Raw genomic sequence first — 235,126 nt, 5'->3', positions numbered from 1 at the left:
CTGCTCCCCACCACTGATAAATCCCTTTTCTTGTGTGGATGTCACTACTGGAGGAGTCTCCTGACTCCCCAGAACTAAAAGCAGAATTGAGCCCACAGATCTCGGGCTGTGGCCCAGTTCATCTGCAGCTCAGCAACTGGAAGTAGGAACTTGTCTGGTTTAAGGAGTCATGAAATGACTGCAGCTCCCCCAGGCACCAGCATCACTTGTGCTCCAGCTGACCGTGCAGACCTGCAAGAAGACAGTAGTGTGAGCTTCACCTAAGCTAAAATTACCTCTGAATGATTTTTTTGCAATCAATGAAAGGCCTGGTAACCTGGAATACCATCCAGCTTGGGGGTGTGTCTGTGCTTCCATAACCTGTGCAGCTGGTGAAGGCTCTGATCCAAGCAGGTCTGTTCTGTATCAGCATTTCCCTCCAGGCTGTAGCTCAGAGCTAACCTGCATTTTTCTCTCACTGTTTGTTTATTCTTTAAGTGCTTGTGGTGGGTCAGTGTCGCAGGAGCTCCATGATGAGAGAGCTGTGTTCTAGAAGAGGTTCAGTTGCCTTCACCAAAGCACAGACCTGTTCCCCCTGAACAAAGAACACCCACATTCCCACCGGGCACTCGGGTGGCCTCTCCAGCCTCTGCAACCACCAGCAAAGGAGCAGGTGATTTGAAACCAAACCCTTGCACTTGGGATGGGTTTTGCTGCCAGACCAAACAGTGGCAGCAGGAGGTGGTTCTGGCTCTGCGTGTGCTGGCTGTGACTGGGTGGCTGGATGCCCTGCTCACCCTCCCGACCCCTCTGGAGCAGACCCGGGGGCTCTGCTAGCAGAGGAGGAGCAGTGGGGAGTTCTCAGAGGGGTGTTTTGTTTCTCTTTGCCAGCTGCTGCCTCCCTGTGTCCAGAGCACTCCCAGTCCATCTGCTCCAGCTCTGCCAGCCCATCTGCTCTGGCTCTTTTGGTGGGTTGGTGTTGGCCCTTGTGGCTGGACTGGCATCTGTTGCTTTCAGCTCCTCTTTTTGACTCCACTCAGCCCCTGGATTCCCTCCGTAGGCTTGCCTGGATTTTTTTCCTTTACCATCCAGGTTTTAATTCTCCTGCCTTGCTCCAGTGACACTGAGCTCTTCACCCCATCACTCAGTGCTGCAAATGCAGTTGCCAATTTTTATTTCCCCTCCAGGGGAGCATATCTGAATTTCCTCTTCCCATCCCAAAATTCTACCAAGAGTCAGAAACTGCTGCTAAACTGTTCAACCCCGTGCTGCCATTGTAGAATTCACATCTATTATAGAATCCCAGAGTGGTTTGGGTTGGAAGGGACCTTAAAGCTCATCTCATTCTACCTCCTGCCACGGGCAGGGACACCTTCCAGTATCCCAGGTTGCTCCAAGCCCTGTCCAACCTGGCCTTGAACACTTCCAGAGATGTGGATATCTCTGTAGACATGTGTATGATTTTGGAGTTAGTGCCATCTTTCTCTGAGGGTTGAGATGGTGAGCCTGGATCTCCACAACCTTCTTTCTCCTTATTAATTTCCTTCACCCTCTGAGCTCTCTGGGTCACTGAGCAGGCTCACAGGGGCTGAACTGCATCCCATACCATTCTCCTGTCCTTTCCTCCATGTTAGTGGAGCAAACTGTGCAGAATGGAGCACTGAACACTGAGTAAACTGCTCTTTGCCAAATTACCTTCCAGTGCTTTCCATGGGCTGGCACTGCAGCAAAGTGCTGGGTGATCTCCATGGTGGGTTAATGCTTGGGAACTAGGATAATGTTTGCTAAATTAGCAGGGACTAAACACAGGGATTATAAATTTCTGCTCCTTTCATTAACATGTCAGAGAACATAACACGTTTAGCACAGAACTTTAATGAGCAGATCAAACAAGACTCACAGAGCGCTGGGTCACCTCAGCTGAGGGTGCTGGTGCCTGGGGGACTCCTCACCAAGGACCTGGCAGGGTGTTCAGGGGTGAATCTGCTGCTTCACCCTGACACTGATGCTCATCTTCCAGCCCTGGAAGTGTTCAAGGCCAGGCTGGATGGGGCTTGGAGCACCCTGGTCTGGTGGAAGGTGTCCCTGCCCTGAGGGACCAGACCCACCTGCATGACCAGAGGCCACTGAGCTGGGCTGGATGCAGCCACCCCAGCTGAACCTGCCCAGCACCTGGCTTGGTGAGAGTATCTTTATTTTTTTATCTTGTATATCAGAGATAACCACAAAAGCCTTTTGTGGCAGAAGACTCGCTCAGAAGTGTTTGGAAATCATGTCGTTTGAGGATTCCACTGCTGGGAATATGGGGCTGGGATGTGCCCTTGGGCTGTGCCAAAGCTGTGGGATCTGTGTGGCACTGTGTGTCTGCTTCAGATCACTTCCCTGTCAGGAAACAGCGAGCTCTGAAAGCAGCTGGAACCCCCATTCTTTTGGAATTGTGTTTGGAGCCGTGTTCAGTCACCGGCTGCAGAACATGATCTGTGCCCTGGATCTCACAGAGGTTTGGCTGTTGACTGCAGAGCAAGGTGCAAAACTCCAAACTGGATAATCTGTTTCCTCTTGGAACTTGTCTGTATCTCCAGGCAATCCCAAATGTAAGTTCTTTTTCTCTACTGGCCCAGATGTTTCCAAAGGAAAGAGATGTTGCAGCAGCAAGTCCCGGCAGGATGGTGCAGGGACCACACTCAGGATGAATTCTGTGTTCTGAATGAAGACAGATTATCTGCCCACCTGAGGTTTAATCAGCTCAAGAAGACCACAGGGAAGGTGCAGGTAATTCAGAGCTGTGTTGGGAAGCAGGGAGTGCTCTGGATAAGCAGCTTTCTGCCATTGGACACACACCCTGTGTGGAGGGGGGGATCCCAGCGTGTAAGTTGTGCATCATTCTGCCAAAAACTTGTAAATTACCCGTTCATTCCTTAAAATCTCTTGCATGGATCGTGTCACCAGATGGTGCTCTTAACCCAGCCCTCTGCATGCTGGGCTCTGAGGGAACGAGTTTTGTCTTGGGAAGAAACTCTTGGCTTTGAGTTCTGCAGGTGGGAGAGGGACCTGCTGAGGACACATCTCCTCACGGGTGCAGTGTTGAGCTCTGGGAAAGCTGGGAAAATATTTTCATTCTTAATGAGCTCCTGTGACAACTCTTTTTGTCTGTAAGATGGAAAGAGCCGTATTAACCTCGTTTTGCTGCTGGATTGATTTTATACACAAAGATTTTGTTAAATGCATCAGAAAAGAGGCAATCCAAGGCTTTATTTTGTTCAAATCATAGTCCAGAGCCAGCTGTTGCAGGGAGCAAAATCGTGTGATGAGTTGGTGGCAAATACAATAGTGAGGGAAAGGCAGGAGGGGAGGGATGATGTGAAAGTGGAGACCTCCTGGCCGGGCTGTTGGTGCCTGGTTGTTCCACCAGGAATGAGGATCAGCTGTGGAACAGGCACAGACAAGTGGGGAACAAACACAAAATGTGGGATGTAAAACAGAGCTCTCTGTGCCACGGATTTATAACCACTTTGGGCTCACAGAATGGTTTGGGTTGGAAGGGACCTTACACATCACCAGCTGCAGTGGCAGCCCATGGAATGCATTGAAAGGCAATTTGGGAAAGAGCAATTTACTGAGCACTAAGTGCTTTGTTCTGCATGATCTGTGGTTCCTTACACCCTCGGGCCAGTGTCCATGTTTGAGTGGAATGTGGTGACCTGGGGGCTTCAGTCTCATCCGTTTCTTTCTCCATCTCAGCCCTGACAGAGAGCTGTGATTCCTGAACCTTGCACAGGAAAAGCTGGAAATGCTGGGCACAGCTGGAAGCAGCAGCAGCAAGGATCCCCTGCCTCCTGCCCTGGGAAGCTCCATGAGCTCACATCCCCAGCCTGTGACCTGCCTCCTCTGCCCCCTCTTCATCACCGTGACTGCAAGGCATGGGTGGGCTGGTGGAGCTTTCAGCAAGTGTCTGTGGAGGTCAGCAGCTTTGTTCCCCTGTCTCTGGCAATTATAAATGAACCATTTATTCATTAAAATCTGTTGCATGGAACATGTCAGCAGATAGTGCCAAAAAGGAGCACCAAGGAACCTCTCATTTGAGAACTTCTCCTGGGCTTCTTGTTTGAGCTGCGGGTGCACTGCTGAGACCAGGTAGGAGATTTGACTCCTCAGTCACCTTCTGTTGCTAGAAGTTGTGTCTCGAGGTCCTTTCCATGAGCAGAGACAGTGGCCAAGCCAGTAACCACTGCAGCTGCCACAGGTTTGCTGTGTGCTCTGAGATGGGAGGTCTGAGCATCACCTGCAGGCAGAGCCCTCATCTGGTGCCTCTCTGGGGTTTGTGTGTTCCTGGTGCTGAGCAGAGTTGAGGGTCGGTGAGATCTGAGCCTGCCAGGGATCCCAGCCCTGGATTTTTGTGCTGAATCAGGACCCTGGATGTGTTGATCCTGCTTTGAGCTCAGGCACAGCTGTACTGGGACACTGAGTGTTACTAATGCCTGTGGTGTGGGCTGGACTTCCACTGTGTCCATGTCTCATCCTGCTGCCTGGCACTGAATGGAAAGGAAGGGTATAACTACCCAGAATGGGTTAAGGAACAGTAATTAATGCTGGAAAGACAGGCAGAGCCAAAGTTGGGAATACTGAGACATTTTGTCTCTTCCTTCAGCACACACTGGAGCAGCTGATGGGGCTGTGAGTACCTGTGTGTGCTCTGGTTCTCCTCTCAGAGCTACAGTGTGTTCCTGCTTTAACCACCCTTGTGCCATGCTCTCCTTCCCTCTGGAAAACATGATTAGTCAGAATGTGTTGCCAGCATTCCGTGCTCTGCTGTGTTATTTGGAAGTTCCCTTTCCCAGCTTGGTGCCCAGAGCTCAGGCTGATCTTTGTTACCTCCTCAGTTCCCTTTCACCACAAGTGAGCTGGTGCTCGGTGTGCTGCTGGTTCCTGGGGTGACTGTGGACATGTCAAACCAATTTAATCTTCTGCCCCATTATAATCCATCCATTTCTCCTCCATTTACACACAGATGTGGGATCCTTTTAGTGGCTGAGCAGAACACAAATGTGCCAGGCCATCTTATTTGCTGCTGGCTGCTGAAAACTGAATTCTGTGGGAAGTAATTCAATTATACTGCTGGGTCTGGAGACTCTGCCTTGCCCTGTGCTTCCAGGGACCTTCTTGCCTTTCCTGGGTGAAGGGCACAGTGACTGGCCTCACAGGAAGGCTTTCTGGGATCATGTCTGAGACATGATTTGTGGGGCCACATTTGTAAGGTGACCCAAGCCAGCTTGTGATTCTGTGATTCTGTCATGGGCTTTCCTGCTCTGTCCATGGGCAGCTGGCAAGGACACCCTTATTCCAAACTGCAGGAACTGATGATCCTCTCTGGGGGGATGTGGAGCTCTGGGAAAGTAAGTACAGCAGAAACCAAAGCTTGGGAAAGGCCCATGTGCTGAATGGTTTAGATGACTCTGGTTGTGTTTCTCTGTGAGGATCCTTGGGGAGATGGTTGCCAGCACATCTGTCATTTAGGATGCTGTCTGTTGTCACCTGTGGAAGGAGATTATTAAGCAGTGAAGTGATTGGAAAGGGCTTTCTCTTTTTTCTCTTTATTAATAGGAGTGTTGCAAATGCTGCTCTGGGCTCCCAGGAGAGGTCCCTGCAGAGGATGCTCTGAGGGTGAGCTGGACATGGAACAGATCCTTGATCAGGTCCATAGGTCTCTAGCCAGGAAAACCACTTGAATTGTTGGCTGTGGGTCATGAAAGAGATTTGGGATAATTGTCCAGGATAAGCTGGGAATGCCTGTGCTGCTGGACCCACAACCACACCTGACACCACATTCCCAAGGGCAGGGAAGTGCCCTTGGAGGAGTAGGAGAGACAGACAGGGGTTAAGGGGGCTTGGTGGCCAAAGACCTGGAGCTGAGCTCTGCTCAGACAGGCTGGATACTGCAGAGATGGACTGTGCTGGGGGATGTGGGGCCAGGGTGTGGAGGGATGATGTGGAAGAATTTGGGGTGATGGAGAAGGATGGGGGGTGATGATTTGAAGGGATATGGGAGGATGGTGGGGGGCGATGTGGGGGATACCAGGTGATGGTGTGGGGTGATCTGAGGTGATGATGTGGAGTGATGACAGAGAGGAATGCAGGGTGATGATGTTGGGGGGATTAAGGATGATGTGGGTGCTGATTTGGGGTGATGTGGGACAGCAGCACTCCAGGAGTGGGAGCTGCAGCCTCTGGAAAGCACCATTGGAGAGGAGACAACCCTGTCCTTTAGGATGTTGGGTGGGAAGCACCAGCACATGGAAAGCAGCTCCTGAAGATCCATGTTGCTCTCAGGAGGCTGATGGAGCAGGTTAATCAAAGAGCTCTCAGGTTTCTTTTCACATGTTAATATTCTCCTGAAATAAAAACATTACAGCATTTTCTCTCCGAGGCACAATTGTGCACCATTGGTTTTGTTTTCCCTGTTATAAAATACTCCTATTTTTATTACTTGTATTTCCACTGGGAGGGATAAAAATAACTAGAATACAGCAAATGCTTTGTAAGCACACCAGGGGAAAAAAACTCCTTATTTCCCATTACAAATAACAACTTGGTGTGTTTCTTCCAGAAGGTTGAGATTAAATATATTCTGCTTTGCCTTTTGGTTTCCATGAAAACACTTGTGGTTTTAAAGCCTGGGATAATTCCAAGGAATGTTGGGGCTTTGGACCTCCTGCCCTCTGTGCCAGGTGTTACTGAAAGGTGGTTGCAGATGGATGTGTTCAGTCTCTTACTGTGCAGACACATGGAATTTTTCCAGGGTCTTTTATCCAAGTCTCTTCTTTCCTGGTGGAAATGGTGCTGAGATAAAGCCATATGCTGTGTGGTCTGGGGCTGTTTCAAATCTAAAAAGACTCCTCATCTCACGGCTGCTGGAGCTGGGAATTGCTGATCAAACCCTTGTCCTGCTCTGGAAACACTTAATGTCACCAGGGATGACCTGGAACCTGCTGGGATTTTATATATATATATAAATCAAAGGGCTCCTTCTGCTTCCTTGAGCTCCAGTGGCTGAGGAGAGTGGGAGAGCAAAGGCTTCCCAGGAATCTTTAGCACTTTATAACCAAAGACAAATTTTAATCTGTCTTCTGGGTTCTGACACCAGCACTTTATCGGCCTCCGAGCAAAGTGCAGTCTTTTAAAAATAAATTATGCAGTGACACTGATAATGGTGTTCACATCACAGAAGGTTGAAAGAGACCCTAAAAGCAGCAGTTTTTCATCTGTGCTCAGAGAAAAGATGTGTTAAAGGCTGTCATTAACATTTAGGCAAAGGCCACTTTGATCTTTCTGAGAGCTGTGTACCAACAACAGCCACGATTCAGGTTTTGACCCGGGGGAGACAGGACTAACTATTCAAATCAGGTTGAGGAGTTGGAATGGGTCTAATCCCAGCCTAATATTCATTCCTGTGATGTGGTACCATGTCCAGGTGTTTGCTGCCATAACCTTCCTGTAATTTAGGTCCCAGATAACCCCGGGCTGACAGGGGGCTGACAGCCCTTAGTGGCAGTGCCTGGCATGGGACTGGCACCAGGATGTCAGGTCATGGAATTATGGAACATCCTGAGCTGGAAGGGACCTACAAGGCTCATCCAGTCCAACTCCTGACCCTGCACAGACACCCCAACAATCCCACCCTGTCCCTGAGAGCATTGTCCAAACACTCCTCGAGCTCTGGCAGGTTTGGGACTGTGACCAAACCCTGGGGAGCCTGTTCAGTGCCCAACCACCCTCTGGGGGAAGAACCTTTCCCTGATATCCAGCCCAAACTGCCCTGACACAGCTCCAGCTGTTCCCTCAGGTCCTGGGCAGGTACCTCAGCCTGGCCCTGGGGCTCTCCCTTCATTATTGTTTTTCAGGGTGTGCTCGAAGCCACCCCCTGCCCGATCCCATCCCAGCTGATACCATCACCCATCTGAGGCTGCTGGAGCAGAAATGGCTTTTTAGGTCTTCCAGCCCTGCCAAATCATTCTGTAACTCTTCACCTTGAGGATATGCAAAGATTCCAGGTCAGTAAAATGTATTTCAGAAATCCCATCATCAGGAAAAAGTTTTTGATGGCAGTCCTGCCCCTGGAAACCTTCCTGCCGGGATGCACACAGCTCCAGAGCAGCCTGGCTTTGGGCTCCGATTCCGTGTGCAATACCCTGCGATGCCTCTTGGACCCGGTGCTTTTCAGGACACTGAGCCACGTTTATCCAATGAATCCAATGCCCAGAATGCCTCGCTGGCACTCCAGGGCAGGAGCTGGCAGCAGGGACTGCCACCCCCTGCCGAGGTGGCCTTTGGGCTGAGCAGGTTCCTCCCGTGCTGTGCCCAGGAGGGGAATGAGTTATTTATCTTTAAACATCACATCTTGGAGTTTGCTTGCAGTGCAGTCCAGGGATTGTCAATTTATGCCACAAATTCAGGATGATTCTCTTCTCCTTCTCCTTCTCCTTCTCCTTCTCCTTCTCCTTCTCCTTCTCCTTCTCCTTCTCCTTCTCCTTCTCCTTCTCCTTCTCCTTCTCCTTCTCCTTCTCCTTCTCCTTCTCCTTCTCCTTCTCCTTCTCCTTCTCCTTCTCCTTCTCCTTCTCCTTCTCCTTCTCCTTCTCCTTCTCCTTCTCCTTCTCCTTCTCCTTCTCCTTCCCCTTCCCCTTCCCCTTCCCCTCCCCTCCCTCCTCCCTTGATACTCAAGGAGAGGAGTGTCTAGAGTTGAATAATTGCTCCCAAAAAGTTCACACAGGGATTGAACAGCCAGGGGAGACTCAGCACACACAAGGAGGGAACCAGCACCTCCTTTACGTTCCTGCTGTCGCTCTGTGCAAAAGGCTCGATACTTAGCACAGAGTAATTGGTATTTAATTGTCTTGGGCTTAAAACTAAATATTAATGCTCTGTCTTCACAGGATGGGGTGCTCTCCTCCCCTGTGCCGGCAGGGATGAGGACAGGGACACATCCCTCCCCTGTGCCGGCAGGGATGAGGACAGGGACACATCCCTCCCCTGTGCAGGCAGGGATGAGATGAGGGTGTTGGGTTTCTCCCTTTCCCACAGCACCAGCCCCCACGGAGATGTGTGTTAAGGGCACAGCAATCCACGCCGTGTTTATCCACAGATGGCACGTTGCCGTTGCCAAAGGATCCAGATCAACGTCATTTTTCCTGGCAAGAAGCTCCAAATCCTTTGTGAGCTGTTTCCAATTATTATATTAACTGGGAGAGTAAACAATGCCGTGCTATTAGTTAGAGCTGGCATAAAGAAACGCTGCTGCTCCCTCTCCAGGCTTGATGATTATTTAAAAAAAAATAATAATAATATCAGCTTCAAATAGATCCTGGTTCAAATTAAATGAATAACTTGTTCTGGCTCAGCTGGACAAATATAATTGTGATTCCAGCTTGGTACCCACATTCATGGAATCATGGAATTGTTTGGGTTGGAAGGGACCTTGGAGCTCGTTTCATTCACCCCCCTGCTGTGGGCAGGGACAGCTTCCACCAAACCCCAGTGTAAATCACCTCCAATGAGCTCTGTCTGGAGCACACCCTCCTTAATCCAATTGCAGTGTGCTCCCAACTTCCCAGTTCCTCAAATGTTTGTGCAATGTCTCTGGTGCTTGGCTTCTGCTTTACTGGAAGGAAAATGATCCTCTTTTCTCCCTCTCAGGTTATTAGGAACTTTTCCACTTCCAGCCTTGCTCCCTGAGCAGTGTCTGCAGCCTCGAGCTGCCACAAGCTGCAGTTTTCCTCCTTTCCTTACAGTTTTCATTCCTTTTGTGTTCTTGTCCGCAGTGATTATTTCAGAGGTGACTCAAGAGCTGCTGTGTTGCCTATAACTCATTTCTGTGTGTAGTTCAAGTCTGTTGAGCCACTTTTCCCCAAATTTATTCCTCTTCTCAGGCTGCTGTTGTGTTTAACTGCCTCTCTGGATGTGCCATCGGGCCACTGGATGGGGGGAAGGTAAATGAGGGGAAGCCATCCATGCTCTCTGGAATGCTGAGGGAATGCAGCTGCAGGGAAAAGCTCTGCCAGACACTGCAAATCCCAAATGCCAGGGTGGGTGTGGGTGAGACAACACTGCTCTGCCCAAGTCCCTGGAGCTTGGAAGGGGGACACTTGTCTGTGTTGTTCATCCCAAGAGGTGGAAACACAACTTTGGGAGCAGTTTGGCCTCCAAGTACCAATCTGAGTACCAAGTCCAAGGCAGCTGGAAAAAGGATGCTCCCTGTGGGGTGGTGGGAGCTGCAATGTCAGGGGATGGGATCCAGCTTCTCCAGGGCTTTTCCTGGGCTGCTCCACGTGGCAAAGTGGGAGCTTCTCAGTGGGATATGAGAGGAAAACCCCTGTATTCCAACAGCTGTGTGTGTGGGGATGTGGGAGAGGAGAAGTGGGATCAAGGGTCCCTGCTTGGGAAAAGCAGTGTTTGCATTTTCAGCTGTGGCAGCTGTTTTGCAGCCTCTTGTGTTGAACAATAGAGAGTGTGTGTGACATAAATCCAAAGGTACAAAGTGCAAAAAAGGTCTGGTTTTTGCTCTGAAGAAATATTTGTTGGGATCGTGGATGCTAATACCAGGGTCTCCTGTTATTGATACCAGTGAGCCTGGAATCCTCTGATATGTGAATCAAGGTGAATAATCAACCCAAGGTGACTTTAAATTTAAAAGTAAAAAGTTCTTGCTATTACCTTTGTAATAAAATTAGCCTTTTTCTCCAAATAATTGAATTTTATTATTGATTTCTGTGTTACAAGCTCTCAATTGGGCATTAACCTTTTTACAAAGGGTTTGGTCGGGGTGTTTTTTTGTCTGTTGAAATCTCTTTAAGGTAAATTCAAATTTCAAATGCAACACTCGACTGATGTATTCCAGGAATTCCTCTCCTGGTGCCAGTTTTGGTGGCTCAGGCAGGAACTGTTGCTGTGCTGGAGGGATGATGTGATGCCTGGGGCTCATTTCCAACCCCTTGGGTGCAAATCCTTTGGTTTTGGGAGTTTGGGACACAGATGCCCTGGAGGAGGCAATGAAAGGAGGAGCAGAGGAGAGTTGCTGCTCCCTCCCCAGCTCCTGGTCTTCTTTCCTGGCAGCTCAGGTATCCTGGCAGTGCCAACAACTCTTGTGAAGCATCACCTGAGATGCCTGTGCATGTGCCAAGGCTGACACAGGTGCCACTTATGGGTCCATGGGCATCATTTATGGGGCCATGGGTAAAACTTACAGGTTTCTGTGAGGCAGGGGGCAAAACTTTTCCATTTAGAAAAACTTGGGGAGGCTGCAGTACACATCAGAGGTTGCAGAGGGTAAGGCCCAGCCCCAAGTAGGTGTTGTAGGGACCTGAATCTCTAAAGGCAGGTTTGAGGCATAATTCAAGTGTCAAGTTTCTTAAAAAGATAAGTAGGTGGGTGGTTTTAGCGAGTTTGTCATCAAATATAATGCAAACTATACCTGAGCTTGAGTGCTTGGGAAATTGCTGGTTTAGTTCCCAGCCTTGCAGTGTCTGGAATCTCTCCTGGGTAAACACAGACCTTTGGAAGCCACGGGGCTGCTGGCAAGAGGTTGGTGATGCTGGTGTTGGCTTGCAGGTGGTGAACCCTTCAGAAACAGTTCCTAATCTGCAGTTGTGTCTCAACCTTTTGGTAGCAGCAGGTTATGGAGCACTGACTGGGAGGTGGTGGTGTGTAATTAGAAGTGACTCTCTGTGACCAGTTGTAGGATGTTGCTGTGTAACATTGCTGGGTTAATAAAAGGTTTCACTTGTGTTGTCTTGGCAACAGAAGTTTTTGGGAGGAGAAGTGCTTGGCAGGTAAGTTGCTCTTGCCAGGCAGAGGTTGCCATGCTGGGCACAACACTATGGCAAGAGGGATGGAGAGGGAGGTGTCCAAAACACATCACTCTGGGCAAGGAAGGGCCAGGGGAGCTAAAAGGGCCCTGATACTGCTTCACAGGGGTGTTGGGAGATGCCTTTGCATCACACGTGCACCTCAAGTGCCACCCACGCCCTTTGTGTCACAGTGAGTCACCAGCCCAACAGCTGGAGAAATTATCCAACCTGGGAATCAGGGGATGGAGCTGCTGGGAGGTTGGATGGAGGGCGGTCAGAGAAGCTCCAGGGCAGCCTCGTGCTGTGCTGGGTGCTGGTGTCACCCCTGGGACACTCATGGTGTGGCAGCTCCAAGTGCTTCAGCAGGTAATTACCCGGGGGCATAAACACCACGATCTCAGCACACTCTGCTGCCATGTGGGGCTGAGGGACCTGTGCAGCCTCAGCCCTGGCTCTCCAGAAGGCTCATTAGATTTGTAGAAGCTGCAAGAAGTCATCCTGCTGTACATAATTTTAATTGCCTGCTCCAGAGCTGCTTCTTGGCCCGTGCCTGTCAGATAAATGCTGTGCCGCGTGGCACGACCTGCCTGCTAAGTTACAACAGGAATAAAAAAATACTGCAGAAAGTAAAAAAGAAAGAAATCTAATTATGGGCTGGAATGGTGTTCTCAATCTCTATTGCCATCTGCAGCCTGGTGTGTTAGGACCAGCACAAACAAATCAATAAAACATGCAGCTTTTCTTATGTTGCCTTTGGCACTTGTAAGTAGTTTGTGCACTGTTCATGGGAGCACTCTGGTTTCTCCTCCCTGGTGATGTGCCATCCTCAGCCAGGAGGTTTCAGCATTCATTCTGTTTGCAAAATCACTCCGGGATGGGGATCTGAAACTCTGTACCTGGAGAAAGGGCAGCAACGAAAGGGTTAAAAAGAATTATCTGGGCTGCAGCTTTAATACGTGTGTCGTGTGGAGGGCACGAAACTGAGTTTGGTAGGAGGTTCTTTGTCTGGAGCAGCCTTGGCAGTAAACAGATCTGTGATCTCAGAGGCAATGAGGCACCGGGAGCGCTGGCAGGGCCGTGGGGAGCTCAGGGACCAGGAGGCTGGGGGAGACTCCGGCTCTGAGCGGGGTCCGTAGGGCTGGAGCTCCGGGTGTCCCAGCAGGTGCTGCCATGCCAGAGGGTGGAACTGGTGTGAAGCTGCTCGTGTGATGAAAACCAAACCCACCCTCTTTTGCTAGCCCAAGTTTCTTGGAGGGCAGGGGGTGGTGGAGGATGCGAGAGGGCGATGAGTGGTCCCAGGGACGACGGCCGCTGTCGCAGGGCAGTTCACATCGTCACCGAGCTGTGCCAGAAGAAAAGCCTGCCCAGCTTGGACCTGGACACCTGCAGGGAATTCCTCCTGCTGCCTTCTGACCAGAGCCTCATCATCTCCGAGCCAGGTACGGTCCCTGCTCCCGTCTGGAGGGTGCCTGTGGAAGGCAGGAGGACTCCGTGGGGAAAGGGAAATGTTTGGGATCCCTGTGTTAGACCTGAGGGACTGGTCTTGGTACCCTTGCTGGGGGGTTATTTCCCTTTACACGTGTTCCACCGTGAAGTTTTGGGTGCCAGTACTGCCTCACCTGTTGATGTGGAATGGGAATGCTGCACGGGGGGACAGTCGGGGTGTTCCGGGCTGGTTAATGAGAGAAAGTTTCTGTGGAAGTTCCTTCTGCACAGACCTGGAGTCCTGTCCTGTGTAAAACAAAAACCAAGCCAACAAAAAAAGTGGTAAAGAGCCTGTTGAAGTAACTGAGGTGACAGAAACTGTTTACTGCTATCCCAGCCTGAGAAAAGGAGGGACTCACATGGATTCCATGGATTTTAGTTCACCAAAAGGGATCTGAAGGTACTCCCACGTACGTGTTTTACTCTCTGTAAGGACTGCCTGAGTTGTTCCTCCTCAGGTTGTAGAGCCAGGGAGGGACACTGGTGTGTCAGTGATGAGTCAGGAATAATGCTCTGGGAGCAAAGAGGCATCTCTGTGTTACAAAGGGGGAATTTTCCATACACTTCTGCTCACACTTCCTTGCTCCAGTGAGGTTCTGCTGTCACTTCAGGAGACACTGGCAGGGAAAGCTTGAGTCCCCTGTGCTGAGGAGCAGGACCCCAAATCCCATGGTTTTTAGCATTATTGATGAGTTGTATGTGTATTCCAACATTTTCAGAAGGATCCTTTCAAGGTTTCTGTAGGCAAAGACCTGCCAACACAGGTGGGTTTCACAGCATCACTTCTCACAAACTTACTTTCTTTCCTTCTGAGCGCACTCTGCAGAGCCCCTGTGCAGCACAGTCACCCATCAATCCCTGCCCAAGTCCCTCTGTGTCATCTTCCTTTCCTTTTTCCTGCCCCCCTCATGCTGGCATGTGGCTGGCAGCCAGGGCAGGTGTCACCAGGATTCTGCCAGCTGTTGGTTTGCACTGGTGCTTCCAGCACTGTTTTGCTGGTATGCCCAGCCAAACACCTTCCTTTCACACTCCACTCTGCCTGTAACTGAATTCTCTTTTTAATAACTTTGCTTTATACCTGCTTGTTCTGGAGGCCTCTTGCCAAGGCTGCTCGTGACCTTACACATCACATCCCATGCAGCTCTTTTCCTTATTGCAAATAACGTACTGTATCACTTCGGAATTCTTCACCTCAGCACCAAAATTAACATTTTCCTGACTCTGCAGCAGCAAGACCTGCGCTGCTCTTGTTCTGTCCACCCTGACATGACAGATGTGAATTTATTTGTGCAGCCTGTTCAGGACCTCGTGTTCAGGTCACGATCACATCATCATCTGCCCTTAGCATTGCAAATGTTTGTGTGCTCTGAGCTCTGGTTGGAGTGTCAGCCCCAGTGCCCTGGTGAGTTGTGCTGGGCTGGCTGCAGGAGCAGCCAGGGCTGTTGTCTCTGCTCTGCATGACTGGGCCCATTTTTATGTCTAGACAGCACCAAGAACACACTCTGGGCCCGACATGTGCTAATATTTCTCAATACCTGGCTGTAAAACTGCTCCAGCACGGGAAGATATCTGTTTGCATTAAGTGTTAACTAATGTAGTTACAGAGGTACGAAACCTTTCCCATCAGTGTCTGGATGTTTATCTAATTATCTGCGTTGGTGCTTTGTCCATTTTATCCTGAAGTCTCATGTTAAGCAAATTTGCTCTGGGCTGCCTGGAGTCCTGTGTTCAGACCCAGCGAGCTCGTCCTCATAAAGGCAGGCAGATAAAAAGCTTGGTTGTGTGAAGATGAGCAGATGGCACGAGGCATGTGCCATGTCAGTACCAAGGCAGAGGAGTCCTGGCTCCTGCTGAAGTGTCCCCGTGGGGACAGCACAGCCCTGGCAACCGAACACCAAGTTTGCTGGAGTCAAATTGGCCCTATTTGTCATCATCATGTGAAGTCTCGGGCATCTTGGTCAGTTTGCTGCCTCCTGGATAAATCTATTAACTTCTGGCTGAATCAGCCTGTCTGGTCGAGTATCCTGGTGAAGTCCATGTTGAACAAAGCACTGCCATGCTGCCAAAGCTGGGAGCCAGGCTGCTCCTGCACAGCTCTGTCATCAGCCCCACAGGGGCAGTTTGGGTGTTTTTCCTGCTGTTTCATGTGTTGGTGGGGAGCAGTATCCTCAGGGAATGCCGTGGAGTGGCGAAGAAATGAGCCAAGTATCACCAGCCTTCCTGAACTGCATCCAAGAGTGGAAAAAACCCCGTGAATATAAAAATATTACTGAACAGTTTATGTAAGAGTAAGGCTTTATGCAGTGATTATTCTTTTTTTTTAAACCATTTTGGACTGAATGGTTTAAAGTGCTGCTGTGGACGAGGTAGATGCTCATCTACTCTCTGTCCTTCGGGTTATGTAATAACTGAATCTCCTCCTTAAAGTCAACAAGAGAAATGGAGCTGCAGCATTTCTCCTGTGTACACCCAACAAAGGAGGATTGCAGGGCTGCTGCTGCTGCTGGCAAGTCACCCAGCAGCTAAATATGTCAGAAAAATGAGGTGTTTGGCTGGGGAAGGTTTGGGTCCCGATGCGTCAGGGGGGTGTGAGGGGGAGCTTCGCCCGCAGTTTGGCCCTCGGCGGTGCCAGGAATAGAACTGATCTCTTGGCTGGGGGCCCTGAGATCGAGCGAGCTGCAGCAGCCTTTTGTTGTGCCTGTCTGAAACCCTCCCCCGGAGCTCCCTCCATCTGATAGCTCTCTTCCCTGCCAGGCCTCAGCTGTTGTGCAGGGATGCTGGGAGTGCCACCAGTGCACAGGCACGAGCTGCACGCAGGGACAGTGCCTGTGACAGGGGGACAGCATTTACCACTGCTGAGGTGTCCCTCAAATGCATGGACATGGCCATTTTCTGCCCTAGAGGGGCAGTGGGAGCTCTTGGATCTTTGAGAGAGTTTGTGGTCCAGCCCCACTGAAGTGCAAAGCCCTTGGCTGTGGAGCAGGGGAGCCCCCACTGCCAGGACCCCTCAGTACAGTGAGCTGCCCCCCTTCCCAATTCCTCTTCCCATGGGAGTGGAGCTGCAACAGCCTTTGGGAAACAGGGAGTGGTCCGGTGCAGGGCCAGTTGGTCTTTGATGATCCTTGTGAGTCCCTTCCAGCTCAGGAAGGGATTCTTGAGCTGAATTCTGCAATTCTATGATTCCCCATGGGCTGCTCTGAGCTCCTGCAGTGGAGTGAGCTCTCCCTGCCTGCTTCTGCCCAGGGCTGATCCAGGGGGATGAATTCTGTGGTCCTTGCTGAGGGAAGCTTGGTTCCAGCATCCCTGAATCCCTGGGAACTGGGACTGTGTCATGCCCTGCACAGCTCTCACCACCATGAACTCTGCTGTGACTTGTCAGGTTGTTGCTGAGTTTGGACTGAATTTTGTTGCTGACTCACTCCCCAAATTCCCCTGGGCTGGGTCCTGCTCCCCGTGGATTCACAGTGCTGGGTTTGGATAAGGACAGAGGCTGCCAGCTTGGGAGATCATGTGGAGAATGGGATGGAAGGTTTGAGCTTGACTCCTTCTGAAATGAATGTGCAGAGCTGCTGGAGTGGGACTAGAGAAAGTAGGTTTGGATTGGGTGTTAGAAAATAATCCTTCCCTGTGAGGGTGGGGAGGCCCTGGCACAGGTTGTCCAGAGAAGCTGTGGCTGCCCCATCCCTGGAAGTGTCCAAGGCCAGGTTGGATGGGGCTTGGAGCAGCCTGGGCTAGTGGAAGGTGTCCCTGCCTGGGCTAGTGGGCAGGGGTGGAACAAAGACAAGTTTTAAGGTTCCTTCCAACCCAAACCATTGTGTGATTCCATGATTCTGTGAGTGGAGCAGGTGGCTTGTGATGCTGATTTAAGGGATGGTGCCTGGGTATGGGAGAGAATTTACAAAAGGATCAGAGCATATCCAGGAGCAAACCCCTGGGTTTGATTCCTACCTGCTGCACTACTGTGCTGTGACTTTCTTTAAATAACCCAAGTTGTTTGTTTTTGTTTTTTCTTAATGATCCACTTGTAAAAAGCTTTGCTTCCCTCTGAAAAGCTCAGGATGCAGTGAGTCCACAAAGATCAGCAGTCCCTGTTGATCTCAGCACAATGTGTGTACCCTCCTCAAACCCTCCCTTATGCACTGGCTCACCCCAGCAAAATGCTCTTGTGCTTTCCTGGTGCAGGGGGTTTAAAGCTGAAGGGAGAGGACGGGAATAGGACAGCTGGGGAAAACCAGAGGCGACTTTAGGATAATCTGTGTTCCCAGCACACATTGCCAGCTGTCCTGGGCTCTCACCCCCAGTAATTCAGAGCACATTCAGTGTTTTGCCCCTTGTGTGAACTGTTCTTTTTGAACTCTCAGTACAGCTCGTACAGCGCTGAACACCCTCCTGGCACTTGGCAAAGACTATTAAAATGTTAAACCAAGCACAGAAGTGTTCTTGCTGCGGGCAGAAAAAGGGGTGAATTTCCTTGCAATAGAGGATTTTTTCGTTGCGGGAATGTTGGTGCAGAAAGACCATTTTTATATTGAGAAATTGCTTCTGGAGTATTTTTCTTGGAGAAAAAAATTATCCCTTGATAGGATGGTTTGACTAATGGGAAAACTGATTACACCCCCATTCATGGATATGGGATGCCTGCAGCCACTACCTGTGAAATATGGGCACGTCTGGAATTTACTCACCAGCCGTAATAACGGTTTTCTGAATCACCATTCAAGTGTATTTTAAGTCAATATAACAGTAAACATGCTCAAAGCCACCCAAGCAAAGCTAATATTATCCACTGAAGCTTGTGTTTCCTCAGGCCAGGCATATGAGGAGTTGCTCCTTGGGGCAAATATCCTTCTTATCACGGAGTAATGCACTTGTAAAATGGATCTTGCCTTTCCTCCCAGGAAAGAGCCAGCCAGAGCTACGTGCAGCAGATTTGCTCTTTAGATCAAGTAAACCAGGTTTGTGCTCAGGTCCTGGAGGTGTCAGGTTCAGACCTTGCTGCCAGGAGGAAGGTTTGCAAAACTGTATTGGAATAGGGTTGAAACCAGTTGTGTAAATGTAGGAAAAATGGATTAAATCACCTGTCTGTGGACACGTGTCTCTGCTTATGTATTGTGTGCGGATCTGTGACTCTCCAGCTGCCTCTGGCTCTGCTCTGTGATGGTCCTGGTAAATAAAATGCACCTCTGGAGCTGTGTGGAGTGTGCGTGCTCAGGAGCCCTGTGAGCACCTCTCTGCATAGACGCAGGTTTGCAGCCTCCTGATTGCTGCTGGTTGATTCATCCCCGAGGCAGAGCGGGGAGGCTGCTCCTGTTTGTAGATTTTTTGCGGACCAGGGGAGCCTGTTCCGATGCAGCTGCAGTAGCCTCATGCATAGTCAGGGCTCAGCATCTCCAACTCCATAGAAACAGGCGGCGGGATCGCTGCCGGTGTTAATTGATGCGCGAGCAGGCTGAGGGCAGCGACCAGGGACCGCTCTGAGGAGCTGCTGCCGCGCTGGTAAGTCCACATTTCTGAAGTTACTTTAATAATTCTTTCCCTTTTTTTTTTTTTTTTCCTCAACATGGAGCCGCTTATCCTTAAAAAAAAAACAAACATTTTCCTTCAGCAGTTTCTGCCTTCGCCGCTGAAACATTTTCTCCTGCTCTCAGCATCCTCCCGACGTTTCGCCGAAACCCAGCGTGTGCTTCCTTCCAGCTGGTTCAAACCAGGGCACACACACAGCCTGGCTCCGATCTTCCCCGCCGTTCCGTGGGATGGCTCGGGGAAGGTGGTTGGCGTTTTTGTGTTTGCAGGTGTTTGTTGCTTGACATCTTTGCCGTGCTGGAGTCGCTCCGTTTGCTGCACACACACCCCCCGTGTGCTCGCCGGCAGCCAGATCCTCTCACATGTGTGTCTTCATTCTGCAGGGACAAAACAGACCCACGACAGGGTCTCACGCCTCATGCAGTTTGTTATTTAACTACAGTTTCGACTATCCTTGTTTTTCTTACCTGTTTCTTCTTACTGTTCCCCGTTTCTAGGTGCAATCACATATTCTTCCTCAGGACCCCGGGTTCCCATCTCATCTTGGTTAGGCAGCTTTTTCTGGTTTTAGTATTTGCTATTTCTTTTTCAAGGGTGATAATATATGTTTTTCCTTCCTATCTGCATGTCATAAAATCAGGGAGCTCGTCTGCAACAGCCCTTATTGCTTCAATCCAGTGGACTCACTAACAGAGCAATCACACCGGCAGTTGTTTGGGAGAGATGCAATTAGTCTCCCTGCCATGTATTGTCTTTAATTATACTTGTACCTTGCAAAATGGCATCCTGGAGGGTCAGGGAGGGGATTTTTGGAGTGATTATTAACTGTACATTTCACCTGCCTGAGGAATAAAGAAAGTTATCCTGCAGGGTGTCTCCTGCGTAGCGGAGCTGCAGATGCTGATTGAGGGTGTCTTTATGTTTAGTTCAGTTTGTTTGGTGCAGGTTCATGTTTGACAACATCACAGGAAACTGTGCAGCAAAGCCTGAAGGCAGGATGCCAGGGAGCAGGGTTCATAGAAGCCCTTTCCAAGCCATCATTAAGACACACAGCCCTAGACTGTTTGGTTCCATGGAATAGTAATTGCCCAGGAATTCTAGCACAGCAGTGCCTGTGGGATTGCATTACTCTGGTTTTCTGCGTGTGTTTGTAGCTGCTGCAAAGCAGTGAATACACTTGTGTGACACAGTGTGAGGTGAGCACAGAGAGCACCTCCTCATTTTATCCTCTCCAGATGCAGCACTTGCTGGGGAGCATTTGCTTGGAGTTATTTGATCCCAGGTCTGAATCTGGGCTCTGGTCAAAATGTTCTTTTTGGCAGGATTGTGAGCTGCAGGGTGTGGAGTGATAAGAATCACTGGAAAAGGGAATCTCAGAACCCATTTAATCAATGTGTAGGCTCAGGCAGCCCAGCCTGCACACACCACTGCTGCGGAGCACATTTGAGGGGTTAAAGATCCCTGTCTTTGTTCCAAGCTAATGGAAGCAGCAGCAGCAGCAGCTAATGACAGGAGCAGAGCCTTTTGGGGAGGAAGTTCCCTCATCATTCAGCGCAGCTTGAACAAAGAAATGCTCTTTTCCAAACCTCTGCATTTCAGAAAAGGGTCCCTGTACCAACCCTGGGGCCCAGGCAGGTGGGGCCTTCCTGGCTGCTCCATTTGCATCCTGAACAGTGCAGGACCCACCAGTGCTGCTCTGCCATTCAGAGTCACAGGCTGTTGTGTGCTGGGTGTTATTGGCACAACAAGTTGAGAGGGAGAGAGACAGAGGGCATAATGTGGGTTTAAGTGATTGTTTTGGGTCTAGGTGGCTTCAGTTGCCAACCTGAGGACACTGGTCTGGGTATGACCCAGCCTTTGCAGCCCCTGGAGCCAGGAGAGTTCTGGATGAATCCTGCATCTCTAGTTTTGGGTCTCTGGTGTGGCAGATCCAGGCAATGAAGCTCCTCCAGGATGCTGCGTGAGCTCAAGGAACCCCTTGTGCTGGAGGAGCTCCGTGTCCTGGGCAGGGGCCACTCAGGAAAGTCTCTGGAAAGCTTTCTGGGCTGCCTTGTCCCACAGTTGGGATCTTCTGCCCGCCCTGGCTGAGCACTGCTTGGATTGCAGAGCAGGGGGCTGCTGGCACTGGGATGGGGGTCAGTGCTTTTGCAGGGCTGGGATGGGGAGAGACCCCAGTTCTGTTCCCAGTTAAACTTCATCCTGAGATCTTTTCAGGGTAGCCTGATTTTAGTGACTTTTTGAGCCAAAATGGAGTCCAAGAGAGAGCTGCAGGGAAGCCTTTCCCTAAAAATGAATCCCACAGTAGGAAGTGAGGGACAGCGAGGCAGCAGCTCCAGGGTGGAGAGTGTGGGCACAGAGGCACTGCTGACCTGTGCTGGTGCCTCACAGCAGACACAGCTTTGACCAAGTTTTTGAAGGGAAATTTTAAGGTTTTTGGTTGTTTGAGGGAGACAGAGCAACAGCAAAGAGCTTTTACTTGCTTCGTTTGCTTCTCGTCCTGAAATGCAGCTGGATTTTTGCATCCCAGAAGTGTCTGGATTTCTGTGGTTTCTTCTCTGCCCGGCTCTGCTCAGCTTCAGGTCTGAATAGAGGCTTCCCTTGATGTGGAACAGTCTCCACAAGGTTCCCCTGGCACACAGAGCTCAGCTCAGGCCCTGTCTGTGCAGAGTCACATCACAGGAGGAGGATGATGCTCAGAGTCAGGGATTTAACCTCAGCCCGGGTCACTGTGTGTGTTCAGCACCGCCAAGTTGTTTACAGATGTTGCTACAGCATATTGTGATTAAATGTCATGGGATTAGCACACAGCCCTGTGCAATAATTGCAGGCAGTGTGGCTTATAATAGTTCATTAGCTTGTCATCACTTAAGCAGAAACCAGCGACAACTCTTGCTATCACATTTATAATGCTCTGGAGAACAGTTGATTAAGTCAGAATGTGACATAAATCACCGGGAAATGTTTCCTTCGGCTTGAAAAAGTTGGGGTTTTTTCCTATTTTTGTCACTTTTGATAACAGAAGTGCTGTGTTTCTGACAGCCCAAAGTTCCCCTTTGGGCTGCACATGCCAGCAGAAGTTTCAGTGACAAATGTGCCTTGGACACAGCCTGGAGGGAAAGGCCAAATCAGCCAATAACCACTGAATACCAACATTTTTGGTCTTCAGGAGCCTCTGATCTGTCCCCTCCAGCCCAGCTGTTCTGCTGGGGCACAGCCCCACTGAGTGGGTGTTAGTTCTTGTCTCTGCTGTGCCTCTCAGCACAAAGCCCACAGTCACCAGTGGGCAAGGTGACGGTGGGAGAAGGAAGTTTCATCTGCAGATCCCTCTGGGAACATCAAGCTGAGGATGGGTTAAGGACTGTCCATAGGCAGAGCCAACATCTGAGAGGGTGGCTGGGACATTGGATTTGGCATTACAGCTCAGCAGAGGTGTGGGCTGGGTGGTATTTCATGGCTGTGCTTTGGCTGTTCAGAGTCTGCGAGGGCAGAGGCTTCTCCTGCCCGGAGCAGCCACGCAGAGGGTTTGTGCCTGTCAGCTGTTCAGGATATTTTGCTTCTTTTTGGGGCAATTAACTCTTTCTCCATTCCATTACAGTGAGCAAGGCACAAGCTCCAGGCTGCCAAACTCTCATCTTACATCACATCCCTTTCTTTGTGTTTTGTGCACTTTCATTTGGTGGGAGCCAATGATCTATCTTTTTCTTAATGATTCTATGATTTGTATGTGCTAATTTGTTCTTTTTTTTTTTTTTTTTTTTTTGCTATGTATACATACAGGGCTCTAAAGTGCCTCATGGTTGACTCTGCACTTAAAAATCATGTTTAGTCTTTCCCTCTGAATGACTCTGTTCAGATTTCCCCTCTGCTTTTTTAAACTCTGCCGGGGACTGGAGCAGCTCCTGTGACTGAGAGCATTTGCTGCCTCTTCCCTGGGTGGTAAAAGGGCCAAACCTTCTACCTGGTGAAGAACACCAGGTAGCAAAGGGTGTGGCAGTGTCTTTTCTCTGTTTAATGCACTTGTCTAAGCATCTCTCTTAGACCCTGAGCTGTGACAGTCCCCCCCGAGGGACCAGGCCTGGGGTGCAGAGAGGACGAGGACAGGGCAGGCATCGCCTCCTCCGAGCCAAGACACAGCAGGAGCTTCAGCTGTAGCCTGGATATGTAAGCAAGAATAAAAACAACTCTCTTTCCTTCTTGCTGGCAGGGCACAATGCAGGTGACTGCTCAGGGCTGTCCCAGGAGCCCATCCTCTCACAACCATGAGGAGCCACAGGCTCCAACATGACACGGGAAAGCCTGGAGACTGTGGTTGTTGGAACAGAGATTTATTCCATGTGCAAATTCATGGCTTAAATATTTTCTCCTTAATTATAATTCGAACTGGAGTTTATAACATTGGGGAATTTGCAAGTACTGGCACTCACAAGCTTTCCAGGGAAGAAAATTCTCATAGAAAGCTCTTCTCTGTGGTGACCAGGACACGACCTGATGGAACAGCTGGAGCCGTGTCAGGAGAGGGTTAGGCTGGATATCAGGAAAATGTTCTTTTCCCAGAGGGTGGTTGGGCACTGAACAGGTTCCCCAGGGCAGTGGGCAGAGCTCAAGGAGTGTTTGGACAATGCTCTCAGGCACATGCTGGGATTTTGGGGTGTCCTGTGCAGGGCCAGGAGTTGGACTGGATGATCCTTGTGGGTCCCTTTCAACTCAAGATATTCTGTGATTATAAATTACACAATAGTTAAAGGAACAAAATCTTGGCTGAAATAGTCCATGTCACACACTCTAGCTTCTTTCCCAGCCACAGAGCCACATTCCCATAAGAAACACAGTAAATGGTGGGAAAAGCCCTGGCACTGCCTAATGAAGGAAGTTTTGCCTGGATGGGAATGATGAGGCTGCTGTTTGCACTTGGGCCATAGATCACAGACACTTGAAATGCTGGATCCCTGCAAGGTCTCCATATGAAGGAGGTTGTCTCCATCCTTGCAATAATGAGATGGTTTGAGTTTTATAGTCTTATATAATTACTCTCAAAATAGCTTCTGATTCATCCTCCCCTTTGAAGCTTATAGTTTGCATTCCAATAAGCCCTTGCATGGCAGGAACCCTGTGGTAGCAGCAAATTAATTTTTAAGAAGTTTTTTGCTGTCTAACTGAAACTTTGGCATATCCAGTTTGAGCATTCCTGTCCTTGTCTCCCCATGATCCATTCCACAACTCGGTGTGTGCAGGAGATGAGGAGGCTCCATCAGGGTTCCTGGGGAGCCTGTGCTGGCAGGAGGAGGCTGGTGGGAGCTGATAGCACAGGGCTCAGTGTCCAGGGCCTGGAGAAGCACAGGAATAGGAGAAATCTCCTTTTAGCTTCCAGGGAGGCATTTCTTCCAGGGAGATTCTGTGGCTGGATAGTGCTCTGGGCAACCTGGTCTAGTGGAAAGTGTCCCTGCCCATGGCAGGAGGTTTGAATAAGATGATCCTTAAGGTCCCTTCCAACCTAAACCATTCCATATTTCTATGGTTCTATGAGTGTCTCCTCTCACAACATCCACCTCATGAGCATTCCCAGTATTCCCACCCCTCTGCTGCTTTGAGAGGGGAGTTTGCCTTTGAGCTCCCTGTGATGAGCTCAGTGTGAAAGTTTTCAGTCTGTGAAAACTTTTGTAAATTCAAATTCACCGCTGTCTTCAGTGGGATTGCTTGTGGTTGATGCAGAATAACAAAATAAGTGGATTATTACTTATATGACCAAGAATTAAAAAACACCCTGATTTGTTTCTCTGTTGACCAGGACCTGAGGGAATGGATGGAGCTGTGTCAGGGAAGGTTTGGGTTGGATATGAGGAGAAGGCTCTTTCCCCAGAGGGTGGTTGGCACTGAACAGGCTCCCCAGGGCAGTGATCATGGCCCCAGACCTGCCAGAGCTCAAGGAGTGTTTGGACAATGCTCTCATGGACACAGAAGGATTTTGGGGTGTTTAGTGCAGTGTCAGGAGTTGGACTCAATATTCTAAAATCCTATGATTTTGGGTTTTTTCTGGATGAGTCGTGGTACCAGGTATTTCTGTGACTTCAATTCCCTGTCCCACAAACTCTCAGGATGTGTCACTGTCCTCAGCTGGGTGATGGTCCCTGTCCTCCTACAAGAGGTCCTGACAAACAGCCAAGCTCTGGTGGATCTGAGCATGGTGTCTGTAGGTGTGGGTAGAGCTGTAAGTGAGTCCTGACCTGTGCTCCTGGTGCTGGGATCACTCCCTGCACAGGAGGAGTTGGGAAGGTCTAAGAAAACAGGTCTGTGACCCTCAGACCCGAAGGTGATCGATGTCCCCAGTGCTCTGGGGTCAGATGTGGTGCCCTGCAGCCCTTTCCACCTCCCACAGCATGAGATAACGTCTGAGGGGTGGCAGGAGCTCTGCTCCACCCAGAATTGTGTTCTGACCTGGTCCTTTAACATCTGCTGAGCACTTGATGAAATATTTTCCCCTCCCTGAGACCCACAGCTCTGTGATCTTGTTGGAGCAGCAGCTCCTGTGCTGCCAGGCTGCCTGTGAAAGGTGAATTGACGGCACTTAGACTTTGAAATGACAGCTCCTAATGACTTGCCTGGCTCAGGAATATTTCAGGGCATTTTCCTGTAGCTCCTGGCTGCCTGGAGAACGCAACCAGTAAATCAGGAAGTTGCTGAAGTTTCAAATGACAGCCAAATGGCAGCGAGGGGGCCCAAAATGTGACAATGAAGCCACCAGCAGGGGACTGGCACACTGGACATCATCCCAGCAAACACAGGCAGTCAGTGACTGGGCTTGCAGTGCTTCCCTCCCGCTGCCACGCTCTCTGCAGACCCCAGTGCCCACTTAGCTGTGGGCTCTGTGAACACAGCTGCCAGCTGATACAGGGATTGGAGCTGTGTGGGGTGACAGGGACAATCTGATCTTTATTATTTGTTCTGTTTCCATTCCTGAGGCTTGGAGAGGGGATAGGGAGCTGGCTGAGAACTGCTCTCTGCTGCACTGCAGTCGCCTCTCATCCAGCTCAGCATTCCAGGATTTATAAGCCAGACAGTTTCCTTTCCAGAATCTCTGTTGTAAAGGGCTCTGTTTGCTGCTCACCCCTGTGGTGCCCCTCAGGGTTTGCTGTGTCCCCAAAGGGGACATTCCCATTTGTCTCTGTGGCCCCTGGTTTGGTTTTTGGCTGGGATGCTGCTGTGGGGGTCTAATATTTGGTTTCTGTTCCACCCAGTCCCTGTTCCTTCCTCCAAAGCTGAACAGCTTTGCTAAATAAACATGTCTATGTCTGAGGTTTAATGGAACCCTCTTCCCTCTCCGCAGCTGCTGCCCTGTGCTCCCCTCTGCCCACAGGCCTCTGAGATCCACCACGGTTTCTCATGCCCAATTTCCAGCCCTCAGCTAATCAAACTCACATTGCTGATGCTTCTCAATTGAGAGAAAATGAAATCAGCAGTTGGTGGGTGCCTCACACGGTCCGTTGTAGCCCCAGAGCTGCCTGTCTTCTCCTCCAGCAATAACTCTTGTAGTAATCCATCACTTGAGTGCGTGATCCCTACAAAGCCCTGCAGAAATAGAACAATATATTCTCACAAGCACTGTTGCAGGAGAAAAATGTAGCAGAAAATGGATGGAGGAGCCTGGAAATATCTGCTGGCGTGGTGTGAGCGATGGCTGGTGCGAGACACTGGAAAACCAGTCATGCAGCCAGTGCAGGAGAGGAGAAGGTACATCACCATCACCCCCTGTCTCTGGGATCTGCCATGTCCTGGAACTGCTCTGCTCTTCCAGGACTATTTGGAGGGGGAAGGTGTTACGTGCTCCAAGTTGTAGCTCAGAATAGCTGGGAGCTGCTGAAGGAAACCCAGAGGGGAGCAAATCAGCCCAAGCTCTCCAGGTTTTCCATGAGCAACTGGAGAACTTATGAGTTAGAGCCCCTTGCAGGGAATCACAGAATCATAGAATATGCTGAGTTGGAAGGGACCCACAAGGATCATGGAGTCCAACTCTTAGCCCTGCACAGGACCCCTTTGCTCTTGGTAGGATCAGTTTTGAGGCTGTGTCTGGGTCTGTGTGTGAGGATGGAGCTGTGGATCCAACTGTGCTGTGCTGACAGCACTGCTGGTACCCAACACCAGTGGAGGGTCAGGTCAGGGTGTCCCCTCTGCCTTGGTGAGGAGCTGCAGGGCCTGAGAAAGGTGTCTGTCCCCTTGGAGGTGTCACAGAGCTGGGAGAAAGGGACAGCTGTGTGGTGGCCACTTCAGCTGAGCTCCTCCAGCATCACTCTGTCCCCACGTGGCACCTCTGCCTGCAGCACTGAGTGTTTCCAGCCCATCAGACTTCCACTCGTGGTATTCCAGCTTCCTTTAAATACAACAGGTAGCTGGAATGACTAATGGATGCTGGAGTGCTGAGAGAGCCATCAAGTGTGTTTTGTTTTCTCTATGGGGAGTGGGTGGAAGGAAAGCTAAATTACATCTTCAGGATATTAAATATAACTCTTCACATTAAACTCGGAGTTAGCCATGAATCTCTTTAATGACAGCGCAAGCTGCTTCACAGCAGTAAAAGTCAATGTTGCCACAATTAGACCACTATTGTCTTGCAGTTAACAGACTGCTGTAATCATGACTCTGTCATATTATTAATCGCTTTCTGTTTGGACCTTGCTAATTATCCCCTTTGGTAACTCAGTTTGGGTATTATGGAGTCATCAGGGACATCAAGCTGAAAGGTAGTTCGACCATATCTCTTAATTAGTTCCCATCCAAGATGAAACAAAATGGGTGATTTTACTGATGAGCTGCTCCCTGAGTCCACAGATCCTGGGGTGAGGAGTGCTGGACTAACCACGGAATGATTCCCTATTCCTCAGTTTGCTTTTAGCTTCACAGTTTTATTGCCCCACCGGCTCTTCGTCCTTCCCTGGGCCTTTAGTCTTTGATTTAAGGGCAGTAAAAAGCGGTGACCTTCTTGGAAATTTTACAGTTTTGAGCCATTCTGTGAGCTTTTTGGTAAGGTTCAGCAGCAAGGAGTTTAGATGTCACAAAATGGGTAAAAACCACAAACCGAGGTGCCGAGTCAAGGCAGAAATGAGATCATTTGTGGGTGGCATTGATGGGATTCAGTCTCCTTGATGCTCTTGGCATCCCTGTTGCTTGCTGTCGGCTTCAGGTCTTTTTTGTGGTGTTTTGGTAACAAGTGTGTTATATAATAAATACATAAATAACAGTTCTACAACTCATCCTAAACATACCAGCTCGTGCAGGTAGATGTTCGTGTTCATATCCATGTCTTTCCTGTTCCTTGTTCTCCTCTCCCTCCTCATTAGTCAGTCAAGAGCTTCGTTACTGCTGCTCTGTGGCCAAAAGCTGAAGATTCCTCTGGGAAGCAGCTCCTGCTCCCAGGGGGGAGTGAGACTGGAAAATAACCATGTTAATTTGTTTTTGCGACCTCCTTCTTTTAAGCTTGATCTTTTCAATTACAAGTTGTAATAAACCCCATTTTCCAGCGTGACAGTGTCTCTCAGGGGAAATGGGAGAGGATGAGGGACCAGCACAGAGTTTGATAGGACCAGGGTGAGGAATGGCTGGAGCTGCTCTGCACCTCTATCACACCACTTACCCGACAGCAAAGTGACAAATAACTCACTGTTAATTGTTTTAGAAGAGAATACAATAAAAACATAGTTCTTGTCATGTTTTTCCTCAGGTGGGTTGTTTGTCAGAGTGATAATGTGACTCTGTCCCTTGTGAATGGTCAGGGGCTGAACTGTTCCTGCATTAGACAGACTCCTTCCTCACTGCTGGATACAGGCACATCCCTCTTTTCCCCCTGCTTAGGACATCTTGGATCCAAACCTTGCACAGGGTGGGATAATACTAACCAAGGAACTCATTCTTCCCCTTTTCTGAGGTGTCCTTTTGGCTGTTCTGTCTTTGGGGGAACTGACCTCACCTCCCTCTGTGCCAGGAATACCCAAGCAAGCTCTGACCCTGAGGCATTTTCTGCTAGATGAGGAATTATCCTGTTTTTACAGTTCCTTGCAAGTTAAAGGACATTTAAAGCATAACATTTTGAATACTATGTATTTTCTAGAAAGTAAGTGGTATTTTCAAAGTCATAAGAGAAAGCTCATTAAGTCAATGAAGGTCAACTCTGTCCAATTGATATTTAAGTTTAATAAGTTGCAAAAAAGTCCTGGAGAAGTCAATGTCATTTTCAAACAACCCAATATTCCAACCAGGCAGATGCTTAAAAACTGCCTGTAAAATCCTGATCCCTTCTCCTCCTGCTTTATGGCAGCTGCCAGAGGAAGGAGTAGGAGGTCATGCATAAAAGTGTCTGTAATGCTGTCAGATACATTATGAATGCCAGCCCAGCAAGGAGTGACAAGAATCAAGATCTTTCTCAAGCTAGCAACAGGTTTTCTGAAGGAAAAACTGATTATTTCTGATGGTTTCTATTAATGAGCCACATGGCCCATATAAATCCTTGGAATGGGTGGAAATAACAAAAATTCTGTGTCATGCAGCAATTCCCAGGAGAGAGAGATTCTGCATCACAATGATTTCCTTTGTGCCAACAAAGAGGTATTTGCAAAAAGTCCAGGTTCTTGAGTTTTCTTATGAAAGTGTTTGAGTTTCCTGGGCACAATTCCAAGATTTAACTCAAAGTGTAGGGAATTGGTACCTCTCTGCTCTCAGCTTTGGTGAGAATACATTTAGCCAAATCTCTGAGGAAGCTCAGCCGCTGACTTGTACAACCCCATTTATTATTAAATAAGGTGGGATCTGTTTATTCACTCCAGCAGTGATCTGTGTTTCCACCTCGGAGCTAAAGGAGAGAATAAATGCTGCAGCTTGACCTGTACAGGAGGCTGGGAAAGGGAAAGAGGAGTTGCAAAGAGCTCTGGATGACATTCATTCTTTCCCTCTGGACCTGCTGGCACCTTCCAGCCCTGCCCTTGGGTTGAAAGCACTCATGGGCAGTCAGGGAGCTTTGCCTCGGGCTCCTGGTGAATTTGCTAAGCTCAGTAATTTTGTGGGAAAACAGTTTCCTCTGGGATATCAGAAACAACAGATGGTTTCCCAGGTGTTTGGCAGAACTGACTTGCTCAGGTGTAGGTGTCACATCTTGTGTCTGGTGCTGCCTTGAGATTTCACTTATAGGAACTGGTGCAGCAATCCCAAACACCCAGGAGCTGCTGTATTCCCAGAGGCACATGAGCAAAGGCTGAGGATACAAATGTGTTCCCGAACACTTTGCTGTTATGGTTCATAAATGGTGGGTGAGGCTTTGTTGTTGTTCATTTCTCTGTGCGTTTCTTTCAGTAATTTTAAAATTCAGCTATTTTGTCAATGTAAAAACTTTGTCTTTTCTCGTATTTCATAGATTTTTTTCTTAGCCTTAAGCATCCAGGCCAGGTTGGACGAGGCTCTGAGCAACCTGGTCTAGTGGAAGGTGTCCCTGCCCATGGCAGGGGAGTGGAACTACCTTATCTTCAAGGCTCCTTCCAACCCACACCATTGCATGATTAAATGTCTGATTACAGCTGTACAAAACTAAACTATATGACCAAGGGAAGCAGAAGGTATTTTATGACTCCTGTTTAAGGTAAAGCACATGTCAGGAATCACATTTACAGCACAGAGGTGAGTTCCCCAGTTCAGAAATGCAGAGGTCACCAACCATGTTCCTTGGGGTCAGACAGGGAAATAAATGTGGTAACAGAAAACATTTATGGTTCAAGAATAGCCATAAACAGGGTGAATAAGAGGTAATGGTTATTATGTATAAAATTTTGGAGTGTTCGGTGGTTTTTTGCCTTTCTGTCCTGACTTGCACTTAGGTAATTAAGGAGTGTTGTTCTACTGGTAACTACAAATAACACAGCAGGCAGTCAGGAAATTGTCCATGAACTCAAAGCAATCCATGTAGTCCTGACACTGCAGACTTACCTCCAGAGCAAACCCTGGCTTCACCATCAGGGACTGGTATTCCTCGTGATCCTCATGATCCTCGTGATCCTGAACTCTTGGAGTTTTGGTTTGGGTAGGAATCTGGGAATTAATACACTGTAGGAAAAGAATTCAAATAGCCAATGTTTTCTCTTTGTGAAGTGCTGTGAATAATTTCATATCCTAGGTGTATAAACACACACACACACACACACACACACACACACATATATAATATATTCCCTCTTTCCTGATTCTTCAGCCACATGTATGGAAGCTCTGTCCTCTCCAGAAAAAGACTGAAATGCTGAATTACACAACACACGAGGCAAAAGTGTCTCAGAGAGTCAGAGAACACACAGCTCCTGTGCTGTTCAGAGTAAGGAAGGCTGTGCAGTACTTTCTGTACAGCCTCCTTCTACATTTGGTTTCTCTGCATCAGCAGCTCGTGATCATTTTTTTTTTTTGGTGTTGATATTTACTTTTTATTCCCCCTGGACACATCTGGACAAGATGTGGGTGTTGATAGTACAACAATAATCTACTTCCAGGATGGTGGTAGATGGATTTTTTTCATTATAGTGCCCGAACAGCCGTGGAGTGAAGCAGAAAGGCACCTTCTGCCAGTACAGCACTGGAGCTTGTTTCTACCATGCAACTGTACAATTCTTCCTGATTTCAGACTCAGCAGTTTGCTGATGACACAAAACAAACCAAGGGTGATATTTTATAGCCAGTTTAAGCACCGTGGTATGAAACTTCATAGCTCTGGCCAGATGGAGACACTCATTTCTACCCAGACGTGTCCCGAGTCTGTCCGGGGATGCTCATTTGGGTTTGACTCTCACTTGAGGAACTTGCCAAGAGCTCTACGTTAGCTGTGAGATAAGTCAGCTTGGACCATTTCTTCCATTTACTTATGATTTTCTCACCATCTTTCTTCTCTCCTCTCCCGTCCCTCCCCTCCCTGTCGCTGTTGTTCTCTCCCTGTAGAGCTCTCCGTCAGCCTCCTTGCAGTGATAGTTATTGTGTGTGGACTGGCCCTGGTGGCAGTGTTTCTGTTTCTCTTTTGGAAGCTGTGCTGGGTTCCCTGGAGGAACAAGGCCCTTTCCTCTAACCTGGCCGTGCTGAGGAGCGAGGCAGGCTGCCACAAGGACAGCATGGCAGACAAGCTCAAGGACACGGGGGCCATCAGCTTCCTGGAGGCAGCGGTGAAGATCAGCCACACGTCCCCAGACATCCCTGCAGAGGTCCAGATGTCCATGAAGGATCACATCATGCGGCGCACACGGATCCAGAGGCAAACCACGGAGCCGGCGTCTTCCACCAGGTGAGTGAGGGGAAGGGAGGTGATGCCCAGTGTGCTGGTTTAAAGGTAAACCAGCAGGGGAAATCAACTCAACTCAAAAGAGAGATTATAAATCAGAATAACAATTTAATAAAATAATACAATAGGTACGATTATACAGACAAACAATTGGGTTTAACCCACAAACCCCAAATGTATAACCCAGCACCCTGGGGCATGAACAGAGTGGTGTTTGTTGGGCCCCCCTGAGTCCAAAGTAAAAGGAGAGGGGAAAACCTGTTGGTGAGAGAGCTGGTGCAGTCTGGGCAAGAGTGGGGATTGCAGTCTGGTTGAGAGTGATGGTGCAGTCTGGTTGAGAGTGGTGATCTGCAGTCTTCCTCTGGATCCCACAAGTGGTTCCAAAAGTTCCAAGACTCCAAGATTATCTATCCTCAGGTTCAGGCAGGAATGCCCAGTACCTCCCTCAGGGTGGGGAGTTCCACAAAGGATGTGAGGACAGGAGCACCCTCCTATCTCCCAGGCCTCTGAACACCCAGTTTATAGCCTGAGGAGTCAGGGCTGCTCTGGGCAGAGGGTGTAAATGGTCTGTTGATAACAGTTTCTGGGCAATGGCATGGAAGGCTCTAGAATACACAGTTTTGGGTTACACCCATCCAGTGATGAACTGGTCCCAGCTGTTCTAACTAGAACACCCAGCCAGGAGAAGAGAAGCCTGAGGTCAGACCTCCTCATGATCTGCAGCTTCCTCTCGAGGGGCAGCACTGATTTCTGCTCTCTGTGAGCAGTGACAGGACTCAGGGAATGGCTGGAGCTGTGCCAGGGGAGGGTTAGGTTGGATATCAGGGAAAGGTTCTTCCCCCAGAGGGTGGTGGGGCACAGAACAGGCTCCCCAGGGCAGTGCTCACGGCCCCAAGGCTGCCAGAGCTCCAGGAGTATTTAGACAACACTCTCAGGTGGGATTATTGGGGTGTTCTGTGCGGAGCCAGGAGCTGGACTGGATGATCCTTGTGGCTCCCTTCCAGCTCAGGGTATTCTGTGATTCTAGGATTCTACTCAGCAGGGTCAAGGTGCTCAGCAGGGATGGGATGCTCAGTAAGGACACTGCTCTGTGAGCAACTGGACAGGCAGGAGGATTGCTGAATGAAGCCGAAGGTTCAGATACCATCAGGGAGGCTAAAGAAAGCACCAACATGCTGGATTACTGTCCAAAGATTGGCCATTAACCAATTAATGTGTTAAGACTGGCTTACTGTGGGCCTTTTTAAAAAATCAGGGATTCAAGCCCTATTACTGTGACTTGACCTCATTGTGTCAAGTCACCAGCATGCTTTGGCCACTTTAATTTTGTTCCAACATGAGAGGCAGGCTGAAGTATCAATGATGTACTCTGTCAGACAGAATTAGACCCTTTGGCTCGCTCTCGCTGCCGTGGCTCCGAGCAGGAACAATTAGATCAGCAGAATTGATGTATTGCTCAGTGCACAAGTTCAGAACCAGCTGCAGTTGGTGCTTTTGCCCATCTCCATCTCAGCCAGGGACAGAGACATCAACATACCCTCAGGACGTGGGGTAAGGCTGGATGAATGCTGGGATACCTTCTCAGCAAGAATACTGAGCAGAGATTTAGATTAGATGTGAGGAAGGGGTTCTTTAGTTCGAGGGTGGGGAGGCTCTGGCACAGGTTGCCTGGAAAAGCTGTGGCTGCCCCATCCCTGGAAGTGTCCAAGGCCAGGTTGGACTGGACTTGGAGCAACCTAGGCTAGTGGAAGGTGTCCCTGCCCATGGCAGGTGGTGGAAAAAGATGAGCTTTAAAGTCTCTTCCAACACAAACCATCCTGTGATTCTGTGAAGTACAGTAGCTCTCCTTGACACAGAAGGCGGTGAAACGGGGACAGGAAGGGGTGATGGCAGGGGCCTGGCTGAGCCCCAGCACTCCTGTTTGCTTCACTGGCCGTGCCCGAGATGTGCGAGGGAGAGCAACTGAGAAAACAGACACTGCTCAGAAAATTGGCTGCATTTCTGCAGAATTAGTGAGGCACCAACCACAGCCTCCTGTTTGACGTAGCTGGAGTTAAATCAACGCGGTGCCACCTGCAATTGTGCCACACACTCTTTCATTTATCCACACGGCTCTTTGCACTGCTGATTCCCTCTCTGCATGCACATGCTCATTCTGTTTTTATTACACCTTTCCAAGAGAGGAGAAAAAAAACAAACCACCCTCAGCCTGCCTGAATTAGGACAAACAAAGTGGGACTTGGCTGTACGTGGGCAGGTTTCAAACCCACTTTCTCCTTGGCAGGTTCCTCTGATCCACAGCCCAGCCTAATGCCTCCGAGGAATGTGCCAAGGAGAGTAATTTCTCTGAGCACCACGTACCACCAAAAGCTAATGCTCTGGCTGTACCAGTTCTTGGTTTGGTTAAGTAACTCCACAAACTGCCCTTGTAAACACCAGATAATCTGGAATAATGCCGTGAGTCCACAGCAAGCTTTTATGCTTTGCTTAGATAAAGCTTTGCTTACACACAGCTTCGCTTGTGCTGGAGGGGAGCTCAAGGCAAGAGATGATTCCTGACAAGGCTGTGCCCTCCTCCCTGTCAACAATTATCTATCAGTTTCTGATGAGTCTGTTGGAAAAGTCTGGAAGCAGCAATACCCTGCAAAGCCAATTGGACGGGGCTTGGAGCAACCTGGTGTGGTGGAAGGTGTCCCTGCCCATGATAGGGGGTAGAATAAGAGCTTTAAGGTCCCTTCCAACCCAAACCACTCTGGGATTCTACAGATAAAACCTCAGCTCCTGAGGTGGTCATGGTTCTCTCACAAAGGAAAAAAAAGTGAGGGGTTTTTTTGCCTGAGAGAACTTAGTGCCAGTATCTTGGACTGAGGGTGGGAATAGTCTGGATTGGTTTTGATCTGGTTAAGGAGTTGTTGGGGCTCATCTGTTCAACTTTGGGCTGTGACTTGTGTAACAGGTGAAAAAATGCAGCTTGTTGCAAATACTCTGGAATTTCAGAGATTTGCTGGATGGGTTCCTTCAAGATTTTTGGAGGTGTTCCCCTCAGTGTTCAACTTCCATAATACACATTATTTCTGTGCAGAGGTCGGGGGGACCTATTGAACTCCTTCTTGTGCTCTCCTGCTTTCCGAGCTTAGTACTCCAGGGGAGAAAAAAGGAGAGGAATGTCCTTGGAAAACCACACGGCTGTCGTGTCTTCCTCCTGCAGGCACATCTCCTTCAAGAGGCACCTCCCTCGGCAGATGCACGTGTCCAGCATGGACTATGGCATGGACCCCCCGGCCGTGGCCGAGCAGCCGACCAGCATCGGCCGCATCAAGCCCGAGCTCTACACCCAAAAAACTCTCGACGCCGAGGACCCCAAAAAGGAGGCGGAAAAAACCTGCGGGAAAATCAACTTCACCCTCAAGTACGACTACGAGAACGAGACGCTGACCGTCCGGATTCTCAGGGCTTTTGACTTGCCAGCCAAAGACTTCTGCGGCAGCTCGGACCCCTACGTGAAGATCTACCTCCTGCCCGACCGCAAGCGCAAGTTCCAGACGCGGGTCCACAGGAAGACTCTGAATCCCACCTTCGACGAGTCCTTCCACTTCCCTGTGCCCCACGAGGAGCTGGCGGGCAGGAAGCTCCACCTGAGCGTCTTTGACTTTGACAGGTTCTCCAGGCACGACATGATAGGGGAAGTTATCCTGGAGAACCTGTTCGAGGACTCAGACCTTTCCCGGGAGACTTCCATCTGGAGGGACATTCAGTACGCGACGACGGTGAGTGTGTGCCGGGGAGGGGCAGCCCTGCCCTGGCAGCGTGTGTGGGGTGGTGCTCCTGGGGTGGTGTGGGGTGTCTGACAGGTACCAAGTGTGTGCTTGGGCAGGGCAGGTTGGGATCCACTTCTGTCTGCGCTGCCCAAAGGGGTAAGTCCTGCACAACTCCCCGCTGACGGGTTTGTTGCCTCCCTGCAGTTGGTCCCATCAGCCCTGGGGACCTGCAGCCGTGGCACAGGTGTTTGCCATATGCACATGGTCACAGTAAGAAAGAGCTCTGGAGGGCCAGTGGGAGGTGTTGGGCTTTGCTGCACTGAGAGATGCCAGATGTGCTGCTGGCAACTCTTCCAGAGGTGGGTTTGGGTCTTTTAGCAGTTCTGTTGAATTCCCTCTGAAAGAGAATCATAGAATCATAGAATCACAGAATCATAGAATCACAGAATCATAGAATCATAGAATCATAGTATCATAGAATCATAGAATCAGCCGGGTTGGAAGGGACCTCTGAGATCATTAAGTCCAACCCTTAGTCCACTACCCCCATGGTTCCCAGCCCATGGCACTGATGCCACATCCAGTCTCATCTTAAAAACCTCCAGGGATGGAGAATACATCACCTCCCTGGGCAGCCCATTCCAATGCCTGATTACCCTCTCTGGAAAGAATTTCTTCCTAATATCCAACCTAAACCTCCTCTGGCAGAAGCCAAGCCTCAAGGAAGTCCCAGTTCTTTCTGTGTCACACGGAGCTGGCAAGGGAAGGCACTCCTCACACTGATCACTGAGTGCAGAGCAATGGCATTAACCTTCCAGAATAGCTGCCTGTTCCTCCACTGCCCTCCCAGGAGGACCTGGCTGGTTCTGGGGGCAAATGAATGATTGAGCTGCTTTGCAGCTGGACATCAAGTCCATCATTGTCCTTGTCACTTCACATTGTTATTTCTGCAGTGGAGATATGAGACACCCTCACCCCTGTGGCCCAAAGTGTGGGCCCTGTCACGTCTGTCCTGGTGATTGGCAAAACCCCATGACTTGCAAAAATCTGTCCTGCAGCTCCCCTTGTAGCTCATCTCACACCTTTGCTCTCCCACCTTCTCTACTGGGGAGGGAACTGTCAAACACAAACACTTACTCAGTTGTGGTCAGCAGCACCAGAAGATGTTTGCCTTGTAACTCTGCAGGTTTCTCCTCAGTTGTACCCCTTGGTCACTGCTCTCAGTGGTTGTTCTTCCACTGTAGGTGTTCAAAACTTCCTAATAGAGCTGTGAGGTCTCACACATGTGCCCAGCACTGTGTCCTGTGCTGCTGTGCCCAACAGGGACATGATCCCAGGCACCACAGGGAACACAGTATGCATGCAGGATATCCAGGATATCCAGGATATCCAGGATAGATATCCAGCCCTGGAAGGTGGCTCTCAGGCTAGAGCTGCCCTGGCAGGGCACAGAGAGCTTTTCCCCTGCCAGTCTAAGGACATGGAGGCAGATGTGATGCCTGTGAGGTGCTCTAGGGCAGTGCTGGGAGCTGCTGTTGTGATGCCTTTTGAGCATCTTGCCTGGAAGTGCTGTGGGAGGGAGGCACAGGATCAACCACGAGGAAAGTCAACAGTGTTAGTTAGCAGGGAGCTCACAGCTCTTGGCTTTCAATCCACAAATAGCCATGGCTGCTATGGCTGATGGATGGTAATGAAAGGAAAAATGCTGGCAAAGAGTCAAGGAGGCACCAGGCACATCCTTCACCTGGCAAAGAGCTGCTGGGAGGGGAACAGGGTGCATCAAATGTGTTGGTGCCTCTCGGAGGAATCTACCCATCAGCTCTGCAAGAAATAGTGGGTGTTTTCCCAGCTAACTAAACTAATTTAATGGAAGAGAACCCGACAAAAAGTGGTGAAGATACACCAAAAGAAGGATTGTTCAAGGAAAAGCCTCCAAAAAAGGTGTGAGAGGAGCAGAGCCAACACCATGGCCAAGGCATGTTTGTGTAACAGCCTTGCAGAGCTCCCACGGACACGTCCAGTGCCACATTTGGCTCCATCCCCTCGTTCTCTCTGTGCCATTCTTAAGGAATGGGCTGATCCTAGTACATCTCAGCCAGTTGTAATACACCCAAGGACATTTCTGTTTAATCAAAATTGAGAAGGGTAAGCACAGTTTTCATAAAACCCAGAGAGAGCTCTGGGTGACTAATAATACATTAGATCAATCGTGTGGGTAAGAGGATGGGAACACACTTAGGCAAAGACCTAGGCTAGTCAAATAGCCAGCACTCAGCTGCTTAATTAATGACTGTACAGCTTGTGAATCAGTGAAACACTTTTGGTTTCAAGTCTGCAAAGGTTATTGATTCAGAGCTTCCATTATTTCCTAAAAGATACTGATATGAATTTTGGAAATGTCCCAGTGTCTATAATCTGCAAGAAAATAATGTACCCACAGGACATGCTTTGGTATTTATGGTTGCAAAGAAAAATCTCTTACCCTGATACAGGGAAGTCAAGGAACAATTTATGTTCATTTTATAGCCTGAACAGGTTCTCCCAGTGCCAGAAGAGGAATAGAAGATGAAGTGGTGTCCAGAGTGTGCTCTCACCATCTCACACAGTCAGTGATGTCTCTTCTGACGTGTGTGTCCAAGGTTTCCTGCCCCTCATCCCTCTCAGACCAACTGAGAACAAGGAATGCATGAAAGAATAGACCCACTCAAGAATAATGATTTTATATAATATTCCTTAGTATTCTGCACACCTAAGTGGAATAAAGATTTAATCTTTGCCTTACCTGAGAACGAGCAGGAAATAATTTGGCAAAAATCTCATCCATCAACAAGATCTATTCCCCTTACACTTAGCAAAGCTTTAAGTGCATTTACTTGTCTTTCTAGTTCCATCACTCTCCTACTAACAGCTACAATTTCTTTTCAGCAGATCATTATATCACATTGAAAGGAATCAAACACAGCTTCCGAAAATAAACGGGTTGTTTGCTCTACAGATGTGGGATCTGTGTGTGGGAAATAAGATATTTTTCTTTTTAATCCATTTTTAGAAGGTGTTTGGAAATCTTTCTGCTGATTTCAGATAAGATGCTTTCTAGTTTAAGTAAGACATTTGGTTTGTTGATGTTTTTCCCCTGAATTCCCGTGGGCAAGGCAATGATGGAAAGGGCTTTTAGGAGGTGTAGTCGATAAAGCTGCATGTACAAGGGGTGCTAAGAGCAATGTATAAAAGTTATTTGATGGGGCACTAAAAGAGTAAATTGTGTTGGCCTCTGTGCAATCCAGAACTACCAAACACTTCTGAGTGCCATCTGCTGGTTAATTCACCATTTATACACACACATACACAGCCCCACACTGTGTCAGCTCCCTGAAGGCATCTCAAAGGGGTTGGGGGTCTAATTGACAGCAAAATAAAAGCTCAATTGCCATCAGACTGGGCCCTTCATGGTTCTCTTCTGTTTTAAAGCTACAACCCCCCAGTCAGTAACTACTCAGAAATTCAAACTCAACTCCAGAGAAAATCACTGTGTGACTCTAAAAAATTTTCCTTTTCTGCCAAAATGCTGAGCACCATCAAAGTCCATAAACCTCTATTACTGAATTCTCCCCTGCCCATGGCAGGGGGCTACAACTGGATTATATTTAAGGTCTCTTTCAGCCCAAACCAGTCTGTGGTTCCATGAGCAGATGGCACCAGCTGTGCTAGGGACTTTCTCGTGGAGTTTGTTCCAGTGCACGACCAAAGAACGAGGCACCCCTGCCTGTCAGGGTCTCACCTTTCTGTCATCTCACTGTGTTTGTATCACATTCCTCCACCTGAGGAAATAGGTGTCAGTGCCTCACACTTGGCAGTAGGAGATATACACTGTGCACCCAAATAAAACTTGATACTAATATAATTTCCTTGCTGACACTGATCTGGTGTGAGATATCCTATCACTTCTGTGTGAGCAGTGGAGCAGAAGAGCAGGGCTGTGATGTTGTCACATACTCCTCTGAGGCAGAGGAACATTGTCCTTAACTATGATATGAAGCTGTAACGTATTTTTCCTGTTCCCTATAATAATTTTTAGCCAAATAATGTTGGAGTGCACTGGAAGTCCCACCATATAGTGAAATGTCCTTCACTTCAAATGGCAGAATAGAGAAAACAGGGGCAGCCTGGCTGGTTCCTGCACGTTTCCAATCTCATGTGTTCTCTGTTTTATTAAAGGAAAGCGTGGACCTGGGCGAGATCATGTTTTCCCTTTGTTATTTGCCAACTGCAGGTCGCCTCACCTTAACAGTCATTAAATGCAGGAATCTCAAAGCTATGGACATCACTGGTTACTCAGGTGGGTGCTTGGTGCCTGAGGAGGATCCTGTTGCATCCACATTTCCCCCTCCCTCACGATATCCCCAATGGATGGTGGGCTTATGTCTCTGTGTCATCATGGAAACACCTGACAAAGCTCTGTCTGTGTCCTGTGTATGAACAAAATTTTAAAAGTAGAATTATATTTTAAACTTGCTCTCAAGAGCCTGAACCCAGGGAAGGTGACTGCAGGAATATACAATTCATGGAGCCTGGCGGTGGTTTCCCATCCCCAGTGAAGGGTTTGCAGGGTGAGAGCTCTGATCCATCTCTCAGGTTGGACACAGACCTGCTGCAGACACTGACCCCAGTAGTTTTATGAGAATAAGGTGTTTTCCACCAGACAATCCCCTATGGCCAGAATCAACCATTTCACCCCAAAATTAGGAAAGGATCACAAGCCACCTGGCTACATCCCAGGGGAATGTACATTCCTCTGTGCAGTGGCCAGTACTCAAACAGAAGGATCACAGTCACCTGAGGACTGTTTGCATTCACAGTTCCAAACAGCTGATCTGTAAATTCAGCATGCACAAACTCTGGTTTTCATCATAAAAAGCAGTTTCTTTCCCAGAGATCAACATTTGAATTTCATCGTACAAAAGGCAATAACAACACAGACCTTTGCAGAAAATGGTTCTGCTCAGCAGGAGTTTGGTGCCTTATGAAATACCTGAGAATTGAGATTTCAGGTGAAGCCAGTTCCTGTAATAATAATGCAGTGCTGGTTCTCTGGTGCCTGAACCTCATGTCACCACTCACAGCAGGATGAGAAAAGGATTCAACTGGTGTCCAGACATCTCTTTTTCTAAAAGTCTGTTTGAGGAGGGCCTCTGGCTCATGGGAACTCACAGCCCATCCTCTGACAATGCTGTTTCTATATTGCAGTGGCAACAAAATACACCTCTGTAAACTAAACACAATGGTTTTTATTATCTCTTCCTCTCCAGATCCATATGTCAAAGTGTCTTTGCTCTGTGACGGGCGAAGACTGAAAAAGAAGAAAACCACCATAAAGAAAAACACACTTAATCCCACCTACAATGAAGCAATAATCTTTGACATTCCCCCAGAGAACATGGATCAAGTCAGTCTGCTCATCTCTGTCATGGATTATGATCGGTAGGTGGGAGGCTCTGGGGAGCTGGAGGGGAGAGCAGCCCTTTGGGTGCAGATTTTCCTGCTCAACAGCCATTTTCCAGAGTGTTTTCCATAGCCTTGATTGCAGAGCTCTGTGGCATCAACCTGTCCCTGGTGATTTTATTGCTGCAGTGTCATTGATGTTCATGGCTGTGGAAAACTGGAATAGTGGGTTTGGTAAAGCTGGTCCTTCCTTTGTGGCATTTTCTTGAGTGAGTCACAGAATCAGAGAATGTGCTGAGTTGGAAGGGACACACAAGGATCATCCAGTCCAACAAGGATCATCCAGTCCAACCCTTAGCCCTGCACAGGACCATCCCCAAGAGTCACACCATGTACCTGAGAGCACCATCCAAACACTCCTTGAGCTCTGGCAGCCTTGGTGCTGTGCCCACCGTCCTGGGGAGCCTGTTCAGTGCCTGTCTCAGAACCTTTCCCTGAGATCCAACCTGACCCTGCCCAGGCACAGCTCCAGCTATTCCTTCAGGTTCTGTCACTGGTCACCACAGAGAAGAAATCAGTGCCTGTCCCTCTTCTTCCCCTCATGAGTCCTGTGTTCCCCTTTGTTATTTACTTGTCCTACAACCCATCACCCCACTTTAGAAAGCAAACAGTCTCTGTCTGAGCAGCAATTACCCATTACTGAACTTGCACTTATTCTTGCTGTCCACTACTACACAAACATCCTTCCAGGTCCTGTGTCTGGACTGATCTGCGGTCCAGACAATTCAAAAGCTGCTCTAACTGTGTTCTGTCAGTGCCTGGCTGTGCTGGGGCTGGGTGTGCTGGCACTGCCAGCTGTGACCAGCCTGTCCCTGTGCAGCCCCCGTTCACCAGCCCCGGGGGCCAAACCTCGGCTGGGAAACTCGGGCAGAGCGAGAGAGGTGATGAGAGGTGTCTGTGCTGCTTCTCTGCCGTCCTGCAGGGTGGGGCACAACGAGATCATCGGGGTTTGCCGCGTGGGGGTCAACGCTGAGGGGCTGGGCAGGGACCACTGGAACGAGATGCTGGCGTACCCCCGCAAGCCCATCGCGCACTGGCACCCCTTGGTGGAGGTGAAGAAGTCCTTCAAAGAGGTGTGTGGGGCTGTTCTTCCCTTCTAATGCATGTTCTGGGCATGAGTGAGCCGGCTCCAGGCTTTCAGAGAGCTTCTCCCCTCGCCTGGGATTTTCTGACAGGAGACGAGGGAATTTTCTCACCAGAAATGAACTCCAGAAAACAAGTATTTCTGTATTGCCTCGAAATATCTCCTCGAGCTCGCAAGCAAGGATGAGAGAAACTGTATTTACAGATGTGACTGTTAACATCTTGGGTTTTTTTATTTTTCTTGGTTTTTTTTCTTTTTAAATTAGAGATTGAGAGCAGTAAGGGAAGAGAATGCTGCTCTGATTGCAGAACAAATTGTCCAGGGATATTGCCTATTTCAAGTTTCAATTTTTCATCCTAAAAGATTTTTCTGTTGACTCATCTCCGAGCCTTTGAGGGAGAATAAATAGAACAAATGTAATTGCTCTAAGCATCTCCAGAGAAAGAGACTCACTTGATGCAGCCCCAGATGATAAAATAGGGCTGAAATGCCTGGGTACCATTTTGACCATCTCTAGCATTTTCTCCCTCCTTGCACTCCAATTTCTCACGCTCCTGTAGAGCTCTTTGGCTCTGGCTGATTTAGGTCATAATTTCTGGAGGAGAGAGAAGAGGAAAAGGGCAGGCACGCTCTTGACACTTCAGGTATGAGAAGAAAGCCAGCATTTGTGGCCAGTGATAAGATAATAAAGGCAATAAAACCTCCCACTGCATCTGGGGCTAAGGAAGTATTTTCTCTCAAAGCCAGAGAATAGGCACTTAACAAAAAGCATCTTATTTTCCCCTTGAGGATCAGATACTGAGCTGCACTGGAAGGCAGATACTGGGCTGGATGAGTCTGAATTAGTGAATTAAACCCTTTGTTTCTTTGAAATCTGCTCTTTCCTCTAACAAGAAGGGGTGGGGAGGCCCTGGCACAGGTTGCCCAGAGCAGCTGTGGCTGCCCCACCCCTGGAAGTGTCCAAGGCCAGGTTGGACAGGGCTTGGAGCAACCTGGGCTAGTGGAAGGTGTCCCTGCCCGTGGCAGGGGATGGAATGGGATGAGTTTTAATGTCCCTTCCAGCCCAAATCATTCTGTGACTAAGAAGGCAGTTTGTGCTCAGTGCTCTCTATCCCAGCCCAGGTGGGCATCACCCAGTGGGAAAACTTGGCAATTAGTGTTTTAGTTGAAGACAAGATGGAGATGGATATCAGATGGATCTATCAGATAATGGACACCTGAAAATTCACACTGTGAGCTCACACTGCACCACTGCAAATCAGGAGTAACCACACAGGCCAGAACTGGTGCAAATTGAAGCAGAATTAGAACAATGTGCCATTTGTGTTTAGTGGTAATGTTGCCTTTTATTGGTGAGCAGAAAAAGGCTTTCACTGACCTTGCCATGCTGAAAACCAGGCAGTAGGAACATGAGCCATGTTTGGGCAGGATCCATGTGCCACCTCCCACAGCCACAGGGAGCTGGAGACCACAGGGTTTCAGCATAAATGAAATGTGGTCCATCATTTGATCTGTTGGCTCAAGGTCTGTGGTGTCTGTAAGGTGACACCAGCTGCTGTGTCTGACCTGGGGGGCAGGAGTTTCTTCTCTGGGTTATAGCTTTTATGGCTTTACTACACTATTTTTCAGATGCAGTTGGGGTTTTGAAAGAAGACTCTTCTAAAGTTCTTCATGATCACTAGGAAAAAAAAAAAAAGACATTACTATTATGATGAAAGGCAGAGAAAGCAAGGGGCAGACATGTAAGATGACTCACCTTCTAAAAAATACTTTGAAAACCACGGCTGAGCCCCCAAGACTTTGGAAAAAAAACCTGAGTGAATCATTTCACCCCCCAGTGCACAGGTCAGGAGCTCTGCTTAAAAGGAAAGAAAAAATCCTCTGATCATCTGTTCTGGTATTTCTGCCACAAATTGGTGCACAGAGCCAGCAAGCAAATGGTCCCTGTGTTTATTTGCCCTTTTAGGTTTTAGCACTGCTGTCTGCAAATCCCCAGTGCAGCCTAAAAAAAAAAAACCAAACAGAAAAGGCACAGGCTCCCGGAGAGAAATTAATGGGAAATGGTATTTGCTGGTTACAAGTTATTGCATCATCTTTTCCATCATCTTTTCCGTATGAGTTTGGGGATTTTTTGAAAAGAAATTTGGGCTTTTGGTCCGGTAGCCTCGGCTCTGGGTCTGGTGCAGGCTGCTCCATCCCTCCAGGCTCTGTGGGCTCCCTTGCCCCTCTGCCCTGAGTGGCCCTCCATCCCTTCTTCACCCTTGTGGGGGTGAACTCGGGCTGTGCTGAGCCATCATCTTCATCTTTGTCTTCATGGCTTTCATCTTGGTCTTCATTTGCATCTTCATCTTCCAGACTCTTTGTTCTGGGCACCAGCAAATGGAGTGTTGGCTTTCTAGTTGATCCTCCTGGTGGTCTGTGACCATCAGCAATGGCCTCTGCTGCACATCAGTGCCTTTCCTGATTGAGTGCTTGACCTCACACTGAAGGCGACAAAGCTGGGATTGAAGTGTCTTTTTGATGCCTAAATTGAGAAATGGCTGAGTGGAGCTGTTTGCTCCCTGGTTGGGTGTCCCAGCCCCCTCCCCACAGCTCAGAGCTGGAGAAAAGGGTGGGAATCTGGAATTTCTTTGCTAACCAACACGTGCACTGCCCTGCCCGGTGCACCTTGGAAAAGCTCCGGCCAAAAGAAGGAGCTGCCACCATATTTTGAGCACAGCTCAAAACAGCACCCAGTTTCTGGTGATTTTCCCAGGAAAACTCTCACCAGAGGTGTGTTGCAGCAGGAGGACAGCCCAGTCCTGGCCCCCTCACCCTGCCAGAGAGCTGCAGGACAGATGGATGGATGGACAGTGGTGTTGGATGGATGGAGAGAGGTGTTGGACACCCCAGGCTGGGCCACTGGCCTCCTCCTGCATTGTGGGCATGGTTCTTGGACTGTCCACCACGAGGACCTTGCCAGCATCAGCCTGTCCCACCCCAGTGCTGGGCTAACATGGCCCAGAAACCTCATTTCTGTGCTGAAAATGTGAGTTGGGCCCTTCCTCTGTGAGCTGGTGTCACTCACTCTTCCCTTCTCCTCCATTTCTGGAGCTTTTAGGGAAATGCTTCTGATGCACATCATGTCTTTGGTTGCTCCATATTTATCAACAGTGAATAACAAACCATAATCACTGCACTTCTCTAATGACCATCATCATTAACAAGAGAACATGGAGAACATGTGCAAATGAATCATTAATTACAAGCTTCTAAGTACTATCCTCCTCACACAGATGTTCAGAAGGCGAGTTTCTGAGCAGAAGAGGAGAATCCCACTTGCTGCTGCACTGTGGAGTTATTCTGACAATAAATTCTCCCCCTCAGCACAGCTTGTTCCCATCATTCAGCCCTGAGGTCCTGGTGGCACCTGCTTGGCCTCCCCAGGCGCTTCAACCATCCCACTCATTGCTGTTCTCTCTTCATTTCCCAAAACTCCCATCAGCCAGGTCAAGTGACGTGTCCAGAAAGGGAAACACAAAATTACAGCTTGTTCTCCCAGACTTTGGAGGGAACTTCTGAAAATAGGAGTTTTTCCTCTGTTGTCTGTGAGAGACAAACTCTGATATCGAGGAGGAGCATCATCAGCGCGATGCAAAACGGGCCTTTGATGTTGCCAAGTGCCTCTGACATCCAGCAGGGGAGCATTTATTTGTTTAAAACATTTCTCCAGATAAAAACTGATAACTCTGCTGAGAGCCAAGTCATGAAGAATAACCATTTATCTTTAAAGATAAGCTCTTCCAGACTTTCGGGCCTGTTCGGCTTTGATGGAAGTGCTCCTGCTTTCTGACTGTTCATTGCACAGTGCACGGTTCACCTTTTCTAATTAAAGGAAGGAAAAATATCTCCAGGCTCCTCTCCTGTCGTTTGAACCTAATCTTGGAAAAATTTTCATCACATTTTTGAAGTAGCAACATTGTCACTGTCCCTGCAGACAGAACAAGGCAGGGGGCACGGAGAAGGCTCTGCCAAAAGCTGTTGGAATTTCTGCAGTCTGCCCCTTTGGTGGTAATTCCAATAAGGAGGTTGTATCCATCATCAATTCCTCAGGGATTTTAGCAAATACATTTGACATGAGAAAAGTAGGAGAAAGTGTTTTCTTACCTTAAAGCTGCCTGTTTGGAAGGACAAGCTTCCCAGCTTCTTCATTCATTAATTTAATGCAATTAATTTAATGAAAATAGTTTAATGCACACCTATGCAGTGAGTTACTTTTACACCCTTTGGGGAAGGAAACTGGCCAAATTCTTGACCACTCCAGACCCATGGAGCATCTGCAGGTGGCTGTTTGCCTTGCTCAGCCTCCCTGCAAGCACCACACAACCATCCTCTCATCTCCAATTACGCCTCTTTGAGATGCTTTTGCCAAGGCAAGGATGAAGCCTCCTTTCCCAAGTGAGCTTTCACCCAGAGAAATGAAATTCATACATGCTTGAGCATTAATATCAGCCAGCAAAGAGCTTCTGCTTATGCAGGAGAGGAGGGAGTTGATGCGGGGGGAGAAGGAAGTGGTGGAAATTCTATGCCTCCCGTTGTCCCTGGGAGATGTCTATCATTTGTCATTTGAATTTAATAAAACAAGATGGTGAGATGGGCAAGTACTCAAAAGCTTGAGGAGAAATGGGTTTGAATTGTAATAATAGCCCCCAAGGCAGATGACTAATAATTTATGATCCCATAAGTACGGCACAAAAAAAATATTTGCTCCATCCACTGGCTCTCTGATCTGATTTTCCCTTTGAGAAATGTCTCTGTTGCTGTGGACAGAGCTGCTGTGGAGTAAAATTACCAGACTGGAAAGACTCAAGTACTTTTGAGATTAGACAGTATTTCTAACCCAAAAAGACAACGGCAATAAAGCAAGAAAGAGCCGAAAGCTGAACTGAGACCGCTTTGTCTTCACAGCACGCACAGAAACTGTTTATTTTCCCTCTTTTTTTTCGTGAGGAATCCTCACAATTGGGAATTGATTTACAAAGCAATAAAGCAAATTGTTCAGTAATTCCTCCTGAGCGGTTAAACACGGGCGTCCAATAAGTTGGAAGATGTAGAGAAGATGAGAATGAGGTGGGACAGGAGACGAGCAGAGCGGTGCAGGGATGGGGTGGGAATGCTGGGGAACAGGATACAGGCAGCGTGGAATGCCGAGGAACAGGATACAGACAGTGTGGCACAGGGAAGAATTCCAAATACTTTCTGTTTGTTTAGGCTTGTTTTCTCTTTCCTCTCCCAGTGGCACGGCCGGGCAGCGAGCTTCGACAGCCAGGGCTCCTGTCCCTCTCCCAAACCACCCCCCACACCCTGAGATGGAGCACAGAGAGCAAAATGGGACTAATCCAAGTTGGTTTTGCCCTTGGCCCACGGTCTCAGTGATTGCTGAGTGGCGGTGGCAGCAGCGGAACTTTCTGGTCTAGTTGTTCCTGCGTGAGTAAAGGTAGAAACCCGTTTTGTGGTCAAATATGTTTTTGTCTAATATGTCTCCAAAGGTGATGTTATTTTTGTGGCTTTTTACTGTATGGATCTGTTTCCAGAGGAAGGAGGTGGACTGAGACATGAGCTGGAAGTTTGGTGTGTAAAATAACGTGTAAAATAGTTTTTAGTGTCTGCGAAGGCTGGACAAGGGAGAAGGTGTGTCTGCAGAGGGCAGAGGGGGCCAGGAGAGGGGGCATCTCTGGGAGAGCCGTGGCAGAAGATGGGAGAGACTCTTCCAACCTGCCAGCAGCTCCGTCCTCGTGGTCAGCCCCAACCCAGCAGAGTGTTCCCGGGTCTCCTGTTCATGTAGAGGTGTCCATGAGCTCTTAGAAGTCTGTGCAGTGTGTATCCCAAATTCCTTCTGTCATATATAAAAAAATGCTGTTGATTCCTCGAGGGGGGAGGGGAAGCTGGTTTTTTTCCCCCCCCCGTATTTGAAGTCTCCCCAGAGTTAATTGCATGAACAGTTTCTTCAGAGCCCTTTGTAGCTGCTGCTCATCCCCCCTGTTCATCACCACGTTACCCAGAGTGGAGGGAACGGCGCTGCCAAAAGTGGGATTCAGAATTAAAAGGGGGAAGATGTTACAGAAATAGGTGATATCCTTGCATGACCACTGGATCTCTATTTCATATGTCACCCAAATAATAAAGGGTGAATCAAAGGGGAAAGGGAAACACGACCAATACTAAAAAAAAAAAAAAAGCTTCCAAACTTTTTTCTTGGACTTCCTGTCAGCACTTCCCCAAGGAATAAAGTTTCTAGGGCCCAAATCCTGGAGGAAGGTCAAGTTTTGGGAAAAAAAAATAAATGAATCTTTGCTGATTCCTTGGTTGCAGAGGCCAAAAATGAAGTTAAAACATCCCAAGTACTGGCTTTGCAGCTAAATCAGCTGATCTTTATCAGCCAGCTGTGGATTTTGGACACTTTCTCATCGTGGATTTTTCTCTGAGTTAAGAAGTGCTTCAGTGCTGTTTATTCCACCCTAATGAAATTAAGCAAAAGCAAATATTTTTGGTTTTCGAGGCAAAATTTGCGAGCGAGGCAGCGGGTTCTCCTCCCATCAGGGTTATCAGAACTGCTTTCATCAGCCACAATCCTCAGGTCAACTTCAGCTTCCATTTTCCTAAATGTCACCACATCATCCTTCACTGCACATCACGGCTGGCAGAAGAGGGGTGTTTGCATTGCTTGGGGGTGAGATGAATTCTTGGTGCAGTGAAGGGTAAATACATCATTTCTCATCACACCTTGTGTCTTAATTCTCTTTACGTGCCACGCGCTATAGGAGCAGAAACTCAATAAAATTATTTTATTTGTAAGCGCTGCCTTGCCTGGTGAAATATTTCCTCTTGTGAAAGCAGTAATTGTGTGTTCTGTGGTGTTGGATGGTTGCAGTAATCACAGTGGATGCCATAAAATGTGCTAATGACAGAGCCTGGGATGGCGTGAGGCAGGGCGAGGGCAGACGGTGTCATTTGGAGCAGACATAAGCTCTGCAGCTCCTGGTTGGGCTGGCACAGTCACACCACCCCTTGGGGAACAGTGAGCACCAGTTGCAGGAGGGAAAAAAAAGTGTATTTCAAGCATTTACAGTTCATTGAAACAAAAAAGGTGGTAAAACTGCTTTAGCTTCCCAGCACAAAGGGCTCCGTGGGCTTCTACGAGGAACAGAGGGGAGGACACCCCTTTTGAGACCACCCATCCTTGCTGGGAATGTCCCAGGTCTCAGTACAGGAAAAAGGCTCTAACCACTGAAAATAATTGACTGGGTGGGTCAAACACTGGCCATGAACCCCCAGAACCTTGGGCTGAGCTGAGCCTCAGGTGAGCAGTGCTGTAAACTGGCAGTGCCCCTGGCAGGTCTGCAGACCAAAGAGCAGGACACCCCCAGAAGAAGCCACAGCAGTCCTGGCACTTGACAATCTTTTAATTGCACCAACCCCCTCAAACCCTTTTCTCCTTTAATCCTGGCTTCTCCTCGGGGTTTGGCGTTCCCTGTGTAATCTCCTTCTTTTATCCACTCTTCTTGTTATCTAGGATTTAGTCAAAACATACGTGGGGTTTGACACAAAGCTGCTATTTTTAATCCTGGCTTCACACAGATAATCAATTTGCACTCAATGCTGGCTGTCACTCGAGTTACTGGAAAACTGGATCTCCCCTTAGTGAATAACACCCACGCCCGGGGGGCTCAACCCCCCTGCACTGGGATTTTCAGTGCTGAGGTTTTGCCACATCCCCTCAGCGAGGGGATAATCAACCCATTGTGTGTTTGTCATCTCCTCCTTGCAGCCCCTCGAGGAGATTGGTCACACTCACGGGGACAAACTCCACCACCACGAGTGCAAACATTTCCCTTTCATCTACGGGGGGATTAGAACCCTGCAAAGGAGCTGAGCCCTGAACAAGTGCCATCCCACGATTAGTTGAGTTGTTTTCTTGCTCTTCACTTTCCTTGCTGCTCTTCTTAACCACGGAACAGTAACTCACTGAGAAGTTTCAATTATTTCCAAGCAAAATAAGGAGGGTCACCACAGGGCCACATCCCACGGGATGCTCGGCCATCGTGGGACTCCTTTGAAACTCTCTGCAGAGGGGAGGATGCTGCTGCAAGCAACCCCAAATGAATAGTGTATTTTATTGAGTTCTGCAAGCAAAATAAACACATGGAGCATTCCCAGACCTTCCTCTTATTCCCCTCCCCCCCCCCTTTCTCTTATAGTTTTAGTCTCACAGTCTCCAGTTTCATGAAAGTCTGACTGACTGCAGGAAGAGTGAGAGACACTGGAGTGAGGGTGGTCGTGTGGGGACTGTTGGTTTAAGGGTGGGGACACAGGGAGAAGGGAAATCCCATGGGTCCATTGCACAGCTCCTTGTGAGGGATCAGAGGGCTGAGAACTGTCCCAGGCATGTGCCCTTTCGCTGACTTGAGAACAAAACAACTTGTACATGAAAAAAAAAAGTGAAAAACATCCAGTGGAAAGTGAATTTCAGACATAGAATCCCAGAATGGTTGGGGTTGGAAGGGACCTTAAGGATCATCTCATTCTAATCCCCTGCCATGGGCAGGGACACCTTCCACTAGCCCAGGTTGCTCCAAGCCCTGTCCAACCTGGCCTTGGACACTCCCAGGGATGGGGCAGCCACAGCTTCTCTGGGCAACCTGTGCCAGGGCCTCCCCACCCTCACAGGCAACAATTTCTTCCCAATACCAAGCCAGGGTGATATTCTCTGTTATTGGCTTCCCACTGATCACATTATTGTGTGAATTTTACTTTTCATACATCAGCAACACATTTGTTTGGCAAAGAGAAGAGTCTTGTCATAACAATTTATATTTATTCTCCAAAAGTGACCCTTAATTTCTAATTATGGAATACTACTCACAGGTTGGCAAATAACACACACGCACAAAAGACAGGGAGGAAGAAAACAACTGGGGTTTTTTGAGGGTTTTAAGAAATAAATCAACATGTTCTGTAATTATCTTAGGGAAAAAAATAACAACTGAGCAATAAATTTAACCTCAATATTGATGCTGACAGTGTTTGTGTGTGTCACAGCTGCCATACCAAGCCTGGCTCTGTGTCCCCACAGCTGGGGATCACTTATTCCTCAGGATGTTTTTGGTCATGTGGGTCACTCCAGGTGCCCTGTGCCCACCCTGGGCTCAGCTCTCTGGCAGGACCAGCTTTGAGTGCTTCATTTTCAATTTTTTTTTTCCTGTTTATTCCAAAACCTTTTATTTACATGTAATTCTTGAGTAGCCTATAAAGAGCATGGAATCACATCCATTCAATCCCAAGCACATCCCAATCCTACTTCAGTCTTTAGGTCAAGTAACGTCAGTACAGATACTTTTATCTTCACTTACAAGATAATAAATTAGACAGAAAATTATATATAGCTCCTTGCAGAAAAGCACTTTCCTGATCCTGGAGATCCTGATCTCAGTCCTCTATTTGTTCTTCATTTTTACCATTTCTGTTATTTGCCATCCTAATTGTCTCTCTAATTAGGCAACCCCAGACTTCTCAATCTCATTTTGCCAGAGGTTTTCTCTGCCAGTGCCCTCATCATTCCTCCTGCCATCAGACATCAGCAGAGTTGAGCACTTATTTAAATGCCAGGGCAGGGATCCCATTCCTAGTTATAATGTATCACACAAGGATGTTCTCCCTGGGACTAGAAACTCTGCCACTTTTGTGGAGCCACAGCTCCTGGGTGAGCAAACCCAGCTGCTGCTGGGGCACACAGGGATGGGATTCACATCCCAGCACTGGGAATCCTGCACCAGCTCCAGGTGATCTCCAGAGCCCAGGAGACCTGGGTTATCCCTGCCTGTTGTGGTAGGACAAGGAGGGATGGTTCTTAAACTGAAGGAGGGTGGATTTAGATTAAATATTTGGGAGAAATTGTTCTCTGTGAGGGTGGGGAGGCCCTGGCACAGGTTGCCCAGAGAAGCTGTGGCTGCCCCATCCCTGGAAGTGTCCAAGGCCAGGTTGGACAGGGCTTGGAGCAACCTGGGCTGGTGGAAGGTGTCCCTGCCCATGGCAGGGGGTTGGAATGGGGTTCTATAAGGTCCCTTCCAACCCAAACCATTCTGGGATTCTATGGTTCATTTTGCAATAAAAGGTAACACGGTTTGCTCTTCTGCTGGGGTGAGCATCACCCCAAAATCTGCCTTGTCAGGGGGCCAGAGCTGCAGGTGGAGTTTTGGCTCTTTTTTGCACATACACAGGCTTAGAAATTCTGGATCTTTGCCTTTGTCTGGATCTTTGTCTGGATCTTTAGACTGACATATCCTTGTCCAAGAGCCAGAGGCATCCTGGTAGCTCTGCCTGGCTCCCAAACCCTGCAAGCTTTCAGCTGCAATGCTACTTGGATGTACAGGAAAGGTTGGTTTCTTTTTTTTCCCCCTGGACTTTTCTTAAAGATAATTTGTAATTATATTTTACAGCTTTATATATATATATATATATATATTTTTTTTTAAGACAGTGCATTAGTCATGCAAATATAATTATATATCTTACGTTCCCGTGTCAGTCGTAATTAAAAACATGGTATTTAAAGCACATCTATTTCAAAAACCCAGTGTAGGGTTCTATTAAAAATACAATTCGTTAAAGCTAATAAAGTACCTGGATGGGTCAAGGCAAACCCAGAGCATGTCCTGTTGCCGTGGGAACGGGAAGCATCAAAGCCAAGTGCAGCCCTGGTAACCTGCAGCACCAGGAATAACCGGCAAAAATGGGATTAGGGGAGAAAACCACCCCAATTCCAGAGTGGCATTTTCCTGGCTGGTTCTTCCTGGAGCCGGAGGAGGTGCTGGGAGTGGATCACGGTGCTGGACCCCCAAAGGCATCCCTTGGGGACGGGGTGTGGGGCAGCCTGGGGGGGTTTGGGGCATCGGTCAGAGGCACATCCAGAGCCCAGACGGGCAGAGAAACATCCCCCGGCAAAGCGGTGGCTGGGAAAGGGGAGCCAGCCATCCAATTCGCATATGTAAATACTTTCTGGCTCGTTAATTGCTTCCAAAGTGGAAGATTTCTCCTAATCTCCCATTAGCAGCTGCTCATCCCTCTCCATTTCAAACTGCCGGAGATGAGGGTTTCTTTGCCGTCAGGAGGGACACAGTGGAGGAGCGGTAATTTTTTAATTAAGTCGGTTTGCTGGTGTTCCTCTCGGATGGCTCACAGTAATGAAGAAGGATTTTGCTCATTTTTGCTCATTGCTCTGCTGGTTTCCTTGAGACCACCCCTCCATCCCCAACCATGGACACCCCACCAGTCTCCCTCTCCCAAATCCACTCTCTGCACCAGCCCGGTGGGGACTCTGGTCCCACAGGACCCTTCCCATCCCACAGAACCCTTCCTGTGCCACAGGACCCCAGTCCAGCACAGTGCTGTAGGTTGAAAATCCCCTGGAGCACCTCTGCTCCAAAGGCAGCCACACTGGGAGCAGCTCCAGGCACAGCTCCTTCCTCCCAGGGAGGAACTAATGCAGTTTTTCTAGGACGTGATGGTTACAGAAACCAGGAGGACCTTCCTGCCCGTTGCATAACCTCGGCTTTGTCTAATGAGCCTCTAATTGCTGCCCCCTGTGTGGGCTCTGCAGGGCTGCCCTGTCCTGGTGGAGCAGCCGCTCTGCAGGGATGCACCAGCTGGTCCTTGTGTGGTGAGCACGGAGGGAATTTTCCCCTCCTTCCTCAGGCCAGCAGGATCCTCCACAGGGCCAAGTGGGAGGGAGCAGCCCGTGGAGACAGAGGATTCTCCTCCTCGGGCTGCACAGTGGGAGCATCCCTGGTGCCTCAGGACTGGCCAAATGCCATCCTGGCACTGGCCAAATGCCATCCTGGGAGGGAGGATCCAGCTGTGTTGGGTTCTCAGGTAACTGGGCTGGTGCTGGGGTGGATCAGGAGCCTTTCAAGCTCGTCCATCCAAGGTGATGCCACCCGTGGTGGTTCTTGGATGCTGCTGCCATTCCCAAAGCCAGAGTTCCCAGCAGCAGGAATGGAGCTGATGATGCAATTAAAGTGATTATTTCCTAAATCTGCCCATTTCTCCAAGCCTGTGGAAGCAGTGAAGGGGAGAATGGAAGCACCAGAGATGCAAACATGCAGCTGGAATTGCCTGGTTTGCCAGCCCAGACCTGAACATCCGAGGGGATGATGACACTGCGCCCCAGCTGTGCCAGATTTCATGGGATTTATTGGTATTGATGTCTCTTGATTAAATTACATTTCTTTCTTCATTTATTCTCTAACAAGCTGAACATTCCAATTCCTGAGGCGAGCTCGGGTCGGGGATGGCAGGAGGTGGTGGCTGACACTGACATTGGAGAGGGCTCAGTTGGGGAAGAATGCTTCTCATTTAAACCCCTGATTTCCTGAAAAACTGCAGTCGGGGAAGAATTGACAATTTAGAGCCAAGCTGTGAGCAGGGATTTTCTGCAGGGGCTCCGTGGCCTCTCTGGCTGCCAAGAACCCAAGGTTGCAAGGCTCGGAGCAATTTTATGTTGAAAGGGAGTCATAGAATCACAGAATGGTCTGGGTTGGAAGGGACTTTAAAGATTATCTAGTTCCAGCCCCCTGCCACGAGCAGGGGATCAGACCTTTCATTTTTCCTTCCCCGAGCAATTCCACGGAAGTGCTAATCTTTGCATCATTTTCATTTACAAGGGTTAGGAGGTAATTTTGGAGAAATCCATTTAACTGAGCAATTAGTGAGTCAATAACACACTCCTGCATTTTATTAGAAAGAGAAAAATTGATAATTTCTGTTTGTTTTGACCTTCCCTCCGTGGTAACGGCAGCAATTTCCCGGGATAATCACAGTTACCATGGTTATATCTCCCTCCAGGTCCTCAGCCACCTGCAGCAGGAGCGTTGGCACAGCCAGGGGTGCTGTGCTGGGGGGGGCAACTGCTCCAACCCTCCCAGGTCCCGAGTCCTTGGGTCACCCCAGAGCCCCAGATGTGGGAGCTGGAGCCCCTGGGCAGAGCAGGGCACCTGCCCTGCCTGCACCACTTGTGCTTCTCCAGCAGAGAGGATGGACTGGAGATCCCAGATTTGGTGCTTCACTTGGTGCCTCGTCCCAGCTGGGCATGAGGGACTTGGAGGCCAAGAGACAAACAGAACTGCATCTCATGTTTCGTGGAGCTGACTCACGATCCCTGAGCTGCAGCCAGCAAAGCACTGGGAAAGGGACCCCAAAGCCTCCTTTCCCAGGGAGAGTCACTGCACCCCCTCAGCACTTCTGCCCTAGGGAAGAGGGATTAAGCAGAAAATTCAGATCCATTCCAGAAAGGCTCCGGGGAGCTGATTTTTGAGAGGAAAGAAATTAAAGAACTGCTTAGCTGAACAGCTGAGCTGGTATTTTTCTGTCCTCGGGAAACAACTTTGCTATAATAGCATTAGTAATAATAACAGCCCAGAGAAAATCCTGGTGAAATCATGTAGACTTTGCAGGGTGCATGAAATCCCTGGGCTGGAGGGAGCTTTGGGGTGGGCTGTGCTGGGGTCAGCAAAGTCCTGCTTGGGTGGGATGGAGACACGTTACACAAACGTGAGCAGAGCTGTCCCAGTTAGAACAGCTGGGACCAGTTCATCACTGGATGGGTCTAACCCAAAACTGTGTATTCTAGAGCCTTCCACGCCATTGCCCAGAAACTGTTACCAACAGACCATTTACACCCTCTGCCCAGAGCAGCCCTGACTCCTCAGGCTATAAACTGGGTGTTCAGAGGCCTGGGAGACAGGAGGGTGCTCCTGTCCTCACACCCAGTGTGGAACCCCTGAGGGAGGTACTGGGCATTCCTGCCTGAACCTGAGGATAGATAATCTTGGGGTCTTGGGACTTTTTTAACCACTCGTGGGATCCAGAGGAAGACTGCAGATCACCACTCTCAACCAGACTGCACCATCACTCTCAACCAGACTGCAATCCCCACTCTTGACCAGACTGCACCAGCACTCTCACCAACAGGTTTTCCCCCTCCTTTTACTTTGGACTCAGGGGGGCCCAAAGAACACCACTCTGTTCATGCCCCAGGGTGCTGGGTTATACATTTGGGTTTTGTGGATTAAACCCAATTGTTTGTCTGTAGGATCGTACTTATTGTATTATTTTATTAAATTGTTATTCTGATTTATAATCTCTCTTTTGAGTTGGATTCATTTCCCCTGCCGGTTTACCTTTAAACCAGCACAAGAGCACATGGAATAATCCATCCTGGTCAGAGCACCAAAATAACTGCAGAAATCTGCCAGTGAGTGAAACTGCCCAGAAAATACTGAAATATTGAAATACTGGTGTGTCACGAGGCACCACTCCCCTGACAGGGCTGAGAGCTCCCAGTTTGAAGAGTTTATTTTTAATCGTCCTGTCAGGAGGGAAGGAAGGAACAGACAGCATTGGGAGGGGTGAGAGGAGCCTGAGCACCCCAGCCTGGCTGGGGCAAGGGGGCACAGACCACAACATTCTGCAGAATTCAACTTTTTAAGAGGAATTTGCACTTCTGACCCTTTGGGCTGCAGCACATCTGCTCTGACAGGGCAAAAGGAAGGGGGGAGTTCAGGGGTGTGAGTGCTGGGGAGGGTTTGGGGGGCTGGAGAGGGATGAGGGGAGCTCTGTGCCATGGAAAGTACAGCCAGAGCTGGGGCTGGTGTTCGAGGAGGAACAGTGGGGCTGGGGGAAGTGGGGTCAGTCTGAACCCAGCTGGGGCACAAAGAGCTCGTCCTCAAATCTCAGCATCAGCCCCAGCATCTCCCCCAGACAGGAAAGGCTGTGGATGAGGGGACCCCCTGGGATGCTCCCCCTCCCCAGGCACCCCCAGTCAGACCAGCTCCAGGTGAGGGTCATCCCTGTGGATGGACACACATCCCAGGAAAACCTGCCCTGGCACCTCATGGATCCTGTCCCTGCACCTGCACCCCCAGAGCCCTCCTGTCCCCAAAGACACAAACTGCCTTGCAGGTCCCCAGGCTCACTGACAATGCCAAAACTGGAACTAGCACAGAGCTGTGCTGGAGCACACACTTCCCAAATCCCTGTAATCCATCAGGAGATCCCACTTGCAGAGGAAGGTGAGTGTCTCCACGTCAGGAAGCATTTCAGGTGAAATTGGTTTTGCTTATTCTACATTTTCATTAGGAAATGCAAAGGACTGTAAAAGAGCTGCTGCCATCCCATGTCCCTCTTGGCACATCCGAGTTCATCCCAAACTCCAGTGTCCTCCCAGCTCTGCTGGGAATCCTTGGCTCAAAAGTGCTTTGCTGCCTCCTGATTCATGTGTGAGGAGTTTGACCTCAACCAGATGTTCTGTGGGCAGAAAAACCTGTTTGGAGTCAAAACCCAGTGATTAGAGTTGCCAACCAGCCATTAAGAAAGTATTAAATGGAGAATTATCCCCCCCTTCCTGTTTCAATACAAAGGCAGCTTCATTATACTTGTTTGAGTTGCCTGGTTTTAATTTTAGTTCCAGTGTTTCTAATAGGACATCCAGAACCATTTCACTTTATCAATAGCTCCTGTGAGCTGAAAAAGAGTCAGGGAGGGAAAAAAAGAGTCAATATCCTTGAGAATTAGACAAAGGAGAAAAAATTAGCCCAAAGATCTCACTTTCTCTTTCCCACTGATAACACAACTTCTCAATTTACTTGACCAAATTGCCTTGCAAAGAGGAGTATTTTTCAAGAGGAGCAGAGATGAAAGGGATTATTACTTATAGAGGCTCTTCTTTAAAGAGATAAAGTAGTTGGCAATTAAAGCACGAGGAGCTGCAGACTCCCAGGGAAGGCTGTGAATTCTGGAGCAGCCCCATCAGCATATTTTCCACTAACCCCTCGTTTTGGAAAGCAGTGATCCTGCTGAGGGGTCAGGGTGTGGGGTCAGCAGCCACCTCCTGCTGCTACATGGAAGGGGGGAACAGGAACAATCCTTGTCCCAGAGCCACCTCCACTGAGGGATGGAGGAATTAAGGTTTTTCACAACCTTCAGTGGGGAAGAGGGTCTGTCTGCCCATGTTGGCTCCAGGTAACCTGCCCAGTGCCAGACTGGAAGGCCATGGAATCTCTGCCACTGGTGACCCTGAGCCAAGGCTGAATTTCCCTGGAAATCTGTTAGTTCAGCAGGAACAGCTGGGAGGGCAGAGACATGGCAGCCTGGGGCTGGGGCCATGCAGGGCAACTGGGAGCAGCCCCAAAAACCCACTTACACGTGGGACAGAGGAGTTTGAAACAGCCCTGTGGGGTCCCTGCGTCCCACTGGAGTTCCTGCATCCTGTTTGGGTCCCTGCATCCTGCTGGGAGTCCTTGCATCCCTCCAGGATGACTGCATCCCATGAGGGGACCCTGCATCACACCAGGATCCCTGCATCCTGTTTGTGTTCCTGCATCCTGCCATGGTCCTTGCATCCTGCCAGGATCCCTGCATCCCACTGGGATCCCTGTATCCTGTTTGTGTTCCTGCATCCTACCAGGAGTCCTTGTATCCTTGCCAGGGTCCCTGCATCCTTCTAGGGAATCCCTTCATCCTGCTTGGGGTCCCTGCATCCTGATGGGAGTCCCTGCATCCCACCTGGGTCCCTGCATCCTGTTTGTGTTCCTGCATCCTGCCAGGAGTCCTTGCATCCTTGCTGGGATCCCTTCATCCCACTGGGAGTCCTTGCATCCTGCTGGGGGTCCCTGCATCCCAACAGGGTCCCTGCATCCTACTGGGGATCCCTGCATTCTGCCAGGGTCCTTCATCCTGTTTGTGTTCCTGCATCTCACAGGGGGTCATTAAATCCGACTCAGGGTCCCTGCATCCTGCCAGGGATTCCTGGATCCCACCAAGGGAGCTGGGCCCTCCCATGGGCAGGGATGGATGTTGCTGCTGCTCCCACTGGGGCCCTGGACAGGGCTGGGCAGTGGGTGGGGAGAATTAACACCAGGGAGGGCACTGAGGGCCCTGACAACTGTGGCACAACAGCCCCCCAGCTGTGGAACAACCTTTGCTTTCTCCTGATGGGGTCAATAAATATTTAAACAAGAAAAAAAAGGGAATCAATAACCCCTGGCAGGAGATGAGCTCTGGCATTCACAGTGGCAGACCCGGTGTGGTGCCCGGTGGGGGTGGTCAGGGTGACTGGGGGGGGTTCTTTCCATCCCAGGGCAAACATGTTCCTGCATCCCTGCTGCTCCTCTCTCCCATGACTTAACTCCCTGTTTTGTGGGATATCTGGCAGGAGAGATGCTGGAACAGGCTTCCCCTGAGGCCCCTCACTCTGCACAGTGTCTGTGACGGTGGATGGGGACATCTCGGGGACAATCTCTGCTCTCTGTGACCAGGGACAGGACCCGAGGGAGAGGCTGGAGCTGTGTCAGGGAGGTTTAGGTTGGATCATAGGAAAAGGTTCTTCCCCCAGAGGGTGGTGGGGCACTGAACAGGCTCCCCAGGGCAGTGGTCACAGCCCCAAGGCTGCCAGAGCTCCAGCAATGTTTTGACAACGCCCTCAGGAACAGGGTGGGATTTTGGGGTGTCCTGTGCAGGGCCAGGAGTTGGGCTGGATTATTCCTGGGGGTCCCTTCCAGCTCAGAAGACTCTGTGATTCTTTGAGCAGGACAAGAGCTCCCACTCCTGCTCCCCACAGCCCTGTTACAATGAGCTCCAGCCAGCTCAGAGCTGAACCACTTTTCCTGATCAAACGTGTTTTTTGTCTAAGTGTTTGTCAGCAGATGAAGATAAGGCCGTTCTCCTTTATAGGAGTTATTCCAAGGCTTAATTAGTTGATGCTTCCTGAAGTACTTTGAAGATGTGGAGTGTGAGATAAGTGCTGTGCTTCAGAGGCCCATCGGGCACTGCAGTTATTTTTTCATTTTACTTCTCATTCCCGAAGTGTTTTGTACAAAACAAATTCCACAGGAGCATGTGGGGCCCTGAGCAACCTGATCTAGTGGGTGGCACCTCTGACCATGGTGGGGGATTGGATAAAAATGATCTTTAAGGTCCCTTCCAACCCAAACCAGTCTGGGGTCCCCAGCACAGGAAGGACATGGAGCTGCTGGAGCAAGTCCAGAGGAGGCCACGGAGATGCTCCAAGGGCTGGAGCCCCTCTGCTCTGGAGCCAGGCTGGGAGAGCTGGGGGGGTTCACCTGGACAAGAGAAGGCTCCAGGGAGACCTTTGAGTCCCTTCCAGAGCCTAAAGGGGCTCCAGGAGAGCTGGAGAGGGTCTTGGGACAAGGGATGGAGAGACAGGACAAGGGGGGATGACTTCACATGAACAAGGGCAGGGTTAGATGGGATATTTGGGAGAAATTGTTCCCTGTGAGGGTGATGAGGCCCTGGCACAGGTTGCCCAGAGAAGCTGTGGCTGCCCCATCCCTGGAAGTGTTCAAGGCCAGGTTGGACAGGGCTTGGAGCAACCTGGGCTAGTGGAAGGTGTCCCTGCCCATGGCAGGGGTGGAATGAGATGATCTTTAAGGTCCCTTCCAACCCAAACCATCCAGGGAATCTGTGATCCTTGGCAGGTGCTGCTCAGCAGTGTCTGACCCTGTCCTGCTCCCACCAAGGGCAGCACTGGTGTCACAGGGGGTTCAGACTGTGCAGGACCTGGTTCAGGTTACGAGATGGTTTCTGGTGCAGAGTCATTACTGCCCCATCAATTTTAATTCAGGACGGAGAAATCATCGGTATAATTATTTACTACTGTGAGATTTCTGAAAATTATATTTCTGGTACCGTAGTTATTGATCTTGAAAGGGGCCATAAATTAACTTGACAGTTCACAGAGCCTTTCACACTTGGATAATTTCTCTGCTTGACTTGCAGTGTGTGTTGAACTTTCAGCACCAGCCAATTACAGCCATTCAAAGTGCGTATTTGAAGATTTTTCTTATGTAACCAGAAGATATTTTGATTATAATACAGAAGAACTTGAAGGAAATACCCAATGCCCTCCACATTGCAGGACAGCTTGAATTAAGTTGGGCATGGGGGGATGCTGAATGGGCCCTGTGGTGGTAGGGGGGTGGCATGACCATGCCATGACCCTGGGAGGGCTGGTGGCCCCAGAAGCCCCCCAGGTGCTTGGCAGTGGTGCTCCCCATGGGGCTGGCACCTCCCTGGGGTGACCAGGCAGTTCTGTGGCCTCTCATCCTCGAGTTGCCACCAGCAGGATGCAATCCCCATCTGGCCAGACCAGCCCACAGCTTCACATGTTCAGTGCTTGTCCCCAGAATTGACCTCTGATGGGAAGAAGGGATGCTCACGACACAGAAACACCTCCTGATCCACGCTGTGCTCTCAGGACATTGTGACAGGAACAAATCACAGCAAACCCGGGTTTCTGGAGGGGCCCCACGGCATCTCTGGCCTGAAATGGGCCAAATCCTGCACCCTGCAGGGGTGTGGGGCAAATGGGGCATGTGGGACAGTTGCTGCTGGGGCAGGAAGGACATGGCATGGTGGCAACAGGGAGCTGCATCTCCATTCCCTGAGGGGCTCCCAGATCCTGCCCTGTCCTGTCCCACCACCTCTGGAGCTCCTCTGTGCAGGAACAGGAAAGGGAAGGGGCTGGGGGGACCCGGGGTCTTACGTCAGGTGTTGATTCTTTGGCTGCAGGGGGAAGACAACTGTGCTTCACTAGAAATAAACTCAGAAAATCAGCAACATCTGGTGTCTGCTGGCTGTTACACTGCCCCAGCATGGGAGAGAAATCTCCTTTTGTCCTCCCAGATTAAGGGATTTTACTGTTTGCTCACAGTTTTGTATATGTAAAACAAGCTGGCCCTGACCAGGAACCTGCTGAAAGCCTCAGCATCAATCCCTGCCCAAAGCCGCCCCGAAACTCTCACCCAAAGCTTCAGCTTCAATCCCTGCCCAAAGACCCCCAAAACTCTCCCCCAAAGCCCCAACATAAATCCCTGCCCAGCCCCACACTGGGCAGCACTTGCTGCTCCAGCCAGCTCTGCATGGGCTCCCTGCCCTTGGGAAGGGCCTTTTGGGGTGTCTCTGGGATCAAGTGGGGCTCAGAGCTCTGGCAGCCTCTCCCCAGCACCCCCTGCTCCCCCCAGGCAGGTGACCGCACTCGCTGCGTAGTATTTATTCATTGTATCACAGAGAAGAAAACCTCCTTAAAGTAGTCCAGGATTCCGCAGGGTGGTCCCAGGCCCGGTGCTGGTGTGTGAAAGGGGGTGGCCTGGGCGGGGATCCAGCGTTTCATCCTTTCACAGTGGTGGGAGACGGGGCAGAGGGGACGGGCCCTCAGACCTCCATCTTCTTCTTCATCTCCATGCGGTAGATGATCTGGTAGCCGTCGTCCCAGGCGTAGACCTGCCTCTCCCGGGGGCTGTACTTCATGCTGGAGTGGGACCCGTAGCGCTTGGGGAAGTAGACGAGGGAGGCGTCCTCGGGGGCCAGGGTGCCGCTGACGTCGAACACGCACTGGACGCGCGAGCGGCTGGGCAGGCGCGTGTTGTACACCACGTGCAGGGCCCCGCACACCACGAACGCGCCCTCCGCGTTCTCCCGCGGGCACGGCGTGTCCCACATCTGCTCGATGTCCAGCGAGCCGGGGTCCAGCTTGGCCAGGCAGATGTTCTTCTCGTCCTCCTTGGTGGCGTAGATGGCCCACAGCCCCTCCTCGTCCGCCGCCACCTCGATGTAGGTGAAGGGGGAGAGCCCGAAGACGGGGATCTGCTCCTCGGCCGGGAACACCGAGCTGTCCACCACTGTCTTGTTGGCCAGGTTGAACTTGATCACCTGGAATGACAGGCCCTGCTGGCGGATGTAGTAGAGGTGCCCATCGTAGACGAGGTGCCCGGTGCCCACCCAGGGGTAGGGCAGCTTGATGCGGGTGGCCTTGCGGGTGGCGGAGAAGAGGGTGAACTCCCTCATGCGGGGGAACACGTACACGGTGTCGTTGGCGGTGCCGTCGAACACGTAGATCTTCTCTGAATTCCCTGCAGCGTCCTTGGTCCAGAGCCCCGAGGTGCTGCCGAAACGCTTCAGGATCTTCATGGCTCTGACGCTGGCGATGGTGTCACTGCAGTCTGCAAGGGTGGGGTAGTCAGGGGAGCCTGGAAACCACTCGGCCCTGCAGCTCCCACCCCGCACTGGCACCACATGGGTCCTGCTGCGTCCTATCCCAGCCCCCAGGCAACTGCCCTGCAAATGCACCCAGCCCTGGTGGCATTGGGAAGTCCCCTTGTGTACCCATGCCACGGGCAGGGGAGTCACCCTCACCCCAGCCCTGTCCCACAGGGCTCCAGCCTGGGGCTTGGATGTGGCTCCCAGGCAGCTGTGGGGATGCAGGATCTTGTGCCAGAGATACCTGAGAGATGCCCTGTGGGGACACAATACCGTGGAACATGGCCAGGGGAAAATTGGATAAGGGTGGGCTGGGAAGGCTCAGGGTTACCCCCACATGGGATCATCCCCTCAGGCAGCCCCTCACCTGTCAGCTTGGTGTACTTCTCATTCTTCCTCTGCTTGGCTGTGGCCACCTGCTTCTCCATCAGGGTCTCATCCACCTCCACGCAGGGCGGTGCAGGGTTCTGTGTCTCCAGGTAGTCCACCTCCCGCTCCAGCCGGTCCACGCGCACCGCGGCGCTCTCGGCCTCCGCCCGCATCGCCTCCCGCTCCTTCTCCGCTGCCTCGAGCATCCCCAGCACCTGGTTCTTGAAGTCCCGCAGCTCCGTGGAGTAGCGGCTGCTCTGGTCGTGCCACTGTGAGATCCTCTCCTGGGGTGGCCAAGGGGACGCTGAGGTCTCCACACCTCACAGCCTGTCCCGCTACCTGCACGGGGCTGTGGGAGCCCCCGGGGCCACACGGCACTGCAGCCCTGGGCTGGTGTCTCTGGGCCCCACTCCTGTGATGGTCCCACTCCTGTGATCTCCCTACTCCCATACGGTGCCCCCAGACCTGTGACGCCCCTGCTCCCATGATGTTCCCAGACCCTCGGTGCCCCTGCTCTCCCACAATGCTCCCAGACCTGTGATGTCCCCACTCCCGTGATGCTCCCAGACCCGCAATGTCCCGGTTCCCGCAGTGCTCCCACACCCACCATGCTCCCCATCCATCCACATGCTGGGCTGTGCAGGGCCCTGGCAGGGGGTGCCAGGGCACCCCACACTCTGCTCCATCCCCATCCCAGCTCCAGACCCCATCGGCTGCCAAGGAGGAAGGGCTGGGAGCCCCAGCACGGTGTGACACAGGGTGACTCGGGGTGTGGGGCCCTCCATGGGGCCGTACCTCCAGGAGGGTGAGGCGCCGCTCCACGTACTCCATGAACTGCTGCTGCTGGGCACGGAGGGGCACGGCGAGGAGCGGCAGGAGGAGCAGGCAGCGCCAGGGCCCCATGGCCGTCGGGGAGTGCAGCCTCCAGCTCAGTGCTCAGGAATGCTACGGCCTCTCCAGCCCTTATTGAATCCAGATGTGGAGAGGGAGGAGAGGCTGTTCCTTCCCCGCAGACCAGCCCCGGGCGCCTTAACCCCTTCACGCCCCACCGGGTGCCCACGGCAGCTCCTTGTGGTGCCATCGAGCCCCGGGGCTGGGATTGAGTCATGGGGCTGGGATTGAGTCGTGGGGCTGGGGCAGGAGCCTGGGGACAGGCTGCTGGTGGGGTTTGTGGGATTTGGGGTGCAGGGAGTGCTGCAGGAGCCCCGAGCAGCAAGGGAAAGACGTGTTCTCATGAGGGACATCCCGTGGGACAGCAAGGACCATGCTGTGCCACAGGCATGAGTGCAGCCCTGGCTCCTGAGCCAACCTGGTGGCTGGTGGCCAACCTGAGCCTTGGCCATGCCCAGGTGTGGTGGAGGCAAAGCCAGACCAGCACCGCTGCCACCACCCCCCTCACTGTGTCACCCCATGTCCTGGCAGCTGAGCCAGGAGCTCCTGCCTGACCCCCTTGTGCTGGGGCCTTGTGGATCCCCCTGGGCCCCTCGGGGCCCTTGTTTGGCCACGGTCAGTCACCACCCTCAGCCAGGGGCTGCCCAGTGCTGGCTCCAAAGGTGGCCTGATAGCCAGTGTGGGGCCACACGGCAGCTCCCACAGCCAGGGCGGGACAGGGTCGGTGTGAAGGACGGAGGGATGGATGGACAGATGGACACTACAGCTCCATGCCCTGCATGCAGCCGTGCCAGGCAGCTCTGTGGGCACAGCCCGTGGGCTCCTGGGCCATGGGAACGGGCCGAGGCTGCCCGTCCGTGCCAGGTGCTGTGGCAGGGCGAGTGTGCCATCTAGTGCTGCCACATCCCAAATCCACATCCCAAATCCACTTCCCCGACATCCCACCCCGACATCCCACCCTGGATGCACCAAACCCCTCCTTCAACAGACCAAGTGACCACATGAATAGAGTACAGAAAATTAACCCTTTTTATTGAGCATTGCAATTGTTCTACATTTTTACCATATTATGTAGAAAATACTTAAAATACAAGCTACTTTGTAAAACCAAAGACAAACATTGAATCCAAAGATAAACTATGTTTTCACAATGGACCCTTTTCCCATATAGTTAGTATTAAATTTTTAAATATCTATTTCTTTTGTTAAAATGATTTTTACATACCCCCTAAGTACATCAGCAATACAAACATAGATCAGTAATTGTCAGAAACTACCTGTATCTAGCGGCTTGTAAAAAGGAAGAGCACAACCATAAAAGAAAGTTAAATTTTACACAGTAACTAGCATATCAAATACATTTAATAAAGTAGGAATTCCATTGCAATATCAAGGATTCAAGCAGAAATACTAACATTACATATAATGTACTGCTACATGTAGTGAGATAGATATAGTTCAAGCTGAATCTGAAATCACACATTATATAAAGTTTAGCAACAAACAACCATGTGGACATGCGGCACCATTCAGAAGTTTAAATAAAAATAAAAAAAGAAAGCAGGGCTGTGCCAATCCTGTCATTTAGAAGCAATTTAGTTTCATGTACTAAAAGAAATTGCTGAGTCAGAGGTAAATTACTGCATCCCATCAACTAGGTGCTAAGCAGGAAAGCCTTGGGAGTCGCCTCTGCAGTGGCTATCACAGCTGCAAATACAGGTCAGGTAAGAGAAAACTGATTGAACAGCTCAAGAATCACACAGACAAACCTAGATGGGACCACAGTCATCAAATATTCCAAAGGTGAGTCCCAAACTAGTTGTAAAAAAAAATTAAAGTACTCCAATTCCTATCCAGAGTTAGCAGATTTCTCTACAAAATACGTGTAGTGGCTCTGACAATGAGGAGAGTCAATTCTTGAACCCAATTTGAGGCTGGATATGCAAAAGGGAAGAAGGGAAGTATCTCCTTAGAGCACAATACACACCCAGACTGGGCATCACATCCTGGGGGCCAGACTGGGACCCACCGAGCTTGTGAAGCCCAAGCTGTCCCCCTGGCCCTGCTGGGGTGGGGTCTGCTGTGTATCACTGAGGAATTCTGGGGTATTTTGGTTCCAAAGGGAGCACGTTTGATTTTATCTACGTCATTTCCATCTCATCCTCCTCGTTCCAACTCTTTTGGGAATTGGGCAGTGGAAGAGATGACACCGTGCTTCGGGAATACATTTGATTGGGATTAATTACGTTACAGAAACTCTAAATGGTTATTTTAAGCTGCTTTTTTGGGGGTAAAGTGGGCAAGTTGTCACAACTATTAGCAGATTTTGCTAGAGGTCCTTTTTTCTTTTTCCTGTTAGTAAAGTGTTTTCCACTAAGTCCTATTTGTGAAACAGGGAGTTGGAGCTTGGTTTGCCTTTCGGTGGAAAGGCACAACTCTGTACACCCAAGAGGTATCTCAAGGCAAGTACTGAACACAAGCAATGTCAAAAAAAGCAAGAAAGTGCCTACAGCAACAAACAGCATCGTTTCCAGCAACGATGTGGCATAGCAAGGTTGGTTATCCACTTACAGAAGTGCTCTGACTACAAACACACTGAACAACAACGTGGCTAATGCTACCGTCCAGTTCCAAAGTCCTCGACCCCTCCAGCAAAGAGATGCCAAAACCTCCATCAGTTCATCCATTTCAGGGCAGTCCAGACTTCCTTCTATCAGGAACGTGGGGATTTCAGAAATGACTTTTGCATTTCTCGCCACACCCTCCCCCCTCAGAACTGGCCTCCTTCCCACTGGGACGGAACATAAACTGGGATTCAAGGTTACCAAACCTCTTATTGCTGCAGTAACACGACTGCTCGAACCAGTTTATCATCCATTTGGACAAGATCCTTCACCTACATATTAGATGAGAAATAATTCCTAGTACAAGGGACCCAAGAAAACAAAGTGTAGTCCAAAAACTGCACTGATTATCCAGAATGAGTATTTCCTCTGAACACTAACTAGGGCTACAGCTGACAGACCTTCCCAACAACTCCACATTAGCAGTAGCATTATAAAACTTTTTTAATGGTATTATGTGCTTTACAGCAGGCTCTCTTTGGTATAAATATTCTATCACCAAGCTAGCAATATTTTACACGACACGTCTGCTATTCCTGTGGGGGAAGGTAACGCCACACTAACCTAATAAAAAGTGATTGCACATATTTAATCACTTCTGCAATATTAGACTAAACATTCCAATGCATTCCCAGCACTACCTTTTATCCGAAATGCACTGACAGACACTAACAGTACATGTGCCATTTTCAAAGGGAAAGCTTTCGAGGGGACATCGCTTCACTGGGAACAAAAACGGAGCTTTGATGGAGCGTTGGAAGGGATAAGACGCAGCTCTGCACCTCCTGCTGCTCTGGCTGTGGAAAGCTGGGTGAATTGCTTCAATTCGACGGGGGCTTGCTGGTCCCTCATAAGGCAAAGCTCACTGTAAACTCTAGTCACACTACATCATCATTTAAGGCACTACAATAAGGGGACACACCAAACAACTCTTCATCACACATACCTGTGCAAAACAAATCCGAAGGTATCCTTTCCTCTCGTGAAGCTCTAACTCCTCTCTCAGTGCTACAGTGATGAGCTCTAACCATTGCATTATATCACATACATTCCAACATGAATCAATTCATTTTGGTTTAAATACAAAGGATACAACACTTCCATCCCCAGGAACGTTTAAGAATTAGACAAACACTAAGTACAGAGTTCAAGTATAATCACTACACATTTTGATTACAAAGACAGAACATTTGGGGTTAGCAGGAAGTTTTGCTTGTTATATTTTTCTAATCAATATGTACATATTTCATTTTCTGTAAAATATTAAAACACCACCAATACAAAACTTCTAAAATAGTTTTAAATTCAGTAATAAACTTTAAAATCTGGACTTTTTTTTTTTTTCCTTTTTTTTTTTTCCTTTTTCTTTCTCTTTTTTTTTTGTTTCTGGTTTTTTTGTTTCTGGTTTTTTGTTGCAATTCCTACATGCATGTACTGTTTACAAGTCTTATTAAGAGCGCTTTAAAGTAGCTGTTGACATATCCAGGAGGATACGCTCACAGGAGTATAAAAAGCTGTACATCATCAATACAGTGATGTTTCATTGTATTTCAAATTCACCTCCCTCCTAAATGAATCATGTGAGGAAAAAATCATTAAGAAAAAAACAGAACAAAGCAAAGCCCTGTGCTTCTGTGAAGGAATCCAGCTCCATTATAGGGCCAGCATCTAATAAGCTGCAGAAACCAAATTTTAGAGCAGTGCTGCACTATTCACTCTCAACTGAAGACAACAACATCCTGACAGAGCTGCTGAGCTCTGTCACACAGTGAGATCCTGAATGCACTTTGAAGAACTTAAAAGAATTCTGCAATGAACACAACAGAAAATTCAGCTGGGTTATGGAGAATTTTCAAGAAAACAAAGCAGACTCCAGGGTTTGCAGGACTCCTGAATATATCACGTTGCTGCTGTAAGGCAGCTGCCTCTACCAGTCCTTAAACAAAGCAGAGAAGTAAACAAAAAACCTTTGACAGAAACATATATGGAGATGTAATGGCTTTTGCAGAACCAGCAATTTGTTAGAGACAAAGTGAATTAGAGAACAAATGTTAAAATACTAAATCTGATTTTAAAACTGCCCCAGCAACATAATGAGATAAACATGCATTACATTTTTAGTGGCAACATGGATTTGTGCAAGCTGCTAAAATAGAATCTGCAAATCTTTTCTGTTTAAGTTACACAAGTTAAAAAAAAGACATCAGGATCTGTCTTCCAAGACACTGATTTGACACCCCTTTTGATTAGCACAACAGAACAATTTTAAATAAACGTGACCATGAATTTTTTTTTTTAAAAGCATCTATAAAAAGTAAGTAAAATTTTAAAAACTTAATTAGTGACCCTCGTACTGGTAACAAAACATGCTGCTCAGTTAGTGACCGAACTCACCAGAGACATTTTGGAGCAACACACACCCAGATCAGGGAGAAACACGAGCCAGGCAGTCATTCCCAGGTAAAGGTTCACCTGAAATCCTTCTCCACTCTCTCTATTGCAGGACAGTGCTTTGCTGGGAACTACAAGTAGGAGTACTGGTTGATCTTGGTGGGGCTCAGCGGGTATCCAGTGTAAATAGCAGATCCTCTGGAAGCACCAATATAGGACTGGGGAGCAAACTGGTGTTGGTACTGGGCGGGTGGGACGTTGGAAGTCAGCAGACTGGGCCCAACGCTCACGGGGACCTGGTGGACGAGGGTGCTGGGGTGGGCAGCGTACGTGGTGTGCCGGGAGGAGCCCTGAGGGGAGAAGAGGTGGGCGATGGAGGTGGTGGAGCCCAGCGTGGCCGCCGTGGTGGGAGCGTAAGTGTACATGTGGGGCTGGCTGGACAGGTGGGCACTGGCCGTGGCTGCTGCCAGGTGGGGATGCACTGGGCTGCTGTGCTGGAACGTGTAGGGAGCCTGAGAAATAGTTGACGTGAGGGGGGCCACGTAAGCTTGCTGCCTACGTGGGACAGCGTTTCCACTTCTCTCCTGGGAGGCCAGCACTGTGGTCTGCTGGTTCTGCAGGGAGAAGAAGTAAATAAGGTCAGTGGTTACCCCCCCTCAGGGGATCCCCCCTCAGCTCAGGAGGTGAGCAAGGGTCAGCCAGAGCCTCCCCATCAACACCTCCATTCTACAACGCTCCTGCAGGTCCTCCCTTGTGAAACCCTCCCTGCAGATCCTCCCCTGTGAAACCCTCCCTGCAGATCCTCCCCTGTGAAACTCTCCCAGAGATTTGAGAAGGGTGGCTGCAGTTCCACTGAGACAAAAATTACACTTTTTCCCTACAATGGGATCAAACTGCCACACCTGGGGTGCCACAGGACACAGCTGGACAGTCCTAGGACTGATCCAGCCCTTGAACTCCTCACAATCTACTCCTCTGCACCCTGATGAGGGTGGCAGCAGGGCTGACACATTTTAGGACAAAAACCTGTCTTGTGCCCATGCCAGAAATGAACTGGAGGTGTAACACTCCCTCTCTTCCCAAAGGCTACTGCAGTGTGACTCAAAGGTCAACAGTCGTGACAAAAACTGAAGTGAAACCAAGCTCTGAAAGTTTCAAGGGAAGTCAGGTGCTAATTTTTAGTTCTAGAAAACAAACTCCAGCCTTAGTCTCCTGGTTGGGCCTTTTTGAGTTCTAGAGAAAAAAGGTAAAGAACAAAAAGTACTGTACTTGTACTGTGCCTTCAAAGCTACTCTAATTCAACAGCTGGATCTTGGTCACCCTCCCACCTGAGTGGCAAGAATGACCTGCTGTAAGACAGGTATGAACATGAGCACAAAGGAAGAATATGGACATAACCACACTTCCTTCTCCTGCCCTCTGGTACAGAGACAAATTCTTTGCCTCGAGAACCTTCCCTGTGCTCCCTACAGAGTCTGTCCCACCCTGCATCACCTCAGCACAGAATCAGCTTCGAATCAGAGGTTGCAGCTATTGATCCTCCAGTCATCCCCCCTGCCTTACAGCACCGTGTTCCCAAAGCAGCCCCAAAGCACCACAGGAGGGGTCAGCAGAGCCGGGCAGTGCTCACCTGGCTGAGGTTGAGGGGCTGCACGCCGCTGGTCACCACGCGGTGGGAGCGGTACCCAGTGGGGGTTATGCAGCATCCTGACGACTGCCCGCTCACCGAGGCCACTGGCTTGGTCTTACTGGTGCTGCTCAGGATGCCTGAAAGATTTCACAAGCTTAGTCCATTCCTCCCTCTCCCCTGCACTGTGGTAACCAGCTCTGGGAACCAAAGAACGCCCAGGGGTTGTTTCTGTCACAGCGACTTTTCTTTAATTACGATTTAAAATGCGGTTAAGAAACCATCAGGAACGTTTAGAGATCTTTCTAAAAGCAGCCAAACATTAATGAAAGGTAAATCTATCAATGACATTTGAAACAGTCTAAGGCTTTCGGAACGGCAGCTGTGAAACCTAAAGCTGCCAAAGACCCAGAAAGTCCAAAACTGTGGGAGTGAATGTGCCAGGGATGGGACACACCTGAGCCCTGGCAAAGCTCCTGGGCACAGTGAGCTCTGAGACACCCACCTGAAGCCTGGGTGGCCACAATGCAGTCGTTGAGCTGTGTTTTCAGGGGTGGCACGATGATGGTCCGGGAGCTGGAGCTGTCGGGAGCGGCCCTGCTCGGCAGCTCCAGGGCCCCCCCGGTGCTCCTGAGCGAGGACAGGGGGTCTGTGGCATAGGGGCTGTTCAGGGAGGAGTCAGAGTCAGGGGAGTCGTTAACAGTGACGTAGCTGATGACATTGGATCTCTGCTTCATGCCCAAACTGCAGGGGAAAAAAAAGACAGAGCACAAAATGGAAAACATTCTGGCTTTTCCCACCAGAAAACGGGAGCTCTCCCTCTGGGATCTCATACCCTCCCTCCTCGTGGGACAAAATTCGGGTTAAGTAGAGACACAAGAGCACAGCAGAATTTTATGTGTTCCCACTCTCCCTGATCCTTGGGCTGAGCTCAGCACAGATCAGTCCCAGCTGCCCCAACACACTTCCTACCTGGCAGGTTTGTATTTGCTGTCCTCTTCCTCGTCGGTGTCGCTGCGGATGGTGATGACACTGACAGGGGGGCTCGGAGTGTCCGGGATCACGATGGGCTGGTGCTGCTCCTGCACTGGGACCAGCACGTTGGAAGAGGAGGAGGTGGAGCGCAGGGGGCTGCTCCCAATGAGAGAGTACACTTGGGTGGGCACGGTCTCCAGGGTTGAGCTGGGCCTGGGGGAAAACCAGAGCAGGATTCAGCCCTGTGTCAGCAGACTGGGGCAAACAGCACTAGGAACAGCCAGGCTCCAGTAGGCTGGAGCTCACACACAAGCAGCAGCATCTTGACAGACACAAAGAGAAGCTCAGTGCAGAGCACCACAGACACATCCCAGAAGCTATCAAGGCACTCAGGGATGCCCTGAATGGGACTCATCCACCTGAACACTGCCAGAAACCTGCCACCCCTGGTTTGATGATTCTGTCACATGCATTGCTATGGCACCAACACACCCTGAGTGTGTAAAACCCCTTTGGCCAGGACAGTAAAACACTTGGTCAACCACGTCCTTGCACTCACTGAATTTAGTATCACTTAAATCAGCGACTACAGCACAGAGGCTTTTTCCAAGACCTCTTGAAATGCAACTGTAGCACAATAAATTTACACATTCAGTGCCTCTGTGATCAGAAAACACGTTTTTCACACCATAAAGGCAAACCTCCACAAACAAACCCATGGTTTTTCTAGGACTGGGAAAGGAGGCAATGGGATTCTTACTTGGCTGTGCTTGGTGCTGGCTGCTTGTTCTTCTTTGCTGGCACATTGCTGCTCTGCTGCTGCCTCACAACATGAGCCACTCCAACGTTCAGAGGCTGTGCTGTAGCCAATGTCACGTGGTTGGTCAGCAGAGATGGCTGTTGCATGAGAGTGCTGTACTGATTTCCATGGGAATGTGCATTCCTGGAGCAGAAAAAAAAAAAAAAAAAAGAGGTGCAAATCCCATGACTGCCCTGCAGGAACTGAGCTCCTGTGTGATTCTGAGGGGAAGGGAGACATTGTGGGCACTGTGATGGGATGTATTCCCATCTGGCACAGAGCTGGAGCCCGTGCAATCCCTACCTCCAGTCAGCCAGCTGCTGGCTGCTGCCGATGGTCTCCGGGATGACGGCTGCTGGCTGGACAGAGTTGTGCAGAGCAACCCCTGGGAGCTGCTGCCAGGTGGAAGGGAGCAGGATCTGCTGGGTTCCCCCCGGCCAGGCCTGCTGCAAAACAACAAACACACACACCAGGCTCACTAGACTTCAGTTCCTGCAGGTGCAGGGAGAGAGATCTGTCCAAGCAATAAATGCACCGGGGTGGATTGTTAACTTGCAGAGGTACAGCACATCCTTCCAAAGGTCTCAGCACAGGAGGATGACAAAAGCAGAGGAATGAGCTTCCCCTGAGACTTTGCTAATCTTTTAGGTCACTGCTGTCACCTGGGGAAAGGAGTTTAATATCCTTTTGCAGATACAGCCACATTGCACTGCCAGGTGCAGCTTGAGTGTTCAGGACTGTTTCTGTATGGAAATTTGCACACTCTGTTCTGCTGGAGGATTCCAAAATATTAAGCCAACCTGGTGCTTTCTGTTTTTCAGGGCTCACATTGAGAGAGTGTTATTATTGTGGAAATCCACCCACCTCACTGAAATGTTTAATAAAAGCCACACTGAGAGATAAGTTAGTTACAAGGGAGATACGTGAAGAATAGGTCCAATTAATTAACATTATCAGTGTTCCTGTCCAAATAAATTTGACAGGACAGTATTTCTATGATTTTGACAGGATAATATTTCTCTGATTTTGACAGGATAATATTTCTCTGATTTTGACAGGATAATATTTCTCTGATTTTGACAGGATAATATTTCTATGATTTTGAAAATATCTCTCTCTTGCAGTTTAAGCTGCAAGTTTAAGCTCCCCCTCTTGCAGTTTAAGCTGCAAAACCCGCTGTTTTATATAAAATATTTCTGCAAGTAACAGATCCACTTAGTACAAATACCAGTTCCGAACAAGAAGCCTTCAAAGCAGAGAGCTGCTAAAACCTCTGCCAACATAAGCGGAATAATCATAACGACATTGAAAAAAAAAATAAAAAATAAAAAGAGAAATATGTTAAAAGTCACACCATGCGTCTTTCCAAAAGCCAACACCTGCACAAGACAAAGCAGAGAGTTTAATACAGCAAGATATAAATTCCCAATGAGAGGCAGAAATCGGGCCTTCCAAGCGACGAACTGTTTTGACAGAGGAAGGACAAAAATATGCAAAGCTTAGCAAATGGCTAATGCAAACTCAGGGGAAGCAGCAAGGGAGAAGTGTCGGAAGCACTAAAGGTGAGCAAATTCACGCCAAAGGCTCCCAGAATCCAAACAGAACTAGTAAGTCCTCCAGGGGAAACTCAGAATCCAGGCTCAGAGTCTGGAGACAGCTGGCTCGGATCTCCACGGCTGTACAGGGGAGTTGAACGTCAAGTCCACTGCACACACACAGGAGAACAGAATTTGCCTGTTGAATCAAAAGCCCAAATACACTTTGGAAAGCATCACTAACAACTCACTTGTGTCCCAAGCTCTGCTACAGTCACCCCTTGCTGTTTTCGGAGCTTAGATTGCAGCCTTTCAGCAATCTCAAAAGGAGGAAAGGAGAAGCATCCCTGGGTCTGTTTAGCTCAGAGCTGTGACCAGGAGAGCCCCACTCTCCTGCCTTCCCACCCTCAGAACCAGGGAGCAGCTCACTTGGTTCAGAAGAACTCAAATGAGTGGGTTTGAATTTCAGGACAGGTATGACTTGAGCAAATTCCACTTCAGCAGAGGCCTCCCTCTTGGAAGAAAATGACATTCAAACTACCACTTCAAAGCCACAAGAAACAACATGGTTCACACAATGGAATGTGCTTTGAACGACATGTGAGGATACCAGCACTTCAGTGCACTGCAATGTTTTCAAAAGCTTCACTGATCTGATTCTGGAGTTTTACAATGACTTCTTTGTGGCACTTGCAAAGTTGTTCTGATGCAGGTGCCAAATAAATACAGAAGAGGACAATTTTGCAAATGTACATTTCTTAAAGGTGTGTTTATTCCCTTCCCCCATCCTTTTTTCAAAATTGTTCCAAATAAGCTAAAAGCTAGCTGTTGCCATTTTGGATACTAGAGCTCACCTTTAATTTCAACCAAGAAATACATATCAACTGAAAGTATCTGTGAAGAACAGAATCTTTATCTGGATGAAGCAAGCTACGTGCGATTGGCTATAAATAACAAAAGGCCAGAAAATCATTGTCAATGTTCAACAGAGGTTAAGAGAAATCATCTGCTAAAGCAATACATTAAAGGATTTGCTGTCATTAGAGATTTTAGCCTGTGCTTAATGATCTGAAACATTTCTCCATGCAAAGCAGCTTTAAACATGTTGAAAACAAAATATGGAGCTAACTTGCCAAGTAGGTCAAATTCTGGCCATCCAGGTACCTGTAGCAGAGTCAAGCTAAAGACTGATTCCTTTGTATTCCACAATCAAAAGGCAAAGATAGGAGAGTAAGCGAAGAACAAGAATGATTATAACTCTTCTAGATTATAGCTTAGAAGAGCCTTAAATACTAGGCTAGTAAAAGTCATAGTCAATGGATCTGGATTCTTTACAGAGCCACACTAAACGTCAGAGTCAGACAGTGCTTCAGCAATGTTGGGGAGGAAAACAACGAGACATTAAGATGTAGCAAGAACACAGCCACAAGATGGCACATGCTTCCATGCCCTCTGCAAGTCTAAGTTAAAACAAAAACTCAGTTAGTGAACACAATCAAGGGAGGCAATTACCAGTACTGCAGCCGTCTGTTCGACCAGCGCCGGCCGGCCGGCTGCGCAGTTCAGGGTAAAGGGCACCGCATACTGCGGCGTGATGGTGGCTACTTGAGGATGAAGAGTTGCTACCATTAGTGGTGTACAGCTCCCCTGAAATGTAGATCAGGCAGTGAGTGAAACACAGAACCGAGGCAGGGCAGTGGGGTCAGCAATAGGGCCAGGCGAGGCGTCACCTCGCTGGCGTTTCTACGGTGAGTGAGCGGGCGCCGGGATTGGAAGGGATGCACCAAAACCAACACCCAGACCCTCCTCTAAGCACCTCCGTGGCCCTGAGGGGAACACGAGGGACAGGGGATTTGGGAACAGGATCTCTCTGATGACACAGTTAAAAATGAGACAGGGTCGAGCTATTGATACTTTACTGTGCCCCAGAGAGCAAGTGGCACCCTCACGCTGCGCTAACCACGGCACGGGCTGTACCCTTGGCTGTACCCTTGGCTCCAACCTACCTCCAAATCCACACACAGAACCCTTGGAAAAAGGTAAACTATGGGATTTAACAGAAGGCACAGCAGGTCTTTTGTGTCATCAAAGAACAAAGTTATCTGAGATGAAACCACTCAGACACATATTAGTCCATCAAATGTCTAATTGAAACTAGACTATGAGTGTATAATTTTAAGTCTCAGGAAAAGCAGGGCTTGGATTCAGGTGGATTCTGCTTTTTGGATACTGTTACCTGTATCATTATGCTAAAGAAACCAGAGACCACAGAATGCCACCAAAATTACTTGGACTGAACAATCTAAAAATTACTCCTCTACAAGAAGGTCAGTAAGTTCAATATACTGCCTGGAGAGTAAAACTCACAGAGTATGTGTTAATGCCAGCAGAAACTAAAACTATGCAAATAAATAAAAATGCACTTAATTATAAAGGCAATTACAATTTTTCAGTGAATAAAACTCATGAGTCACTGGGTGCTCATATATTAAAGCATTACTTTTTGGAAATAAAACTGGTTTTAATTTATGACACATTACTAATGTTTAAAATAGCATTTTTAGCATTATTAGTCAGTTTTGTTATTACATGTTAAAACTGCAAACTACGGAAATAGTATGTCATTGCTACACATTAATTCACACTAAGAATGTAACTAGTTGAGAAGGATTCAGAAATAATTTTGTTGATTTAAAGATGAAATTTTATCATGAATAATCTGCGTTGTCTCCTCTGTTTACTGAGATCTCACTTATCTAAGAAATGGTTTCTCCTGACACCTTTTTAAAGTGTAGGTAAAAATAACACCCCCCCCAATAAAGCAGTGTACACCCCTGAAAGAACACAGCCTGTTTTTAGCAACCAAAACCTACATATTTATTCCCATTATTAATTCAAACTCCTGAAACCAGGGAGGCACACGACATAAGACAGTTTAGACTTTAAATATTCCAGAAGAACAAAACAAACCAAGAAAACACTGTCTTAGAAGTGATCTGCATTTACCCTTTCAGAGAGTTCTGAGAACCCACTGTGCTCCCCCCAGCATGGGGGGGCAGGCAGGTTCTCCTGGATGGAGGTTGGAATTGCAGTTAATTTTGGGGGGGTTTTGGGGTGAGTTTTTTTACCTGTGTGAGAACTCCAGACTGGATCTGCAGTGGCTGTGCTGCAGGTGCTTGTGGCACAATTGGGACAGCATTTTCCATCCTTACTGGGAACCCAGAATGCTTTGTAGTTGCCTGAAGTCCGGCTGTGGAGGACAAGATACATCACCACTAAGCTGATTTATTATTCTTTGTTTGTTTGTTTCCTAAATCAAATTCCTACCAGTAAAGGCAGAAGACAGGGCTGGATTAAGAGACAGAAAAGTTGTTCCCTGTGACAAAAGCCTACTAATAAATCACCAGATGAAGTAAATACTTCTGCTGAAGGGCCATGATAGACAACCAGTTGTCACCAGCTCAGTTCTGTGAAGTCTTGTTTTCAGAAACACAGATAACAGACACCTAATTCTAAGTTGCTTGAGACCAATTCCAAAGTTCAAACCTTCCACTATCAGTTCCCATTTCACACACAACCCCTCAGACCAAGATAATCCAGGTACCAGCACAACTAGAGACTTCTGAGGAGGAAGGGAGGGATGAACAGAGCCTGTGCTGAGCTCACGGAGTCAAAATCTGTGACAATCTGTTGCCAGCAAACAGCTGCCCCAGGGCTTGGGAACTGAGGCTCAAACACCAGATATTTGCTCTTGAGATACAAAACACAGCAAGACACTTTCTGATTCTCAGGCAGGTCTGGCTCCTCTGTTGCTGCTTTCTGTGGAATGCTGTTGTGTTCAGTTTGGGGGGAAAAACTGGTTGAGCAACCAGCTGGAGGCTGCAACCCAGGCAGGCAAGATACTGTCACCTGTTCAAGCATGACCTGGAAGAGAATCAAGTTGTCTACACATGTCTGACCTGATTCTGCATTTACTGATGCAAGAGCACCGTGTGACACACACAGGGAGCTCTTCTCAATTTCATATTTCCTCAGTTTAGTGCAAATCACAACTTCTCCAAAGTCTAATTGAAACCACAGGACCACACAAAGGGTTTTCTGCTTACTTTGAAAAGCAGGGGGACAAACAATGAAGGTCTGCTGGAAGGGGTCAGTCTGTGTGCAGATCTGGGTGGTTCCAGGCTGCAAGGAAACACTCTGCTGAGCCACTCCTGCAACTGGGGCTGCAGATGATGGGTACAGGGCAGACTGATAGTTCAGCAGGGAGACATCCGAGTTTGCCAGGGAAAGAGTAGCAGCAGCAGTAGAATTGGATGCCAACACACTGGCCTAGGAAAAGAAAATGAAAAAAAAATAAATAAAAAAAAAAAAATCAGACTTATCTCTTGTACTTGTTATAAAACAAACAATAGGAACCATCAGTATTATACTATGATGCAAGGACCATGAAAAGGTTTAAGGTAAAAGGCGTAAGATATAGGAGAAAAAACATGAATTACTCCAACTTTACTTACATTGCTCAACTGACAGACAAATTTCCCACACATGAAGTAAAGAGACTGCCTTGGCCTGAGTTTTGGAAAATTAAACTTCAAGACAAGACTATAAATTTTGCAGAGGAATGTAAATAAGTATTTTGCAGAACAGGCTTTGGCCTGAAGGCACCGAATTAGACTACTCCATGGCTTTGATTAGTGTAAAACAGGTAAAAGATGCTGTACCTGGTTGTGTACTGTGTTGAGCTGGTTGTTAAAGCTCATTGTCAGGTTTGTGCTTGTATTGGGAGCAACGTGAGTTGTGAATGGGCTCTTAATCTGATTCACTGTGTCGTACATGTTAACCCTTCGCTTGCAGATCTCCATATTCTGAAAGCAAGATTTCACACTGAAACAGAGTAACAGAAGGAAAACATGAGATATGTAACAACAGCACAACAGAGACATGACAGATTCCCAACTTTATGCACGTTTTAGGTTTAAATTCTTTTTTTTTTTTTAAACCAACAAAAAATGTCATAAAACACGAAAAGGAAGCTTATGAACATTCCATTCCTTACACATGCCATTGCTATTTTCAGGTTCAGCCAGAAACTGCAGAAAACAGCACTGACAGAAAGTAGAAAAGTGCTGTTCTGTCCTTCCAGTAAATCCTCCTGAAACAAAACAAGCAACCTAAGGAAGCTTACTGGTTACTGTGGGGGAAGTCCAGTAGATGTGTCATTGTAACAAATGGATGGTTCAAAGTCTTCAGTGGAGTAACTCTCTTATCTGCATCAATTGTCAACATTTTCTTCAACAAATCAATATACTCCCTTCGGTCAGCCTTCTCTGCCAACATGTCAGTGCCCTCTAAGTCTGTAGACATATTCACCTGAGAAATGAAATGAGAGCAGGTCACACAAACATCAAATTAATGCTACGTAACAATTTCAGTAATTTCACACGGCACAGAAATATTTATGAACCATTTCTGTCTCTGAGCCAGATTAACTTCAGGTAGTACAGCACTAACACACAACCTTTCCCTCACTTGTTCTATGAAACGAAGTCAAATTTAAATGTGGAATTCTCATCTCAACATGAAGTTGGTCTATTCAAAGACACCAACCAGGTTTCACTCTCCGCTGCCTGGCAATCTGCCCTCATGTTCTGGGGGTGCTAGAAGGGGCTGGCAAATCAGAATGGGAAGATTCTATCTTCTCTGTACAGATGTAACATAATGGTAACAGGTACAAAAGTGATAGAAAATTGATATTTAAGATTTCAGGCCTCATGATATTAAAAACACTCAGATATTCCTTCGTTTCGCCTCTGAAGAGAGAATGAAAAATAGAATGATCTGTAGTTACTGTCAATGTTTTCAAAATCCAATAACAGGCCTAATCCTATAAACACATTTGAAGGGGCTTAGCTCTCCTATTGCTGGTGAGCACATTGAGGCACAGGAAAGCACAATAAATTTCAAACAGGTTCATAATTGACATTTTGACAGCCTTTAATCCAGTGATTTCTGATGCAAATTGGCACTATGGCAAACCTGGTACACCAGTGCTCCCAACTGCAAGTGGAAGAGCTGATTACTCCAGCACAGGAGCCTCATTTTTAGAGATCCCAATGATTAATGATGGTTTTAGAGATCCAAACAATGTATGGAATCAAGGAGTTCTCTGTGTCCCAAGACCCCCACACACCTGCGCCATATCATCCAAACAGTTGAAAATATATTTCCGAGCCTCTTTTGATTTGATTCCTGTTTCCAACTCATGTTCTTCTGGGGTCTATAAAAGAGAACATTCATCAATATAAACTGAGATATCACACACTGATAAAGAAAAAAGCAGCAAGGAATTGCTGAGTCAGGTTTGCCTGTTTCACACAAACCACACCCCAGCAGGCCAAACCCCAGCCATGGGTTCTCACTCCCTCAGCTGCAGAGATCATTCCTTGCAAAGCTCAATTAACAACAGGATGACTTCGTAGCAAGGTTTCCTTAGGCTGTGCATTAGCCAAAAGAACTGAAGGTTTCTGATTTAGGAAGAGAAGAGGCTATAAATATTTTAAATTCCCCTTCTATAAAGAAGAAAGGCAAAATCCCCTTCCTTTTGCTGCTCAGCTTTAAAGGCAAAAATCAAGCCTACATCTGATTCTTTCCTGTCCTCTGCCCATCCATAAACAGATTCCTGTTAAACTAACAAAGGCAATCACAAAATACTCCGTATTTTACTCGTTGTATTGTCAGGAGATGACAACAAGATGACACACTTCCCCAAGAATGAGCAGCCCATAATAAGTAACCATTATCTCAATTACTTGAACACCCACTCTTTGCTGGTACTATCATGCACAGCTGCCATTGTTAGAGCACTACCAGGGGGTCTGTACAGCCTCTGAAATTAAAATACCCAAAAACCAGCTATGTCTGAATGGCATTTCAAAGCCAATCTTCACTCAGGATGTTCTCACAGCACATTAAAACTAGGGGGGGATTTATATCAAGTCCTCAATGAACAGAAGAGAACTGGGGATTGAACAGGCAGACAAACCTTTAGCCTCCACAGTGGGTATCCCAAATTTGGATCTCTGTTAAAAAACCTGCTTGTTTTCGTTCCTGCACTGAGAAGATACTCTGCTGGAAGGCCTTGAGTTTGTGAAATATAACGAATCTAGGAGAGAAAATGAAAATAATGAGGATTCACAACATAAAGAATTCATAGCTGATGGAGTAATTAACAGCCAGGTTTGCTCATAGCAAATAGGAAATTACCTGTAAATAAAGAATGCCCTGATAACTAAAACTGCAAAATTGAAGGGACTATCTCAAGTATTTTTAAGAATACTTCTTCAATCATATTATCTGCAAAAATTTTAGGTTCTTATTTTATGGAAATATTTTTTTGCTAAAGTATAAGTAAGCAGACTTTTAAGACATTAAGCAATGTAAGAAGTATATATTTTGTAAGAAAAATACCACAGAATTTATCATTATGTATATATAATTAAAGGCATAATTATCCAAGCAACATTGCTGTGCCTGGCTGTATATACTCCAGGCACACAATTTCAGAATAACGTCATGGCAAAGCTCTCATTGACAAAAAAAAAAAAAAAAGTAAACCCCTTGTACAGTCAGATTCCTGGATCCTCAAGCAGTTTTAATATACTTTATTTTATATCTAAATAAAATGGCTTGGAATTTTGGAAGATGCACCTGAATCCTTGTGATGGAATTGATAAGACACAGGTAAAGAGACAACAAATAAAAAGGTATTCTCCAAAGGAAAGAAAACAGCAACTTTATGAAAAAAACACAGTGTTAAGATAACTATGCTTTGTTCAAACCATCAATTACAGGACCTTTAGGATGTCTCATTTCTTATTTGCACAACTCCTGCTATTCCACTGTGCCAAAAGAGCTGAACATTGCAGGGCACTGAACTCACTGTCAGAGCTGGTGATCACATGAATTTATGGGCTCACTTTTCATTTAAGCCAGTGTGGAACTAAGTGTCTGCAGGTGAGCCCTTTTTATATCCACACAAGTTCTGCTCTTTTTACGAGACATAACTCTTGCTTTACAGCCAAGGGGTGTTCAAAAAAACAGCTGTAAATCCCATCCTGACCCATGAACTCATTCCTGGAGAGGTCCTCTCACAGGTTCCACCTGAGCTTTCACTTGCTGCTGCAGCATCTCAGAAAACAGGCAGGCAAGTCATGCCCAGTTTTCAAGGGAAATTCAGACATCAAAACCAACCCCGTGAAGTCACACCTCACTCTGCCTCACAAAGGACTGCAAAATCCTGTCATTAAGCAATGGAAAAAGCAGCTCCTCCCCACCCACCCACCTACACGAGCAGATAAGGTTCTCAGAATTACACAAAACCCAGTGCACAAGGAAACCACGGTGCCCTACCTCAGTTACTTTCTAATTCATTCTGCTCATTAAGGTACCACTGTGTTTCCTTTGGAAATTTACGGTGCTGGGAAGCCATATGACAAGTCAGTTTTCAAACTTACTAAGTTTTCATGTATTTTATCACATAAGGAAAGCTATACCCAGCACTGTAACAAGATACCACCATGAAAACCCCAGTGGAAAAGCTACTCTCAAAAAATCCCTCTTGCAGACTTTTTGTCCTTTTATAGGCACAGACCAGCCCAGGTAACAATGCCAAGTGTCCAAGGAAAGGACTAATTAGTTCAAGATGCCTTTCAGAGTATTTCAAAGGCAGCTTGGGGCTCACACTTTGCATAAAAAAATGAGGGCTGCTGTAGGTATTAACAGGGCAGGAATGATAGGCTTGCTCTGGCTCCACATGGAAAAACTGCCCTCATGGTGAAATTACAGAGAGCCTGCCACGTCAGGACACACACCTCGCTTCTGTTTTGACAGGAAGGTGTTTCAACAGCTTTTGGGTTTGGAAACCAGGGGTTAACTGCAAATTGGACCCTATTTTCGGACAGGATACATTCAGCTCAAGTGGAAACACACAGAAGTATAGAGACAGGCAATGGGAATATCACAGGGGGAAAATGAATTTCAGACGAAAAGCAGCAATGTGTGCTGGGTGACAGCTGACAGAGGACACATGGGGTTCAGAGGGTCATTGTGGTTTCATGTGAAGATCCCACATCCACCACGTGCTCCCACCTGATCATACTCAGATGCTCCTGGATACAGAGGCCAGCCCAGAAACAGCTCAGCAATCACACAGCCCAGCGACCACATGTCAATGGCTTCACAGAACGGCAAACCCAGGATGATTTCAGGAGCTCTGTCAGAGGAAAAATAAAACAATATTAAAATAATTTCTTCTCTCTAAATAACTCCGGAGAATAACAGAATATGCCGAGCTGGAAGGGACCTGCAAGGATCACTGAGTCCAGCTCCTTAATGCCATTCAATGAACAAGTGAACCTGTGTGAAAATAAATTAATCACTTTAAAGCAGAAGTTGTTTCCTCAAGAGGCCTAAGGGATCCCAACCTTTTCATCTCTTAGTGGCACAGTTGGATTCATTTATTGCCACAGTGCCCCCCAACTCCTAGGAGGCCTTTATGCACCTGTGATATGAAGTTACTCCTTGAGTAATCAGTTTAATTACACCTGACAGCAAGTGTGGTGTGAGGTGCCCCTGAGACAGCACACAGGATCACAGAATTATCAAGGCTGGGAGAGAACCTCTCAAAAATCACTCAATCCAACCTATCCAAACAGAATTGGGAAGAAAAGTTCTGACAAACAGTGCTCAGACTTTTCTTGGAGGGAGGTCTTGAGATCCCAGGTAACCAGCTGCAGGAGGCTGCCTGTTTTCCACGTGGAAAAGAAAAGCATCTGCAGAGCCAGAAAAAGGAGCTCTGCAGAGCAGTTTCTACCAGCAGGTTTTCATGCAGGGTTTGTCCAGAGTTTCGAGTTTAAAATGGACGGAGAGGGCCCAGCTGGAGGTTGTGTTTCAGGTTTCTGTGCACGCGACCACACCTAATGCAAAATGTACCTGCCTGGCCCAGCCTTCACCAGGAGGTGATGAAAAAAACCCTCAAAACTCCAAGCAGGGTTTGCTTCTGTAACAGGTTGGAATTTCAGGGAAATTTCTGTCTGGAACTGACTCATAACACAAAGGGATGTTTCAGTACAACTCTTCACCTACACACAGTTCTGGAACAAACTGATGCTGTTCCGGCAGGAGAAATTCTGGTCACACATTTGCATACAGCATAAAACCCAAGTGCTGCAAAACCCAAGTGAGCTGGTGTGGGAATTTACTCTGGAAAGTACAGGAAATACGAAAACCTTGAGCTTCTTCATGCATAACTAACACAAGCACACAGGAAGCAGAAAAGCCCTAAACTCCAGGCTATCTATTTCCTGGCTGTGCCTCAGGGAACGTGTCCCAGGGCTTGTGTGGCATTTCTTGTGTTACACTGTGGATGCTTCAGTTGGTAAAAAAAGCTCTGAAACCAGCCCTGATCCTTCCACAGGATTCTAAAAACCAGGGCTTGCATAATGTACAGGTGTCAGTAAATCTGACACTCGACTGCTCAGCCAGAATGTACCTCCCAACTGCTTGTACATGGCAAGAAGTGACTCCCCAATTAATCACCCTTTGTGCTGTGGTGACACAGATACACCTTTTGTTTGAGGTGTCCACACAGGTGTCTCTAAAACACATGCACTGAGCCCAGCTGCCCACACACAGTGCCCCTGAGAAAGCACAAGGTCTATCAAAAATGGCCAGGCTGGATGGAGCTGGAACAGCCTGGGCTAGTGGAAGGTGTCCCTGACCATGGCAGGGGGTGGAATGAGATGGGCTTTAAGGTCCCTTCCAATCCAAAACATCCTGTGATTCTATAAAAAAGCAGCTGAACCAGATGCAGTGAGGTCATGCTTATTCTCTATCATCCACCTTCTGCCAAGGAGGTTTTAGTGTGTCTGACTCCATGACACACCTTTGGTAATCAGAATAACAGATTATTCAAGCTAAACATTCTATTCTACCTTCTTGTTTGTTTGTTCCTGGCAGTTGTTGACTTTTTAATGTGAAAATGTAAAATGATTATGCAAATATGGTCAGGATCTGATATTTGAATGCTGAATGTCCTGCTAAACATTTATACTTTAAGGAAATACGGCAGAATAGATCCAACTTTCTACAGGTTAACAGGTGCAGACAAGAGGAATCTCTTCCTTCACAAGCAGAGCAAATATGGTTCATTCATTCACTCAAGAATGAATTCTGAAAACAGAACCTCACATGCCTTTAGTCTACAGAGTCATCATCAACAAACTGCACTGATCCTCTTCATTATGTTCCTCCTGATGCAGGAAATTCCAATTCAGAAAGGACCCAAACCTGTCATATAAGGAATGCTGCATGCCAAAGCTTCCTTGGTTTGGACTGGCAAACAAACTAAAATATAAATGGCTTGTGGAATATGCAGAGCATGCTAATCCTTCACAAGTGTGCTAAAAAAACCTCACCAATTCCAATGGAAATACAGATTTGTGACACCAAAGGCTGGATGTGACAGTTTGTTAGTCTTTAACTCCAGGCTGGAACAGATTTAGGTATTCCTAAATCTCAATATCACGATGATACAAGTCGAATTATGTGGATTTTACTCCCTGCAATTAAATAAGCGAACTTCTCATGAACCACCTGATTTCATTCTGACTGCAGGACAGAGCTGGGAAATCAGAATCCCTCTCATGTCCCTTTACACCACCACAATTAGCAGCATTAGGAGATGTGAGCTGGGCCAGGCCAGCAGGCTGAGGTCACTTCCATAGCTGCTCTGACAGAGATTAAAGCGATTTTACCATCTTAAGCTCTTTGAAATAAAATCAACAACACTCTTTGCACACAGGCTTGCCAAGCACTGCCTTCCAAAGCTGGCAAATATGCTCAGGCACTCTCAGAAGACAGAGGATTCACAGCAGCCCCAGGAAACCCTGAGACTCACTCCGAGCATTTCCAAACACCCCATGTTTACACCTGTGCCTTCGTCCCTCCCCCTGTGAGGGATGACGGGAACAGGGAGCTCCTACAACTGCAGGCAGCAATGCAGGGAACAACAGGGTCACCCCTTGGAGCTGGATTAGCAGGCAGAGTTAGGTTTGGCAGCAGGCACTGCTGCTTCCCAGGCCAGTATGGCTGGGACAGAAGTAGGTCACGGAGCCCAATGCAGAGGTAAGAAACGGATACTCCTGCATTCTGCAAGCTCCCCCAGTGCTCTGTGCCACCTCCTCCTGGCCCAAACTGTGCAGTCCTTCAGCTCAGGACCTTCAGCTTGTGCTCTCTGACCCACAGGTAGCACCAGGAGCTGAGTAAAACTCACACGATGGCTGCAGTTACACATAACACAGGACACGAGCAAACCTCACTGAGATCAGTCTGCCAGGGATTTTTCCTTTCTGCAAGCTGTCTGCTTCCTTCCATTGTTCATCCTTCCCAGGGGGAATAAAAGCATCCATACCCTTCCTCACCTGACACAACAAGCACACACTCTGGTTTTCAGTGAGGAATTACTGCCACAAAAACTACTCACTGCATAGAGCTGACCTGCTCCTCATCCCTGCTGGGCTTCAGAGACAAAGAATTCTTCATGGGCACTTCTGCTCACTCTTTAAAGAGTGTCCAACTGCCAGAAGGACAGTCAGACAGGAGTGAGCAGGGCTGTTGGACAGGATGACCTCCAGCAGCACGGAGCATAATTAATATGTTTTTTCCTTCAGGGTACACAGATCAGAATGTCCATCTTACAGCACCCAAGTGTGGCTGGTTTAGATGTCTCTACAGGAGACAGAGGCTACCTAAGTGCCAGTAGCAGGTATTAAAAACCAAAAGTGAGCACAGAAAAGTTTATTTTTAATGGCTGACAGAGACCCATATGAAGAACCGGTCACACTGTTTTATTAAACAGAGCACTGAAAAAATTTCCAATTAGTGTTCCATCTGAACACTAATTTAACATGTATATGGTTAAAGCAATCCAGTCCTCCCACAATAAGCTGGCTTCTGTGCCATCTCCATAAATTCCTAGATTATGGATTTTAGCAATCATCACCATTACACTAATTACATATCACTAAATACTAGACTTCCCCATCACAGCATTCTTCACTTCAGCCAAGCAGACAGTCCAACGCCACCTAATCCCAGGTTATTTGCCTTTCTGGCACTGTCAGTCACCCCAGGGAGCTGGAAGGGGCTGTGAGGCCAGTGCCCCACACACAGATGAAGCAGTCACGTCCCTCCCTGCAGCCCCTTCAAGATACTTATCACCTCTCCCTGCTTTTCCTGAACCAAATCTGTTCTCTGTGATACCAGAAACTGGAGAGCACCATGTGCCTCCCCAGACTGCTTTGCTGACACGTGTGGCAAGTCAGATAGAGGAGATTCTTGATCAGTGGTCCCCTCTTTCAATGCAACAACAACAAAATTGATGATGTATTTTGGAGAGTGAGCATTTTAACAGAGCTATGGGGAATAGGGGATAACTGCTACAAAAAATAACAATCAATAGTTTGGAAGTGGAAAGATTGGTGCCAACAAGCTGAGCAAAGATCAGGAGGAATGGATTAAGAAAATAAAAGTCTATAGCAAACAAAAAATGGTACAGAAAGTTGGTACTGGGTGTTAGAGGGAGTTAAAAAAAAAAACAAAACAAAGGAGGCACGAATACAGGCAGTATGAGGAATGAACACAACAAACCTACAATAAACCAGGCTTTAAACTGAAGTGAGGAGCCAGGAAAGACATCAAACAGGGCAGAGACACAGGGTGGGGTGGAGTGTCTCAGTCCTCTGTCTCATCCCAGCTGGAAGGACTAGATACTAGTTAAGTTTTGCGTCAAGTGAGCTCACATTCCACCCAAAGCAACCCTGACAACACAGCACAGACTTTGTCACGGCCCTTTGATGACAGAAGTTCTTTCTGCATCCATTTATTGAAGTCTGCTGCTACTTAAACTGAAATACTTAACAGAACCAAGCTAGAGGAATAATTGAAAGAAACAGCACAGCTTGCTTTATACAAAGTTTATGAGTTCTAATGCTTTTGCCCATAGTTTATTTTTAATTCTTAGGCAGGAGTAGGGTAGAAGCCATCCCTGCATTTTGCTAAGGGAAGCAGAGATCTCATTGCTGCTTTAAAGGAGCCACAGGTCTCATGAAAGCATGACTTAGCCAGGGTTGACACAGGAAGTCATGTGCTTGTGAAGGGGGTTCAGACAAAGATGGAATCAGAAGAAACACAGCAAAAAGAAACTGGCATCTCTTTGACTTCTCTCCCTTCCAAATGACCAAGGTTAATGGACTAGTTTCAGACTATGGCAAACAACCCAAAACACACCACTTAGCTGTTTCCCCAGTTTGCTGCTTCACACACTGTCACAAACTACAGAATGCTGTTACTATTGATGGGGTAAAATCAACTTATTGCACTGATCTGGGGCGAAAGGAAGGTGCTGGGCTGCAGATTAGCTCACACTTGCAAAGCACAAGTTCTATTCATTTCCATACAAATTTCACAAGAAATCTCCAGGAAGCACCCAGAGCAGTGGACAGGCTGATCACTTCCTCCTCTCCCCGGACAGGGGCAGAAGAGTCAGTGCTTGTAGAAGGAACCCTCCAGCACCCTCCAACAGCAGGATCAGCCTGACTGTGCTAAGGCACCCCCCAGCACCCCAGCAGGATCAGCCTGGCTTGGTGAAGCGCCCACTGTGTCAGTGCTCACCTGTAATAGCGCGACTGCAAGTACGTGGAGCACACGGCCTTGGACACGTGGCTGGCTGACCCAAAGTCTATCACCTTCACTCTGTAGGGCTGGCGTGCAGGATCCACCAACATGATGTTCTCTGGCTTCAAGTCAGCATGGATCAGACCCAGGCTCTTTAGCTTCATCAAGGCAGTGGCCACTTGCTGCAGAATGGGCCGGATGTACTTCAGGGGCAACGGGCTGAACTTGTTTTGCTTTAGGAAATCATATAAGTTCTGTTCCAGCATCTCAAATACAAGGCAAGTATGATTCTTGTGTTGAAAGCACTCGTAGGAGCGGACAAAGTTGTACTCGTCAGCATTCTCACTGCTCAGGCGGGACAGGATGCTCACCTCGATCTGGCCCTGCCGGGCGTATGACGGGTGGTTCTTCAGGATTTTGATGGCTACGATCTCCTTCGTGCTACGTTTCCAGCATTTCGCCACCTGCCCGAACGTCCCCCGCCCCAGGAACTCCAGGACCTCATAGCTGTTTGTCATAGAGCACAGGATCTCATGCTGGACCAGCTGGTAATCCCCCTCCCCACTGGAGCTGCTGCTTTTCGTGGTGACCGTGGTGGTCGTGGCCGCAGCACCCACCGCAGGTCTGTTTTGCAGCATGAGAGGTGGATGTTCCTCAATGATCTGCACACTACCGTTGCTGTCGACCTCCTCACTTTTCCTTTTTAATCCACATTTTTGGTATGGTTCCAGCAAAGAAACGTTGCTCCTGTGTGAGAGGGTCTGGCTGCTCTGGAAGGACGCGGTGGCGCTGCTGCCGGTGCTGTCGGCCGCGGTGACCACGATGTGCTCGACGGAGGGAGCAGGGAGAAGGAGGTTCTGGTCGTAGGCAGGGATGCTGAAATTGGCTACCTGATGAGAGGAGCTGGCTTGCCCTTGAGCTGCTGGGAGGTTTTTGCTGTGGGTATAATACTTGTCGCTACTGCTCTGTCCTGAAACATCCCAGACAGACGGCTCCACTTTCAGTTTCTTGGCACTGCAGAAGGCACTCGAGGATACTGACGGAGGGGAGAACACCTGCAGCTGTGAGGCCATACCTGGAAAGGGAGAGGAGAACTCATTAGGGGCAGCAGGTTGTGATGGACAAGTTCCTCCATCTGCAGGAGAAGAGGAAGGACAAGTGTTTTCCGAGCACGGTATGGTGCCCACCACCGAGGGAGGCAACCTCTGGAACTGCTGCTCTTAACGGCATCACAGAGCGAGGCACTCCGTTGGAATTACCGCATTTCAAAAGCAGAGAGCTCTTTACGCAGCTCTCTAAAGGCTAAAGGAATCCCAGGACACGACAGGAATCACACGATCAATTAGTTTGGAAACGACCTCTGAGATCATCGAGTCCAAGCTGTGGCCGACCCCCACCTCATCGCCCAGCCCAGAGCACTGAGTGCCACGTCCAGTCTTTCCTAAAACACCTCTGGGGACGGAGACTCCCACACTCCCCTGGGCAGCCCGTTCCAATGTCTAATCACCCTTTCTGCGAAGAATTGCTTCCTAATCTCCAAACTAAACTTTCTCTGGTGCAGCTTAAGACCGTGTCCCCTCGTCCTATCGTTTGTTACACGGGAGCAGCGCCCGGCCCCCACCTGGCTACACCCTCCTTCCAGGGAGTTGCAGAGAGCGATAAGATCCCCCCTGACTCTCCCTTTCCCCGGGCTAAAACCCCCCCAGCACCGAGAAAAACAATACCGAGGGGCGGGCGAGCGCAGGAAGTGGGGAGACCCTGCTGGAATCAAGATCCCGTCCCCGGGCCTGTTTCCCAGGCACCGCAAGAACAACAGTCGGGGAGGAAACCCACCCGCGAGCGGCCAAACCCCCCCGGGCCGGGCCGTTATCGGGCCCGCTCCCGCTCCCGGCCCCGCCGCCGCCGCGGGCCCTCCCCGGCCCCGCGCGGGGGAAGGGCGGGCCCGGGCCTGCCCGCCGCGCCGGGCCCCGCCGCCCGCACTCACCGCCGGTGGGGGGTTCTCAGCCGCGGGCCGGACCTGCCAGGGGGACACGCGGGGGTGCGGAGCCCCGCAGCGGGCTCATCATAGCCCCGCCACGGCCGCCGGCCCGGCCCGCTCGGCCCGCGCTCGCCGGGGGGAGCCCCCAGGCCGCTCCGCCGCCGCCGCCAGGCTCCGCCGCGCCCTCACGGCCCGGCCGGGCTCCCCCCGCCCGCTCCCGGCCCCGCCGCCCCCCGGCCCCGCCGCGCTCCCGCCGCCGCTCCGGCCCCGCGCCCCGCACAGGCCCAGCCAGCCGAGCCCCGAGCGGGCGAGCGCGCACGTGACCGTGGGGCGGGGCCAAGCGCAGGAAGGGGCGGGGCCGGCGCGGGGCGGGGCCCGGGAACGGGGCAGGGAACCGGGAGCGGAGCGGGAAGGGGGAACCGGGACGGGACGGGCGGGGCACGGGCGGCTCCGCCGGGCCGGGTTCGGCGTGTCAGAGGCCGGACCGGGCTCCGCTCGGGGGTGCCCAGCAATGGGACGAGAGGCAACGGGCACAAACTGATGCCAAGGAAGTTCCACCTGAACAGAATCACCGAGGTTGGAAAAGACCTCTCAGATCATCAAGTCCGACCTTTGCCCCAACACCACCTTGCCCACCAGACCATGGCACTGATGCCACATCCAGTCTCTTCCTAAACAGCCCCAGGGACGGTGACTCCACCACCTCCCTGGGCAGCCTAATTCTAGTGTCGGATCACTCTCTCTGTGGAAAATTTCTTCCTAATGTCCAATCTAAACCTCCCCTGGTGCAGCTTAAGACCGTGCCCTCTTGTCCTACTGCTGGTTGCCTGGGAGGAGAGCCCGACCCCCACCTGGCTCCAACCTCCTTTCAGGGAGTTGTAGAGAGCGATGAGGTCTCCCCTGAGCCTCCTCCAGGCTTCCATGGAAGAACAACTTCACTGTGCAGTGACCCAGCACTGGAACAGACTGCCCGGACAGGGTGTGGAGTCTCCCTCACTGGAGATATCCCAGAACCTTCTGGAAAGTGTGCCATGTGCTCTGGGATGGCCCTGCTGGAGCAGATGGTCCCTTCTAACCTGACCCACCCTGTGATTGTGCCCGGGCACCACAAAGCCCAGTGAGCTCAGAGCAGCTCAGCAGGGTTCAGTGCCTCCCCTGCCCCAGCACGGGTGAAGTGGCTGCACAGTCTCTCCTGACCTGGAGCCTCTCCAGCATCCCCACGTGGTGCTGTGGTGGTTTCTCACCCCTTTGATGCCCCTTAAATGAGAAGAAACCACGAGTGTGGGAAAGGCCAGTCCAGTTTCTTGGAGGTCAAATGCTTCCAGAGGGATTTAGTCCAGTCAGGTCACTGTTGCCCACTGAGGAACTCCATCTCCAGGATGTTTTAATTCAGCTTTCTCCAAAGTCAGCGTTACAGAGACATTTATTGGCTTTCTTGCAAAAGCTTACAACACTTTTAAAATAACAATAACAAATACTCTTACCAAAATTCAGACTGAAAGAGAGTAGGTTTAGATGGGATATTGGGAAGGAATTCTTCCCTGTGAGGGTGGGGAGGTCCTGGCACAGGTTGCCCAGAGAAGCTGTGGCTGCCCCATCCCTGGAAGTGTCCAAGGCCAGGTTGGACAGGGCTTGGAGCAACCTGGGCTAGTGGAAGGTGTCCCTGCCCCTGGCAGGGGGTGGGATGGGGTGAGCTTTAAGGTGCCTTCCAACCCAAACCACTCTGGGATTCTATGAAAATTCCAGAAATTCTCACAGCTTCTTGTTTACATGAACAGCAGCACAACAACTTGAAGCAGCATCTCATATAATTATCAAGCTGATTCTACCTTTTCAACATGTTCTACTACCTTTCAGAGGACTCAATTAAAAAAACACAAAGATTTTAGGCTTGAGCTCCAGTAGAGCTCAACACACCATAGAGGAAATTATGTAAACTCATTAATTTTCTGGTGAAGGAAAGATTTCATCATTGCACTTTTATTTTTTTTTTTTAATCTAGAAAACAAACCCCTGTGCTGCAGGAAGAGACAGCAGCTCTGCAGCAGGGGAGAGAGAAGTTGTTGGAAGTGTTTTAGCCTTGTATTAGGGGAAGCAGAGTTAGAAACCAGACAGAGAAGTGCTCTGAGATGTTCCCTGCAAGGTGACATTACACTTGTTTGCCACAGAGTGCACGAGCCAGGCAAGTTTTACCTCAGTCTCTTGACAGCAGCCTAAAGAGCAAATTTCTCTCCTCCAGCCCTTCATGCTTTCCAGTCAGAGCCAACTGAACTGCTTCATGGTGCAGTGATTGTCCCTCCTCAGGCAGCTCTGGAGGGAGCTCAGCAGACAGCCCTGCTCCAGAACCATGAGCCTGCCCTCAAAACATGCCAGCATTTGATCACAGCTCAGTAAAACAGCACTGAAAACTTGCCAGAGGGAACTCAGCTCGTTCCTTACTCCTCTGCAAGGCCTTGGCTGAGCTGTTTCACCCCACTGGGGCTTGGTTCCCAACTGTGGGACAGAGATAAGCAGCTCAAGCACGCTCTGTGTGTGTAGATTTGGGAGCACTTTGCTCTGAGCACTTTCTTTTCCTGTCAGGATAACTGCAAGTTTCCCAGCATGGGTGGCCCTCAGACACCCCCACAGTGAAGCAAATACTTGGCTACAGCTTCTCACTGTCACTGTTGTGAGCAAACACACCTGTGGCAGCAGTGCTGCAGCTGAGCTGGGAGCAGCAGGTTCAGGCCCTGGGGCACACGATGCTCCAGATCCCCCAACACTGCCCTGTGAGCCAGGCTGGGGGCAGGAAAAGAGGGGAAATTTGGAGGCAAGAGCGAGGGAGGACAAGGCCTGTAAGAGGCCAGACATTTACTGTCAGGAGACTGCGTGGAATCCTTTAGGTTGGAAAATGCAGTCCAACCCAGCACTGGCAGGTCCACAGCTAAACCCACCTACACATCTGACTTCAGGGGAAGCTGAAGGATGCTCAGGAACCTTGCACTCAGCAACTCCGGTTTTCCCCACAAGGCCATGTTTTCAGGATTTTAGAATAATGCACAGTAGTATTTTAATGCCTAAGAGAGAAAGAAATGCATGGCACTCAAATGCCTCGTGCACCTGCTGTGCTGAGGCAAAGATCTCCAGCACTTGACTGTTGGTCAAGTCTCTCCTGCTTCTCTCCTTTTAAAGCCACAGAGAGATTTTAGGTTTCCTTGGCCCTGCATGATTTGGATGATTTCCTTCTCAAGTGGCAGAAATTACCTTTTCAGCTCTAGTAAGACACCAGCATTTCTTCTGCAGCTTTAACTAAGTGTGCAGAAATGGGGTGCAGATCCCCAGCTTCTGAAGGCTCTGCAGTTTTCATTAATTTTTGAGTGATTAAAAATCAAGAGTTACCTCTGTGAAGAATTACCACTTCCAACTCCTTTTTCCCCGGGGGCTGACCAGGAGGTCCTCCCCTTCATTTACTTGAATAAATAGTTGATAAGAATAAAAGAGGAGAGGCTGGATGCCACAAAACATCAGCAATGAAATGCATCAGATCTCCCAGGTCATTTGCAACATGCCCTCGTGGAGCAGTGACTCAGAAGGTGAGCATTCCTCCTGAGCACTGGAGAGGCTGCAAGGAGCAGGACCTGAAATCTGGGAGTGCAGGCAGCTTCACTCCCCTGCCTGTCAAATGAGTCACTTAAATTTCAACAACATTTAAATAACAGCCTGCATCTCCCAGGCAGCAGCAGCAGCAGCAGACAGCACACTACAAGCACAGCACTGTCATTTCCATGTTACAAAAGGTGCAGGTGTCTCCACTCACACTCACCTGACAGAGCTCTGCAGCTGAGTTTGGATTAGCAAATAATCCCTACAGAAACCTCCAAGAAAAGCAGGACACACAGGCCACAGCAGGAAGCTCGAGCTGCCCTTGCTGCCCCGTGTGAAGGAGTAGGACACTGCTGTGTCACCTCCCTTGGGAAGGGAAGGCAGAGCCACAGCAGGCCCAGGGACAGGCACTCCTTATGTAACAGGGATAAAGGCTGCAGTGCCTGGGAAAGCACAGGGTTGGGAGCCAGGATTCATGTTTGCCAAACAACTTTCCAAACATACCCACTCTGGCTGTCAACACCCTCACTGCTCCTGCCAGCCCTGTTTGTGACAGGTGTGACTGCTGCATCTACAGCCACCTTTGCTTTGCACAAGCCCTGGCTTCGCTCCAAGGGCAAAGGCTTCCTTTTCTGGCTCAGTTCAGGGAATTCAATCCATCTGGCTGCCTGGTCTTGGACAGACCTCCCAGGACACCACGTTCAGAAGGCTCTGATCCTCATCATGATCACGTGAAACGTTTTGCCTTGAAAGTAACAAAAGGAGGCTGGAGAGAGCTGAGGAACCAGCTGGTGTGTTGCTCCAGGAAAGTGCCCAGTGACCATTTCCACTCCAGTGCTGCTGCCCTGACCATACAAGGAGCCAATGTGCAATGTTGGCAGTGCAGTTTGTCACAGACAACTCCAGTGTTCCAGGCTCTGCAGTGGGTACCCAATGGCTTATACACCACTGACACTTCCCCAGTGCCAGGCCTGGCTCTGCAGTTGATCTGGAGTGGGAAAGTGCCTGACCTCTAAGACCCAATTTTGCTGTTTAGTCTTCTTTCCAAACAATGCTGCTAAGACTGATCACTTCACACCACTAAGCAGATGTTTCACTGTCTTCCATTCCGTTTGCCACTGTGTGACAAGAGCAGGCAGTGGATGGGAAGGCAGAATGCTGGCAGTCATCAGAAGTGCTTTGCAGTCAAGCAGAATTCAGATGTGCAGAGTCCAGAAACTGCAGAGGATATAGTGACCCACTCTACAACTCAGGAGCCCAGACAATTCCTGTTTTTCTCAGGCAGAAACCTCAAAAAGCACTGACAATTAACATTGGGATGGTGCTTTCAGGAGAGCAGAACTACAGCCAGCTGCAGTTGGCTGGATGGATGCAAAAGCTGGAAGTATTAGTAGATTAGCAGATAGAAAAGAGATTATTAAAACTTAGAGGCACCTCATTTTCTAGATTTAAGCAGCATTTTAAAAAGTGTATCTTAATACAAAACATTCGAAATGCACCTTGGAATGAACCATTCACAGCCAGTGAAGCATCACAGACATGCAGAAAGAACAGTCCTTGGGGCTCTCAGATTCCCCCTCCTTGCTTCTTTCATCACATTCCAAACATTAATAACATCAGCTGAAGTCTCACACCCTCTGCAGTGCTGCTTGAATCGACCTGGCAGTGTCTTCTGTCACAGGGGACAGGTGAGTCACTGCAAAAGGTGGACACAAGGCACACAGGCAGTGGGACTGCACTGCCCCCTGTACTGGAGACTCAGCAGATGCAGAAAGATTAAAAAAATAAATAAATTTTAAAAAATGTAATGTTTAAAAACTTGTTCTAGTTTCCTCTTGTCCTCTATTAAGAGTTAAAGAAAGTAGAGCCCCATAGCTGAGCTCCTCTTTCCTGATAGGAAACCTGAGCAGAGAGAGCAGGATGAATCACTGCTACTGGCACCAGCAAGTGTCACACAATTTTTCAGGGCACTTCTCCCCTCCTAAAAAAGTCCTGTACCAGCTTGTCAAACGTCCACGAGGAATTCTGCTTTAGGACATTTAGGGGAGTGAGTAAATACTGCTCTGCAAATCCTGCTGTAAAGTGCTCCTTGGAAACAGGTGCCTGGCTAACAGCAGTGGCTGCTCCTGCTGCTCCCAGCTCTTCCCCACTCAGCTTTTCCTTCCCTTTTTCCTCATCCCTGTGACAAGTGCAACCTTCTTTTGAGCAGAAAGCTGGCTCACAGTGGTGCTGCTGAGGAATCTCAGCACCTGTAAATGCTTCAGGTTCCTCAGTGTATTTCTCTGGGGACTCAAAAACAACCCCCTGAGGTGCAGAATGCCGTGCAGCTCTTTTCCAGAGATACATGGGGTCCTGCCCCCTCCTTTGGCTTTGCTGCTGCAAAGACTCTGGCAAAGGCTTTGGGACTTGGAAGTCAGGAAGTACCTGGGGGGCAGAGCTCAGGTATTCCTGAAAGTAAACCTGGCACATGTTGCCCTTCACGATGGGAATGATGGAGCAAGGTTTCAGCCACTTCACAAACTCGCACAGCTCCAAAAAGGACGAGTGATCCGAGTATGGAATGGGGTGGATCTTGGGGTGGGTGACTTTCACAGGCCTGCCCGTGGGGAGGATGGCAATGGTGGGGTGCAGCGTGTTCCAGGTGACCAGGGTATCCCAGCGGATCTCGGCGACATCCACGGCGCGGATCCACCCGGCCCCCTCCTCGGCGGTGAACACATCCGGCAGCTCCAGCAGCCGCATCTGCTCCAGGCGCCAGGGACTCACCACCACCCAGGTGCTGAACTCCACGGCCAGGTCCACCAGCAGCGCCTCCTTGCCCAGGGTGTACACACCTGCCAGGGGAGCCGGGTGTGGGACAGGGTGGAGAGGAACAGGAGCCCTGCCAGGGGGGCTGCCAGCCTGTGACCACCAAACCATCCCCTCCAGAGGTGCTAAGCAGGTGGCTCCAGTTAGTGTGAGGGGCTGGCACTCACCGATGACGACGTGGTGGTGCGGGTGGGCGCGGATGAGGCGGGCGGCCTGGCGCGTGGCCAGCTGGCGCGAGGGCAGCGCCCGCCGCGGGTGACAGTGCGTGTTGTCCAGGTACAGCCGGTCGATGCGGCGGCCCCTCAGCAGAGGCTCCCCCTGCATGGAGCTCGTGTAGCGGAAATCTCCTGCAAGGGACAAGGCTGTCAGCATTTGCCCAGAGAGGGTGTGGAGTCTCCCTCAGTAGAGATATCTCAGAACTGTCTGGTCACAGTTCTGCGCCATATGCAGTGGGACAACCAGATGAGCCACTGTGGTCCCTTCCATCCTGGGATTCTGTGACGGTGGGACCCTGCCCTGTACCTGTGTAGAGGATGGTGCCGAAGGTGCCCTCGAAGAGGAACATGACGGAGCCGGGGCAGTGGTTGGAGTCGAGCAGCGTCACCGTCACCTCATCCACCACGTGGCTCTGCCCCACCTCCAGCGGCCGGATCCAGCATGTTGGCACCTACAGGGACCAGGTGGAGAGGGCAGGGCAGGGGATGAGGGTTGGGCAGGGCAGGGCAGGACAGGTGGAGAGATAGGGCTACCTGGGTGATGAGGGCTGGGTGGGACAGGTGGGCGATGGAGGTGCCCAGGTGAGGAGGGCGGGGCCAGACAGGTGGAGAGGTGGGGACGCCCAGGTATTGAAGGCAGGGCCGGGCAGGTGGGGCGATGGGGGTGCCCAGGTGATGAGGGCCAGGCCATACCTACCCGTAGGCGGCTGTGCAGGAGGCGGGCGGTGATCGGGGAGCAGTACAGCGGGCGGCTCCAGGTGCTGGACAGCCCTACCGTGTGGTCCGCGTGCATGTGGGACAGGAAGAAGAGGCGGGCGCCGGCCGCCCTGCGCAGGCTCCAGAAGTCCACGGCGATGGGGGTCCCGGCCAGCACCGTCCCGCTCATGGCGGGCGGGACCCCGCGCCCCCTCACAGCGAATTTGGCGGGAAGCGCCGCGCATGCGCGCGAGGCGCGGGGGGGGGTCCGGGCCGAGCGTCAGGGGCGGGGTCACGTGGGCAAGAGTCACGTGGGCAGGAGTCATGTGGGCGGGGCCGGGGGCCAGAACCGGGACCGGAATTGGGATTGGGATCGGTGTCGGGATCTGGGACTGAGACTGGGATTGAGACCGGGACCAGGACCTGGGACTAGGACTGGGACTGGGACTGGGACCAGGACCTGGGACTGAGACTAGGACTGGCATCGGGACCGGCACCTGAACCAGGATCGGGACCTGGCACTGGAATCGGGACCGGGATAGGTTCCGGGACCTGGGCTTGAGACTAGGACTGGGACCGGGACCTGGGCCTGGGACTAGGACTGGAATTGGGACCGGGACTAGGACCTGGGACTGAGACTGCGATCGGGACCGGGACTTGGGAGTGGGTCTGCGACCAGGACTAGGATCGGGACCTGTAACTGGGACTGGGACTAGGACTGGGACTGGGATCGGACCCGGGACCTAGGCCCGGGACCATACCGGGTCTGGCCGTAGCCCGGGGCCGGGCCGTGCCGGGGCCATGCCGTACCTGGGCGGCGAGGAGGCGCTGCGGGAGCTGCGCCGGGCCCTGTCCAACCCGCACGTGCAGGCGGACCCGGTGCGGTACCGCGCCGCCGTCCTGCGGGTCATCCGGTACGGCGGGGGCTGGGGGGGACCCGCACCCGGGGCACCCGCACCCGGCCCGGCCCGACCCGCGTGTCCCCGCAGGCTGATGGCGCAGGGCGCCGACGTGTCGGGGGTGTTCCCGGAGATGGTGAAGGCGGGCGCGGTGCCGGACGTGGTGCAGAAGAAGCTCGTGTCGCTGTACGTGCGGGCACAGGCCCCGCGGCAGCCGCAGCTGGCGCTGCTCGCCGTCAACTCCCTGCGCAAGGACTGCGCCCACCCGAGCCCGGCCGTGCGGGGGCTCGCCCTGCGCACCATGTGCGGCCTCAGGTGCGGCGGGGCGAGCGGGGTGGTGGTCCTGGGGCTGGGGGTGGTCATGGGACTGAGAATGGTCGTGAGACTGAGGGTAGTGGTCATGGGACTGAGAATGGTGGTCCTGGGCTGGGGGTGGTGGTCCTGGGGCTGGGATGGTCATGGGACTGAGGGGTGGTGGTCCTGGGGCTGGGGTGGTCATGGGACTGAGGGTGGTGTTTCTGGACTGGGGTGGTGGTTCTGGGGCTCAGGGTGATGGTCATGGTCTGGGGATGGTGGTTCTGGGGCTCAGGGTGATGGTCATGGTCTGGGGATGGTGGTCCTGGGGCTGGGGATGGTGGTCGTGGGCTGAGGTGGTGCTCCCAGACTGAAGTGCTGGTCTCAGACTGGGGTGGTGGTGCTGTGCTGAGCTGGTGATCTTGGGCTGGAGGTGGTGGTCATGGGCTGGAGATGATGGTCCTGGGCTCGAGTTGGTGGCTGTGAGGCTGGGGGTGATGGTCCTGGGGCTTGAGGTGGTGGCTGTGGGGCTGGGAGTGATGGTCATGGGCTGGGGTGGTGGTCCTAGGTTGGCGGGGGTGGTCATGGGCTCAAGGTGGTGGTCATGGGGCTGGGGTGGTGGTCTTGGGCTCAGGGTAGTGGTCTTGGGCTCGGGGTGGTGGTCCTGGGGCTGGGGACATGCAGGTGCTGAGAGCATGTTCAGGCCTTAGGGCTGTGCTGGGCTCGCTGTGCTGCCTCTGGGTCGTCGTGGCTGCAGGGCAGAGAGAGGGGGAAGTGGAGGGGAATTAAAGGCTGAGAGGGTTGGGGTTGTTCAGGCTCTGGTACCCCCTGACCTGCCCTCCTGCAGGATGCCTGGGATCCAGGAGTACCTGCAGCAGCCCCTCGTGAACGGGCTGCGGGACAAGGCATCCTACGTGCGCAGAGCGGCCGTGCTGGGCTGTGCCAAGATGGTGAAGCTGCAGGGGGACTGTGAAGTGGGTAAGGGGCTCTGAGGGGCTGTGCTCCTGGGCTGAGGGGGATGGTTCTGGGGCTCCAGGTGGTGCTCCTGGGGCTGGGGACACACTGAGAGTGTGTTCAGTGCTCTCTAGGGCTGTGCTGGGCTCGCTGTGCTGCCTCTGGGTTGTTGTGGCTGCAGGGCAGAGAGAGGGGGAAGTGGAGGGGAATTAAAGGCTGGGAGAGCTGGGGGTGCTCACCTGGAGAAGAGAAGGCTCCAGGGAGACCTCAGAGCCCCTTCCAGTTCCTAAAGGGGCTCCAAGAGAGCTGGAGATGGACTTTGGACAAGGGATGGAGTGACAGGACAAGGGGGAATGGCTTCCCATTGACAAGGGCAGGGTTAGATGGGATATTGGGAACGAATTTTTGGCTGTGAGGGTGGTGATGCCCTGGCACAGGTTACCCAGAGAAGCTGTGGCTGCCCCATCCCTGGAAGTGTCCAAGGCCAGGTTGGATGGGGCTTGGAGCAACCTGGGCTAGTGGAAGGTGTCCCTGCCCATGGCAGGGGGCGGAATGAGATGAGCTCTAAGGTCCCTTCCAACCCAAACCATTCCATGATTCTGTGGTCCATGTGTATCAGACTGTTAACAATGCAGTGCCCCTTCCCTCCCTGCTCTTCCAGGGCCTCCCACAGCACACAGCCATCCCTGAAATCTCTGATCAGCCAGGGGCCATTCTCACCCCCACAAATATTCAGGGAAAAAGCTGTGCCAAGGGCAGTTGTTACTGTAGAGCTGGAAGTTTTGATGGCTCCTTCTCCCAGTTCAAACCATATCTTCTGTTTGTGACAAATACTCATAGACAGTGATTAAATTCCAGTGTGCCAGCAGAATTTGATAGCAGGACCTCTGCTCCTTTGCAGATGGTGCACTGGTGAACGAGCTCTACAGTTTGCTTCGTGACCAGGATCCTATTGTGGTTGTGAACTGTCTGAGGGCCTTGGAAGAGATCTTGAAGAAGGAGGGAGGAGTTGTCATCAACAAACCCATTGCCCATCATCTCCTCAACAGGTTTGTTGTCTTTGATACTAAGGAGATGCTGGAACCTTCATTCTTGTTCTTGTGTTTTCTATGCAGAGAAGGTGTTTCTGGAGAGGACTTGAAGGGACTTTAGTCAGGCACCCAAAGATGGAGGTGCACATGCTAAGATTAACTAAATGACTTGTAGGCTGAAGTCTTAAGAGTAATCTGGGATGCACTGCATTTCCAGGGAGTCTTTGCTTCAGCTGGTGGTTTGTTTTGGAACTACAGGTTAATGTGATTAATTTTTTAGTGATAGTACACACGATATATTTGTAAATAGATATGTTTCTAGTATGTCTCTCCAGATCATTGAAAAATATATAACTCATCCTTTGCTTGAAGAAATGAACTTATCTGCAGATAATTCTGCATGAGCTGAGAAAAGAGGGATATATTGCTCTGCCCAGGGTTCTTGTCAGTGTTGCTTTCTGGCCTAAACACCAGTAAGAGTGCACATGACTGATCCTGAGTTAATAACTGGGCAATTCTCTTGAGATAAAAAGTGTGCTACCCCCTTGGTTTGGAACAGAGACCATAAGAAACTCAGAGACTGAGGCCTCTGCTCTGCACAGCCCAGATCCTCGTGCACTCCCTGACTCCTGCACACTGTGTTTGTTGTCCTGGCAGGATGCCTGACCTGGATCAGTGGGGGCAGAGCGAGGTGCTCACCTTCCTGCTGCGCTACAAACCCCGCAGCGAGGAGGAACTCTTCGACATCCTCAACCTGCTGGATGGTTACCTCAAAAGCAGCAGCCCCAGCGTGGTGATGGCAGCCACCAAGCTCTTCCTGGTGCTGGCCAGGGAGTACCCAGATGTGCAGGCAGATGTTCTGGTGCGGGTGAAGGGCCCTCTGCTGTCTGCCTGCACCTCGGAGAGCAGGGAGCTCTGCTTCACCGCGCTGTGCCACGTGCGCCAGATCCTGGGGAGCCTGCCCGGCCACTTCAGCAGCCACTACAAAAAGTTCTTCTGTTCGTACTCAGAGCCCCACTACATCAAATGCCAGAAGATGGAGGTGTTGTGTGAGCTGGTGAACGATGAGAACGTGCAGCAGGTGCTGGAGGAGCTGAAGGGTTACTGCACTGACGTGTCGGTGGAGCTCGCCCAAGGGGCCATCTTCGCCATAGGTGAGAGCTGTGCCTTGTCTGGACCTTCCAGGGGGGCTGTTCTCTGCTGAACTGTGTCTGGGCAAACACCAGATCACTGATCTGTGCTGCAGCAGTACAGAGACCAACCTCCCCAGCAGTGTTTTGTGTCACTGTGTTTCTAAACCACGACTGGGCTGGTTCTTTTGGAAGCCTTGGCATTCAGAAAGTCCTTGAATCCCATTCTCTGATGAGATGCTTTAAAGAAATTGCATCATTTCATCTTGTTAATCAGCCTTATAGTGTTCAGTGAAGCTTTGTAGTGGGTGGAGGAGCTCCAATACCTGCTTATTCTGAGTTGTGATGGGGGCAGAGGTAAGGGGATTTGGGGTGCTTTGGTTTTATTTTTGTAAGCTTTAAAATAGGTGAGTTTTTACAGTATTCATAAGGGTGAAGCTGGGGATGCTAAAGTGCTTTTCTTAATGTATTACATTTAAGGAAAGTTCAGAAATCTTCTGAGGCATGGCCTCAAAAAAAGGAACATGTCCCTTGTGTGGAGAACAAGCTCATTCAACCACACTTTCATAAGTGGTAGTCAGAAAGGAAAAGAGAGAGACTGTTTCTTTAAAATGGGTTTGTGATGAATAGTTGGGCTCATGGTTCCTATTTCACTCTGATAAAAGGTGGACTTTTATGTCTTTTTGGCATCCTTGCAGGCAATATTGCCAGGACTTACACAGAGCAGTGTGTGGGGATTCTGACAGAGCTCCTGGGCCTTCAGCAGGAGCACATCACTTCAGGTAACCATCTGCAGGCTGCTTACCTGGCTTGTGCCTTCAGGAAGTGGCCTTGATGGGGCTTAGGATCCCAAAATCAAGGCTCTTGAAGGCATTTGGCTTTTAATTTATTGGCACCTTCATGTGGAAGTTTTCCTGGTGGGTTTAGGGGTACTAAGTGTGTTCCTTCCATAGGAACTGCTCTTTGTGGGGAAGGAGGAGATGGTTGTATCTGTGTTCTTGGTCCTTTCTGTCTGCCACCTGCTGAATTAGGGAGTGAGTGACTCAGCAGAGACATTTTAGTGTCTATTTGAGGGCCAAGATGATTAATAGATCTTTTAAATCTCTGTGATTTCTGTTCCTCATATAATAGTCTGATTCAATTGTACCCAGGCTTCTTTTTTTCCTCCTGCTGCCCTCAGATCTACCTTCACATCACTGCTGCTCCTGCTGTTCTCTTTTAACTGCTCTGCTCTCAGTTTAAAAACCACGCACTTGCCCTCAGCTGCTGAATTCCATCTCAGGAGCTGCTGGGGTTTCTGAGTGGGCAGCAGAACCTTTAAAATTTACGACCTAAAGTTCACGAGACTCGTTTTGAATTGGGGTTAGTTTTAATTTGTCATTCCAACCTCGTGTGTCTGAAGCATTGTGAGTCAGTGCCCTTTTAAAGGCTGGCAATGTCCAGAAGAGAGATTGCTTTCCAGCAGCCAGAGGAACAATCTGAAGCCTCAGTGCTTTATTTTAGACTTGATGCAGCTTTGCTCTGACAAGCGCAGCGTCATGGGACTCGGAAGGAGGGTGTCTCAAATCATAGTCACAAGCAGGGCACTGACCTTCCTGGCTAAGATTTGCAGAATCTCTTGAACGGGGGGGAGTTGGATTGATTTTTTTTTTTCCCCTCTGGTGGTTTTTGTGCCTCTTGGGGATGTTGATAACTTGCTTTCCTTGCAGCGGTGGTCCGGGCTTTCCGGGACCTGGCTTGGCTGTGTCCCCAGTGCACAGATGCCGTGTGCCAGGCACTGCCTGGCTGTGAGGACACCATCCAGGACAGCGAGGTGAGGTGCCAGTGCTTGAGGATGGGTGAACAGTAACTGTTTGGTAAAAATCAGAAATCTTCAGCCATGTTCTCTCAATCTCTTTATTTCACCCTCTTTCTGGCACACAGCACCCCTTTGCTGTTGTTTTCTGTGGTTCCTCCAGGGCAAGCAAGCACTGATCTGGCTCCTGGGCACACATGGGGAGAAGGTCCCGAATGCTCCCTATGTTTTGGAGGACTTTGTGGAGAATGTGAAGTCAGAGATGTTCCCAGCAGTGAAGATGGAGCTCCTGACAGCGCTGGTGCGACTGTTCCTGGCCCGTCCTGCCGAGTGTCAGGACATGCTGGGCAGGCTGCTCTACTACTGCATAGGTGGGTTCCCTGCCTTCTGTTCCACTGAGGCCGTGGGACAGGGGTTTTGGGACCTGGTTTGGCCCTGTCCCCAGTGCAGGGATGCTGTGTCAGCATCCTGGCTCTGAGGAGACTGTGCAGGACAGCAGGGTAAGGTGGCTTTATGCTTTTGGCTGCATAAAATCATAGAATCCTATAATGGTTTGGGTTGGAGGGGACCTTAAAGCTCACCCAGTTCCACCCCCTGCCATGGGCAGGGACACCTTCCACTAGCCCAGGTTGCTCCAAGCCCCGTCCAACCTGACCTTGAACACTTCCAGGGATGGGGCAGCCACAGCTTCTCTGGGCAACCTGTGCCAGGGCCTCCCCACCCTCTGAGTAAAGAATTCCTTCCCAATATCCCACCTAACCTTGCCCTCTGTTAGTTAAAAACCATTCCCCCTTGTCCTGTCACTATGCCCATGGACAGGTTTACACTGTATCCCTGAAAATCTGTTCTTAGTAATCAAGGGTTAGTACTCTGGGGAAATGTGGGTGATAGAATTATCCATAATTTCCATCTCTCTGATCCCCAGAGGAGGAGATGGACATGGCAGTGCGAGACCGAGGGTTGTTCTACTATCGCCTTCTGCAGGCTGGGGTGGAAGAAGTGAGACGGGTCCTGTGTAGCCCCAAGTCTGACCCTTCTCTGGGGCTCCTGGGCAACCAAACCAAGCAACCTGTGAATGCTTGGGCTTGGGAGTTTAACACTCTCATCCCAGTTTATGGCAGAGAACGCTGGGCACTCGCCACTGCTCACCAGCCTGTGGAGCCCTCCTACTCTGGTCCTCCTTGTACTGACTCCAGGAGCAGAGACACAGGTAACCTGCCCCACCTTCCTCTGGGATCCATTTTCCCCTTGTCAGTAGATCACAGAGTGATGGAAACACAGAGTGGTTTGGGTGGGAAGGGACCATAAAGCTCATTTCATTCCACCCCCTGCCATGGGCTGGGACACCTTCCACTATCCCAGGTTGCTCCAAGCCCTGTCCAGCCTGGCCTCTGTGGATCTGTGAGCTGCACCTCACATGTTTGTGGTTTCCTTTCAGAGTCACTGATTTCTGAGGGGAATAAAGAAGTCCTCAAGGTTCAGCCCAGCACAGGCAGCCTGAGCCTGATTCCTGATGCTTCCTTGACTGCAGAACAGTTTGAGAAGACCTGGCTGAGCTTGGACACGAGCTGCCACCTCTCCCTGCCCTGGTGTGGGCCTGTCCCTCCAGACACCATACAGACAGCCCTTCATGTTGTCCACATCCAGACTATTGCCATGAGCAAAGCGGGTGCCCAGCCCTGGAAAGCTTATCTGAGTGCTCAGGATGACACAGGCTGCATCTTCCTGACAGAGCTCCTGCTCCAGGCGGCAGATTCGGAGCTGCAGGTGTCTGTGAAGCAGAGTGAGGCAAAGCCAGAGGCACTGCAGAGCTTCATCTCAGCCTTGAGGACAGTCCTGGAGGCAGTGGCTGGACTGGGGTCCTGACTGGTCCCTGCTCCCAGCAGGATGCCTGCTCAGGGCACAGGAAAAGTTGATTTCTCTGGCTGCATTTGCCATACCTGATGCTGGTGTGGTACTTTTAAATTGCAGGAGTGTTGGCAGCCCTTTCCTGGGCCCAGGAAGCACAGTGTGGTGTGGGGGGAGCTGCAGCTGGAGCTGGTGAAGGGTCTGCCCTCCCCCTGGGCTGGGGGAGGGACAGGGTGGTTCTGGAGTGAGTCACACAACTCATCAGTGATGGTCATCATGGGACACCAGTGCCACTGATGGAACCAGAACTGAGCAGAATTCAGGGATGTGTTTTGGAGAGTTTTTTTCCTGAGAAGTATAAATAATTTAAAAAACAGTTCAGAGGCACCAGGACTCTGCTACTTACCTCACATTAAGAGGAACAGTGCAATGAAGAGAGGAGGGTTTTATTCTTGGCTCCCTTTACATGTGATTTAGTTTTCTGTCTGATAGAAGGATTTTAATGGGAGCTTCACTTAGGGGTGAGCAGAGCTCTGCTGTGCCAGAGATGGGTAGACAGGGTACATCCTGCTCACTACAACCAACATGTTTCACTTGCAATAGAAAGAAGTTGAAATGTGTTACTGAGGTCATGAATTGCCTTCTCTGAAGTTCCCCCTCAGCTCCCTGTGCTGTTGCCATGCTGAAGAGACTCCTTGGCACAAGGGTGATGCACACAGGTGAGGCACAGGTTACTCTGACAGGGCTTTGTGGTACTGTGTAAGGAGCACAGGCTTCTTTAACCCTGTTCTTTAACCCTGAATTTCTTTTGTGGCTGCATCGTACCTTCAAATCACAGTATGCCTTCCATGCACTTCACTGGAACGCTGCTCTCACTGTTAAACAGCAAGTTTTGGACTTCTGATTTTCCTAATAAAAATGTGAACCGTTCTTGGCTGGTTTCTGGAGTATTTGTTCCTTCAACTCAGATGTGCAGGATGGAGTCACCTGATCACTGCTGTGGATCCACACAGAACTGCAGTCCAGCTCCTGCCTCTGTGTCCAACAGGGCTTTTCTCTCTGAACTTCCTTGAAGCAAAGCTTTAAGCAATTGGCCAATAACTCATTTCAGTCTCATTTGCCAAATTACTGTAATGGGTGAACTACCTCTGGGTGAACTCAAAGGGAGATCAAAGTCAGCTGTAGCAGAGTTCCTGTTAACAGTTCCCACAATGTTGTGTCCCTGTCCTTAGGGAGAGCTGCACTGGAGCATTGGAATTATGCAGTTTTCAGCAAAAAACTAGGTGATAACTTGTTGGCAATCCATCATTTACCCTGCTGTGACTAGACCAACTCTGGTCTCTGGGAAGGGACTTGGAGCTCCCAGCCTTTCATCCAGACACCTTTCTTGATGAAGGAACAGGTCCCTTCCCACCCAAACCATTCTGTGCTCTGGGATCTGTGTGCTGTGTGTCCATCAGGGCTCCTGGCTCCTGGAAACTACTTTCCTGATCCCTCAAGGCAAAACCTGTTTATGATTCTGAGCTAAAAGGGGGACTGTGGATTTTCCATGCTGATTTAGAGACTCTTCCAGTCACAGCATATTCCAGGTTCGAAGCCTTTTCAGTGAAGTGCAGCCCCCCAGTGCTCACTCTGGCCCCCTGGCAGTGATGGCTGGACATGGTGCTCAAGGAATTGGGATGATGGGGTGCTCAGAGTGGTCTCCAAGGTGTGACCACCCTTGTGGCACAGTGCACACCCGGGGCACTCGTGCCCTGCTCTCTGTGCCCGCCCTGCTGCGAGACCCCACATCAAGGGTGTGTGGTTTGAAAAGAGGGCGCCAGGGCCCCGGGCTGGGTGGTTTGTTGTGTTATTTGCCCACAGTATCTGCTACGTACTAATTTCCTCTCGGGCTGCTGATGAAGTCAGTAACCACAGCCCATGCTCTGCTCCCGGCCGGCGCCTTCCACTGCGCACGCACTTGACATGTCCCTTCCCAGCAGGGCCGGGCCAGGCACACTCCATCCCCAGCACCATGGACCAAAGGGAGATCCTGCTACAGAACTTGGAAAGGGCCCAAGGCAAGAAGCTCAACCGAGGGGAGTTTGCAGAGGAGTTTTTGGTAAGTTCCCTCAAGGCTCCGCTCGGTGTTTCTGCTCGTTTCGAAGGGAGCCACTCAGCCGTGGGGACAAGATCTGCGTGTGACACTGAGGTTGTCTAGGGGTTTTATAAGAGAAAGTCACCCAGGAGTTAACTGGGCTAAAAGGAATGTAAAGACAGAAGAGGAATTTAATAGTTTGCATTCAAACTGTTTGCTTTTTAGCTAATTACCCGAGTGCTTCCTGTTTTCTGCTTTGTGAATGCACTTGTCAAGACACAGTTTCACTTTGCCTGGTAACAGAACGGGGGGTACAGGGAGGAATATGGAGCCTCTGGCCCTGGTGACACAACTGGGGGTACAGGGAGGAATATGGACCCTCTGCCCCTTCTCCCCATTGCAATCTGTTATACCTGTGACACGTGTGTTCCTGCCAGGGATCTCCAAAGCTCCTTGAATTAGCTTTTCCTTTTTGCAATAGAGCACAGGTTGCCCAGAGCAGCTATGGGTGTCCAGTCCCTAGAAGTGTCCAAGGCCAGGTTGGATGGGGTTTGGAGCAACCTGGGCTAGTGGAAGGTGTCCCTGCCCATGGCAGGGAGGTAGAACAAGATGATCCTTAAGGTTCCTTCCAACCCAAACCATTTCATGATCTGGGATCTCTGTGCTGTATGTCCAGCAGTGCTCCTGGCCCCTCCAGGAAACTATTTCTTGTTCCCTCAAAGCAAAATCTGCAAAAAGTGCTGATGGTTCCCACCACCCCCTGCATTCTACAGTGCCCAGCTAGTTCAGATCTGTGCAGTGCCCTGAATTTGTGAGCTCTCTGACATGTTTTTATTTGTTGGGGTGCCAGGGGTGAGGCTCAGATGGCAATGCACCATCTCACAGCTAAACCTGGTGGCTGGTGATGGCTCTTGATGTGTCAGCTCTGGCAGGCTGTCTGGGCTGCTCTGAGAGGCAACAACATTGCCCAGCTTTAACAGACATCGGGAAGGGTAAACCTGGTACCTCTGTGAGATCTGAGATGTGTCAAACACCAGACTAAGCCCTGGCTGCAGCAGTGGGCTCTGGGCACAGGGGTTACTAATGGGTCCCCACTATCCAGCCCTGCTTTGTTGTACCAGCCAAATCTGGCACTTCAAACACTTGGGAAAAGCTGAGTGCTTGGTTTCCAGGTGTCTGGGGTAGAGGGAAGTGATTAATCTGAGCCTGCAGTGACAGTCTGTTGTTCCATGGAACAAAGCACTGTCACAGGCTGCTGAATTTCCCCTCTCGCTGACAGGCTGTGCTTTCTGTGTGAGGCAGTGAGCTCTGAGCCCTGGTGCACCAACTGCCTCCAGCAGCCAAATGTATTCATTTCTGACCAAAATGGCAGGTAGAAGTGGTCAAGGCTGCATTTCCTCTTGTATGGGATAAGATCTTCCCAGCGTGACCCGAGTTGCTGCCACTTTTGCAAGGCGGGGGCCTTTCCAGGCGATTGTGTTGGCTTGTGTTTCCAAACCAGATAGAAATGTTCAGTGCCATTTCTCCCTCCTAACTCCCACCCTCTCTTTGTGTGACCAAGCATTTGTACATGCAAATTGTGGTGGTGTTACTGTAAATTACAGGGGGGCTGTTTGAGTCCCCTTTTCCTGCCTGTGCAGTCTCACAGATGGAGTTTGATCCTTACTGCTCTACACACTGGAACAGTTTCCCCAGGGCAGTGGTCACAGCCCCAAGGCTGGCAGAGCTCAAGGAACGTTTGGACAGCACTCTCAGGCTCAGGGTGGGATTTTGGGATGTCCTGTGCAAGGCCAGGAGTTGGACTGGACGATCCCTGTGGGTCCCTTCCAAGTCAGGACATTCTGTGACTCCATGATTCAGTGATTCTCACTTGCTGTCCCATGTTGTGGGCATTTCCCAAGTGGTTTTATGTCAGATTATTCAGGGACAGAAAAGTAGGATGATTCAGAGCCTCAGCTCTGGGAACCCCATGTTCTTAATTAACAGAGGTTGGACACGTGGACTGTCCTGGGCCTCCTGTACCTTATCCCTGACACATTCCATCAGGTCTGTGAGATGTAACTCCTGGGGTCTTGTGCCTGAATTTGGTGTTTTAAAACTGCAGTTTAATGTTAAAAACCAGCAACTCAGATAAAAAAATATGAAAGAAAAAATATAGCAAGGATGGTGCTTCTGAAGTTGATGGTAACAAATAGTGTGTGTTATTTAGAAGCTCATGGCAGTGAACTAGAATTCCATCATTTGTTAGGAGACAGATGCTTCAACCCTCTGTGAGTGCTTTATCCTGGAAATGAGAGAGATGAGAGATTTGCAGCCCTAAGGGTCTGTCCCAGGACTCCTTCTCCCCTCTCTTTCATCAGTCCATGTTGCTGCTCTGCTCTGGTTGCTTGTGCTCCCTTTGTGTTTGCAATCATGGATGGGGGCATCTTTACCAAAGCGAGAAGAATCAATCAATTTACCTGTCTTTTCTGATACCATTTGTTCAAGGTGGTTTAACAGTGTCACTCCTCTTATCTGGGTGCCAACTGTACAGAGAGTAATTCCCCTGTGTCTCACTTGTGAGGGCGATGCTTTGTGTCATGTCAGGAGCCGACGTGTGGGCACTGCCTCAGCACACACTTTCCATTCTTCAGAAGCCTGTGCTGGGGCTCTCAGGTGGTTCTGTCTCTATTCTTGCTCTGAGTATCTCGAGAAAAGCCACTCAGGAAAGAATTAATGGTACTGACCTTGCTTTGTGGCAGCAAACCTGACCCCTGGAGACCTTCACACGCGCTCTCCAGTACTGTGCTGGATGTAACACCTCTGCTGTAATTTGTTCCATTCTTTTATCACAGAAGCTGAAAAGGCAGACAACAAAGTACAAGCTGGATAAAATCTACCCTACAGCAGCGGCTGAGCAACCAGAGAATGTCAAGAAGAACAGATACAAGGACATCTTACCCTGTAGGTTGGAAATGGCACATGTTTCTATTCAGCCTTTTGTTTTTCCAGCTCCAGTGTGTTCTCATCCTCCAGTACTCGCCTGCACAGTTGTTGTATGGGAGCATCTCACTGCTGGCTCTTGGCCTTGAATCCTGCTGTTCAGATTTAAGGCTTTGGCTGCTGCAGTCCATGCTCTGGAAGACTTTGGCACATATTGATGGTCTCAGGCACACAGTGTGATTTTGGGGTTTTCCTGTGCAGGGCCAGGAGTTGGACTTGATGATCCTTGGGGGTCTCTTCCAGCTCAGGATGTTCTATGATTCTGTGATATTTTTAGAGACAGAAGAACCGCTGTTCTCTAGGGAATACATCCCTCAATGATCATCCTTGCAAGCTTTCTGGGTGGCATTGCAAGCACTGGTTTTCCAAGACTTTCTAGAAAATGGCTTTGGACAAAGATGTCTCCATGATGTACAGGCAAAACCTACTGTGGTTTGTCCTGGCTTCATGTGGTGGTCTCCAAAGGATGTGCTGTCCCAGGATCAGAGCAGACTGCCCCTTTCATCCATCCTATCTTGGAAAAAAATAAATCAGAGAATAACTAAGGTTGGAAAAGACCTCCAAGATCATCAAGTCCAACCTTTGAACCATTGTATCTAACCCCACAGACCTGGTTTGAGCCTGTCAGATGCAGTGCTGGGTGATTTTAGGCTTGGCTTGCTGCATAGTCAGAGGGGTCAGCGTTGCACTGGGGTAGTGGCAGCACCAGCAGCTCTCCCCTAAGCCCTCATCCCCACCCCAAAAGGAGCTTGTCCATCCCCTGTGTGTGTAGGCAGCTCTGGGCAGGGCTGTGGGGAGGTGTGGGAGGGAACACCAGCTGCTTGCACAGCCACTCACCTGCTCTGGGATGAGCTCTCTGGTGTCAGTGCTCCTCCAAAGCACCTTGTGCTGCACCCCGAGGAGCTCAGCAGCCCTGACACACAGACACTGACTGCTGCTGCTTCTGCTTTTGTGCCTGCAGTTGACCACAGCAGAGTGGAGTTGTCCCTGATTACATCTGACACAGATTCCCATTACATCAATGCCAACTTCATCAAGGTATTGCCTCTTTCGTGGTGTTTTGCCCTGCAAAGGTGTTCATGGGGTCACCTCGCTGAGTTGTGCCAGGAGGAGCAGGTTGGGGGCTCTGCTCAGTGAAAGGACTCTGCTGGAGTCTCTGGGCTGTGCTCAGGGATGGTTGGTGTAAGGAGCTGTGCACAACCAGGGAGCCCTCCAAAAAACACCCCGTGCAGCACAGAGCCACCAGGCCACAGGGCAAGGGCCGTGTGCTTGCACTGGTGGAACAGTTTGTGGTTCACAGCCCCGACTTCCTCGTCGGCGTTGCTGCCTGGGGTGGGTGACAGTGGTGCAAAACTGCCTGTGGCCAGAGTCACTTTGGCTGAAAGCAGAGCAGAGGCAGGAAGCCTTGCACTGCAGCACTGCTGGGACCCACTGCAGGGACCAGCAACGGGGCAGGTCAGCGTGGGCTGGCTCTCCATCAGGAGCTCCATGAGTTTTGGGACTCTCCCACGCCTTTGGGACCCTTCTCTGATTGAAAGATAGATGGACAGATGGATAGATATGGATAGATGGATAGATAGATAGATAGTTACATAGATAGATAGATAGATTTCCTTCATTCTCCACAACAGTGACCCAGGGATCTGTGCAATCCATCTGGAGAAGAACAGGCCTTACCAACCCTTCCCAACAGACCTTCATGGTTCATTCTTTGGCACCAGCTGTGGCCACGTCACCTCCAAGCTCCTAGAGGCACTGCAAGAGCTGGTGGTGGTCTCTGGGAGCACCCCAAACCCAGCTCCCTGGCCTGGCCCTTCCTTTGGGAGGTTTGAACACCATTGTTTGATTTACTGTAGGTGCCTAAAATTCAACTGTATGAAAGTCCTTCTAAATCCTTAACAGGCTCATTGAGTAGGATCAGATTCAGAGGGAGGAATGACTTTATTTCTGCTGGTGAGCTATGCACAGATGTCTCCATGTCTGGTTTGAATGTTCTAGGGTGTCTATGGACCAAGAGCATACATTGCAACCCAGGGTCCTCTCCCCACTACTGTCATTGACTTTTGGAGGATGATTTGGGAGTATGAAGTCCTGGTAAGGTGCAGATTTATATTTAAATATAAAGTTTATATGTTTTGGGGGATTTTTTTTGTTTTGGTTGGGTTTGGTTTGGTTGTTTTGTTTTTTCTTTTAAGAAATGTTGTCCATACAGGCAGAAGTCCTTTGTGGGTCAGAGGGAGCAAAAGGGTTTTACTCCAGATGTTGTGTGTGCCCCAAATCCCTCCCATCAGCCTCCTGTGCCAGGAATCTGCTGGTGGCTGTCTCTGCCTTTGGGCTCTGGGTGGGAAGGTCCTTGTGCCCAGGCTGTGGGTGATGGTCCCTGTTTTGCAGTTGTGGCTCAGGGGAAAGCAGCCCACAGAATCTCCTCATTGCTGACAAAGACCTGCAAGGGATGAGTTTGATTTCACTGCCTGGATAAGGAAGTTGTGTTCAGACTTTTCTGATGAACTTTCTTTCTGCAGGTCGTGGTCATGGCTTGTATGGAGTTTGAAATGGGGAAGGTGAGTGGTGTGTCAGAGGTGGCCTCTGCTGTGACAGTGCCAGGGCAGGGTGAGAGGAGCAGCTTTTTATTAAATCTCACTAGTGACAGTGAGTTTCTCTTTTATATGAGCTATTTTCTGAGTCTCCAGCTGCAAATGGTCTAGTGGGAGGTGTCCCTGCCCTTTATAGGAGGGTGGAATAAGATGATCTTTAAGGTCTCTTTCAACCCAAACCACTCTGTGACTGTGAAATTCTTAAGCTGTTTCCAGTAGCATAAAGAGCCTCTCTGGAAAGGCAAAACCAGCAGTGGTGGCTCCAGGGAAGGAGGGGCTGGAGCTGCCCAGCAACGTGAATTTTCTCCTGAAAATTGAGACAGGAGCATGGCTGGGCCAGTGAGGAATAACCAAACACATCCTGCTTCTCCCAACAGAAGAAGTGTGAGCGGTACTGGGCGGAGGTGGAGGGCTCCCCCCTGCACTGTGGCCCCTTCTCCATCACCTGTGTGAGTGCAGCCCCCACAGCACCGTGTCCTGCCCCAGCACCTGCACCAGCACCCCGTGGCACCCACTGGAAATGTGACTCTGACTTCTCCTTCTGCAGGAAGCCGAGGAGAAGAGGAATGAGTACGTGATTAGAGCTTTGAAGGTGACCTTCAACGGGGTGAGTAGGAAAGGTCAAGGCAGGAAGTGCATCTTGGATGGCTTTATTACATAAATAATATATTCAAATATGGTACATTTTGTGCAGAAAATTTCATGCTGGTCAGGCTGCTGATTTAGATTTGACAGTAGTTGAGGGAACAAAGAAAGTAAAAAAATTAGTTACCTCAAAGGCTGTTACCTCTGAAGCTGTTTGTCAGTTGTGGCAATGAGTGAAGCCAACGGGTGACGTCAAGAATGTCATAAAATGGCTTCTGCAGCAAAACCAGCGGCAAACTGCTCCTCTGCCCTTTGCCTGCTGGTGCAGACAGGACCTGGAGATGTCTGCAGCAATCCAGCTTCCCCTTGCCATGCCAACACCCCTGTCTGTGCCTGCAGGAGCTGTGGCAGCGTCCCCTCAGTGGCACGGGCCGGCCCAGCCCCTGCCAGCTCTCTCCTCTTGCAGGTGACCCGCACCACCCACCAGTTCCACTACAAAAACTGGCCAGACCACCACGTCCCCTCCTCCACTGACCCCATCCTGGAGCTCATCAGGGAGATTCGCTGCTACCAGCCAGATGACAGTGTCCCTGTCTGCATCCACTGCAGGTGGGTGAGGTGGCTACCACTGGGGGAAGGCTGCTGGCCCCCTGGCCCCCTGTGCTCCTGCTTCCCAAGTGGCCACAGGGGGTGGGAGCTGGCCGAGCCCTCAGCCAAGCTCCTCTTGTGGGAAGCCCTAAGGCAAAGGGGTCCTCTGAGGACAGCTGACATGGCCAGGTGACAGGGAAGGAGACAGGTAGCAGCAGGCCAGCAATAGAATCATAGAATCATGGCATTGTTCAGCTTGGAAAAGACCTTTAAAATGATCAAGCCCAACCATTAACCCAGCACTGCCAAGGCCACCACTAAACCACATCCCCACATCTGCACATCTTTTAAATCCCTCCAGGGATTTCACCACTGCCCTGGGAAGCTGTGCCGGGGCTGGACAACCCTCTTGGTGAAGAAAGTTTTCCTAATATCCAATCCAAACCTCCCTTGGCACAACCTGAGGCTGTTTCCTCTTGTCCTGTCGCTTGTTACTTGGAGAAGAGACTGACCCCTACCTGGCTACAACCTCCTTGTGGTTGTGGAGAGTGAGAAGGTCTAGTTAAGAGATCACCAACTCTGGGCATGTCTCTGGGACTGAGGACTGTTTTCAGGGGACAAGCTGTGCCTCCCAGCCCGCAGCAAAGCCAGGGGCTGGTGGAGCCCTACATGAAGTGAAGCTCAGCAGGGCCATCGTGCAGGTCTGCACCTTCTGCTGTGTGGGACAGGAGGGTCACAGGTGGCTGTGTGTCTTCTCCAAATGTCCCTGTCAGCAAGCACAGGGTGCCCCCCGTGACGCTGTGGCTGTTGTTGCAGTGCTGGCTGTGGCAGGACGGGCGTCATCTGTGCCATCGACTACACCCAGAAGCTGCTGCAGGACGGGGTGAGTGCCAGCCCTTGGCACATTTGGATGGCACCTGCACCCCCCTGGCTCTCCCTCACCTTCTCTGTCCCTTTCTCCCCCTCTGACTGCATATTTCAGGTGACAGCCATGAACACAAGCTCCCTGCAGCCTGAGTGGAGAGCAGCGGTGGCCAAACTGATGCTCCATTCCCAGCCTGTGCTGCTTCTCCTCTTCAGGCTCTGCCACTGCTCCTGCCCCATCCCGATGGGACAGTATCACACCAATGGGGCAGAATCCCCCCTCCATTGCTCCCTCTGGCCAGACCTTCACCTCACAGCACTTGGCTCTATTCTGACCTTCACTCTTCAATGCAACTTTAGTGTCTATATTTGTCTCTCTGCACTTACTCTTCAGATACCCAGTGTTTCCAGACTAACACCTTGTTTCACTCTGACTCTCCAGTTTTGGTATGGGGGCAATAATCCCTGGCCTCAGGGCAGGTTGCTGGGACTCAGAGTAGGGGCTGCTGTGTTCTGTTCCACAGTTCCCTAAACCAAACCCATCCATCCGGGTTTCATGTCCTTCGTGCTTTCCACAGATGTTACCAGGGCTGTTGTAAAAGGGTATTTTCTGTGGAGTGTGAGACAGGAGGGAGAAGGCTTGTAAGAAGAAATAGCTCTTTAAGCAGGTCCTTTGTTAAAAATTCTTGCAATGGGAGGCCTGGATTTCAGACACTGCTCTAAAGTGCATCATGGCTTGGAATCTGCTTGGAATTAGACCTGTCTGTAATTTTTGTCAGAGAAATCATAGAAAACATGGAAAGACTTGGGTTGGAAGGGACCTTAAAGCCCATCTCGTTCTACCCTCCTCCATGGGCAGGGACACCTTCCACTAGCCCAGGTTGCTCCAAGCCCCATCCAACCTGGCCTTGGACACTCCAAGGATCCAGGGGCAGCCACAGCTTCTCTGGGCAACCTGTGCCAGGGCCTCCCCACCCTCACAGGGAAGAATTCCTTCCCAAAATTTAATCCAAATTTCTCCTCTTTTAATTTAAAACCACTTCATCTTCTACCCTTCTCGCAAGATTGTTCCAGTGAACTTCAGCGTGTTCAGCCTGATCCAGGAGATGCGCACGCAGAGGCCCTGCCTCGTGCAGACCAAGGTATGGCTGGGAAATCTCCCCCATCCCAGGACCTCACCTTTTCCTCAGGAGGGTTCACAGCACAGAAACCCAGAGTGGTTGTGCTGGTGGGAGCTGGGGCGTGAAGATGTTCTGCAAGGTCCCTTTTCTGAATAGAACAGTGATTTTGCAGAAATTAATTCAGCACCTGACCATTTCCTCGTGGGCAGCTGGGACAGTGCTTGCAGAGTGACTTATTGAACGCTTACACTGTGAAACAAGGCACTGTCCAGGAAATAAAGTGGGAACTTTTCTCTGCTGAGGCAGCCTGAAGAGGAAGCTCGGTGCAGAGCAGCATTGTCTGTGCACCCAAACCCCCCCCAAATGCTTCAGTCTGAGCCCTGTGATAGTTGTGGCTTCTGCCTCTTCTGAGAATTCACACCCTGCCAACAGACAGGAAAGTGGCAGCTTCTCTCAGGGCTGATGCTTCATTTGGGCAGAGGTGACCATTTACAGGGACCTCAGGTGCTGGCACTCATGCTTATTTGTCTGGAATTTGTTTATTTGTCTGGAATTTGTTTATTTGTCTGGAATGCAGGAGCAGTATGAGCTGGTTTATGATGTGGTGATTGAGCTCTTCAGAAGGAGGATTAAAGCACTCGATGCCCAGAAAGATTCTGCTGATTCCCAGGTAAAAGTCCCAGGACAAACACCCTGCCTCTAATCTCGATTCCTGCTGCAGACCTGGGATCAATCCCCATGTTTTCTGCTCCCCTTGATGCCCAAATTGAGTCTCTTTTGAAGCTGACCCATGAGAATCCAGCTCTGAACGTGCAATGCTTATCACAAACAACACCTAAATTTTTCTTTGGTCCTCAAACCATTTTATATCTTCTATATACTTACATAATTGCTCAATGCCATGAGTGAATAGAAAAACACCAGCTTACTACAGTAGTGACTGATTTCCATGGGGATGTGCCAGTGGAACTTGTCTTCATGAAGTGTTTCTGAGCAACAGTGTGACTTTAGTCCAGGTTGGGAAGGTCCAGGTTGGGAAGTTTGGGAACACAAGGTGGTGTGGCTGAAAGTGTTACCTGCTGGTGTGCTAGTGAGGCAATCAGCACTCTCTCCCAGTCTGTGGGAGAGAGGAGGGTAAAATATCTGGTGAAAAAACATGGCAAAGTCTTTCAAATCTGCTACACCTCCAAGGAGAAATGATGTGGTCTTGGTATGTGTATAAACAGGAACATCCAAAACATCCCTGGTTAAGCTTTTCTTTGCTCTTGCTGTTCTGTGGCTGCTGGAATGAGCCTCACTGTTCCTGTGTAGCTGTTTAATGCAGATGAAGTAAATGCACTGATGTTCTCTGAGCTCATTTGCTCAGAGCCTTTTATCTAAAGAATTGGGAAGAGGATCTTATGATGAGATTTCTGCCTCAATCTTGACATAGGATTTGCAGGATGTCCCAAGCCAGAGCTGAATGAGAAAAGAGCTGGAACCCCCTTTTCTTTGTGTGTGTTATGGACAGGCTGTGAGCAGAAGAGATGCAGGACTGGGTTGACATTAAATGCAGAGAATGTTTCAAGTCCGGATGTGGTTTTGCATCTCCTGCCCAAACCTCTCAGCCCCTCAAACCTCCCCCTCCTCTGAGGGCACTGGGGATGGCCATGAGCTGGTGTCACAGGTGAAAACAGCACCCAACTTGCCTGGCCACACGCCCACATGGGCTCCTGAAGGCAGAGAACTCTGCACAGGCTGCTGGGCACAGTTGGATGGTTGTAGGGCTCGCTGTACCCTCATTCCAAACTGCTCTTCGGGAGGTTCTGTCTGCAGTTTTCAGCTCCAACTTGGGTGTTTTCAAGTTGGTGCTTGTCATTGCCCAACTATATTAATAATTAAAAGTTGCTGGCACAAATTCCAGCTTCTGAAGCACCATGTTGGTGTTCTTTGCATTCTCCCTGCTCACTCTTTTTTCCCAAACTTTCCTTTCCCCAGGTACGAGCAGGGCCTCCTGCAGCCAAGCCAGTCCTGACTCCAGTAGAAGACATTTATGGTCTGAGTTTACTCACCTGGTAAGGCCATAGCACCACTATCCCTGGGTTGGTATTTGTCCCACTTGGACTCTCATGCTTGTTCCTGCCATAATTCATAGAATCATGGAATTACTAAGGTTAGAAGAGACCTCTAAGACCATTGAGTCCAACCCTTAATGCAGCACTGCCAGATCTAACACTAAACCATGTCCCCAGGTGTCACATCTACATGGTTTTGGAACACTTCAAGGGACAGTGATTCCACCACTTCCCTGGGCAGCAGATTCAAATGCCTGATCACCCTCTCAGTGAAGAAATTTTCCTTAATTTCCTGATGATTCCTGCTCTTCTCCCTGATGTGGCTCTGAGGTTGTCTCAGCCCCTTCCCTGTTTGCCATCACCTGTCCCCCTGTTCTGCCCTGGGACCTGCTTCACTTTGTGCTTCTGTGGTGTTTCACATATGAACTGAAAACAGTATAAAAATGGCTCATGCACTTGGAAACACCCCAGAGCTGGGTCATCCCAGCCCTCTGCCTGGCAGTGTGCACCCCACAGGGTGCCCCCAGACTGGTCCCACCTTCCCTCTGCACGTGCTACTCCAGTGCCTCTTACTGCAGGAATAGCAGTCCTGAGGAGTCCAGCTTCCCAACACGGGCAGCTTCTGAGGGTGGTGGGATCTCTGTGGGCAAGTTTTGGGCTGCAGTGTCTGCTCTCTGTAAACAATTTTGCTTTTTGCCACAGTTTACTGGAGTAAAGGGACCTCCTCTGTTCACCATTTAACCGTGTTCAAGTGGGGCACAGTCCTTCCCTGCACTCCTTGCTGGAGGCTGAGCTGAGGGAATTCCTGAGGGAATTGCTCCTGGGAGCAATGGGGTGGGCTTTGTTAGTAGGTTAACAGGGTTTTCTGAGCACTCCATGGCTTTGACTCCACGTCACGGTGCTTTGTTGCAGCTCAGAGCGAGAGGAGCGTGACGTGCACCAACATCTTCCTCCAGTGGCACAAAGCAAAGCGTCGCTGCCATCTCCGTGTGCCCCAGGAGCACAGGACAGCTCTGGCTGTGGAGTTCCCCCCATCAGACAGGCCTTCTCCTTTGGTGCTCTGAACTTCATCACCTGCAGGAAGGCGGCTCCCGCCGAGCGAGGCGGGGCTGGGGACACCCCTCGGAAACGCCGCAGCTGGGAGCTGGACCTGGACCCCAAGGGAGCAGGAGGGAGGGGGCCTGGTGGCAGAGCACCTCTGACATGGACTGCATCGACCCCTTTAGTGCTGGGGCAGCGGGGAGATGACTGGGAATGGGATAGAAGGGGTGCCAAGCCTGTTTGGAGTTCACAGTGGCCAAACGCTGGTCACTCAAGCTTCCAGGATGGATTTTCCCCTGTGGACCTGAACCCCTCCAGACGAGAAGCAGATGGCCCCCCAAGGCACAGGAACCATGGGCAATGCCCTTATCCTTATCTCTGCTCAGCAGAAGATCCCTACTTCTCATCACTCTCTCCAGACGACCCCGTGTCCCCAGTGTTTTCCGAGTGCTTTGTGGAGGGGCAGGACGAGCTTCTTCCTTCTTGTGCTGCCAGTGCCCCACTGCAGCCCTCCACAGCCAGCTCCCCACCGTCCCACCACGCTCCCCTGGACGAGGAGAGGGTGTCCCCAGCAAGTAAGCACTGCAGGGCTGGGATATATGGGGCTGGATCACTCTGGATTGCTGGAGGGAGCAGATGGTGTGGTTTTTTGGTGTCCAGGCTGCTCCTCAGGACTGTGCTCCTATGGGAGCTGAGGGAACAACCAGTTTCATCCTCACACTCTTTTCATCCTGCCTTAATTTTTTCCCATAAACAACATTTTTTGGAACAGCATGATTTTGGGGGTTGCATTAGTACACAGTGGTTCAGAGCAGCTGTGTAATGCAAACCTTGGAACAGCTCTCACGGGGAGGCGGGGGCTGGTGCTGACCAATTCTTACAACAAAAAAGCATTCAGAAAGCTCCCAGACATGGTTTTCTCTGAGGATGCAGTTTCCAGGTCAAAACCCGCTGCTTTCTGCAAAATGTCTTGCAGGGGGACACTGAAATCTTAGTGAGACTGAGAGAACCAGGAATCAGAGTCCTGAGCAAGCTGATCTAGTGGGTGACACCCCCACCCATGGCAGGGAGTTGGAACTAGATGGTTTTTAAGGTCCCTTCTAACCCAAACCATTGTATGATTTTATGATTCAACATAAGTGTTTTGCCCAGATCTTGTGGCCTTAAAACCATCATTCTCCATGTGAGAAAGGCAGAATTATTCCTTGGCCCATTCAGACACTTCCTTTTGCCTGCAGCTTTGGCGTTTGCTCCGCTTTGTGCTGCTCAGGCCCTTCAGCATTCAAGGTCACAAAAACATGCTCGTTCTCCAGGTGCTCTTGGGAAGTTCTGGGAGTTGCAGCACAAGCCGAGCAGCAGCAGTTCCACCAGCTGCTCATCATCTTCCCCAGCCCAGTGGGAATTCTGCTGCCAGCTCTGCTGGAGGTCTGTCCCTGAGGCCACGTGGCTGGTCAACTGGTGCTGAGATTCTCCAGATTTTTAACCCCAGTTTAGAGGTGTTTAACCATCACCTCTGGAGCGTGGCAGGGCAGGAGCAGTGTCATGCCACACAGGTAACCTGGCCATGTCTCTCCATGCAGGTAACCTGTCCGTGTCTTTCCAATTACCCACCCTGCCACAGCCAGATGATGAGGATGATCCCCCACCCCTGCCCCAGCGCACCCCCGAGTCCTTTATTGTGGCCAATGACCCGGGTAAGTGCATCCAACAACGTTAAACGTGGAGCACTGAGGGACCAGCCAACGTTTGTTGTTCTGTAGCATCCGGCAGTGGCTGTGCTCCAGCTGCCTGGGGAGAGAAATGACCTCTCCTGTGTTCAATTGCTTCCAGGACAATTCCCTCTGGCCACTTCTGATTTTCAGCTTCCAGACAGAAATCCAAATATCGGGACCTCTTGGGAGTGGAGTGGTGAGACTCACTCAGAGGGCCTTCATGACTCTGTGAGGCTGAGACCATGTAAGGTAAGTAAGTGGCTTTTCATCTCTTCTCCAGCACTATCCCTATGCTATTTTCCTTATCATGTTTCCTTCTGTGAGGAAGACCCTAGTTTTGGCACTTAGTACTTTCCATAAATTATTTCATAGAATCACACAATCCCAGAATGGTTTGGGTGGGAAGGGATCTTAAAGCCCATTTCATCCCACCCCCTGCCATGGGCAAGGACACCTTCCACTACACCAGGTTGCTCCAAGCCCCATCCAACCTGGCCTTGGACACTTCCAGGGATTTCAGGGCTCAGGACTGGAAAGAAGATATGGCCTCAGCCAGTCTCCTCATCATCAACATCTACTTTACTCCAAACATTATTTTTGTGGGCCCTGAGTCCCATACAAGGTAATAAACATATTGTCCCTCATTTAGAGGAGGATAATGAAGACAGGAGGTTGGTGGTCCACTGAAGTTCATACAGCCCTGTGGAATAAGCAGGAGCTGAACAAAATGTAGGCATCTCTTGATCATCCCATAGCTGACTGACAGCTCTGTGGAGTGAAAGGACAAGGCACAAGTCTGTCTTCCATCACAGGAGCGTGGGGGGGTGTGTGGGAGGGTGTTTGCACATCACATCCTTTCCTCCTCTTCTCTGGCTTCCTTGTGTGCAAGAGGATGACATTTGGTTGTGGGAATTTTAAATACCTGCCTTGTTTTTTTTGTTTTCAGAGTGTGAAGCTTCGGAGCCCCCCGAAAGGTATAAGTTTAACATTGGGATAATCTTTAGAATTAAGATCTGCTTATTACTGAAGCTGCCTTGTTTAGTGAATGTCATTAGGATCTGTGCTTAGTCTGATGGAAATTTCGTGTTGCTAAATAGTTCTGGAACTAAATACTTCTAACCAGAACTAGACAGTTCTGCAACCAAAGGAATTGGCAGCTTTATATTTCCTGATCAGCTCCTGCCTCATCCCATACATGAGGATGTTCCTTGCAGCCTCCTCTTCTGCTGCATGTTGTGTGTTTCCTCTGAGACAACTGAGATATGCTGGTTGGTTATAAAATATATATATTTTTTTTTTCAAGCTAGGTAGCCTACTCTTTTATCTTTGCTTTCTCAGAGACAACCTGGGATCGCTCTGACTCTCCTCCCCCGCTTCCTGAAAGAACCCCGGAGTCGTTTGTTCTCACTGAGGCAGCAAGTGAGTGCTGAGCTCTTTTCTCAGGGTGTAACTGCGGTTTTATATTCACACCTAAACTGTGGATAGCTGAGATCGTGGCCCACTTGTTCGAAGCATTACCAGGGAGTGCTTCAGGCCTTCAGGGCAGGAGAGTTCAGCAGATACAAAGAAAACAAACACAACCAGGGGACTTGCTGGAAATTTCTAAAAGTGGTGCATTGGAGGAAATGAAAAACAACAACAAAGCACTCAGGAAAAAGCAGGAGGATTTGTGAATGACCACTGAAAACACATGTATGATGTATGTTCCCAGGTCTGCAGCCTGCTGCAAGAAATTCCTCAAGTCCTGCAGGTCTGGAGAACGAGGGCTCTGAAACCTCATCCAAAGAGGCCATGAAGTGCTTCAGCAGGAGCAAGGTAAAGGAAACCAAAGAAAAGGTGCTGAAAATGGAGAGGGTGCCAGTGGTTTTGTCTTGGAACTCCAGCCACCCGGAGTGCCAGTTCCTCTTGGAGAAAGTTGCTCCAGTGGTGCGTCCTACAAGGGCCGAATCATCATCAGCCTCCTCTTTCTGTGACTCCTGTTAATTATCCTCATGAGCTTGTGTTTTGGGATGTTGGGGTTGAGCAGAAAAGCACTTGAGGAAAACAGCAAGGAAAATACAAAAATGTGGCAGTTTGAGCCACATTAGAAAATCCAAAATCCAATTTCCAGGCCTCCCCCACCCCTCTCCACGATTTATCCCAACACTGAAGAGAAAACTTTCAGGCCAGAGGCTTCTATAAGGAAAGGGGGAAGTATATACATTTATTTACACAAATAAATCCTCAAACCATGACAAAACTGGAGGCATTTGGGGTGACAAGGAAAAAGCCAGGGGCACAGGGAAAGACACAAGTCTGCTTTTCAGTCTCAGCTGCAGGACACAATGCTTTTAATGAGACATAATACATGTACATTTACCAGTGAATTCCCTTTATCACAGTAGCAGACTATTTATACATGAATATTTATCAGTGTATTTATACATGTCCATTTATCCATGAATTCCCTTTATCACACCGCCTGATCCGCTGCCTCCAACATTTTTTTCCAACAAGCCTTTTCTTTTTCTGTTTTTTTTTTACAGAGCATGAAAATATTGAAAAATGTGAGAAAAAGTAAGTCTTTAAGGCTAATGTGCATCTTCCCAATGGATTTAAACAAGTATTAAAATAGGTGGGATGGAAATATGAAGGACTTTTCCAATGTGAAAGCCCCTCCACATCTGCTATTTTGGAGCAGTTCAGCTCTTCAGGACCAGAGACCAACTGCTCCAATCTCATTTTTTATTTCTAGGCATCTGCAGCCCATCTTCACTGAAAAAATCATCAGAGCCTGCCCCAACAAACCCTCTGAGGTCTTTCCTTAACTTTGGTATGTTTTCCTCTTTGTGTTTTGGTGGGAAGAACCTGTGTTTTGACAACCTAAATGCCAGGCAGAACACTAACAAATTACAAACGTTACAAATAATGTTTTTGCACATTTACAACTTTATTCACAGCTACAGGATGTTGCTTTTCTACTGTATCTTAAAGTTTGGAAAGGAACTGAAATTACAAGTATTTTCTGATACCTTATTTTCTTAAGGAATCGCATAATCAACATCTGTAACATATGGAATATATTGCATTAAAAAAAATGTAATTTCTTCCTAGGCTTTGGAAATCGATTTTCAAAACCTAAAGGCCCAAGAAATCCACCCCCAACATGGAATATTTAGATGCATTTTATAGACTCGGTGTTGCAGATTTGTGAAATCCTCCTGATGTACCTGGAATGCTCCTCCCAGTGAGGTTTTCCAGCAAAATAAACACGTCAAAAGCTGTTGCATGGTATTGGCAGGTCAGGCACTACTTGCACACTCTTCAACTGAAGATTTAAAGTAAAGAAGAGTGAAAAAAGGACCAACAGCTTTCAGTTAATTTACAACAGGATGGAAAGTAAACCTGGGAATAGATATTTTATCCGAAGGAGAGACATATTTATGTTGTGTTTTGGAATGGGATCACTTCAAAAGGATGGATTTGACCCTAAACTGGAGATAGGACCCAGTGAAGACTGTGGAATGATCTGGAAGGCCAACAGAGCAGAGTGAAGTGGGTCAAGACCCTGGATGGTGCAGGCACAGCATCTCTTTGACATCACATTTGCAGGTCTACTGTAATCAAAGACACTTAAATGTTTACATGGACTAAAAAGTAACTAGCATCCTCGACTTTAGAAATAATTTAAGCTTTTTGTTTGTTGTTTTTTTTTTTTTTCCATCTAAGCACTTCAGAGAATTTGTCTGGATTTGGGTCAATAGGACTAAGGTGGTGATTGATCCCGTATAAATTATACTCGTTTAATTGACCCTGCTGTCCTTCTATCTGAAAAAAAAAAATAAATCCCAAAATACCACCACAGCAAGCAAAATATTATTGTTTTTTCTAAAGAACAATGCTTTTTAAAAGGATCTGTGCGTCTCCACCACAAAATTTCAGGTGGGAACTGGGAAGATGAGGTTCCTCACCAGATTCCACTGCTCTTTCTATCCGCAGTGGGGAGGGATAAAGATGCTGAAAACCGCTTTGTATGATTGTTTTCCTGTAAAGACAGAAACAAAACTGGAATATGTGGAATTCGGCCAAGAGGAATGTGCTGACCACTGCTGGAGTAGAAAACTCAAGCTGATTTAAAGCTACTTTTGCTGGAGGAATAGTCAGAACTGCCTTATTTTTTCACTCGAGTCGCGGGTTTCCTCAACAGCAGAAGCTGGTTTAGTGGAATGTGTCTCTTCCCATGGCAGGGGGTTGGAACGAGATGAGCTTTAATGTCCCTTCCAACCCGAACCACTCCGGGGATTCTGTGGTTCTGGGATCCACTGATTTCGTTCCCGGGCGGGGATGTCCTCCTCTCCCCGGGTCTCAAAGCCTTCCCCCCATCTCGCCCTCCCCGGCGGTCGGCGTTTTAACGGATTTAACGTTACAACGGGCGAGAAACACCGTTAAAACAAACGTTATTACCCGCTGCCCCCCCAACCTTCCAGCGCTCCCTCAGCGCTTTCCCGCGCGTGCCCCCCCCACCCCGGCTCACGTGACCCCCCGCCCCGCGCGCGCGCGCACGCGCCCCTACCGGCGACGAACTACGCGTCCCAGGGTGCCCCGCGGGCCGCGCGTGCGCGGCGGCTCCCCGGCGCTCGGGCCATTTAAATGTGTGTGAGGGAGCCCCTGAAATGGCCGCGCAGGTCGCCGCGGTGCCGCGGGCCCCGGAGGAGCCGCCGCCGCCACCGCCCTCAGCGGACCGGCCCGCCCGGCCCCGCGGGCCCCGCCGCCGGCGGGCCGCACCGGGAGAGCCTCCCACCGCCAAGCGGGCCCGCCCGAGCGCGGCGCTGCTGGCCGGGCCCGGCCCGGCGGAGCCGCTGCCCCCGCCCGCCCTGCCCGCCGCGGGGCTCTTCACGTTCTCCCCGCTCAGCCTCCCGCCGCCCGCCGAGCGCCGCCACCACCACCGGCACCACGGCGAGCCCGCCGCGCACAAGGCGAGGCGCGGCAGCCCCGCGGACGGCGCGGCGGGGCGGCCCAGCCAGCGAGGTGAGAGCGCCGGGCGGGGCGCGGTGGGTTCCCCGCGGCGGGCCGGGCCGGGCCGGGCCGGGGCCGCCTGCCCGGGGAGGCAGCGCCGCGGGGCAGCGCCCGGAGCACCTGTGGAGGTGTGAGGGCAGAGGGAGCGCCCCGCGGGCTCGGTGGCCCGTGTCCGGTGGTGTCGTAGAGGGCACGGCGGGGCTGCCCCGCGGGACGGGGCGCGGGGATGGTCCTGCGGCTGCCGGGGCTGCTGCTGTCAGGGGCGCTCTCATCGCAGGTGCGACAGCAACGGCTGCGGGAGCGAAGCGTTCTTCCCTCCGTGTGTCCAGTAACGTATGCTAGAGCTGGTAGTCTGCTGGATTTTTTAATTTATTATTATTTATTTTCTTCAGTAAGAGGGGATCCTGTCAACCCCTACTAATATTTATAAGGGGTGTCAGAGGATGGTGCCACACTCTTTTTAGTGACAGGACGAGGAGCAAAGGCCATAAATTAAAAGACAGCAAGGTCTGCCTTAACATGAGGAAGAACTTCATTACACTGAGGGTGGCAGAGCACTGGAACAGCTGCCCGGGGAGGATGTGGAGTCTTCCTCTCTGGAGGGATTCCAGACCCACCTGGATGAGTTCCTGTGTCACCTGCTCCAGGTGACCCTGCCTTGGTCTGGATGATCTCCAGAGGTCCCTTCTAACCCTAACAAATCTGTGACTTCTCTAATAGAAAGGCCAAAATATCTCTGGATTTTGGTGCGTTGTGGGTGTGTTTTTGTTTGGTTTGTTGGTTTGTGTTTTGTTTTTTTTTTTTAACAGCACAGAATGACTCTTCTGGTGCTGCTCACAAATTTATTGTAGTAAAAGCTTCTTAGTGAGAGCAACGTAGGTAAAAAGTAACTGTAAAAGCTGCTGTAATAAAAATACTGTGTTGTGAATTATGCTTTTGGAGAGTATGTGAAGGTTTTGTGCCAAAGAAACCAAAGATCCACGTGCTTACAGGAGTCAGGTCTGTAGTGTAAATTCTGGATAGGACTGTCTTAGGAATGGTCAAAACTGTTACTAGGAGAGACTTTTTCTCTGCTGGATAATGCTTCTACTCCACTGTACTTGAATAATGACTGTAAAAGCTACTGGATTGTAAACTTCTGCAGTGTTATCAATATTTATCAGGCTAGAGTTCGAAGCAGTGTGTCCTTGTAGGCTGGAGTGTCACTGTGTCAGTTCTAACCCAGAATTAAATAAGGCCTCTTTTAATGAGGGCTTAAGCAGTGTGAAAATGAGCATCAAAATTCCAGATTTGCAAAGGAAAGCTGTTTGCTAATCTGAAGCTCTTCGCTGCTTGCCCTCAGCTGCGTGTGTTGTGGTTTTCAGGAAGGGGCTGGATTTCTTTCCCTGACTATCAGTTTTTATTTTGATGTATAATCTAATTAAACTACCTATTACACTGACTGTACTGTGCTTATCTGTGGCCTCAGGTGACAATGAACACCCCCCCTGTTTTTGCTGTTTAAAAGTGGTGCTGGTGTGTTCAGTTATATGATGTCTAATCATTTTGGAGTAGCTGAGTTATTGGCACTGCTGTCACTTGGCCTCGCTGCTGAGCCCATAGTTTAGTGACCTGGCCATAGCTTTTTTCATGTTTGAGGTACTGTAGGCTTTCTGTTTATTTAAAGGAATAATTAAACCTATATTTCCCTCAAGATTGTCAGGCATTATGTTCCCCATAATGTCAGTGTTTAGATTCACTTAATACAGTGGTTTCTCACTGTGGTAGTGGGACTCTGCTGTGTTCAGTGGATCCAGCAGCAGCCAGGGCAGCTTTTATCCTGAAGATAGACCACTGGAAGCTCCCAAATGCAAAGATTCCTCAGTGTCTGTCTGCTGTTAGGGAATAGCTTCAAACAGGCAGATACTCTGAATTAAAACTACCACATGTGTGGGCTTTTCAAGCCATATCTAAAATCAGAAATGCTTAAAATAAGATACCTTTTACAACCAAAAATTCTTAGAAACATCTATAGGGAAATATTACCAACAGCTCAGTGGCATAAAATTCTTGTTTAGTTCCAGCCTGGAATCTCTGATCCCACCAGAACAAAGATCCTGTGTGTGACCTGTGTGCTCACTGCAGTGAGTGAAGCAGTGCCTGTACTCGAGAGCTCAGTATTGAGCAACCTCGTGCACTTCCCTTCCCAGTCTTGCAGAAAACCTCACTCCAAGAACCGTTTGGGTTGACTTCCCAAAACAAGTGATACCACCCTGCTCTTCCTGGTCTCCCTGGCTGGAATAGAAAAAAATCAGGGCCTTTGCCGTTTGTAAAGGCTACAGCAGCACTGTGAAAACTTGTATTTCAGGTCCTAAGACTATTGTATGGAGTGAGTGTTAAGCAATCGACTCTTTCTTTGCTCGGTGAGTAATTCTGCTGTTCCACCAGGCTGTTAGGAAGGTCACCCATCCCCAGTAACACTCTGGAGACCAAACCAGTAATGATCTGGTTAATCACTGGGGCTACACTAAAGAACTTGGAGCTGTGTGTGTTTATCATGACCCCCTTTCTCATAGAGCACCGTAACATGTTTTTTCCTTGTAACTTTAAATGTTGCAAGAGAAGGATATGAATTTGCAGCCCAGGAAAGGGAATTTTGTTAATAAAAAGCCCCGTGCTGAGGGGAAAACTGCAACTTTAGCTACTGCACCTTCTGGTCGGGTGTTGCCTTGAGCAGCAGGTTGTTCTGATTCCCGTGGCTGTCCTGGTAACAGAGATTTATGGGCATTGTTGGATGAAATAGTTATTTGATTCAGGCACATTAAAATCTTGTCTTGGCAATTGAGTTTTTAAGAGCTGGAGCATCAAGTTTTCTAACTACCTTTGTCACTTGCTAAATGTCATTTAAATTAGTTTTTATTCTTGAAAGATAAGCTGCTTAAACTATTACATTTTGCCTAACAGAGCTACTTCTTTACATTTTACCTCTCAGGCTTTTACAGGGTGATTAACCTTAAAGAAACCCCCAAATTTCTCTCTCTGCATTAACTATAAGACTAGCAGCAGATAGCTGAAACTGTGGATGTGATGATCTGGGTCCTTTAATTCAAAAGATCAACAGTCTAGGATTTAAATATTTTTACCTCCTAAATGTCAGTAACACTTGTACCTCTTCAACTGTGTTGTTTTGTTTCTATATCACGTGTCCAAAATCAGGGAAATGTTCTGTAATGAAAGTCTTGATGTCTAAATGTTACACATGTTGTTTGTCCTCTTCCCCTGCATGGCACTGCCTTAAATGTCAGAAGTTATTAATGCACTTAATTATAGATGTCCTGAAATACAGACTCCTTTTAAAGGCATTCTAATAAATCTGTTTAAAATGGAAATATTTCTAAAATATTAAGCTTGAGTCTTTATTTGTGTAGTACCAGAAATACTGCATTTTTGGTTGTCTAAGTCAAAAGTCAGAGTATTACTACTGGTCAGATCACTTCAGGTGAGGGGGCTGGATTCTTCTGGGGTGAATATGCTGCAACTGCAGAACTCTGATCTTCTCTTTATTGTTGCTGCCAGAAATTCCAGACGAAAATGGCAAAACCCAGCGAGCTGACAGTCTTATTATGAAGAAGATAAAGAAAAAAAAGAAAAAGAAACACCGGGAAGATGTGAGGGGGAAACGCCTGAAGATGTACAACAAGGAAGTGCAGACCGTGTGCGCTGGGCTGACCCGCATCGACAAAGAGACTCTGTCTCAAGGACAGTGTGACAGCTTGGAAATGAACAAGGAATCCTTCAGGTACCTGAAGGATGAGCAGCTGTGCAGACTGAATTTGGGGATGCAGGAGTATCGGATACCCCAGGGAGTACAAACACCGTTTGTGACACACCAGGAGCACTCTGTGCGCAGCAGCTTCCTGAAAACGGGCACTAAATTTAGTAACTTCATTCACGAGGAACACCAGTCCAATGGAGGTGCTCTGGTCCTGCATGCCTACATGGATGAACTCTCATTTTTGTCTCCAGTGGAGATGGAGAGATTTGCAGAAGAGTTTCTTGCGTTGTCGTTCAGTGAAAATGATAAAAATGCAGCTTACTATGCCTTAGCCATAGTACACGGAGCAGCTGCTTATTTACCAGACTTCCTGGATTACTTTGCTTTTAACTTTCCTAACACTCCAGTGAAAATGGAAATTTTGGGCAAGAAGGACATTGAAACAACAACAATTTCAAATTTTCATTCTCAGGTAAGAACTGTTTACAGGCATAAAAGTTGCACAGCACCTAGGTTTGATTAATCTCATTAATCCAGAGCAGGGCTGGCTTAAAATACGTGAGTCACAAATTCATGTTCTAAGCAGATGAAAAAGACGTGTGCACTGTGATGTTTATTCCTGTTTCTGCTTAAAAGCTCACTGGTAGTTGATGATTCACACCTCAGACACTGCTATCTGTGACCTGAGGAAAGATCTGCACTGATCATCTCTTTCTTCTAAACGTGGGAAAACACTGAGATTGTTCAAAACAACAGCCAAGTCTGTATCAAGAGTTGCAAAGACTGCAAATGCTAACACTTTTTTTTTATTCAATAAATCTGGGTTATATTTTTAATTTTTTTTTAATTATTTTTTTTTGCAATGACATTACTTCTCAGGTTTCAGTATATCACTCACAATTTTTTTTAAACATCTTAATTCTATCAGCAGCTGATGTTGGGTGTTTAGACTTCCTAATTTGGAAGTAGTTAAAGGTATCTTTTTAATTCCCTTGGACTTTCATTTTATGTATTACCCTGGTTTCCATAGTAGGCTTAAACTAGCTTAGATTCTGAAACTGTACCTCCATGTAACTTAAATGGATGCAACAGTGAAAACTAAGCTAATTTCAAGATTCCTCTGTGAAAACCCATTGGATTTTAGTCTTGTGATCAAATTCAGAAATATTTATGAACATACAACAAGATTAGAATTTAGATAAATTTATTTTAGATGGAATAAAACTTCTTTCTGTTTAATCTGAGAATGGATTCAAACTGCTGATTACTCTTAAACTCTTTATTCAAGACATTAATTACATTTACTGGTTCACCTGTTGGAAGGGTAAATCTGAAACTCTGTAGTGGAGTGCACTTCCCTACTATAGGAATAGACCTTTAGCAACAGATTTTGAAATGTTAATGCTTGTGAATGGGCTGTTTGGATCTCTCCAGGGTTTACCAAATGCTTATAAGCAAGATTTGCATTGGAAAAAACAATTATTGCTTTGCAGCAAGTTCCTGCATGGTCACTGTGGAGTCTTTGAATACCATTAAATGAATCATTCTGACACTTGGCTTATGAATTTGTTTGACAACGAATAGCTGCTGCTGCACTTATTTTAACCAGCCTCTGTTTCTTGGTCTAACTCTTGGTGCTGGCAGAGCTGTCAGAGTGCAGAGTACCCCAAAAACAATCTCTGCTATGAGCAGGAGCACGTGTGCACTGTACACACCTGAGTGCTGCAGATGTGAAACCTGTCCCCAGGTTGGGCTTTAAAGTCTTCAGGATCAGTGATATGTCTGTGTTATTTGGTGTCATGATTGCATTCTAACTCAAGTGCACGTGGCAACCACTAAAATGGCCCCTGGGATATTTAACAATTGCATTTTTCCTCAGTGAATGTCCTGTGAACATGAATCCTGGTACTATAAATACACGTGAGGAATGTATGGTAATAAATAAGAGGCTTTGTTGGGTTATAATCTGCGCTGGTACTTCAATTAATTCTATTTTAAGTACTGTCTAAACTTGATTAAGATTGAGTCATGACATAAGGTTCAGTTGGTCTAAACCACTTCTCTAAACCCAGCTCCAGCATGACCTGGTTAATCCTCTCTGGCTGAAGTGTGTTATTGCTGTTCACTCTGAGCAAACAGCACAGGAGCTGTCACAGGCAGCTGAAAAGGGGCTCTGCAGGGAATAGACGTGGTGGTTAAGTTTAAGGAAGCATTTAAATGGGTGGTGGGTTCACCCAGGTTTTGCAGGCTGGCTTCTCTGGAAATGGAGAAGGCCACAATGCCCTGCTTGAGAGAGCTGGGGGGCTCAGCCTGCCTGAGGAATGAACAGACTGGCCAGGCTTCACTTTTGACCTTTCTGTATGAGAACTGTACAGCACAAAAGCACTTTGTAGTTATGCTTTTGCAGATTAAGCACGTTACACTGTTGTGTGCTGTAACACTGATTATTTTTAATTGAAGATAATGAAGTCACCTCCATTCTGGGTTTCTTCTCTGTGCATGAGCTTGTTTGCTGCACTGACCCATCCTGTGGTGAGGGGATTTTGAGCATTAGGTAGTTTTGAGTCCTGGAGATTCAGTCTCAAGAAATAAAGATTTGATCTGTAAACTACAAGTTAATGTGACCTTTGGCTTATACAACATTAAGCTGTTCTATGTACCTCTTCAGAGAAACTGAATTTTAGTAGGAAGTGTTTCCAGTTCAAAATAAGGACTTTAATCTGGAAGAACTGATAAAAGTCTGGTGATAATTAACTGCCTTGCCAGGGGAATTCCTTTGTTCTCAGGGCAGTGAGTTTATAACAAGCACTCCAGTATGTGTTTGGAGCATAAATGTTTGTTTTCAGAATCTTAAAATAATTACGCTTAAATGTCTTCTGGATTTTTTGCTTGCATTGGCTCCCATTGGTTCTACTACTTTAGTACTGAAGCTGAGCTTTAGTTTGGAGCTGTTCACTTGGGCTACAAGCTTTAAAGACTCAAATCACTGAGCAGTACTTTGTAAGCTTTCTTCACATAAGGGCACAATTTAATTTGGAAGCTCTTAGCAGTGCAGCTAGAATGAACTCTCATTTTCCTTATCACTTGCTTCAGTACAACTGCTTCTAGTTCTGCTCAGTGAATTGGAATATATTTAGACTTAAAAAACACTTCTACTTTTTTTCCCCCAAGAAAAACCTGATCAGCTGCCTGTTGAATTCTCTCTCTGATCCAAAGGAGAGTTAGACTGTCCCAGAGGAGTGGGGGGTTCTGGGAAGAGGCCAGGAAGGAGCTGGGGAAGTAGGTTTTGCATAAGCTGTTGTTCCTTCTGGGGAGAAGCAGCCAACAGGTGATAACTGGGGAAGTTTTCCTACTCCTGCTGTCAGAAAAGATTCCTCTGTTCCTGACAGCTTTGGTTAATGAACCACACCACAGTTTGGTTGTCTCCCCCACATGAGCTTCTCTTATTCTGGAATGGCAATTCCTTTTTTTTTTTAGCAGAAGCTACCAAAGTGTGAAGTGGAGAAATTGTGCATCTGTACTGCAAACTTCATGTAGTTTGTCACTAGAGCCACATAACCAATGCCCAGTGCTCTGGCTGCAGTATGTCACCCTTGCTGTGCTGGCATGTCACTGCCCTGTCCCTCTGTTGTCAGTAGTAACCCCCTTGTGCTCCTGCTTTCTTCCTTGCAGCCAAGTGTTTGTGTGGTTGGTTTTATGGCTGACTTGGCATGTTGAAATATTGGCACTGTCAACTCATTCGTGCTTTTCTTGCAACTGGAGAGAAACTTCTGAGACTTAACCTCGTTTGTCTCCAGCTGATGCCTCATCTGTGTGTCCTCTTCTCACCCTTTGGGGTTTTGCTGCTCACTTAACCCTTGGAGAGGCAGGGCAGGGGCTGGGGTGGCTCAGGGGCATGCAAATAAATACCAGCTTTGTGATTTGGACAGGAAACACTGGTGCTGTCTGTTCCTGTTCTCACCCAAGTGTGGGGAACACTGATAGGCACATCATGCAGCTGCAAGAAAATGTCTCCCTGAGCACTGAAGAGCTAATTTTAAACATGCCTGTAACTCACTGTCAGTGTGGAGTGTGTGGAGCAGGGGATACACAGGGTAGTGTGGCATTTGAAAGGGCACCATGGTCCTTACACAACAGTAATTCTGTTTTTAATTTTCCAGTATATGTATTTCATTTCTATTAAAAACTACCAAAACATTGAAATCCAAATTTCCATGAAGTATTTCTACAGTTCCCTTTATAACTCTTGAATTCTTCTGTTTTTTTTTTTCCTCATTGTGTTCCAGTGCATTAAAAAAAAACCCTCCAAACTTAAAGCTTCTAGTTTTTCATTTCCTTTGAAAACATTACAAGGAAAAACTGCATATGGAATCATAATTCATTTTAACTTGTGACAAACACCTGTGAAATACTAGTGACCCTCAACAGGTGGTTTCAGTAGAGCAGATCTCATCTGGAAGTGGTCACAGAAATAGTGCCAGGCAGTTAAACTTTGCTGATTTAAGGACCAGAACATTTCAGTCCTTAGTTCCCCTGTAGGTGCACAGAACTGGAATATTGCTGTGGTGTTCCAGTGCTCCTGCTCTGAACTGCATTCAGTGAGTAGAGTGAGCTAAACTCCTGTAATTAAAAACCTAAGTATCTATGGCTGCTGCTAGAGAATAAAATTGCAGCAGTAACTCTATTTTTCCCTAATTAGTCTCTCCTAATTTACCTTTAGCAACCTCATGGAGTAATTTAATAACATCTGGTTTGTTGATTAAACATGCAAAACTGAAACTAAACTTCAAACTAAGCTGCTGCATCCCCATATCTATAAATGGAGTTAGTTATAAAAGGCATCACACATTCTGAACATGACTAAAATTGCCAATTTAGCAGTAATCCTCTGTCCCTGTCCCACCACTCAGCCATGGAGAACAGCTGGAGTTCTTCACCACGGGAAGCACTCGAACACAGAGGGAAGGTTGGGGCTCAAACACAACTGAGTGTGCAAAACAGACTAATTATGGCACCATTTCTGCTTTATAACATCAAATACCTGTGGTATCTACATTGAACCTGCTCTGTGGCCATATGGGATTTACAGCTGCAGTCCATAGGATGAGGCTGGAGAACACTGGAGCCTTGCCAGGGGTTCTCCTCCAGGAACAGGAAATTGGTAAGAAAAATTTCCAGCTGCCCTTGGGAAGTGGGACAGTGTGTGCTCCAGAGGATGTCCAAGGGCTGTAAGTGAGATTAAAGTGTTCCTGGCCACAGCACTGGCAGCAGGTTCTGCTGCTGATGTTATCCTGAAGTTGTTCATGAGCACTGGGTTTCTGGCTAAACCTCTTGTTTCCTCAGTTTCTTGTCCAGTTTTGTGTATATATTATAACAACGTTGCCAGGGCCACTGCATGAGGGACACTGAGATTTTTCACAGCAGTCCCAGGGGAAGGACCTCTGGGACAAGACTGGAATGAAGAGTTGTGTGTATTCCAGGGGCATCCGGTTTGAAATGTAGAAACAACAGTCAGCTGCACAAACTAGTGGAGAGCTGAAGCCTGCTGGTGAAAGACTGAGTCACAAGGAAACCTTGTGTGGTTGTTTTTTCAAGTCAGCCTGGAAGTGTTGAATTGTTCCTGAATTAGTCAAATACTCACTTGCTGTTATTCAAACTGGAGAAGGATTTCCTGTCAGGAGTGCAGGCAGGAGTTGTTTCTCTCGGGATGCCCTGTGGGCACGTGTTCTAAACAATCCCCATGCGTATTCCCAAGGGCACAGCTACTGAAATAGAGGTAGATGAGTCCAGCTGTGGCCCAGTGTGTTGTGTCAGTTTGACTCTCCTGCAGCAGAACTAAAGCTGTGGTGGTGTTGTGTTTCCTCTCTGGGCCCCCAGGTCAATCGGACGTACTGCTGCGGCACCTACAGAGCAGGACCCATGCGGCAGATCAGCCTGGTCGGAGCCGTGGATGAAGAAGTGGGGGACTACTTCCCAGAATTTCTAGATATGTTGGAAGAATCTCCGTTTCTTAGAGTAAGCAGCAACTTGTGGTTTGCTCAGAGCACTGTAGATATTTAAGCAATTACTAGGTTTCACCTATTTCAAAGTAATTAGAAACCAGAAGGTGTTTTCTTTATTGATGTGCTTATTTGGGCTACTGAGGTTCATTCTTTCCTGTGTCCAGTTGAGAGGTATGGAATAATGTAGCTACAATTGTGTGAATAATTAAAAAAATACAGTTTATCATATATATGCACTACATAGTTCTCTGCTTCCCTGAAAACTGAATTTGATAAAGTTAGCTCAGAGTATATTTTACCTCTCAAACTTATTTAGTTTCTGTGCAATTCTTTTGACAGCAAATTTGAACCAGTTTTACCAAAGGCGTCATTTAATTTTTCTATCTCACCCAGTGTTTTGTGTTATGTGTGTTTTGTGGGTTGTTTTGTTTTCTCTTTTCTTTTTAGATGACTCTGCCCTGGGGGACTCTTTCTAGTCTCAGACTTCAGTGCAGGTCCCAGAGCGATGACGGGCCCATCATGTGGGTGAGACCAGGAGAGCAGATGATCCCCACAGCTGATATGCCAAAATCACCCTTCAAACGGCGCCGGTAAGGCTTGGTTTGCCTCTTGGTTTGCCTCTTGGTTTGCCTCTTGGTTTGCCTCTTGGTTTGCCTTGAGTGAGAGAAGAAAACCATTGCAGTTGTGTCTGTGTTAGATTTGAGAACAAGAGCAAAGTACTTGATGTGTAACTGGTTCTTGAGATGACTTAATTCGGATTTAGGCTTCACTTTCGTTTTTGTTTCAAATTGGCTCAGCTGATAAAACAAATGTTGCTTGTGATGGTTATCTTCTTTCACCACTTTTATGTCCTAGATCAGTGCTTTCTTTAAGATTAAAAACCTCTTTCGTTATCCTTCAGGAGGCTTATTTTATTCATCTTATTTCTGTGGTGAGGGCAGCTCTAAAACAGCTTTTTAGATCCTTACACTGCTCGTGCTGCATTTTAATGTTAGTGTTGAAGCACTTGTAGTACTGTCTGCCTGCTCAGGAAATATTGGGTGTACTTACATATTTCTCAGAAAAAGAACAAATTTCAGGAGACTTGGAAGCATATTTTAATTGTCATTTCAGGGAGGATTTTTTGATGTACTCCCAAATAATGAAGTTCAGGTTCTATTAAAAGATAGCTCTATTTTACATACCATTAAATTCCTGGAGGAATTCTTCCAGCATGAGTGATTGGATTTGTTTTATGAAGTTTATTTGATCTCATAACCTGAATTGTACTTTGCTGGCTTTATTCAGCAAAAGGTCAAAACAAAACCGCGAAGGAATCGGAGGGAAGCGCTTTGTTCTTTTCAAGCCTTCAGCACGCATTTCAGATTACATTAACACAACTGTTTATTTCTGGGGAGTCTGAAACATTTTCCAGTGTGTGCTTTTATGACTTTCTAGGTCAATGAACGAGATAAAGAACCTGCAGTACCTACCTCGGACCAGCGAGCCCCGCGAGGTCCTGTTTGAGGACAGGACGAGAGCTCACGCCGACCACGTGGGGCAAGGCTTTGACTGGCAGAGCACGGCTGCTGTCGGGGTCCTGAAGGCTGTGCAGTTTGGGGAATGGTAAGTGCTGCTGGAATGCAGCTGTTCTACACCTTCTCTTTAAAAAAAAAAAAAAAGGTAATTCCTTAGAAAACAAGCTTAATCAGAAAACTGATTTTATGTAATAAGATAAAAGCTGCCTAGCGCTGGAAACCACAAGCTGTATACAAACTGCTATTTTCCCCTCTTGAGGCATTAAAGGATTGCAACAGCAGTTTGCAGAATATTTTAGTGATATATAAAAGCCTTAAAATACCATGCCTGGACCATCATCCCTGATAGTTCATTTCCTGAGCAGGTGTATTAATTCCAGCTTCTGTAACAGTAATCTAAGAACTCAGTGTAATTAATTTCACAGCTGCAGTGCCTTCTCAGGTCATGTACCCAGGATATTGCTGGTGACCTTGCAGAGAAACTAGACTTGCATCACTGTAATTGCCAGAAATTACAGTGGGAATTGGATTGCATCATTAGCAATATCATTAGATTTTTGTATGAATAAAAGGTGCCAGGACTTCCTTCACTCTGGTTCACAGCTGCTGAATAAAATCCAGCTCCTCGTTGCTTCAGCTGCAGAGTTACTTGGTTATTTTACATTTTTCCTTTAATGCAAAGTTATTCTATCCAATTATAAAATGGAAGAATTGTGGTTCCTAGAACACAGAGAACTTTAGTAGTGGCATTTTGAATCTACTTCTTGATCATTTTGGTATATTGTTGCTGAAAACATCCCTTCTGGTGTGAAGGCAGCAAGAAAGAAGTGGGGAAAAAAGAGAAATCTGTGAATTATACCCCTTTTTCAAAATACATGTGTTGAGAAGTGATGAGACTTTGTGCACAGTGTAGAACTGAGGAAGGTTGTTGGTTCAGTGAAACTTTCTGCTGGAAAGAGCTGTAATTCAAATTGTCTAAAAATTCCTGGAATTCTCATCTTTTCTAGGAGTGACCAGCCTCGTATAACCAAAGATGTGGTTTGCTTTCATGCTGAAGACTTCACTGATGTTGTGCAGAGACTTCAGCTGGACCTACATGAACCTCCAGTGTCACAGGTATTGGATCTTCCCTCGTGGCAGCTCATTCTTAGTGCTCTGGGAGTAGTTTCTGGCAGATCTCAGGTTCTCTCTATAGCCAGCCCTTCTGTATCCCCAGTTCTCACTCTCTTGGGCAATTTCCTCATGTTTCAGGATAGAATAGTTCAGTTGGAAGGGACCTTTTTTCTTTTCCTTTCCCCCAAGCTGGGATTTATGCTGTGAGTCACAGTATGTGCTGTAGAAACAATCTGTTGATTAAGAGGTCATGTGTGCCTGTTCCTGCTTTTTCTAATGTCTGCTGTTGTCTTAAGAGGTGGAGACATCTCAGCTCAGTCCTGTCAGCCCAAACAATGCAGCCCATGTCACACCTACTGTTTTCAACTGTGACCAGAGAATCCTCTTCATTCTCCTCTCCCAAGATGTGCACATTGGCTAACTGTGCTTTAAACATCCAATCCTCAGTTAAATTCGAATTTTTACCCACGAAACAGGAACATTCTGATTTAGACATGAATTAAGTTGAAAACAGGAGGATACTTGAACTGTTTGAAGAATCTACCACTAACTTTCCCATCTCTCCTTCTCCCAGTGTGTTCAATGGGTGGACGAAGCCAAACTAAACCAAATGAGACGGGAAGGCATTCGCTATGCTAGAATTCAGTTGTGTGACAATGACATCTACTTCATCCCTAGAAATGTCATTCATCAGTTCAAAACAGTGTCAGCAGTCTGCAGCTTAGCCTGGCACATCAGACTTAAACAGTATCACCCCGTGGTGGGGGAGGATTCTCCAAATGCAGACAGCAGTTCAAGCCTCAACAGTAATATTCCTGGAAAGACAGAGGGAGAAGGTGAACCCCAAGGTGTGAGTGTAAAAATAGAGTCTGAAGACCCAGGTATAGAAGTTCAGCTTACCCCAGGGGTGCTCTCCTCCTCTGTTTCTTCAATATCAGGACTTGTGCAACCAGATCAGGTGGCCCAGCCCCTTCCAGGTTTTAAAATAGAGTCTGATCAGCAACACAATCCACAGGATCATGCAGGCTCTTCTGTGTGATATGTATATAATCAAATGTTTTTTTAACAACTTTTTAAAATTTTGATGTGAAGTTATAGTTTTATAACTGGCTTATGTTTTATTGGAGAAATCTTGCCTATAATTCTATAAAGAAAGGTGACATTCCAAAATGTCAAGCATATCTTTTTTACACAGATTATGCAAAATTCAAGTTGTATTTTAACCCCTTAGTACAACCTGTAACAGTGGTCTACCACTTCTTTCTGTTTAAGTAAAGAGATGTTGAATATCTTCTCAAAGTCAGATTGAAATTCCTCCAGGAACATAAAATGGTTGAACTCCATTGGTCAGTGTTATTTCCCTACTTTTACTTTATCTCTAATCTTCACCAGAAAGTGATGCTTTTGTAGAAGACTTGCAAAGTGACTTCTCCATCTCCATTTTAATTGCTTAAAAAAAAAAAGTTAAAAAAAAAAAAAAAAGAAAAAAGAAAAAATAGAGAAAGCACAGCACTTTTGATGATTTGTGGAATTTTTGGTATGTCTGTTCTTGACATGTTGGTTTATATACAAGCTATAGAAATTGATGTTTCTCACAGTTCCTGCAAGGGTGACCTGTAAAGTGAACTGAAGCAAGTGTCTGATCCTGTTGAAATGCAATGACTTACTGACCTAACACTTCTCATAGCACTGCTTATGTTGTTTGGTGTGAGGGTTTTTGCTTCCAAAACACATCTTCCCTGAACGTGGTAAATACTAGTGTCAAAATTAGAGAACCTACTGGTAGTCTTGTGGAGGAAACTGCTATCTTTGAGCACTTTAAGGCTTTAAAATCCTTAACCAACTTGGCAGCTTGTTTTGATCGGGTCGTAACGTGTCCAATGGATCCACACTTTCCCTTGTACTGATGCACTTAATATAATAAGCATTGAGTTGATACCTGACTTCCTAGAATAAGGACAGCCTTACTGTGTAAGTTCTGTATTAGTATTTCACAAATAAAAAGTATTATGGCATTGGACTGCTTTTTCCATGTGTAGCTCCTGGGCGCCCAGTTACTGTGGAAAAATCAGTGGCACGTGCTCAATGTGTAGAGTGTCAGCTATCAACAGTTTTTAAACAATCTTTCAATATTTCTGGATGTTGACGTGTAATCTGTATTTGACTTTCACTCACCCCATTTATTACTGCCCTTTCCAGTCATCAAAAGGAAAAGTCCTGTCCCTTTTCCCTCTCCCTCCCCCACATCTAGAGTACAAGTTGGGTTTTGGTGCAACTTAAGCTGTCTCCAGATAACTTTATTTGTTCTAATCCTCACTGGGGTAGGAAAGATTTGAAACACTATGTTAGACTAGACAAAAGCAAAGATGCTGTGTTAGTTCTGGATGCATCTTTTTAATATCAATTATTACTCTTCTCTTTATAAGGGTCTCTAAAATATGTTACTCTATTATAAATCTTACTTTGTGCAATATTGTTTGTGTAGGCTTTTATATACATATTAGCACCTCAGTGTAGAGGTCACTATTTTAAACTGATAGAGAAATAATCCTCAGAAGATACTGCAGTGATTAGTTAGAACCTGTATTACTCCTTATGTGTATGTATGTATTGTCTTCGGTACAAAAATGAGGACTAGGAAATATTTCAATTTTAAAACTAATTTACAGATTGAAGTGGTAGTGACTCGTTTAGTAATCTGTGTAAATAAGGTGTTAGAATGGAAAGCTTTTATGATGAGAAGTAATGTGATTCATGCAGGGGTGTAATTTAATCTTAGCAGAAATTCTAGATGACTCAGCGCGGTTCCGAAACGAGCCGTCACTTCTCTGGTGGGTTTTTTTCCACTTTTTATGTTGAGAGGAATTTCATAGCTTTAAGGGTTGTGCAAAGTAAAATTCCTCACAGGCAATAGCGCTTTCAGTTCATCCTTCACATTCAGAGGTTGTATTTCCCAAGGGTTGTTCTTTCCTTTTGACCGAGTCTGCGAGTCTTCCAAGTGCCCGTTCCACCCTTCCCGTGCCGCTCCTCGGCCCTGGCAGTGCAGGCACATCCTGAGGTGGCCCTTCCCTGGCAGCCAGCACTGATCACTCAGGAACTGACAAACCTGCAGAGACCACAAGCTTAACTTCAAAGGCAGAATAAACAGATTGAGCCCCCGTTGACCCACTTGTCTCTTTTATTGGGGAAACTGAAACAGAGTGAAGAGGGAATCCATTTGGAAATCCACTGTAAATTCTAGTAGCACGTTTTCAAAGGAATGAGTTAAGACCAGAGTGGTTAATGTTACTTTCCAAACTGTAGCTTCAGTGAAATCTGTGACAACAGCCTGAAATACCTGGAAAATGCTCTGACTGCCTCTTGGACTGAGGGACATGACCAATAGCATCCTGTTCTGTGCTCTGCTCAATTACTAACCTAAAGCCTAATGTCAGACTAAAATGCACATTAAAAAAGGTATCTTTGGATGACCTGAATGTTGCTGATGCATGTTTGGAAGATTCAGGGAGAGAGGGGCTGTTTGAGAACCTCTTACTAAATCCACGATCACCTCTGTTGTGCTTTAACCAGACTGACAGACTTTCAAACTCCACCTCACCTCTGGATGTAAAGTACAACAGGGATGTAAAGGACAACTTGGGAAGCTGGTCACTGTCCAGCCATTGCTTCAGTTGCACTGAAAACAGCAGAGCAGAGTCAGAACAAGGCCCTGATGGCACAGGTGCAAATGTTTTCCAGAACAAGACCTGTGGGACACTGATCTTAGTGAGCTGCAGCTGTTTAGAGATGAAGAAACAAGTTCAAACCACTTTACTGTTTGAGCAGAACAAATCTCTGGGTAGGGTGAAGTCAATATTTCTGAATATCTCATGGTGAATAGCTGCTATTTGAATTCCTCTAAGATTTCTTGGAGCAGCCTCCTTAATGAGATAATTAAGGGTTGTTCTAAGACAGGCTGAGAAAGTTGGGGCTGCTCAGCCGGCAGAAGAGAAGGAGCATGGAGACCTCACAGCTCCTTCCAGGACCTGAAGGGACCTACAGGGAAGACAGAGGGACTTTTCATCAGGAACTGGAGTGACAGGATGAGGGGGAATGGGGACAGACTGAAAGGGGAAGTTTAGGTTAGTTATTAGGAAAAAAAACTTCACTGTGAGGGTGGTGAGACACTGGCACAAGTTGCCCAGGGAGGTTGTGGATGCCACAACCCTGGAAGTGTCTGAGGCCAGGTTGGAGCAACCTGGTCTAGTGGGAGGTGTCCCTGCCCATGGCAGGGGGTAGAAAAAGATGAGTTTAAAGTCCTTCCAACCCATTTAGATTCTCTGGTTCTCAGTGGAACCCAGATAGATACAGTTCCCAAATATGAATGTGCTGGCCTGTTACTGTAAATCCTCAGTTTTCCATTTATGAGGATCTGCTCTGTGATATGTGTCAGGTGATGGGTAGAAAATGCTCCTGCTTTATGCTGGAGACAGCTGTCACTGCCCAAGTGCTCTGTCCATAGAGGGCTCAGCTTTGAGACGTAGAACTGAGCTTGGGCCCTACTTTATTTAAAAGTTCTGGGGATTAAAACATTGTAGGGTTAAAGGCAGTGCTAGAAAGGGATTGCAAGTGCAATTTAAAACTGAAGTGCCAGCTGGCTTCGGTTTCCTCTCTCCCTAGACAAGCTCCAAGTCATTTTGTGCAGACACCTGACATGTTCCGTTCCAGGAAGGAGGGGACACACACGAGGTGTTCACAGGGGATTTATAAGGAACACTTCTCACAGGTGTAGATCCAGAAAAAGGGCTCTGCCAGGTTACACTTCAGTCCCCCTGGACGAGGCAGTGTCAGCTTTCCCCAAGCTCTTCATCGGTCTGAATCCAGATAAACTCTGGAGCTGCAGTTCCCGAGGGGTGCTGAGCCTTGGCAGCTCTGCGCTGCCTGCGGGGGCGGGAGAGGAGGAGAAGGATTGTTCTCCCCCAGAGCCTGTTCTGGACCTTCTTGTGCTGCCCAGGGATGTGACCCGCGCTCTGAGCAGCGTCCATTCACACAAACACCCCCAGCTCCTCCCGATTTCTCTGTACAACATGTAAAGATACCGACTCCTGTATTGCTGTTTGGTGATTTCATTTGATTTGATTGGCAGCTACGATGATTATTTTTTTTTTTCTGTGGTTTTAATTTATCCGAGGTCTCTGCCTGCAGAGGACGTGTACAATTGCCTGGACGACTGTTTGCTTTGTGCGGCCTTAGTTGTATTTATTGCCCTTGGCGCGTGTGCGGGGGCGGCCCCGCGGCCCCCCCGCGCCGTCGGTAGCTGACTGTATACACCAGTGTCAAACTGTTAAGCTATTTCTTTGTAAAATAGTCCGGCGGAATGCATAGAAATTTTTTTCCTGTAAAGTATTTTTTTAATAAACAAAAAGTCTGATTTTGTCCTTTAAAAACCCGCCTGGGGCGCTTCTTTCCTCCGCGGGTTTGGAAGGGGAGGGGGTGGTGGGGGTGGCGCTCGGCGCTCGGCTGGCGCTGCCTGGGCGGGAGGGGGCAGCAGGCGGAGCGAGTCGAGCGCCGGGTGGTTTCCAGGGTAACGGGGCCGGGGTCGGTCTCGGGGGTCGGTCCCGGGCCAGGGCCGATCCCGCCGCCCCCCATGGCCTGTCGCGATGCCATTTCATGGTACCAGAAGAAGGTGAGTGCGGCGCGGCGCGGGCGGGCGCGGGCCCGGCCGTGGTCTCAGCCTCCTCTCCCCGCAGATCGGGGCCTACGACCAGCAGATATGGGAGAAGGCCGTGGAGCAGACACAGATGAAGGTACCGGCGGCGGGGGCGGGGGGTGGGTAAGGGCCGGGCCCCTCGCCGCTGAGCCGGCCGTGTGTCCCGCCCCGCAGGGCTTCAAGAACAAGCCGAAGAAGAAGGGGCACATCCAGCCCGACCTCATCGACGTGGATCTGATCAGCGGTGAGCGGGGCCCGGTGTGGAGACCCGGCTTTGGGGCACCGAGGGGACGGCTGGAGCTGTGCCAGGGCAGGGTTAGGCGGGATATCAGGAAAAGGTTCTTCCCCAGAGTGGTCGGGCACTGGACAGGCTCCCCAGGGCAAAGGGCACAGCCCCAAGGCTGCCAGAGCTCGGGGTGTGTTTGGCCAACGCTCTGAGGGACAGGGTGGGATTTTGGGGTGTCCTGTGCAGGGCCAGGAGCTGGGCTGGGTGATCCCTGTACGTCCCTCCCAGCTTAGGATATTCCACGATCCTGGGGCTTGAGGCAGGGCGGGCAGAACCTGCCTGTGCTTCCAGGGGTGCCCCTGCCTGTGAGCCCTGGGGCAAAAGGGGTTGAAATCCTGAGAGCAGAGGCAGGAGGAATTCAGGGGGGCTTCAGCAGAAGTGGGTGGTGGTGGGAGCAGGTTTGGGTGGGCAGGGAAGAGGCAGAGCCGGTGCCCTGAGATCAGAGAAGAGGCTGCTTTAGCTGTGCCTGTTGGGGCTCTGGAGCTCAGGCAGGTGCCTGAAACTGGGCTGCCCAAAGGGGAACTCATCAGTGAGGGGACTCTTGTGATTCACAATTAATGGTGGATTGTTTTCCCTTTAATTCCAGGCTCTACCTTCGCCAAAGCCAAGCCTGAAATTCCCTGGACGTCGCTAACGCGGAAGGGGATTGTGAGAGTTGTGTTTTTCCCCTTGTTCAGTCAGTGGTGGATACAGGTCACTTCCCAGAGGATTTTTACGTGGCTCCTGGTGCTCTATGTTATGCAAGGTGAGAGTGGGAGCAGGCCGTGCCATAATCCTTGTTCTGCAAGGAATATGATACCAAAAAATGTGTGGACTGGGGACATGGGGTAGAGGTGGACCTGGCAGTGCTGTGGGAACGGTTGGACTCTGGTCTCCAAGGGCTTTTCCAACCTTAGGGATTTTGTAGTCTCTAAGTTAAAGCATAAGGATCGTATCTGGAACCTACTTAATGTACATTTCAAGACGTGTGGCACCAGCATTTGCAGAAATTAAATAATAATTACAAAATAAAGCAGGGTAAAAGTTAAGACAGAAGAACTGGGTCGTGCTGGGTCACAACTGTATGGTTTGATCTAATACAAGGTGCTCATCTTTACCTGCATTAAGGGAACCTAAAACCCCTTTCTGCCTCACAGTGCTGGTGCTTTGCTGTCAGCAGCTTTTCCTGGAGTAGAATCCCAGGCTGCTTTGGGTCGGAGGGGACCTTAAAGCTCCTCTGACTGGGGCCGTTTGCTCCTCCCCAGTGGTGGCGGTGGTGCTGTACCTGCTGGTGCCCGCGGGGAGTGCCAGCGAGGTGATGGGCCCCCTGTGCCTGATGCTGCTGCTGGGCACGGTTCACTGCCAGATCGTGTCCACGCAGGTGAACAGACCTGCCGGGAGCAACGGGCTGAGCCGGCGCCGCAGGTGAGGAGGGACCGGGGGTGGCACCGGGGCCAGGGGACAGCAGGGGGCAGCTGGGTTGAGTTTTGGCTCCCCTGGATTGCTGCAGCAAAGATTTCCTCCACGTTTTACCTGTTGAACCTTTCCGAGTGATGTCCTGTTAATCCAAATTCTGTTAATCCAAATAAAACCTATATTAAATAATAAATTTAAATTAAATAAATGAATGATAAAGTGGTTATAGAAGTATTAATAAAATTAGTATAAAATTAAATTGAAGTTAAAATTATAAAGACATTAGAAAATGATTGTAAAATTAATGATAAATTATTATAAATGAAAATGACAAAGTTATTAGAAAATTATTGTAAAATTAACTGTAATTTATTATAAATTACAAATAATGTATAAATTACAAATTTAATATATCAATATTAAGTATAAATTAGAAATATAATTATATCAATTGTATCAATTATAACTATTTATAATATAGTTATAATATAACTATGTATAATATAGTTATAATATAACTATGTATAATATAGTTATAATATAACTATGTATAATATAGTTATAATATAACTATGTATAATATAGTTATAATATAACTATGTATAATATAGTTATATATATAAAACTATATAATATAGTTATATATATAACTATATATAATATAGTTATATATATAACTATATATAATATAGTTATATATATAACTATATGTAATATAACTATACAATATATATGACTGTATTACTATAATATATTACTAAATTAATATAGTATTAATAAATTAGTAAACAAAGTAATATATTACATTATTTATATTATTATATTAATAGTAATTATAATTGGAATATCATGTTAATAAATTGTAAATATTATATATTATAACTTTGTAAATTATTACTATAAATTAACAAGCACAAATTATTATAATTATAAATTGTTATCTAGAAATTATTCTAAAATTAAAGGAAAATTAGATAAATTAATAATTAAATTAAATTATAAAATTTGCTTAATCCAAATAAAACTTGTTTGTTTCTTTAGTCTGCACGACTTAAGAAAAATAGCATCTAAAGAGCTGTTCAAATCTCATTCAGATATTTTAAGAAACACCAGAAAGTCATGTGTGTTGTACAAATTTAATTGTCCTTTTCTTAAAAATCAGGAAATTACGCAAATCTGTGGGCGTGGATGGGAACAGTTGGTCTTCTGACAGAAGCAGCAAGGAAGAGCAGTCTGGCTCTGCATCAGTCCTTACCAATTTATCCAGCCTGCTTTTCCAAAGGAGGTAGGTGATCCCTGCTGGGTTTGTGGGGCCAGTTTGATACCTGGGAAATGAAGACACAAAGTGTGCTGTCACTGCCAGCCCTGCCAGCTGGCTTCTCCTGAATTAGAGCATTCCTCCTACTGTAGGAGGCTGGCTCCTCAGGAATATTTAGAACGTTCTTATTAGATCATGTAAAATGAGATCATGTGAAACCAAGCATTAGATGAGATGCAGACCGTGGTGGAGCTGATTTTTATTTATCAGATAAGTGACCTTCTTCGATTTTGTGCTGAAATGATATTGCTGTTTTACCTCATTTCCAGAAGCATTTGTATCTTCTGGTTTAAGTTGCTTGGACAGTTGTCTCACTTTGCCACCTTCCTTTTCTAAAAATAACTCAAGAAAAAGGAACAGAGATTGTATGGGATAATATTTCATTGTTTCCTTCTTTTTTTCCTAAGTGAGTTTCTTGGTGAGTTTTCAGCTGACAGGTCCTTTCTTTTCAGGAGGACTTTTTGTCTTCTGAATTGCTCTTATTTATTTTTTTCAAAATACAAATAATGAAAAATTTCCCCTTGGTTTAGAAGTTTTAAGATACTATTAAAGTGAGGGTGAAGCAGGTATAAATATCTTTAACAGACTCAGCACACAAAGCCTGTCAGCCAAGACAATGATTTATCCCTCAGGTATCTTGTTTGATGCTGCACCTGTATGGCAAGTGAAAGATGTTTTACTCCAAAGAGTTTTTCTCTGACATAGAAGTGTTTTATTGTGTTTTCTCTCATAGGAACAGAAGAGTGAAGTTGGTAGCTGAGAAAGGGACCGAGACAGAGAGTGGTGTGAGTGTTGTGAGTGATGGCATTAAACCCAGGCAGGCCAGATCTGAGCACAGGCTGCTGCACTCCAAAGAGAAAAGTAAACTTTCTGACGGGGAGAAGAGCCAGCAGGTACTGCCAGAGGGAACCCCTCTGGAGTCACAGTCTCAGTGTATTCTCTGTGTGCCCAGAAGTGTGTTGGTACTTCACTGTATGGTTTGATCTAACACAAGATGCTCCCTCCTTCTGCTAATCTTTAGGGGACCTAAAACCCCTTTCTGCCTCTCATTCACCAGCTGACCTGGTGCTGGTGCTTTGCTGTCAGCATCTTTTCATAGAATCAGGATAGAATCCCAAACTGGTTTGGGTTGGAAGGGACCTTAAAGCTCAACTCATTCCACCAGGGACCCCTTCCACTAGACCAGGTTGCTTGGCCAAGTACATCACACACAGACAGTCCTGGAAATGTCTGTGTTCATTTAATTGTTGAGACTTCTGATCCCAAGATGTTCAGTTGAGGGAGAGTGCTGATAACGATTGAAAATAAACAAATTGGCAATTTTCAAAGGCAGTTCTGTAAAATAATTGGCCTTGCAAACAGTTCCCCACAGTATTCTTGCAGAGGGGAGGCAGGAGAAACTGAAACAGCCCTTGGGGAGAGAGAAAGAGCTAAAGGATCATGACCTCTGTTGAAATCTCTGAAACACAGAGATTCAAGGAGTCACTTTGGAGGCTCTTCTGGGATGGTGGTGTGTTAACTCCCACATAAGGAACTTGGAATAGAATCTGTGCAGAATTCTGTCATACTGTGCCATCCTCTCTGTGAAGGCATTTGGAGAGGGGCAGAGCTCTGTGTAGGGACACAGCCCAGATTTCCAGGTCTCTGAGCCACCAGCAGCCTTCAGCACAGGAGAACAGATGTAAGACACAGCCAAGGGCTGCTGCTGCCTCCTCCTCTTCCTGCCCTTGCCCCAAATCCACCTCCATCCACCCAAAATTCCCTCTCACTATATCTGGGGCAAGACAGGGACGGGGGGGACGAGTTAAGATCTCTGAAGTCTCTGCGATGCCGAGTGTGCTCTGTGGGGATCCCCTGCCTTTGCAGGAGTGAGGGCTGGCTGTGTGTGCCAGGGGAGCAAAGCTGTGGCCTTGAGCCGTCGTTGTGACTCAGGCTTGGCCCTCTGTGGTGCCTCAGCCTGGCTTTGGCTGTGCCTTTCCAGGATGAAGGCACCACCAGGGATGGCATTTCGGACGAGCTGTCGAGCGAGGAGGACGCCGAGGCCGTGGCACAAAGGGTCCTGTTGCGCCGGAGCATGGAAGGGGCCTCCAGTGACAACAGCTACGAGGAGAAGAAGAAGAGGCCTCTGCCTTCTCTGAACCAGGCTGTCTCGCAGGTACCCACGTGGAATTTGTGCCATTTCCCACACTTTGTTTTGCTGTGGACAATGAGCTGGTTTTCCTTTGGTTTCGGCAGGTCAAGCAAGCCCTGAAAGGTGCCAGAGACTCTGACAGTGTCGTGGAATCGGAACTGGAATCTACGTTGTATGTTCAGGTATGGTCACAAAGTGAAGAGAGGGAGCTTTCCCAGGCCTGGCCAGTGCAGGGACATCCTTCCTGTCACAAAATCATGGAATGGGTTGGGTTGGAAGGGACCTTAGAGCTCATCTCCTCCCAGCCCCCCTCCATCTGAACAGACTGTTATTAAATGTTTGTGCTTCTGAATTTTCAGGTACAAGGTGTGACTTCCCTCCCTCCCTGTTCATTGGCAGCTTTGTAAACGTTGTTCAGAACTGTGCTGCTTTGTTAAACAAACACAAACAATCAAACAAATAACTCTGTTGGCAGCTCTGAGCTGCCTCTGTTTGCTCCTGTTGGAATTGCTGCAATTGCTCTTGTGGTTGGGAGGCAGTGCTGTGCTGTAGCTTTTAAGCTAATAAGTTTTGATTTTAAAATCATAGGATGTTCTGAATTGAAAGAGACCCACAAGGATCATCGAGTCCATTTCCTATAATGAAGGAATAAATCTATTCTGTGATATATACCCAGTCACTTCATTACTTTGTTTTTGCCTCTGCCACTTCCCCCACCTGAAAATAAAACAGAAATAAAATATGTGAATATCAGGTTATAAATATGAAAATCTGTGAATTAAAATAGAAATGAAATCTTAGACTATGGAACAGGCAGAAAAGTTTTACATTTGAAGGAGTAAGTCAGCTTTTATTTTGTAAAGTTGTAAAGAAGAAAGGTGGGGAACTAATGGGGTCTGTGTGAGCTCTGATGTAGAAATGCTTCTTCCCAAAACTATCCCTGAATAACAGTGTCTTAAACCACTTCCATCGGGTGGGTGAAACCGGGAATTCTAATTCCCTCGGGAAGCTGATTAGTGGGAGGGAGGAGGAGGAGGAGGTTTTACAGAGCGAGTGTGGGGCTGTGCCGTGTAGATTTTGCTGCTCTCTGAAGGACTCGAGGCCCTGCCTTGGCGTGGGGTCCCGGAGCTGCAGCGTGAGCCGGCGGGACTCGGAGAGCACCCGGCAGGACTCGGAGACCGAGGACATGCTGTGGGATGATCTCCTGCACGGCCCCGAGTGCCGCTCCTCCTGCACCAGCGACAGCGAGGACACCGCCAGGGACCCCCACAGGGACCCCAAGGAGGATGTTTTCCAGCAGGTTGGTTCATGTGCAGCCAGTAGCTGAGAATCCTTTCCCCTGTCCCTCCCTGAGCAACCCAAAAGCTGGGTGAGACCATTCTGTCAGCCAGAATCACATGGAAGTCTGGAACGATCTAAACAGTATCATGATTGACTCCCTCCTCCCCGCTGGTGTTATCTCATCCCAAGCAAAGTATTTCATTGTTTCCTTCTTTTTTCCTAGGTGAGTTTCTTGGTGAGTTTTCTGCTGACAGGTCCTTTCTTTTCATGAGGACTTTTTGCTCTTATTTATTTTTTTCCAAATATAAATAACGAAAAATTTCCCCTTGGTTTAGAAGTTTTAAGATACTGTTAGAGAGAGGGTGAAGCAGGTATCTTTAACAGACTCAGCACACAAAGCCTGTCAGCCAAAGACAATGATTTATCCCTCAGGTATCCCCCGAATTTGGAATCCCCCCTCAATCTAATTCAGGAAAAAGCATTATTTACTACGAGGAAAGAAGGAGAAAACTCACCTTTTGCATTTCTCTCTGTTATAGAACCATTTGTTCTGGCTGCAGAACACCAGCCCAGCCTCTGCCAAAGTGAGTGCTCTGATCTGGGAGGGGAATGACTGCAAGAAGGTGGACATGTCCGTGCTGGAGATCAGTGGGATTATCATGAGCAGGGTAAGGGGGGGGGTGGCACTGCAGCCTCTCCCTCACACTTCAGAAATCAGCCACCAAAGCCCCTGGAAATGGTTACACGTGCAAGTATCAGGTGCAGTATGAAACTGGGCCCTCCCCAGCTGCAAAGACAGTTGTTCCTAAAATTTGCCTAAACCCCAGTTTTTGAGGTCTGTTGAAGACTAATCAGCTGATGATTGCTGGTTTTCTCTGCAGTGTGCTGAGGGTGGGGGGTTGATTATTTATTGGCTGGTTGTTGTTGGCTTTGGACTGAAATGGGTGGGATTATTTTAGGCTCTGTCCTGGGAAGGGAAGGGGAACTGTCTGCTTGACTGAGTGGCCACAACAAAAGGCTTTTTCCTTGATGCAAAACCCAGGTAATCATCCCATTTTTGTTCCTGCTTGCCAGGTGAATGCCTACCAGCAAGGAGTGGGGTATCAAATGCTGGGAAACATCATCACCATGGGATTGGCGTTCCTGCCATTCCTCTACAGGCTCTTCCGCTTGGATAACCTGGAGCAGCTCTGCTCCATTTCTCTCAAGGAGCTCTTGTACATCTTCTGTGGAGCCCCTGCCAGCACCCCTGTCATTGTCCTGTCTGCCATCAACTTCCTGGAAAGGCTGTGCTTAACCTGGATGTTTTTCTTCATGATGTGTGTTGCTGAGAGAACCTACAAACAGGTGGGTTTGAAGGTCCTGGTGCCTTCCCTGAGCCTGGGGCGGGGATCAAACCCCCCCTGCTCCTGCAAAGACAAGCAGGTCTCAGCCAGCTGAGGGGGCAGAGCTGGTGAGGGAACCAAGGTCAGGGAGGGGAGTCTGGGAAGGCTCCTATTGATTAGTCACAGATTACACCTGTCAGTGTGGAATCTGACCCCTGTACCCCCCTCTCACCTGTCCCCAAGGTCTCACCCTGTCCCCTCTCTGTGCCCAGAGAAGCTGTGGCTGCCCCATCCCTGGAAGTCTCCAAGGCCAGGTTGGACAGGGCTTGAAGCAACCTGGTCTAGTAGAAGGTGTCCTTGCCCATGGCAGGGGGTTGTGGATGAGCTTTAAGGTCCCTTTCAACCCAAACCATTCTGGGATTCTATAAAAACAGCTGCTGCCATTTCCCAGAGAGGTCAAGCACCCAGGTCTCATGTGGGGCTTCCCCAGTCACCCTTTCTGCCAGGCACCCCTAACAATCCCAGGCAATCTGATTTGTTTTAGACTGATTTATGTGTGTGTATGTTTTGACTGCAGAGGTTTTTGTTTGCCAAGCTTTTCAGTCACATCACATCTGCTCGGAAAGCCAGGAAATACGAAATTCCTCACTTCAGGCTCAAGAAGGTGGAGAACATCAAGATCTGGTTATCCCTTCGCTCCTATCTGAAGGTGAGTTCTGATCCAGGGTTTGGTGATTACAGAGGGTGTAACAGTTACAGCTGTTTGTGGTGAGTTTTGGCTTCACAGCTCCACATCCCAACCTCAGCCCTGACCCCGTGTCCTTGTTTCCACAGAGACGAGGCCCCCAGAGGTCTGTGGATGTTGTTGTGTCCTCAGTCTTTTTGCTGGCTCTTTCAATTGCTTTTATATGCTGTGCCCAGGTGAGATTTTAACCTTTATGGTTTTTAAAATAGGGGAAGATCTCTCCAATTGCTGGAGGCTTTTCTTTCACCAGCATACAAAGAGCTTTTGACCTGGAGCTGTTTGACCCCAAAGTAATGTAGAGAATGTTGCATTTTTTAAAAGCTTTGTAATCTTTAGTTGGAAGTAGAGATTCATTCTCTCTTTGCATGGGAAAATCTCGGGTTTTATAATCATCAGGAAAACTTCAGGACATGGGCATCTGGGCACAAAGGAGAGGAGACTCTGCCCAAGGACCTCAAGTGTTCACAGGACATTTTATTCCAGAGGGCTGATTGCAGCATCCTCTGTAACCACTGTGTGGAAAAGCAGCTCAAGAACTATTAGTTACACCTTCTAACCTTCCCTAAAGCTGTTGCAGGCAGCAGTGCTAATGCTGGAGCCATTTCTTGGCCAGTGTTCAGGCAGGTTCCTGATCTGAGGATGCAGCTCTGGTAGCACTGAGGTTGATGGTTCGTAGATACTCTTACTGCTGTGACTGTTTTTGTAAGCCACAGGTTTCCAGAGGAAGGAATGACAATCCCAGTCCTGCTGTGTTAGTCCCAGTGAGTCCATTCTGGGAAAGGCAGGAGCAGCTCCCTCTGGCTGGGGGGGATCTGAGGCTGCCAGTGGGACAAGGAAAGGCACTTTATTCCCTGTTATTTGGTCAGAAAGAGGGAAGACAAAGAACAATTTTCCCTTTCTGAGCAGACAGAAAAAATCAATTCCAAGCTAAAGCCAGGTTAGAAACAAGACCTTTTACTGTGACCTCATCACAGGAATGATTTACACTTTGTGGAGGAACTGCCAGTGCTGGAGAGCACAGAGGGCTGGGCAGAGGAGGAGCAAGGGCAGTGCTTGTGCACTTCTCCCAAGAACAGGCAACTTGTTATTGACATTGGTTCTTTTTTTTCCCCCCAATACAGGTTCTTAAGGGCCACAAAACCTTCCTAAATGCAGCTTACAACTGGGAGTTCCTGATGTGGGAGGCAGCACTGCTTCTCTTTTTACTACGTCTGGCATCTCTGGGCTCTGAAACCAACAAGAAATACAGTAACATTTCCATCTTGCTCACTGAGCAGGTGACTCCATTTAGCTTGTTCTCCCTTTGCCTTTGTTTGGATATAATGACTGTATTTGAAACCAGCTTAAACACTAGAATCAAACTTTCAGAATTTAGAAATCCACCCTTGTGTTGGCCAGAAGGCAACAAAGCACTGTACAGCAGGGCAGGGGTGAGCTGGTGATGTTGGAACAGACTCAGATTCTAAAATTCTGGATGGTTTTTGTCTCTGGGTTAGCCAAAACAATTGGAAAAAGAATGATGTTATCAGTGCTAAATTCACTTCTTCAGGAGTGACAGCAGACTGCAAAAATGGCTCTAGTTTCCCTTAGTAATGAATCACTGGGGGGGCTGGTGCTGGGATATCAACACCTGGTCTGTGGTGTCTGTCACAGATAAACTTGTACCTGAAGATGGAGAAGAAGCCAAACAAGAAGGAGCAGCTGTCTCTGGTAAACAATGTTCTGAAACTGTCCACAAAGCTGCTGAAGGTAAGATACTCTGAACAGCTCAGTTTTATGGAATTGGTGCCTAAAGACAATACCATGTGGCTCTTGATTAGGTAAGAGCTGGCTCTCACTCACAGAGGGAGTTTTTCTGTGCTCCTACAGCTGTGACATGAGGTGGAGCAATACAAGACCACTGTGGTTAATTAGTGCTGTGAACAGACTGTGGATTCAGCAGGAAACATCTCTGAAACAGAGTGGGAATTCCTGTACATACATTTGAGAAAGGACAGAGGCAGCACAGTCTGTTGGAGTGCCAGTGTTAAGCTGAAAGTCAGAGGATGAATTGCTTTGCTATTGGTGAATGTTAATGGACTCTTTTCCTTGTCCTTCCACTGCAGGAACTGGATAGTCCCTTCAGGCTGTATGGACTGACCATGAACCCCCTGATCTACAACATCACACGGGTTGTCATCCTCTCTGCTGTCTCAGGAGTTATCAGTGACCTTCTAGGGTTCAATATCAGAGTAAGTGTCCTGTACAAACCAACAGCAACAGCTCTGGGGGCCCCCAAACTCCTCCTGCCTGAGCAGAAAGGTTTGCACTGGTAATTCAGAGACCAGACTGTGCTGAGTGGGTCCCCACCTCCCTGAGCCAGTTTTGAGGGGAAGGACAGGGCTGACTCCAGTTTCATTTGTGTTCAGGTCATGCTGTTAAATCCAGAGTTCCTTCCCTTTATCCCAGTCCTCCTGTGGCTCATCCTGCTGGAGCTCACTGAGCAGAGCAGGATGGGGAAGGGAGACATTCTCACCTGTGGATGTAGAACATTCAGACCTAAGGCTGTCAGACCCAAACTCTCTCTCTGTCTCTTCGCAGTTATGGAAAATTAAACCATGAACTGACAGAACATCAGCCCTGGGCATCTCCACCAGAGAGAAGAGAACCTCAGGTGTGGACAGAGAGCAGAAAACTGATGGAAATCTGTAATTACAGCTTTCAAACAGATTCTCAGTGTTATCAGAAGTTTTCTTTCTGCTTTACTGTTCTACACCACCCAGAACCAACTGGTCTCACCAGTGATGTCATCCCATGGCATGCACACAGAAAAACTGCATTAATGGGGCCAAATCCTGGCAGCTGGCACTGAAACCAGCAGGAACTGGTGTGGGACATCAAACCCTGAAGCCATACAAGAGCTGCAGCTGGAGGGACACCAATGGCTCTGACTGGTGCCCCGTTCCTGCAAAACCTGAATCCTGGGATGTGACAAGGAGGGAGTCAGCCCTCCCATCCCAGTCAGCCTTCCTGGAGCTGCACTGGAATATTTCAGCTCAGTCATCCTTAGCTGCACTTGTCTGGCTGTGCTGAGGAGAGTCTCAGTCCTTAAAAGCTCCACGTGCTTGAGGCTTTGCCTCTGTCCTGAACCACTGCAGGATGTGAATTCCAGCTCAGGATGTGAATTCCAGCCCTCCCTGCTGCCACTCCAGCAATACCAGAGTCCTGCTGTTGGCTTAGGCTGGGGCTGCTGTGAAGAAATGACGAGTATTTTTCTGAAAACATTAATTACAGGAGAAAAACCTCTCCACAAATACTACAGGGAAAGTGTTTATGAGCCGTAGAACATTTTGCCAGGTCTGTTCCCTGGAACACTCCACTCCATCCTGTCCTGCCTGAGAACAGCTCTGGCAAAGACCTCCTCAGGTTAGTGTTTAGGAAGGGCAGAGAAGAGAAAGAAAACATTTTAAAGCTTCTGTTACATTTCCCTTCACTGGCTCTATCAGCTTCTATTTATTAGTAATGAAAGGAGCAAAAACTGAGGAACTTTTCAGAGCTTCATTCTTTCACAGGAGGGTAAGATGGCAGAAGCATTTTTGGTAGTAAATTGTTTACAGCTATTTTCTGTACAAGGAAAAGTTGTGAGATGTAAAAGGAGATGACAATTTTATATAGCAAAATGTACAAATAAACCTACAGGACAAGTATTTCATCATTACCCACTGTTTCTACAGGACCTGATGATTTTTATACCACCTTTGTCGAGCATTTGCTGTTTGAATGGAGGGGGGGAGGGTGTCAAGGAAAATTCCAAGAATAAATTGCATTTGTTTTCCAGAGGAGCAGCACGTTTGTGGGTAAAACCTGGGGTCACACCCCTGAAAGCCAACCAAGAACCTTGTTTATACAGTGCAGAACCAACAGGCCACGAACTGGAGTTTGTTTTTAATATCTATATAAAAAATAATGAGCGATTTACAGGTCTCTCTCTAGTCAGAACCTCAGAAGTCTGTATAAAGGTGCTGTACAATATATAAACATTTACACCCAGTACATCCATACATTGCTTAGCATTCCAAGGCCACATGGCTAAGTCTGATACAGGAAGTACAGATACAAGGTCTATGGAAGGAGAAATCACACACAGGTAAGACATTATCACAGTAACATACAGAAAAAAATCGAGGGGAGTTGATGGCAGGGGAATCATTTCAGTGGTGCTACTTAATTCATCTGGAATTAAAGGTCTGGATCTGTCACTGTACTCAGTGGTCAGGGCGAGTGCACAAAGCTCAACATAAACCACCCTCTGGGGAAGGGCACAGGGGAAATATCTACACAGGCTACTTCAGAGTATTAAATATTTCACAGTCATACTCCACCCAGGGAGTATTTGTACGTGTTATGCTACACAGCAAACCTCGATGGATCGCCCGGGGTTGAGCAGCAGAGCACAGTTCAGAGCTGCTCTAAAGCCTTTTGAATTCCCAAAGTCTTTGTGGAAAAGCTGGCTGAGCAGTCAGCTGTGCTTGGGAAGAGTTCCACTCAGAACTGCCTCACTGTGCTTCATCAGCCTTTAAAAACATCCCATGTTTCAAAGCCAAAAGGAGGTATTTGCTCATTCCATTTCAAAGAGCAAATCCCCTTAGTTTGAGTTTTGAGTAAGTAAAGCTCCATCCTTTACTCCTCCTTCTGCAAACTGGACCATTAAAAACCTAAACATGTCAGGAAATCATCACTAAAACTATGAGTAAAATAAACCCCTTCAGCTTCTGCTGTTCTCACAGCTTTGGGACTGAGGTGTCAGGAGGTTCTGGTGGTCACATCCCTCTTTAAAACATCTCTACCAGCCCCAACCACGGACAGCGAGCCTCCTGTACCCTCTGTGTCATCAACACTCCCTGATCACACATTCCAGGTAAATATGGGAGAGTTCTAATATACACAGGCAAAAACTTCACTGACGAGGCTGCTCTGGCAGCTGGGTCTGTCTAAGGTCAGTTGTTACCTCTACAGAGGGAAAAAAATCCAATTCCTAACTAGCATTAATTAATTAAAGATGGGGCTTCAGCATCAGCTCCACACCAAGGCTGAGGATTTCGTGGTGCCACAAGTGAAACCAAAGGAATTATGTTATTTAACAGAACCCAGAATTTTCTCTCCTCACACAAGATGTTTGCAAACCAAATCCCTACAAATTGAGAAAATAAAGTGATTTTGCTGCGTTCAGAAAACGCAAAATTATATCAAATACCATTTTTATCGACGGGGTTTGGTATGGGGTATAAAAATCCCAGGGAACACATCAACTGAGCAGCATCAGTGGCTCGTTTGCTGCCCTGGAACTGACAGAACCAACTCGCCCATGTCCTTCCTGACCCAGCAAGAACACGTGGGTTTCCTGACGCAAACATGCACCACACTCAGAGAAAACACCCACCTCAGCCCAAACCTGCCTTGTCTGTGACTGGAATCCACGGGGGGAGGATCAGATTGACTGGATACAGTAGATAAACTTGGCACAAGAGCAGGAAGTGAGTCAGGATCACATTGGCAACAGAGGCATTAAATAACTTTGTTCAGACCTCACAACACTCGGAGAAGCCGCAGCAGTGCAACGTTGGGAGCAGCAGACAAGGGCCTGCACGGGGACACGGGGACAGCAGCTCATGGCAGAGTTTCACTGAAGCATCCAAAAGGTCCTTCATGCAGCTTAGATAATTTAAGAACAAATCAAACCCTTTCCCCCCCCCCCCTTCCAACCAGTTTCTTATACAAAAAAAAAAAAAAAAAAAAAGACAACTGTGTGAAAAGAACCAATGCTTTAAATGACCCTTATTGGAAAACTGGTTGAAACATGTTCTAAAAAAAACAGTGTCAGTCAGTCACACCCGTTTTCCAGCCACTCCTGCTGCTGGGGTGCCCTTAGTGGGGACCCTCCACGGCCCGGGAGTTATCGGTGTTTTCCTCACTGGAGAACCCTCGGGGTGGGAAGTTCCATCTTTGGTTTCATGGGGCAGCTCCACGTGTCTCCCTCCGTGGTGCCTGTTCAGCGTGACAGTCTCCTGTGGTTCCCCCCTCCTTTGCTTCTCCATGGAAAGCAGTGGGATGTTGGACAGGCTGGAGGTTTTGAACCTGCTGGAACTTGGCTCTCCAGAGCTGGACTTGGTTAATAAATCGTCCTCGGAGGCGTTTCTCCTGCAGTCCCTCAAGGGAAGGTTGTTCCCCTCAAACACTGGGTAGTGTCTCTCTGCAGACCACCCTTCCATCCTTCCTGCAGTTTTCTGCTTCGTGTCTTTCCTGCTGACTCCTGGTTTACCAATCCCACCTTTCAACTGCTCCACACCACCAGTTCTGCCCTGGCTCCTTCCCACCGTTTCTGCACTTCCCGGCTTCCCGAGGTGCCTGTGGGGACTGGCTGACCTTCCTTGATTTCCACTGGAATACTCTTTTTTGTCACTATTGTTCGTTCCTATTTCTGTGGTTTTACTCTCACTCCCTTTGGATCTGCCAGGCTGATGTGAGAGATTGTTCTTTTCAGGATCCCCTTTCCTGGGGCTGTGGAATCCCCTGGGAGGGTGTCCCTCGGCAGCCCCCGACTTTGCTGGACTAGCAGATCTGTCTCTCCTGGTCCCTGCTTCCAAACTACCTTTAGTGATTCCAAACCCAGGGCTGGAGGGACATTCCCATCTGTTCTTTGTTCTCTGGGGAGAAGACTGAGGCTTCCTCTCACTCTGGTTCTCAGTTAAAGTGCTTATCTTGTCAGGCACAGTGTTCTCTGCTTGTTCCAGTTCCTCAGACAGCTGAACTCTGGTTAAAGCTTCTCCTGGTACTGGTAAATAACACACTTCAGATGGGGAAGCAGAATGGGAAGATGAAGATAATGGTGACTGTTCTTCATATATTACATTTGATGAAGATGGATTGTAACTATCCCAATCACCTGGAAGTGAACAGCGAGAGATTTGACTGAACAACTACACACAAAAAATAATAATCACTAAATATTTCACAATTTTAGCACCTCAGCAGCAAGTTACCGAGTTCAATTTAAGAAACATTATGGAGTGGCATATTCTCAAAGCCTTATTTAGCCAGATTTACATATTGTCTTTTTCTACAACAACCCTGAGGATGTGATTTTGGAGAAAAAACTCCACAACTAGGGCTCAGAATGCTGCCTGATCCCTGCAGGACTGACATGGGCTTGGATCAAAACAATTTTAGAGCCTACACAGCAAAATTGCAAAATAGAAAGTCCCTGACCTACATTGTTTAATATGAGAAAACTAAATGAACTGGAACTGTTATGCTAAAAGAAACCTGAAACAGTGAAAAGTCGAGGTTATTCACAGCTTTGCACTTAAATAATAGGAAGAGATGGAACACAAGACATGCAGATTTACCAAGTCTTTAAGGAAAAACCAAGAAAAGCACTGAAAGCCCTTAATGTTGCTCAGGTTTCACGTAGGGACACAGACTGGAAGGAGCCAAACCTGAAGGAGGAAGAGAAAAAGCCCAGAAGTACATACCAAAAAAAATCACAGAGTACAGCAAGTAAGATTTCAACCAGAAATGTGGGATTAACAGCAAGGCAAGAGGCAACAAACCCTTCCCCACTCCAGCACCTCCTTCACATCCCAGACCCCACTCTGGACAGAGGGATGGGTGGGATGTGCTCCAGAGGTTCCCTCAGACTTTTGGTGATTCTGTGTTTCTCCCTCAAGCTCAGGGGATTTCTGTGAACAAAAGGGCCAGGAGTGATCCCAGATAATCCCTGCACATCCCTCATGGATAAACTCCACTGATCACTGCTGGAGTCACACGGGGAGGGGAGAGCAGGAGGTGCCTCCACGCTCATTTTAATGGAAATGTCATTTTAAAGAGAACCTCCCCATGGCATTACAGCACATCCTGAGCTGGAAGGGACACACAGGCATCACCCAGTCCAACTCCTGGCCCTGCCCAGGACACCCCAACACCCCACCCTGTCCCTGAGGGCATTGTCCAAACACTCCTGGAGCTCTGGCAGATCTGGGGCTGTGCCAGTTCCCTGGGGAGCCTGTTCAGTGCCCAACCACCCAACCAGAAGCTCATCAGAGCACAAGGCAGATTGTATTTAACTACATTTAACGATATTCAGCTTTCCCCCTGGCTGAGGAGGTGATTCAGGGTGAGAGCCAGGCCCAGGCAGGCAGGGTTTGTGCAGGCTGAGCCCAGCCCAGCACAGATGGGCTGTTTCCATGCCCTGCACTAATTCCCTGATTTCACTGTGCTGGGCAGGTCAGAGCACAGGGATGTTCAGGGCCCTTTTCAAGCTCTCAGGAGGAAAGAAGTGGAGGCAGCTCTGAGCAGATTTTACCCCTTGAGTGAACATCAGTTGCTGCCTGTAAACGAACACACAAAGTATTTGGGAGTTCAAACTGCATGTTTGGGATTTTGAAAGGATAAACTCAGGGTTGGGACTGGGATTGAAAAGTTCTTTATCAGAATAAAAGTGACCCTCCAATTCAGGAAGTTCATCATGAGCACCCTGATGGCAACATCAGGGGATAAAAGACTAAAATGCATATTTGGGAATCAGGTGCTCTTTGCTTTAAAATGCTGCCACTGCCACAAGTCTTTGATTTGCAGTTTTGGGGCCCTGGCAGACCCCAAATCATCAGTTCTGAGCTCTGTGGCTCCTGCAAGTGTTTGCTTTGCTGTCCTTCCTTTTATCTGGCCTATTAAATTGTCCTTTCCTGTTGTAGAGGCAAAAATCATCTTCAATCAAACCAAATCCCTTTGGAGAACAAAGTTGTCCCTCTCCTGCTTCCTGAAGTTTTGGCTTTGAAAAACAAAGCATTCCATAACTTAGAAGGCTAAAAACTGAAATGAATCTGTACAGAAATCATATTTTGACAATACAGGCATTTTTAACTGAGTACTGTAGCATAGAGAATTTTAATTTAAATTAAAAGGCAATCAGAGTTAATAATTTTTATAGAGAAGCTTGATTATCTTGGACAGAGCTGAGAAACTTATTAAAATATGGAATAATTTCACAGAGTTTTAATATTCCTAAATACTTGTCATGTGTTAATTGTACCAAAAATATTCCTCATATTTTAAAACAAATATTTCAATTTTCTATTTTTGTTTTTTTAATTTAATTCAATAATAAATAAACACTTGCACAGCTGTCACAAAGGGAACTGCCAACGACTGCAGTGAACAAGCACCAGAATCTGTTTATCCCACTTTCCTCCCCCACCTTGGACAAAACCAAACAGCCCTTGAGACAACATACTGTGATCTGGAATCAATCCAGTCCCTGGTCTCAGCAGCAGCAAAACTTTATTCCCTCCAGCCTGAATCAGCTCAATGGCTCGTGTGTGAGTGATTCCTTGGGTGGGTTCTCCATTGATTTCCACTATTTGGTCACCAACCTGAGGAGAAAAGAGCAAGCAGGTGAGTCTCTGGGAATCTCTGACACTGTAAAGTGGTTTTTAGTTTAGAAAGAAAAAATTAAATAATAGAGGTAGATGCTTCTGTTTTCCCTCTCGTGCTGAAATCCACTCAGCAACAGTGACACCACTGCAGGGGTGATGAGCAGGGTGTGACCTGAGGCTCTGGGGGCTCACAGGTCACACAGGTCGTGTCCTCAGCCAGCTCAGGGAAAGAAAGTCCCAAAGTTCTCATTACTGACACATTCCACCACTTATTCACAAGGGATTTTTATTTACAAGTGATGGTGTTTATTTTCTATCTACTATTCATTTATAAGTGATGGGGCAGATCCCAGGAGGTGCTTGAATGTATTTTCCTTCTGGATCGTGGTGTGGAGGGAGCACAGGGATGAACCACACCTGAGTCACACCTGAGTGAGGTGTGACCCCAGGTGAGGTGAGGGGCACCTTCACCCAGTGCACAGCTCAACGGGGCACAAAATGGGGAATGGCAGGGAAGGAATTGTTATTCCAGGCAGGAGAGATCAGTGCCGAGGTCTCTGAGGCCAATTAACAACTCACAGAGGTGCTGGGCAGGTAATTCCAGCTCACACCAACCCCACAGGCTGCTGGAAAGGGGTTGGGATGAGCATCAAAAAGGGATGTCTGTTTGGGAAAATAGGAAAAAGGGAGGCCTATCTGGCACTGCCCAGAACAGCCAAGGGATGTCACTGCTGTGTAACAAGAGCAGCTCAAAGAGACTTGTCTGGGCTTCCTTAAATAAACTCTGCCAAAGGAGGTCAGTGCTGGCTCAGGGTGGGACAGGGACACGCTGACAGCTCAGCTGGGTGAGAAATTCCCCTTCAGTGTGTTAAAAGCACAGCCAGAAAGCGACACCGTGTCCAGATGAGGAGGGAGACAAACTGAATGACATGGGAAGGGTGAATCCCCCGGGGTTGGGAGAGCTCAGCCCCTCCGTGCTCTGAGCCCAGCTGGGGACACTGAGTTGGGGACACTGAGTTGGGGACACTGAGCTGGGGACACTGAGCTGGGACACTGAGCTGGGGACACTCCATGTCTGCACAGGGAGGATGAGGGGCCAAGGGATGGGAAGGGCTGCTGTACCCACACCCTACGTGGAAATCACTGAGGGAGCTGGAGCTCTCAGCAGGATTTTGCTGCCTCAGTCCCCACAGAGCCAGGGCACAGGTTGTCTGAGTGACACAGGGAACAGTCAGCTGGGACCTTAGAGAGTCAGGGAATATCCTGAGCTGGAAGGGACCCACAAGGATCATCCATCCAACTCCTGGCCCTGCACAGACACCCCAAAATCCCACCCTGTCCCTGAGAGCATTGTCCAAACACTCCTTGAGCTCTGGCAGCCTTGGGGCCGTGACCACTGCCCTGGGGAGCCTGTTCAGCCCAACCACCCTCTGGGGGAAGAACCTTTCCCTAAGATCCAACCCAACCCTGTCCTGGCACAGCTCCAGCCATTCCCTGGGTCCTGTCTCTGCTCACAGACAGCAGAGATCAGTGCCTGCCCCTCACAAGGAAGCTGCAGACCCTGATGAGGTCTGACCTCAGTCTTTTCTTCTCTGGGCTGAACAACCTTCTGGTTGCTCAAAAAGCAAAGCCCTGGAGATCAGTGTGACACCACTTAAAGAAGGAAAACAAGAGAAAATATTAGCACTGAACACCACACTTGTGTAGTCTCTGAAGAATGAGGGGAAAAAACCTCACTGACGTGAGGAATTGGATAAGAGAAGTTAACAATACTTAGAGTTCCACATCCAATTAAGCCTCACAGCAAGTATCTGTGTCAGCCCCATTCTGCAAATACAAACAGAGGCAGAACCATGTGCCAGTGGCCACAAGTGCAGGAAGCACCAGGACTGCAGTGGGATGGCATCTCATGGGCACCTGGCTCAGCTCCACACTCCAGCCTCTGAAAATCCAGCTCTGGGAAGTAATCACAGAGCCTCACCTACCACACCATTCTTTGCTTTTGTACCCATGTATTTGTTTTACTACAATATCTGAGAGTGAATTCCTCACACAAAGATAAGAATTAACATAACATTTTGAAAAAAATTAGGTTTGGATCTCCAGAGATGGCACAGAATGGCAACAGCACAATGTACACAGACACATTTCTTAAAAAATTCAGTGACTTGGACACAGATTCTCCTTTCAGCTTTCTGTTCCTCTGTGCAATCCCTTGCTGGGGTCCTAAAGTACCCTGAGGAGCTGGGTCAGGGATGTTACTGGAACTCAAGCAAGGCTGGACAGTTCCTTTTGGAGCTGTTCATGGATCTCTCCTCTCAAACCCCACAGCACTGCTGTCACTGCACAGGGACAGCTGGAAGAAGGGCAGAGGCCCAGCTGCTGTTCTGGGACCCTGTGCTCATGGAAAAACCAAGTTTCTTGCCAATTCAGGTAAATTAATGTGTCAGTTTCATCAATAAATTGATTAGAGAAGCCAAACTCACGTGCACTCTCCCATCCTTGACCGCTGGCCCGTCCTCAGCCAGGCGCAGGATGAACAAGCCCATGTTATATTCCTTCCCTCCTCGGAGGCTGAACCCAAACCCTCGAGGGCCCCTTTCCAGCTCCACTGGGAAACAGCCAGGACTCTGTGAGGAGGAGAAAAAAAAAAACCAAAACAAACCCAAGAGATGAGGACCTATAGGCAGATTTAAAACATTTGTTTCACACATTTCTGTATTTTGAGATATTTTAAACGGAATCCACCCCAGCTCAGGTGCGACTCGGGGTAATGGTTCCATTCCAAGTCTAAACACACAGAACATCTTCCCTTCTGAGAGATGAATAAAATCCTTTATGAAACTTTGCCAAAAGGGTCTGTAGTAGCTCCATGACAAGCCTTTTCTGTTTCTTTCATAATTATAATGAGAACTCCCTTATCCTAAGGAGATAATCAAATTTAAAGCACATGAGCAAGAACACTCCGTGAGACGCTTCAGTGCGTTTTTAAACACAGCTTTTCTACCCACATCTGACAGGGAAATGTTTAATTGTCCTGCTTTCCAGAACTCCGTGGCAATGCCACCGATGGATGAGTATTCCACGTCTCCACACCCTCTGGATGGGCTCCTGTACCTGGGAATGACGGCCAACACCTGGAGCAGCATCCGACTGTGCCACGTGCTTGTGCTCGGGCCAGGACAGACGGTAACCACCCGAGACTTCTTTCCCAGCTTCACCTTCTGTGGCTCCCCTGTGGAGAGGTGAAAGCACACGGATTTTACCTCCACACCAACCCCTCTGCCCAAGCTTTCCCCGCCGTTCCCAGCCCCGTTCCCAGACCTGTCTGCGCCGGGGGGGTTGATCTGGGCCGGTCCCAGCGGTCGGTGCTGAGGGGCCGGGCTCTGCCGGGCCGAGTTTGGCCCTGAGGGAGGCCCACGGTGCTCTGAAATCCAAACACAACCAACAGTCAGATGTCCTGGTTAGAACAGCTGGGACCAGTTCATCACTGGATGGGTGTAACCCAAAACTGTGTATTCTAGAGCCTTCCATGCCATTGCCCAGAAACTGTTACCAACAGACCATTTACACCCTCTGCCCAGAGCAGCCCTGACTCCTCAGGCTGTAAACTGGGTGTTCAGAGGCCTGGGAGACAAGAGGGTGCTCCTGTCCTCACACCCAGTGTGGAACCCCTGAGGGAGGTACTGGGCATTCCTGCCTGAACCTGAGGATATATAATCTTGGAGTCTTGGGACTTTTTTAACCACTTGTGGGATCCAGAGGAAGACTGCAGACCACCACTCTCAACCAGACTGCAATCACCAGACTCAACCAGACTGCAACCACCACTCTTGACCAGACCAGCACTCTCACCAACAAGTTTTCCCTTCTCCTTTTCCTTTGGACTCAGGGGGTCAAACGAACACCACTCTGTTCATGCCCCAGGGTGCTGGGTTATACATTTGGGTTTTGTGGGTTAAAACCAACTGTTTGTCTGTATAATCATATTTATTGTATTATTTTATTAAATTGTTATTCTGATTTATAATCTCTCCTTTGAGTTGAGTTCATTTTCCCTGCTGGTTTACCTTTAAACCAGCACACAGACCTTCCCAAATCCACAGCTGGGATCACAGTGACCACCAGAGCTGCTGCTGCACCCAAGGAATCCTTGGGCTGAGCTGAGCTAGCTCACACACAAGGATTTTCCACTCCAGGAACACAAGTGCAGCTCATTGGTTCCATGAAATAAACCCCTGTTTTTATTCTTCTCTGTTTTTATCCTTTCATTCTGCTTTCCCTTGGAAAAACAACAAAATTTTGTGGATCCAGACATGGACAGAAGGGTTTTGAGGTGCTAAAGGCCAGAAGGGATCAGGGGGTGGTCAGATCCATTATATGGGATATTCAATGTAATAAAATTTTGTAAGGGATTAAGAACAATGTCCATCTGAGAAATACTGCTTTGGAAAAGTAAGGGAATGAGGATCTGCAGGATCAATGGGAATTTGGAGGTGAAGACCCCAAGGAAGGAGGGAAACTGCCAACTTATTTAAGGCACCACAGAGTTTTCTCCTGCCCAGCTCCAGGGAAGGTGAGGGACTGGTGCCACAGCCACACTGGGGGATAAGTTCACTGGCAAATTATCAACAGGGATTTTTAAAGTGCTTTGCCTTCTCCCAAAAGCTGAGTAAAAATTAAAGTATAACATTTTAATAAAATATTTTAATATAGCTTATTTTCCCTTCCACGGAAAACAGTGATTATGCACTTTTAAATCCACTGCATTTATGGACAAAAAACATGTTTCAGGACACAAAATGACTCTGTCATTTAAGAATAAGGAACCACAGTCCATGCAAAAAGCTGCCAAGATGAACTTTTGTGCTGAATTAAAAACTAATAAACTCCTTTTTCCCTATGAAGGTTAAAATAATAAACCCAAGCACCAAAACTAGAGATGTTCCAGCACTTTTAGATGCAGCAAATTAGTGCATTTCTTAATTAAGAACAAAAAAATTCCATTAAAATATAGAAAGTGCTCGACCATCTTAAGGGAAGGGAAATTTAAAGCACATTAAACTGAATTTCTCAGGTATGTGAGGCCTCCCAAGCCCTCCATGGTGCTGGTCCTGTGACATGCCTTAAAGAGGTTTTTCTCTAGAGACAGAATGTCAACTTTTACTCCTGGTTTATCCTCAGATTTTTAATTTAGAAGCACAGGCAAGAAAAATGCCATCTGTTTGTAGAAATCCTGCAGCCTGCTCTCGTGTGTTCCCAGCTAATACATGACAAAAGCTGACAGGCTCCTGCTTTGGTGAAAAATGTTAAAGAATCTCTTCTGGTGCATGAAGGGGAATTCGTTTATTCCCATGAAAAGCAAAGATCACAGGCCTGGGAAGGCTGGGGGGGGACCAGCCAGAGGTTTTATTGCCACTCCCAGAGGACAGTGCTGGGGAACAGCAAACTTGATCAAGACTCGTGGTCTGTGAGGCTGAACAGCTTCCAGAAAAAAGAGCATTTTGGGTTTTTTTTTGGAGCTGCATCCTGCATTTTCCTCAGTGTGAAGCACCTCTCTGAGGTTCAGCTCCCTCCCTGCAGTGCCTGAAGCCCTGACTCACTCCCAGCCAGCTGGATCTCTCTGCTGTGAGCTAAACTCCGTTTCTCCAGCTACATCAAGGAGAATTTTAAAGTGGAAATATATTCCCACTTCGGTGGAGCAGGTTCTGCTTCTTTCTCCTTCATTGTCACGAAATCCTTTACATCTCAAACACGCCAACTCCAGCTCCCCTAAGCCACAGATTTCTTCTGACTGATCTTCACTCTGCTTCACTCTGCTTCACCCCCCTGCTACTGAGGGGTTTTTTCCCCTCTCTTTGTTGAGTCTCCACAGGTTCTGGTTTTATCTCTACATTTTGGCTGCAAATCTATAATTGAGGCAGTGGGAAAAGTTCTCACACAGAGTCCAGGTAAGGTCACGCCTAAATAATAGGTAAAAACACGATATTCAGAAAACTTATTCTGAAAACAAGTGGAAGGTGTCCCTGCTCGTGGCAGTGGGTGGAATGAGATGTTCTTTAAGGTCCTTCCAACCCAAACCAGTCTGGGATTCTGTGATTAAAAGCTGCAGAGAAACAGATCTAATTCAACCAACTCGAACTTCAGTTGCTTTATAAACATCACCCTGGGCAACTGCTTTGAAGTGTGTCCCTTCAAACTGGAATGAATCAGATTCGATAAAAATAAAAATCTTAATAGAAAAATAACAATTTATAGAGGTCTCTCTGCTTTGAGCATTGACAAAAGGAACATTAAGTCTTTGAAATTCTGTGTTACAGGCTGAGATGGCACGTTAAATATTTGCAACTAATGTGAAATTAGAGAATTATCTGCTGGCTTTATTCACAGTCTGGCTTTAGGTATTTATTATTTAAAAGGTGAAGGAAGCCAACTTTCTGACAAAATAATGATAATTAAACCCATAAGCAGCAATCCAGAGAAATGCAGGGTTGGAAAACAGCTTTTCCCTTCAAATGATTTGGATTTTACATATTTGTAGTGACCTGTTTGCATAGAAACAAACCTGTGGTGCCCAGTGGGGCCTGGGAGCTGACACCAAAAATAGTCCCCAAAGATGGGACTTTGCAGCCCCCAGGATTTACTTTGCTGCTCAGGTGACACAGCAGGTTTTGAAGGTGAAGGATTTGCAGAAAGACCCTGTCAAGGGTTTTTCCCCACGTGGTGGGATGTGACCCTTTGGCAGCCAGAACCACGGGATGTTTCTGTTGTATCCCAGGGGTGCGGCTTTAGGGAATCTGTGTGTTTTAACTCAGGGGTTTAAAGGGAGAGATTTGGAAAGCAGGAATCCCTGTGGCCTTAGGGCAGGGACAGAGGATCCTGGGAGCAGGTGCCTCACTGGGAACAAAGCTCACTGGGAACAAAGCTCTGGCAGCACCTGCAGCAGCAAGAAACGGGTAGTGCTGGGGTGCAAGATTTTCTCTCTGAGCATCATCCCCTGGCTGCTGCAGCCCCCTCACAGAGGTCATTTCTCCTCAGCTGGAGAACACAAGGCCTGGACAGGACATGTTTCTATGTCATCAGTGCTTTTTCTCTCACACATGAGAAACCAAGAGAATTTCTCTCACTCTGCATCGTGTTGTTAACACTTTATCTTTTTTTTTTTTTTTTGGGTGCAACCACCTTGGCAGCTGCCTCTCTCTGCCCCTGCCTGCCTTCAGCTCTTCTAGAGCAAACAAAGGAGCTTCCAAGTCATTCAACTTCCAGGAGCTGGACTCGATGATCCCTGTGGGTCCCTTCCAACTGAGGATATTCCACGATTCACCCTCTATAATTTCTGAGCATCTTCACTCGATTTAAGCGCAATAACTTCAGCAGAGACAAACACCAGACTCTGGCAGTGTGGTGGCAGCTTCCTTACCTTCCTCAGCCACCACAGTGAGGGTCACCACGTTGCCAGCATCCTTGATGAGCTGCACGATGCTGTCGTGGGAGAGCTCCACGATGGACTGGCCGTTCACCGCCGAGATCCGGTCGCCCACCTTCAGCTTCCCGCACTGGTCAGCGGGGCTGCCGTCGATCACCCGCCCGATCTTGTGGGGAATCACTGGGGACCAAGGACAGCCACAGCAACACCTTAATACCCACAGAACACCCTGACTAGGAAGGATCAAAGTCCAGCTCCCAGCCCTGCACAGGCCAACCCCAAAATCCCACTGTCTGCGCGTCGAAGAAGCGCCGCGCGGACCCGGAATCGCCACGGTCGTCCCGGAGAATCGCTCCCGCTCCAAAGGGTGGCACTGCTTTACAAGGAAAACCTGCAAACCGTGAGGAATGCTCCACTGGGAGTGAACTGAGCCAACCCAACAGCACGGCCCTGTCACGGTACAGGGTGTTGTGCCTGAAGGAAAACACGGCGAGGAAATGGGTCACATCTGCAGAGGGATGAGTGAGAGCGCGTGGCCCCGCAGCGCTCCGAAGCAGTTGGGTTTTGCCACTCAAAATGTAGTTTTCCATTTCATGCATCCACCCTGGAGCGCTGTGTGGGCTCAGAGACAATTAGGGATATCCAGTGTAACACAGAAATCTGGATGCAGGGGTAAATTCTTCCTCCTTGCAACTGAAAATTAACCCTTAAATGCACTTCAAAGAGAAATCAAACGTGTCCTGCCAGGGACTGACTCAGTAACCTGGTGAGGAACTCAGCAGTGACCCTGAGCATACCCAGCAAGGTGTGTTACATCAGCTCTGCACAGACCTCATCCCTTGCCCTGCTGAGATGAACCTGCACTTGTAATAATTATCTCCCATTTTATCCAGTTCTCCTGGGTTGGTTCCCTCAGTTCACCCCACAGTGACACTGTGTCCTGCACAGACTCCTCCAGAGGCCAAAGCAACGGGGCCAGAACACACAGAATGGGGAAAAGAGAAAATTTTAGGAAAAGTAGAAGGCAAAAAAGACTGATTTTAGTTCCTTTCCCAGAGGTGAACACAGAGGCAGAGCTACAGGCAGGAGGAGGGAGGGATGCTCCACTCCAGCACCTCTCCCATGGCTCAGCTTCACCGCAGTGCCCGTGGCTCCTGTGCTCTCCCCACCACGAGCTGTGCTGGTGCTCAGGAAGGGATCCTGTTTTATGGTTTGCTGCCCCAACATCATCTCTGCAGAATGCTCTGGGCAGCCAGGGAGCTGCCATGGTGACAGGAGAGACCTTCCAAAACCTGGGGCAAGGAGCGCTCGTGGAGCTGCCCCTGTGCTGACGTGGCCCCGACAGAGCAGATCTGCATCACATGAAAGCACAGCAGTCAGCAGCTTTCCCAGGCATCCAAAACAGCCTCTCATTCATCTGGATCCCTGAAAGCACAGCAAAGTTGGCTCCTGTCCTTCCCAGATCTCTCCTCAGGGCTTGTCTGTGCAGGAACCGCTGCACAGCTCCTTTGTAGTTCATTTCCAAGCACCTCCCAGACAAACCTCCACATGTTCCATAAATGCCTTCCCTGGTACTTCATGTGAAAGCCTCTTTGCATCTCCAAGGCCTGAAGCAGGTTTGATGGACACCTGTTTTCCACAGGTGCTGCTCTCCCAAGCACACTTTCTCTGAGGAACACCAAGCACCTGCCTGGATTATCACCTGCCTTTCCAAAACCACCAGAGCAAACCTGAAACACTTCCACAGTGTCACAGAATCCCAGACAAACTGGTATGGGTTGGAAGGGACCTTAGAGCCCATTTCATTCCACTCCTCCTGCCATGGGCAAGGACACCTTCCACTAGGCCAGGCCATGAGCCACCCAGGATTAAAAAGCCACCAAGGATCATTTTAATGAGCCAGCACACACAGAAGTCACTGTGAAGGAACAGACACTGATGCCTTCTAGCCTTTAACATGAGTTTAAATTTTATTTACACTTCCCTTAATAGATTGGTTTTTAAATTATTATATAAACCTGAGAGCCAACTGTGAAGAGTGAAGCACTGCAGGGTTGCAGACTTAATTGCTGATTACTTGACTTAAAATAGCCTGGTTAAAATATCCTGGCATCTATCCTGAAGAACCCAGGAGCTTCACATTAAACTGTGGCACAGACAAGTTCTGCAGAGCACAGCTTGTGGATGCACCAGTGCCTCTTTCCCTGTGTGTTAGAAACAGCCTGGACCACAGGGCTTGTGTTTCCAGCACTGGAATTGGTTTCAGTTGCCTTCTATTTTCAGTTCTAACATCAAATAAAGACGGATTTGCAGCAGATCCTCAGACAAAAGTGGTGTCTGTAGCACAGTTATATTATAATTTATATTGCAGATCATATGAGGAGTGGCTGAGGGAGTTGGGGGGGCTCAGCCTGGAGAAAAGGAGGCTGAGGGGGGACCAGGACCAGATTCTGATTCTATGCCATACAAATTCAGCACAATGCTACTTAGAAACAGGTTTTTTCTGTGCTCCTGCTGGTTTTTATTGTGCAGTAAAATGAAGTGAGAAAACAGAAGTGTCTGAGGCTCAATAAAAAAAAAGATATTTTCATTACTATGTCTGGAACCAGCTGAGGAAGTTTCAGGTGATTTACACCAAGGAACTAAAGGAACTGAGTATTTCAGGAGTTATCTGTACCTTCATGTCAGTGAATTGGGTTCATCTGTGGGTGACCACCTAAGCCTGTATTTCAAGGGCTGACAGAGATAACCCAAACCTGATGCCAAAGGAAACGAATCCCAGAGATGATCCTACTCATCCCCTCGTGCCAAAATGACTCAACATCCTCTCCCTGGCCCTGCCAGGTGAGCAGCAGCCACCAGCATGAGCAACACAAACACACCTGATGGCCCTGAGCAGACCTGCTCCTGTGCAGGATCCTTCCCTGGACTCCAGACCTTCCTGCCAACAGCTTCTCCTCACTACTGGTCACACCATTTCTTCTGGTTCAGCTTTTAACCTTGGTTATTTTGCTGTTTATCCTTACAGCTATGCCTGAGCTATGTTCATGTCTCACAACTGCAATACCACACCAGGCTACTTTTTCATTTTGATGAACTTCACAGACACTCTCTGTCTGACAGCAACAACTTCATTGCTTTCCTCCAAGCACTGCAGCCTCTCCTTTCTCAGAGCCCCAGAATAAATTTTACCTGATTAGGTAAAATAAAGCCAAGGCTGAAACTATGCTTCCATTAAAATGCCAGCGAATTAACGAAGTGTGAAAATCTACATCACCACCAAGGCCTGACAAATATCCACATCCCAAACACTGCCCTGTGGCAAGTGCACAGTCCTGTGGACAGGCTGGTTGTGTGGGATATACACTCCCCTGCTCCCCATTTATGTCACAGGTGGGTGAAAAGCAGCACAGACAAGAAGCAAGACAGACCAAGGCTCAGCTGGAAAGGTAACTGTGTGAGTAACACCAGCACTGCACAGACAGAGAAATCCCTGGAGAAGCTGCAGCCAGGCTGGGCAGTGGCAGAGCCACCAGGACATGGCACTTACCCCCAGGAGGAGGTTTGTTCTTGGAGGTGAGGATGACAAAGCCAAACCCTTCGTTCTCCTTCCGCTGCAGACGGACATCGTACACCTCTGGGCAGGGCTGGTTGGCAAAGTCCCCCCTGCCGGGGCGGGGAGAGCCATTCTGAGCCAGGACAGGCTGGGCCTCCTCCTCCTCTGCTGGCTTGTCCCCTGGCAGGTAACAGACAGACAACAAATAAGGAACAAACCACACCAAGCAACTCCAGCACAAGTCGGTGGCAGTGCCAGCACGGGGTGGCAACGGCGGTCACTGATCAGAGCAGGGACCGTTGTCAGCTCTAAATCCCATCCCAGCTCTGTCATTCAGGGAGTCACGGACAATAATCTGCTCTAAACTGCTGATCTGGACACTGATCTAAAACTGCAGAATCACAAGATGCTGCCCTGGATCAGCTCTGGTTTGAATGCTACACGATGATGGCAAAGGACTTGAGAATATGACATGTGGAAGGTTCCCTGTCTGTGGCAGGGGCTTGGGATGAGAAGAGCTTTATGCTTTTCCAACCCAACTCATTCCATGATGTACAGAAAACAGACTGGGTTATTACTCAATTTTCATAGCTTTAGTGCCTGTTTTAACTACTACCTGCAAAAAGGTTTGAAGAAACCACCCCTACATCATAATTTTCAGAGCCTTCCCTGTGCAAGCAGTTCAAATTAGCAACCACCAGAGCATCAGCTTATTAAATTCTGCTTTTCTCCACTTACTCAGAGCTACAGCTGACCTTCCTCAATCTCAGGCTGCTCAGCTTTAGTGCAGAAATTAAAGACTGAAATAAATGATTTCAGAGCATCTTCAGTGGATGTGCTTACAAGCCCCCAAGTGCTCTGTGTGTCCTGCAGCCCCTCTGGGCAGTCAGACACCTACCACCGAAGAAGATCTTCCTCCTGACTGTGAGCAGGACCTGCCCATTCCGTGCAGCACTGGTCATCAAATCCAGAACCTGCTTGTGGGACTTCCCTTTCACGGGGACCCCGTCGATGCACATCAGCTCGTCCGCCGCCCGCAGCCGCCCGTCCTTCTCTGCTGCTCCCAGGGGGATGATGGCCCCGATGTAAATCTGTCACAGAGCACAGGCAGGGTGTTGGAATGGGAGCATGGACTCAGTACAACACGTAATGCCTGGAATCCAGGTGAATCCAGGCCGATGAGGGCTTTGGGAAGACATTTTTAATGATTATCTCCCTGTCCAGCTCCAGCAGAAACGCAGCCAGTGAGTGTGCTCTGCACAGGCTGACCCAGGAGACAATCCAGGAGCTCAAAGCACTCAATACACACTTTTTAAAAAGTTTTGGGGGATTTCTAACCCTCATTTTCATGAATTCTGCTCCCTTGAGAATATTTGTCAACTTGCTAAAAAGCCCAACTTTTGACATGAGCAAACACTTATTATATATATGATTTCTCAGACATCAGTGAAACAAAAGCCTCTGTCACTTATTCTACTTATTCCACTTTATTTTTTTACCAGGACTGGGCCAGAGTTTTTGGGGAAGAAGTAAAAGCTTTTGAAAGAACTCAGATTTATTTCTGAAAAGTTGCTTAGACAGCTCCACGCTCAAAGTTGTTTCAGTGCTCAGCTCTAGGTGATTACATAATGAATTCAAACATTATCAATTCTGTCTGCCCCCACCTCAGAAAGTGCTACTAAATATAACACAGATAGGAACACCACACTCTATTTCATATGCTAGCATCACTTTCAGATTAAAGGAAAGATTAAGGATAATTACAGCCAGTGCTGTTGGAGGTTAAGCAATGGTGGGCAGCTCATCTGTGCACAGCACTCATGACATCAGCTCCACACTCCCCAACAGCTATGGCTGTTATGGAAACAAAACACCACAAATGCTATAAAAAAAGTGCAGCAGAAGTAACATTCCTTGGGTTTGCTCTTTTCTTTAAATGCATGTTAGGGAGGGGAGGTTAAATAAAAAAAAAACAAAGCTAGCACAGGATCACAGCTGGGAATGGAAAAACTGAATTCCTTCACTGTAATCAGAAAACAATCTGTGTATCTATTCCAAAAGGTTTTCCTCTTCACTTGTCAGCTGAAGGAAAGGCCCCTGACATGCAGTGCTTCTTCCCAAAGAGAAATCTTTGCATTTTTGGACATAGAGGGGAATCTTCTGGGAGAACAGACTATCCAGGGGTGTCTGCACTGGCACCTGCCCAGCTGCCTCCAACTCCATGCCTTTCTAAAAGCTCAGTGGGAGAAGTGGGGGAAAAGGGGATGTGACCCCATCCCAACCCTCGCCTCGTTTCACTGCATGGAAAAGAACAGCCTGGTGGAATTCTGGCAGGGTGAGCAGCCCCTTCCTTCCACTCCACTGCTCCGGGGATGTGGAGCATTAAATCCCAGGAATGTTCTGTGCCAAGGCCACCACTGGGATCAGGTGGCAACAGGCAAAGGTTGGGCACCAGCACAGCCCTTTTGAGGGCTCCTGGGACACAGAAACAGCACTGGCATCATCAGCCTGACAGAAAACCACTGCCAAAGACAGGCTCGGGACTGAAGGCAGCCACAAAGAGGGGAAAAGAAAGGTAATCTGGATTAATTCCTGATCTTTGAAAGGCAGGCGTTGAACTGATCAATTCTGCCATCACTGAAGTGTCTGGAATGCTGGGAAGTGAGGATTACAGAGGATCATCCTAACAGGAACACACAGGTAACACTGAACAGGTCCACTTACAGGCTGATCCGGCCCGTCCCCTCCAAGCACCCGGAAACCAAAGCCTGACTCTTGTTTTCGCAGGAAAACATCCAAATCTCTCGTGTTTGGAGCTAAGAAAAAACATTTCAAAACATGTAAGGAGCTAATCTTGGATTACTGAAGGATTATGCTCTGATAGTACATTCTGAGGTGTCTTATTGACAAAACACAGTAACCAGAAATACAGTAAATAATAAAACAGCAAGATATTCAGTGATGTTCTCTTTCCAAATGGGAAAAATCAATTTTTAAAAGAGAAATCACAGCTACATTCATGCAGTGGGCCAGGATAAAAGCCAGTCTAACGCAGCTCAGAGTTACTTCTATAAACTCTGAAAAGGGCAGCTCTACTTCAGGACTAGATCACCCTCAAGACCATTTCTGTAATTAACTGTTTTACTGCAAATACAGTTAAAACATTTTAATTATTTTTTAAAAAACATTTTAATTATTTTTTTTTTAAATGTGTTCCAAAGTTTTCCGATTCCTGCATGAATTATGCATTTTTTGAAACTTTTTATCCACAGGAGGTTAAGAAACTCAGTAATAACAAAGTCTCAGTAGTTTTACCACACATACGACAAAGAAAAAATTCCTTCATAATCGAGTATTTTCAAGTTGATTTACTCACGTTTGTCCTCATAAATAGTCTTAGACTTCAGGTAGACTTCAGAAGGGTCCAGTTTGGGAGAGCCTGATCGCACAGCAGAGGGTGGGAAGGGCATGGGCTGTGGGATGGGATCACTGACAGCTTCCAAACTCCCTGAACTGTCCTGCTTGTCCTTCTGAAACACACCCCGCCCACAAAATCCAGATTAAACCAAAGCAGAACTGAATTTGTGGGGGCAAAGACAAGGAACACCAAGCAGAAGAGAAACAAGGGAACAGGGGAATAAAATTATGACTCAGTGTAGATTTTCCAGTGGATTTGTCTGACCAGAGGACTGAAGTCTTCCCCTGTGGGACACGGATTTCTACTGGAGACTGGGTTGAGAAAGGGGTTTGAAGGGGCTGATGCCCAGAGAGGAGTGAAGCTGGGCAGATCCTGGTGGTTACCAACACATGGGATGAAGTGGGGTGTACAGGACAGTCATGGTTGCAGAAGACCCCAAATCCTTGCCAGGCACCTGCCAGGCTCTGGAGCTCAGTCCAGGCCCATGGGCACACACTGCTTCCCCACGGGCACTGCCTCCTGCCCTCTGCCAAGGACATCCCCACGAGCACCAGGGGTGTTCCCAGCCAACACCAGGAGTGCCAAAGGCAGTGTAAACACAGGCCAGGAGGACACACCTGGGTGGTTTGAGGCATTAGAACCCACTATTTGCCTTTTCATGATCTGAGAGCTGCAACAGTCCTGTCAGTATTTCCCAAAGAAAGGACACCAAGCATCCTTGTGGTCTCTCACCCTGATTTCCAATGAACTGTGCACTAAAGTAACTCCAAATACTTACTCAGGGCAGAAACCCAGCCTGGAAAACTTGCATGTGGCTGAATCACAACAGGAGCAGAGCAGAGTTAGATCTGCCCTTTCACCAAGAGCACAAGAAACTGCCCTGAGCCATTCAGCAGTTTGACACTTCTTGTGTGTTTATAAACACAAGAACTTGCCCTTTTTAAGTGAGTTATTTTGCCACACTGCTTAATGCCACTGAGCATTGAGTGCACGTGTTGGAAGAGAATGCCAGTCCCCAAATCCAAAGTATTTTTAGCATGGGAGCCACACTGCCAGGGCCTGTGCCCTCAAACTGCAGGGATTTCTGCCCTGATTTATTCAGGGTGGGCAGCTGGATGCTTGCAAGGGATGGAATCTGCAGATCTTATTGAGCACAGTCTGCTGAACACGTGTGTCTGTGTTATCCCACTGCTGGGATACGACTTCAGCACCCAAACAGCAGGATAAAGATAGAAAGAGAAGCTACATCTACATTGTGGTAATGGGGTTCTCCTCAAATGCACTGATTTGTTCTGTACAAGAAGCATTTTTAAAGAAACAGCTGTGCTCAAGTAGCCTAATTCATAACAGAAACATGCATGGTAAACATATGCATTAATATCAGCATTATTAAATCAGAGGGTATTTTATTAAGCCTGAGGATTCTTTACTGAGCTAATATATAGTAAAGATGGCCCAATAGATTGAACTTCCAAGAGTATCAAGCTAGAAATGCACAGCTACACAGAGACCTGCTGAAAATATGGATCCAAAGAGAAGCATTTCCAGAAGGGAGCACTAACCAGTCCATTAATTCTGTGTGAGGACTGAGAAGAATCAAAGTATCATAAACTTCCTTCAGAAATCCCATTCCACTTTAATAATTAGCAATGAAAAAAAGTAGATACACTCTATTTTGTTTCCCTTTTAATGAGTACTCTGACAGCAGCTGCTTAAGACAAAGAATTTGTGCCTGCCAAGTAGACGTGGTTTTGCTAAAGCATTTTGTAGATTATTACAGGGAATAAAATCCAGAGGAAATGAGATTACAAAGCAGGTCAGAGCATGCACACAATCAGCCATTTCAGAAAATAATGATAGAACTTGATAATCATGACAAACCAACAATATTACACTTATCATCATACCAGACTGTTGCTGCATTCTTGATTCTTCAGTAGTAATGAGAGAGATATCCAACATCTCCATTAAACAGCTCAAAAACCTCAAAGGAATATTTCCTGTTCATTAGACCATATTTAAGAGCCTGTTTTGCAACCCTAAACCCCTGAATATTCTCCATTAGAAACCAAGTTAAATACATCCTCAATACTCACCCCTTTGGCAGTTTTAGTAGGTGAGGGTGGACCTGAAGAAAATAGAAAGTAATTTCAATAGTAGGTTCCTAAAAGTTTAAACAACATTACAGCAATATAATCAGCTCCTCCTGGGGTGAAAACTGTAACTTCTGCTTCACTCTTCTGTGAAGTGACAAAGTGACCAAAACTATCACTTCAAAGAAGTTTCAATTAGAATTGAAAGCTGTACAACAATGAAAAATATCTATTTCTCTGTTTGCTAAACACTGGTCAGTCAACCAAATCACCCATCGGTTCCTGGGATAAGCAGACTTGTGAATTTGTCTGAGGGAATTTCACTTGCTACAAAGAAATCTAATTATTTCCTGAGCTTATTAGGGAATAGTAGCATTTCTACAGAAAAAGACCTGGAGATTTTTGCAAATATCAGTGACTGAAGTGACACTCTACATAAAGCCCGAAGAGACACTGAGCAGCCATGAGCTGCTTCATAATCCACTCAGCTCCCTCTGAGAGACACACACTCTGTACTACAGTTTTTGGGGAGAAGATGCATCGTGGTCTGTGACTGACAGTCAGCGTAGGGGTAAAAATATGCAAATGAAAAATAAGAATTTTTCTGCTATTCCCAGTGATCAGCTCCACCTCTGCTGATGCTTCCCCCTATCTCCTGCAATCCCCTGTCCATTACAGCCACAGTTACTGGAATGCATTTGGAGAGCCTCAGGAAACTCAGTCCCATCATATGCTTTGCATTATGCTGGAGACCACGTGTTTGCTTTAGCACTCCCCAGACACTTGGAAGAGACAGTGCATAAACATATCATCATATAACTTTTGGGGAAAAAAAAAAAAAAAGAAGAAAAACCAAACCAAAACCCCAAACAAAACCCTAGCAACCCCAAAAGCTCAGGGGGATAAATTAAACTCAGAACATAACAGCTCAGACTCATAATGAGCTGCTGCTTAGCTGTCAAGACTGGACACGATTTAGGTATCACACTACAAAATGGACTTTATGAAAAGCTTATAACCAACATGATAACTGTAAATGTGTGTCTGTACCTCCTCTTAAGATAAGCAGTGGCACCTCTGCCCCTACTGGGAACTGCTTGAGCACCTCCACCACCTGCAGGTGGGTCAAGCTCTGCACGTTCTGGTGGCAGATCTCCTTGATGACGTCGCCTTTCTGCAGGCCCTGGCACCACTGGCTGTCCAAAATCATCTTCACCTTCTGCCCCGTGGGGCTGTCTGCGATGGCAAACCCGAACCCCTTGGGCCCTTTGACCAGGGGGATGGTGACCAGCTCTGGCTGGGAGCCCCCCGAGGAGGCCAGGGAGACCCTCTGCTCCGCCGCGTCCATGGAGGGGCCGTTCAGGCGCCCGTTGACCAACATGGGGCCCATTTTCCCATTCTGGTCCAACACAACTGTCCCTGCTACCAAATCTTGGCTGGGCACAGCAGCATCTCCTCCCTTGGCCACCGGAGGGCCGTTGATGATGGGTGTGGCTGTCACGATATCCACCACGGGGTCCTCGGTGTCGTCAGGGAGGGGGTAACCCCGACACAGGGTCATGTTCACATACTGATTGACAGGAACCAGCTGGAACATCTGCACAACATCTGCATGGGTATGGCCAAGCACACAGCTCCCATTGATGTCCACGATGACATCACCTGTTGCAAAAGGAAGTTCAACAGCGTCAAAAACAGAAGCAAAACCACCCACACCTGGACCCAAGAACAAAAGCCTTACCTGGAGGAAATCACTGGGCAGGCTTCAAACTAATTGGCTCCTGGCTAATGTTGCCAAAAAAGCACGCAGGATTTCCTCTCTGCTTTTATTCTGTTTCATCTCAGAACACAGTGTGCTAAATATATAAAGTTTAATCTGCAGCAGATTTAAAAAATGATACTGTGCAGCCACGGGAGATGAAGCAGAGCACGCACACTCCTGCAAGCAGATGTCTTCTGCCTTAATTCATATTGTACAGCATCCTAAACCCAATCCAGAATAAATCGGATTTTTTTTGGCCCTGTGTTTATTTTAGGACTGGCTGAACTTAAGCTAGGATTGCACCCACACACATTCCATACTATTACACTGCTGCCACACGTGGCTCAGAATGTATTTTCAAAATAAGTGAAAGTGGGTTTCGGATCCTGAAACCTTGTTTTGTGTTTCCATCATTTTGATGTGAAACTTTGCACGTGCAATACAATATTCCCTGCAAACTGCCTTATCCCTCAAATGCCTGGGCATCAGTAAAACAGGAACTCTCTTATTATTCCATGAACTGCAACAGGAATAGCTGCACATCTTTTCATTCCAACAGTTCTGCAGGATTGTTTTCACTTTTACAGAGGTGGAACATGAACCACACGCAAACAAGTTCAAATAATATGTCAGCAAAAAAATAGGAAATTGTTTCACAATTAAATAGAATTAAATCATTCAAAAGTCTTCTTATCTGAAGAGTTTATGTGATACATAAAGAAGCACTTTGCCTTTTCTGGTATGTAAACCATATAGTAAGCTGAACTTAATTAAACATATAGTAACAATGAAAAAGTGTGCAAGTCTTCATGAATTGTAGGAACCCTCATCTCTCTCTTTTCCTCACTTGGCCAGCTCACACAGCTTTGCTTCCTCATTCCTGCTGCAGTTTTTTTGCAGTTTTAATACTTGGTGCTACGTTTTTTGGCAGCAATGAAGCAAAACGCAGACCAGGATTCAGTAACACTGTTTTTCCTTTATGTATAGAGAGGGAACAAGTCTATGAACAACCACGAAGTCAAATGTCTTAGCTAAAGTACTGAAATCTTCAGAAGTGTCCTCAAAGTAGGTTTTTATCTAGAACACTGCTTCTTTTCCTTTTCAGCCACTGATCTTTCAGAAATCTGAAAACTATTTCATTTAGCGAGGATGTGGATGGAGTCATCCAACCTCCTGTGCCTCGAGCTGTGCTCTCCAAAGCACCCCAGGAAATGGAAGTTTTAGAGAAATAATACTTGACCTGGAGCAATTCTCCCATCTTGTGCAGCAGGTCCATCTTTTAACACATTCTTCACCTGGAGGAACTCGTCAGGCCTGTCCCCTCCGATGATTGTGAAGCCAAATCCCATGGTGCTTTTTTTCAGGGATGTCCTTATAAGTGCTCCTGTGAGCTGGGATGGATCTCGAGTGAAGAGAGACTTCCCTGGTCCTTTGAATTAGGGAATACAGAGACAGGAAAGCAGGGTTAGCTCTGGTAAGTTTTTTGTTTGTTTTTTAAAGTGTCAGGAAGGTTAATGATTTGTTTATTGCTGGTTAATCTCTGCAGCACCATTAGGGAGTAAACAAACAGGACAGTGCTACATTAATTTCCCACCTGGGTTTAGGGAATGGAAAAAAGAAGAGGTTTTTAGAACAGATTGTAACAGAGCTGTATCTAAACCTCCCACCTCGAATTCCCAGTTGTAATCCTTGAATACCAAGCTTAAAGTAAATCAAAAGCATGAAAACTCCAGGTGTGGTTTTACCTGCATCTTCCAGCTGGCTCTTCTAACCCTCCACACATCCCAAAGCTGCTTATGACAACCAGCTTCAGAATGATCAAAATGATTTAAAAGCAGGCTTAGTACCTCAGTTCAATTTTCACATTAAAAAATCCTTCAAAAAACCCTACAGATTTGGGAGGGCAGCACTGCAGTGGCCAGCAAAAAGACAAGGTTATAATGCCTTGATGAATTCCAAAACAGGGTACTTACAAAGCACACCTGCAGATAAAGAGAGAAGTGACAAAGACCACAATAATCAGTGATACCTGATTTGGAAGGGCCAGCATCAGCCTGTCCTAGCTGCTTTTTCCTTTTGGCTTCCAATACTGGATTTTCAAACTGAGTTTTCTGGTTAATGTGACTGCAGACACAGAAAAGGCAGGTCAGGGTTTCAGCAGGAAACATTCTGCCCATTGCCCAAAATCACAACCCCAAAGGATACATCTACAAACAGTATTTTTTAATATCTCAGATGAATGCTCTGGAGGAATGAAGGATAAACTTCCATAATCAACCCTGAAAGCATGTTTGTTCTCTCAACAACCTGATTTACTTTGAGAGCCAATAAAATTTTACTCCCTTTAATTACCAGGTAGAGTTGTAATAGCTTAGAACTGAGCAAACCTGCTTTTTCTCTTGACCCATCTACTTATAATGTTTACAAACTCAGGTATCACCTTTTTACTGCAGATGCCAGTACAGTAGAGAGGGGAAAAAACAGTAAATTTGAGCATAATTTAAATATTTCGGCTTTGCAAAGTGAAAAATGTTTGCTCATTCTCTGAAGCTACATTTTCAACTCTGTTCATTTTCTTCTCCATGGTTAAGGAGAGATTTAATTTCCTCTGGCCTGAAGGAGATTCCAAAGAGCTCTTGCAGCAGTTTAGTGGTTATTTACTTGTCTCTTTGGAGACAGCAATGAGCTACAAGTTATTTTTGCTCTTTTACAGTTATCAGGTGCCACTCTTAAATCAAATGACCTTGTTTTTATTAAAGCTAAGAAAAATTACATTAGCTCATTCACATTAATAAATTACTTTGGTTGCTACTTGCTTTCCTTCCCCAAATGAAATACACTCCAGTAAGTCTTCAAGGTCACACCATGAATTGTCCCACATGCCAGTGCTGCAGAAGTTTGTACCATGAACTCACCGCTCCCAGAACTGTTTTTACTGGACATATTTAACACCTTCATAAAATCCCAGAATGGTTTGGGTGGGAAGGGACCTCAAAGCCCATCCAGTTCCACACTCTGCCATGGGCAGGGACACCTTCCACTAGACCAGGTTGCTCAGAGCCCCATCCAACCTGGCCTTTCATTGCATTACAACCTACACTTATCAAGCTCAATTTATTTCCTGCTCAATTTATAACAATGTCAAAACAATAACTGGCACTTACTCAACATAGTATGTTCCATACTGAGGGTCTTCTATTTTCTCCCATCCATAAGGAAGTTCTGCAATCAGAAAGACCAAATTCTCCATTACAGTGGAAAGCTACCCACAGATATCAGAGTTTTTATGAAAGATCACAGAGACTCGTGGAAAACATGAGGAAAGTGCAGGTCCTATTTTCTTCCCTGATGAAGGTTATGCATCTGTTCCAGGGAATCTGAAGCCCTGTAACTCTCACTCTTTCTTCCACTAGATGATGAGACTTATATTCAACAAAAATCACACCACTTTAAACATACAGTGAACTTAAAGAATCCTGGAAGTCACATGCAAAAAGCTCCTTTCAATGGTAAACTAAAATCTGGTAAGATGGTGCCCAGCAGTTCATGACTGACTGAGGGTGGTAAGCAGTTAACACAGAGGTCAGATTATTCTAGTTATCCTGACTATGTTAATTCAAATATTAGAATAATGGATGCAGCCAGTAGCCAGGCATTTTAAAGATAAATTTGCCCTGCAATCTTGTTGGAGGCTGCCCTAAGTTTGACAGTAACAGGAGTTTCCCGAGCATATGACAGCATGTTACCAATTACTAATACCAGCATCACTCCACAGGGTGTGACAAAAAACCCAGTGGGTCTATTAATTTAAATATTGTTCACTTGGATATCCTGCATCTCTGTTTAAAGTGCTCTTTTTATCCTGTGGTGAGCTGCACATATGTTTAATAAGCAGCAGTGTGCAGCCATTGCTCCAGCTGGCTTTATTATGGATCCGTGGCTGGTAGGCTGGGCAATTTTGGAGCACGACAGGCTATTCTGAAAGCCTGCCTCAGCTTTTGGAACATGTCAGGCATTTGCTGAAGACAGAGCTATGTGATACTCTTCTCTAGCTGACTAAATTGCCTGGCTATGTAGGAAATGGTTGCAGGAATTGCCTGCAGGCCACTCGTGAACCTGACCTGTGAGGCTTGAAGCGACAGCGGGGGGCAATGAAGGGAGTCAGACTGTTCCCTCTACTTCTGCATTCAAGTAAGGCATCATGTCACATGCAATAGTTATCATTAGCAATATGTATTATGCCATATCTTCATTATTATTTCTATATTCTGCTATTTATGGGCCTTCTCCTCCTGCCATAATTCCACCCGCACAACAGTGAGATCGTCACTCACGTGCAGCTTCCTCCTTAGCAATGACAGTTACTGGAACAAAACATCTCCTTCTCTGCTCAGGAGTGCAGACAAACCCTTGGTTCAGCCAGATTCTGCTATTCCAGGGAAAATGGACTTTCCCAGTCTTACATAAACTCCTACAGCCACCAAACCAGGGAGACTCAGCACGACGCTGCTCCAGAGTCACCTTGACCAGGAAGAAGCTTCTACTGGATTGTATCCAGCTGGGATAAACTCAGACATTTATCAGTGACAGGTGACAAATGAATTCTGAACATCTCACCTCCATCTTCACAATCTTCAGGGGCTTTGGCCTTCTTACAGAGCCGGGGGTCAAGCCACGTGGTTGTCTTGGTGTTGTGACTGTGGAGCAGAACATGGACCATTAAAAGAAGAATTTCCTCCAGAATGAAGAGACTTTGTTGAAGTATTTACTGTTATAGGGAAACTGCAGCCTTTAGATAATACAACCTTTATTTGTGCCTCAGTCACATCATAAAAATGCTAAAAAGAAAAGGCACCAGCAGAGTGGAGACTCCCCAGAGACACAAACCCTCTTCCCAGACCCCAAAAGCTCATGTGGGAATAGCAGCTGTCTCTACCTGATAGGAAAAAATATTTTTAGCCTCCTCGTGCGCTTAACTCTCAGGGAGGTTTCTGTTTCATTTTTGCCTTGTAATTCACAAATGAGGCAGTTTCACAGGTGCACACATGAGCTGCTTCCCTATCCTGGACTTTCATCTGGGCTATCTGTATTTTGAAACATGCATTCCCAGCCAAGGAACATAAGCAGAGAAGAAAGAATAAACAAGGTCTCAGATTTCACAGAAATCTGACATAGTGAAGGTTTCTATAATTATATAATTAAGTTATATATATATATATAATATAATTAAGTTATAATTCACTTAGCAATACCCACCCAGCTTTGTATTTGTGAGATACAAAACCTATAACAAACAAACTGACTTCGCAGTTTTCCTGCACAGTGGCAATTGCACCGAGCGTGCAACATCAGCAGGGAATTTAACAGAAAGAATATACTTAATTTCATAAAGAAACAGAAGCAGTAAGAGCAGAAGAGAGGTGCAAGAGCAGCAGCAGCTTCCCAGGCTGCAGCCAGCAGCACTCCTCTCCCCCAAGGGCACAGCAAACCCTCCCTGGTGCTGGTTACTCACTCGATGAAGTAGATCATGCCAGTGTCTGTGTAGGCCATCTCCCAGTTCTTGGGAAGGGGTTCCAGGGTCTCATCCCTCGACAAATAATTTCTGAAGTCCATGTTGCTGCTTGTCTGGTTGTAGCTGGGAACAGGTTTCATCCAGTCAGGAGAATCTGAATGTTTTTCTTTGTTTTCTGCAGTTGTTCAGGGAAAGTGTTACTATTTGTCAGATGCTTATGTTGTTTCTCACAAAGAACCACCCTCTTAATCTGGCTATGAGTGGATGTCAAACACGTCCCTGTATGTGATGTGCATTTTTCCACTTTTTTTTTTTTTTTTTCAGCTGTGAACTTTGCAAAGCTGACATGAAAACACTGAACTCTGCTCTTCCCCTGCCAAACAGAATTAACCTTGTATTATGTGTCTGAGCCTACCCTGAAAAAATCAACGCTGGCAGAACTCCAAGTTGACTACACTTTGTTGCTGTTCCTACAGAGAGAACAGTGTTTGCAATGCCATAATACAACCCCAAAAATCCTACTAATATTCCTCAGAGCACCAGAAGGAAATGCAGAGAAGACCCAAACTGCCAGTAAAACAAACAACAGCCCCTCCTACAAGGCACAAGCATAAAAAAAAAAGTCCCAAAAATCCCTGCAGGAAACTTTAAATGGAAACCTCCACCCCTCAGAGCTGAGATTATGCTCAGTACCCTCTGTGACACGATGATGCCCACGACCTTCTCCCCACCACCAGCCCCTCTGTGGTGTTGCCAGCCCTAAAACTGGCAAGTTTAGGTCAGGTCTGGTCATTGTAAGTCTGTCTTAAACACTCACACACAGGATCAGCTGCAAATGCAATGTGACAGCTCCTCTCCACCATCAGTTCTTCCCCCTCGAGATGAGTAACCATGACAGCAAAAGGAAAAGGGCATCCTGCCAATCTAGGAAAGGTCCTGCTGGACACTGCTCCAGCCTCAACACACTTGGCTTTATTTCTTTCCACAAGCTCTCCCTGGGTGGCTTCAGGTGGTGTCATAGTTCCCTCAACCAAAATCATCTGAAAATTTTTACAGTACGAGCTGGTGCTGCCCCTTAAACCGATCACCTCCCTAAAATCTCCCGTGTACAAACCCAGTAACCACCTCAAAACTAAACAACAACATTTACAGGGCACGAATTCTGCCCCGTGAAGGGCTCTGTTTTCTGAAGAGTGGATAAATTTTTCCTTCCTGCTCATGTAACTGGCCCATCCCCAGCACCACATGTTCTCCACTGAGTAGTGCACTCTATGATGCAATTGCACATCTGGCTGGGGGAACAGCTGGTTCTGTTTAAAAGATCATTTCAAACCAGAGCAGAAGCACCAGCCTGAAGAGAAACTGCCTTCAGACTTGAGCAAAACTAAGGAAGCAGGAATGTTATTTGTAAACTCCTTATCCATTTATACAATACTCCAGGGAGTTTCTCCCCTTGTCAACCAACCTATCCCACTGCTGCCATTCACTGCCTCCTTTTCCTCCTCTTCCTCCTCTTCAGGGAGAGAACTTTCCATCCTTTGCATTTTGCTGACAGAAGTGGTTCTTTTCCTCTGCGATTCAGTATCAAAATCATTGTCAAAAAGAACTTGATCCACTGGATCAGGCTGGAAGGGGCTGGGCTCTGCTGGAGGCTTTGGAGTACCGTAAAAATTACCTGAAAATGAAGCAAAAATCAGGCTCAATAAAGCACTGACACTGCTGAAAGCACTGGCAGTGGCTGTGGGTGTTTTATTGCCCATGTAAATGTGTTTTGGTGAAAACTGAACTCCTCAAAGAAAACTCCAGCACTATCAAAACCCAATCAACAGTCAAAGCCTATTTATTCCTGTGTTGACTTTTTGCCAGTGCTGCTATTAGATAACAGAAAACAAGAGGTTTAATTCAAAATTTCTATCCTGCCACAAGTTTTCTAGAGAAAAAGATGGATTTGTTACTTTGTCTGGAATTCACTAATACTCCATAAAGAGACTTGGGGAACAATCTGAGAGAAGCAAAACAGTGAAAATCAATTATTCTTACTCCATACACTAATTAACAGAGTAATATGCAGGAACAGAAACACACTGAATTCAAAAAGCAAATTAATTTTGTGCAGAAACATAAAGTATCTATTTACATAAAAGCAGTTAACAAAGAATTGATTTTAAAACCTTCAATTTTCTACTGACAACACACTTGCTAAACAAAGCCGTTAATATGGCTTCACCTAAAAATGACTTGTACTTGAGAAAAAGGAACAGATTTTTGCCTTCAATATTTTAATCTAAAACACAAAGGAATCATCTGCTGTTTTCTGGAAAAGAATTTCAGCAATTGACCTCTCTCCTGACTGCTCATATGATTTTTATTAAGGAATTGAGAGCACAGCAAGAAAGCTTCCCAGAATTCCTGCTGGGGTAACTTTTAGTGCCTGGATATGGTTTTGACCATGTAAATAAAATAAATAAGAATCCCTTCTGCAAATATCAGTGAGGGTGAGGCTCAGAGTGGGGACAGTCAGATAAAGGGCAGCTAAGGGGAAACAAAAAAGCACTAGTTTAGCCTCAATTTGCTCAGGAGATTTCCACAGAGAGGACAATGTCAACAGTGTGGGACATGGAAAACAAGAGGCACAGAGCCTTTCACAGGATTGTCTACTTAGATAGGTTATTTTCTTTTCTTTTTTCACCACCTTCATTACAGTGTTTTTCCCCACCACATCTAATGAAACCAACTTTGCTCCAGATTTGGACAATCTGGTCTAGTGCTGCTCAATTTTTCACTGGAAAATGCTTTTGTTTCCCTGCTGGATCAGAATTCCCCTTGCTTTCTGCCCTTTTGATGCACATCTGTGAGGAGAACGTGGCCCTGTTCTCTGAGCTTTACACAAAATCAGCTGAATTCTGTTCAAATTGTACCAGGCACAGACAAACCTTTTCAGAATGCTTCCAAAAATGCAACGAGGAAAATAACCAGGTGGCATTAAGGCTGGTTGAAAGGACAACCCACGATTTAGCCCAGAGGCTTTAAAACCAAATCACTCCCCTTCTTTAAAGGTAGCCCAAAAATAGACTCACTGCTGCCTCTCTGCTACTTTCAGATCATCAAATGGGCAGGAAAAGTGGCACCACAGGAGCTACACTTGGACTGAGATCCTGGACATGAGTACTGAGCCCTTATTCCCATTCCATTAAACATCACCAACGTACCATCATATGTTCCACTTTCTAGCAAGGCTCCACTTTCTTCCAGTGCTTTAAACTGCTCAACAGGAATGAAATTATAGTCTACCCCAGGGACTTCCCCATCTCTGGGAGCCCTTGTAGTGCCTGCAAAGACAGAGAAAACACTCTTGTAAGATACTTAAGTGCTGCCTGTTACCAAATGCTGCCTGCTGTAAAATTCAGTAAAACAATGTATTTTTGAATCTTTATACGATGATGTCACTCCAGTAAGAGTTAGAACAAATGGTGAGCAAGTGAACAATAATGTATAAAAACTGGGCCAATAAGTTCCATAGGAATGACAGTTCTGGTACTGACAGAGGAGGAGAGAAAAAGCTGGATGAGCTGGTAATTACAGAGAATTCTTTCTTATGCTCAGTGAACCAAAAAAACAACTTCTGTGGCAGCTGATGACGCCTGGGCCGGGCAATCCCAGTCTGGGATTCTGGGAACAGCCGTGGTATTTTATTTGAACCCAGCTGTAAGGATGCTCCATCTCCCCCTGCTTCCACCAGCACCAACTCTCTAATTTGCAATGAGGTCAGCGTGACTAAGCACGTTTGATTTTTGGGTCACCAAATCCATCACTAGGCACAAAACTTATTTTTTAACCTTACAATTGAGAGTGTAATTCAGCTACACTCCAAGCCCTGGCTGTAGGTCAGCTTTTTCAAAGCAATCAGTAAATTGCTGTGTTAATGCAGGGGTTCTCAAAGGGTTGTGTCTATGAAAATAGGCCTCCCATAGTTAAAACAGCTTAATTAAAGCTCTCCTGGAAAGGACTGCACTGATTCATTACTGCCTACAACCTACCAGCATTTTAAAGGCACATGTCAATTTTGTCAGGCAGCAGCATGAACAAGAGCCAGTAAATAAAAGATAATAACAGTGAAATGCAGTTTAAGAAAGCCACAAACTCTTGGATGTGCTCAGAGAGAAGAGAACAGAGTTCCTGTAAATACAAAAACGTTAGTTGACAAACTTATAAGTTTTCAGTGCAACGAATACTTAAATACAGGCAGTGATGAGCCTTTTGAATCAGTCTGTCTTCTCAGGATGATCAAACAGTTCCCCTGCACTCTCTGCCACTGTCACCCCTTCTGCACACAGCCCCTCCTGCCACCCTGTGTCTATCACTGAAACACTCTGAGCCTGGAATTCTGAACTTTCTGCTCTTTTTAGGTCCATACTGGCTGCACCAATTCGTGGCAACTTCAGCTATGAAGCTATTCCAGCAAAGCCAGAAGTTCCTGCTGCAAGGTAAAGCTATAAACCAGATTAAGAGAGAAGGCAATTAAAGCTCATAAATGATGTGATTGTTAGCAGGAACAGATCAAATGAGGCTGACCTTTACATACTTACAAGGGATGGTTCTCAAGTAGAGATTGTCTCTGATCACTTGCTGGAGTTTGTGGTCTATCGAGCCCTTCTGGAACTGAAGGCTCAGGTAGTGGCGCAAGTCTTTGTTGATGACTTTTCCTTAAAAAACCCAACAGACGAGAATAACTTGTAAAAATTAAGCAGGATCTCACCACAAGAATTGTGTTTCACTGCTGTAAATGTTTCAGAAAAAAAAATAAGAAAGCAGTGAAAGAGTTGGGTTGTTTTAAATGCAACGACCTGAATAGAAAAAAATATTCTGTGGGTTGGAAGGAACCAACCATCTTGTTCCAGGACACCTTCCACTATCCCTGACTGCTCCAAGCCCTGTCCAATCTGGCCTTGGACACTTCCAGGGATGGGGCAGCCACAGCTTCTCCCATGCCAGTCCCTCATCACCCTCACAGGGAAGAGTTTCTTCTGGCACAGTGATTTTAAGCAGAGCTGAGCAACAACCATCCAATGCCAGCATCTCCCAGGCAAGGCAGTGACAATATTCTGGAGCTGTTTGAAAGTCAATAAAAAGCATTCAAATAGAAAACGTATTACCAAAATTCAAAGTCTCCACAGACAGCAAACTATTGTCACTGTATTTTGAAGCAGTTTCCATTCAATTTACACCTACTCACTAGTCACCTGAGCTCAACATTTTGTCACAAGGGAACCTGCATCCTTGATATTATAAAAAGAAAATATTTCCTTTTTTTAAACATTGTATAGTAGAAGAGAGTTGGGGTGGGTTTTTTTTACAATTACTCCTTTGCAATACTTCTGTCAGGTATCATTAGTGAATCTGTCACATCACTGGAGAACCACGGCCCCTTCAGCACACAAATAACTGAGCTCTTGTATTACTGCCTCATCCTTCTGTCAGGAGGGTACAAACCAATCTTTTGTACCCTGTCAGCCTCCCAGAAAGCACATTAAACAGGGTTCAGTGACCTTGGTAAATTTAAGTTACGTACTACAGCAGCACACTCGGGGCTTTAGGGAAAAAGCTCAGCCTTTGTCTCCAAACCCAGCCCAGGAGATGGGCAGCAGCAGGAGAGTGCTGGTGCAGCACAACAGCAGGGAAAAAAGCTGGAACACAGGGCTGCTCCTGTTAAATTATGTCACCAACAGGTTATGAAATGCATAAACCTGCCCCAGGAAAGGTTCTGACAGGAGCCTCTGAAAGCCTGTGAGCCCAACTGCTGAGGAGAACACCTCAAACAGGGCACAGACCCACATCAGTCCTCTCCCAGAGCTCACCTGCATCTTCAACCAACATTTGTGCACTTACATAAATGTCACATTTGGAAAAAATCCCAACACACCCAAACCACCAAAACCCTTCCACCGCTAAACAAGTTTTCCCAACCACCTTTCTCTCCCAAAAAGTCGGCTGAATGTTTGGGTTGTGGCAAGTTTACACTTTCCCTTCCCTTCCAGCCAAGTTAAGGGCAGGTCACACCTTGTACTCATCTCTCAAACACGACCTCAGCGACCACCACCAACCACCAGCAAACAGAATTTCAACCTGCACCCTCCTCCCTCCAAACAAAACTGTGGCAAGCTGAGGAGTATTTCCAAGTGGAACCAAGATTACCTATCAGCCCTTCAGAGAGGTCTGTGCTGTCCACAAACTAACCAAAACCCAAGCAAAACCACCTTAAGCCCCCAAGCAAAGAAAGAAAAAGCCCAGAAGAGGCAGCACAGCCTGTGCTGAACACGAGCCCTGAGCTCCAAACGAAGTCGATTTTTCACCTATTTTAACACTTAATTTATTTAAAAATTATATCCAAACCCACAAAAATCATTCTGCAGCGCTAGGACAACACCTCAGCATCGTCCCTGTGGCTGTCCAGAGTCACACAAGCAACACAAGCAACTCCCACTGAAGTGGATCCCACTGAATCCTCCCAGCAGCTCTGCAGCCCTTGGGGCCAACCCTGCCTGGTGTGATGCCACTGAGCCCCCTCCTCAATTCCCTATTTTACCATCATGAGCTGTTCTTTATAAAACTTTGGATTTTGCTTTGCAGCATAATGAGCAAAACATGTCATGGAAAATGAAAACAAATGGGGTAATCTCCAGGAAGAAAAGTATTTTCCATTTGTTACTACAAATCACTTTACTGTTTGTAGACAAGATGGTTTCTCAACATTAAAAATATGGTTTGCTGCTAAAATGGCCCATCCATCTCCCTGTCAAAGCCTGATCCATAGCTCTGCACTTCAGCAATCCCAGCATATTTCACTCAGGCAGATCAATACCCCCATATTTCACTCAGGCAGATGAATCTGGTCATTAGCTACGTTCAGAGCGCTGCACGTCAGAAAAAACTTGGCAAGAGGTGAAAATCTGCACTGTATGTAGAATTAGACACTTTATTTACTCACTGATCTTCCCCTCTTCATGTTTTAAAATTTAAAAGCTCATAAACCCTTTTCAATAAACATCAACTCAGTTAAAAGACAAAGTAAAGGCAAAGCTGCTGCTAAGGATACACCCACACTGAGGGGTTAATCTTAATATTAAAACCCTAAAGACTGGAGATCAAGACTCTGAGCCCAAGGTGACTAAACTGAAGACTGAAAGGGCTGCCTGGGGAAAACAGAGGAAAGTCAAACAAAACAGCAGGCAGAGGGAAAATGACAGAAAGTCACACAATGCATTAGGAGGCAGAAAAATAAAGTAATAGCAAGGATGCTTTAGGCAACCTCCAGAGCTTGTTCCATGCAAAAGCCAGATTATTTCCCCTCCAGAAGCTGAACATGCTCCTTTACATTGTTTCACGCAGGCTTTTAGGAGAACCTCATGTATCAGCCCCTCCGAAATGACCTAATAAATGTCGGGTTGGTGTTTGTTGTGCTGCTGAGCTGCCTCTGAAGGATGACACAGGCAACACAGGGACCAGTCAAGAGGAATAATGTACTTTATACCGTTCAGGTTCTGCAAGATGAACAGGCACAAGCCTCTTGTTTTCAGTTTTAATTTAAATTAACCACGAAAGAGCTGTTTAAACGAGGATATGCACACTGCAGCTGGGCAAGAACTAAGTGGCTGCAGAAGGAAAAAACAGGCTCGAGTGTCACTGCAGCAAAACACAGCGCTGGGAAGGACAGAGGCAAATGAGTGACAGGGACATGGTGAAAAACGGGGGTGGTGGCTCTCACAAACTGTGCTGGTGAAGTTGCCTTTGCTGCTGTACCTAAGCAGGACGAAGAACAGCTATTTATACCCCCAACCTGTCATGGAAACGCTCGAGAACACACACTGCAGTCACAAACAGAGGAGCATTGCCATGGTGCTACTAGAACTCGGCACCAAACCCCCCTCCTAGATCAGAAATGTTGGTAAAACAGCAAAGTTCAACGTTGAAATGTGCAAGTACATTATAAGAATTCAGTCTGTGTAGTTTTTATGTTGCTGTCTGGTAATAATGTCACAAGTGCCTCTGGCTAATGCTGCTGGTATATGGAATACCTGTGATGCCCCCCACGAATCACTCTGAAGACCACGTGGAAATTTTCCACATTGTTCTGATGAAGCTTTTACACAAACACAGGTGTGACAGCTTTCCAGAGACATGGAATTCTCTGCACTGCTGGGGAGTGATGACTGAAGTTTCCATGCCAACACCTTCTGGAGACACTGGCAGCTACAGGCTCCCAAGGAGCTGCAGTGCTGATGGGTGACTGAATAAGTGGACAGTGCTTTTCTCTCGAACTTTTTGAAAAATACTTCACTGTTCATTATAAAAGCAATTTTTCAAAGTAGTAGTTTATTAAAAGCATGCTGCTTTCCTATTAAAGTATGTAATTTATTACCAGGGCTTACACCTTCGCTGTAGCTTTTAGCATAAAAATGCAATTTTAAGTGAAGAGGTGAGAAAATGGAATTGCATTCCCCCGTCTTTAGTGGAAATTTTTAAAAGCTCAGCTGCAGTCCTGGTGTGCTCTGCTGGTGAAAAGTAAAATCATAGAATCCTATAATGGTTTGAGTGGGAAGGGACATTAAAGATCATCTCATTCCACCCCCTGCCATGGGCAGGAACATCTTCCACTAGCCCAGGTTGCTCCAAACCCTGTCCAACCTGGCCTTGAACACTTCCAGGGATGGGGCAGCCACAGCTTCTCTGGGCAACCTGTGCCAGGGCCTCCCCACCCTCGCAGGGAAGAACTCCTTCCCAATATCCCATCTAACTCTGCCCCTGTCCACGTGAAGCCATTCCCCCTTGTCCTGTCCCTCCATCCCTCGTCCAAGTCCCTCTCCAGCTCTCCTGGAGCCCCTTTAGGCACTGGAAGGGGCTCTCAGCTCTCCCTGGAGCCTTCTCTTCTCCAGGTGAACCCCCCCAGCCCTCCCAGCCTGGCTCCACAGCAGAGGGGCTCCAGCCCTTGGAACATCTCTGTGGCCTCCTCTGGACTCACTCCAGCAGCTCTAGAGGGATGCCCAGGGCTGGAGGCAGCTCTGCAGGTGGGGTCTCACCTGAGGGGGCAGAGGGGCAGGATCCCCCCCTCCCCTGCTGCCCATGCTGTGGGATCAGCCCAACATGAGGGTTTTGGGGTCCCAGCACACGTGGCCAGAGCACATCCAGCCTCTCACCCACCACCACCAGCCCCCACCAGCTCAGGGCTGGGAAGGCAGGAGCATTCCCAGCTATTCCCGCGGTGATCTGCCGCCATCTCCCGGCACCTTCCAGCCGATCCCCCTTGTTCCCCCCCTTTCCCACTCCCCAAATCCACCCCAACCCCCTCCCCGGGGGGGGGGGGTTTAAACACCACAGAACGAAAAATCACACATGGCATACACTGCCACGAAATTTTCTTTTCTCCCTCAGAGCAGAGCAGAGGGGAAGTGTAACCGGAATTCCACGTTCAGAATCCCACACGTGGGAACGCGAGCCCGGAACGTCCACGGCTCCGCTCGGCTGCCTGATGTGTTACATAAGCTGGGACTGCAAAAGGCCACCCCGACCATGAAAATTCCACTGAAACACACGTTAGGGGCTGTAAAACAGCTCCCTGGCTTCGCTCACAGGATAAACTAAAACAGGAATTAACAGGGTTCCTCGAGTGGAAAACAGTTACTGTTTAATTAAACCGGGCTGTCAATACTCAGAGTGAGATTAAGTGATCTTTGACGTGACTAAGCAAAAGCTGTTTAAAGAAATGTTCAGCTCCACAAAGCAGGGACGATGCATTAGGAAACCCAGGTTATAATTGGTGTGTAACATTAGCTTTATTATGCTCCTCAGCAACTACTCACGTATGATAATGCCACAGAAGTTCCTGATCTAATTCCTGATCTAAACATGTGCCTCCACTGAGCACAATTATTTCCAAGCCTGCAAAGGAATCACTGTATTCACATGGAGAGGATGGAAAAGCCCAGTACTCCAGGACCCACACAGTGACCTGCCCACTGGCAAATCCACGTCTGTGCTCCCAGCACAAGCAACAGGTGGGAGGTTCAAATTATTTCAATTAATACAGAAAAGAGACAGCAGCATTTTGAGAACATCCAACCCTGTCAGAAGGTGCTTCCTCAGGTTGTGGGGCAGAAACACAGATGGATTACTGTGCAGAAGCCTGCTTTTCCTCCATGGGAGGGGCCCAGGAGCCCTGGGAGCATGGAGGAGGAAGGCTAAGACTGACAGCTCAGGTCCCAGGTCACCCAGGGCTCCGTGACACACTCCCACTCAACATCTCCCTGTCTCCCTCCCAGGTGATGGAGGCAAGAAATCAAGTTTGGAGTCTGCCCGTGGAAGAGTGGAGCTCCCTAAGAAAATCTGGGACAGCTCAGAAGGCGAGATGACACCACATCTGGGCCAGTATCCCATCTGGGAACAGAGATCCTGGCCCCCTTATGGCTCAGGGGATCTTTGCAGCTTCTTCAAAGCGCAGCCGAGCTCCCCATCAGGTGCAGCATCACTTCCCAAGGGACAGGAGTCAGGAAACGGCTGTGTCCTGCCCACAGGGCTCAGTAAGCACCTGGAGCCTCCGGCCATTACCAGCTGCTTTGGAGTTAAGTCGCTGCAAGGATGCTCAAAAGACCAAAAGCAGATAATCATCTCAGGAATGTGACACGAACTTCTGCTCGCCTGCCTTTTAATGAGCCTCGAACAGCGGTAGGTCCCGCTCTGCTCCCGCTCCCAAAGTCTAAATTAATCACGTCTTTTGAGTGCCAGACCCGACACCAGAAAAGGCCAAGCGGTGACTAATTCAGCAGAGATTCTCCAAAGGGCCACGGTGGGCAGGTCTCTGGCTCCCACACCGTAAGGGCATCGTGATTTGCTGTATCAGAGACATCTCTCTCAAACCAGCAACCTGTCACAAGACACAGATTCTCCCCTGACAGTGAACAGAACAGACAAGGTAAAGAATGAAAGCTGATTTCCCAGAGCAAACGTGGGAGAAGAGCCAAATGCATTAGCAGCTTATTTTGGGATGTGAAATGCAAATGATGTATTTTACAGACCAAAAAAAAAAAAAAAGCAAAATAATTAAAGGGCATGAAAAAAGAGCAAAAATATATTTTAATCTGTTCTGGCCATACTTACAGACTTCTCACCCCCTCCCTCAGCCCATCATTTGCAAAGCTTTGGGTTGAGAGCAGACTAACAGGTGCCAAGAACCAAACTCTTCTGCAGTTACCAAAGCTGTTGTCAGCAGAGGGATAATCTGGGAATGACCTGGGAAAGTTGTTTGATGAAGGAAGGGAAAGTCCTGAGGATAAGGAGGTGATGAATGCAGATGCAACTGAGCTGGACTATTTGGGAATACGGGCAGGTATGAAGGAGGTATTACAATTGAGAAAAGGGCTGTAAGGAGAAAATACTTTCAAAAGATACTTTAAATCCCTTTTTAACAATGGCTTTCAAACATTCACCAATGGAATCTCACTAAAGCCTGCTCAGCTGTGTGAATCTCCCCCTGCTAAATGTCTGCAGAGAACATTTGACTGAAGACAGGGACAGCAAAGCCATTTTCATTAAGCCATGCTGCACTCACACCGAGTTATTCCAGCATCTGGAGAAAACATGTTATAATAAAGGAAAAGGGGTAGTTGAGAAATTATCAAAACTTTCAGGCACAGGACAATTCGAGAGAAGGCCTTTACCCTGCTACTCCTCTATGATGAGCTTTTGCACACAGCCCTGCCAAGCCCATCCCAGCTTTCCCAAAGCTTGCAGGAGATCCATTTGCTTTATCGTGCCTCTTAACTGCATCACAAAGATATTTAGGAAACATGAGCCATATGGAAATCTTTACCCTCCTGATGCCAGTGTCCTGTGGATATAGATCCAGGAGAGGGTCAGACTTGGGGTAGGTGAACCTGACCCCTCTGTGTGCTCTCCAGCTGTCCAGACCATCATTTTTCCATGCAATACGTCCAAGAACTGGACATCTAATAAATAATGAAGACCTAAACCACCTACATTTACATTTTATAACCCCTCTACCAAACACTCCAAGGCACAAGACTGGGTGGGAAGTCCCAAGATATCAGCACAGAAGGAAGGAAGCAGGACTGGAGGAGCCCTCACCCAGGAGCTGCAGGGCCTGCCCAAGCAGCAGAGAAGGACTTTCATTCCTCTAAGTAACACAATTAATCTGGAAACTTTTAACTACAATAGGAAATCTTGTTTCTTTGTATTGAAGAAAAATCACAGTGCAGAGCGTTTGCAGATTACCCTGCTGTGAAATAAAGGTTGTTAAGTGGCTAAATGTTACTGGTGTCAGTCTGCTTTGAAGAAAATTGAATTAAGGACCTCTCACGTAGCTGAACTATGGCTGTGTCATTAAAGGCATTCTGCAAATTTATAAAAAGTAAAGGCTAAGTGTGTCAGATTCACATAATTACATTAACATGATAGATGCAGAACAATTCATGGAGGAATTTAAGTAGTCTATTGTACAGAAAAAAAATCTCAAGGCTCTTCACAGCCACAATAATCCATTAAACCAGACTCATTTACTCGCTGAAAGCTGAAAAATATTGGAAAGGTTTACTTTGAAAGGCTTAATTGTAGTTTGCTATATGCTGCACAATAAATTCTTGGTAATATTCTTATTTACAGAAATTATGGTAGAGATAAGCCTTGCAGTATTAATAAATCATTTACCAGAGCACTCAAAATACTGGCAGGGTGTTTACAGTCCTACTGAAAGAAATGAAAACCTGTTTATCCAGATTTAAGAAAGAGGGTTGCCACCAACCTCATTACAGTTTGTACATCCCAGTTCACTGAGGGGATTTTCTTATTTTTGTTAATAACACAGAATACACTCAGAAAACACCATTAACTATGAATTTTGACTTTTTCAGCCTCCAGATTTAGATCACTAAAAATGATCAAAGGGGTGTTCAACACCAGCCTTTACAGGATAATGCCTTCAGATCCTCAGTGGAGGTGGTGACTGATTGAGGGAGACAAAGTTTCTCATTTCTCATTCTTGAACATCCCAGCACCCTGTGCTGCACTGTTCCCTTGAAATCTTACAGGGTTGGAAATGCTCTCCCAGTAAACCAGCCCACTGTTGGTAAACCTATGCAAAACTAATTTGGCTTTGTGTTTGCTTACGAACTTCATCATTAAAGCATTTCAAGTTTTGAAGATAACTAAAATACGCTTTGGAAGGCACAACCCCAAACAATCTTTGAGAAACACAAAAAGCACTGGCAAACCAGGGACTGTTTATTCCAAAAAAACACTCGAAGTTGAGAAGGACAAGAGGTGAAATGTAAACAGCGGGAGGCTGGATGCAATCCCCCAGGGTTTTATTTTTGGCAGCACAGAAACAGCAAAGTCAACTGTAACAGAGTGTGAATATCCATGGCTGGGTTCCTGATCTACCATGAAAAAAAAAATAAATCTATTGTTTAGTGCACAAGGAAGGGGAAAGAAAATATTGGCAGAACACAGATGGCATTAGCTGGAGCCTTTCAGTGCCATTTGGTTGGTGTATGAAAATAACACTCGTTACCCAGCTCACACTTGTCGCCGTTCACAGATGCACCAAAACTGGCTGAATCTTGGAAGTGAAGAATAAGCCTGGAGTGATAGGACAAGTGGGAATGGTTTAAACTGAGAGAGAGTAGGTTTAGATCGAGCCCCTCTGCTGTGGAGCCAGGCTGGGAGAGCTGGGGGGGTTCACCTGGACAAGAGAAGGCTCCAGGGAAACCTGAGAGCCCCTTCCAGAGCCTAAAGGGGCTCCAGGAGAGCTGGAGAGGCACTTGAGACAAGGGATGGAGGGACAGGACACAGGGAATGGCTTCCCACTGCCACAGGGCAGGGTTAGACGGGATATTGGGAAGAAACTGGTCCCTGTTAGGGTGGGGAAGCCCTGGCACAGGTTGCCCAGAGAAGCTGTGACTGCCCCATCCCTGGGAGTGTCCAAGGTCAGGTTGGACAGGGCTTGGAGCAACCTGGTCCAGTGGAAGGTGTCCCTGCCTATGACAGGGGTGGAATGAGATGATCTTTAATGTCCCTTCTCACTCAAACCATTCCATGATTCTATGACCCAGCACAAGAAATTTTTAACCTTCTACCACCCACCCTGAGCTCATCCCTCTCCACCTGCAGAGCGCAGACCATCCACAGGCAGGGTGTGGGGACACTCCCCTGCACCCACGGAAGGCAGCTCCTATCTAACCACAACCAACAACAAAGAGCTTTTCTTCAAACAACCTAAAAGCAGGAGCACTGGGCTCACATGCCAGAACACATTCCCAGCAGGGACAGCAGCAGCAGAGCTCCCAGCAGACCCCTGCTCCCTTCCCTCCTGGCTGCTGCCGGCACACGGCCACAGCACACGGCAGGATGGGGACACACAACACTTTGGAACGGAGGGAAAAGTTGGGAATTGAGGCCAGCTGCACTTGGAAACCCGTATGTAGGGCACCAACAGATAAAAGCTCCACTGGACGCAAAAACAAGGAGCATTTTGCAGTTACACAACTCCGGGGCAATTTCGTGGAGAGGTATTTTATCTTTTGATTAAAATAGAGTGTATAAGTTTAGTGGGGTTAACATGAAACAAAATATACATGTAAAAAACCAAATATGAGTATACTTAGAGCAGATGAAAAATGTTGGCAATTACTGGTGGACCACACAGCTCATTATTTTTCACCAAATGCTACTTTTCTTCTCTGTATCTTGTTACATCTATAGACACACTCAGCCTGTGCATGATTTCCATGGAATGACAGCATTTTAAGTTGGTTTTGTGCCCTGCACTGGTAGCACAACAGCTTGCATAGCCTAATAAATTGCCTACAACCTTAAGGATTTTTAAAATGAAAATCTTTTTGAGTAAACTACTCAAACTTTGAGACTCCAGCTTCACACACACCAGTATCAGATATGATTACAGTAATACACTGCACGCACACAAAAATCCATTAACCATGGGAATACAGTCAGGAGAATTACCAGTGAGCAGGGTTTGCTCTGATCATGCCAAGTATTTTAATACTCTATTATTAAATAGGAGAACAGCAAGGCACAAAGGCCTGTACAGCTGTTTCTGATATAAGATCAGACACTGAAGGAGATATGAGCAGAACTCAAATGATTTAAAGTAATGAATGGGTTTCAAATCAAATGCAAACACAACCATTTCCTTCAACTTAACCATGGGGAAGAAAAACGCAAAAGAACTTTCCACAAGAGAAGTTTGACCTTTTTTATTATATACGGAGACTTTCCTCTCCTCTCTTTGATTTGGTGTTTTCTTGAGAAGTGAAAAAAAGCACCGAACAGATCAACAATCTTTTGCCTATTTATAAAGATTTGTTATATTTTCAAGTGATATTTTAGTGTTCTATTCTTCTCCAGATCCTTCCCACACTTCACTGGGAGGCTACATGTATCCTGCTTAACTCTTGGGAAAGATGGAGCATTTCACAACTTTCTAAAGCAACTAAGAGTCACTGTAGAGAATTTGGTTTGAATTCCCACAATACTCCACCTGCCAACACGGCCCATGGTTTCCATCTCAAATCAAATGCATTGGCACTGATGGTAAAGAACAAGAATCCAGATAAACTGCACCCTGTGAGCCTCTGCCACAGCCAGGTATGAGACAGAGACAAGGATTTACAGGGATGTCTGGAAAATTCAGTGAGCCTGGGAGCTTGAAACACCTCACAAAAACCAAACGTAGGCTTGGTAAGGTCTAATTAAGCCTCTCAAAGTGAGAGTAGTAAAGAACAAGAGGCAACAGGGGTTTGACACCACAACAGCAGATGAATTAGATACACTGGAATATGGCTGGAATGTGGAATTGTTAAGTTTGGAAAAGACCTTTATGATCATGAAGTCCAACCATCAGCCCAGCACCACCACTAAACCACGTCCTCAGGTGCCACATCCACACATTCTTTCAACACTTCCAGGGATGGTGACTCCACCAGCTCCCTGGGCAAACTGTTACAAAGCTTTTCAACCCCTTCCTCGAAAAAAGCTTCCTAATATCCAATCTAAAACCTCCCCTGGTGTAACTTGAGGCCATGTCCTCAGTGCAACCTGATCGAACCACGAGCCCGTACGGTGACACACCAACGGGCTCCAACACGTTAAAAGAGTGTGTTACAACAATCTAAAGGGTCAAAACAACAATTAGAACTTGTAATACACCAACATGTTAAAAAAAAATTAAAAATACAGGGTTTTTAAAATAATAGTACTTTAATAAAGCTTCTTAATTATGCATTCAAGGCCTTGCTGAGCTTTAATCATTCTGCAAATCACTACACCACAGAGGCTGCCCAGGGTGAGCTGTATCTGTCACTGCAACACTTGTATTGTAAAGTCAAATACAGACATCACAGCCATGAAATCAGAGTCCTCTGTAGCTGTCATAGGTTATAATAATACATAAATCATCTAGTCTGCTCCTAATTGAGAAGTGGAGCACCAAAAACAAAGTAACGTGAACAATGGACGTGATTTTCCTCGGGCTAACTATGGCTTGTTTTTTTCTAATCAACAATCTTCCATTCATTCCCTTAAGTTTACAATGTGAGGTTTTAATTTATTCACGCTAGGAAAAAAAAAATGATTAAATGAGACAGCAAACAAACCCATTTGGTCTGGAAAGCACAATTAACATATGCAACTGAACAAAACGTTACTCGAGTCCCCAAACTGTTCTAATATTAATGCTTCCCTTTGGAAATCTGCAGCTGATGTGCAAATTCAAACTTACTGACGTTTAGTAAGTCTTGTTCCATGTCCCACCCCACCAAGGGACTGCCCACAGGGCACCTGTGCAGGTTAAGCTGTCGCAGTGTTTGGCCGAAGCTGCCAGTCCTTGTGTTTGTCCTGACACAGCATCACGTTTCAGCTGGTGACGTAGGCCCAACATACCAGATCTCATTGCTTAAGCACCGTGCAGTTCTCCAGAATGACACATTTCAGTCACATCCCCAAAGAAAAATGTCCTTGCAGCTGCTCTGTGTTACACAAGCGATTTAATCTGCTTGGGACTTGGCACTGCTTTCCCAGCAGAAGGGTAAGTGTTCGCATGCCAAGACCTTTTTATTTTTGATTTTTTTTTTTTTGAGTGTTCTGATTAGAATAGAACTTATGCAAATCACAGACAGGTTTATTTTTAGCCTGCTTTCCATAGGAAGCAAGACATGCAATTACACTCCGCATAATTTCTAGGCCCACTAACCTATTTCAGTCTGGAGTCTGGCAGAGCAGGAGCCTGACAAAGATACTCTATCGACAGAGATGCTGGATGCCTGTTCTCCTGGATCAGACAAACCTCTTGGGTGACCATCCAACACGGGAAGCAGAATATGTTCCCAGCAGAGGTGTCCTCCAGCTGCATTTGTGAGCAGCAGTGGAAGCTGAATCCATAAACCGATTTATACAACAGTAACCTGGGCTCTCAAATACCATCCCAAACAACCCTGCTTTGCACTGCTTTCAAATACAACATCTCTTCTAACAGTTGCAGTTCATTCCACACAGAAATGCCACCAAAGGGTTTTTTGGGCACAGAGCTCTGTTGGGCTCCTCAACCCTCTGTTACGGCAGGACCCCCCGAGCAGATGGGAAAGGAGCAATTCCTGCTCCACCAAACAAGAGCCATTATGCAGCTTCTGTGAAGGAATTAGAGCATCCTGAACCGGCTTTTCAAGGAGCTCTGGAAATGCCAGCACTGGCAGAGGTGGGATGCAGCATTCCCAACGGAGAGCTGGTGCTTTCCCAGGGAGAGGCAGCTCGGCAGTAAACCCACGGTGCAGCTCCACGGCTGTGCCTCGCCGAGCTCCCAAGGACTCCCAGGGACCTGGAAACACCAACATCTGTGTGCCAGGTCAGCACTCCTGTGATCAAACCCTCTGTGGCACAGCAGTAGTGACTGGAGACATCTCACAGTTTAATTGGAAAACAACCCCCTCCCAGTGCTCTCTGCACAAACGGGCAGTCAGCGAAATCCCTGGAACTCCAGATGTGCCCGGGCCATGACTAATGGCAGTGCCTGACTCACACAGTTCACACGGCAGCTCTGCACCCAGGGAGGCTCTACACAGTCTGATACAACCCCTGAGGACTGGGGGCACACCAGTGAGCACCACAGCATCCCAGGAAGGGCTGGGATGTCCCTGTGCCCATGGGAACACGCCCCATGCACCGGCTGTGGAGTTGCTCTCGTTGATCCCCTTTGGCACAACCACAGCTGGAAGGGAACAGTTTCATGTTTCCCCAGATTTTTCAATGTATTTCTCAGCAAAACCAAGCTTGGTACAGAAAAGTATCAATGCTGACATTTTCAAGTGCTGGTACAAACACCACTGCAACCCCTGGCTTGCCTGGGTCATGCAGCTATCATAAAAATAAGATGTGAAAAAGACTTCTGTCTGAAAACACAACCTACAAAACAACATTCAGTATCTGTTGTGGTTAACTTTTACCCTTAGGGAATCTCACAGTGTTTGAAATTTTCCCCAGAACACCCCTGAGGACATACTGAACACCCACTGCAGTTGTACAGCGAGTGCATCCAACTCAGTTTTGCCACACTGTAAGCTGAAGTATGAGAAAATAACTCAAGCCCTACCAACACTGTTCAAAATACTTTTAAAATCTTCCAGTTCAGAAAATAAGGTAACTCTCCTTCACCCGTGTGATGTCAGTCAAGTGTCTTTTCCATCGATTACTTGGCACTACATTTGCATGTGAAAAGCACAAAAAAAAGAGCCAGGAGAGTCATCCCGGGGTCAGGACCAGCAAAGCACATCCAGGGACACAAGGAAACTCCTGCCTTGCCCATGTTGACTTGTCACACCCATGAATCTCACTGGTGTCACTGTACAAACTCCAACTCTATCACAATCCAATTCTGCAGAGAAGCTTGAGTTTATGATCTTTACAGCACACTGCTGAAGTAATCAAGTAAGAGGAGACCATTTCCCTATGTCTTAAGTTAATCATCATGTAATATTAAAAATGAAAGGGATTTCTCTTTCCGCTTGCACAGCATATCCTGTTATTTCATCACTATTCATTTAATAAGATTTATTTTCAGTTATGGCACACAGGATTTTCAATTAACGATGGAACAGTGCTTTCTCTGAGCAGAGCACGTGTGAGGAGCTGGATGCCAGCACAGAGGAACTGCTCAGCCTTTGGGATCCAGCTGCTTTCTAGTGAAGTACGAGCATGAGCTGGACTTGCCCAGGCAGCGCTGGCACATCCCATCTCAGCTCTTCCCTGCAGGATCCCAGGTCAGAGCAGCCAACCTGGCACGACTGACGAGCTCCAAACGCAGCCTGGGAGCGGAGCGAGTCATCCCACGGAGCCACAGCTCATCCACAGAGCTGGCAGAGGTGCTCACCTCCACTGTTTGGCACAGTAAACTGAATTTCTAACAAACTCAGAGGCTGACAGGCTCCTCCTCGTTACTGACACAGCGTTTCACGTGAAAATCCACACCCCTTCCCATGACCAGGCTGCAGGAAAACATGTCCAAAACCATCCCTGACACCTGAGCAGCTGCTGTGGAACTCAATGATCTTTAAGGTCCCCCCAGCCCAAACAATTCTATGAATCTAAATGTTAATTCCATATTTTGTAAATATACCTTTGAGCTACTAAATGCCCTTATGCCCATGTGCTAAATGTCAGTGTTCACAATTTACACAATTTGTCCAAATTTACTCTTCAAACTGTCGTTACCTGTGATGAGTAACAGGTCAGAGAAGCACAGCTGTGCTTTGGGGGACAGCAGGGACATGAAGGGCATTGAAGGGGTACAAGGGGAAGGACAATGGTGTTCACAGCCCAGCACATACTCATTCATTTCTCTAAAGGGAAAATAAAAAAGGCATTGCAGAAGAGAATCATTCCAGAGGGCAGGCAGGTAACTGCAGCCTCAGCTCTAAATTATATAGCCAGGAGGGCAGAATGATCTTTATCTTCCTCCTTTGTACTCACTCACCCATGGATACAACAATGGCAATGCCACCCCAGGAATGCAGTTAACCTGAAATTTTAAAGGTGAATTTTACATGGCTGCACATCTTATTTTTGTCAGTTCCTACTGGCCCAACACCTCCACGTAACAGGAAGTAAAAACCCCACAGCACTAATGATGATTCACTTTTATTGACAATTTTAGGTTCAGATATCGACAGTGCAGCTTTTCTGTCATTTAAATCATGATGCAGCCCATGCTCAGAAAACAGAAGTGTTATATTTTACAACTAAAGGGTTAAGGACTTCTGAATTCAGCTCAACTGACCTTGGTGTGACTTACCACAACACAGTCAGCTCTTCAGCAACACAGATGGTTGAACTGATGCTGCCAATGTTTTAAGCTCAGAAAATGCTTCTTTTTCTCCCCCCCCCCCCCAATTATCATTATTATTTCCCCATGCTGTGTTTACTGTTTTACATATATACTCTGCCTGCCAAGGAATTGTTAACTAATCACTATGAGATTCATTTTGTTAGCACACAGCTGGGTACTTGGTCATGCAACATCTGCTTCTCTGCATTTCTTCTTATCTCTCAGTAGTTTGTAAGAAAAGTGTCTCAATGGAGCATGTCAGTCAGTAGGTGGAAAAAGAAGCTGGTAACTAACAGATATTAAAAGATAAACCTTCAGATTAGCAACGAGCTCAAAGAACCATCCAATATCCTGAGCTGGAAAGGACCCACAAGGATCATGAAGTTCAAGTCCTGGCCCTGCAAAGGACAACTCCAAAATTCCATCACGTCCTTGAGAGCATGACTCTTACAGGATGAAAACCCCACTTCCATCAGACATGAGACAGATAAGAGACCTTCCCATTTCCTCATCACAAGCTTTTATTAAAGATTGCTGCAACTTAGAAGGAGAATATAACCAGAATAAGGAATACAATGATCTTCTTCAAAGAAATGCTTCTGCAATAGTGTTCAGAACATCAGTATTCGAGAGACTGGCAGATTAAAAAAGGGCAAACCTATTCATTAAAAGGATAAATCATAACCAGAAGTTACTGAACATTAAAGAAAACTTGCTCTTGTTGCCACTTAACGTGAACTTCTAAGCACAGACCACAGGTCAATTCTGCAGCAGACTCGGTTGTAGCTCAGCTATGGAGAGGTCATTCCATGTGGGGAACACCACAGCTGCACTTCCAGTTATTTTAGACTTCAGAACAAACTTCTTCCACTACTCTGTACTATAAACTAGAACTAGTTGAAGCTGAGACAAAAAGCACTGAGAGCAACCTCATTTTTACTCCATGATTTCCAGCATAAAAATAAAAATAAGTCTCTGTAAGGCACATACAACCCCATTTAAAAAAACTAAACCATCTGATTTTAGGAAGTCCTGAAGGGCCGTGGCTGCAGTCAGGCACAAATGGCACAATCACTCGTGGCCAGCTTCCAAGCCACCCACTCTCCCTTCTCTGAGTACAAGAAATAACCACAAAATAAACATATCAGCAGTGATCAAGAATCAAAGCATAGAGGTCGGGGCAGCAAACAACTGCTCCCCAGCTGGTGTCTGCGACAACTGTCTGTCTGATAAGCTATTAAATTCAGTGAGGAACTTGCACCAGTTGTTTTCAGTTTCAGTTAAGACTGTCCAGGGAAGTGTTGGACTCACCATTCCTGGAAGTGTCCAAAAAATATGCAGATGTGGCACTTGAGGACACAGTTTTGGTGAACACGGTGGGTTGACGGTTTGACTTGATCTTACAGTTCTTTTCCAACCTTAACAATTCCATGATTCTATAACTTAATGTTTGCCCCCGTAATTTCAGCACGAGGTGGATGCCGTAAGCAAAACAATAATAATTTTGCAGAGGCTCTGAGACAGAAAGGGTCCTCAGTTACAATAATAGATGTTTCTCTGCACTCGGAGCTCTCAGATTCTGCTCGAGAAGCTGCCAGTCAGCGTCTTCATCCAGCTGTCTCCAAAGGCTGGAGTCATTTATATCTACTTAAAGAGCTCACTAAATTCAAGACTGACACAGAAATGGAATTCTCTTAAGAAAGCACTTCAAATAAAGAGACAGCTTTGAAGGCAAAGCCAAATCTAATTTCTGTTCTTGATTCACAATCAACCAGAAGGCGGCTATGGATGTACACCCCAACAGGAAAACCCAAACTGACAGCAAGGAGTTTGTTCCTGCATTTATTGCATCATTCCTTTTCTGTCATCCCTGTCTGACAGTAGAGGTTCTGCAGTAATCTCTCTGAAATGCTTTACTATCACCAGAGCACAGAGCAGATACTTGTTACCCACAGTAGATGGTTCTTATTAAAACGCTCCCTTTTCTCCTCACTTCCAGACTACACTTGAACCTGAAGGTAAGAGTTTTAAAAGGTTTGTTTGAATAGAAGTATATGACATATATCCATTTATCAAGATCATAAAACATACAGCTAGGTGATGAAAAATCACCCTGCACCCACAAGCATAAGAATTACATGGAGCAAACCTGACAGCAGGTACCTGTCCTAACCATGTTCATCAGCTCACAATGGCAATGTAGTCAAGATCCTTCCCAATTCTACTCGTCACACCAAGTCACAATCAGGCAGCAATTACATAGAGAGCACTTGATTGTTACTAAACAAATGCATTTAAATTCCCAAATTCACTGTTCAGTCCCCACTGGCAGCTCTACAGCAGCAGCAAAGAAAAGCAACCAGACATCTTGCTGTTCAGATAAATCACGGGATGGAACAGAGATTAGCTTGTCTTTACCTGCCAGTTTAAATTCTTATTAAGAGACTAACAGGGCTTTCCTGAAGGCACTGTCAGAGCAGTGAGGTGAAGCCAAGGCTGGGCTGTGTGTGCAGCACATCCCCACCTGCCCAGCACTGTGCACACCTGGAGGCTCCAGAGTGCCCGGAGAGGGGCAACTGCAGCGTTTGTTACTCTAAAAAAAAACACCAGGGCAAGCCCAGCACGCAGGTTAGGAACAGTCTTTGCCCAGCAAAATTCCAAATATCCTCTGCTTCTCAGCTCACTCTGCAGCAGCTCTGAGGTCCAGCCAAGCCTGCAGGCACCGCTCGAATTTCCTGTGTTTGAATCGGATGCGTGTTGTTACTTCAAAAAGCAGATTTTATTTTTATCTCCACTTATTTGTTAAATATAGGAAAAGCCTCGCATTTTGCATTTGAAACTTCCACTGCCAGGTGACAATGAATGCTAAATCCTTCCAGACCACTGCAGTCTGAAGAGAGCACCCAGTTCTCCCGTCCCAGTTTCAAATTCTTCAGCCAACACGGAAAGTTCTGTCAAAGAACTGGGGTTTTGTTTGAAAACATTGTTTTTCTTTGCCATCTCCTTAATACCCAACATCTCTGCAGCCACACACAAAGGAAGAGCAGCAGATCTCTTAAGAATATAGTTCAATAGAAAAAAGAAAATCCGATGTATTTGCCAAGGGGCAATAAATCAGGATTTCAGAACAACAAATTTTATGCCGCCCGAAGGTGATTCAACAAAGCAGAAAGTGATTTAAATCCTTTTTCTCTTTGCTCCATCTCACCCACCATAAGAAAAAACAGCTCACAGAAAGAATTTCCTCATATAAAAGCCCTTTTACTATTCCTACAGCATGACACTTCACATTACCGATCGGAGTTTGATGCCTGAATGGAAAAATATCCTATTTTTAGCAGACTTTTCACTGAGAGAACAGTTGGTAGGACTGAATACTTTGGAATTTCCCTGTGAATATACTACCCACACTTGTGTACAAATATAGATTGATAAAAAGGTTCATGAAGACCCCAAAGATCCCATCCTTGGGGCCACCACTGCCCCCAAAGGACCACCGATGTCTGGGGAAAATAATTCCATTTTAAACAGTGCCCACAGTTTAAACAGTGGCCCATCCACGCAGCAGTTTTCATGTTCATTCCAGGTCCCCTCCCTGTGCAAAGGCCAGAGGAAGTTGATAACCTTCTGCTTCCTACCAGACACACCTGTTCCACCTCTTCTGTTATGCAATTTGTACTAAAATCAGACATGGCCAAAGTTTATTAAATCTGTGTAAATCACAGCACTGTGACAGTGTTCTCCAGTCTCCAGAGAGTTCCAACTCTCAGTATTTGGGATAAGGAACCACTGGAGTAACACAAATGCTTCCAATGCTTCTTTAAGAGGCAACTGCCAGCTCTGGTGTCAAACAGCTAATTATGGGAAAACAGCCTGAAACGAGGAGCCGTGCAAATCACCTATGCTCACGTTTAGAAAATGTGCTAAGAACATTGTTTCAACAACAAAACCACCCCTGATTTACAAATATTTGTGATTCTGTGTTAAAACCACGACCGGAGTTCAAGTAAAACGAGGGCACCCACCAGGACTCACTGATGGGGAGGTGCCAAAGGCCACCTGAGCTGTGGCCTCAGGGCATCCCACCTGCTCTCAGACACTTCAGAGGGGTTACCTCAGTGCTGGGGAGGCCACCCCTGGAGTGCTGTGTCCAGTTCTGGGCCCCTCAGCTCAGGAAGGACATTGAGGGGCTGGAGCAGGTCCAGAGGAGAGCAACGAGGCTGGGGAAGGGACTGGAGCACAAGTGCTGTGAGGAGAGGCTGAGGGAGCTGGGGCTGTTCAGCCTGGAGAAGAGGAGGCTCAGGGGAGACCTCCTCACTCTCTGCAACTCCCTGACAGGAGGGGGGAGCCAGGGGGGGGTTGGTCTCTTTTCCCAGGCAACCATCAGCAAGACAAGAGGGTTCGGGCTTCAGCTGTGCCAGGGCAGGTTTAGGTTGGAGATTAGAGAGAATTTCTTTCCAGAGAGGGTGATCAACCATTGGAATGGGCTGCCCAGGGAAGTGGTGGATTCTCCATCCCTGGAGGTTTTTAAGAACAGACTGGATGTGGCATCAGTGCCATGGGCTGGGAACCACAGCGGGGTTGGATCAAGGGTTGGGTTTGATGATCTCGGAGGTCCCTTCCAACCCAGCTGATTCTATGATTCTATGATTCTAAGAGACACATCTGGCTAGGGAGGACCTACATACCTTGAAATACTTTGCAGAACAGAAAGACATAACACACAGTACAGCGTAAACAACATTCAGTCCACTGCATTTACTTGCTGTTCTGACGAACATTAAGCACCCTGTCCTAATGAATGCCTTTAAGTATTAGCAGCATCTCCTAATGAGCATTAATTAAACTTTTCCAGCATCTCTACCTTCACCAGAGAAAAGTAATTACTCACTGCTGTCCTACAGAGAGGGAAATAAAATCCACAGGATTAGGTTTTTTTAGACTGAGTAAGTAGGGCAGAGAGGAAAGCCTGCAATTTAGAGGCAAGTTGTGTAGCCTGTAATTCCACACGAGCACTACTTCAGGCCTTGGATTGAGTAAAACAGTTTTCCTGCTGCCTGTAAATAAACCACAAAATGGGGTTTAATAATAGCACCAGGTCTGCCAAGGACGTAACTATTTGTCTTTTTCAAAATTCATAAAGAGGACACAGCACAAGCTGTTACCTCAGCTGTTCTGCATGGTTTAACCCCCAGTTGCACACACCCCTTGACAAAAATATTTTATTTATATATATGGCATGTTAATGCTTCTGTAATAAGCCATTTTAAAAAAGCACGTGCATGAGAGGCATCTGAAGATGTCTCATAGAATCATCACAGAATGGTTTGGGTTAGAATAATGGATAACAACTTCAATGTATTAATACAAAATTGGTTTATACAGCAGTGACCAACTCTCAACATGAAATAAAACTGCAGCAACGTCATCAAACTTAGGTCATGAGCATTTTTTGCAGATGTCAAACACACTTCATTGAAGTTCACATTCCAAACATCATCTTCCAAGGAAGCACTGTCAACTCAAAGGAAAGCCAAGCCAATACATATCTCAAAATACTCCTCAGCACTGGAACATCACATTTGATGACTTACTGGTCCTTCCCCTCGATGGCAACCCGCAGTTTACACAAACAAGTCCTCCCTGCACCAAAGCATTTCCAATTTAATCTCACTGCAAAGAAGATTAGTGAAATTACTGAGAGATAATAGTTGCAGCAACAGAGGTAAAAATACTTCACTGGCACTTTTGGTCAGCTGATTTCTGAGGAATTCTTTAGACCAATAAAGGACGAAACAAGCCATTAAACATAATTCCCTGGGATTAATATAGGGCTCTGCCTCTCTTTTACATAACAGGATTCTGAAATTCCCCCCCCCCCCCCAAGTACATGCATTAGGAGGAAATCATTTCTACAAACCTAAAACTTTAGGGCTTAGTTATTTCCTGATAGTTCTGTGGTTTTAGAGGAAATAAACTGGATGTTAATCCTCTTGCATTTAATGGGTAGTACCAGCACACTCTGCTGCTGTTTGTTGCAACAAGGTCATGGCAAACCTGGCGTATAACCAAGGAAAAGTCGTATATATTGGCAATGAAACCTCAAAGTGGGGGAATGGCTTAAGTGGTTTGGATGTTACTGTTGTCTATTTGTGAAAAAAAACTGCGTCAAAATAATTTTAAAATCCACAGAATTAAAATCACAGGAAAATTTCACAGATTTCTCGTAGAAGTCACAGCGCAGGAGGGAAACACTTAATGAGCACGGTGGCTTACACCGAGCTCAAATTATTTGTCAATGGGTTTATGCTTTGGTTTTTAATAATGTCAGGAAAAGAAGAAATAACTTACTTACATGCAGCTCTCTCCTCAGCTGCAGGACAGAGCTGGTGGGCAAAACCAGCTGTGCAAACATGAGAAACAGGCCAGACAGAGCACACAGCCCTTGCTTCTGCTTCAGCTGTGCTTTTGCTGTGATCTTCCAAAAAGTCTTGCAGGGAAAAGGAAAACTTCCATGAAGACAGGCACTTCTGCTTTCTGCTTTGATTGGGTTTTGCCCAGACTCACTAAGTTTTATGCTGGACACCCCTACCCTGCTATGTGCTGCTGTGTTCAGAACCCAAAATGCACACCCAAAACACTGTGCATGCTTTTCCCTAAAGTTTGGCTAAATTACAGCAACTACTGAAGAGATACAATACTTTAAAAGATGCTTTCTTTACTAAACTAGACAGCAAACCACCCAGTCATCTGAAGATTATATCACAGAATCCCAGAATGGTTTGGGTTGGAAGGGACCTCAAAGCTCATCTTGTTCCAGCCCCTGCCATGGGCAGAGACACCTTCTACTAAACTAGGTTGCCCAAATATATATTCATTTTGTTATATCTAAGTTCAATTTGTTAAAGCCATAACCACCACAGGAATTTCATTTTCAGAACAGGGCTAAAACCAGGCTTTTGCCACGTAAGACTTGGCGACACCGAAAAATTGAGACCAACAGGTTGAAAGCAACTGCTCTAGAGGAAAAACCAGTTTCTACCCTAACAGTATTTGCACTAACAACTTAATTTGATAACCTACATCACTGTATCAAACAGTAATTAAGCAGCCACTTCAGATGGAATTTTTTCTCTCATCTGTTCTTTCATCAACATGAAAGTAGATTTGATTTTATTTTATTTCTTCCAGCTGAACACAACGCTGGTGTTTATGCCACTGTGCCCTGCTCCCACCTTGGCTGGGGGACCCACTGAGAGGACTGTCTGCCAGCATTCCAGGTCCATCAGCATTCCATGGTGGCACTGAGCAGGATTGGGGTGACACCAACAGCTGGTTCTTACCCCACCATGATACAGAATTCCCACATGGCAGCTCAGCACTCACTCCCCTGCCCACCCAGCCACAAGCTGCAGAAACACATTGAGAGACCATTGGGGATCCAAAAAGACATCCTGGAGAGGATTCCAGCTGGGCACTGCAGAAGAATCCATCCACCAGGGATTCCCAGAGGCAAAGCCTGAGGCTGGCCATGGCCAGTCCCCACACCAGCACATCCCACTGTGCCCACAAGAGCCACGGACCCTTCCAAAGGGCAAACAGATGGGGCCTGGCAAAACAGTTCCCAAACTGCATGCTGGGCCCTCTCGTGCATGCTAAACCAGTCCCTAGCACAAGGGACACAATTTGAATCCCAAAACATAATAGCCAACACTGAATTGCTCTCAAAATACAACTGCTAAGCGATCCGAGTCCAAGGGAAATTAATTTCTCCCTAAACCCTTTATCAAAAAAATCCCTCTGGCAAAGGCAGCAGGGGCACTTGGGCAGGAACTCGGCACTAAATACATTCCTTTATGTTCTCTACGTTCAAAGCCTGATATACAGCCCAAACCACCAAATGTCCATGGTTGTTTTCCAGAGCAGTTTCTGGCAGACGACTGCACAGATCTCCCAACTTGTATTTTCAAAATTCAAAATGGCCTTTGGTGTTCTTCCCTAGCTCAGAGAAACTGGCTGACACTTCATACCTCCAACTGCATTTGATTACCAGGAGGTAAAAAGCACTGGGACATACAAACCACTCATTTTTATTCCTAGGACATGAGATCTTTATTCATATTTGCACTACAAAGAAGTGAAATGCCTTATGGTCAGGCCCAAAAACGTGTGTGGGTTTTTAGTGTGATGGGTGAGGAAGGAGCTGCTTCTTTCTTTCAAATGACTACAATGTTTAGTCTGTGATGCACCTCAAGGTGAAAGCTTCTGAACAGTGTTTTTATGTAAACCTGTAATGGTCTGTATTCAGCTACTGAGTGTTGTAAATTGGCAAGCCAAGAATCCAAGATGGAGTAAACATCACCCTGATTCACAGGACAAGCTTGTCCTCACACCCTCTCTCAGAGTGCCACATTCCTCAGCCCCAAACAGAAATACAAGTCTATATTTATAGTCTGACAAAGCATGGGAAGACTGGAAGTGTTCAAGGACACACTGGACAGGGCTTGGAGCAATCTGGTCTAGTGGAAGGTGTCCCTGCCCGTGGCAGGGGGTGGGATGAGATGAGCTGTAAGGTCCCTTCCAATCCAAATCATTCTGTGATTCCACGATTGCCATGTTCCAACTTCACCAAACAGCCAGGACACAGTCCCACCTCAGCTGGGCACACCTGGAGGGGAGGAATTTCACCCTGGCAGAGGTGTCTGTACATGCAGGGCCTCCACCAGCTCCTACTCGACCGACAAAAAAGACAAAGCTGTAAATAACATCCAGCACATGAGGGAAGAATTCCCACATCTCCAGTTCCTAGGTATACTGGGACCAAACTGGGAAAGCCCTGAACATCTGTGCCTTCCCACACAGGGTTATTAATTAGCAGGTACAAGGCACCAGATCAGCCGGTGCTACAAGGCAAAGTTCAAACAACGACTGAACCTCCTGAACCCGACTCCAGCGACGGCCTCGGCACGTCACACGCCTGAAGACATTTCCTGCTATCAGGAATTGCCTGCTGTGGGTTACAGGCTGGTATTTCTGCTGTGAGAGAAGAGCAACAAACTCCTAATCCTGCTCTTTTGTGCTGTTACTGCGTATCCCCCACTAATTTCCTTTGTGTCGTAATTCCACCTTTTTCTGTCCCACCACACAAGAGTTTTTCCAGGCCGGTGATACCTTTCTTTGTATCTCCTCTACTTCTGTCTCTTTGACATAAGGGGAACAGGCATCCTCAAAGTACTCCCTAGTACTCTCCCACATTCCCACTGGATCCAACCATCCCCACATGTTGGCTCAGACACCTGTGATGGACCAGCTTCTTCCCACCTGTGCCAGAGACAGTCCTGGATAGTCCCAGTCTCACCAAACCAACCCAGTTTTGTACAACTACAACTGTGGCTGTAGTCAGATTTTGGGTTAGAACCTCATGTCAAGGCAAACCAGTCTGGATTTCATGTTCACTAGTTCCAAATGCAGCGGATGTAAGAAGTGAAAATTTCAGTAGCAGATAATTCACACAGTCACGTTGACCCTGCTGATTGCCTTTACCACCTTTTTTAAAGAATACTTCATTACTATGCAGATGGAAAACGCATTTCCAGGCTCCAAACCCCAGAATACTTCTGATGTTTATAGAGCACCCCCAATCCATATTCATCAGACACCAGCTGCCAGGCTGATTGTATTTATTACCAAAGTCAGTAATGAAACAGCACTGAAGTAGAACACAAGAAGAACCACTATTCAAGTGTACCACGATCTGATGGGGCTACAATTCAAGCTTTACTTTTTTTGTACAGGTAACTGAAGAGACATGGCAATTCAGAGCTTAAGTGATGTAACTTTTTAGCTGTGTCTCAGGAAAATAATTTTACAATGGATTGAGCTTTACAAACTGAACTGCTATTCAGCGAGCGAAGAGTGACGCAGGATGGATAGTAAACACACTAGTGATTTTCAATTTGAAAAGCTACATTCAACTGAGAGCAATCACCAATTCATAAAAAAATTACAGGCTTGAGAATCATACATATTGAATAGTAGCTTTAAGCAAGCTTTTTTAAACGTAGCTCTGAGAACACGCTGTAAACGCTCGCTGTCAGAGAAAGCCCAGAGTTATAACTAACAACCCGGGTGTGCTTTGAAAATGAAATCACACTTCCACAGAAAGCCACTACTTCAACATGTTGCACTTGCATATGACAATAAAAGCACGGTGACAGAAGCCTGAACAGAAGATTGCTGTGACTGTGTTTCATATTGAAAGCTGCACCCGAACTACCCGCAGGACGTGGCTGTGTGAAACCACCTGTACCTGCAGCTCCAACAGCAGCACTGGGGACAGCTTTACACAGGTTTTACACCCCTAGCTGCTACTCCCTTTACTCCATTAGTGCCTCTGCAGTCTCCTTGACAAACACCCTTTCTAGGATGCTCCCCTTTTCACCTTAAGAATATGCTCTTGCTTTTAAAACCAACCAGCTTGGGATCCAGCCCATCACAGCCAACTGCTGCTGGAATGCCACCTGGGAGCTGCTCCCATTCCCACTGTGACCCGTTGAGGGCCCAAAAAAGATTAATTTAACACAAATTCAAACATCAATTAACAAGATGAATTTCTTAGAATTCTGATTTTGGTGATGATGCAGCAGATCAATCCAACTCTGCAATCTTCCTACTGCGTTTTCCCCTCACCTTCTGTTCAGCAGAATTAAATAAGGAATTTACTTGCAAATACGAAGAGCTCATATTTTTCTTGATCCAAATCTAGTACTCTCAGGAATACCATGCTTTGAAGAAGAAAATTGTTCCTGTTCAGGGAACAAGAAGTGATTTAACTAACGGCCCATGAACGCGACAAGATAGCTCTTAAAAGGAAGCATCATGAATTAAAAACAAGAACCAGAAGAATGAATTCAAAGACCATAAAAGAGAGCAACAATGAAAACTACAGTAATTTTTTCAGCTGTCTGTTTGAATGCACAATTCTTGTCATATTTTAAGATTTTTTTTTTTTAAATGAGCTTGAAGCAGATGCTTCAATAATAAAGGAGCACAGTGCATAGCAAGTCTACGAGCACAGCTTGTTTACTTCAGAAGTTTCCAAAAAGACAGTTTAGTTTTGAAGTGTCTTTCTTTTATTAAAGCAAAATGAAACTTCTTTAAAAAAATTGAGGGCGTTGTATCTTTTCAGAGTGATAAAACCCAGCCATTTTCTACAGCCAACTGACATTTCATTAAAGCCAGCCAAGAACTGAAGAGCCATATCTAGACAAAAATTATGGAGATGAAATCTGCTGTTGAAATCATGACTTCTAATAAAGGTTCATCTTTATTTCATTCTTGGTTTCATTCACAGAGAAAAGAAAGCCTCCTGCCACTGTAGACTAGCAGTAAAATTACATTTTCAAGGATTTTAAGTAAGTTCTCCGCTGACATGGAATCCTGAGGTGGGGTTTAATAAAAAACCAGCATATAGGGAAGAATTTAAATCAAAACTGTCTACCTGAACAAAAAAAATGTCCTTCCAGGAACAACTGGAATAAAAGTGGTTTTTCAGTCCTAGTGAAAACCTGATTCCCCTAAAGGAGGGGACACGGAGGAGGTGGATTTGGAGAAGAACACCAACAGCACCACCTGCTCTGCCACCAGCTCCAGGTAAATGCCTCACTCTGCACTATCCTACAGAGTCTCTCCTGGGAGACATCAAGGAACAGAACAGGGAAGAGAATGGCTCTCCTGAAGGGAACGAGAAAGTACAAATTAGTCACAAAAGCCACATGAGGCCTCGTTATCATCTGAAACGAACACGCCAAGAAAGAACAGAATCATTAGAGGGCATTTATGGTGTGATCATTAACACAGAACTCATCACAGTAAAATTCAAACAAAGGAGTGCGTGAGAGGGAAAGGCAGTAAGGTCTGTGCCACGAGCAATATGTTTTATATGAAGAGTAATATGAATAGCAGGATTATAAATTACATGCACACCCTGATACCCAGTGCTATTAGTGCTTGATAGTCCTCTGCATCCACACAGCTGAGATGCAACTCCCAGCTTTTTGTGCAAGGCAGCAGGACAGCTTTAGAGAGACAACAGAAAGCATTTCCCCTTCAGTTTTCTTTTTCAAGACAGCACATTTATCTTCTGCCCCACCTCATGGAACCGCGATACCCTGCACATTCATTCCAGCAGCCTTGTGTGCTCTCAGCTTTTCCTAGTGTGGTAAAACGACTCCAACTTTCCTTTTCAGTACAGAATGGGTCGGTCCCCCCTGAACCCTCAAGCAGGGAGGGCAGTTTTCCACGGCAGCCCCCAGCAGCCCCCACCCAACACCCACCAAGGGCTGCGCAGCTCCTCAGATTTCCCGAGTAACACGTTCCTCTGTTCCATCATCCCGAGCTGGAGCGCTGCCAGCCTCCGCAGAAACGCAGAATTAGGGTAATGCCTTTCCTCCGAGAGGCAAAATTATCCTTGTGTGTGTACTCTGATCTCTGTTTTAACACGGCACATTTAGAATTCATCCGATTTTGTGAAAACAGCCCGGGAGTGCGGCGCTGCCTTAATTGCCAAACATGCAAATGTTTACCCCCACATGGAGGCTTTGTACCCACCTCAAGCACAAGAGGAAATGTAAATGAATCTCAGATACTCGGCTTCGAGTATTGTGTCTCAAGTGCTGAATCCTGATCTGAGTCACTGGATTCGTCAGCCCCGTTTTCATTCATTCTGCTCCAGAAAAGGGACCCCCAAGCAGGGGTGGTAACATTCCCATTAACTCCTGTCAGCAGTGGAGGCATTAGGGATCGATCACAGTCACGTGAGAAAATGCATCCAGCAATAAGTTGTCCTGTAAGCTTGTATTAGATTTTGATCAGGAAGATAAGGCCTTGCTGGCTTCCTGCTCCTCAAGTCCCAGGGGCATCACACGATGTAGGGAAAGTCAGACTCACAAAAAATTGATTTTACACCGAGTCCATCCACCTGTCAATCTCCTCACCCTCTGCACTAATGCACCGTAATTCAAATAAAGCAATGGATCTGAGGCAGTCAGAGATGTCACATCAGGAAGCTGCAGACAATGGTTGAGTGCACACAGAGCACAAACACACGTCAGCTTTGGGCTGGGGTGTATTGGATCCACCGTAAAACATGTGAAGGGCTGGAAAAAGATCCCATCAGTGCTTTGATATGAGCTGGGATGTCCTCCACATGTCCCACTGGGAAAAAACCATCACAGCACAAACTGGCACTTACCACAGGCCAGGCAACCCCGACTGGAGACAGGGAATAAATGCCCCAGCTGGAGGAAGAGCTCCAGCTATGAGTGTGAACATCAGCTGTGAAACAAATCTACAGGAAATCAAGATTTAATAGCTTCAGGAGCACCGAAAAAAAGTTAGTTTGAAGATGACTTTCCATCATTTTAAATCTTGTTGCATTTTTCGACTAAAGATCACTTTTGACACAATGGAGCCAACGTGCATTCCCTCCGTAACCAAGGGACCAAACTATGTGCTCTGGAAACATTTCTCAAGTGGAAGAGCTACAAGGCTCTGCCCATTTCTTCCCAGATGCTAGTTAGAGTGGTCATGAAACCATAATAATTGCCACAGAGTAGCTGTATTCATCAAAGCTCCTTAGTTTGGAAGGAAAACACATTCCTTCCTACGTAGTATCTGGCAAGGCAGGCTGCAGAAAGAGGAACTTGCAGATATCAGTGATTTTTCTTACTTTAAGCCTGCAGTCTAGTTTTGATGTATTTTGGCTACCATGCTGCTGTGAAGAAAGAACACACTCCCAAGTTGTATTGATGAGTATTTTAGTAAACAGGCTTGCCTGCACATACAAACATCTTTCTGCCTAATTCTGAATCATCACAGAATCATCATCATCATCATAGAATGGTTGGGTTGAAAGGGACCTTAAATACCATCCACCTCCAACACCCCACCAAAGGCAGGGATGTCACCCCCAAGATCAGGTTGCTCAGAGCCCCTGAATGCCACATGCAATCACAGATTCTATGCAATCACAGTATCACAGCATGATTTGGGTTGGAAAGAACCTTAAAGATCATCTCGTTCCACCTCATGCCACGGGCAGGAACACCTTCCAGTATCCCAGGTTGCTCCAAGCCCCATCCAGCCTGGCCTTGGGCACTTCCAGGGATGGGGTGGCCACAGCTTCCCCAGGCAACTTGTTCCAGTGCCTCACAGTAAAGAATTTTTTCCTAATTTCTAACCTAAACCTACTCTCTTCCAGTTTGAACCCATTCCCCCTCACCCTATCACTACCCATGCTCGTAAAAAGTCCCTCTCCATCCTTCTTGTAGTACCTTCATCTTTCCAGTACCTTCAGGTACAGGAAGGAAAGTGTGTACTTTTAGAGGATGAACTTAGCACTCTGATACAACAGATGTGAGTAGAGCAAAATGTTTCCCTTTTTCCTTTACGGAAATAGAAGGACCTGCAGCAGCACCAGCCAGTTACAAGGATAACGCCCTGATCCAAGTAACACCAGACAGGGAAGGTCCTGGAGCACACAGCAGCCATCGTTTGGATGCATGAAAGCAGGTGATTAGCTGGGAACCAGAACTTCCCAAGCGTGGCTAAAATACAAATGGACTCATTACACCGCGCCGGCCCCCGGCAGCTTCCGTGCACATCCATACTGATATCCCACTGCACAGGCAGCCCCAGCTCTCTGTAGGGCTGCTTTTCTCATCTGATCAAGATGATGATGAATTATATATAAATAGAGGTATGGTTATCATCTCAATGATCACCTAGAATTTAAGTTTTATTCAGACAACTCGGATCTCAGCATCAGTCCAGGTGTGCTGGCAGAGCTCGAGACTGGCCTCCCACAGCCTCTGCTGTGTAAATCCCTATTGATACCATATCCATGGATTTTCCAGTTATCCCACACACCTGAGGCTGTCCTCACCTGGGACACAACGCCCACCCCCAGCACACAGGTCTTGTTCTCCCTCCTCAGCTATTAAAGACAGAGCAAGAACGGGAAGGACAAATTTCTTCATCAACAAAATGGTCCATCATTTGTGATGTGCAGTTAACAGATGGCGTTCAAATTAACATTCATATCCTTCAAGTGTCTTATCAAACAAGCCTAAACAGCATCTTGAAATTTCCATTTTAAATTTTCTATGAGCTTGCGAGAAGTATCACAGACAGATTTTACTGCTGTCAACTAAAGCTGTTGCTGCCTTTAGTGAGGGACTACAACTATGACTTGAACTAAAGCAGTCCAGCTCCCCGACGTGCTGCTCAAGGCCACCGGGTCACCTGCACAGACCTCACCTGGAAGATGCAGCCAGCTCTTAATCACCAAACTTGCCCTTGCAAAATGTTGAGGCAGGCTGTGAGCACCCCTAAAATTCAGAGACAAAGACACAAATTCCTCACTGCCGACCCCCGGCACTGGATGCCCTCAGACTTCTGTCCCAACAGCACCCAAAGCTGAGGAGCAGTGGGGCAGAGCACTCCATGCCTTTCAACATGATGAGGAAGAGCAGTTTTGACTGGGGGAAAAGCATGAGACACGGGACCCTGAAGACCAGCAATGCAATTATGGGTCTTTGAGGATTCTGACATATTACAAGCACACCAGGGAGCATCAGCTCCCAAGCCCTTGTTCTCTTCCACCTCCACCATGCACATGACCCCACATGTCTTCCCAGATGGCTCCCAAAGTCTGGAAGGTCTGGATGGCTCTGGATCACAAGGGAACACAAATCCAAAGTCACAGGTCTTTACAGAGAATGCCTTGTCAACAACTTTCCTAATTACATACATCCTGACTGGAAAACTGCCACTGAGCAGCTGTGGTAGCCTTGGAAAAAAAATGAACAAAACCCAGTATGCTTTAAAATACTGTATTTAAGGACACTAAGTCTAACACAGAGAATGACTACAAAAGTCATCTGATGTGGTAAATAAGCTTACAATATGTTCCAGTAGAGGAAAAAAATCGCTGGATCTGAAGATTCAGATTGATGTGTTCCAAAAGTTACATAAAATCAGCACAAAAAATGCAACTTCTCTTTTACCAACTCACCCAGTGTTGGGTTTACAAGCTCGGGATGACTATGCTAAACAGCACAGGTCCTTACAAGACTCCAGCAGCAGTTTCCTTCTGTTGAGAAAACCATTCCTCTATTTGAACTAGTTACTAACCCACAGGAGAATTTGGCTCTTATCTTTTGGCAGCTACACTGCCACACCACGCTCACTCAGCAAGAGCCTCATCCAAGTCTGCGATACTGAAAGTCTGCTGGAAAATCCTCTACACCAAAAGGCTTGCTTTTGATTAAACCATCCAGTGACCCTGCAAAAATTAAGAGACTTCCTTCTGAACAGCAGCCCTCTCTCCTCATTAAGTGGCATTGATTCACATGCCCAATATTCGCCTTTTTAACCCGAGTTTTAACCAACCTGCTGGAATCACCAGCCAGTCCTTTTGATCTTCTGGACCCTTTTCCCCACCAGTACCATATTCCCAACCTCCTACCCCTTCCACACCACCCAGGATTTAAGGAACAGGCAACATGTTGCTGTTACCACAAACTCCTCGTGCACATCATCTGGCTCTCGCCATTTTCTACTATTAATTGCACCAATTTCTTCTAAATCTTTTCTGCCAGTTTGTACAGTTTGACATCTCTGTTGTGGAAATTCCCAGCACAGGAATACCCCTATTTCCCTCCACAGTAAACAGAAAAATCCCTTTGAACGATGGTTTCATCTTCCACAAGCTTTCTCTTTTTAAAAGAGATTATTATTTTCTATCTTAAACAATTTGTCCCTCCCTTTTTTTTTTTTTAATCCTCTTATTTCACATCTAACTTGCAGCTGTTCTTTTCTGTTTTCTCTATTTGGAGATCTCCACTTCTCCGATTTTGGAAAGCAAAACATCTTTCAAAACCTACCAGGTTTCTGTAGGTGCTTTTAAGGTGTGTGTCTGGTTTCTTAATTTAGCAATGACATGCATCAGGACCAACAGCACAGTCTCTGTATGGGAGATGACTTTTCATTAGTGGTCAAACGAGGAAAATCCGATTTAAAATACGTATTACCTGAAGTCAAACAGCACCCAGCAGTTATGAAAAAAGGACAAGACAGGTGTTCAGCAAAGCAGCTCTATGAGAAATACTCCTGACTCCAGTCATGGAAATACTGAAATCCGCTGGGATTCAGGGAAAAACAGTTTTTTCCCAAGACAGTTTCTCTTAAGACATCAGGCTCACACCTGGAAGACCTGACCGGGAAAGCAGCAGGTACGTCTCTGGAGCTCGTGAATCATTAGCTCGTGTGGCTGCAGGTGCCACTATTCGGCATTAATTTGACATTTGACAGGCACGTTGATAAAGAAGAATTTACCACAACCATCTGATACCACCAGCTAATTAAAGAGTGCTCAAAATTAACACAATCCCATGGAAAAAGAACAACCCAGAGTTCGCTCTAGGTGCTTGTCTTTGGCAAAACCAGCAGGACGGAGCGATAGCACCAGCCCGGCCATTCCCCACTCACCCCTCCGAGCAGCGGATCGTGCGAACACCACGGAAAACAACTCCGAGAGGACACGGGGACCCTCGGGGAGCGACCCGGGGGGACAGCGGGGGCCACAGCGCACCAACACCGGATCCGAGGAGCATCCCGGGCGCGCACCGGCAGAGGCCGCCGGGCCGGGGGATCGCGCATCGCCCCGGGGCCACCCCGGCGCTGCCCCGGGACGGCGGGGCCGCCCCCCCCACCCCGCCCCGCCTTCCTGGAGCCGCGGAAACTTTCCCAGCGCGGCACCCTCGCCCCGGCTGCTCCCCCCCGGATCCCACCCGGTTGCCCCCCGGTTCCCCCGGGCGCCGCTCCCCGCCGCGGCCCTCCCGCCGCCCCGCAGGGCGCCGGCGCGGCCGGGCCTACGCGCGGCCGGCTGGGCGGCGGCGGGAGGGCCCCGGTCCGGCTCCGTGGCGGCAGCGGCGGCGACGGGAGGAGGGCCCCGGTGCGGCCCGCGGCCCCCGGGGCGCTCACCTGGGCGCACGGTCTTGAGGCGCACGGGCTCCCTGAAGTGCCGCACCACGGCCAGCGTGTCGCGGTGCGTGAGGCCGCTCACGGGGGTGCCGTTCACCTCCAGCAGCACGTCCCCCGGCGCCGGCGCCTTGCCCGAGAGCAGCACGGGGCCCTGCGCGCCCTCGCCGCCCGCGGGCAGGCGGCCCGCCAGGTACGGGAACTCGCCGCGCTCGGCGCCGCCGCGCAGCAGGTCGGGGTCCGGGCCCGCCGGGCCGCCCCAGGACACCACGCACTCCTGCACCTTGCTCAGCCAGTGCCGCTTCTTGCGCAGCGTCTTGGACATGCCGCATTACACGGGGCGACGCTGCCCGCCCCGCGCTGCCGCTGCCGCCGCCGCCGCTCCCGCCCCGGCCGCGGCTGCCGCCCGACTGCCGCCCCTCCGCGCCGCCCCGGACACGCCCCCCGAGCCACGCCCCTCCAGGACCCGCCCCGCCCGGGCCGGCCCCGCCCCTCCGTGCGCGCCCCTGGACCCCCCCGGGGCCGGTCCCGCCGCGCGCCCCCGGGCTCGCCACGCCCTGGACACGCCCCTTCCAAGGTGGCCACGTCCCCCCACCGCTGGCCACGCCCCCTCCCTGGGCGGGGCCGGGGCCGTCACGGGCGGTGCGGCCGCGGGACCGGGTCGGGGTGCTCTGTCTGGGGGCTCGGCCCCCCGGCAGGGACCCCTCAGGGCCGTACCACGGGCCGGGTGTGGCCCCCTCGCCTGGGAAGAGCCCCTCAGCCAGCGCCCGCCCCGGCCGGGGTCTCCCCTCAGCCAGGGCTCTCCTCAGGCAGAAGTCCCCCTCACACAGGAGACCCCCAGGCTGCTCCCACCCCAGGCAGGGGCTCTGCTCAAACAGGGCCAGAGTTGTCCAGGAATTCCCTTTCAGACAGGAGACCCCAGTCAGCACCCACGTGAGTCTCCTGTCAGGATGTCCATCGGGATCTGTCCTCAACGAGGAGCCCCCTCAGCCAGGACATTCCCCCAGCCAGCTCCCACCACAGCCTGGACCCTCCTTCACTCAGGATCTCCCCTCACTCAGGATCTCCCCTCTCTCAGAATCTCTCCTCAGCCAGGAGCACCCCTAAGCCAGGACCACCCCTCACTCAAGATGTCCCCTCAACCTGGATCTCCCTTCCACTGGGATCACCCCTTGGATGGTATCTCCCCTCTGCCACTCCCCCCGTACCTCCCAGCATCAGCCCCAGTGCCCGTCACTGTCCCTCGCTGGGCGTGAGGTGGGATGTGGGTGCTGAGGGGGGTGTGAGTGTTGAGGTGGAGTGTCCATGCTGAGGTGGGGGATCCATTCCGAGGTGGGGTGTCCATTCCGAGGTGGGGTGTCCATGCCAAGGTGGGCTGTCCACGTTCCACTCTCCCTTTTGTATTTTCACTTGGCCACCATCCCTGGAACCAGTTGGTTCAGAGTCGCTCGAGCACCTCGGGCCAAAGCAGACCTCAGAACAGTGGGTACAATCTGCATACAATACTTCTTCAACTGGAAAACACAAACCCAGTGCGTTTGCCCTCCACATGAGCCCGTTTATTTAGCTGTGTATCACCGACCTCGGCGTAGCAATCAGCTCATGCTGGGTGTGGATTACACGCCAGGTACTCGCCATGCACATCCCAGTGTTTGGGAGCTCAGCTGCTGAACAAATGAAACAGTAAAAACTACAAACCGCAGGCAAGTTCATTCAAAATCAATGTCACCGCCATAAAAGCTGGAAATTAATCCTTTGAAAGCTCTCTGGTTCAAATTGCAAATTTCACTGCCCAGTCCCCAAATTGTTTTTCTCTTACTCAGAGGCTGAATTTCCACTGCAAATCTCTTCAAGGTCTAGGATGTTTTAGGAGTGTCTTGAAGGCTCCAGCTGTGCTGAAGTCCTTAAGGAGCAGCAGGGCTGCAATAAAACCCAGTCCTGAGAAGGTGTAGCCTTGCCATTGTTTGCAAATAAAGAGGAGTGACTTTGCATAACTCAAATAGTTCTTTCCTCTTCGGAGGAGGAAGTGAAGAAGCCGGTACCTGCAGAGCCTAAAGAATGTTTGCTGAGTCGTAAAACAATGGGGTTTTGTTCCCATTGCTGTGTCCCTGTGTTCACCTCAGTTTGGACCACACGGTGAGTTAGAAGTATCAGATTTCAACACTGAATTTGGCAATGGTAAATAGCAGCAAGTCAAAACACCAAGAAACGTGCTCATAACAAATACCAATAACTTCTGCAACCAGGCATTTTCCAATTCTCACAGATTCCTCTACCTTTATGGCCTGTTAATCTATGACTTATATAGTAGATATTACCAAAAAAAAAAAAAAAAGAAAAGGCAAGAATGCTTCCAAAGAAGTCAGAACACCGACCTTATCATAAAACCATGCTTGCTGGGGTAAAGCAGTGTAATCCAAACTTGTTTGGGGACATTAACCAAATGCTCCTGATGCATCTGAGGTGTAGTGCCTCCGGCATTAATGGAGTTGCAACAAGCACAGGTTCAGCTCATCCTGTTTGCTGCTATTTGAGGCAGGTTGGGCCGCCTGCCAACAGGCACGGAAAAAAACTGCCAGAGATAAATTTTCTTTCACACTTGCAGAATGGAAGCAAGGAGGCTGAAAGCTTTGTGGCGCTCACGATGTGGACATGAAAAGGGACACTGTCACATTATTTAAAGCCAGCCTTCGGTATTTCACACGGGAATTGTGACACCAGGCATGAGCTGTAATTTATGAGCTGCTGACAGTGGCTTGTGCCAGATGATCCAGAGAATACGCACAGTCCTGTGTAGGCAGTGTGGACATCTCAAGGAGGAGATGAGTGTCCTCTTGGCTCCAGGGTGGGCAGTTTGTCCATCCCCCTAAGCAGAGGGCTTATCCGCCCCTCATCTTAGGAAAATGCAGCTCAGTCTTTTCACTGACTTAAGTCTTCAAACCCCGGAGTGAAATCCCAGTGCATTTACACACATGAAATGGGGGACAGCTGCAGAAATGCTGAGCTCGACGTGCCAGTTAATAAAACTGGTACCAAAAGCGAGTCATGAAGCTGCTGTTCCTTCAGTGAAAGTCCTGCTGTCTTTAACAGTTTGCTTCAATATAAACTTAAAAGCCAGGAAAAGCTGCCTAATCCTCTGCAAATTTTATGATGCCAGTAAGTTGGGCAGGTTCATTGTACATCACATGAACCATAATCCTCTTCTGGAGCTGCACGTTTACCTGTCAGTCTCATTGTATTCTGAGAGAGTAAATAGTGGGTTTGGATGTATTTCTTTTCTCTGCACCACTTGCTAATCCCCCATCTCCTCTCCAGCACCCGATGTGTGGATGCTCTGGCATCTACTAATCCAGGGGATGTGTGACAACACTCAGAGTGACCACAGCCTGTGAGGCTCCTTGGGGCTCTGTCCAAGGGTTCCTGTTGTCATCTCTGATGGGGTGGACGCTGCTGGAGGTCAGAGCAGCCCCCCTAGGCCACTGTGCAATTCTGGGGTAGCCCACCCTACACAGCCCATCTCCCCCAACGGGACCTGCTGTACTGTTCTCCGTGGACAAACTTTGAAACTCGAACAAGCTGCTTGGGAGCTGGCTGACGATTTTAGTTCTCATTTATGCCACGTGGCAACCAGTCCGTTCGTCCTGCTTTCCTTCCTCCCCCCGGATTACTCATCTCAGCTCCCAGACACGTGAAGTGTCTGCACTCACCACAATCCAAGGGAATGTGCTCTGCACCCCCACCAGCCCCAGCCTGCCGAGGGCTGAGGAACCGTTTGTTTACTGAGCGCTGGCGTTTGAAATCTCAGCGAGCTAAAAGGGGCCATCAAAGAGACATCAGAGCTCCAGCATCTCCAGTTCATCACCTGTCACACCATGGCAGCTGCCAGCCCGCCCTGCTGTTGGCAGCACATGTAGGATGCCACTGGAGGAGGGTGCTGAGCTCTGCCACATCAGAACAGAGACAAACTGCTTCAAGGCACTGCAACTTCTCGGTAGGCAGGGAAGCAAAGTTTGTTTATCACACCGCCAAAGTTCAAAGGCAATCAAAACAGCAAAAACATGTCAACCTGCTGTTTAATTAGAGCATGAAGACACACTTTCTCAGAGAGGTTGGGAAAGGAACTGTGGCGTTATGTTTGCACTCCTCTGAAGTCCTTTTCCTCGTGCCCAACACTTGTCATGCAAATCTCGGTGCGGGTCAGCAGTCCTGTGCTTACAGAGAAGAGACTCCCACAGAGGTAAGATACTCCCACAACACACACACACAGACAAAATAAGAACAACTCCCTCCTCAGCAAGGATGACATGAAAGCAGGTTGCACCAGCACAGAGCAGTGTGCAGACATTTGTATGTGCAGAAGTGTGTGACTGGGCACGCAGGAGCTCCAGTTGTCTCACAGCAACACTACCTGACCACAACGCTGTTCCAGCTTTGGGGAGAACCAATGGTGATGGTTGACTGCACTGCATTAACTGAAAACAAAAATAGTTGCCAGGGAGGAGAAGTGGGCACAATGTTCCTCCCTAACAGAGCACTCATCTCAAACACGGGGTAACAAATTATTCAGGAAGCTCTGTGCCTCTGAGGAAACACAAACAAGCCACGGCTGGATAAGAGTGGTTCAAAGTCAGGCACTTGCTGTTCTGTGGACAGACATATCCAGGACTGCCTGTTTGAAACCTGTGTGACCCTAGGATACATTTATCTGAAGGCAAACTTTTAAACTTGTCAAAAATTCACTCGTATAGGAGGAAAAGCGGCCATGGAAGCAGATCTTACCAGGGAATTTCGTGAAGCTTAGAGAATAAATCCAAGCTTTAATAGATATCTGTGTCACCCTGGGCTGACTAATCCCTGGTGTCTGGGCTCCTCACCTGGGAATGGAGAGTGTATCAGCCCAGCAGGCTGCAGATGGGAATCAATGGATGCTTCAACGATGCAAAGCTGCTCCATAAATCTGCCTGTATTTCATAAACACATCAGCACAGCAGGCAAATGAGAGGCAGCACCAGCAGGAATAGCATCCATGCAGTGGTGTGTCCTTCTGTCCTCTCTCTGTTCCCCTTCCACAAATAAATAACCACCCTTGAGCAATGTAGATATTATCTAGCAATCGTTGCATAAGATGGAATCACAGAATCATAAAATATCCTGAGCTGGAAGAGACCCAAAAGGGTCATTGAGTCCAATGCACAGGACACCCCAAAATCCCACCCTGTCCCTAAGACCATTGTCCAAATGCTCCTGGAGCTCTGACAGCCTTGGGGCCGTGACCACTGCCCAGGGGACCCTGTTCAGTGCCCAACCACCCTCTGGGGGAAGGACCTTTCCCTGATATCCAAACCTACAACTTCCCTGCCACAGCTCCATGTTGTTCTCTCACTGGTCACCAGAGAGCAGAGATCAGTGTTGAACACCTCCTAAGTAATCCTGTAAAATTTTCAAACACCAGGACTGTTGGCCTGGGAATTTATGATGTTTTGACCAATACTTTAGAGTAAATCAGACAGTAAATACAGATCCTCTGTTGCCTCAGCTTCCCAGTTGCACATTCAACAATATTTCATACCTGAAAAACACCACAAATCCCTTTCAATTAATGCTCATGAAATGAAAGAAACCTCCGTGGAAGGAGGCTGTGCAGCCCTGCAACGGAGAGAACATGGAAGAAAACAGACACCACAAGGTTTGTTTGCTTGACACAAACACCTGCCAACAGTTTAAAAGCTCGGACATCAGATGAGACTGCTCCTGACCTGTGTGGCACTGCTTTGCACAATGACAGCAGTGTTTAGTTATCCTCAATCTGGACAAAAAAAAAAAAAAAGCCCAACAAAAAAGAGGGGAAGATAGAACAACAAACAAGGCACTGCTGAAAAGAGGGGGAATAATTTCCATCAGGTGTCAAGCAGAATTGCACAGAGCACACAGTCATAGCTCTCAAGCACTTCTCATCTCCTTCGCCATTCCCTGCACGCCTCACCCTCAGGAGTAACTTCCAGAACAAATAAAAAAAAGTAACTGCAGAGATTGCTCCACATATGCCTGCTGCAAGTGCTGTGGTGGAGTTAATGAGATGAACTAAGAGGACTTGTCAAAGTGAATAAAGAAGCAGCCTATGCAAATACCCCTCAGCCGCTCGCTCCGGGACGCGCACGATGGGATCGGGCACCGCTGACGCCGAGGAATGCAAAGTGGGGATAAAGGCCCAGGCAAACAGGGAGCCAGAGTCATGCAGTCACACGGAATTACAGCATGGGTTTGAAGTCTACATGTTGGATTTAAAGGCTAAAAGTGGTAATGGAGTGTTTAAGTCTAGATCTGGAGCTTAGTGCGTTGCAGAAAAGTCGAGGCTGGAGAAGAGCGGCGGGATGCTCTGGCGTGGCTGGGGGAGGTGAGCATGAGCCAGGGGTTTGGGCAGCGAGGGCAAAGGTAGTGTTGGCAGGGAGCTGCAGTGGCAGAGCCTCTGCTGCTGAGTTACAGAATCACAGATCACAGAATGGGGCAGGCTGGAGGGGACCACAGTGGGTCATCTGGTCCCACCTCCCTGCTCCAGCAGGGTCATCCCAGAGTACGTGGCACAGAGTTGTGTCCAGAAGGTTCTGGAACACCTCCAGTGAGGGAGACTCCACACTCTCTCAGCACTGTTCCAGTGCTGGGTCACTCACACATTAAAGAAGCTCTTCCTCATATTCAGGGCATCAGTTTCTGCCCATTGGCTCTTGTCTCACTGCTGGGCACCCCTGAGCAGAGCCTGGTCCATCCTGTGACCCCTCCCTGCAGACACTGACAGACACTGATGAAGTCCCCTATCAGTCACCTCTTCTTGGGGCTGAACACGCCCAACTACCTCAGCCTTTCCTCATAAAAGAGATGCTCCAGTCCCTTGGTCAACTTTGTAGCTCTAAATTCATTGACTGGGAGTGGCCTGTGCTGGGATAAACCCCTGGCCAGTGGGTGTCACAGGCCACGTACAAGACTGACTGGCAAAGTACACTGTTTCATCCATTTATGTTCATCAGTTCAGCCATTTCTCCCCTTTTGGGTGTGTTCCTGATCATCACCCACTGAAATTCCTTGCTTGAACCTTCTCCCTGGTGTCAGCCTCCTCCACCAGCTGCGAGTTACCATCTGTAAGCGGTTCAGCGCCGCCAGTGGTTTTACATCTTTAATAGGATCTGAAATATCTATAGCAGCCTTGTCAAGTTTTATAGCCCTGTTCACAGGGATTTGGGATAGCTTGCAAGGTCCAAAAGCCTACCTCAGTCTCTGCCTGATAAATGTAATCCCCAGGTCCTCTCTGATTCCTGCTCCTTTTCACCAGTCATTTTCTCTCTCCTCACTGGGTATCTGGAGAAACAAGGAAGAGCAGCCCAAGCTTGTGGAGCACTCTGTGTCCATGCACAGTCAAACTTCCCTGGAGAATGCAGGAGGAAAATCCAGTTTCTGGAGAGCAGATGCCCACTCCTGTCTGTCATCACCTCCCAGCCCAAGTCCCGCACGTGTTCACAGGCTGAGCCACCTCTGTGTTTGCCTTTCAGAGACACCCTGAAATATCAGGGGGGACTGGAACCAATGATAGAAGGCTGATGTGTTGTCCTGCCCTCTCCAGTTCCACCAACCCGACTGACAGAGGAGAGAGGGAGTCTGAGCTGCAACAGCACACTGACAATTCTCTTTACTTCTAGAAAACAGGACAGAGGAGGAGCAGTGGAGTGTTGGGAACAGAAAAACGAGTCTCCTTCCCCCCCTACATTTGGAGGGGGCACTGGTAACCTGTGTGTGCACCATCCTTCTCGGGGGGTCACTCCCTGGTGTCCCAGATTGACCTCAGCCTGACACAACAGGCCTTTCCTTGGCTGCTGTTGACAACACCACTGGCTTTGTCCCTCTGTCACTCTCCCAACTGCTTGAACCCGGCAGGAAGCCTCATTTGAGCAGATCAGCCTTGCCCAGATGAAGGAGGGCCCCGTTCTTTATTCTGAGCAGCAGCTCCCACAGATCTGGTTACATTACTGGTACAAATCTATATGATTAATACATCCCTTGTCTTCCCATGATTAGTATTTAAGCAGCAGCAATGGCGTGCCAGGGTTTTTACAGACTTATTTAGAAAGAGACTGTCCCCATTCTTCCTTTTTGAATGCTAATAATGTAGTTAGAGTCTCAGTAGATCTGTCATAAAAAGTATTATCAAAGGAACCGAGATAAGTGCAGAATTATTTGCTGTTTGGAAAATCCAGACACAAAATAACTTTGATAAAAGTTTTAAAGCTTTTTTTTACAGCCCCAGCAGTAATTACAGCTCATATTGAAATAAGCTGCTTGCAGTGGCTTTAAGTTCATTTACATTTTAGTACAAGAAGAGGAATAACTCGCTCTGACAGAATAGAGTTCATCTCAAGGGAGGGGTCACCCAGGTGTGGCCACCATGGAGGGAGAACTTGGGAAAAAATATATACCTGGGGTTCAGAGCCACCTCAGAGTGGGGTTGTATGTGGATGCAGCTCACCCAGAGCTCCCCATGCTCAAGAAGTAAAGGTCTCCTTATTTTCTGTGGCCTCCACAACAACCTTTCTGAGCACCCACTGAGAAATAAATTGCTGTCTTCCCACTGCACCATGTCCAGTTCTAGGTCAGGTTTCTCCCATTCCCTGTGGGTTTCAGCACGTTGCAGAGGCCATCTCAGAACCAGGGGCCACCAGTGTCACTCTTCCTCCAAGAGCACTGGTGAGGCACCTTTCCCTACATTATTTTGTCCCTCCCCTATCAGCCACACAAAAATCCCCCCCACTACGTTATGGCATCCATAACTCTGAAAGTCCTGTTCTGCTTTAATTCAGTTTTAAAATTACTGCTCTAAACACAGGCAGAGAGTTTTTCTAGGCTCTTTTTTTCTTCCTGGCAGTGTTTGTACAGCAACACATGTCACTGTAGCCAAAACCTGATTAGTACTGCTGGGTTTTGTTAACAAGTTATTAGCAAAGGACTCCTTGGGAGTAAATGGGATCTAATAGAAGCTTCATAGGTTTGCCATTATACTCCACCATTATCATTTAGAGGTAGTTTCTTTTGTAGTCATTAATGAATAATGACAATATGATAATCTTCAAAGCTCACCATTCCAGCACCAACCTTTCCTCTGACTTATAATTAAGATGTCAAAATTAATTTCCCTCTCACAAAGCAGGGACTTTTCTCTCTTTGCTGATGGATCTGTTTTACAGATATCACTTCTCAGCTTCCCCTGCTCGGCTCGACCTCAGTGGGAAGGACAGGGGTGGGGGTGGAGTACACTCTGCTTCATTTTTCACTGTCAGCCCTCAAAACCAATTTTGCTAAGGAAGAAAATAAAAAAAGAGAGTGTCCTGTTGGTGGATGGCTCCTGTGGGCTCGGGCTCTGCCTGTTATTGACATAAGGGTCAGGAATCATAGAATCAGGGAATCATTTAGGCTGGAAAAAAACCTTTAAGACCATGAAGTCCAACCTTTAACCCAGCACTGCCAAGACCACCACTAAACCATGTCCCCCAGTGCCACACCTACATGAATTTTCAATCCCTCCCCCGATGGTGACTCCACCACTGCCCTGGGCAGCTGTGCCAGGGCTGGACAACCCTTTTGGTGAA

General features: G+C 47.8%; 8 protein-coding genes and 1 long non-coding RNA gene across 21 annotated transcripts; 4 read left to right on the top strand and 5 right to left on the bottom strand.

Annotated features, from left to right (window-relative positions):
* Positions 1-12,828: 12,828 nt before the first annotated feature.
* On the top strand, positions 12,829-49,284 carry SYT6 (synaptotagmin 6). Its single transcript, XM_032710674.1, has 7 exons — positions 12,829-13,255; positions 31,776-32,112; positions 35,318-35,876; positions 40,083-40,203; positions 41,174-41,345; positions 42,289-42,439; positions 47,726-49,284. The coding sequence occupies exons 1-7, from the start codon at positions 13,102-13,104 to the stop codon at positions 47,795-47,797; spliced, it is 1,566 nt and encodes a 521-aa protein (XP_032566565.1). The 5' UTR covers positions 12,829-13,101; the 3' UTR covers positions 47,798-49,284.
* Positions 49,285-62,532: 13,248 nt separating this feature from the next.
* Positions 62,533-64,878, bottom strand: OLFML3 (olfactomedin like 3). The gene is made up of 3 exons (XM_032710675.1): positions 64,702-64,878; positions 63,905-64,190; positions 62,533-63,500 (listed from the first exon to the last, which is right to left on the bottom strand). The coding sequence occupies exons 1-3, from the start codon at positions 64,807-64,809 to the stop codon at positions 62,713-62,715; spliced, it is 1,182 nt and encodes a 393-aa protein (XP_032566566.1). The 5' UTR covers positions 64,810-64,878; the 3' UTR covers positions 62,533-62,712.
* Positions 64,879-68,780: 3,902 nt separating this feature from the next.
* On the bottom strand, positions 68,781-91,721 carry HIPK1 (homeodomain interacting protein kinase 1). Of its 3 annotated transcripts, none has more exons than XM_032710401.1 (16): positions 91,466-91,721; positions 89,479-90,556; positions 83,896-84,019; positions 81,791-81,910; positions 80,939-81,025; positions 79,934-80,118; positions 79,470-79,632; positions 78,855-79,077; positions 77,877-77,998; positions 76,261-76,395; positions 73,517-73,659; positions 73,175-73,357; positions 72,412-72,627; positions 71,945-72,183; positions 71,443-71,579; positions 68,781-70,426 (listed from the first exon to the last, which is right to left on the bottom strand). In XM_032710401.1, exons 2-16 carry the CDS (start codon positions 90,552-90,554, stop codon positions 69,944-69,946), a joined length of 3,636 nt encoding a protein of 1,211 aa, XP_032566292.1. In that variant the 5' UTR covers positions 90,555-90,556; positions 91,466-91,721; the 3' UTR covers positions 68,781-69,943. The 3 variants fall into 3 exon arrangements, with proteins under 3 accessions (XP_032566292.1, XP_032566293.1, XP_032566294.1); XM_032710402.1 differs by having other exon boundaries at positions 73,517-73,656; XM_032710403.1 differs by lacking the exon at positions 76,261-76,395.
* Positions 91,722-96,484: 4,763 nt separating this feature from the next.
* DCLRE1B (DNA cross-link repair 1B) lies at positions 96,485-99,046 on the bottom strand. The gene is made up of 4 exons (XM_032710399.1): positions 98,762-99,046; positions 98,372-98,516; positions 98,017-98,196; positions 96,485-97,875 (listed from the first exon to the last, which is right to left on the bottom strand). Exons 1-4 carry the CDS (start codon positions 98,948-98,950, stop codon positions 97,004-97,006), a joined length of 1,386 nt encoding a protein of 461 aa, XP_032566290.1. The 5' UTR covers positions 98,951-99,046; the 3' UTR covers positions 96,485-97,003.
* Positions 99,047-99,073: 27 nt separating this feature from the next.
* Positions 99,074-131,270, top strand: AP4B1 (adaptor related protein complex 4 subunit beta 1). Of its 2 annotated transcripts, XM_032710397.1 has the most exons (12): positions 99,074-99,674; positions 99,750-99,974; positions 100,801-100,931; positions 101,809-101,956; positions 102,596-103,092; positions 103,767-103,850; positions 104,778-104,881; positions 105,027-105,234; positions 105,789-106,073; positions 106,302-107,638; positions 123,118-123,127; positions 131,260-131,270. In XM_032710397.1, exons 1-10 carry the CDS (start codon positions 99,562-99,564, stop codon positions 106,727-106,729), a joined length of 2,223 nt encoding a protein of 740 aa, XP_032566288.1. In that variant the 5' UTR covers positions 99,074-99,561; the 3' UTR covers positions 106,730-107,638; positions 123,118-123,127; positions 131,260-131,270. The 2 variants fall into 2 exon arrangements, with proteins under 2 accessions (XP_032566288.1, XP_032566287.1); XM_032710396.1 differs by lacking the exons at positions 123,118-123,127; positions 131,260-131,270 and having other exon boundaries at positions 99,106-99,974; positions 106,302-107,641.
* PTPN22 (protein tyrosine phosphatase non-receptor type 22) lies at positions 108,673-126,456 on the top strand. The gene is made up of 21 exons (XM_032710400.1): positions 108,673-108,812; positions 111,623-111,731; positions 112,732-112,808; positions 113,769-113,864; positions 114,293-114,331; positions 114,742-114,813; positions 114,912-114,971; positions 115,416-115,558; positions 116,354-116,420; positions 117,466-117,543; positions 118,100-118,192; positions 119,500-119,576; positions 120,489-121,192; positions 122,198-122,311; positions 122,448-122,578; positions 123,276-123,303; positions 123,668-123,748; positions 124,041-124,144; positions 124,855-124,885; positions 125,064-125,141; positions 125,423-126,456. Exons 1-21 carry the CDS (start codon positions 108,726-108,728, stop codon positions 125,485-125,487), a joined length of 2,334 nt encoding a protein of 777 aa, XP_032566291.1. The 5' UTR covers positions 108,673-108,725; the 3' UTR covers positions 125,488-126,456.
* Positions 110,951-116,120, bottom strand: LOC116798206. Its single transcript, XR_004360841.1, has 3 exons — positions 111,729-116,120; positions 111,515-111,625; positions 110,951-111,214 (listed from the first exon to the last, which is right to left on the bottom strand). It is a non-coding gene; the product is annotated as an uncharacterized LOC116798206 (long non-coding RNA).
* On the top strand, positions 120,859-157,698 carry LOC116798202 (putative homeodomain transcription factor 1). 7 transcript variants are annotated; one of them, XM_032710390.1, is made up of 23 exons: positions 126,908-127,336; positions 130,880-131,550; positions 136,956-137,093; positions 137,528-137,670; positions 138,518-138,685; positions 139,605-139,713; positions 145,440-145,496; positions 145,574-145,640; positions 146,272-146,430; positions 146,930-147,089; positions 148,243-148,365; positions 149,132-149,291; positions 150,380-150,553; positions 150,634-150,711; positions 151,623-151,829; positions 152,350-152,478; positions 152,885-153,157; positions 153,713-153,844; positions 153,970-154,056; positions 155,002-155,157; positions 155,534-155,629; positions 155,986-156,111; positions 156,461-157,698. In XM_032710390.1, exons 1-23 carry the CDS (start codon positions 126,982-126,984, stop codon positions 156,479-156,481), a joined length of 3,789 nt encoding a protein of 1,262 aa, XP_032566281.1. In that variant the 5' UTR covers positions 126,908-126,981; the 3' UTR covers positions 156,482-157,698. The 7 variants fall into 7 exon arrangements, with proteins under 7 accessions (XP_032566285.1, XP_032566281.1, XP_032566282.1 ...); XM_032710391.1 differs by having other exon boundaries at positions 145,574-145,643; positions 149,132-149,183; XM_032710389.1 differs by having other exon boundaries at positions 145,574-145,643.
* A 91-nt stretch (positions 157,699-157,789) lies between these two features.
* On the bottom strand, positions 157,790-225,881 carry MAGI3 (membrane associated guanylate kinase, WW and PDZ domain containing 3). 4 transcript variants are annotated; one of them, XM_032710387.1, is made up of 22 exons: positions 225,501-225,881; positions 191,644-191,760; positions 190,267-190,386; positions 188,523-188,732; positions 187,058-187,232; positions 186,163-186,242; positions 184,710-184,767; positions 183,575-183,669; positions 182,786-182,974; positions 180,834-181,445; positions 179,787-179,818; positions 177,649-177,802; positions 176,997-177,088; positions 175,171-175,363; positions 174,267-174,452; positions 170,711-170,896; positions 166,615-166,717; positions 166,408-166,525; positions 165,777-165,920; positions 163,149-163,287; positions 161,266-161,355; positions 160,510-160,802 (listed from the first exon to the last, which is right to left on the bottom strand). In XM_032710387.1, the coding sequence occupies exons 1-21, from the start codon at positions 225,820-225,822 to the stop codon at positions 161,306-161,308; spliced, it is 3,375 nt and encodes a 1,124-aa protein (XP_032566278.1). In that variant the 5' UTR covers positions 225,823-225,881; the 3' UTR covers positions 160,510-160,802; positions 161,266-161,305. The 4 variants fall into 4 exon arrangements, with proteins under 4 accessions (XP_032566275.1, XP_032566277.1, XP_032566276.1 ...); XM_032710384.1 differs by lacking the exon at positions 161,266-161,355 and having other exon boundaries at positions 157,790-160,802; XM_032710386.1 differs by lacking the exons at positions 161,266-161,355; positions 225,501-225,881 and adding an exon at positions 225,006-225,063 and having other exon boundaries at positions 157,790-160,802.
* Between the last annotated feature and the right edge of the window lie 9,245 nt (positions 225,882-235,126).

Source organism: Chiroxiphia lanceolata, chromosome 25 (assembly GCF_009829145.1).
Source record: "Chiroxiphia lanceolata isolate bChiLan1 chromosome 25, bChiLan1.pri, whole genome shotgun sequence".
Taxonomy (NCBI): Eukaryota; Metazoa; Chordata; class Aves; order Passeriformes; family Pipridae; genus Chiroxiphia; species Chiroxiphia lanceolata.
The sequence above is the reverse complement of the archived record's forward strand: the minus strand, read 5'-3'. Positions and strand labels throughout refer to the sequence as shown.

Excerpts from the sequence above, each read along its gene's own strand:
- SYT6 (XM_032710674.1), top strand. The coding sequence starts at position 13,102 with ATGAGTGGTCCCAGGGACGACGGCCGCTGTCGCAGGGCAGTTCACATC. Across the intron at positions 32,113-35,317 it reads GAGCCGGCGTCTTCCACCAG|GCACATCTCCTTCAAGAGGC; the intron begins GTGAGTGAGGGG and ends TTCCTCCTGCAG. Across the intron at positions 35,877-40,082 it reads ACATTCAGTACGCGACGACG|GAAAGCGTGGACCTGGGCGA; the intron begins GTGAGTGTGTGC and ends GTTTTATTAAAG.
- OLFML3 (XM_032710675.1), bottom strand. The coding sequence starts at position 64,809 with ATGGGGCCCTGGCGCTGCCTGCTCCTCCTGCCGCTCCTCGCCGTGCCC. Across the intron at positions 64,191-64,701 it reads GGCGCCTCACCCTCCTGGAG|GAGAGGATCTCACAGTGGCA; the intron begins GTACGGCCCCAT and ends TGGCCACCCCAG. Across the intron at positions 63,501-63,904 it reads GAAGTACACCAAGCTGACAG|ACTGCAGTGACACCATCGCC; the intron begins GTGAGGGGCTGC and ends CCACCCTTGCAG.
- HIPK1 (XM_032710401.1), bottom strand. The coding sequence starts at position 90,554 with ATGGCCTCACAGCTGCAGGTGTTCTCCCCTCCGTCAGTATCCTCGAGT. Across the intron at positions 81,911-83,895 it reads GAGCATCTGAGTATGATCAG|ATTCGTTATATTTCACAAAC; the intron begins GTGGGAGCACGT and ends TTTCTCTCCTAG. Across the intron at positions 73,358-73,516 it reads CAGCAGCTGGCTGACTGGAG|GAATGCACATTCCCATGGAA; the intron begins GTAGGGATTGCA and ends TTTCTGCTCCAG.
- DCLRE1B (XM_032710399.1), bottom strand. The coding sequence starts at position 98,950 with ATGAGCGGGACGGTGCTGGCCGGGACCCCCATCGCCGTGGACTTCTGG. Across the intron at positions 98,517-98,761 it reads TCCTGCACAGCCGCCTACGG|GTGCCAACATGCTGGATCCG; the intron begins GTAGGTATGGCC and ends TGGTCCCTGTAG. Across the intron at positions 98,197-98,371 it reads CGGCACCATCCTCTACACAG|GAGATTTCCGCTACACGAGC; the intron begins GTACAGGGCAGG and ends TGTCCCTTGCAG.
- AP4B1 (XM_032710396.1), top strand. The coding sequence starts at position 99,562 with ATGCCGTACCTGGGCGGCGAGGAGGCGCTGCGGGAGCTGCGCCGGGCC. Across the intron at positions 100,932-101,808 it reads GCAGGGGGACTGTGAAGTGG|ATGGTGCACTGGTGAACGAG; the intron begins GTAAGGGGCTCT and ends GCTCCTTTGCAG. Across the intron at positions 105,235-105,788 it reads GCTGCTCTACTACTGCATAG|AGGAGGAGATGGACATGGCA; the intron begins GTGGGTTCCCTG and ends TCTGATCCCCAG.
- PTPN22 (XM_032710400.1), top strand. The coding sequence starts at position 108,726 with ATGGACCAAAGGGAGATCCTGCTACAGAACTTGGAAAGGGCCCAAGGC. Across the intron at positions 122,579-123,275 it reads TGAGGCTGAGACCATGTAAG|AGTGTGAAGCTTCGGAGCCC; the intron begins GTAAGTAAGTGG and ends TTTTGTTTTCAG. Across the intron at positions 123,304-123,667 it reads GCTTCGGAGCCCCCCGAAAG|AGACAACCTGGGATCGCTCT; the intron begins GTATAAGTTTAA and ends TTGCTTTCTCAG.
- LOC116798202 (XM_032710389.1), top strand. The coding sequence starts at position 126,982 with ATGGCCGCGCAGGTCGCCGCGGTGCCGCGGGCCCCGGAGGAGCCGCCG. Across the intron at positions 151,830-152,349 it reads AGGAGGATGTTTTCCAGCAG|AACCATTTGTTCTGGCTGCA; the intron begins GTTGGTTCATGT and ends TCTCTGTTATAG. Across the intron at positions 154,057-155,001 it reads CTTTTATATGCTGTGCCCAG|GTTCTTAAGGGCCACAAAAC; the intron begins GTGAGATTTTAA and ends CCCCCAATACAG.
- MAGI3 (XM_032710384.1), bottom strand. The coding sequence starts at position 225,822 with ATGTCCAAGACGCTGCGCAAGAAGCGGCACTGGCTGAGCAAGGTGCAG. Across the intron at positions 174,453-175,170 it reads GAGGAAGATCTTCTTCGGTG|GGGACAAGCCAGCAGAGGAG; the intron begins GTAGGTGTCTGA and ends GTTACCTGCCAG. Across the intron at positions 163,288-165,776 it reads TCAAGGATGGGAGAGTGCAC|GTTGGTGACCAAATAGTGGA; the intron begins GTGAGTTTGGCT and ends TTTTCTCCTCAG.